The sequence below is a fragment of the Dermacentor andersoni genome, chromosome 10, assembly GCF_023375885.2.
Source record: "Dermacentor andersoni chromosome 10, qqDerAnde1_hic_scaffold, whole genome shotgun sequence".
NCBI lineage: Eukaryota > Metazoa > Arthropoda > Arachnida > Ixodida > Ixodidae > Dermacentor > Dermacentor andersoni.
Genome location: NC_092823.1, coordinates 133,951,344 through 134,195,127, shown reverse-complemented (window position 1 = coordinate 134,195,127; position 243,784 = coordinate 133,951,344). Strand labels below are relative to the sequence as shown.

The 243,784-nt window shown below is 47.9% G+C and overlaps 8 protein-coding genes and 3 long non-coding RNA genes across 18 annotated transcripts; 6 read left to right on the top strand and 5 right to left on the bottom strand.

Moving 5' to 3' along the window:
* The first annotated feature begins 1,287 nt into the window (after positions 1-1,287).
* Positions 1,288-16,985, top strand: PpD3 (protein phosphatase D3). Its single transcript, XM_050192864.3, has 13 exons — positions 1,288-1,459; positions 1,576-1,745; positions 2,490-2,561; positions 2,633-2,780; positions 5,707-5,828; positions 11,384-11,449; positions 11,514-11,612; positions 11,764-11,869; positions 11,948-12,008; positions 13,676-13,757; positions 14,849-15,156; positions 15,754-15,835; positions 16,663-16,985. Exons 1-13 carry the CDS (start codon positions 1,321-1,323, stop codon positions 16,714-16,716), a joined length of 1,509 nt encoding a protein of 502 aa, XP_050048821.2. The 5' UTR covers positions 1,288-1,320; the 3' UTR covers positions 16,717-16,985.
* A 10,165-nt stretch (positions 16,986-27,150) lies between these two features.
* On the bottom strand, positions 27,151-31,038 carry LOC129388123 (uncharacterized). The gene is made up of 2 exons (XM_055078253.1): positions 30,928-31,038; positions 27,151-29,837 (listed from the first exon to the last, which is right to left on the bottom strand). Exons 1-2 carry the CDS (start codon positions 31,036-31,038, stop codon positions 29,022-29,024), a joined length of 927 nt encoding a protein of 308 aa, XP_054934228.1. The 3' UTR covers positions 27,151-29,021.
* On the top strand, positions 31,009-39,621 carry LOC129388124 (uncharacterized). The gene is made up of 2 exons (XM_055078254.1): positions 31,009-31,224; positions 36,165-39,621. The coding sequence occupies exons 1-2, from the start codon at positions 31,009-31,011 to the stop codon at positions 36,423-36,425; spliced, it is 477 nt and encodes a 158-aa protein (XP_054934229.1). The 3' UTR covers positions 36,426-39,621.
* A 3,887-nt stretch (positions 39,622-43,508) lies between these two features.
* LOC140213758 (uncharacterized) lies at positions 43,509-45,840 on the top strand. Its single transcript, XR_011890693.1, has 2 exons — positions 43,509-43,591; positions 44,208-45,840. It is a non-coding gene; the product is annotated as an uncharacterized lncRNA (long non-coding RNA).
* On the bottom strand, positions 45,739-59,730 carry LOC126545133 (mitogen-activated protein kinase kinase kinase 9-like). The gene is made up of 5 exons (XM_050192863.3): positions 58,364-59,730; positions 53,672-53,829; positions 51,082-51,346; positions 48,865-48,987; positions 45,739-47,328 (listed from the first exon to the last, which is right to left on the bottom strand). Exons 1-5 carry the CDS (start codon positions 59,307-59,309, stop codon positions 46,559-46,561), a joined length of 2,262 nt encoding a protein of 753 aa, XP_050048820.1. The 5' UTR covers positions 59,310-59,730; the 3' UTR covers positions 45,739-46,558.
* A 4,719-nt stretch (positions 59,731-64,449) lies between these two features.
* Prosalpha6 (Proteasome alpha6 subunit) lies at positions 64,450-81,589 on the top strand. The gene is made up of 6 exons (XM_050192867.2): positions 64,450-64,559; positions 65,096-65,435; positions 67,178-67,248; positions 68,843-68,972; positions 70,995-71,146; positions 81,371-81,589. Exons 1-6 carry the CDS (start codon positions 64,557-64,559, stop codon positions 81,515-81,517), a joined length of 843 nt encoding a protein of 280 aa, XP_050048824.1. The 5' UTR covers positions 64,450-64,556; the 3' UTR covers positions 81,518-81,589.
* Positions 68,989-121,322, bottom strand: LOC129388125 (uncharacterized). 4 transcript variants are annotated; one of them, XR_008615153.2, is made up of 4 exons: positions 121,048-121,322; positions 119,758-119,854; positions 76,560-76,693; positions 68,989-70,112 (listed from the first exon to the last, which is right to left on the bottom strand). It is a non-coding gene; the product is annotated as an uncharacterized lncRNA (long non-coding RNA). The 4 variants fall into 4 exon arrangements; XR_008615151.2 differs by lacking the exon at positions 76,560-76,693 and adding an exon at positions 72,128-72,198; XR_008615152.2 differs by lacking the exon at positions 76,560-76,693.
* Positions 84,626-187,215, top strand: LOC126545130 (protein kinase C-binding protein NELL2-like). Of its 4 annotated transcripts, none has more exons than XM_050192854.2 (9): positions 84,687-84,794; positions 158,195-158,467; positions 178,354-178,780; positions 181,008-181,296; positions 183,386-183,608; positions 183,674-183,750; positions 184,086-185,396; positions 186,046-186,089; positions 186,182-187,215. In XM_050192854.2, the coding sequence occupies exons 2-9, from the start codon at positions 158,368-158,370 to the stop codon at positions 186,249-186,251; spliced, it is 2,541 nt and encodes an 846-aa protein (XP_050048811.1). In that variant the 5' UTR covers positions 84,687-84,794; positions 158,195-158,367; the 3' UTR covers positions 186,252-187,215. The 4 variants fall into 4 exon arrangements, with proteins under 4 accessions (XP_050048814.1, XP_050048811.1, XP_050048813.1 ...); XM_050192855.3 differs by lacking the exon at positions 84,687-84,794 and adding an exon at positions 110,105-110,255; XM_050192857.2 differs by lacking the exon at positions 158,195-158,467 and having other exon boundaries at positions 84,626-84,794.
* On the bottom strand, positions 153,112-158,140 carry LOC129388126 (uncharacterized). The gene is made up of 2 exons (XR_008615154.1): positions 157,849-158,140; positions 153,112-153,899 (listed from the first exon to the last, which is right to left on the bottom strand). It is a non-coding gene; the product is annotated as an uncharacterized lncRNA (long non-coding RNA).
* Positions 187,216-191,704: 4,489 nt separating the features above from the next.
* LOC126545138 (uncharacterized) lies at positions 191,705-211,378 on the top strand. Of its 2 annotated transcripts, none has more exons than XM_055061149.2 (3): positions 191,705-192,134; positions 204,800-204,941; positions 210,921-211,378. In XM_055061149.2, exons 1-3 carry the CDS (start codon positions 191,951-191,953, stop codon positions 211,255-211,257), a joined length of 663 nt encoding a protein of 220 aa, XP_054917124.1. In that variant the 5' UTR covers positions 191,705-191,950; the 3' UTR covers positions 211,258-211,378. The 2 variants fall into 2 exon arrangements, with proteins under 2 accessions (XP_054917124.1, XP_050048827.1); XM_050192870.3 differs by lacking the exon at positions 191,705-192,134 and adding an exon at positions 201,535-202,025.
* Positions 211,379-236,385: 25,007 nt separating this feature from the next.
* Positions 236,386-243,364, bottom strand: LOC126545140 (uncharacterized). Its single transcript, XM_050192872.3, has 2 exons — positions 242,841-243,364; positions 236,386-237,562 (listed from the first exon to the last, which is right to left on the bottom strand). The coding sequence occupies exons 1-2, from the start codon at positions 243,238-243,240 to the stop codon at positions 237,459-237,461; spliced, it is 504 nt and encodes a 167-aa protein (XP_050048829.1). The 5' UTR covers positions 243,241-243,364; the 3' UTR covers positions 236,386-237,458.
* Between the last annotated feature and the right edge of the window lie 420 nt (positions 243,365-243,784).

The window sequence follows — 243,784 nt, the reverse complement described above, 5'->3', positions numbered from 1 at the left end:
AAAGCTAGGGAAACGATGTAGCATGTTTTATTAGAATGTGAAGACGTCTGCCCTGTGGTCAATTTAGGCACCACTGGCCTCCTTGAAGCCCTTGGGTTCAGCGAGAGCAGTGGAAATGTAAACACGTCCGTAATAGAGATTAGTAAGAGGCGATTGGAAGATTGTTGGATGAAAAGTGGGAAAACAACAAAAAACGGAGACGTAACCAAGCAAAATTCGCCATAGGGGGTCAGAAAATGTGATTGTAAGAGTTCATAGCTTCTTTTTGGTCTTTTTGTACTTTTTTAACTTGGGTAGGACATTACACTCTAAGAACAGTTTACACCCTTTGGCTTGCCCCTTCTGCCACACAAAAATAATCGTCATCTGCCTTGATGCGTTTCCTTCCTTTATCGCTGCAAGCCCGGAACTTTCCAGTGACGAACGGCACGCGCGTTATCAGAAGGGGCACTCCAAAGGGTGTAAACTGTTCTATGCTGATAACGCGCGTGCCGTTCGTTACTGGAAAGTTCCGGGCTCGCAGCGATAAAGAAAGGAAACGCATCAAGGCAGATGACGATTATTTTTGTGTGGCAGAAGGGGCAAGCCAAAGGGTGTAAACTGTTCTTAGAGTGTAGGCATTATAATAGCAAGAGCTTGGTGGCGCAACCCACCGCCCCCTTCCAAAGGGGACGCTCATAACATCCATCCACTTATCTATCCATTCATAATTCCCACTGGTCATAACATAGCCGTAGTTTCGTACTAAAACATTGATACAAAACGATGTATGCAATTAGTGTACCTCTCTACGCGTGCACGCATGTTATCGGCGTAGAATCATGCAAACGACTAGGTTATGGTACAGTGGTTATGGTTCTATGCTCTTAAATATCGGAATCGCTTGCCCCAAAATAAAGAACACAGAAACTGGGTTCTGTGTTTGAACACAGCGGCCATGACGGGTTGTAGGCCTTCAAAGGTTTGTAAATGCTCACGATGAGGGCAGCTTATGGTGGAAGACTCCTTTCATAATTTTTGGTTCTTCCAAAGGCGCAATAGCCGCAAAGCGCAAATGGGTCATCCTGGGGAATTATTCCCGAGTGTGCCACAGCCAACGCTGCTAGATTCATTTTTGCAGAATCATGCAGTAACACAAAGCATGTACATTTTCTTTTCTTCTCTGATGTTTTCTCTCAAGCTTGTTCTTATCAATAAAACGTTCGCACAAACAAAAGTAAAAGGTCGCGGGCATGCATCAGCTTTATTGAGCACCTCGAGATAAATTATTGATCTGAGAATGCGAATGTGCGCCGCGGCCGATGTCAGATTGCGTCGAACATGGCGGCGATATTGGAGGGTTCAGGCGGCTCCGAAACAGAATGTTTACTCCGGAATGAATCGTACGCGCACAAATCTCCACCCGAGAAGGAAGAGCTCGCCGCTAAGTACAAGGAGCAAGCAAACGAGCACTTCAAAAGTAAGTGTTACTCCCGTCGAAGGCATCTCGGACGAGCACATGGACGTGCCGGCACCTGCGGCGTGCGCTGCCCGCGATCCTGCTCGTCCTCCAACACTTGTGGTTTGCATTCGCAGAGCAGGAGTTCAACGCCGCCATCGAGCTCTACTCCAAAGCGATCGAGGCGGACCCCTACAAGGCGGTCTACTATGGGAACCGCAGCTTCGCTTACCTCAAGACGGAGTGCTTCGGATACGCGCTCAAGGATGCTTCCAAGGCGATCGAGCTCGACAGGACTTACGTGAAGGTGCGGCTGTGTTCCCGAACCTTGTGCAGCTAGCAACACCGTGCGAGAGTGAAATTATGTATCTGCTCACCGGTAGTACAACCGAGCCTAACCGGGGTGCAACCAGAGTGCTTGCGAAACTGTTGGTTCGCATGATTTGAATTTGCAATGCGCTTGCCACGATGCCTCAATGGTAGCTTTGCGCTTGCCAACCGCTTGTCGCATGGCTGTGCGCGGCGTCAGTGGTTTTTGTCGCCGGTGCACGCAGTGTTAACAAAACGGTAGCGCTCGTTGACAGTGGCCGGGCCAACATGCTTGCTGTATGCGCACTTTCGCGAGTTTTGTCTTATTCGTGCTACAATCAAATTATTGCGTAGCTCGCAACCTCGTGGCTAGCTTGTACTGCCGGCAAGTACATTCTGCCTTTGCTGAAAGCCCTAGTCACTTAGACAAATTTAAGACTCCTCAGTTTTGTTTCTTTTTGCTTTCTGTCATTCAGCACTGTTTTGAATGCCGAATGCTGACCATCGTCTGGCCCACTGTTTCTGGTAGAACAGTACAAACAGCAGTATGGCAATTACCGTGAACATGATGGCGCAAAGTCAGTGCATGTTTCGTGTCTGCATGCTAGTGTGCCCCTGTGTGCCGCCTGAGCAGCGCAACTTGCACCATCAAGATAGCTCTGAAATAATGTGTGTAGGTTACATGGTAATTTATTGCTCATCAGCCGTACTAACAACGGTGACCACATCTTGGGGCCTGCAGGGTTACTACAGGCGAGCAGCTGCATACATGTCACTAGGGAAGTTCAAGCAAGCGCTCAAGGACTTCGAGGCGGTGAGTGGTGCCTGGAACGATCTGGCTGGCCAAATAAGTCCAACAGTGCACATAGAATCTGTTTGCTGCAGGTAACAAAAGCACGGCCGAGCGACCGCGATGCAAGTGCAAAGTACAGTGAGTGCCTCAAGGTGGTTCGGCGCATGGCTTTCGAGCGGGCCATTGCCGTGGACGACTCCAAGAAATCAGTCGCAGACAGCATTGACATTGAAGCTATGTGTAAGGCAAGAGTGATCAGTTGGGGGGTAGTGTGAGCTGCCGAGATTCGGTAGTTCTGTGCACTGGCTTTTTGACTGTCATGTGCACTAGACTCACCTGCATAATGGCGCTTTATACTGATATTCACTGAAGCTTCTTCTTTCTTTTTTTTTTTTCTCGCTTTCTAAATTCTGGGGTACAGTAGTCTTGTTCTCACCAACTGCTATACTTGAGAGTTTTCTGTTAAACTAGTTGGTGCATGATTCTAAAAAACAAACAAAAGGAAACAGTGCAAGGAATGAGACAAGTGAAGTGCACAGGCAACAGTGCTCATGAACATTATCTCATAGTCTTGTTCGCATTTGTTTAAGCTAGGAAACAAAACATGAACATCTTGGTGAATTGTAGCGCAGATATACACAACAACAGCAACGACGAGACGTCAGACAAGCGCTAACTTCCAACAAAAGGCTTTATTTTCGGTGATCCATGTTTATAGCTGTCACTTATCCCATCGCACATGCGCATTTCACAATATTAGGAAGGTTAATGCCTTATCTGACAAGTGCACAGATGGTGTTCTGACACATCCATAGCCAAGTCGCGAAATCATTTCAGCCTCAATTATTTCACCTGTTAGTTGATCACCGCTTCTGCTGACAACAGTACGTTGAGCAAACAACAGTTCACAGCCACACGAACTGCAGTGACATGTAAGCCAACTGTCACGTACGCTTGACATTGTTTGAGTGTTCCCTTAGCCAGTCATTGATGCAGCGTCCTGTTTGACCTATGTGCTGTTTACCACACGAAACAGGGACACGATAAGCCACATTGCTAGCACAGGTGATTAATGGATTTTTGTGCTTTTTATTATGAGACAGCTTATGAATGTAGGTTATGACAGCCACTTTTTTATGTCTCTCAGATGAAATGACCACTTGACAAACACACGGCGCGCTTACCTTTCTGAGCGGAGATAAGAATGTGACAAAAATGAAAAAGCCTTGCGATCATGAGAGAAAGGTGTTAACAATGCTTGAAAATGCGGAACAAACTCCTAGTGATGTAAATAATCCTGGTGACAGCTTGTCAAGGGCAGTGGATGACTTATGATAAGATGTACTGTCATCTCGTCAGCAAAGAAAATGCAGTTTGCACTACTCTTGACATTGTTTGCAGCAGTGAAAGAAAAATTTGTCATACATCTTGGGGAAGCTGCAAACAAAACTCATACAAGTTTCTGAGAAATAAAGCTTTGCAATTGAAGAGCAATTAGTCATGGTCCTATCAAACTCAAGGCCATCACCTTCGTGGGAGCAGTCTCTCTGCTATTTAAGCTATCCAGGAGACTAGCAGACCGCAGAGTGAGGTCAAATTAATAAGCTGCGTGAAGCACATGGACGCTGAATGTAACAAATGAGTTTTGCATAAATCTGTAAGGTGGAGGAAGTTTTCTATAAGGGAAAAATTGTCATCCACCTGAAGAGTAGCACAAAACCTTTTTCTGAGAAACTTGTATGGGTTTCCTTTGTATATTTGCAGGGGTATGACACCTACTCTGTGCATTTCTTGCTGCACTGCATCTAAACATACTGTATACTGTTTGTAATGCTTGTATATTGCTTGTAATGCTGTTTTACTGGTGATATAGTTGCAGACATACAACCTTTGTGTAATGACTGAATGTCCTGCCCCCTTCTATTTTTTATCTCTTTCGTCATAATTATGTTGTGCTGCCCATGTAAGCTATGGATATACCACTATTTTTTTACTTCAAACAATTTTTCATACAATGCAATTTAGTCTGTTCGGCCAAATTACTTGAAAAGGCTAACATTATTGGTCATGACAAATTGCATTGTGCAGGTGGCTAACTGAATAGATCCACTGGTAGCCATTAAAGCAAAACTTCCTTTGCAAACCTTCGACTTTCCTGACCGTAGCTGCTGGGTGCTGCTGCAGTCTTGCCGAATAGGCCATACTTCAAAAAAAAAAATTGAATTGCGTACCCGATGTTGGGATGAACCTTGGTCTCTCAGCACGGCATGCTGATGCTCTAACCATTAGGCCACAATCGCTCGTATTCCTGTATCGTGCCTGCGGCAACTCACTCTTTCAGATTATCACTTGTTCGTCATATTGTGTAGCACGGATGCACGAGAGAACCTGTATGCACACAGGTGCTCTTGCAGTTTATTTCTTTTTCCAGTGATGCAGGAATGAAATGGGCAAATTTATAGCACTTGATTAACTACTTCACATAAATTCCAAAATGTGTTTAGGATCTGCATAACTTTTTCCATTATTCAGCATGTTTCAATTGTAAAATTGAAGCTGAGCAGTAGTGAAGTAATGTTTGCTTAGCAGTACTCTGAATGCTAGCGCCATTTTCCAGATATCCGTCCCCAACATCTACTAAATAAAGCATTGGCAATCCAGTTAACGTTATCCTGAACTGTTTTGCACGTGCTTTGAGAACACCAATGTACTGTGTAGCACACTTTAAGGCAGAATAGCTCTAAAGTAGTGTTACTCTTAACACCATTCTTGCTATGCAAACTTCACTACAGCTCGACCTCAATTTCACAGTTGAAGCTTATGATGTGACCTAAAGGAAATAATAAGAAAAGCATTTATTGAATCATTTTAATTATCTACCTGTACATTGCATTTTCTTATACAGATATTTCCAACTATTCCAGAGTGCACCTTAAAAGATTGAACAGCACTACTTGTCTTGGCCAGCCTTCGAAAAAATTTTTTTCGAACTTTAAAAGAAGTAGATATATATATATATGTATACTTGGTTGTATTCTGATTGACTGGCACAGCACTGAGAAGGCTCTTTGTCCCAGGCTTAGCATGTAGCTGCACCCTCCCAGACTCAATGGTTTTGCATGATGCTTACTTGCCTACAGAGTGACTATAATTGACGTACATGCAGGCATTGAGGATGACTACAAGGGACCCCAGCTGCAGGATGGCCGGGTGACACTGGAGTTCATGAAAGAGCTCATGGAAACCTTCAAGGCGGGACGCAAGCTGCATCGGAAATATGCCTACAAGGCAAGCGTGCCTCACTTGTAATGGGATAGACTGGCCAGTCGATGCATATGGTGGGAGCACTACTGTGACAGCATGCCACAAAAGCACGAGCACAACAAAAACAATCTCATTACGAAATGTACTGTGTGTTGCATAAATAGGAGCACCAGTTGTACCTGACACTTCCAGCTGAACTGCTTGCTAAATTTTGCTCAAATTTGGCTTAGCCGTAGCATCTTGCTGTGGGTTAAGCTTAATACCATGCCTGTGACCATTACTTGCTTGTTTCGCTTACAGAAAGCCATGGGGCACAACATAGAAAAAAATTTGTTTCGTCGTCAAATTTAAAATTTGCTACCGCTGCAGCGAAAAATGCATTCCACTGTAGCAGTGACAGGTGCACCACATTTTGTTGCAACGAAATCAAATATTGAGTGCCGTCACTGCAGAGTTGAGCTCGCTTGTGAATGAAATGCGCAAACAGTGCTTTGCTGTGCAAACAGTGTGGCAGAGTTTTCCCTGCCACATCTGGTGGGCATTGGAAATGCCGCACACTCTTATTTACCCTCCACCGCTCTGGTTTATCATCCACTGCTCCAGGTTACTGCCAAGCGCTCCGTTTGATCAGTCAAAATGTTCAATTCTTTCTTTTTCACAATCCTTGGATGTTGACGAAAATCGGGTAGAAAATCAGGTAAAAAATTGGGCATTGGGAGGTGCCATCACACTGGAAGAGTGCATGACTAGCAAGACCTTCGGTTGATGTATTGCTGCCATTTTGGTACCATCATAAAGAGGAGAGACCTGAGCTTCAGATAGCCATAGCAGTGTATTTGCTGTGCAGAAATAACAGCAAAACAAGCAAAAAGAAAATAACAAATCTAAATTCGTTATGCTGCCTTGCAGACAAAGGAATCACGTAGATTTATATCGCCGGCAGGCGTTCCGCGCACATTCTTGCAGTGACGAGCTGTACATTTCTTTGTCCTGGTGAAGTTTGGCAATTGCTGTAAGATGTGTTGCTGGCTCATGTTAGTTTCATTATTGTGTCGAAATTGCCAGCATAGTCGTATCGGAAAAATACAGAGAGAAAGAGGCTCAGTTGCATGCCTAACCCCTACCTACCATCTATCGCAAGATGTTCATCCCTCAAAAATTTCTGGGGAGAACTCTGCTGATATGGTATTAAAGTGCAACAGCCACAAAGTGGCACCTCTGTATGAAATTTAAGTGGTAATCAGCAAGTTGCTTAGCTGGAAAAGTCAGTACACCTGGTGTTCCTATTTCTGCAAGGCTCACTGAGTAGAAGGATACCATAATGAGGCTGTCTTAATAATGCAATTAACATTCATAAGATACATCAAACACTTTCTGGAGTCTGTCTGTCTGTCTGTCTGACTGTGGACCTAACCGTTTTCCTACTAACTTGGGTCACTGGGTAGTCCATGGTCGGATGTGTAGAGCAACAGGCTGCTGTGCTGAGGGAGGTTGGTTCGAAACCAGTTGCCTGGGGGGGGACCAAATGTGCCACTCTTTGGTGATCCTCTTTGACGCCAAATTCGGTCACTGGGTGAGTGCCACTGATGTGCTGCTCTTCACTGACGAAATTCTCTACATTTCTCCAATGCTTCTGCAATTTTCTCCAATAGGTTCGGACAATCTTATCGAGTATATGTTCACACATGCACCACAAGTGGACTTCGCGGTGGCACTGCCAGATGGCAGAGCGTGTGCAAAGTGAAGCTGATTACACACCTTATACATGACGCGTTTTGGCAGTGGAAATATGGTGTGTCGCTTCAGTGCTAATTGCATTAACGTCGACACTCATTGCGAGATGGGTTCTGGCAGCATTTTGTTCTACCGGTACTGTCCACATTGTTGGTCAACTTATACTGTCATTCACCTCTGCGTGACAAGGAGTATTGTGCTTCTTTTTTATTGTTCTCCCTTTTTTCCTGCCTTCACGAGTTCTTGTCAACACTCCTCTTGACTTGTAATGTGCACAAAGCTTGTGACATCAACCACTTCTCACCATATATAAAATACATTCTTGGCCATAGATAAAACAGTTGTAGTAAAGTCGGCTGTCGTTACAATGGACCCTGATAATCCGACAAAAAATGTCCGTTTTATCCTAAGTCCGTAATATCCGAAACGCCTAACTTACGAAACTTTCGTTGCAATGTCTAACAACTTTATTGCAAAGAGTGATTGGCTAAACATAGCAAAAAAAGTCGCAGTTTCGCCCGGAAGGAGAAGCATCGATTGCGATAGAAAATTAAGCAAGATAAGCCCAGCGGCAGCAGTGAGCGAACTGACCTTCGTGCTGTGTCTCGCTTCAATGCGAACTAAACGTCGAAAGCACAGCGCATACGTAGCAACCGGCTCTGGGAGCACTTTGTCCACATGGCAGATCGCATTCATTCAAGATACGGCGGCCGCGCTGTAAGCAGCACCTGCCTTTCTCCCCCCCCCCCCCCGCCTTGTCCCTCGAAAGAAGACGGCACGTTTCCACCCCGCCTTGCTCCCTCGCGCGCGCAATATTGAGCCGCGATCGTCGGCCGACTCTCGCAAGTCAGATGCCAGCCCGTGTCGACACAGCATAAGTATGTTTTATTCGCCCGATTTTGAAAAAAATTGCCGCTAATTTCACCTGCTGTAGCCTATAGTCTTTTGTAGCATGCTCAGTTAAAAGTGAACTTGGTTGCATTAATAAAATAGGTAGAACAAACTAAGGCTGAAATATAGTCTGTTGTATCCGAAAGTCTGTTGTAACGAGCGTAGACTAGTGCAATTTCATACCTTCACTTGTGTCATCCCCTTTATTTTTCATGCAATGCAACAAAAACAGCCATGAAATTACCCTTTTGTCATCCCTGGCAGCGATATGACTGCATTGTGACTGCAATGTGCAAGTTGTGACTGCACTGGCTAGAGTGATGTGGTGCCCAATATCATGTCTTGATGCTGCATTTACCCTCGTTTTAATATCTGCCATGCAACTTGGTGGCCTTGCTTCATTATCGTACTGCACTACTCTGCTGTCTGGGGTTTTTATGTTGTCTCTGTTACATTGCTGTTCATATTTTACTCTACGTACTGTAGTGTTGCAAAAGCTCTCAGCAGTGAAAGAAGGTTTGCACACATGTATAGTATACGTGCACACCCATGACCCTGCTCTCTGCTCAAAAGTGAAGTGAGCAGATGAACTGCTGAATGAGGCAGGTAATAATGTCTTGTGAATTTCCATCTTCTAACATTGTCTCCTAACGTTGTCAGCCCAATTGAGCTATTACAAGAGCGATGGCCAAACATAAGTAAATTACAGCTATCGACATTTGTGCACCACTAAAAGGACACACATTGCTCATAAACAACTTGTGCAGTGCTTGGTTAAATTCAAGAGAACAAACAGAAACAGTTAAAGCCACAAAATACTAACAGGGACAAACAGTACGGGTGATTCCAAGTTTTGTTCATTGGCTGCCACAAAGCTTGTAACATTTCCCATAGATACATGTACCACCATAACATTTGAATCTCCTAGAGTGTAGAATACTTCGAATTTCATTCACATATAAGTCCTCACATTTGATTTGACGACAGCTTATATTGCCTGTCACTGTATTTGCCACTAAACTGTTACTACCACAACCTCACTCAATAAATGGTTTGGTTCCATCAAGTTCACATTTTCTTGTTTGCTTTTGTGTTTTCAACGCCATGTGGCAGTGGCAAACGAGCGAGACACAAGTAGAAAAATCATATTTTACTAAAATAATTTTTCGTATTTTGCTTGCAAAATTACCCTTCAACATTTGATTTTCATATGTAAAGAAAATTGGGCCGTTTCTTCATCCGGGAGACTGAAAAAGGGTTCTAATCAACACATGGTAGGGACGTTATTTTTCCGTGCATGCTCAACTGGTGAAGCTCACAATGACAAGTTTTACCCAGATGGTGAGCTTTCCTGGTGCAACAACAAGAGAGCATTGGTGCTGGCTGAGTCGGCATCAGCTCATTCTCCACTTTCCACCAGTGATAGGGCGAAGGCTGTGCTTCTTATGCGTGAGAGGATGACCATTGAGACGCTGTTGTTTCGCTATATTCAGAGCAAACCCCAAAATGCAGCCGAGTCTCTCAACAGCAACATTTAGCTGCTGCGTGCCAACACAGGATTTGCACTGTTGTGGAAATGGCCACTTCTGTAGCCATACCATACATGGTTCAACAAAGGCCACAAAGGCTTCAGGGAGACCTTGCAGGAACTGGGTGTTTTTCCAACTTGGGAGTTACAGTCGCTTTGAGCAATAAGAGAATCTGTAAAACACAGACAACTGAAGCTAAAACATGCCATTGCGGTGTAGCTAAGAAAGCCCGGCGAGAGGCGAAAGCTCGCAAGCGTTCTGAGGATACCACCTATGCAGCAGGAGAATTTCAAACTTTTACGGTTCTTGAAAGACTAGTCTCAATTCTTGCCAAAATACATGCAAATTGATTATCTGCAATAACTAATAAGCGTGTTTAGAAAATTTCAACTTCTCTCTCTTTTTTCCATTTTATGCTGGTTTTATTACTAGTGCCCAAAAAATCTTGTGCTTCATGTGACTTGATCTCAGCTGAATTTTGCATGTATATGTGCAGGGACATCCAGAATATAAGTATGTTCATGTTACTGTATGTTGCAGCAATATTGGTCATGTGCATTTTAGGAACCAATCATCAATGTTTTTGACAACTATAGTGAAGATATAAAAATTAAAAAAACTTTTAGTACTAAAATAATTTCTAAGCTTATTTGCAGTCATTTGTGTATTAGGAGCAATACATGCTATTTTATAACACACACTCCTAGGCATGGTATCAAGCTTAAACCTTGCAATTAGTCCTTACTTTTCCAACTTCCAGAGGCATGGATCTCTGAGGCACTCTGATCAATGGATCTCTGAGGCACATCTCCTTTGCATCCTTTTGACAGTCGTGGTTGGCCTCTGCACACCTCGTAGCTTTCAAGCCATTGCACAGTTTCCTTGGTGTGCACTTGTTCTTGTTTCGTTTTTGGTTTCTCTCCTGCTTTGATCCCTGCGATTTGCTCCTGACGCTGTCAAAACTGAATGTAATGAACACAAATATAATCAATTATCGGGTCTAATGGAGTAAATCTAAAATTATTTTTTGCTGATATCAGCACTCAACGAATTCAGTATTTTTGTAATGGATATCAGATATTAATATTACATATAGTGGATGTATTTTTGTGTCAGATACAACTTCCTTAATTTGGATTGGCTGTATCTTTGGACTAATACATTTAATGGCTAGGTATTCCTACTGATTTATGCCAACACATATATAAGAAGTATGTATAGGATTAAAAAACAAAAAACCACTGAAAAAGTAAGGCAGCAAATTCTAAGTTCTCTGCAGTACATAGAGATGTAGTACTTGGATGAGCTGTACATGGCAGCATGTTTTAGCAACTGGGAAGGTTTAATTACCACATTCAAAAACCACCACAAGGCCCTAAGGGTGTGCATAATGAGTGTGCTGTTCTTGACCTTTTGTCATTGCAGATCCTGGTAGATGCCAAGGCACTGTTCCAGCCCCTTCCCAGCCTCGTAGACATCAACGTGCCATCAGTAATGTGGCTTTATTTATTTGGATCTGTGCGCTAGCTTATTCTGACAACTTTAATTGCTGCAGGAGTGCAAGTTTACAGTATGTGGGGACATTCACGGCCAGTTCTTTGACCTCATGAACATCTTTGAGCTGAATGGGCTGCCATCTGAGACTAACCCATATGTATCCTTTGGCTTGTGGTGTAATGAGTTTTTTCTAGCTTTAGGCACACACACAGTCACAGTATATGTGTGTGTGTGTCTTTTTTCTTTTGGATGTGTGATTTGCTTAATCCTTGACCTGTTCTTTGACCTGTTCTTCTTGACCTGACCAGCTGTTCAATGGAGACTTTGTTGACCGGGGTTCTTTCTCAGTCGAGTGCATCTTCACATTGCTTGGCTTCAAGTTGCTCTATCCAAATCACATGTACATGTCACGAGGTAAGGAGACTGTTAAAATGCATGCGGCTTTAACAACACTTGTATTGTAAAGCCAGACTGAACTGTTTTCCTCTGCAGGAAACCATGAGAGCCAGACCATGAACCAAATGTATGGTTTTGAAGGGGAGGTCAAGGCCAAGTATCCTTTACAGATCAACACCGTAGTCAAACTCTGGTGTAGATTGAGATAATTATTGCATTGTCTTCTAGAGAAATTTGTCGAAGTCCATCAAATCAACATTTATCTGCATATGAATAATGTAACTTTATTATACAATTTCATGTCGATGTGAAACGGGAATGCTAGTGAGCATCACTGTCCTGCCATTTTGCATATGTCAGATATGTCTAAATTGGCACAAATTGCTGGTGGTTCTGCCATCTTGAAAGCTCTGTTACCATTGATATTGACTCTACAGCTGTGCCATTGTGGCAACTCAGCTGTGCCAACTCATTTATGATACAGTGATCGCACACACTGGTCACGTTGATGCAACTTGGGAAAGCAGACATCTCGTGCATGATCAAAGTTCGATGCCATAATGAACATGGATATAATGAAATATCTGATATAACGAAGTAAATTAGAAATGCTTTTTGCCGATATCAGCACATAACAAAAATACACTTGTAACAAATCCAGAATATAACGAAGGTATTTTCGTGTCAGGTGCAACTTTGTTATAATTAGGTTTTACTGTGTAATGAATCTTATTAGTGTTTGTTTACAACTTTCAGTATAGTTTATTGAGAAGGCACGATCACTTGTTTTTTGTTTCTGACACCTGGAATATTAATGTGGCAGGTTTTTGCTGTTTGTAATTATAGTCCCATAGCTTACACCTTGGGCTACAAAAGGTGCTCTGAGTCACACTAATTCACCCGTTGTTCTATAACTTGGGCTTTGCAACATTTACTGAAATTGGAATCTGGAAGCATCCTTGCATTGTTTTGCCTTCAAAATGTGTTGCAGCTGGATGTTGAACCTGTGATCTTGTGCAAAGTGCCAGAATGCCGTGGCACTGGAGGCATTCTGCTGCAGAGCATTAATTTGGAACTTTGTTCTTCATTTGAAGTTGAAACTACAGTAGAATAAGAATGAGACAATTATGTTCATATGAATTTCAGTGTGCCAGGGCCAGTAGCAGAAGCCAATGTGTGTAAAAGGCAGTTGTAATTCTATGGCTGACCAGTGCTAGTTTCACTTTGTTTTTAATCTAAATTTATCTGATAAATATGGTTTGAAACAGGCAGTTCATGAGAGCAGATGATTGGGAAAACTTGTTCAGCATTGCAAACTTTAACCTGCAGGTAGACAGACAGATGGAAGGAGTACAGATGAGACACACAGGTCATTTTATATGCATGCCAAATGTCTCACTCTTGCAACAGGTGATGCTGTTCAAGGGCTCATTTTCGTACTTTGTTTCACAATATGTTGGCAGTGAAAGCTGGCGTTATCCAATGAAAAGTCTGCAAACACATTATGTCCCATCATAGTGCAGCATCATCTGCTCTAGAAAAACATGTATAACAGCATGAAACTGCTCTGCCAACAGTAAACTTTACCCTCATCCCAGCCAAAAGTCGGATATATTTGCATCTAAATAACACTTTCTAGCAAAATTCTGAGCCATCAGTTATGTCAGTGCTATGTAAATCTATGGAGCATCAGCTGGCTATGTAGGTGCATTTTTCTGCATTTTCCTCGTATCCCTTGTGGACAATTCTTTTGAGGACTTTGGGCAACTGCCCATAGAAGGACCATAGAAGTATTGCTTTATGGTCCTTAGCCTTGCCTCTCAGATACACACCCAACATGGCTGAGCTATTCACAGAAGTGTTCAACTGGCTTCCCTTGGCTCATCTCATCAATGGACGTGTTCTGGTGTGTGCTGCTTTATGACGTAATAGCTTTGTCTCGCCAAGTTTACCGCATACTTTGCCACATGGTTCGCTTCCTCTGCTAGCATGATTGAACCACATGTGATGTTTAATGCATTGTAGGGAACTGCTTTGTAGTGTTAAAGCATTTCTTTCGTGTGCGGTTCTTAGAGAAGTCTGCATCCCTAGTAGGCAATGAAAGGTACACATCAAGTGCACAAAATTTATTAATTCATTAGTAATATGAAGCAGTTGATCTTTTCAGGAATAAATTAATTTTATTTTGTCACATGCTGTGCTGTATATGAAGTGCCACTTTTTGTAAACCTCGATGAAGACAGTTCCACAGGTCCAAACTGTTGAAATTAAATACTTGTTCTATGTACCTTGTAGCGTTTCTCAAGATTTTCACCTTTGAAAGGTAGCATGAAAAATTCATCTCTATACTTATATAGTTATATCATAAGATGCCAACTATCTAGTATATTGTGATGCTTGTAACAATATATATGTGTGTGTGTGTGTGTGTGTGTGTGTGTGCGCTTTCAGATTTTCTGATAGTATATGTATTTGCTGCCACCTAACATTTAAAATAATCTTGGGAAGATATTAAGGAGCTAGGCAGAGCACCTCAACAATATGCATATCATTCCTGGTTTCACTGTTCACCGTAGATGCATGCTTTCCAGTTGCAAGTGCCAAGTTCATGTTTTATTATTTTGTTCTTGTTGTGCTACAGTCACCTAAAGTATCTTATATGGACACATTTTTGCCTAGCTAAGAGGCTTATTCCTTGAACATTTTACATGATCTCCATCCTGAGTCTCAAGTAACAACTTAGTGAACCAATACAGGCCTAGCTTCTCCAAAGTGGTCTGTGGATGGCCCAGCACAGGCAGGCTGGTGTTGTCTAAGATTAAAAAGCTTCTTATATGTAGGATTCATTATATTGCATTTCTGAACAAAAGAAGCCAACCTTGGCACACCTGGCAGTTCACTATGGCATCCGATTGATTGCAAGTGACAACGCTCAACCACTCCTTTGTTGCGATTGCTGAGAGCTGCTCTAGTAGTAGTCGCTGTCGTGCTATGCAGGTGATGCATGGAGGCCTGTTCTCTGATGACAATGTGACGCTAGACGATATCCGCAAGACGTCCCGTAACAGGCAACCACCAGAGGAAGGCATCATGTGTGAACTTCTGTGGTCGGACCCCCAGCCCCAAGAGGGTCGCTCCCCCAGCAAGCGTGGTGTGGGCATTCACTTTGGACCCGATGTGACGCGGCGCTTCCTGCAGCACAACAACCTAGACTACATTGTGCGTAGCCATGAAGTCAAGGCCGATGGCTACGAGGTTGCCCACCAAGGCAAATGCATCACTGTCTTCTCTGCGCCAAACTACTGGTTAGTACTGAATCCTGAATTCTCCAATTTGTTCAGATTTTGTTTGGCTATTAAACTTTACATTTAACAAGAAAAGTAGCTAATGTCAGATGCTGTCCATGTTCAACCCTTCTTAGTTTTCTGCTTGAATAGAAGCATGTGCAGTTGTTTGCTCTTATGTAGCTTGTGCATTTGACACTGTTTGCTGTTGCTGTATAGACCTATCCTATAAATGATGATTGTTTGTGCACATGCCTTGTTTACTTGCGAGATAGTCGTGGGCATTGTTGTTACGTTGTTATTAGCTGTGGCATATCATTTACAAAGCGTTATTTCATCGAAGCTATTTGTACATGACCACCATTTTGTTATATCCGTTGCCATCATGTCATAGGTGCAGCCACCTCATCAAGCTATTATTTGTTGTAGTTTTTTGTGGCTCTTTCCTTTCATGTAAAGGAAAAATTGAAAATTAGAAAGGGGTCATGTGTTGGGATCAGTACATTTTAGCAAAATCATGGCATGTGGAAGCAATACTCAGATTATTATGTCCATTTTCCTGCCATAACTGCAGTTGACTTCCACTGAAGTATTTTCTTTTTGTGTGTTTCTGTGCAGTGACACTATGGGGAACAAGGGAGCTTTCATCACCATGAACGGCCGCGACCTGAAGCCTAAGTTCACCACATATGAGGCTGTGGTAAGTTCATAGTACCAGTTTGGAGTTTAGAGACCCTTTATCTAAGTGAAAGCTGTTGTCATGGTGCCATTACAAGCACATTGTGACCCTTATAAGTGTGTTATTGCTAGCTGAGTGCTATTATGTTTTTAGTACATATCTGATGGCAGTCAACAATTTTAACAAGCTCTGCCTTACGTACGTTTAACTGTGATTGCTGCATGTGGCAAGTTTCTTAGTGCATCTCATCTTACCTTTGCACATGTTCAAAGCGTCATTTGCTTTCACTCATCACTGGCTACACCAGTAGCACAATATAACAAAATCAGATATTTTTTTAGTTAGCTTTGCCAGTGCCAGCATGAAACTTGTAACAAAAGTAAGCTGGAGTTACGGGTTTGTTTACTTACAGTTTAATCCTGTTACAACAAATTGCTTAAGACATGCTAGAAGATTTGTTGTACCAAATGTAATAGTATAGGGAATTACCTTATTTCCAGAAATAGGTTTATTTTAACCATTCATTTATTCTGGACAGCAGCACTGAACGGCGCTTGTCTTTTCTTTCCTTGCAATTGAATGTTAGCAATGGAAAGGCATGGAATAGTTACGTAATCGATCTGTATGCTACTACATTCTTACAGTGTCACAGTGTTGAATGAATCAACAAAATCTGGCATAGGTGGCAGAGTTGATACATAGCATGCTTTCTCTTTGCTGTTGTCTTGTCATTGCTGCAGGCACACATTTTAATTGTTGGCAAGCCATGTCACTTCTGGCTTTTTTTTATTATTATTTAGTACGAACATTGAATTTGGTGCATATTGCACTGGTGCACTTACTTGCAGCCTCATCCAAACATCAAGCCCATGGCGTATGCAAGCAGCTTGCTCGCCCTCTGAGGCCTGCAGGCGGTTTACTGTCTTTCTGCTGCTGCCACGGCTGACCAAGATGGTGGCGAGGGTTGGGACCCACTGCATACAAATTCACCCTGCCGATGCTTGGCGCCAGCTGCCAGCAAGTGGCTCCACAGAGCCGGAGGCCGCTGGCAGGCCTTACAGCCACACAAATGGGATGGTCGTACCTGCTCCAAGTCATGTCGCAGACGGCCTCCAGCTATGAGTTTGTACTAAAGAACTGCTGTTGAGAATACAGTATGTGCAACAGTTGGGATGCCTGTGCTCATTTTGTGAGGAGTGATGTGGGGCTGCTGTTGTGGCTGCGTGCAGTCCTTTATTTTCCTTGGGCCTGCATTCTCAATTGATACCGTTCACTAGTACACCTATTTTTGCGTGACTTGGCACCCAGTGTGATACCTCATTATAGTGACTAGCACTTGCTGATATCATGAGGCCTCTGTTGTCTTCAATAGAGTTGAATCTCAATAACGAACGTGGGTATAACTAATTATTGCATCTAATGAGTTATCATATGTAATTAACACAGGTATAACAAATTATTGGGCTTAATGAACATAGCTATAGCAGTTGATCAGATGCAACGAAGTAGATCTAGGATGTTTCTTGTCGATCGCAACATATAATGAGTACCGAGTATAACGCAGGTATTTTTGTGCCAATTGCAACTGTTACTAGTGTGGTTCGACAGAATCATTGCATTTGATCGTCACATGGCATGAATATGCAGCTCACAGGACATGCATCCATCCATAAGTTTCATGTCTACTTGTGCATAGCCGAGCAACACGCACTAAGTGTGATTGATCAAGACTACAGCCTTGTCTGCTATGCATAGGTAGCGCCATAGGGTGTGTTCCAGTTCTGGCCAGCATCAGAGACAGTCTACGTAGACAGCTAAGACGGCTTCAAGCCCAAGTGAGGGAAAGCACCTGGAACTGCCTGGAAGACAATAGGAAGGCACCTCTTCGATGTCCCACCATCTAGTGGCAGAAAAAAAGCTAAGAAAGGTACACATTATTTCTATATTTTAACTCTTTGCATCCGTGAAGCTATGAAAAACACAATGTAGCATCCATTAAGCACACAGGAAAGCATGGCGTTTCCTTATGCACGGACAACCTTCCCATCGAGTTTCCAAGCTTCCTGCTCAGCTGCCTCTAGCCGCCGTCTTGTTTGGACAGGAAAGTAGCTTACATCGTTTCTGACTTCAATGCCGTCTTTGCAAAGCTGTCTTCTTTGACGTCTTCGTCAGGACTGGGATGAGACTTAAGACGGCTGCTGTCCGCTTAGCCGAATACTTTGTCATCTACGGCGAGTATTGGAACACAGTCATAGTTTAGTGGTGATCACTCAGTGTTCAGTGGCAAATTTTCTTCATAATGTGTTGTTGCTTGGCACTTATTATGTGAACCCTGTATGGGTTTCTTAGAAAGTGGCTGTCCAATTTTTATTGAGTCAGACTTCCCTATGGAATTGCTTTTGGCACCCCTTTAGACACTGCTGCTGGTACCAGACAATGTCAAAGACATAAAAGGAGCAATATAAGCAGGGCACATGCATCATGCAGGATCTGATGGTGATAATTGAATTAGTGCTTCCAAGCATATTTTATACATTGTCTTGTATTAGTAAAAGCAAAAGCATTCCTAACTATGAGTCATATAACAATAAATGTGCCAATGTAATGCTATTGGAAAATGCTTTAAACAATAAGCAATACATAGAAGCTAAGTATAAGAAGTAGGCATAATGAAGTATATTTTGGTAAATTTGTATTGACGTTTTGGAAAGAAATGTAGTTTTTTAATGCAGTGCACTCTAATGCACTCTTGTGAAACGTGTACAGAAATAGCTGCGCTAAACATTGCAGCCACATTACTTGCGCACTGGGACATCAAATTTTTTACCCGAATGGCTTTTGTGTCTTAATCAGTTATCGTCTTTTTTTTTCCCCTTGTGGTAACGCAACATCATAAAAAATTTTTTGTTCTAGGTATTCAAAAAACAGTACAACTGTGGCTTCAGAAACATTGTGGCACATTGCTTATACAATGCACCGACATGATGGAACAAATCTCCATCTGCCATGCCAAGTGATGCATCATGCAACTGCACCTCATGGATTGCTGTTGGCAGTGCCAAATCTGCAATGCACACAGAATGTGTCGAGCTATTTCTTATATTCGGATTCTAATGTTCTAACACCACATATTTAGCCTAGAATGCTTTGCAAGTCTGGAAACAAATACTGTCCAAAGATATGCTTGTCCTTGTCCAGTTCAGAAAACATCACCCGTGGTGGCCAACTGTTCTTACTTCGCAACTTTTGTCTGGGAGATACTTGCAAGCCAGTCTGCTGCTAACGTTCGTGAAGTGTGTAAGTTAGAGAGTAATATTTTTCCAGCTCTGTTCACCTGCGTCATTTGGAGCCAACAATCTGCAGAATTATTGTCTGCAAAGCAGTCATCCACGGAGCCATCCGTCATGTGGCCACATCGTTAGCAGTTTGTGTGGCTGAGAAAGTTGATGATCCCTTAAGAAACCTCGTAACATGTCAAGAGCACAGGCACAGGGCAGGAGTAGTAAGAACACTTCACTGTGCCTCCATTTCCCTAATGCACTGCAAGAGTTCTCTACCACTGTGAATCATTATAATGTGACATGTTGTTTAATGCAATAGCGCTGAACATCGAACTTTGTTTTCATGGCAGCAAGTTGGCAATCACTTTGGCAGCCTTGAAAGGTACCAAGTATCCTGTACAATTTAGTCCAGCATCTTCTTTCTTCAAGAGGATAATATTCTTATTAGTGCCTGAAAGATCTGCCATTGCACATCGTAGGCAGCACATTGCCCTATCTCTGAGCCATGTTCACATGCATGGCCTCTGAGATTGCATGTACTGGTTTTAACCTGCATGCATGATGCAATCTTGGAGACCATGTTCACATGCGCAGAGTTTCATACTCTAGAGGAAATTTTTGTGTCACTGTCAGCATATGTTTCCATTATTGCTGTTTAGCTGGGATGAGAATGATGGGCAGAAGATTGTATTCGGCAGCACAGCATTTGCTTAACTCCATTCTTCTGGTTTCTGATGGCCTTGGTTATTTTGGTGAACTTTTTTGAAGGTAACTTTTAATTTCACATTCATTGTACAGTATTAGTTAGTCTTATTTAGCCTCTAATTTCTACCATCCCACTGTTTGCAGAACAGTATTAGAAGAAAAGTTGTTCCGAATATAAAGAGTGCGCATGGCAAGTGTTGCTAGATTTAGTGACACACTATTCATACTTGTAACGCAAGCACGGCGCTAAAAACGGGAACAAAATTACAACAAATCTTGTTGGTAGTTGGTACCATCTGTGTCTTTCTATTTTTGTCCCCTTATCTTGTGCTGTGCCTGTGCTACGATGAATTACCAACGTGGCCAAGCCTCTGCCCTTCTCAGTCATTTATGCTCTGGACATCGCACAATTAAATAAAATAATTGTCACGTAAAACAGTTAACTGCTTCGAAGAGACCACAAGGAACAATCAAAGAAGCTTGATTGGAAAAAAAATTGCACTGAAATTGGTACAGGAAGGTAGAAAACATGACAGGACGAAGCTGTGACTAGTAGCTAAGAACTTATAACTGAACAAAGCAAGCATATATACCTCTAATTTATCCATAATTTGTTGTATCTAAATATCAGGTATGATGAATTGGGGAATTATGATGTAAAAATGATTATCTGATGCTTTCGTAATGTCATCATAATAAATTTTAAGGGATAGTTTCAACTTTGTCCCATCATATTCTTTTTCTTTGTGTACCATGTTCACTTTTCTCTTATCAAGCATGCACAAACTTCCTCAGCTTTCTATGTTGTTAATAAAAGAAGCCGTAATGCTTTTCTCGATGAATCCACGCTGAATCAAAAAATTTCATGTACTACCCATGATTCTCATGGTGGCTGAATGATTGAAGGCTGGATTGATTGGATGGTTTTTATGAGCATCCCTTTAATTAAGAACTGGTGCCAGTAAATCTCTAGATTTACCAGTCTACTGCATTTATTCCCATCACTTTAGGTCTGTGGTTTGAACCGTTAAACCTTTGAACCTTTAAAATAGTTTATCGCACTAAACTGTTGCATCTTTTCAGTCTGTGTGTTCCCTACGATTACGCCACAAATACTCTGACCGTCTTTTATGATTCTCCACAGATCCCTTAACCTTTCCTTTGTTATCTTTGAAGCTTAAGGCTCAGGAAGGGCAACTATGTTGTCATTTCTATGTGGATGTGTAATGCAGCATGCTGACTAAACATGCTCAGTGGTTTCTGCACTATTTCATAAAGCTGTGCACAAAGAGTCATTATTAGCAAATTTTCTTAACGCCGCATTCTCAGCCATCATGACTTGTCTTCAAATGGTAGTGCACTGCCCTTTGAATTATTATGCAATTTTTCTCTTTTGATTTCACTTTTTACTGTTCTATATCTTTCCAAAGCTGGTTTTGTCTTCATTGCACCTATGCAGTATGCTGTTTCTGTTACTGTAGCTTTACGTTTAACACCCTTTTTTCTTTTTTTGCTGCCATCCATGCTGTTAATGTAGTACTTACTAGTGAGTTCCCTCATTTTTTTTCCCCACTGTGAGGTGGAATTCTTTTTATATAGGTACCTAAAAACCTTAGCCCTCCATCTGTTCTCGATCATATTCCTCTAATCATTTTTTGAAGGAGATTTTGCTCTGTGCCTCCCACTCTTCAAAGTACACCCAGCCTTGTTTGTAGTACTTCATAGCACTAATTTTCCAACAGCGCTTTGATTTCTAGTCCCGATTGCACTTCATATTTTAATTGCCACTCAAGGTTCCCTCTCATGATGGTGGTACAAAACTGTATGCTCACGTGCTGTTAGATAATTGATGCCTGCTGCAATGTCTTGAGGGTATAATAGGCATGTGTGGTGACCGTAAGCACTATTTTGTGCTGCTGCATGCTTTTCATCTTGTGGCCATATTAGCGTGTACGCTGTAGTTCCAGCATAGCGTTCGCGAGGGAGGGAGAGGGGGCCTGGTTGGTGGGCGTCTCCTTCTCCAGCGTCGCTGAGCACATACACAACCCGCATGCCCTGTTTATCTGTCGTGTGTGTAAACAGTGGGCATGCCAAGATGGCGTGGTGTCATATGGGCTGTCTTCCCATTAGTACTGGACGTTGCGCAATCTCGAGTTTCGATGAGGGGTTGAAGCGAGAGGTACTTCCGGCACTTTTCATGGTAACGGTGTCCCATTGCGAGCTTCAGCCTCTGGAGTGCAATGGAAGTGAAAGCATGGCTGGCTTAGCTTCGTACCGCCTATACGAATATGTCGGCACGGCATGAAACCGTCTCTTTTGTCAGATTCTTAATATCAACAAAATTAATTTTTTATAATTGAAATTTGCTTTTCCTGGTTGCATGCTAAATAAAAAAATTTTGCGGCCCATTATGTGTAAGAACAATCCATTGGCAACTGTATTTATTTGCATAAAAGGTCAAATTTAATTTACCGAAATTTTGATATAACGAAACAAATTGCCGATTTTACCAACTTTGTTATATCGAGGTTTAACTGTACTTGACACTTGTTCTCCTCAGGTTAACTTGGAGCAGCAGCATGTTATGTATGAATAATTCTTGCAATGAATATTGAGGCATATAGGCTCATTAATGCATATCGTGGCTATTTTAGTTGCGATCAAAATGTTCAGGATAGTGCACCAATGTAATATGATAATGGCAATTATGATTGAAACAAGGGTGGTTAATTAAACTGACATGTTTGAAAGTGTGAGTAAGTGCCACTTAGTTTTTTGCAATTTTTTGCTGAAGTCACGAGTAAAGGTGAACTGCTTAGGAATGAGCTGATAGCAGCAATGTTTGTTTGCTGCCATTGCTGTTGCCTGCATTGCTATCGCCTCAAAGAATTGATGCGCTGTCAGGGAAGATGGCTTCAACATATACACTCACACTAGTGTCCTGCATCTGAATCCAAAAAGCAGCAATAAATGCCTGTACAAAAGTTTCACAGCCTTTGTAACGTGGCCAATGGTGTTCTGCGCCCACTCTCATATGGGATGTCTTACACAATGTTCGAAATGTATGGTTTCAATGGCATTTTTGGTTTCGAATCACAATAAATGTAAGGGATACATGGTTTCCAGAGAGCATCACGTTATCCTGAGGTTTCCTTTAAAGCATTAATTGCTTTATAGTATATTGTTTCCTTCTACATGCTTCAGTGGCATCTGTAATGGTGGCTGCCAGCCAACGCTATATATACCAGCAATGTCCAAGCACCTTTTTGCAGTTCACTGTTATTTATTGCTGCACTGTAACAGTGTTGCACATGACTGATTCATGAACTAGTGCCCTGGCTTCAAGTTCATGGAATGCTGTCCCTCCCATTACAACAAGCAAATGGGGCCAACTGTCGTGTTGGCTGCTGGCTGTGAACCACCTATACTAAATCCATCTGCATTTACATGCACATTGCAATTCGGTTGGGCTGGGTCAACCAACGCCATTCATTTGGGCCAACTCGATGTTCACAGAGCCTCACCAGATAGCATTTACATGTGTGTGACAGCAAATCTTGGGCCAACAAGCCACTCAACCCACTTTTGTTGGGTTTGTGTAAGCACACTGTACATCACACTGACATGCACATAGGCTATCGATGAAATGAAATTACCGAGCGTACAGCATCAAGCAAAGGAAATGCTTGTAGGATAGATTATCATTATCATACCACAAAGGGTACAATTATTAAGCATTAGCTTCTTTGCAGCAATGCAATCCTTCAATTCATAGAGTGTGAGGGGAAATAGGCTGAGTACACTGAAAGAATTAAGGGGATGGAGTGAGGAAGCTGTGAAGGAGTGAGAGGGGCCATGCGGTGTGGTGAGGGCAGTTGAGCATATATAAAATTAATTGCACATTATACAGAGTGTTTTGTGTAACTTGAACCAAGGATTTTTAAAAAGTGGTTAACCTCGACTGAATGAAACCAACGACATATGGTTTGCCATCATGTGCTCCTTAAGGTATTTTTTAAATTGTGCTTAACTAGTTAATTAACTAAGATCAATCATGCAAATTTAGCACAATATAAAAAAATATCCTAAGGAGCGCCACATGACGGCGAACCGTATGTTGTTGCATGAGTAGTTGGTTTCATTCAGTTGCAGTTAGCCACTTTAACAGCGAAGCTGTGAAGGGCTAGTTTCCCGTGTGCACACGTATAGAAAAAAAACTATCATCATCAGGATTGGCTCCAGCATCGTCTTCTTCCACAGCTAGCTAGTTGGCGCCCTTTGGCACTACTACGTGAATGCGCTCGTGCCACTGCTCCCGTATTCGTCATCATTAATTAATTCATTCATTAAGAAGCACAGACATAACCAATAATTGAGAAATACTTTAATGAACCGTTTGGATTTACCTAGTGGTAAACACAGGGGCCACACGTTTCAGCTCCGCTGGTTTACCATCTGTACGGAGTGCTTGGACTGATAATTTTTTTTAATTTGATTCAAGTTACGTGAAGCACCCTGTATATAATGAATTGGCTTATACAGTAATTTATGCTAGCCCTAAAGATGTACCAGTGGCGTGCTCTGTTCTTCACAGAATTATGTGATCAAAATTCAAATGGTACCGAAATATTCCGCTGCAACAGTTGTATATGTGCCATCAAGAGGATAATTGTTTAACGAAAGGAAAGCTTTCTTTACTTTCCAGGTTTTGGTGCACCTATTCATCCGTTTTCAGATGGGTTAAAAAGTATGCCAATCCCAGAGACAGTGTAATAATAGTAAACTCTGGCGGTCCTGCAGATCTGTAGATCTAATTATATAGGGGATGTGGTCAGATGGTTGTGACGGAGTGAGCGGAGGGGTGTGGTGAGGTGTAGGGGGGGTTCATAATGAACAGATCTTAAAGCGCCCCCTGCACGCCAGTGGCATAGCCAGAAATGTTAAAAATCAAAACATTTCATTGCAAACCTTGCCAGCTGGTTTCGGGACCGTGTATTTTGCGTCCATAGGCCAACCAATCACAGCGGAGTACGCGCGCCGCTGGGTTCCTTGCACGCACAACCACGAGACGGTGCTCACCTCCATGCATCTTAGCACATTAACAATACTCACTGACTCTCAAGCCATGTGTCGGAATTATATGAACGGCAGAATAGGATGCAGAGCGCTTCACATCCTCTGCTCCTGCAGGACTAACAACAAAGTCAGGCATACGATTTTCTGGGTACCGGGACACGCTGGAATAGAAGGGAACCTAAGGGCGGACAAGGCAGCTCGAGAGCACACAAACAGAGCGGCCACAAACACCGACCCTGACGTACCCATACCAGTCGACCCAAGCTACTCTGACATTCTGAATTACTATAAGGGGGTCCGAATCAAATACCCTCCACCCCACAACAGCCTAAATCAGCATGAAGCAACCTCTTGGAGGAGGCTGCAAGCAGGAACATACCCAAATCTAAACACACTAATCAAGATGTTTTTACCCAGTATAGAGACATTTGCCCCTGGTGCGGCGCCAAGCCCACCTTATATCACATTACATGGGGATACGTTCACAATCAACAAATTCTTCAAATAAAAGACCTGAGTGCGGAGCAGTAGGAGAGAGTGCTCTCCAGCAGCGACCCAAAAGTTCAGCATGGTCTAGTAAGGCACGGTCACTGAGTAGCCACCCTCAGTGGTGCCCTGGAATAGGGGCGTTGACCCTGCGCAGATGGGGAAGAAGACCGTGAAGATGGCCGACCACATCTGCCACCGCTAATTTCTAACCAATTAGAGCAAATAAAGTTTTTCCTCCTCCTAGCACATCCAGGGCAGCAGCGGCCGTGTGGGGGAAAGAAAAAGAAAATATCAGAAAGCTCGCCTTCGCACATCCGCAGCAGCGGCATTGCATTAGCCTCATCACATCGCATCACTTTATTTTCCTTAAAGACCCCTTTTGGGGTGTTACATAAGGGGTGGGGTTTACAAGATGCAGGCGTTTACAGAAGTTGAAAACGTGGATGGACAGGTTATGGCAGTGATGTGGGGAAGGCCGTTCCAGTCAGTTGCTGTTCGTGAAAAAAATGAGTTCATGAAGGTAGTAGTACGAGCTCGTGGACGAAAAACTTGAAGAGGGTGACCGATGCGATGGGATCTGCGTGGTGGGGGTGCACAGATGTATGCTTCTTGTCTTAGGGGCGAATAAAAGAACTTCTGATACAAAACAAGACTGGCAATGTGACGGCGAGCAGAAAGATCGCACAAAACTGATTGCAATTTTAGAGATGATATACTAACGTCGTATGAGTATGAAGAGTGAATAAATCTGGTAGCCCGGTTTTGTACAGCTTCGATGGCATTTGTTAAATATGTTTGTTGAGGGTTCCAGATGGGCGATGCGTATTCCAGTTTAGTTCTGATAAGGGAGATGTATGCTTGTTATCTGACGTGTTGAGGGGCTTCCCGCAGGTGATGTTTTAAGAAACCTAATGTTTTAGCTGATGATATTAGGTTAGTCACATGCAGACGCCAAGATAAGTCATCAGAAATGGTGATACCTAAATATTTGTAAGAGTAGACGAGGTCAACAGGGGAGTTAGAAACTGTATATTCAAAAACAAAAGGGTTGTGACGGCGGTGAAAGGACGTACTTACATTTGTTAGGGTGTAGTGTCATCATCCACTGCGAACACCAGTTTAGCACGTGCTTTAGGTTTGCCTGAAGGGATTCTTGGTCACAAGGGTTAGTTACCGAACGGTAAATAATGCAATCATCACCGAACAAGCGGATATGACAAGGTACCCGCTGGGGTAAGTCATTAATGTAAATGAGGAAAAACAAGGGACCGAGGACGGAACCCTGCGGGACGCCGGAGGTGACTGGGAGCAGATCGGAGGATTGGTTATTAATAAAGACGGAGGTGACTGGGAGCAGATCGGAGGATTGGTTATTAATAAAGACAGACTGAGAGCGATGCGTGAGGAATTAATTAATCCATGCGATGATGTTTGGATGTAGGTTCAACTGGGAAAGTTTAAGAAGCAAGCATTGGTGAGGTACCTTATCGAACGCCTTAGCGAAGTCTAGGAAGATGGCGTCAGCTTGTAGATTAATATCAAGGTTGGCATGAATGTCATGAAGAAAAAAATGGCTAGTTGAGTCTCGCACGAAAGACCCTTACGAAAACCATGCTGTGGCGGATGGAAGAAGTTATTGGAATCTAAGAATTGCATGATTTGGAAGTAAATGACATGTTCCATGATTTTGCAGGGTATACTTGTTCATGAAATAGGCTGATAATTAAGAGGTGAATCAGTATTACCTGTTTTGTGCATGGGAACGGCTTTCCCCACTTTCCAGTCGTCCGGAATGGTTCCTTCGGAAAGTGATTGTGAAAACAAAAAACAGAAAATACTGGAACAGGCTAGGTTAGCGTTTTTCAAAATTTTTGGATTAATGTCATCTATGCCGGCAGCAGATAAATTTTTTATTTTATCTATCATGCACGAAATTCCACTACTGTTGAACGTTATGGTGTCCATGGCTGTAGTAATAATAAGTGGTAATATAAAACAGGGTGCTTCGGATTCGTCGGTAAAAACAGATGAAAATGCAGTGTTAAAGGTGTCTGCACAGTCGGTATCAGCCATGATTTCACCAGCATTGTTAGTGAGGGTGATAGCGTGTGCTTCCTTCGGGTTTATCACCTTCCAGAATTGGGTTTGTCACCTTCCAGAATTTCTTAGGGTTATCAACTATCATTTTTGGTAGCACCACTTCGTAAAATGAGCACTTAGCACTTCCAGTCGCAGTCAAGTATGCGTTCTCAGCTTCATAATACTTTTCTCATGCGTGGCGTTTAGCTGTACGAAATGCACGTTTTTTCTTGTTCTCGAGCCTTTTTAGTGTCTTTGTGAACCAGGGTTTCTGATTATTCTTTCGTAAACTGCATGACGGAATGTATTCATTTGTTAGTTCAATAATTTTATGTTTGAAAAGGATCCAGTTCTCATTTACACCTCCGGAAAGATAGGTTGTTTCAAAGACCGACAGAAAGTTCTTCTGTCGGTTATTTCAGTGTTGATTGCTTCGTAGTTTCCCTTATCGTAGAGCCTAATAGTTTTCTGGGAAGTTTGTTTTAATTCAGGTGAGAAGTTAAAATTGGCATGGATTACTATATGGTCGCTGATTTCTCGGAGGCCTGTAATGAAATTAAGGCTGTCTGGATGAGTGGTCAGTATGAGATCCAGAGTGTTAGCTGCTTTCCCTGCGACACTTGTTGGTTTGGATACAACTTGGGTCAAGTTAAAATTAAGGTAAACGTCAATGAAGTCATTCGGCTCTTCTTGACCAACTATGGGCTGAGGTTGATTACTCCAGTCGATATTGGGGTAATTGAAGTCCCCAAATAGTAGGATGTGTGCTTTAGGGTGCTTTGAATCTAGTTTATTTAGAGCATTGTGGAGCATGCAGGGAAAGTCGGGACTTTTGCGAGGTGGCCTATAACACACACCACTTAATAACGTCAGTGGTGAAGCGCGGCACATAATCCACAACATTTCTAAGTCTGACACGACATTAATGGCAGAACAAGACACTTGTTCGCTGACTGCAATTAGAACTCCTCCCCCGCGAGAATACTTGCGATCAGCACAAAAAAGATTCAAATTGGGCAGGTCAAACAGAATTTCTGAGTCGGTGATATCAGTGTTCAACCACGTTTCGGTTAATATAAGTAGAGTGTTGCCTGACGAAGTTACAAGGTTTGATACGATATCGCGTTTCGGCATGAATCTGCGAATGTTAGTAAAGATTACTGATAGTGAAACGGTGGCACATGGCATAGGTGGGGGATAGTGCGATGACCGGCAAGGATGAGTTGATTCTTAAGATATTTCTTTTACACATTCTGAAAGTTCATCAAAAACGTAACGTTTTGGGCCAATATGCAAAGTTTTAAATCTCAGGGAAAAAGGCACGGACTTCGCCCTGGCAAAAGCGACAAGATGTTTCTGGCAGTTTTGAACGCGGTGTGAAAAGTCTTCACCTACGCTGTAGTCGGTACCTTTGAATTCTAAACCTTTAGAAAGAATTGATTCTTTAGTTTTAAAGGATGTAAACTTAACGATAATTGGGCGTTTCCTGTCCTTAGAGTGTCATCCGAGGCGACGGGCGCGTTCGATGTCGTTAGGGCTCGACTGGGTGTCCAGGTGGTCAGAGCAGTGGCGAATGATTAAGTCTTCTGTAAGCGAATACATTTCAGTGGGGTAGTATCGGGTAAACCATAGAAAAGTAGGTTGTTTCGCCGGGAGCGATTTTCTGCGTCATCTAGACAAGCTTCTAGCACATTAACTAAACGAGTTGTTGCAGCTGAAGTGGCTTGAATCATCTCTAGATAACTGTGGAGTGCAGGCAGACTTTCACAATGAGTTTCTAAGGCACTGAGACGCATAGTCAGATTAGTCATTTTCTGGTCCATTGACAGCAGTTGGCCCTTAAGCTCTTGCACTTCATTAACCAATTCAGTCTGGCCAGCAGACGTCTTTTTTAGTTCATCAATGATTACGTCTAGCTTGTCGGGGCCAAGGTTGCTCTCAATGTCACCGCACATCAGTAATGGGGACTGAACAACATGAAAGCACTCGATACAGGTAGCAAGGCAACACTGGGGGCTCGGAAGCTGTACCAAAAAGTAGTTGCTGGTTTTTTTTGTGAATAGAGTCCGATGCTTACCAACCTGCATGGCGAAGACAAGTGGATTAGACAATTGTGTTGTGGCACAGCCACCGAGCCCACAGGGTGCGGTGGACGGTTGCTGCTCATTTATAGTTGGCACGTTGAGTGTGGTTACTGACGATAGGGCCTTCCAGTCTGCGCTGAGGGTCAAGTTGACTTGAGTCGGCAGAGCGGAAAAGGGGGCGTTGGGGGTTGCTGTGCAGAATGTCCCTCCGTCAGGTGCACCGCGCAAGAGCGCACGCTCTATCATGGTCGCCCAGGGAGTGCAAAAGACAGCAGGGAGCATGACGCAGATGATCAAGGGCGAGTACACCTGCATGGCGAAGACGAGTGGATTAGACAACTGTGTTGTGGCACAGCCACCGAGCCTACCTACAATGCCTCTCTACGATGCCCGAATTAAGTCTTCCGTGTCACTTTGTGCGGACATTCAATAAACACAAACTCGTGTTTCGACTCATTATGCACTCACACAAAGCTTATAAATTCTAACTTGTTGGATCTGCTGCAATTTCTTTTTTTTTCTTGGGGAAGTGGAACGCACTTCACTGGGGACGGTGAGTAGGTCTGGGCAGGCCCCATGCTAACAGAAATTTTGGGATAGGGGCACATGCCCATAGTCCCAGAGAAAGAAATTCAAGTATGCCCTAGTGCCCAGTGTGCCACGCCCTGGCTACGCCAGCACACAACAAAGAGAGGTGAGGAAAAGTTGTGGGAAACTGCAACGGGGGTCCATCGGATTTCGAAGACACTAGCGCTGTGTATGATGATTGTTGATGTTTTCTACGTGAATTTTTTTAGAGTGTGGAGCACCAGTCGTGGAGTAAGAGAAGGAAAGGCTTGGAGATCAACGAAGGGGTGTACTTCGTTTGCTACCCGAAGCAGAGGACGCGGGAAAAAAAGGAAAATTATAAGTGGTGCATGTGCACAAACAGCGTTCAACAGGCTTAGAAAAGTAGTTTGTCTATGCATAACTAGGCTCCTAGTATGGTCCTATGGTCTAAGCCATAGCATCCTCGATGTCTAAAGCTCCAGCAATGCCTACCTTACTAGGTGCCTGCCGCGTCGCTAGTTTTCCCATTGGAGTGGAGGTTCCTGTAGTTCAGGGTAGTCGCGGAAGACGGCGCTCGTTGCCTACCCTACTTCCTGTTGCAGAGGAAGTGACGATTAGTAGGCTGGCTCGGGCTAGACCAATGGCTTGACGAGCATGGATTTGACGAGAGACCGCGGGTCCTGCCTCTGGGATTGCAACAGACGCCGCTAAAATCTCGGAGGCAGGGAAACGTGATTCACGTTTGTAGCAGCCGCCGCAACTAACGCTGAAGCCGACCCTAGTGGAGAGGGGAAAAAGAAAGGAGAGGGGCCGGAACCGCGGCCAGACCACAGAACACTTCTCAACTCACGCGGCAGGCATTGGCTCCAGTCAGGGCAAGGCGTTGGTCAGGGCCATAGAGTTTCCTACAAAAGTTTTTGTAGAAAACTCTATGGTCAGGGCAGCAGCTTGCCACCGCCATCGTCAAATCCGATGCAATCCAAGCCGGAGCCGATTCAATGCACCGAACATGGCCGACCGTGGCGAAACCGCGAAACTACAGGAACTCTGCCCGCCACGTAAGGTGCTGCACTTCAGCGACGGCGTGCTCCAGGAAAACAGCTCGGAAGAGAATGAGCCACCTGTGCCCATGACCGTGGTAGACCCGGTAAGAGACAGCGCCACTGTCTAGCAGAGGTTTATTTGAGGCGATGGTCTAGGGAAGCTGTTCCTTGAATGCCAGCTGGGCCACTTGCGTCCCCTTTTCAAGCGGCAGGCACGCTAGAGCAACGCCTCCTATAACTATATGCCTGGAACGTCGCTCTCTTTTCCATAGGGAGCTCTCTGCCGAGTGTTGCGACCATGCGCCGCAGGACGGCGCGCGCCACCGTACCGGTCCCCATGGCAACCACAGCCGCCGCCGCCGAAAGCATCGCGGCTTCACGCCGCTGCTCCCCCGCTTTCAGGCGGGCGCGCTGGAACCCGGCTGCGCTGCTGCGAAATTTTGTGCGAAGACTAACTAACGGGCGTCAAAAAAGCACAATCATGTTGCTCACACAAAGCAGTTATTCAGGGATATAAACGATGCATAGTGTTTCGGGCTTTTTTTTAAGGGGATTTCGTTCACGCGTTTTTCTTCTTTCTTTTCTTCTTGCTTTTCTTTTTTTTACGTGTGGCTGCCCGTTTAAGAGCGGCCATGAAAAAAACAATGGTCATTGATAAATTGTGATGTTGTGCTTTTTCATGAGCACTCTATCTAGATCGGTAAACGCTGGATTGCCTGCCTTGTTACAGGGAAGATAGGTCACCGTACGTGCGTCTATTGACAATACTAATGGCGTGGAGAGGAATATCAGCATTATGTAGGAGGCTTCTGGATAAAGCGATTTAAATATTTAAGAGCTTGAAGCATGTGCTTCGCGCTGTTCCGTTTCTTAAGGCGCCAGGAATTATATTTACTCGAATAATCGCGCGCTTAAGCCCGTGGTGAAGAAGACATGATCGAAAGATAGAACATATATACACAGCGCCTGTATACATTATTGATTCGTGGTAGGCTGAACGAAACACAAAACAAAGAAAATAACACTAAGTGCACATAATCAGCCAGTTGTGATGTCACGAGAATTTAATGCACGACCCAAAAATCGTTCCTAAGCAGATCGCAGTGCTAGCTCAGCAATGTTAGAAACTCGACCACATTACTCGCACCTGCTTGTAATAAAAAGCACACGTTAATATAAAGTTCATGTGAGATATTCTTTTCTGGTTTATCACAAGCAGATGATGATGATTCCACGCACTTTGATGCAGAAAGTGGTTGGTGGTTAAAGTGTGGCACGGCGCTTCGTGTACTGCCACACAACAAATGTACTACAATTTCAATACTTTTCTCGACAGGGGCTTTTTGTCCAGAAACTTGACGACAGCATTCGTGTCGGTTTTTGCTTGCGCATAGTTTGCAAAAAGTGGCTTAATGAGCTTTCTTGCGATGAGTTCCAACAGGCCCTTGCGGTGGTCTGAATCGGTGTTGCCGCAGGTCAAGACGGGCAGGCTCATGAGCTCTTGCACTGTCCTCTGCACGCATACTTCGAGAGGCTTCTCGACTGACCGTCGCTGCGACAGTATGCAGTCCGCAAATCTGCGAAGACCTATAAGAACTTTGACGAGCTCCTCCGTCGGGTAGAAAAGGCCGCCGCGATCCTGGTGAGTGATGAGACCATGAGCGGGAGCACTGCTCTTTGGTGCCTGAAGCATTGCAACGCAGTCAGCACAGGGAATGCGCTAGCTTACAGCTCGAACAATGAACCCTCCCATCATGGCCACGCTGGCAATGTCGGGGTTCGAGACAAGTGGTCTGTCTGACAAACAGTGCTCTCTTAGACTCATTGCTGCTATGTTCAAGATGCGCTCGGCGGTGCCTGCGGTCGTATGGCCCTCGTGCTGAATTGGAAGAAGCTGCTTTGATGTGAAACTTGCCGAACTCTGCACATTGCTGCCACTGGAACCGGCTATGATGCCTGTTTTCAACATCTTTTCGAGACCGCATATTGTGCTCCTGACGTCTAGGGCATCATCACATCCAGCACTACGCCGCAAGAATCCAAACATCGCCTCGATAGGATCACTCGACATTTTGCGGGTAAGAACAAAGCTAAATTGCTTCTCAGTCAGCAGATGGCGGATGCAAGCAACATTTGATTGCGTTGTGAATATCAGAGCATGACACGTCTCCTTGCTGAAAAAGTTTTCAGTCTTGCTGGCATCCCTCAGATCTTCGATGTACGCGATGAAAGCGTGTTCCAGCCAGTCGCGCCTTGGATCATCCACATCACTGAATGGACGGCAATCATCGTTGTTACAATGAATGAACTGCTGGCAATTGCTTATGTCCATTAGAGTAAACCATTTCTGCATCGCTTCCAGAAAGTGGATTGTAGGCCCTGCCGATGCAAACTCAATGTCCGCAGTGTGCCCTGCTTGGCCTTTCAAATATTTGAGGGCCCCAATTACTGCGGCCGACAGCAACTGCACGGCCAGTTTCACGCTCATCTTTTCAATATTGGACGGGTAGAGGTGCTTTCGCGTGAGGAACCTGATTGGCTTTACTGTTAAGTTCTTCTGCATTTTGTGCACCATCTTTAGGTACTTCGATGATATCTCTTTTTCTCCGCCGATGTCTTTCGCCAGAAATTGCGATCTCACATTTTTGTTTATATGGCTTTGATCAAAAGCCAGAAAGATATGCTTAGTCAGATCTGCAGGGTGCGGAGCGCGTATACGCAGGACTCCATCACACAAAATTTGCATGGCTGTCACATTTATCTTGTGATTATCTGTGACAACGCGGACGACATCGAAGCCGATCTCCGACGTTTTCTCGATGACATGGCGCATGACTTCTGCTAGTTGCTCCCCTGTGCACCCCTTTGTGAAGAAATACCCGACAGGTATCTTGTATCGACCGTGGAGCCCGCAGAGCAGAAAGCAGAGGACAGAGTTTGCCAGGCACTCATTCTGAGAGTTTGGGACAAGGTGTTGCAGTTCCGCGCCCATGTTCACGTCGCCAATGAACGCGTCCCTTTGTTTGTGGTATTGTAGTTTCTGGCGAATTCTCATTTCGTCTATGATAAGTGAACAAACTTTTGACTGTGGCGTTTCAAGCGCTAATATTTCTGTTTCCAGGCGGCAACGAACTAGCTGAGTAAAGCCAACTTCTCCGGAAACCGCGCCGATGTATTTTTGGAGGGTCTTGTTGCAAGGCAACCTCAGCAGGTCTTCGGAGCGCAAGTACTCGTACGCCTTCGCTGACAAATTTCGGAGTACGATGCTATGTCGCAGCGTTGTTTCCGACCATTGTGGCTTCTTTTTTCTGTAGTTCTTTACCTGGTCAACGATTAGGAGTGCCTTTAAATTTCCTTTATCGGCATCGGACGTCACTTCTAGGAATGTACCAACGTGTGCTGCTTCTTTCAGCTTGAGTAGTTCCTGTTTGTAGGATTCTACAGTCCTACTCAGCCTCTCATTTTTCGCTTTGAGCGCTCGTTCTTTCTCGCGCCACCGCTTGCGCTGGACAAAATAGGTCGAGGAATACAACTTCAAGGGTGTCTGTGTCTTGTACGAACGTTTGGCATGCACCATCCCTGTACGTGGTGCATTCAAGCTACGGGAATTCTCGGCTGTTAGATCATTCATCGTGGTTTCCTCTCGCTGAAGTTGAATGGCATGGCGCGTTGGCTCGGTTCCTTCAGTGTTATTCTCGTTACTTTCGTGCCCTGGAGGCGTGGCTGGTCCTTGATTTCCTTCATTTGCGCATTCCGGTGGTCCGCAAGGCAATGAAGCACTCGAAGGGGCACGCTTACGTTTTCGCGCCCTGCCTTGAGGTTCCGTCCCGCTCTCGCTTTGTGCGAGGCACCGTGTCCGTTCGCCGAACACAACGGACACTGTCGTGCTCTCAGTTTGTGCAAGGCACGGTGTCCGTTCAGCGAACACACTGGGTACCGTACCGGGTTTCAGAAGTCGCTTCGTGAAGTTCTCCTTGAAATCCGTAGGACGGAAGTGGAGGCTGCACACAACAGAGCAGTCCGAGATAGTAATGATCGGCAAAGCGTCTCTTGATATAGCTCTCAGCCACTCTGTACGCAAAGCGTTTTCCGCTGGCACCTCGTGGAAGGACACCCCCGGTTGCTTCCGTCCCCAACTTGACGGGCAGCCTGGTACGCAACAGCAACGCATCGTTGCGCGTGTAAATCACTAAATGTTAGTAAGGCGGACACACACATACAGTAAACACCCACCGGCTCTGTAACATAATTTCAGGCCCTGATGGTACTGAAATAAAAATACCGTCTCTGCAGTAACAGACGGCGAGCAAGCATCACGCGAACGAAGGCAAAGCTGACGGGTTTAGCAGACGAACTTACCACCATTCGCCTGTGGCTCAGTTTCCAATAAAAAAAAGGGTTTCAAGAAAGTGAAGTTTACTTTATTCAGCAATTTTTCATCTCGTCGCAGCGATAAAAAACGTCACATGTGTGTCGTCGTCTGCATGCAGCAACGGTGAAAACGCACGATGTCGTCTGCTCACGACGCGCCAGCCGCTTGGCTGCCGACGTCGCTCCCGGTAGCCGCGTCACCGGCGTGTTTACAGGCGCTGGCCGCGAGAGGCGCTCGCCACCGTACCAAAAGGAGGAGAGTACAGGCGAGGGAAGGGCAGCGCGTTTGCGGCTCACGTTCCAGGCATAGTATATTATAGGAGGCGTTGGCTAGAGACACTTCGGAAGCATACGCGGTGAGGCGTCTGTTTCGAGCAATCGTACGGGATGCCAGGATGCCTTTCGGCTGTAATTTCAGCACTGGCATCGTGCACCGCGCACCGAATATGCGCCCGAAGTGAGTTACACGTAACTGCCGCACAACTTCGGTGACAGCGCAACACGAACACAAGAGAATAGGACGGACAGCGGCACTACTCGCAACTCTTCTCCGTCCTCTTCCCCTGTGTTCTGCTTGGCGCATAAGATGGATCTATATCAGCCAGCCCGAATTTCAGTTCTTTTCCAATTGGCGCGCTGCGAGACCATAGTGGCGTGCGGCGGCGGCTTGCAGAGGACGCTGCCGTGGGCGCCGTTCCTGCTGCACTGGGCGCTGCAGCTGGGAAGCCAGGCCCTGGCCGTGTGCGACTACCTGGGAGAGCATCTGGCCAACTGGTTCGGCGTCACGGCGCCCAAGTACCGGTACGAGATCGAGCATGGACAGGCGGACGACGATGACAACGAGCAGAAGCAGGAGCCCGGCTGGCAGCGACCAGCGGAGCTGCTGCAGGTCACGGCCCAGCAGCCGGCCCAGCAACAGGGTCCGCGCTACTGAGTGTGAACACATTCGTTTACACTGAGCACACGGCGAACCGCAACTATTGCGTGCCAAGCTCGTCCCACCCGCACGCGAAAGCGCACCGACGCACACTTGAAGGCGCACACCGCGATTTATTATTGTTCGTTTGAGCGGCTGGTCGAGCCTGCGCGGAGCACAGGCGGCACGTTGCATGGTCGCGTACCCCATACTCATTCCAAAATGCCAAAGGATCAAAAAGCATACGTGGTATGTGAAGTGGAGAGGGTAGGCTATATTTATTTATATTTAAGGCAATTACGCACGCTTTGGTGGACCACGAACACTTGTCACATATATGAACATCCATGCGGCATAAAATGTAAAGAGCAGAAACTTCATATACCTGTGGCTTGTTTGCGTAGAGAATTCATGTAGACAGTGTACTTGGTAGTGTATTGTTTGATAGTGCCTAGAACTCGTATGCATACAGATGCCTGGTCTGCCTGGAAAAATTGTGAAACAGTTTTCTTGCTTGAAATAGGATGTAATGGGCCGCGAAAAAGTTAGCCCTTCAGACTTCATAGTTTGGTGTTGCTTTCAACGAGCCAAAACATAGACAAGCTTTTGATAACTTCAAGGTTTTTCCAGTACATATAAGGGTTTTGGTCCAGTAACCTGACCCCAAGAATTATGGTATGTATCCAAACTGTTTGTCTTAAGTGCGGTGAAGGTTGCTAGAACCATTTGCTCTTCCCCACTCACTAATTCAAGGGGGCATGAAATGACTGCCAGGAGAAAGACTGGCCTCGAAGTTCCTGGTTAGAGAACATTAAAAACTCAAATATTTATTGTGAATGCCCACGTCTCTTTCAGTAGCACAGGACAACATCTTAATCATACAATGGTGGAAATTCATTTGTGAAGTTAATGAACCTGTAACAACACCAGTGCTAGTCGGTAAATGCCTGTGCGGAGAGGATGAAGGTTGTGTACACACACTGGTGTTTTTAGACAGCAGTGTACATGAGAGTTGCCTAAAAAAGGATCAGTAAATGTTTAAAATAATTTAGCCTGCATAGCACACAGAGACATGCCTCTTAGGTCTGTGTAAGGTGCAGCCATAATTAAATGTTTGGTTAGCATGTAAAAGAAATAATTGCTAACTTCTTGGACAGGCCTTGCATTTTGGAAATATTTTGTTATGTGGGATTTTATGGCGCAAAAGCAAGTTAGGCTCAAACGAATCTTTTTTAACCCCACGAAGCCCAACATATCATTCTTGCTATGCTGAATTAGATACCTCAAAATTCTTATTCAACTGCAGGAAGCTTATTGCAAAGCCCATAATAGTGTCTTTGGTACACTGGAGCGAGTTTTTAGTTGTGGCTAGTTAAGTAAGCAGTTGCAGTCCATTCCCATCAATTCGAGCTAATTCAATTAGGCTTTTCACTTCATTCGAACGCACTGGAAAGTCCCGGTGGGAAGCCATATATTGGAGCTATAAAAAGAAAACTCATTTAGTTTGAATGCCAAGGCATGTTGCTTAGGCTACCTGGTGATGATGACGATCTATTGGTATCCCCTTTGAAACAAGGCAGCAACCAGTAGTCACCTAGCCTGCTTGAGTTACTCAGGTATGCAATATATGCTTTTCATTCTAGCATTTTTGTGTATATTTCCTTTTTCTATTCCTCAAAACTTCTCCGTCTACCTTGTATCGCTACCTATGCCTGTAATGGGTCCGGTCATATCAATCTCTTCCCTACTTTTTTTCCACCAATACTCTAAAAGTCTCTTGCTTATCTTGACTGCTGACAGGTTGATGCTTCCGTCCACTTTAAATCCAAGTGCTTCTGGAAGGTGTATATTACCTATGGGCCTCACTGGGTGAATCTCTTCGCATTCCATTAGGATGTGCTGAGTGATCTCTGGATTATTGCTCCGGTATGTTCTTTTCCTTAGGCGACCTGCACAAGCCTCAAGTAGCAAGGCACTTCCCTTGGTGTTATCGTACAAATATTCCCTTCCAATTTCATTCTCCTCATTCTTGTACATCTTCATGGTCTTTTTTGTTTCCATTCTTTGCATCCAGCTCACAGTCTCCGTTTCTGCCACTTTCTTTCCAATGACTCCTGGTCTTCTGTTTACACTTTCAATTACCCCGTACTTTGTTGCTAACTTTCTTGACCTCTTCTGCCATACTGTGTCCACATTTTTCAGGTACAGATACTTGTGCACTTTGTGCGAGCCTACATCGACTTCCCACTGGCACCCTATCATGTGTGCAGCAGTTACTATAAGCTTGAAAACAAGAAATTTAGCAGACGACTTCACTAGATTCCGGTGTGATGACAGTAACGGCAATAACTTGTCCTGCAGTGATTATAACAACTTGTGCTGCACTCTGGGTGAGGTTTCGACAGTTTTGTCAGTGACTACGGTAGTGTTGGATTTCGGGACCACTGACTGATGACATGCATAGTTATTGTAATACTGTATTGGAAGTAGTCTGTCGATGAAGACAGACTACTTCAAGCAATTAACAAAAAATTAAATCACTTTAGTTTTCCCCCATTTTGTAATTTGACCTTTTGAATAATTTGCCCATAACCATAAGTCCCACAAGGCTCAATATAACTGGAGTGGACTGTACTAATTAATCATTATACTAACAAATTTTTTACTCAAGTAATGTTTGATTTTTAGAAGGTGTATGTATTTCTCTATGTCCAGGAATACAGATGAATGAGTTTTAGTTTTTCTTGATGTGGAATGGTGTTTGGGATTTGTGGGGTTAGAGTTGCCTCATTTTGTTAAAAGCTGATTGCATTAAGCTGATAGCAATGAATATAGTTCCAGTAATCATGGTCAACTAACAACTTATGTGGTGCCGTTGGTGACCAAAACATTGCCAGCCTTTGCTAAATCACTTGAGCTTCCTATAAACCGCAGTGTCCTTTCTGCCTGTGTGTGTGCCTGATTCAAGCTAAACCATGCACCTCTTGGCCAGGGACTGTGGCACATATTTATTCTTGCAGCCTTTTTGCTGCCATTACTGCTCACGCTTTCTTAATGCTGCATATTGTACTGCGAAGCATTCTGCTGGAGAAATTCAGCAGAGCTGAACACATTGTGCATGAAGGTAAATAGGTGTGTTGTTTTCATACGCTAATTGCTGGTTGTTTGTGCCCATGTTATGACTTGTTCTGAATAAACAGGTGCTGAAATGAGGCTTACTATTGCCATTTGTACACCCGCCACTCTGTGGCTATGGCGCTGTGCTGCTGAGCACAAGGTCATGGGTCTGATTCCCAGCCACTGCATTTTGGTGGAGTAGAATGCAAAAAATGCTCACATGCTCTGCTTTGTGTTGGTGCTAAAGTTGGATCAGAGAGCATACGTGTATAGACGATATTGTAACAGACATTAAGAGGAAAAAATGGTGCTGGGCAGGTCATGTAGTGTGCAGATTAGATAACCGTTGGACCATTAAGGTGACAGAATTGGTACCAAGAGAAGGGAAGCGCAGTAGAGGACGACAGAAAATTAATCCAGAGCCCTTGACTACTGCATATGTCTAATCTATTATGCAGTTTTGGTATGTTAGACCCCATAGTTTTACTACCAGTTGCATTAGACACAGAAGCACTCTAACAAATTCACATTGATGAAAACCTACTGGTAACCAAACATACTGGGCCGAGTCTTGAGCGAGTTTGCAGAGCGCAGCGTCATGTGTTGGGCCAAATTCTTTTGGAGAGAAAAAGCGAAGAAAATGGCTTCCTGCAGAATGGTGTTGGGAAGAATGACCTAATTTTCCCTCCCAGTTTCTTTCCTTCGTGGCTTTTCTTGTATTCTGTCCCATATTTGTGTGGTCTGTATGTGGCCTTGAAAGCTGCCATTCTTGAGATTCCAAATGTGCAGTTCCCGTTTTGCATCTTTGACTGTTACCGGCAGTAGCTGAAAGCTTTAGATGCTGTACTGCTTATAAGGGCCCAGTCTCGTGATGATCTTCACTGGCGGTGCTTCAACAGATGCTGGTGGTGGTAGTTCTTAATGGATCGAAGGGCAACCATAATTAAAACACACAGCCTTTCCTTTTATTGTTTACCATGACAAACTGGCCTAATCCTCAAAATGAAAATGCTGAAAGGTGAGGGTAACAAATTTTAATAGAAACAAGGTTCAGGGGATGCACGTCATCCCTAACCTCCCTCAACCTATATTTTTTTACTTGAAGAAAAAACATTTGAATTGTACTAACAAATACATTTGTGGGTTTTTCACATCATTAGCTACCTCTAGGCAAAATATGTGGATACGAAAAACTGAAATGGGCATCTCGCATGAAAGGATGCCTTTATATTCACACATTTCTGCACTGTACAAACTATTACAGAAACAACTCAAATTTTTGCGCCTGAATGGATGACACCACAAAAGTTTCTTGGAGTGGAATGCTCCCTTTGTTGGAAACTCCGTTTGCGGAACATTATTTCCCTAGTCAAAAGTGACGCGCCAACATGTTTTTGTCAGATGACTACACTTGACATCTATATCAGACTTTCTCTCATTTAAGCATTGTGCTATGATTTAGGAGCTCAGGTGCGGGATGTCACAAAATTTCAAAGACAGGCTAGAAAGGGTGTTGATGAAATGTTTAAAGGACCAAATAGCAAATTTTGGTTATACGCAGGAAGTTGTTACGTGCCTTCTAGGGAGCATTCAGCCGCAAGAATTTTTAAAATTGGTTCATTAATAGCTGAGTTAGAAATATTTCAGTGCCGCGAAACCATGAGTTCAGGAGGCCAGTGCTACTGCCAAGAGAGACACCCTCCCCACTTGCCCCGTCTAGCCTCCACAAGCAAAATTCCTTCTGTGCATTCCCCATACCAGAGCTCGAGGATTACTTGATGCATACATCACGGGCCCCGCGTTCTTCCTTTTTTTTTTCCCCTCAATTGTTGCGCGGCTCACTTGCCCCGACGGTGTCACACGCAAGCTGTTGTATTTCTCTCATTTTGCGCAGCCCAGAATTTTGTGCGCTGTGCACGAGAACACCTGACTAGCGGTATAAGTTGGTGCTACACTAGAGCAGGCACAAGCACATCATAGAGCTTGATCACGCACTGGAACACGGTAGGAAGTGGCATAGTTTAGGTGTCTGCACCTACGACTGCACGACATGGGAACAAGCAGGCGAAACAGAAATAGAAACATGCAGACATTCGGTTTGTGTGTTAGATTATTTTTCTAAACTTTAATTCGTCCATTGAAGCAACATATTACACAAATAAGAGATGTCTTGAATAATTCTCATAGTTACGTGTCACTACGAGTGACGTCGCAGCACTGCCATGTACATGAGTGCATTTGCGTGATTGACGTTGACTCTCTGGCTGGAAACGCGGCACCCGCGAGGAGAAGGGCAAACAGCATTCAGTTAGAAATTTTGTCTCTTTCCGCAGTGCGTAGCGATGTACTACTTAGCAGACACGATCGTTCGCACGCATTCTATGCTCAGCGCTTGTCAGCTCAAAATGGCCACACCTGGTGAGGCGCCCTTCAATGGCATTTTCCTGGCATTCCTTTGAGTTTTATTTAATTCCCGATGGCAGCAGTGCTGGAAAGAATGCGTGGTGCAAGGGCTGAGTTGTTACCCTCAAGGTTGTCTTGCTTGAACCGAAGTACATAGAAAAAGCAGCGATCATCATTGTGCTGACAGGGCAGATGTGCTCAGAATATTGTGAGGTCATTCTAATACCTAGCTTTACCAAAGGGACTTCTGATATGCAAAAGGCAAGTTGGCTCATTCATATTTCTTGTATTTCTCGTAGTTCATCTTAAACGTTCATCATAGACCATCTTAAACCAAGTGAATAAAAATACCAAGGAGTCACTCCTGAAAAGCCTGGAGCTATTGCAAGGTGCAGCACAGATTGTGATCATTTGCGTTCCCTCATTTCTTGTTAGTAATTTAAAGGTACACTAAAGAGGAAGAATATATCATCTAGATTGATGAAGTATTCTTTGAAAACTGAATTTTTTTAATACTTTCGTCCCAGGAGGTTGATTACTGGGAGAAAGTGGTGAGGGCCAAATTTCAGTTTTTTGAATTTTGCACTGAAATCTTGGTGCCGGAACATAAGTGTGACATTGCAGATTTTGATGTAATTTCTCGTATTTGGATTGTTGTGGTCCTGTAAAATTCCTTGAAACTTGCTAAGTCTCTTCCTTGATACCTTTTCTTCATTGTGGCTTGATCTTAGTTGTGCTGGCCAGGATAAGGCAGCCTGAAGCTGATTAGAAAAGGTAAAGATTGTTGGTGTGCACCGTAAGCAAGTGAGACTGCAGCACAAAATTTTGCAGTCTAGGTGATGTTGGCATCAAAATGTCCAATGTATCATACTACAAGGTGGTGAAGAACAGAGAAACACTCCTTTAGAGGCTGTGCATGTATGATGTAGTCAAGAGCGAAAGTCTAGCGACCACGGTATCGGCAAAAACTTATAAAGTTTTTTTACTTCAGCCATACACTGTGAAATTGTCTTAATTCATTACATTGGTCAAACAAGCACCTATGGGCTTTACCACTGGTTTCAGCCTTGACGCCTAGGCTGCGAAGAAGAAATGCACGTCCAACACACATTTCAGAATCTATGTGAAGTGGTTAACGAAATGCTATAAATTTGCCCATTTAGCTGCTGCATCTCTAGTGTAAGTGAAGCTAGCATGTGTACTCATGCTATGCAATGTGACGACTCTTATATTGCTTTGTATTTCTTCATTTCTTGTTACTTGTTTTAAATGTATTGCCCGCTTTGCCAATTTCTTGCTGCGGGTATGTGCTGTAGTATGGAAATTATAACCATTATGAACACACTGCGATCATTTCAGAGTTAGTTGGCGTTGACACAATAGAAATATAGTACATGCGATTGTGGCATAATAGTTAGGAAAGTAGGTGTAGAAAGATTAGAAAGGTTTGCTTTATTAAACAAATCGTGCTTTTTATGACCAATTATATATTTGCTACAATGAGGATATCTTGGTGTACTTTTCTTTTTATCACCTAGGAATTCTGTAGAAAACAAGGCCAGCACCCTGGGCACTTCTAAGGGTAGTAAAGATGACAGTGCTGTCGTGCGTGCAAGCTTTTCTGTGTGACAGCAGTAGCAGTGGCCACCCAGCCAGCAGCCACGGTCAGAAAAGCCTGGGAGGGTTTACAAAGAAAGCTTCACTTCAAAAAAGACTTATTTCATGGCACCTGTGGTCCTCGGATGTTTGCTCGCAATGAGGCAATTGCAGCCTGTATCACAGGCAACTTCTTTTGATGACTACCACCTCAATAAAACAAGAGGCAAGAACCTGATATAACCAATTGAGCGTAACATGGGCAAGCTAAATTTAAAATTGCCAGGAAACATTTTCAACAAACCTAAGTGCACTGCAGCACTGGAAGAAACTCCACTGCACTGGCACCTGCCAAGAAACATGCACCAGGTGTCTCTGGATAGTCAGTATGCTTTTCTTTCTTTTTGTCCCATGGTCTTGGTGCTTTCTCGTAAGAAATCTACAAGCATAGCTTTACGAACAATTTTGGCTGTAACAAGCATCATTGCCATGCATAAAGAGCTTGTTGTGCATGCAATATCTTTAGCATTCTTATGTGCATGCACCTTGCCTGCTGTCAGTGCTTAAGTCTCACTGTGCTGGAAGGGGCTGCCATGCTTACATGCTACTTGTATGTAGATGTCTGCATGTTGTAAAAGGGACAAACAAATAAGCTATTTCACAAAATTTGCCAACTCATTGCAGTACAGGCCATCATTCCAGATTTCACTCCCTACAAGCAGCTAATGATTGCAGGTGAGCGCCCCTCCCCCATTTTTTTCTTTCTTTGAGCCTTAGCTGCTGTTTGTAATGAAGTGCACAGCCTTGCCCTTTACCTCCTTGAAGTATGTTACGAAACTTGCAGATTAGCAATCTGCAAGAAGCCAGCTAGCCCTGGCATGAGGTGTCCAACTACTAAGCCTCCTCAGCGTAGACTATCTTCTTGCATGTGAATAGAATGGTCTTTTGCAGCAGGCCAGCTATAGTCATAGCCAGTGTCCACACAAGCACCATGAATGTCTTGCACGAGGCATTGATGATGTGCTGTGTAGTCATTTGTTGCAGTGTGTCGATGCTTATTAGTATTCTGGCCATGTGCCAGTGGCCTATGCTTGTCCACTCCTGCTTTCTTCAAAACAGTGTTCGACTGCTAACTTGTTTGCCTATAACTTGGTCCGTAGGTTAAGCATACCTCCAGCCCAACAGTTCGCTTCAGTGGAACTAAGAAATCGTCAGTGTTTACCAGACAATTTTTGCCCCATTTAACCGAAGCTAGAATCATTTCGGCAAATGGCCCCATGCTTTTTAGCCAGTCTAAGAGAGCAGTGTGGATCAAAGAGCAAATGTGGATAGCAGATATTCTAATTGACATTAAGAGAAAAAAAAATGGAGTTGAGCAGGTCATGTTATGCATAGGTTAGATAACCGGTGGACCATTAGTTACAGAATGGGTGCCAGGAGAAGGGAAGCACAGTCAAGGACCGCGAAAACTAGGTGGGGTGATGAAATTGGGAAATTCGCAGGCACAAGTTGGAATTGGTTGGCACAGGACAGGGGTAATTGGAGATTGCAGGGAGAGGCCTTCGTCCTGCAGTGGACATAACGTAGGCTGATGATGATGCTCCATGCTCCATACTTAGCGGGCACTTCAGCGCAAGCTGCATAAATAGAGTACTCATAGAAGTCTCATAATAGTCGCATAAATAGAGTACTCATAGGAGTCATAGAAGTCATGTAGTATAGCTACATGTCACACATTTGTGCATTCCAGTATGTGACCTACCAAGTTCTAGTCGAGCACCAGCACTGTGCTGTGGTTGCTGGTTTGCAGAAATGTCACTCCACTTGTTAGGTGGTAAATAGGTTCAAATCTGCAACACTTTCAATCTAATGGTTCAATAATATATTGCAACAAAGGTGTGAGACAATGTTGCATCAAATTACACGACTAAGAGTACTTATCTTTCTTCCATATGTGATGCACTATTTTTTGGTCACGAATGCGAACGATAGAAGTCTTCCTAGCCTTTATAACATCGCCTGCTATGCATGAAATGCAGTATAGCCTCTCCTACATCGTATAACAAAGCTGAGATTCCAGTTTATGCTATGTCAGATGAAGAAGGCATAATAGTGCACGAAGTGTGACATCTGACTTTAGTTTAATAATTAGCAAAAGCAACAACTACAGTGGCATTTGTGCTCACTGTTGCCATTGAACAAAACAAAGCCAAAATTGAGTGCAGTACGATTCGTTTTTTTTTTTCTTTCACAAGCAGCCACAGAAGACAAAACTGCGTTTTTTTTAGACACGTGACTGACTGTTCACTGGAATAAACTGACAAAAGCAGAGGTTCACGAACTTGCAGCTCAAGCCCCAGCCTTGCTGACACTGGTATAGAAGTCTGTCACGCCGTTGACTCGCTGCACACACAAGATGACGAATGGTGGTCACAGGTTTCTTTTATCCATCACGGGGAAGTGCTTGAGGGCGCAGCACGACAAAGGAAAGGACTCTCTGTTACGAGAAAGGATTGTGGAATGTGTGAGGTTCTTTTGTTCGTCATGCCTGGCAGTGTCCTGGAATGTTTGCAGCAGCAGACTAGCTCACAGGGAGGTTGCTTGCTGGGCGAGTCGGTACATCGCACATACAAAAATAGGCCAGCACAGAACAAGGCATATGCTCCAGGACAAGTGTTGGACATGCATGAATGCAGCTTCTGTGGAACTTGCTCTGGATTCAGCAGCACTACCATCACCCACAGCTCATAAATAAGTGCTCTGGCTCTTATTGTTAAGGATGCCAATCCTCCACTTTCCCATCAATTGTATATACAAAGGTTAAGCAGACAAAGACAAGCAGAGGACAGTTAGTCTGAATTGAATGAGCTGGAGCCTTGTGCACAAAAAGAAAAAAAAAAGAAAAACTGCAGTGCTGCTGAATTCCAGCTGGACCTTCATTATGGAAAGATTAAGCCTGAGCTGGAAGTCCAGCATTTGTCCTCTCCCCAGAGTGCTTGCATCACGTTCTGCACTGTCCTATTTCTGTGCGTAGCTCACAGGGAAAGCGGCTCGGCTGGGTCGCTAGTGCCGGCTGCGCGACTGCATGTTGCCGGCTCTGTCCCGACGCCAATCGTGAAGCGCACGCGTGACTCGCTGCTTGGGGTGGGCAGCGGGCGAGGCCTCTGCCGCGGTGACCACACCTCAAGGCGGCCACCCTCCGGCGGCGACAGAGGCGCGCCCGAGCTGCTCGCCGAGCTCGCATATGCCTGGTCACTCGAGCTGTCATTAGATGCCGTCGAGGATTTCCGCCGCCCAAACGGCGACAGCGGGCACCGCGTTGCGTCCAAACTGAGCTGTTGCCTGTGGCCATGCAGGCTGGTGTTGAGTGATGAGACGCTGGCTGCTGCCTGCTCATTGGCGGCGGCGCAGACGGGGTACAGCGGGACGTCCTCGGGGGCTCCTCCCGCGGTGCCCAGTCGCGGATGCGTGCGAGGCGCCATGCGCACATCGAAACCGGCGCCGGGTGCCGCAAGCAGTGCAGCCGCATTGAAGAGCAGTAGCTCGGTGCCACGCCGCAGGCACGGTGGCCGCCGCGGAGCGGACGAAGAAGCCGACACGTTGGTGGCCGACGTACCAGCCAGGAGAGGCGTCATCATTGACGCCTGGTCGTCCTCGTCCCCACGGGGCAAGTTTGGTGCCGAGCGAGACCAGCGCTTGTTGGCGTCAACCAGCAGGTGCTTCCGGGCACGAGGGCTCTGCCGCTCCCTCTGGTGCACAGAACTGGGCCCCCATGTCTTGCCCTTGAGGCCCCCGTCTGGAGGCACTGCACAAACAGCCACTCAATTATGCGACACAACACTGTTTGCAGCACGAAATGCCCTGGCTTAACAAATCTTTATGATGGCACATCTGAAATAGCTCCATAAAAAAGGTGCCACGTAGTTCCACTATGAAAGATTCATTTTTATTAATTTAAATAATACAGCACAAAAATGAGGTGGCTCCGTGGCTAAAGGCAACTCTATTATTGGTCGCCTGGCAGTCCACACCACACATTCAGCACAACAGATTCCGTTTCTGGCTATAGTGATACAGTCAACTTTCGTTAATTCGCTGCAATACAGTCTTTGTTACGCAGTAAAGCATACAAATGCGGATTTCAGTTGATTTTTTGTGGCAGAACGTGCTTGTTAGAATCGGGTAAAAAGCGTATTCAGACATTGCGAGCTACCGTTATTGCTTGAAAATCTTATGGCAGGTTGCAAATAGGCGATTTCAACCATGAGATGACGTGTGAGTGCGTTCACTGTCCCCTAAGCTCCGCCGAGACAGACGCTGCCACCTAAGGGGTCGCTATTGGGGTGACCATAGGGGTCAAGTGCATGTAAGCTGACTGGTAAAATTGGAATTGTCTGGTGAAAGCCAATTTTAGGATCGAAATACTGAAAGTTTGAGCTGATAGAAATGCCTGGGTCACGGCCGGGACCTTCGATACGGATCAAATTAATGGGAGACTACTGTATAATGAATCTCATGGGTCTGCCAAAAATCCTTTGATATATTTAAATGTATCGAAAACACACAAATTGCCATTAAAATTATGTTCTACAAAAGGAATCTGCATTTGCAGCCAGTACATCCACAAATGCATTTATGTTGATGACAAAAAAAAAATCTCCACATGATAGCTGTCGGAACACACATTTATGTTAAGAACCATCTCCACCTGCTGCACGCATGCTGCAATTTTTGTACACCGTACTGACAGTTACTTTGCTACCAGCAAGATTATGTGCCACTGATGGCAATTGGGCTGGCAGGGATTTGGTATCTTAGCCACCCTGGAAGATCTGATGATGGTACTAGTGGCCCACTTAACTTTTTCCCGCCTGGGAAGTTTAAAATGTGCACAACATTTCAGAATACAATTTAGCTACCCCGAGTTGCTTGTAACACAGACAAACAATAAAATATCGCTCGTGATATTGAAATTTGTAGTACTGAAATATTTTAAATCAAAACAATTAGCTATTGACTGGGTATTTTTCAAACTTTTGTTTATACAAATGAAGTTCACAGTAACGAAAGTTTCACAGCATTGCTGACCAATTCCGAATGCAATAGACTTTCATGCATTCAGGCAGCTGCAAGACTATTTCATATAATACACAAGCTTTTTCCTTTAAGCAACCATGCCAAGATTAACACACTGCCAATAACGAAGCTGATACAGCCAGCAAAGGAAAGGCTTACCTGACAATAACAAGTTCCCTATGCTCCATAAGGGCATAGGTGGAGACCTGGCTAGTTAAGTGCATGGCACACAGGTAATTGACATGACATGAAGGCAGATACTTACGAGCATAGGCCCTCAACCTTGGCAAGCTTGGTGAAGCAGGGGGGCTCTCAGGGCTGGCCGGCATCCGCAGAGACCGGAAATCGTGCGTTGGTGTGTGCTGCACTGTGATGTTGTGCCGGAAGTCTGCAGCCATAAAGAGCTCAGGGTTAGCACAAATTTCCCTGAACCTGGCTCTGACAGCAGCCCTGGAAAGGTATTCCTAGCAGCTGTGCACAAGTTGAAAACAGAGTTATGACTCCTTCAATTAGAGCGACAAGAAAGCTTTTATGTGTAGACATTTAACAATTGCTTTATTTAAAAGGGCCAGTATGCAGCACATGCAGCTAGAGAAAGCTGCACTGGTTTTGCTGGTTATCCATCCAGCTCGCTGTCAACCTCTGAAACAATCTGCCAGTGCATGGCACAATGATGCATGCTTGTGCTGAAGAAAACGAAGTGTTTTCTTCGACATGAATGTCAATAGCCTTTCCAGATGGTGTTCTGTTGCACAACACACTTTTCTGTGGGCAACAACATACGTAGTGGCTTGCATGTGCACTTCGCCTGCTTCTTCCAATTTGTTGAAACTCTGTGCTGTGTTTGTCCCCTGTTCCTTGGCTGTACAAGCCCACCAACTGTGTATCACTCAGCCCAGCTGTAAGCCAAGATATGCGGCTAAGCCAGCCATCAGGCACAACCCAGGCATAGGAAGTGGTTGCAGTGAACTGAAGTGCACTTTCCAGCCACAGGAAACCTTGTTCAGGGCCCATCAAATATAACTACCAAGTTTGAAAACATAATCGCTAATGGGAGATCAATACATATAACTGAATATAGCTAGGTTAACTATAACCAGGCTCAATTATAAAACAGTAGTCATCATTACCAAAAGAGCCTGCCTGCCACATTCACCTGTATTCACGCCGTCATCTGCTAGGTTCCTAGCAGTGCAAATTGTGCACTGTGTTCACAACTGTGATCTAAAGTAAAAAATAAAGTATGCTTTCTTCCATAATAGACAGCTTATATTTACGTAACTACCAACATTCTGTGCAGTTGCATATCTAGTCAAAAGTAATGTTATGCAGACTAGCCCATACCTGCCAACTATCCTGAATTTTTGATAAAGTTTATGAATTTGGGCCCATTCTACGATTTTACAAATCTTGCATATCTTGCAGAAAATAAATTCTGTTCATGACAATGTTCCACTTGTCGCTCTCATATCATGCATACCTTTGAAAATCTGTGAATACCTGTTAGAGGGGTACTTGCTTTGAGCAAGTTAATTCAGACAAGTTGCTGAAGCAGGCGAAACTGGCAACAACCTGGTCAGTGTAAAGGTCACTGTGACCTAAAATCAATGCGTTGTTCTTCAATCTCTGCTGTTTAAAGTCTGCTATGTCTAAAGTATGAATGCATCCCACACAAGGTGTGTGCTGAAGGTGAACTTGCGTGCCACCCCTTTTCTTCATTTGTCGTGTCTGAGGGATTTTTATGAATTTTAAAGCTCACAGGTTGGCAGGTATGGTCTGTCATGGTGGAAACTCTTCAAAACTGAAGCAACTACCACCTACACAATTCAAAAGGTGTGAAAACTGAGGTCACAATGCCTTGCTTTAATGAAATTCCATCTGCAAATTTTTTTGAGCATTCATTCATTACTACAGAATATGGGAGTGAGCCATACTGGGATTAGACTGATGCTGTCTGCCAAGTGACAATTATTGTATTTTTAAACCCTTACACTATCGCAATGTTAATAACTTAGGATGCAAACAGATGATGAAAGAGCATCCAATTCACAGCTGTCTGAATTGTTAGTCAGCACCAGTACCAAGGTTTCTATTCTTGTCAGTGTTAAAGAGTTTGAGGCTGGGCTAGTCCATTTTCATTCAACATGGCAAAAAGCACAGGTGACAAGATGAGTGCGACAGAAGCAGGACAGATGCACTACCATACCATTTGGTTGTATCTTTGTTTCTTGTCTGTATGTGTACCAGTCTAGACAAAACGGGAGTCAACAGGGATGGAGGTTTCAGGTGACCAACAGTGGCTGAACAAGGAATGCCACCGCAGCCAGTAACGTTCCTTGTTCGAACACTATTATCCCGTTGTCATATCAGTCTGCATCTGTCTCCTCCCGTCTTGTATGCTGTTTGCCATCTGGCCTGCATTCTTTTGTTCTACTTTGTTGCCACAAGTTTCTCTGAACGAAGTTCTGGCTGTGGGTCATACCAGAAGGCATGCTGATCTGGGCGCCCGCTTTGAGCAGCCGCAGCCGCGACTTGCGAAAGTGGCCGCCCCGTTTACGAGGTGTTGGGGGTGCGTGCTCCTGCTGGGCCAGGATCATGACATTGAGCTCGCGTTCAAGCAGGCTGATCTCGCGCTCGGCAAGTTCCTGCTCCCGTTGGAGCAGCAGGGCTTCCTGCAGCTTCTGCTGCACGAAGGCACGATGCAGTTCTTCTTCACGGCACCGCAGCTCCTTCTCCCGGCACCGCACCTACTCCAAAGAATTTTCCACAATTGTACACTCACAATGATGAGTTTTATGCAACAAACTACAATGAATTCTGGCACTGTCATTAACAAAGTGCTGTTTGCGGTCGACTCCGCTCACATTTTATGCATTGAGGCACTGTGGAGAACTGTGCCGATTTCACATTCTTGATAAACATGTAATAGAGCATCTCCTAGAGATGTTAGCGATACGTTGTCAGCATGGCCGCAAAATGACAGAGGAACCAAATGGGCACACCATCGTGCTCTGCTCAATCGGCTCTGGCTTCCACTGCAGTTGTGAGAATTGTGCACAAATGCACCAGTGTTCCCCCGAGGTGGCTGCATGAAGATTGTTACCACGAGTATGAAAAGAGCAGAGTGCAAACATTTGGCTAAAGCCCTCTATTGTTCAATCATTACGGGAAGTGAGACTGGCATTCTGTTTCTGTACCTGACACAAAAGTGTCAGGTATAGCAAAGTGCATGCCAAATGGTAAAAATCGGTGAAATCAGATCCGATAAATTTCAGATATAAATGCCTACTACGTGACAAAAAAACTGAGCCTAATGTTGGAACCCCCATTGTTTCTAAACATAGACATCCAGTGCTCAAGCTGATATTGTAGCAAAGGTGCTTCAGTAAAAACAGCATCAAAAATTGGCAATTTGCTACGAGGTCTGAAAAGTGCGGCACGGATGGCTGAATATACACAAATGTGGTAATAGCAAAATGTAATCTTTAGTCCACCACAATGTATCCCACTTTTTAAATGGCTCATAGCAGTATAATATTAAGAGTGTGCAAAAATTTTTATTTCTCGAAAGTGAGTCGAACACTCTTCACTATTTTATTTGCATTCGATTTGAGAAATAATGTTTATTCAAGTCTGCAGGGACAAAGATAGATGAGATTTCGCTGTTGGAGAGCCACAGTTGTTGTGTAAAGGCGCCAGTTCTTGAGCGAAAGTATGAAGCAAATAATTTCTGTTTATTAATTTCCAGTCACAAAAGGGCACCTCAAACTTAGCCTACAAATTTGTGGTCCCGATTTAAGTAAACCAGTTTATCACTTAGACATCCTTAAACTGTTCGCAGCACTTTAAAATGATGCAAGGTGTCACATTTAGCACCTTTGTTAAACACAACACTCTATGTACATATTGTGCAATTTGTTTCATTGCTGTCATTATTATGGTGCACAAGGTACGATCACGCTTCAGGCGCAAGATGATAATTTCTATTACTAATAATAATAATAATAATTTCTGATAATTCAAAGACCTCAGTGGACCTGCGTCCAGTTGTGAACAGCATAATGTGTATCAAATAATGCAAATTAGCACATTATTTTTTATGAACGGGTTCCACAGGACCATTATTTGGTAATTATTTCGTTAAAAATGAAGTACTTGATATTCGACTCGGTATACGAAGATCATCCTTATGTAATATTCATGTTTGATTCAGTTTAAAGATTTCATTATTCAAAATTCAAACGCCCCTAGTTTTGAGTTTATCAGAAAGTTAATTTCACGTAATGACCCTGTATGCCATTTTGTATGGTCCAATCCTCCTCCACTTTCATAATCACGGATGTGTAAAAAGAACAGAAGCAAACAAAGTAAATCTACACTTAGTTGCAGATTACATTGCCAACAGTTCACCTGTATTTCATCTCCACAGTAAATATTTTTCCGCCGGTACTACTAGAGAATATGTAAAGTCCTGGCCTGTCTTTCTTTAATATCAGCCTCTGTGGAGGCCTGCAAATGAACACTAACGCTACTTGTTCATGTCCTGTGTCGTTATTTGAGAACTGAACACTTACACCTAATATCTAATCGACGATTTATGTAAAAATTACATGTTTAAAATATATGATGGTTTATTTTGTATCATGCCTCATTTAATGCTAGAAATTATGAAATGTGTCCAACTACAGTGCTAAATACGAGCCCAGATATGAAGTAAAGCTGGTAATCGTGTACATTTTGGATCACTCAATGCTGATTTCTGCACTTTGTGGGCACGAATTTCTGTTTCACCGCACAGGCACATAACAAAAAAACATTTGCATGGTCTAAACCGGCAGTGTACCATAAACTGCTATAGTTTATGGACCGTGGGATCCGAGAAAAAGCTGCATCTCCACAGCAATACAGATTTCCAGCTTGTACTATTGTATGCGAACCGCATAGTTTATGCAGTTTTGCTGGCTAAAGTCGCCAACTGCTCGGAAATCCAATGTTTCTCGGGTTCTGCGGTCTGTAAATTTTTGCAGTTGAATGTGCACATAGCAAGAATGGTGACGCAGATGAGCTCGCACCTCATCAAAGAGATGCGCGATCTCATGCCGCCAGTCCTCCTGCAGTGTGTGGAACGATTCATGTGGCGTGCTCATGAAAGGTGACCGCGTTATCTTGTCCAGTTCAGTCAGGATGGCCGAGAACGACGGACGTTGATGAGAGTCTGAGTTCCAACAAGCTGCAGGCAGAAAAAGAAAGAGCATGCACTCACTACACAGGCATCTATGTCTGTGTGCTAAGACTCAGACTGTGCGCTTCGAGGCAGAGGGAAGCTTCCAAGTATATTCAAATACCTCTAAGCAACTATAGCAGATACTTTTTGTTCTTTATTCAATCAAATCTCACGGTGCGAGCAGGCAACATTCCGCGAAGGGGATGTCATAAAGCAGCACAGAACACGTCAGCATAATTTCGGCTCATGATTTCTACCGATAAGTTCTGCTCTGTAAGAGTACTCGGCAAGAAAATTTTTTTACAGATACGTCCTATAGAAGTACTCTTGAATTTTAAAGCATGAGCTCTGCAAGCAGATATGTAATGAAGTGGGCATAAATAAAGCCAGGATTGCAGTTTGATCATTATAAATCGTATATGACAGCTTTGAGCGAAAGCTTTTGCAGTGTTTGCCGGGAGAGGAGCCACACTAGTTCTTTTTTAATATTTGTTGCGCTATCAAGCCAATTGTGCGTTTCAGTTGTAGCACCTTTGTACACCAGTGCTGCAAAGTAAGCTAGCGTAGCACTTCCACTTTGTTGTATATAAGTGAACTACTTTCCCAGCTTTGTTAGCATTCAAATTTCACACATATTGTGGTTGGGTTTTAATGTGTTTAAATGCGACCCTTGCCCATTTTGTCAAGATCGTATGAAAAGCAGTTGAGGCAGGCATCCTCTTTCTGAACTTGCGACCAGACTGCCACACTAATGACATGATTATGTAAAACACATGGCAGTGTTATTTTTCTCGTGAGTTCATACTTTTTCAGCAGCACATAAGCTGAATTTTCTTGCACCTTAATGTTCTCAACAGGGGATATGCATAGATGGTACCACATGAAAAACGCCACGTTAGCCTAACCGGCTGATGTTCAGTTAAGCTCGAAGAACACTATGGAAGGACTACTAGGGTGCATCCATGGCATGTCATGCAACATTCCTACACCTGCAAAAAATGTGTTATCTCTTTCTCTAAAGTGCTCCGAGCAGATAGTCTCACTTTGTGAAGAGAAACGCATGAAATTTTGTAACAAGATCTTTAGTTAAACAAGAATGAGATCGTCACTTTTCTGCATGTATTAGTAATAATGCCCCATGTTTTTGCACAACAAGCTTCTCTTAAGGAAGAAAGTGTGGCTGTCATATGGGTCTGCACAAAAAATTGTACATGTATATGTGAACATATATGCATACTTGAAGCCATGTAGGGGCATTTTCCTTTCATTGAAAATGCAGTGTAGTTTGACACATTACATTCCTTGATACAGTGTTATTTGGATTATCATGTTAGCTATCAAGAGAATGCTATTCAGCTTTTGTGGAGCTTTAACAAATTAAGGGTGTGGTGTCTGCTGCTGAAAATTAAATCTGGAAGCACTTAAGCCGACCCGATATAGCAGACAGCAAGTCAGGTACTTAATACAATAAATACTTAAGTACATAAGTACTTAATGCAATAAAAAATTGCAGGTCACCACACTTATCACATTTCTGAATCACTGCTCCACTGGGAACCAGTCTCCAAACTTACACTGCAGGCTTAGGAAACCAGTTCAATTATTAAATTGCTGTCAAACCAATCCAGTCAGGTATTACCAAGAATTAAATGTGCAGGCACAGTGACCACTTCAGCTATCACAGTAAAGAAATTTGTCTGACCAGTTAAGTATTCTAAAACGAGTTTCACTGATCAAAGGCTATAATTTATATGGCCTCCAATTCACAACTTTTAAACTAAGCCAAATTTACGTTAAGGGATTTAACAAACACACATACACACAGAAATTAAGAGGAAGGCAGAAAGACAAAGTATGTTAAGACGGAAGAGCAACAGGGGACAAGTACACTGCTTTACAATGGTGAATGAGGCTTTCGTAAACATAGGTTCCAGGAATTTAGCAGATGCAACTTGCAGCACATCTGTGCCAGTGGCGGATCCAAAAGAGGGGGTGGTTGGCTGCCCCCCCCCCCCCCCCCCGATGCCACTAACTAATCCTCCTTCTTCCACCTCCCTTGATAGTGATTTTTCAGCACATGGAATTTTTTATTAGGCCACTGCAGCGACCATCGCTGTCTGCGGCGAGCAAAGCACCTGTCACTTCTACCTTTTGTTAGCCGCGAAACTGGCTAACGCAACTGCCACCTTTGTAGACGCAAGCTAATTGCTTCCTCCCCACCTCTAATTTTGCCCCTTCAGAGAATAGAAGGTCATTTAAATAAGCAGGGCCATCAGCACGACAGCAAGGAGGGAGCCTTCCCTTCGCCTGACTTTCAGACACTTGCTCCCTTACTCCACACTGCTATGTTAGAAGTCCATACTGGTACAAATCACCTTTCAGTATCAATAGATCTGGAAACCATTCAGTGTCATTTAAACTCGTGCCTTCCATCGCACAAAATGTGCTTTATTCATGCTCCAAAAGAGGGCAGCACAAGTCACCTTCAATGGCTAATATAAAACAAAGAAATTGGTGGAGACCAACTCGCGCAGCGCACGGCAACCAACACGCAAGCTTTTCCAATTTTCGCAGTTAATATTTTTTATATATGGAATACAGCGGGTAATATTTATGGCACTGCCCTTTGTGAATCACTTCACAAAGTTCCAAATTAACTAATAGCCAAATTTGCATATACTGGACGTGTTCAAAGCGCATCCACATTTGTGGACATAAGTTGTGAACGTAGAGCACTCGGTGCCCCGTTTGTGGACACAAGTTGTGGATGTGTGGATTTGGTGTGTGCTTTTCCGTATTTCGTGGCACATTATCTCACGGATATTGTTTCAACCTCCCCAGATGGGTTAGTACTTGATTTTTTTTATAAACACCGGGAAAGGCACAGTCCTCGCTGATGACATGAAAGCCAGTGGCCTAGGCAAAGTGTTGATACAGCTTGTGGAGACAACTGAGCAGCAGTCACATATTTTCACGTATCAATATTTTACTGCATTTAAGATTATTGATTGCTTACTTCAAAAGAAAATGTTCATGCCTGGAAGAGTAAATCCAAACCGCACTGAGGGCACTGCTGTAAACCTTCCCCATGAACGGCAAAGTAAGCCATGGAGAATTGACCTCCCTCATGTGTGAGAACAGAAATGTGTGTCTGGTCAAATGGAAAGATAACAAAGGCGTAAATTCCTTTTCCAGTGCTGTCAGAACAGACCCTATGAGTTCATGCAAGTGCTGGTCGAAGGATCAAACGAAAAAAAAAAAAAGTAAATTGTTTCCCACCTGCAAAGTGTATTGGAATATAACCAATTGGATGAGGGGAGTGGACCTCATCGACAGGTATATTTCACATACTATGACAAAGCTCAACTCTAGGAAATGGGCCGTTAGGATGCTCACACATTTTCTTGACCCTGTTGTCTGCAATGCGTGGGTTGAATACTATCATGATGCAACAGCTTTGCACCTACAACAAAAACAGGTGTGGACTCTCCTGTCTTTCAAGCAAGATGTAGCCAAAACATTAGCCAGATCTAACTGAAATCGAAATGGTGTCACAGAATAAATGTACGAAAGTAGACCAGTAGCTCCTGAGACCAGACCAGCCAAACTGCCCGACGGTTACACGAGAAAATGGTTTTTACCGGTACCCAGAATTTAGTAAAATTGAAAAGGCAATGCGATGCAGGAACAATGATTGCAAAGCAAAGTTGAGAGTTTTGCGCATGAATTTCAATGTTTTGTTGTGTCTGCAAGTCTTTTTATTCTTGCCATGCTCCCAACTAATGTAAATGAAATTTTCTCATGATTTCTTTCTTTGCACTTCTGAAACCATTTCAAATGAAATGTTGAACATGTTTGTTTTCTTGTCTACATATTTTTCGGTAGTGAAGAGGTTAGGTGCGATTTGTACCTCCTTTATCTGCCTCCTTACAGTTTTAGTGCTATTAAAAAGCTTGACCAAGCCCACAAGTGTCAAATTGTTTTCAAACTGGTCACATGTTTGTCTGCAAGGTGTTGATGAAAAAGGCACTAAGGGATGCAATTGAGAACAACTCATGACCATTTGGTTACAGACGTGTGGTTAGTTGCACAACTCCCCCCCTCCCCCAAAGTAAGCACCTGGATTTGCCCTTGATCTGTTCATGTGATGACTCTCATTAGAGCTTGTCAGTGAAAGGAGCTCTTGGAGCTCCTGTTCTAAGAACTGGACATAGCCACACACGTCATTTCCGAGAACCCAATCCACCCAGATCAATCGCTCATGCAATGAATACGAGCCATCTATAAACCAAATGCATGAACAAAGAAACTGCCAAGTCACTGCAGCCAATGAAATCTGTAGGCTACAGCTGCTTTTCTGCAGGACAGCAACAACAGGCAAGAATGGTGCGCTATCTGTCCGCATGTCTATGCCCATGGTCCCAGTACGAATATCCGACCAAACCTGTACTCCTGCGCAGCTTTCGCTGCACGCGGTGGGAGACTATTCGAAATGCCTGCAAGCTAGGCTCGCCATGACAGCGCAGGAAAGACGTCGCACCTTGCATGAGCTGCGAGAAGGGCGCCGGACAGGTGGATGGGATGGGAAGCGTGAGCTTGTTGACGGCCACGCCGTAGGCGACGGCCAGGGCGTCGATGCCCTTGTAGGGCGTCTCGCCCGTCAGCAGCTCCCAGAGAAGCACACCGTAGCTCCAGACGTCGCTGGCGCGCGAAAATGTGGACGACTTGATGACCTCGGGTGCCATCCAGGCGTAAGTGCCGGCCGTCGACATGCGCGTCGTGCCGGTCACCTGGCGAGCGAGGCCGAAATCGGTGATCTTGAGGGTCTTCCTGCTCCGCTCGGCGTACGGCTCGCTGAGCAGCACGTTGCTGGACTTGAGGTCGCGGTGGATGAGCGACGCCTCGACGTGCAAGTAGTGCATGCCGCGCGCGATCTGCACGGCCCAGTCGACGAGCACCTCGGGCGGCACTCGGCGGCCCGCCAGCACGCGGTTTAGCGGTCCGCCCCGGGCGTACTCCATGACGAGGCACAAGTTGGGCGGCTCGAGGCACACGCCCAGCAGGCTGACCACGTTCGGGTGCGCCAGGCGCCAGAAGAGCTGCGCCTCCTGGCGCACGCTCTGCGCCGCGGCGCCCACGTCCTCGTCGGGGTCCTGGCGGGCCGCCTTGACGGCCACCTCCTGGCCCCGCCACAGGCCGCGGTACACCTTGCCGAAGCCGCCCACGCCGATCACCTCCTCGAGCTCGAGTTCGCTGAACGCGATCTCGCGCGGACGCAGCTCGAGGGCCTGCACGAAGTTGCAAGGAAAGATGCCCACCCGATCGCCGATCTTGCCCGTCCACCAGCCGTCGTCGCCTGAGATGCGCGCATCCTTGGACAGCACCTCGACCGTCTGGCCCCGGCGCAGCGACAGCTCGTCGTCGCCTGACGCATCGTAGTCGTACGCGGCCGTCCACAGCTCGGGGCCATTGCGCTTCGAGGCCATCGGCGCCGCCACTACACCGATGGCATCGCCCAGGGGTCCCAGCCCGGGGCACAGTTATTTACATAGCATTAGGGTTACTGTCACGAACACGCGAGCACAAACGGCACACCGACGCTGCCCCGCTGCCGCCGTTCCCTTTGCAGGCCACATCCGTTGCGCATACTGGAGCACTGCAGGCACGACAAGCCGTCAACGACGCCGAGCCTCCGCTGACAGGATCCGAGCACTGGCGTCAGCCTGATGCGCCGCCATTCTTCCCAAGCTTCGAGAGCAGCCCAGCTGTGCCTCACCGTGGCGCCAGCGGCGCTTGTCATTGTCGTAGGTTAAAAATAAAGCCTAGTGGAACACATGAGTGCGTCGCGACGAAATCGAAAACTCGTGATGTTGACGTTGATGCAGCTTACACCGTGTGGTCACACTTGGGGCTAGTGAGCGGGGCGGGAGGAGGGGGGGGGGGGGGGCGTTGCTGGAGAAATAAAGAGCACAAAAAAGAAATAGACAGTTGTCGGAGTTTCTGTTTGACTCTATGGTACGGGAAAAAACAATGGCTATATGGCTCTAGCTACAGTTGTCCGGGACGCGTACCGGGACAATAAGAACGCGAAGAATAAACACAATCTTTGCATGCTGCTCTACACTTCAAAACAAAATTACACCCTTTTGATCGTATCCTGCCACACAATACACTCTAAAAATCGTTTACACCCTTTGGGGTGTATACCTGCCGCACAACGATAATCGTCATCTGCCTTGCTTGCGTTTCCTTTCTTGAAAACGCTGCGCTCGTTACTTTCCTGTAGAATGCTCTGTCATGCTCATAACGCGCATGGCGATCGTTGCCGGAAAGTACCGGGCTCGCCGCGTTAAAGAAAGGAAATGCGGAGAACACAGATGACGATTATCGTTGTGGGACAAGATACGCCCAAAGGGTGTAAATTTTTCTAAGAGTGTTGTATTGTAAATATACACCCCGAAAGGTGCAACAGTTTTAGAGCACTCTAAAAACAGTTTGCACCTTTTGGGGTGTATATTTGTCCAACAACAATAATCGTCATTTGCCTTGCTTGCGTTTCCTTTCTTGAAAACTCGGCACTCGCTACTTTCCTGTCGAGAATGCTGCGTCACACTGATAGCGCGCATGCCGTTCGTGACTGGGAAGTACCTGGCTCGCAGCGTTAAAGAAAGGAAACGCGGGCAAGACAGATGACGATTATCGTTGTGGGACAAATATACACCCCAAAGGGTGCAACTGTTTTTAGAGTGAGCGTATACTAAAGTGCACCCTTTGGGGCGTATATCTATCACACAACGATAATCATCATCTGTCTCGCCCGCATTTCCTTTCTTGAAAACGCTGCGCTCGTTACTTTCCTGTCGAGAATGCTCTGTCGTGCTGATAACGAGTGTATATCTGCCACACAACAATAATCATCTGCCTTGCTTGCGTTTCCTTTTTTGAAAACGCCGCGCCCGCTACTTTCCTGTCGGGAATGCTATGTCACGCTGATAACGCGCATGCCGTTCGCTACTGGGAATTACCGGGCTCATAGCGTTAAAGAAAGGAAATGCGGACAAGACAGATGACGTTTATTGTTGTGTCACAAGATACAACCCAAGGAGTGTAATTTTGTTTTAGAGTGTATCTTGTCCCACAACGATAATCGCCATCTGTCTTATCCGCACTTCCTTTCTTTAAAGGGCCCCTCACCAGGTCCGGGCATTTTCAGGTGACAAGCGCCGTGCATACAATGGGCCCTAATGATTGTGTCTGCTAAGTATTACATCACTACGCGCCGCGGAAAGAGCTGAAAAACACCGTTTGCCCTTCTCGCGGGCGCCGCGCTCCAAGCTGTAGGGATGACGTGTACGTGCCAGTGCGCCTACGTACATGTGTCCTTGATGTGACGTCGCTCTAGACTCGTGACTTCGAGAATAATTCAAGGCAACATCTGTCGTTTCTGTAATCATTTGCATTGACAGACGGGTTAACGTTCAGAGCAATAATAAAACACACAAACCGAATGTCTGTGTGTATTTGTTTTCCTTCGCACCACACCAAGAGAGATGTACTTCCGTTTCGTCTGCTTGTTCCCACGTTGTGCAGTCACGCGCGCTGACAGCGAAACTATGCCACTTCCTACCGCGTTCCACCGTGCGATCATGTTCTGTGAGCCGCTTGTGCCTGCCTCAGTATTCGCGTAGCACTGACTTATACCGCTAGTGAGGTGTTCTCGTGCACAACCCGCACAATCGTGCGCTGCGCGAAACGAGACAAACACAAAAGCTCGCGCGCGACGCCGTCAGCGGAAGTGCGCCGCGTAGCAAAAAAGCGAGGAAAAATATGAGGGCAGGTCCCGTGACGTATGCGTCCCGCAATCCTCGAGGTCCGGTATGGGAAAACGCAGGGAAGGAATTTCGCTTGCGGAGGCTAGGCAGGGCAAGCGGAGAGAATGTCTCTCTTGGCAGTGGCGCTCGCCTCCCCAAATCATGGGTTCGCGGCAATGAAACATTTCTATCTTGGCTATTAATGAACCAATTCGAAAAATTCTTGCGGCTGAACGTTCCTTAGAGAGCACGTAACAACTTCCAGCGTATGAGCAAAATTTGCTGTGGGGCCTGGTGAGGGGCCCTTTAAGTTCAAGGTACAGTACACTACGTTGCTGCTATTTCTGAAAAATAAACGCCATGCAAATATGGCAAGCGGACAAGTCACGCAAGGCGTGCAGAAGCAGAGCCGCATTAATTTTAATCTATTGTAGAGTATCCCTTCCTGGAAGCCAGCCTGTTCCCTTGGTTGATTGAAATCCAGTGTTGCTCTTATTCTATTGGAGAATATCTTGGTGGCTATTTTATATAATACTGGAAGTGAGCTAATGGGCCTATAATATTTCAATTCTTTAACGTCTTCATTCTTGTGGATTAGTATAATGTTGGCATTCTTCCCGTTTGAAGTCGATATACAGTTCGTATAAAGGGTCGCCAGTTTTTCAAGCATTATGTCTCCTCCACCTTTGATTAAATCGACTGTTATTCCATCTTCTCCTGCCGCTTTCCCCCGTTTCATGTTTTGCAAGGCCCTTCTAAGTTCATCGCTACCTATAGAAGGAGCCTCTGTAACTTGTTCATTACTTCTTCGAATGGAGGTATCATGGCTCTTCTGGGTACTGCACAGGTCAGTATAGAGTTCTTCCACTGCTTGTACTACCTCTTCCAGTATAGTAACTCTATGACATCTTCGAGACTGCTGATGCTATTACCATGCCTATCTTTGAGCGCATACATCTTGATTGCTTTGCCCTATGCCAAGTTTCCTTCTCACTGATTTCGTGCTGCGTCCATTTTTTTTACTGCATTCTCAGTCTTTCTCACCTTATAATATCGGCTATACCTTATTTTGTCCTTGTTGATAAGTTTTGACAGTTCCGCGAATTTTATCTGTTCTCTTGAGTTGCACACTTTCATTCTTTGTCGTCTCTTTATTAGGTCCTTTGTTACTTGGGAGAGCTTACCTGTACTGAGTGCCTCCCACTTCCATTGCTGCTTCTGAAGCCAGCCTAGTTACTGTTTCATTCATTACATCCATGTCATCTTCATCTCTTTGTTCTAAGGCTACATATTTGTTTGCAAGTACCAGCCTGAATTGGTCTGCTTTTACACTTACCGTGTCTATGTTGGCCTGTTTCTTCTTGATCAATTTTACTCTTTCTTTCTTTAAATTGAGGTGAATCCTAGACCTCACTAACCTAGCTATGATCACTGCACTTAATTACCCCATCTAACACTTCTACATCCTGCACTATGCTGGAATCGGCAGAAAGTATGAAATCAATTTCATTTCTTGTTTCACCATTAGTGCTTTTCCAGGTCCACTTTTTTATTCCTACGTTTCCTGAAGACGGTGTTCATTATTCGCAGCTTATTCCTTTCCACGAATTCTACCAGCACCTCTCGTCGAGTGTTCCTAGAATCGACGCCGTATAGTTGCCAATTGCTTGTTCACCAGCCTGTTTCTTCCCCACTTTTGCATTGAAGTTGCCCATTACTTTTGCCCTTTTCTCGTCATTAATTCAACATCTTCATAAAACTGATCCATTTCATCATCATCCTGACTGGAGGTTGGAGCGTAGGTTACCTTTAATCTGTACCTCCTATTAAGATTTATTACGACTAATGCTACCCTCTCATTAATGCTGTAGAATTCATCAATGTTGCGCGCCATGTCCTTATGGATTAGAATCCTACTCCGTACTGCTTCTTATCTATAAGTCCTCTATAGCAGAGGACGTGGCAATTTGTCAGCACTGTATAAGCCTCACCAGTTCTTCGAATCTCACTAAGGCTAATGATATCTCAACAATGCCTGATCCTCAATGAGTCCAGCTGAGCTAGCTTCACTTGAGAGAGTTCGGGCGTTAGATATTGCCAGGGTAAGTTTCCAGGGCCACACATACGGGCCCTTAATTCGTGCAACGGAACAGCCAGCTCACAAAATTGGGGAATAAGAGACAAGCTTTGGTTCCATGAAAAATATCAGATACCATGCTTTGATTTGCGTACTGCAAGTGGCCGATATGCGATCGAAGCTCTGTTTAATTTATAAAACAATGCAGCGAATATTGCTACCAACGTGCGCACTGAGGTTGTGTTCAAAACATGACGGCCACTGCGTTTCTTTTGGCGCCTGCAGTACGCCTGCTCTGGAACTGCTCGCAGTCATCAAACCTCCTTGGTCTCCATAACCTCTTCATGACGTATTTGCGGGTCTCGCGGTGCACGACACCTCGCACCCTAATGTCGCCAGTTGTTTAGTTAGTGAGCGAATATGCTTCTGTGCAACCCGTAATACTACGAGCCTTAATTACTTCATGTAATAGTTTAATACTTCTCCATCACGGTCAATGCTTCGCCTTTTGGGCGAAAGTGCGATTTTTTTAGCAATAAGTAATGTCCGAGACATTGTGACCATGACATGTTTTATCGTAAGAACAAACGAGAGAGTTATTTTCATATAATTTCTGGCAACTTTTCGTAAAAAAACACTGAATGACAGTGCACCGAATCACGGTGCCCTCACTGAAAGAAAATGCCTTCGCGCTGGTAGTTCTGTTTACAGATGGCCTCATTGTCATCGCCGTTAGTGACCTGTAGCAAGTCGTCACAAGCCAGTCCACAATCGAGCCGTGTTTTCGAGCTTGCTTCTGGGCTATCCGATCCGGCGAGTCACGATCGCGCTGGCCTGACTTCGCCATGGTAAGTGTGTGTTTGCAGTATTCTGGCACATTTGTATTTGCACCTACTCTGCTTGTCGTTCTGCACGTCATGTCTGGCCATGCATGGCTGCTTAGCGTAGCGCTTCGGGAATGCGGAACACAATCTCGACGTGTGCTCTTCGTGACAGCGAGTGTAACGAAGAGCCGGAAAGTGCCTTGAAGAGACAGAACATTGTAGTTTAGGTGCTTGGTGTTGCGTTCTTACAGCCGTTGGTCGCTGCCAGCGATTTATTAAGTGAAACGAGCTAGCACCATAAAGAATGTCGGCAGCTCGTCCCTTGTACAGACGCTCGAGGCGCTCGCGTTGGGCGCACTTTTGCCTAAGCGCATGTGCTGGCATTGGCGCTTCATCGGCGTCGTCTTTTTCAAATTATTTTTGGAAATGGGACGTCGCCGGGCATGCAACCTTAGCGCTTGGCCCCCGTTTTTCGGCGTACAGTGCCATATAATCGTGCTAAGCAGAGTAGTCAAGCGTGATTCACCACTTTTCGTTCCCCTGCGCCTTCTTCCTCGCAGTACCGGAACCAGTACGACAATGATGTTACCGTGTGGAGCCCCCAGGGCCGGCTGCACCAAGTGGAGTACGCTATGGAGGCCGTGAAACAGGGCTCGGCCACCATCGGCCTCAAGAGCGATACCCACGCCGTGCTGCTGGCCCTGAAGAGAGCCTCTTCCGAGCTGTCGGCGCACCAGAAGAAGATCATCCCTATCGACAACCATGTCGGTGTCTCCATCGCGGGTCTGACGGCTGACGCGCGCCTGCTGAGCAAGTTCATGCGCTCCGAGTGCCTTAGCAACCGTTATGCGCATGACACACCTTTGCCCATCAGCCGACTCGTCACACTGCTCGGAAACAGTATCCTTTTGTCACAAGCGCGTCATTGGGAAACTAGTGTTGCGACGACGAAACAGGCATGCGAGCGTTCGTAGGAAAAGATACTGAGCAAAACAGATGAAGGCGAGAAGGAGTGAACATGGACCAGCACAAAATTTGAACTGTGTCATCATCATCAGTTCGTGTTTCTCCCGTCTCGTCTTGCGCAGTCTCTTTTTCTAAATATTATGAGCCAACAAGCCTTATCAAGTTATATATGGACATGTGGCACGTGCCATGTGAGCTAAGAACAAACAACATAGGCACATACATGTAAGATAATGAACTTTTTTGCTTATCATGGCCTACAGCATTTTTAGGCACACTGGAGCTTGACGTTGAAATTGTCCAACTGATGTAGCTGATGGTTGGGCAGGCTGTTTTGCATCCATCTGTATCAAGCTACATAGACTCCTGACACTTTTGTGAAAATGTATAGCACCAAAAAATGAACACAACCACATGTTGCCAACCAGCATCGTAGTCTACCAAGAAAGTTTTCTGTTGGGCTTGTTGCTACATGGCACTTGCAACAAAAATAGCATAATCTAACGATGACCGAATGATTACAAACAACGCTGCATAAAAACTCATATGCCAACTCCGAGAAAGTTTGAGATTACCAAGACGCAAGGTCTCTCTCACCTTTTTTAACTAAGCGGTGGCCTCCAATGTGAAGCTCATGACTTCAGCATTCTTAGTTCGGTGAACGGAACAGATGGTCAAATACACATTCACAAGCACTAAAGGCCGTCATTATTGTGCGGACCCATTTCTCCACCACTTGAATTTGAGAAGCTGCTTTCCGAGTAGTGATTGTCTTAAGAAAACTTACGACAGTAGAACGTGGTTTATCTATCTCTGCAGCCATACAACAAATCGTTTGCATACTGTCTCGCATCATTTACAACATCTGCTGTCTACTGCATGTTGTTTGCTACACGGACGATCCGCTCAATGGTTGCTGGAGGAACTATGTCATGCAGACATCAGGTCGAATCTACCAATTTTGGTGAAGTGGTCTTGACTGCTCTGCAGAGAAATCTCGCCTCTCAGTCTGCCGTTGGAGCTGACATGCGCCCAAAGGAATAGAAAAATTTGCTCCAGAAGTGCTCTGAATCTGCCGTTGGAATTCAGAATTGGACTCTGATGTAAGAGTGGGGCCCTGTAGCCACTATTAAAGGAGCAACAGGTGTGTCCACAGTACCATCTCTGCAGCATCTGTGTTGCAGCAAAACATTTGACTGCATAAGAGGCCTACTTTTGTGTCGTGTGTTTATAGAGCAGTCTCTGTGCAAAATTTTGCATTTGAAATATGAGTGGATGCATCCTAAAAAGCTTGTAAAATTAAGACATTTTTCATATTAAAACTGGAAAAAAGCGTCGCCATTACTGCTCACCAGAAATTATGCACAACCTTGATGTTGAGAGCCAGTCATAATTCTTCGGCATGATCTCTGAGCTTCGATCTCGCCCCTGGTGCACTAAAAAATTTTGGAGGCAACATGCTAGGACTTGCATCCTATCTGCTAACCACCAAGTGCAGGTGTCATCTGCACAGGTGTGATTTAAAGTCTGCTTCTACAATCACTAGCCCTGAGGCCTTACCAAGATTGTTTTGGTAGTATATACGGCTCACTTATAACCAATTTAGAAGTGAAATTTTATTGCAGTTGGCTTGTAATCATTTTATTCGTTCTGCTCCTTGACTTTTCTGTCAACAGAAATGCAGGTGTGCACTCAGCGCTACGACCGTCGTCCTTATGGAGTAGGCCTCCTGGTAGCTGGATATGATGTAAGTTAGCACATTGGCGCAAGCTTTGCTGTCATTGTGATTGAAATGTGTTTGGAGCACAAATTAACTTTTGTTTGTTGCCATTACTAAGTAACAAACTGTTTTGAGGCTGTTATAAAACGTATACTGGATAGTGGTGTGCATCTCCTTCTTCGGCTCGGCCATGACGGCACATGGCTGTCTGTGCGGCTTAGCACAGACGCAGTCCACATTGTGTATGCTGGAGGTAATCTTGGGCGGGAGCAATGTAAGGTGAGCCGAGATGGTTGGGGAGTTCATGCACATTGTGTTCCCGCGCACCTGGAGTGTTTACTCCCCGATAACCCTTGAATCTGGAAAAGAGATTCAAGGGCCCTCAGTAAAAAATAAATGTGCTTCTTGAATTCCTTGAAAACTGGGTTTGGGGGCAACTTTTGAACATTCAGTGTAACAAAATCTGCCTAACGGCCATGTCATAGACACTATTTATTGGGAAACAATTCCAGATTATTTTCTTTTGGGAGTGTCGCTATACGATTGCAGTGAGGTGTGTCCACAGCCACCAACCACAAGCTTGTTTAAATCATTGCCATCGTGGAGCAAGACAAAGCCAGATCAAGTGACCAAACTGTGCCACCATTGTGTTCAAAAGGGGGGAGCTTTGAGCTAGTTGGTCCGACATGTCCGTCCTGTCCACTACATCGTCTCATGTGCTGTCTGAAGTCGCTGTTCTTTTCCTCTTTAAACACCATTTTGTTGTTTTGCTAGTTTGTTCACACCACAGCCATCATGGCTCTAATTTCGTGCCATAGTCTCAGAAATGCCTGGCGGAAAGCAATTTTCGGCCATTTAGCATTAGCATGACGAGTGTCTTTGGCTTTAGTTGGACACTACTAACCATCATGCCGGATGGCAATTGACATCTTCACAATGGAAAAGCCAACTTATAAAAGTGACCTGAAGAGCTTGAAGTATGTGTCCAGCTCAGCAGCTGCTTAGCTACAAGAAATTTCAGCTAAGAAGAAGGAGATATCACTATTTTTGCAGTGTATGTGTAAGAGTAAGGTTTCTTTCCCTCTTCTTGAATTCTGGCCTTTGGCATTCTTGAAATTCTTGAATGGTCCTTGCATTTTAGGTCGGATGTTCCGTACAAACCCTGTACAAACCTTATTCTGTGTAGTTGTCTAATATTTTGCTATCGCTAGCAATGTTTTGCCTTTCTGGTCAAATTGCAACATTATTATTATTATTATTATTATTATTATTATTATTATTATTATTATTATTATTATTATTATTATTATTATTATTGATATTATTATTGATATTGCGTAAGCTCGGTATTATGTACTGCAGCAGAATGTGAAGGTAAGCGATTGTGCTGAACATGAACCGTATGACAAAGACATTTTATATCTCTGGGATTGACATTCATAGGTGACAGTTGCCCCCTGTTTTTGCTCTTGTCATGTGAGTGCATTCTGTCCGTTTGAGTGCTTTCTCCTTGTGTATGCATTCCTGTCAATGCAGTAAACCTGATGGCTAGTCGACGGCACTGTGTCCTTGTGTGTGATTGTGCTATTCGGTTCGTCATGTTGCTTTTTTTTTCTTTCAGGACATGGGTGCACACATCTATCAGACGTGCCCCTCTGCCAACTTCTTTGACTGCAAGGCCATGGCCATTGGTGCCCGCTCTCAGTCGGCCCGCACATACCTAGAGAAGCACTTAGACGAGTTCAAGTCATGTATGTATGACTTCTTGGTCACATCAAGCTGGCTGTGTGGAAATGTTGCAGAACTTATTTACCAGTGCTGAGGGGCAAGACTTTCAGAAATAGGGAGCAGAGTGGACAAGGCAGTGGTTCTGTTTGGTTCGTCTTTCTGGTCCTGCTTTCATAATTCCTAGAATGAACTTGCAGAGTATTTGTCAGGCCTAAAAACAAGAAACTTAACTGGCTTGAATTTCAGCCTCAACTACAGTTCTTAGTACAATTGGCCCGATTATTCCATCTTTTCTATTGTCTAGTCTGCTTCCATCTAGCAAAGCCTTGTCCTCTAGCACTGGAAAATGTTTTTCATTATGCGATCTCTAGCACAAATGGGGCCTGCAAAATGACAAGGGAGGTGAAGACATGGCGCCATGTCTTTGTGTTCCCTGTCGGCTTGAGTGACCTTGCGCTAGACACCATATAATGCACTGCCAATTAACCCATTAGCCTGCTTTTGATGTTTTGTGTGTTGCAGAACCTACTACAGTGAAACTTTGTTATTTCATATATTTGTTATCAGCATATGTTTGTTACATGCTGATATAAGTGAGCAAAATTTTACATTTACTTTCTTATATCCAATAATTCATTATATCCATGTTCATTACATTGAGGCTCAGCTGCATACATTACTACAAATTGCAGCGGATGCCCAATCAAAGATTAGAATAGACAAAGACAAGTGCTGACCACGAACTTTGCTCCCGACACGAGTTCTTTTAATGAAGTCAGGTAAGGACACATTGTCGTCAGTGTGGACCCCTCTAAACTTGCCCTTTCTTATGGTTGCTGTGTTCTGCTGAAGCTGTGGAAATTCCATTTGCCTGAAGAGTTCCACCGTGTGGTCGATAAGCATGGTGAATTGTCACCATATTTTTTTCTTGCTGCTGAAACGTTATGGTTCCCTATGTACTTGGGCGAGCAGGGACTCATGGTACAGGCTGTATAGGCTGTCTTCTAGCTAAACTACATGTTGAACTATGCTGGCTGCTTGTAGTGACTTCTCCAAACGTGGATGGATGCACATTTTCTGGACCAATATGGATAACATGTATCCTCTTCATAAAAACTGCTGCTTGAATCCAAGGTGCAGCCTAAGCAGTTTTCCTATCCTTACTGACACAAGAAATGAAAAAAAAAAAAAAAAGAGATGCACTCATTAGACAGTCACTGTAGTGGCTTATGTACATTGACCAACAAAAGTTGGGTAAAAGTTGGGTTTCGATGTATGGTCTCAATTCTTGATAAAGATAGTACTAGATAGATAGATAGTACACCCAAAATTGACATGACTGGTTACACTGCATATGACATTGTCCTATTGTTTACATGATTTGTGAAAAAGTCTTGTTTTTAAAGCTATGGTGGAGCATGTGATCAAATATATGCAGTCAGCTTTTCGCCTCTCTTGCATGATGTGTGACCAGCTGCTGGTGGAATTGCAGTCCCTGTTCTGGTTACAGAGTAGCGGAGTTAAGGAATTCATGTTTCAAAACTGTTAGTTTTTGTATGATTTACTTGCAATCAAAATTCTGTAAACTGTCAAGGTTGCTTTTCTAGTTTGCTGATACTAGTTTTGTACGGCTGTAACAGCTGTTCATTGCGAACAGTTTTCCTGTTCAGTAAAATTGCTAAATATACATGGTTCAATAACGACATTACATGTATTAAAAAGTTTAAATAAACCTGTCTTTTTCACCAAATAGACTCCTTAAACCATTTATATTCGAATTTGTTTAGAAATTGGAAAAAAGAATATTTAGTATTAGATTTGATTTGCAGGTTTTGTTGTTCAAATATGTAGTGTTTTGAGACCTTCAGTTTCGGACTAGATGACCAAGCTCTGCTTTTATTGTCACTACTGTTGTAACCTCCTCCTTTGTAGTGCCTTTCTCGTTGCATATAATTTGCTTCTATGTTGTGCATGCCCAGCTTTGAACTGGCTGAGCATAGAACCTCGAGGAGAGAGTGTTATTTGGGTGCCTGTTGTATGTGCAGGCAATTTGGAGGAGCTCGTGAAACATGGCCTGCGGGCGCTGCGCGACTGCCTGCCCAACGAGGTGGAACTGTCCACCAAGAATGTCTCGATTGCCATCGTGGGCAAAGACCAGGACTTCACCATCTATGACGACGACCGTGTTGCCCCTTACGTATCCTTTTGCTGTCCAGAACAAGAAGCACATGAGATGTTCGCATGAGCAAGCAACAACCAGATGCCCACTCAAAGGAAAACAAAGGCAACACATCGGTGTTACTACTGAGCCTCATAACTAAGTCACCTCCTACACGAACATACCTTCTTTATTGTAGCTGGTATTGTTACACCGATACCAGCGCCAAACATTTTGCATTTACTTAGTTTTATTCAATAATTTCTTATATTCATGTTCTTTATAGTATTGCGCCTGGGCTCCATCTGGTAGGGTGGAATGCAGTCTGACTCTGCTGTTCTGTTATGTTACCACGTGATGACAGAGCAGCAGTGACATCAGCAGCCAAATGATACCAGCAGTTGAAGAACATAGTCTGTTGGAGTGCTTGTGCTTTTATCTTGTTGTGCCATATAACAGATTCCATGCCTTTGCGTTGTCACTGGCCATTTGTTGTACAGGAAGCACCAGAATAGTAGGCTAGTGCCTGAGAAGGCGCCGTTGTGACTGCCCTCGGTTTCTGAAGCACGTGCAGGCGTCATATTTCGTTCAATTCATGCTTCATTGTGTTTTTAGTCAACCGCTGTGGTAGTGCAGTGTCCGTGGTGCTCTGGTTCTGTGCACAGTGTCGCGGTTTCATTAAAGGTGGAATGCAAAAATGCTCGTGTGGTTAGATTTAGGTGCATGTTAAAGAACCCCAGGTGGTTAGAAATAATCTGAAACCCCCTGCTACAGCTTCCATCGCGGCCCCAGTTGTTGCTTTGGCACATTTAAGCCTTTGAATGAATCAATCTCTCTATAGTCAGGTCAGGTTAGAGGCCCCTTTGTTTCACACGAAGTCATACCTTTGCATAGTCTGTACTTTTACTTATGCTTCAGTATAATATATGTGCCGAAAAATTGCCAGACATAGTCAGCTGACAATAATTAAAGCATGGGCAGTTGCAGTCAGTTCAAGCATAGCTTGGAAACTTGACTTACCTGCTGCATCTGCAATGCACAGGGTGTCTACCAACCGGGAAAACCGGGAATTCTCAGGGATTTTGAGTAGTCTGGAAAAAGTCAGGGAAAACTCAGGGAATTTGGGCCTCTATCAGGGAAAATTAGCGGCAATTTTATTGAAAGGGTCGAAAGTCGCGGTAATGCTGGCTCGAGTAACAGACAGGAATCGTAATGAATCGTCTTTGACGCCCTGTCGTCGGCTGGAGGAGTTGCGAGTGTACAATCAACGACCGACTTTCCGGATTCCCGATAATTTGGACGGCTTCGCGGCACCGCCACGTACCCCATAGAGTCAACGTACCAGAACGTGTGACATTTCCGACGCAAGAACTCTTCGCCGTCCGATTTTCCGGACGTTTTGCCGTGACCGCAGGTCCGAAACGGCAATAATCAAAGACACCACCGCTGCCGTTTTGATTACTTCGGCACCTCGAACCGGCACTCTCGCACGCAGATCCGCTGGCAGCCGTTGCTGCCATTGCGGCAACGCTAGGCCTAGCTGCTTCGACGTTCGCTATGAAGCTTCTTGCCGTTGGATGCCGAGTTTTTTATTGAAAGAATTAGCTGCTGTCAGCAATGGCACGGACTCCGCCTTTGTGGTCCCCGCGATTGGCTTAGAAACTTGGAAAACACGGTGCGTTGCATAACGCCGGTTCCTGAAAGTCAGCTTCGCCTCTGTACAGAAATGTTACTTGGTGAAGCATACGCAAAAGTATTGCAGTGAAGCATAACAAGCGTGGGAAGGGGCTATTGCCACGGAACAAAGTATGTATTCCTTAATTATACACGCGTGCACCCGGTATTTCCTGTCACAGTACGAGCACCGATATGCCTAATATGTGTACCGACAGGCCTTCAGAGCGTTTTCGAACGTGCCTGTATGGTTTGAGCCCCTAAAGGCACTAAATGACACGCATTTTTTTTTCACCTGGCCGATTTTTCGTACGTTTTCGCGGCCCCTAGGGAGTTCTAACAATCGGTTGTAGACTGTGCAACTGACCAAGATGCTTCAAATGGTCCTTGGAGCGAACGAGTGGCGGAAGGAGGACAAGAACAGAAATGACCTACGCATTGAGGAATAAACGGGAAAGGAAGCTTGCTGCCGCCGTTTTGAAGGAGCTTGAGCTCAAAAAATAAAGTTTTGGCTAATGGCGAGATGCATATGTCCCTCATCCAAACCAAAATAAACTCTTTAAAGCAGTGAAACACAACACTCAGGAGTCGTGCGCGTGCTGAGAGTATGTCAGCACAGTTGAGGTTGACTTACGAGCTGTTGAGACAGAATCTCAATTGTGACAGAGTTAGGGCCTCGTACCACTGAGCTTGCTGTGAGTTGATAGAAATAGCTCATATTCGAAAATATTTGCGTCTATATGCATCTCCTTTTTATTCGTATTTGAGAATGTCCGACTCCATTTGCAATTTTTTTCGAGGACACTTTATTTGCTGTGCACTTTACTAACCCCCCGGCCTTCTATTCTCTTTTTGAATAACACAAACACTACTCCTTAGTATTCAAATTGGATTAAGGCGCTTCTTTATTTTTTTCATGTGATTACTAGAGAGTGGCAGCATCAGGCGATATGGTTTCAGCCCATCTTGACATAAAACATAGTTCTGCATCACTCAGGGAAATTTGCAATGGCACTCAGGGAAAACCTGGAAAACTCAGGGAATTTGGAAATGTCAACTTGGTAGACACCCTGATGCACTCAAACTTCCCTATTGAAAATATGAAAATGGGTAAATTCAGGCTTTCTTTCCCAGAACAAAGCAGTGCCAAGATAGTGTGGCTCTTGTGTCCAAAGAGCTTGTATTTTTATGAAGAACCGTATTATTGAAATCTGGCCTTTCATGTTGATAAATGAGTCAATAAAAACAGCCATTTCATAAATGTTGACCTACGCAAGAACATTTTTAAAAATAATGCAGACATTACGTAGTGCTATTTTGGACTATCTTTTAAGAAGCATGACATATGCTGAAGGGCAGGCACTGTTGAGCCTCCATATATTGAGCATGAATATAACAAAGTTTTGTATATACTATAGTAAATCAAATGTATTTCTTGCCAATGTCAGAATGTGACAGATACATTCTTATAATGAACATTGCATTTGACAAAGGTACTTTTGTGTCAGCTGTAACTTCACTATAACAAGGTTCGACTATAATGTGTTCCACGAAGCTTTTGCTAGCTTTATATGCACATACCTGGCGATGCCCCACCCAGGGAATATTCCTATTTGTGGCAAATTTACACTCAATATTTGAGTATTAGGAAGGAGGAAATTATTACAAGATTGAACGAAATTATAAGAATTATGGGCAGATTGAGAGAAGACTTTTGTAGCAACAGAACTTCTAGCTTGGTTAGCTGGTAATTTTTCTCAGTAATTTGCTTTGGAGCGTAACAGAACACACGCACATGTCATGTATGCACATGCACTCACATGCTTCCCAAGAAACGACCCCCCCCCCACACACACACACACACATACACTGTGTGAAAAAGTGTGTGCGGGAGCAAGCACCCCAAGAAATGAACCAAAAAGTGTGTGTGGGGGCATCCTTTCTTGGGGTGTTTGTGTGTGTGAGTGCTGAAGCAACTTATTAACATCTTGTAAAAGAGAAATCACAGAGGTCATAGTAGGTCTTACTTATCCACATTCTGGATGTGAATGGAAGCATGAAAAAACGTTGTTACATTCGTGATGTCATGTTAAGGACGTGTGTAACCTTCTGCTGGGAGATTGTATAAACAGACATTTTATGGCTGCAGACATTACATGATACTCAAAGTATCTTAACTACAAGCAAAAAATTTACTCTGTAACAGACATTGCATAGCAGCATACATTACATGATGCTCAAAGTATCTTAACTACTAGGCAAAATATTTACTCCGTGGAGTGGTACTAAATACCCTAATTACTGCATGAGGTCGCGGGATCGAATCCCGGCCACGACGGCCGCATTTCAATGGGGCGAAATGCAAAAACACCCGTGGTACTTAGATTTGGGTGCACGTTAAAGAACCCCAGGTGGCCCAAATTATTATGGAATCCCCGATTTTTTACCCTAATTCTTAAAGTGCCTGAGTAAGGCACAAAATACTGAGAAAGGAAAATTGTGCATTGCACAAACAAAACGAAGTTCTGTATCCTTGAAGCTTTTTATTTTGTCAAACAAAGTACTGAATTACAATATCTCTTGTTCAAACTTGGAAATGTGGCTCCTTTTCAGAATTTGTATTAGCAATCTGTCTGTCTTTTAAGATATCTGAAAGATTTATGTTGCATTTTATGTCGCAAGCTCGATGCATGATGATGTCGTGGTGATGATTTGTAGTAAAATGCCAGTGCACATCACGAGTTGTGTACTACTTAAAACGAGGCTTTGCATTTCTGCATCTGTAACCAGTCAATCCGAGTGGAAGTATCTTGGAAAAGTGCCCGATGAGAAGTTTGAAAAGCCAACAAAGCATTACTAAATAAATATTGCTTTGTGAAAGTACATGTGAAATACCAAAATAGTTACAAAATTATTTAAGATACAGTACTTTGAGTACAGTATTTCAAGTACATACAACTATGCATGTTAGCCGCGACATAATGCTCTATGCCAGCAGACCACAACGCCAGCTTCTTTGTTTCAGCGAGCTCTTTCTAGCTGCACAGATAACAGTATTGCTGGGCAGACCAAACTAGTACTGATTCTAATGTATTTGTTTCACAATATCAGTTACATGTTAGTACGATGTTATTCTGGCAAAAATTTGTGTGCAAGCGAAGTTGTGGCAAATGTGATGCGTAGGTGCAGTAAATGCACCTACGCATCAGGTTGCACATGCTTTGCCAATGTGTTGAGTGCGCATGCACTAAATTTAATTTAGTACAAGAAAAGGATCACTTTATGGTGGTTGCAAAATGGTCTTGCTAAAAATCTGCGTTTTCGGAATGCAAGACCTGCGAACTATTCTTTGTTTCATAAGGCTAGAGAAACCTCGCTCACTGCTTGCACTCATGACCAAAAAATATTGTGCCACATATGAAAGAAAGATATCTAGTTATGGGTGTCATGTGATTCAATCCAACATTTAAAGGGACACTAAAGGGAAATATTAAGTCAAGCTCAAGTGATAGATTGGCACTCGAGAACATACAAGGCATCAACATTATCGCGAACAGAGATTTGGTAATAGGGAAATTGAGGTAAATACAAGAAATGATTTGCGACTTCCCTGCGACATTCAGGTACTAGCCCTATGATGGGAGCAGTCCTCATTATATTTATGTCACTAGTAGTCAACCACACATAATAAAAATATAATTGCATTGCATAATAAGGTGGACGAAAATGCTACTTGTCCAGTTTGATTTGATTTGTAGAAGAAAGTCCTTGACCTTACCCTCCACAATGATGTGGGCGGTCAAAAGGTTTCGTTTTCGCTCGACACCAGTGCCACCCGTGATTTCGTGTTTTAATAGTTTTGGTATCACATAGTGCTGCGCTAGTTTTTCTGGCTTGCGGAACTCGCACAAACTGCAAGTAGCAGAAAATGCCACGTCCACGCGATGTCACAGGATACCTGAACGATCCACACTGCTTAAACAGCTGCAGAGGAAAATACAATGCTCTGTCCTGGCTCGGTTTTTTCATGGCAGTGCGTTTGTGTTTTGCAAAAAAAAAAAAAAAAAACAGTAGTGCACTTTCTGTCAGGTGCTGATTTACTCACCGATGGCAGTAAAGGGCAGTGATGGTGCATGCAACGTCACCACTCACCTACTTGTGGGCAGTTCATTTAATTGTGCTAAAGGTTTGCGGATCCATGAGATGCAATTTCCTCCTTAAAGGGACTGACAACCAATTTTTAAGGACCTAGTTCTTTATGGCGCAACGTAAAGCTCACCCTCGATAGTGTTTACATGTGCAGTGAATACTTCCAAATGCGCATATATATATTGTAAGCAATCTCTCGATCTGAGCAGTCCCTAAATATTAAGAGTTCCTCCTCCAGCAACGCTGAGAAGTGAGAGCGATGTCGATAGCCTGCCTTGCAAATTCTGAAAGCCTCCCATCGTTCTTCTTTCACAGGAGTGAGTGTAACTGTGGTTAACCACCCACATTTTGATCTTTTCAACCACTTTTGAAATTAGAAAGCTGGTACAATAAGTTTGCGTTGTTGTACAGACCTTTCTTAATTTGTATGGCGTTTCTCCGCCAAGTACACGCCTGAGTCATGGCTTGCTGGCCCCCGTCGTCGTTATTCTGTCTAGACAAGCCAAGCCAACTCACAGAAGACGAAGGCAGTGCTACTTTTCTACTCACTACAAACAAAAGTCTATCTGCACATTGTAAGTTAGAAAAACCTGATAACAGAAAAAAGTGTACTGCATTGCAATACTAATAGAAAGACCAGGAACTGTGTACACTAATAGAAGGTCACATGACAGGCCTCTTATGCATTTTCATGTTGTTGTGTGGGGCACCAAAGGTCATTTATCGCAACTCTTAGTGAAGAATTAAAAATATAAATCTACGTTTAATGAGAAAAACATGACTCGTTTTAGCTATGTATTTAGCCATAGGCAATCTTTCCATTGGTGGGGCTATCTCAGTTCATGTTCTGAGCGGTTGTCTGTCCCTTCAACTAAATCTTTTCTTGGCACGAAAGAAGCACTGTGAGGTTTCTGGAATGGTATTTTAACAGGCCACAATGACTTATTATTTGCCTTTAGTGTCCTTTTAGTGTACGTGAAACCCACTTATAACAATGTGCAAGTGCCACATTAATTCCATTGTTATAACCAATAATTGTTATAATTGAGTTAGATGTAGAAAAAGCAAGATATGGGAATGCCAGAGCTGTTGTGAGCAAGGAGGAAGAGGATATAAAGAGAAGGAGCAAGGATGTTAACCAGAGATTTCTGGTTGGTTACCCTACTCTAGGTGATGGGAAAGAGGAAATAGAAAGATGAGATGTTGTGAGAAAACTATAATGGCAGGGAGGCCAGTGCCCCTCTCCACCACCTTCCTCTATCTGGCTGCTGATTGAGTTGACTCATTTAACTGTTTAACTCTGCTTTCTGCGTGCTCTGATCGCGCGTAACAAGCCGCTGCTGTTGGCGTTCAAGAATAGCACTGCTATAGGGGTCAAGGATGGGAAGTGACATGCGAGCTCCGACAAGGGATCACTTTGGTGGCAGAGGCCCTTTAAAAAATGTGAAGAGGTTGCCACAGCAGCCTCTCAGCTTGAAAAATCTAGCAGATACGCTGGGACATGATCACCACAAGCATCTTACCAAATACAGTCGCCGACCGTTTATTCAGACCTCACGGGGACTGCGGAAATGTCCGAATAAACAGGTGTCTGAAAAAGCAGATTAAGAAAAAAAAAGCAATCCTTTATTTCCACACACTTATTCGGGCTCAGCAGTAGGCTTGAAGAAATCGTGAATGTGCCGTTGCACGCTGTTCTGGTTACGTGCAATCAGATAAGCCTGAATCTCGGAGAGGGTCGTACGGTCACTATAGGCGGCTGAAAGCACAGTCACTGCTTGTACACGCTCCGCATGCGGCGGCAGCATAGCACATGGTGCGTCATCTTCCAACTCGAAGTCATCGTCCAGCGGTGCAGCAGAAACCTGACAAATGATATCGCCGTCGTTGAGTTCTGCACATGTCAGTACAGCAGTGTCAGCACCTGTGAAACTGTCAAATGAGACGGTGTCCAGGATCGCAATGCAACCACTGCGCAGGTCTCGGCAGAACATTTTCAGCGTCAGTAGGAAGCACATCGGAAGGCGACAAATCCTAGGCCTCCCGGCACCCGCTTGCCAGCAATCCCTAGCGCAGTCTGCGCGGGCACTGCTGGTGCCATTAGACACTTGACGCGATGTTTCCGTATGAAGAGTTGGATCACTGCAACCTCTACACAGCACACAAAGCAAACACCACCATGCCGTCAAGCCGACACCAGTCGCACGAACGAAAACGTGGCTTACTCGCAGCGTTGTGCACGAAGAAAGAAACAAATCAGCTGCTGGATTGTCTTGACATGGCTTAATACGCTGAGACCGGAACTGCTGTAGCCACTCTATCGAACCAGGTGGAAACGATGATGATGAGCAGGGATTTGCCGTAGTGCCACTTCGTGGGGCAGCAAGGAGGCTCCGTTCAAAACAAAAATGGCATTCAGCAAGTCGAACCATGCACCGGTCAGAGTCGGTGCATGGTGCTCTCGATCGAGTTGGCTCAAGGAGTGTCTGAAAAATCTGACAGAAGGTTGCAAGGTGTCCGAACTTTCGGTAGTTGTTGTACATTATGGTCTATGGAGAGAATGGCGGTGCCGCGAAGCAGACCGAATAATCAAGCATGTTGGAATTTTTGGAGTTCGAAAAATCAGTCGGCGACTGTACTTATCTCTGGCTTGCACAAGAAAATTCCATGCTCGTCAGCCTTACCTGCTTTATGCGAAGCTTGCCGACATTCTTCTCCAAGGCATCCAGGTGCTCCATGTAATGCAGTGAAAGATCCTTCGTGAAAACGAAGCCCCGCAGGTACTGAATCATCTGCAGGGCCTCCTGCAAGGACAACGTTGAGGCAGCCTGCCCTACCACGTCATTGCTGCCGTCATCACTGTCGTCGCTATCCGATGCAAGCATGTTGGCAACGTTCGCCTCATCGGTTAGAAGTTCTGATGTGTCTATTGTGTCGTCTGCATGTGGAAACTCTTCGAGTCCTGAAGCATCCTCATCCACTGTGCACCAAAGTTCAGGTATCACTTTGTCGGTGGTAGCCTTGCAGGCTTCGTACAATTCACTGCGGCCTCGGATAAAGCATGCTTAAGTTCCGCACCATAGAAGCACTTCGTACCACGCGCCAAAGGTGAACTTCATGGCCATCAGTAGATTGATCTTCAGATCTGGTTGCTCCCTGCGTGTCCGTACGGCCATGTTCATCAACAAGACTAACTTGTTCAGGACGTGGCGATGATACATGACCTTAAAACTTCTTTGCCAAGCGGATGATTTTCGATATTGGTGGTTGCGATAGTCTGTACTTTACCAAGTCACACACTTTTTTACCGTCTTTGTAGTCCTTCACAATACTAACTTCGCTTCCAAATCTATAGCAGTGCTCTTTCTTTTCACCGGCGAGGTTGTGCATTGTCAATCATCAGTGGGCGGATCAGCCATCTTCTGTTTCGGCGGCGAGTCAAACGAGGCGGAGAAACCACGTGGCCAGGAACAACTTCGACGCAACCAACAAAGACGAGCGCAAGCAATTTAATCTGTTGGCAGAACTGCGCAGAATGAAGCGCTAGCAAGAAGTCTGGGAGCAGTGCAGTTGGTGCAGTTTATTCATGCTCAGAGAAGTGGAACGACAATGGGAGAGAGGTGTGCGAGGCTGGCAATGCGGAGAAGGGTGGAAAAAGGTTCTATTGTATGAGCGCTTGGCAGGCGAGGGTGTAATGGCTTGAATTTCTCTTTTCCTTTTCAGGGATTTCGCATTTTATTACCTTTTGGCACAGTCACCCAGCAGCCAGACTTCATTGTTGTAACCAGTAATGTGGCATGGGGGGGGGGGGGGGGGGGGCATTGTAGTAAGCGGGTTATTTCACCGTAGAAAACATTCAGAAGTTGACAGTGCAGCAGCTCCTCATTGTTATAACCGATATGTTAGTAAAACCGGCATGTTTGTAAGCAGGTCTGACTGTACATTAATGTTGCAAAATATGGTGTATTTATCACATGAAAGGCCTCCCAGACATGCACCTAGTTACCACTGAAAGGCATGGTGTGACATGTTTCTGCGACCATAGCACAGTATATGGTGCACTGGAATGACAAAGCTGCGCAAATAGTATGTGATTTTATATAACTGTACATCCACAGGTTGTTGTAGTATATCTAGTGGTTGTGTCATAAAATATGTCGCAGATCAAAAACAACTGCAATGTAAAATGCATGAAGTAAGGCTTCCAAGGCTACACCACTGGCATAGTTTCCACAGTGTTGCCAGCTAAGTATGGAACGAAGTTTAGAAATATAAATATTGTTGTCAACAACATTGCATTTATGTTCAGTTTAGGTCAATATACTGTGGTCTGAGGAGGGAGCTAACATTAATGCAACTTGATGCTATTTGCCTTGTAGCAGTTGTGTGAAAGGTGTTCAAAAACTGAAAATGTCGTTAGGTTCCCTGACAATCCTGCAGCTGGCGTCCATCGAGGGTGAAGAAGACCGCCGGCCACCACCTGGCGATGATGATGCTCCTCCTGCCGCTCCGTCAGATGACAAAGACAAAAAGAGCCCAGCTGACCCAACAGTCGCTGTAGCCACTGAGGAACGCATGGAGCACTGACATTGCGCTTTAGCACTTCAGTACACACTTGGCTTTGTCTTCTTTTGGCTAATAAATGCTCTTACACAAATACCTTATTATACTTCATTGCTTATGCTATACTCATGACAGCTTTCTATGGCAATGAAGTGAACATCACGAAAGCAAAACGTGCACAAGTTAGAGTACTCCTGGAGAAAGTCCCAGATTGTCATCTGCATTAGCTTAAGCTGGAGAAAAGAAAATAAACATCCTATTTACAAAAGCAAAATCAGAAAGCACACCAGTGAGTGTGAAGTCTGGCTTAATTTCCAGCTTTTTATTTTATGTGTTTGAGAAGCTGGGAAGACCATCGCATTTGGAAGCTATCCTGACTCCGTGCCTGTTCTGAGAAGCCAAAAGCGCTGTCAAAGGCTGCCAGACAACTGTGCAGAGTAACACATATGTAGACACACCGCCGCCACAGCTTTCCCTTCATTGCCACAAACAGTTGTCTGTGCATGTATTGGTAACATTGCTGAGGCACTGAAAAGACTTGTAGAGGCAAACCAGAAAAGTTTATGGACCGCAGGATCTTGGAAAAAGCTGAATACAGCCATACCTCGAAATAATGAACATAGATATAACAAAGTAAATCTGTCTTGCCAATAGTGGCATGTAGGAAACACATGCTTATAGCAAATATCAGATATAATGTAAGTATTTTCGTGTCGGATCCGACTTCATTATAATAAGGCTTGACTAGCTTGGCAACCTCGATAATAGCCTGGTGTTAGTTTACTAGATCTAGGAGCAGTGAAGTGTCAACAGACCTGAACGATTCCTCCTGCTTTCAACTCATTTGCTATAATATTGCCTGCTGTGGCCTTTGAATACATGGACAAACGCCACCACTCTCATTAGTCTGTTTGGCATGCAAAATCCCCCAGAAATGACAGTGTGAATGTTGTGCAGTGATTGAGTGGTTTAGAGCATCTGGCTTTCATAGCGATGAAACAAGGAAGGGATGGAAACCAGATGGATGTCCAGTTGGCTACACTGCAATGAGATAGAGGGGATTTAAAGAAGGAAATAACAGAAGGAGAGAAAGTTTACATGCACGGTACCAGACTAAAGACAGGGTTATCTATAAGCTTCTCCTTGGATCTGTTGGTTTTAGGAAAGACTGAGCACGTTCAGCTTTCTGGGTTGATGTATGAGGCCATGCACCCAGTGTCTTGGTCTCTGTAAGGGTTTGGCCATCCAAATGGCTGAGTGCATTTTGAAGAGACTGACTTTGGACATTGAAGCAGGCGCAGTGGCAGAGGAGGTGCTTGATAGTGTCCTCACGATTGCAGTGGTATACAGAAAAGTCAGCGATTCCGGTGAGTAAGGCTACATACATACAAACATGAGAAGGCCCTCTCATAGGCGGTGCAGCAGTGCATAATGTTGCACTGGGAGACGGCTGATGGTAATTGCAGCTGCAGTGATAGATCATGCATGAACAATTGTTCATGATCCAAGCATCCTTTAAATGATGCTTGGATTTCTCGATCCAGAGTTTTCCAAGGAGCCAGAGTGATGTCTTGAGAAATTCGGCACAGTTGGCCTACATCCGTTATTTATCTCCCAACTGCACACATAGCCACAGGTTCACATTGCCGCAGAGTTTGGACAGTTTAGTTGTCCTTTGCCATACTACGAGATGAGGCTGAGCAGGAGGTGGCCTGACAAATGCACAAAGCAAATGGAGTTTCGAGCTTGCAATTGCTGAACTGTTGTTGCATTAAAAACTGTACCATGTGTTGGAACATGTTCGTTAAAGCAGCAGCATGTGAGAAAATTCATATACCTTAGCTCCCGTGTACTACATTGTATTTCATTAGTTCATTTTCCCTCTCCTAAAAAAAAATCTTATGTATGCTGGTTTTGCTCTGGCTAACCTCTTCGCTTTTCCATGTTCCTTCTTCTTGACTCGTGTCCTGCAAATTCTGTAGAAGATGGCACATTAATTTTACTAGTGCTTGAGCTGCCAGTGTACTAAATCAAGCAGCTGCAGTTTAAAGTTTTACAAACTTGTGAAGTCCTGAAAAGCTGCCTTTGTGGTCGGATATGTTCAGCAAAAGCCGTCTCATTAACAACGATGATGATGGAATGTGGTTGGTTCTTTGTAGTGGCGAGCTTAGTTATGTCAGAGCCGTGAGTAAACTTCGAAAAGAAAAGCGAAGGTGGAGAAAGGGTGGTAAGAAGATGGGAGGGCACGAGGCACCAAGAGCGCATCGTATGTATTCTTTTTAACTTGCGCGTTTATTAAAAACGACAAAAGAGGTGCGAGTCTTTGCCCTCCGTCATACGTATCCCGCTGTTGCTACGTCCTCTCGACGTTTCGTGACTACGGCTGCCGCTGTGGGCCTGTGGCTGCTATACAGTTACAAGGAGATGATGTACTGGCGTTTGACACGCCCGATTACTACGAGCACGCCTAGTCTACGACACGCTGCGTGGGTGCGGCGCCGTAGAGGACACTTCGTGCTCAGAATTTGCTTAGCTAGCGGTCATCGACAAATGTGATGGGCAGTCTCCACTGGTCGATTTCCTACGACGCAAGCAGGAGCAAGTTGGTACAGCGCGCTTCCGCTACCACTCAAATTACCCGCTTCGTAGAGCATTCGCGCGTCGACAGGGTGCGCCACACGCACAAAGAGCCTGAAGCACTCGTAAGCTCATAGTGCGCAAATTTAATAGCAGTGCAAACTTTGCTCACCTTTGTACGAAACAAACTACTTCAGCAGTGCTCCAGAAAGTATACCTGTTGCTATAGCTTGCGATGCTTAACTCGGGTTAAATCTCTCTTGATTGTAATACTTGCGCACTTCTCGCACTGGCAGTAGGGCTTTTATTGCTAGCTCGAAGTATTAGGAACGTTTGGGTACCAATGGTACAAACGTCAGATTTCTCAGACCCTGAAGTTAACAAGCGAACAAGTTATGAAATAAGCCAATTTTTTTCTTATAATTTATAGTTAAATGATAGTCGCAACAAACGTAACCGATATTTTTGGTAGCGTTGAGCAGGTAGAGAGATGCACATCTGAAGCCTGAAACCAATAAAAGGCGATAAGCTGTGCGCGAGGAGTTGTACTACTGAGAGCTCTGCAAACTGTGGGAGGAGGCGGCAACCATCTTGGCGGCTGCCGCGGCGCGCGCGCTATGGAAAGGAGTGGAGCCCGCCGCGGCCCGTCTGCAGCCCGATGAGGACATGCGTCTGCGGCTGTTCACGCTACTGTCCGTCGACTTGCTGCTGCTTAACGTGACCGGTAAGTCCTCTTATTGCAGCTGAGAAGGAACACTCGATCGGTAACTGGTTGTAAGCTGCGTGTTTTGTTTCTCCTTCGCGGCAAGGCCTGTGGGGCTTGCGGCACGATCGACGCCGGAGCGGCACAAGGCTCGACCCGTTTTACTTGTGCACTTGTTGTGACGCGAACACTGGCGCATCCAAGAAGTCGCGAACGCCTACATTTATTGACTGACGAAGAGCGACGTTCAGGTCGTCTAGGCAGAAACTAAAACAAGAAAACCAATCGAGAGCTTCGTCCTTGCAACGGTGGCTTCACTGCACCACACCTACCGCGTGGGTCGTGACGTCATGCTCGCACTGAAACCGATGGGCAGAGCTTTGAAGGTGCATATCCCGAGACAGCACGATGTTGTGCGTTCCTGTACCGAAAATGCCTCTCTTTCCTCTTTTTGCATTTGTGTAGATTTGTAAAAGGAAAGTTCGGTAGTGCCGTTAAAACGCAGCTTTAGTGCGTGCTTCACAACTGTCCACGTATGTTTTTAGGCCGTCTCCAATACTAACTTTGCCGCTGTATATTGACCACTGTTTCCATTATCCTTGTACTCTTTGTCACGTTCACCGGGTAATATGCTTACACCGTGTTCACATGCCAGTAAAAAGAAAGAAAAAAGAAAACGAAGTATTAGGCTGACGAAAGTGTTGCCAACGAAACAATCGGACGCAGCGCGACAGTCGCTTCCTTGTGTTCACATATAAGAACAGTCCATATACGTTTCGTGCTTCGAGCAGTGGGGGAGGTAGACGTACTACATCATTACGGGCACGTGTTGTGACATTTGTTCTTCTACCTTTTATAGCATGACAGCGAATGGAAACAAACCTTTTGGGGGAACGACCGCGCCATTCTTGAAGACCCCGCGCTGCCTTTCTCTCTCTCTTTTTTTTTTTTTTTCCTCTCTGAAGTGGCGCGCGAACAATGCGGCTTTCTCTTGCCACCGCAAACAAAGCACAATCGATATGCGGAGGCAAAAAAGCCGGCGCTGCCGAGAATCGTTCGTAGAGCACTCTTGCTAGATGAGCACACAAATGCTGCACACCACCGCGAGAGCCGCAAGGAAGGAACGGGCGGGGGCGGCCAGAGCTCGGCGTGCAAATATGTTGTCTGCCGCCCGAGCGAACGCAGCGTAGCCTCCGAGCTCGTGGCACATGCTCCGCGTCCAGCGCTAGTCGACGCAGCTGATCCGTGGGGCCCGGCAGAATTGCGCTGGTGATTTTAATACATTTGCTGAGTATCAGGCTAGATAAGTCATTGCCGACGTCTTTGCCATTTTATAAATAAAGTTCTCTCTCTGTCTTTAACAGGTACGTTTGCAATTATAAGAGACATCGATGCCATGGAGATCAAAAAAAAAAAAAAAAGCGCATACATACGTGCATATGCCTCCGGGCCTTGAAAGGTAAAATAAATGAACGAAATATCCATTCTCCCAGACCCGAAGGCAGCTCAGAGAGAGAACCGCTTTTCAAGTCTCTTTTTTTTTTAAATTTTAAATGGCGGTTAAGTAATAAAAGTCTCAACTCGGTGTGCACGCTGTTGACATAAATTCGAACGCGAGCAAGATGAAAACGGCTATGGAGTGTGTTGTCACGTTTACAAGTTCGCCGTCATTTGTGGCCGTCCGTGGCTTAATTTAGGCTCAAAAACGTACGTCTGGGAGCTTATTTTACACGGCACTCCCACGTAATTACGCGTAAAAGGTGTATTGATCGTTCTTTTTTTTCTTCGCGTTTCCATTTATGCTGATAGTACTAGGAGAAAGCAACCGTTTCGTCACATTTCTTGTCGTAAGAACCGCTTTTCTTTATCTAAACAAAGAAATGAAGGTTTTATGGTATGTATAAGTTCTCACGTTGATGCCGCATCCTGGATTTATTCGAAACTTACTTCACGTGGGTTTTTCGTCGTCTGTGACGATACAACGATCTGAATAAATTTGGTCTCAATTTTCACAAAAGATAGAGGGGGGGGGAGGGAGCTAACGGCGAGGATATATTTCATACAATGGCGCTTGAATGAAACTTGGTCCTCAATAAATGTTTTACGTCATCGGTCCCGAGTTAACACGGAGGAAGGGAAAATATAGGAGTGAGCATTACGTCACGCAGCCAGCCTTGGCAAGCGAGCACTCCGTGAAGCCACAGTGGTGGCCCAACACGTGACCTCTTGCGTCGAGATCATGGGGCGAGAATCGAGATTTGCTGAGGCGTTTGGTACCCGGTAGCTATGCCAGTAGTTTTTATTTGGCGCGCGTTTGTTCGGCTGCCCTGCCGCGGCTCTGCCTGCAGAGCGGGAACACTAAAACCAACTGCGCACTTTGACGTGCGATTGCATGTTGGTCCACTACTGGCCCACCAGGTTCGGCTTCAATCGCATTCTAGCCGATTCGTCCGTCTGTCGCTTGTACGCCAAAAACTCCTCCGGCGCAAGCCCATGCGCATGCGCAAAAAAAAAAAAAAAAAGGTGGCGCGCGATTGGCTGCGCCAGCAGAGACGTCGTTGCTCACCGTCGCAGCCGAGCGCGCGTGCTGCATTTTCACTCCGGCTCCGAAATGAGTGGACCACGCGTCAAACGTACTGCTGAGGAGCAGCAGCTTTCGATCAGCAACGTCGCGGTCAGAACCGGAAACGAGCTCGTCTACACGCCGTGGCGATGCTGGAGCCCGGGCGGAAGAACAGGCTCGTGCAACCGAGCGCAAGCAGCAACGGCATACCGAGAATCCAGCAGTCTACCAAGCCGTCGTTTAATGAACTGGGATTAACCCAGTGATAAACACCGGGCCCGCACGTTTCAGATTCGCTGGTTAATCAGCTTTACGAAGTGCTTGGGCGGTGATTTTTTTTCCTTCCTCCATGCGAGTTAAGTTTAAAAAAGATTATAAGCAATTTGCATCATAATATACAAGAGGCCGCACGGGGGTATACGCTTCGTGTCACGAATCCACCCAAGACTGACTTGATAAGATTAACGCGAGAACGTCAATTTTTATTTGCGTATTCAGTGCGTATGTGTGTGTGTGTGTGTGTGTGTGTGTTGGGGGAGGGAGGAGTTGGAGGCTTGCACCTTAAGATTTCATCTGGTTTCACGTCCCTAAACTACAGATTGGGTTTACAAGGGACGCCATAATGTAAGGCTCCGGAATAGTTTTGGCCGCCTGTCGACGTGCACCCAATGCACGGTATACGCGAGCGTCTTTCTTTTCATTATGCAAAAAAGGTGAGGCGTGCAGACAGCTCAGCTTTCTCTCGTTCTTTCTTTTCCTTTCTTTTTATTTTCTGCATTCCGCCCCCATCGGAATGCGACCTCGCCGCGGCCGAGGATCGTACCCGCGTCCTCGTGCTTAGCGACACACCATGGATGGATGGATTGATGGATGGATGTTATGAGTGTCCCCTTTGGAACGGGGCGGTGGGTTGCGCCACCAAGCTCTTGCTATCATACGGCCTAATGTCCTACCTACGTTAAACAAGGAAAAAAAAATAGAAAACGCCACAGCCGCCCCAACAGAGCCACACCGGCCGGTTCGTGCGACTCACACGCCGCCTGCTTAGCGCGCCGCTTGCGCGATCTTCAAAACGAGGCTTCCGGATGATCCATCGCAAATCATGTCGCGTGTTCTGGGACCGCTTCTTCGCAATGGAAACCTTCGGGGGGGGGGGGGGGGGGGTGAGGTAAGAAACAAACAATAAAGAGCGAGAGAAAAGCGTGCGCGCGTCGCCGCTCCTTCGGGGCATTCCTCGTCATCGGCGGAGCGCGACAGAACGCATGCGCGACCGCGACGACGAGCCGTTTATACGAGAGCCGGGCCCGACAGCTTCTGTGCTTCTCGGTATTCCTTCGTCTGGTGCCTCCTTGAGGGACGCCACGTGCGCTACAGCGCGTCGCGCGCGCCATTTCTGTGCACGCGAGCGGCGGGCCTCTTTTTTTTTTTTTTTTCTTGCATTCTTTTTCCAGCGAAGCGTCGGCGTTACCGTGCGACATCTGTATCGAGTGAATAAATAAATAGATTGGTAAATAGATCAATAAATCCTTCGGCGCTATTACGTGCTTGCGCTGTGGGGGCTCAGCAGCGCTCGTGAACGCTCTGCCATGGGAACGTGCAGACGCGCGAGTTCAATTTATCCCTCGTACTATCCTGTCAGCAAACTTGAACCGCGATATGTCCGAGTCTGACCAACGCCCTGTTTGACGGCCGCCAGCCGAGAGGAGGGTCCGAAACTATTTAATAGCAGAAGGTTTGCGTTGGGCCCCCGATGACCCCTCCCCCGTGTTTAGGCTCTCGTCTGAGGAGTCCCGAAGAGTCGTATCAAAAGGGTGCGTCGCGTGCGGTATGGTCGTTCCGAGCGCTCAGTTCCGACCCAAAGAGCAGGGCCACGTGACTGCTACGGTCTCTCCGATTGGCCCAAATTGCCGCGATTACCAAATTTAACAGAATGGCGGAATCTGGCGATGCCCAGAACAGCACCCCGGGTTGGGTATCTCGAAGAGGTAGACTTAGCGGGGTGTTTCCCGCACAACCGAGGAGCGAAGCGGGAAAGCACGAGCAGCAGATGCGACGTCAGCGTTTAGGGAGGAGGAACTTGGCGTTTAGGGCCGCTGGCTTATACGCCCCAAATGACGTTCGTATATAGGTTGAGTGCGGCCCTAAAGGAGATTCACCAACGTTTGGGAGATCGTAGAAACGGACGTAGACGCGTTGCCCGTGAAGACGTCGAGAATCTTCGCGTCTACCATTTCCCACAGTGCGTGGAAAGCTCAAGAAATATGTATATTGTTTGTTGATATGGCGACTTCCGGAGAAGCATTTAATCTGCAGATGGCCTCATTACGAAATCGTACAGACATAAGTTTGATGTCTGACTTTCGCGAAGGAAAACTAGCTCAGGAATTCGACGAGTGCGGAAACTGCGGTGGGAACACGACACTCGCGCAGAAATGTGTTGTCCAGCGCTGAGAAAAAAAAAAAAAAAGCCTGGGAGTCACAATGGCTCAGCTTTCGACCTTCCTGCCACAAAGAAAGTGTAATTACGAGAGATGCTATATATATATATATATATATATATATATATATATATATATATATATATAGTAGGAAGCTAGACAAAGCTCTGCAATAAACGGGCTCACAGTAACGAGGGAAATCCATAGCCTTAAAAGGACGTCTTGTTGGGCGAGTTGGTCACAATTCATCTTGGGTAGTAGGCGCGAAAACACACACGACACAAGGCGCTCTGTCCCGTCTCCTTCCTTGTGTCGTGTGTGTTTTCGCGCCTAGTACCCAAGATGCATTCTTAGCTATCTGTTTGTCCCCGCGTGCTGTGTCTTGTTATGGCGCGCACTTTCTGCACTGCATGGTGCTGGGTGTCGAGAACGACTGGTTTCGGAGAACGGGCCAGTCAACACATCTGTGTCGCCGTGAATGGGAGTTTTGAGGCTGATGTTTAAATAGGTGCACGGACGCGTGCCACATAGTGTCGTGTTGCAGTAGACTGACATCACGTTTAGGGGCGCTTGAGTTGCAGCCCGACGATGCATATGTCGGGCGACGTTCCCGCTCGTGCCGCTGGCTATCGCCTGCAGTACACGTCAGTTTCTCGTGCGCCGCAAGGGGGGCGTGGAAGTTTCGTCGCACCGATGGACCTCATCGTCACCGCCGTCGTCTTCTGCGTGTCGGCGTCGGGATGCCGCGCGGCTCACTTGGCCCAGACCGGCGCGGCGTGCGAGCCCCTTTTCCCAAACATCGGCAGCGGGGGAGTCTAATTTTGGCCGCCTCCGAGGAGTTCGAGTCGACGGCAACTCGGGCGCGGGGAAAACTTTCTCTGCGGAATGCCGCGACGGTGGCGAGCACGAGCAGCCGCCGCCGCCGCGTTCACCCTTGGGCCCAGAGATCCGCGCCGCGCGCGAGAAGAAGGGCGCGGGTGCGAGCGCGTCTCGCCGCTCTCATCCAAATTGACTGCCGCCGGCGGCCGACGCGCCGCCAGCTTCATCAACCCCGGCCAGGGGCGGGGTTCTGCCTTCTTTCGCGTCCCCTTTTTTACCTCTTTCGCCCTCTTCTTTTCATCTTCTGTCTGCGTTTCCTTGCATTCGTTATGTTTATTTTTTTTTTTCGCTTCGCCTCTTTGACTTGGGAAGGGAGGCGTGCGTCTGGAGTCTGGAGCTTCAGTTGATCTGCGAGTTGTCCTTTTCAGGCTTCCCTCGGGAGCTGCTGCTGCCATGTAGCGCTCATGCTTAGAGGGAGGAAAAGAGAGAAGCGGGGAGCGAAGGCAGGGCGCTTATTTCTCGTGATGCTTGAGAGGCTGTTCCGACGCGTGTCTCCGTTTATTATTATTTTTCCCTTTTCGCGCGCTCTTGAAGCGGCAGGGGAAGCATCGATTTTTTCGCGCACGATGGGACGGCCAACGGATGCTGTAGACCCGATTGTTTTAAGACCGACTTTGCAGAACCGACAACAGGTGGACGCCAGTGAGTGGACGAGAGGGAGAGCGAGGCTCTTGAATGAATCCCGACTGAGTCTACTTTGCCACTTTGGCACGCATAGCACGAGCAGTGTGCTACTCTGGGGAAGTGCTCCGGATGGCAGTGACGCGCTACTCCAGCGTCTGTTCAGGGAGCGGGTGTGCGCAGAGCGCGCATGCGCCTCTGCCGCTTCTGTGCCGTTCCTGCGTTTCAAAACTCCTCCACAGTTTTGGAAGCCAGGACAACGAGAAAACGAACACGAACGAGATGGCCGGGCCTACCAACAATTCGCTTCATTGTGATCTCTTTATGAAGAAAAAAAAACGCTATTGTTTCGAGAGTTTTCGTCATTAACGTTTATTTTCCCGATGTTCTATCCTCGAGGACAGCGCCGCATAGTTATGGATCCAAAACTATGCGGCGCTGTTTTCCAGCAATGTTGCAATTACCATCCGTAATATATATATATATATATATATATATATATATATATATATATATATATATATATATATATATATATATATATATATATATATATATATATATATATATATATATCAACTTCATTTCGGTTACATGCATCTTGTTTGAAATACTAACTTCCTTCCGTTTCCATACTGTGCAGCGTTATCCACCGCATTAAAGGTTGTTCAGCGTGAATGGTTTCTCCTCGTCACACGGTATACATACCGGTGGCATTTCATTTTCCGTTTTTTTTCTTTTTCCAATTGTTCCACCCCAACTGGATTCTGTTCGCCGCCTTTCCTTCGACGCCGCTGTCGACCGTTGAACCGAGATGCTTGAACCGTGGACCCCCCTCGTCTTCAATTGTGCTGTCTTCTCAATTCTCATAAATGATTTTCCGTGTTCGGAGCATGCGCATTCTGCTTTGCTTCTCGTAGACCTCAGACTTCATTGCTTTGTAAATTTCCTGCCCTCTGCGCTCCGACTTGGCTCCACCACTTGCACGGCTTCGTCGTCGCAGGGATCAATGTCACCGGCGTGATTCCCAAGGCGCTTGCTCGCTCGTTGCTGCCGCGGAACCTTGATGGCGCCTCTTCGAGGATTCCTTCGTGCTCGTTTCCATCCTTGATCAGCCGGACGTGCACAACCTCCGTCACACTTAACGCGAACAACCCTTTTTTCTCCGGTGGATGGTGTCGGAGATTTGCGGTCGGGTTGCCTTGAAACTGCTAGCTTTAATGCGTCTTCCTTCCAATTAAGGCTTTGCGTGTTTGCTCCTTAGAGCTTGCGTTCCTTATAACGAAGCTGTTTGACTAAAACAAAATTAAGATCAGAATTAAAACCTCTTGATTGTTTTGGTTAGATCTTGCTGCGGCTGTATTCTGGGGCTGCATTTCCGCGTAAGGCTCCTTAAGAACTTCGTGGCCATAGTCGGTGCTTACTGAATGACTTATAATTACCGCTGAAGAGCCTATAGGTCTGGAACACACGAAACAATGAAGCAGCCTGTGCGTCGCCCCCCCCCCCCCCTCCCCCTGTAATGTCATTCATGCGGCTTCGTGACTCCCCTCTTCTTGAACGAAAAAACCAGTCAAAAACACAAAGGACAAGAGGAGAGGTTCACACCACAACAACCAGTCGTTGTGGTGTGAACCTCTCCTCTTGTCCTTTGTGTTTTTGACTGGTCTTTTCGTTCAAATATGTACCAACTGGCCCAGATTTCAATCCTTGCCCTGTTCTATTTATTTATTTATTTATTTATTTAAAGGTACATCACAGGCTCCGGTCGGAGCATGGAGTGATGGGGGATTATACGATAAAATACGTGATGACCATGAACAAGAACAAAGAAAAGTAACAGTAAGCAGAACAAAGAAATCCATCATTATACAGTCTTAGTTTGTAAAATTAGTATATAAGCGCTCACGGAAATGTTCACGGTTAGTGATGGAAACAATGGCATCTGGAAGATCGTTTCAATGTGCGATGGCTTGTGGCAAAGCCGAGGAATTGAAAGCTTTAGTTTTACCAAATATGATGTGTCTTCACTAAAACAGCGTTTTAGTTCACTTTTGGTCGACGTTCGATCACGATTTCGATCGTATCGCCGTTACTCCGCGCTATTTGGATATCGTGCAAAAAATTTTAACTGCAGCCGACGGATGCGATAACGCTCAGCACCCGAACTGTATACGCGCGCAAGCAATACGGCGACGTGGCGCCCGCTTACTCACTTGCGTCGGACGTCGTGCGCGCGGATTCAGTTGGTAAGTTTGCGGTAATTCAGTTTACAGTTTGCGTGATAGGCGGCGCCGAGTGAATGGATATGTTTTCCGTGGCGACGGAACTCGCCGTAGCGCAAAGCCAAGTCCGACGTGCATACCGGTTTATATATAGTCGCAAGCAAACGCGATTGACCTTGGCGCGCTATTATATATACGGGCAGGAAGGCGCCCCCCCCCCCCCCCTCGCAGCGCGGGGCTGACGTCCAAGCTCTTGGCGTTCGCTAATGGACGCACCGTGACACGCGACGGCGTTTTCCTCGGCGGAGTCGTCCTCGTCCCGCTCGCCATCGTGGGCTGAAGCTTCCGCTTTCCGCGCTTACTCGAACCCTGCCGTGCAGTGTGTGCGTGCTGGCTTGCACCGACAAACTCGCGCAGCGTGTTTATAGTTTGCTTAAATGGACGCTAAATAGAAATATACGCGGAACAGTGTAAGCAGATCACCCTTCTACAATTTATATTAAAAATAAAAGAGGGAGTTTGGCTCTTATTTTATTCCAGTAACCAGGGAGATGGTTAAGGCGGGTTTTGAGAGGCCCCGAAATTATCGCTGTGGTGATCTGTATATACTGGTTAGAGCACAAATTTCGTGTATGTCAATATATGCATATGCTAAAGTGTATATATAACACGTTAGTACTATTATATGTCAGCGATGTGATTGATTCACGCGCAGAGTTAAGTGAACACTGCATGATTGCCGCCGCTGTGACCCATCAAAACCCCTCCAGACAATAATTCCTAACTGCGGCTCTGCCAGTGATCAACCGCTACACTATATGACGCTCCCACTGTCTGGTCCCGTACGTGTACATAAATAGCCAAAAATTTGGGCGTGGACACAGCCGTCGCCGTAGCTAAATTGATGGTAGAGCATCGCACGCGTACGGAGGATGTTGGTTCTGCTCCCACCGGCGGCAAGTTGTCTTTTCGTCCACTTTCTTACCCTAGCATTTCGGTTAAATGCTTTCCCTTGTTTCGTTATCGGTCGGCTTCACAAAGCTGTAGCGCTTGCACTGCATCGTTTTCCGCTGTTCTGAACAGCGCTACAACCGCAGGCGACACACACACACGCCTGTTTCTTGCGTGCACCGGGGTGGATGGCGTGAGTGCGCGTTTAGTTTCGTAAGGGACGACTATGCACTGTTTTCTTCGGGGATCGAACGCGACGCGTAACGCCTTGTGGCCGGCTGTCTGAGTTTGCGAGCGACCCCACTGCATGGCTCTGCAGTGCCTCCGCGGGGAGTTCGCGGCACAATGCTACAGCCACGAGAGCTGCCGCTGCCTGACAGATGACGGCTCGCCGCTGCAGTGCGGGGCGATCGTGTGTACGCGGTCGTGCAGCGGCGCAGAAAAAGAGAGTGGCCTCCTTGTCATTCAGGGCGGCGGCAAAGTGGGTCGCACTCACGTACTGATGGGATTGGGCGGTGGCGGAGACGTTCGTCGCTGGGGATCAATACGTGCTCGCTGGCAACCAAAAAAGGCCCAAAGGCACTCGGTGGGGCCGAGCAGGCACATTGGAGTTCTTTTGTTTTCTTCATTCGTCCTACGCGTTCGTCCTTTCCCAGCTCTGGTGTCCAACGGGTTGACGAAACACTGTTTCGTCTCGAGCACCCCTAGTCGATGGAGTGTGTAGTTAGCCATCGACCGTCGTCCTAGATACCGGTTGTTGCACGGTACTCGTCGCTGAAGCGGTTAGCCCTTATGCCTTAATACGGAGCGAAGGGGCATTTTATCAGACTTCGTTGTGGTGCCTCGTAACATCAGATGGGAAAGAAAAAGAAAAGAAAGGTGCGTGTGTGACGGGGGGAGAGGGCGTCTTCTACAAACACAGTGCAGGCGTTGCCTCCTAAGTCTTTGTTTTATAATTGAAATGAAAATTCATTAAACATGGCGAGCTGTCGTCAAACTAAGAAATAGTTTCTCGAGTACACGCCTGATGTGAGCCACTTAAGTTTCACTACCGTCATTATTTCTCGCTTACATTTCGTTTACTTGGCATCCCCAGTGAACAGTAGTGTTCTATCCTTATAATCGATATACCTTTCGACCATACTGCTCCTAATTGTATACGCAGTAGTAATTTTGTATTAGTAGCCTGATGCTTGTGGTCGATGACTCGGTATACGCGTAACTCGACAACAGCAACGGTCCTTATGCCTTGAAGCCACGAGGCAGCACGCGATGGCTTATCGGTTAGCTGCGCGCTCCTTAAAATAATGTGCCACATCCGCCGCCGTGACCGCACCTGGCGCTGGCTAACACTCCTACAGGGCTAGATGTAGTAGTAGTACGTAGGCACAAATGCATGAGAAGTTGCACGGGAGAAGTTGTTGCCGCTGTGGGTTAATGGCGGAGCATCGCAAGCATGCAATCACGAAGATGCGGGTTCGACTCCCACCACCGGCAAGTTGTCTTTCATCCACTTTCATTTCTGTTTTCCTTATTTATATATTTCAAGTAAAATGGGCAGTTAATTCTTGCTACGCTTTCCTTGGTTTCCTTCTCTGTTGGCTTCATGAGGCGGTGCGGGAAGTGTTCACGAACGAAATTAGGACCGTAAGTAGCGGTGTGCAGAAGTGTAGACTATTTCCCTGCGGTTAGAAAACAAGCAAAACAAAAATGACTCACTTTTTTTGCAGCCCTGAGTGATTTACTGGGACGAGCAGTTAACTTGAAGAAGTTGTTATTGCTGGCTTCGCTTGTCTCACTGCTCTTGCAGGGGGGCTCGTTTTCACTCCGGCGTTTGCATGCGCGCTCGGACTCGGTGCCTCGCCGATTCTCGCGCGGCAGTTCTGGACAAGATTTTGCTGCTGCCGGCCTTCGACTGCTCCATCTCTGGTACTTAATTACGCCAATTAAGACCGTCTCTAATTCGTAATTTGCAAACTGTGCCGTCAGATGATCGATTCCGAAACTTATTTCCGTATCTCTTCCCGTTCGCCCAGAAGTGCTGCCCAAATTTGGCGAAATGAGCGTGATGATACGTTACGTTATTACAGACCAATCCAGTTAATTCCAGTTAATCCAGGTTAATTACAGACCAATCCAGTTTTGTAGGACTTTTTTACCGCAGTAATTTGCGAAGCTTCACAGGTAGTTCAGAGAGCCTTTCAGGCACGGTGGTTACATAAAGCCATATTTCTTTCGTGTAATGATGACCAAAAATCCTATTTTATATGAAAGTAATAATAATTCTAATACACGGCGCGTTTTTAGTTTCTCTTAGTTTTTTATAGTGAATAATATTTGTTTTTTGTTTTGTTGGTAGAATCATTGTTATGGCCATCGAAAGTTTACAACTTATAAAATGTGTCGCAGCTGCCGCTCCGTCATAAAAGGAGCTGGTACATTATGGTTGCATATCTACGTATAGATCACTGACGTTTGCTTATACATCTGGCTGGTCTCATTGCGTGCACCTGTTAAAATTTGCATTGTCGGTGTAAATGAAAATTCACTATATTCTGGGGTTTCGCTTACCAGATCCATGACTTGATTATAAGGCACGCCGTATAGTGGGCTTCTACGCGCACACAATGCACTGTATACACGCACGTTGAATGGCGTATGGAGTGAAATACCAAACCATACGTAGAGACTTTTGGCTTGTCCGTACACGCGGAAAAAACGACAGTGAAAAAGACAAACAAGAACAAAATAAATAGAATAAATAGAAAATTTATTTGAACGGGAATTGCGGGTATTATTTTATTGATATTCTTTTTCCCCGTGTGCGCTGAAATACAGCTTTTTCTTGATTTTAACGAAATCGGTCCCTATAGGATTGAGTGAAAATATTGCCATGAATAATGTGAGTGAAATTAATTTTGTTCGCTTATTTACTATCCTCAATTAGCATTTCTTTGAAGCTTCACTACCGATACGTAAGCGTAGCTTATATGCGCGAGCCAAGGTAGTCTTATTTTCTGCAGAAGATTGAGCTGCTCGCAAGGTGAGTCTTGCAACTGCGAGCATGGCTGTATACACTGGTAGCATCGATGCTCGGACGTGTCGCCTAGGCGAGGTGTCTCGCCGCTTTCCCTAGATGCTCTGTGCAGCGCAATTATCTACGCTTGTTACGATCTGTTACAACCGCATCGCAGCATTGGATTATTTCGTACTCTCCAAAAGCTGCAGACGCGAGAGGATCACAAGTGGCCTCCACTGTAGGGAGTGGACTATGTGTTTGTCTCGGTAGAATGACGGGGGAGAAAGGCCCATCGACAGAAAATGTTGGCGAAACTACAAAAAAGGGGGAGAAGCGGAAGACCGCAGAAAACATAAACGGTATGCCAGTAAAAGAGTCGTGCCTTCGTTTTTTTTTTTTTCGTTTACAGTGTGTACGTAATAGCCGTCAGGAAACATAATCTTACCAGAGACGTGTACAGGTATGACAGTATACACGTAGGAGAGTACGTAGAGAATAGAGGCAATCACAAACAGCGCTGGCGAAGAAAGCTTCGCTTTACATAAAAACATATGTATTCCCAAGTGTTAATTATCTAAATTCAAGCTAGGTAGAGACGAACGCAATGAATATATATTTAGACCTTTGAGCTTAGTGCATAAGAATTACGTTCGCGAAGAAATTATTATTCCATTATTATTTGGGTTTTATTAGTGAGCGTGATGCACCCCCCTCGCCTTCTCGTAGTATACCCAGTGTAAGCCGTATTTCGAAAGAAACTGTAATAGAAGGAGAGATACAGTGCTTGAGAGAGAGAGACAGACTGAAGGACATGCAGGCAGGTTAACCAGGTTGCACCTAATTTGCTACCCTGCACCAGGGGAGGGAGGGAATATGAAGATAAAGAGAAGGGAATAATAGAGGGGATACGCCCGCAAAAGCTTTCACTGCACGTTCGAAGGCGGTCACAGTGGCCAGTCGTATTTAAAAAAAAAAAAAAAAAAGAACGCACCGTGTCTATAGTGGTTTTCAACTGCAGACTGACGTTGGATTCCCATTACCTTGGTGTCTGGGATCGCTCTGTCGTCCAACCAATCGGCTTAGGGTAGCTCGCAGAGACTGTCGTGTTAGTTCTTCCTCAAAAGAAGGGCAGTGACAGACGGTGTGTTCTCTGGTCACACCACAAGTACAGAATTTGCACGAGGAACCGACAGTCTTCCCAGTACTATAACTTGACGTTCGTGAACACGTCTTACCGTGAGGTTAGCTCGCAACGAGATAAACCGGGCGGCAGTCGACAGCGCGACGATGGGCCAAGGCATAGCGAAGACGGGGCGCTTGCTTTGCAGGTATTTTTCTTTTTTGCACGTGTATGAAGGTAGGTGCATAGGGCAAATTTCACGGCAAGAGGTTGGGGAGGCGCGAAATGCCACGCGTCCTGTGATGTCTTTGTAAGATGGCGTCCCTGATCCAGCATTTTATTTTTAATAACCTCCTTGCGAGAACGAGGCTAAGTATACCGCGCCCTTGCATGGTACCACGAGGTCCGTGCTTGCCAGTGGCGAAGCTATATATTTACTCGTTATACTGCGATGCATTATGGCAAACGCTGTACTGTCTGGCAATGCATATTGCATTGCCCCCCCCCCCCCTCCCCCAACACTTTACGTGAGCAAAGAGGACCGAAATGGGGTATTTTATTTGCACACGTGCAGCGTCCCGTGCACAGGCCGTTATTGGCCGCTTTTGAAGCGCACGAGGCCGCGTGTTTACGCACATGCACCCGTATTGGTAGCGCGATATGTGGCAACGGTGATGCTGACGTCATCGGCGCGTCGAACGCGCTGCGCGCTATAGCGTAAAAGGCGTGTACGGCTCCCATACCGAACTTCCGTGTTGCTGGCGTCGTTATCCCGGTGTTCCACGCACGCAGCCCGCTCTTCCCTTCGCCCTCTCATTCCGGCGTCCACAGCTGCCTCTGCGCGCGACAAGTCGCGATGCACGAAGCGCAGAGTTATTTATCCGGAGAGAGCCCAACGTCAGGTAGAATTTATCGTAGCTGCAGTCGATCTGTCACGTAATCGGTCCCGCCCCCCTTTCCTCCCTCCGCGTTTTTTTTTTCAATATTATTCAGTTTTGTTCAATTTTATTTGTGCGCGCTCTTCTCGAAGAAGTCGCTGTGCTTCACAGATATCGCCGAACGCCTGAACTTCCGCGTGCGTTTCAGTGAAGTCGTCCGAACATCTGTTTCGCGCGTGTTTCTTCGTACAACTCTCGGTTCTTTTGGCGCACAAAGTGAACACGTCGTAAACCCTGTAGCTCGCAACAGAGCTCATTGAATGACCCTTGTAATCGGCGGTTCGATGGCACGCGGGACAACACATTAAGAAATGTCACAACGGAGTATGACAGCACTGCCGGCATGTGGCGCATAATCTTTCGCATTTGGTGTCCGAGTTCCCTCTTGAATTCCAGAAACAGCGTTCGTTTTTATTATCAACGACTGCGGGGGGGGGGGAAGGGGCTTCGCCCTGTCGTATACAGTATAGCTGCGTTCGGTGGCGTCGGCACGTATGTGCTCAGCAGTGAAGTTTGAGTGCACTTGGTGGTGATTCACGTCGGCGCTGCGCCGCTGTTGGTGTATACGTGTAGAGAATCGCACTCGGGCATGCGAAATTGAGATATATCGCAGCGACGGTCCTTCGACCATAGAGAAATGAAAGAGGCGTTAATAAGGGCGTTTCGAAGTTTGCTAGTGGGCGCGTGGCGACCCGCCGTGGTTGCTCTAGTGGCTTTGTCGTTGCGCCGCTAAGCACAAGGTCGCGGGATCGAATCCCGGCCGCGGCGGCCGCATTCCGGTTGGGGCGAAACGCAAAAAAAAAGGAAGAAAAGAAGGAAAGAAAAACTCCCGTGCATTGGGGGTGCATTAAGGATCCCCAGCTGGTCGAAGTTATGCTGTGCTTCAATGCATAAAATAACGTTTTGGTAAGAAAGTAAGTGGAACTCCAATGCATTTCTCTGCAAAGTTCGGGAATTAATATCTCGAAACTGGTGTCATCCCGAGAATTCCTTCCAAGTGGATCCGCCTTGCGAAATCCACAGCTAGAAGTCGTAAATTGCAATATGGGCCATCCGGTAATGAGCTAAAATCATAATTAGTGAATTTTTTAATTAGTCGATTATGCATGTCAATTTTTCGTGTAAGTGATGTCCGCCTCTTGGAATGGACCAGCTCGTGAACTAGAATTGCGTTATCTGCCACAGGCAACCTTTAAAAGATTTTTTGAAAGTGTTCGCTGGAACACCCGGTATACATGCGGAAGCCCGCGCATATGTTTCCAGCAATTTTCAGCTGCAGAATCACAACTTTCTAAATAAATATATCGGTAATTAAAACGCACGAATTAGGTAAAACGCACGCATATACATTGCATTAGGTAAATTGATCAACTAGTTGATTGCCATTTTTGTACAATTTGTGTATTACGCATTTCGATTTCTTGCTCAAGTAATGTCCGCCTCTTCGAGTAATGCAGCTGTAGAACTTGAATTGTGCTATTTGCCACAGGCGATTTTTAAAATCCTGTACAGTCGCAAAAGAAAGTAATAATAAAGAAAAAGAAAACGGTATAACTGCGCTCTCTTGCTGGCAAAGCTTCCGGGGTGCTCCTATTTCGTTGCTATAGTCTGCCCACCTAGTTGCTTCTTTTTTTTTTTTTTTTTCATTTCTTCTCATGCACCCCTGCGGCAAACTAGTGCAGATGATGAGATAAAGAAAGAAAGGAACCATCGGTCACATATCGACCGCTCTAAGCGGCCGCCACTCGATAATCCCCGCCGCGGGCCTTACACGAAATCGCGCAACGGCCACGTGGCGGCCGCCTCGTCCGCCTGTCGTGCCCGACTCGCGCTGGCGTGCGACGTTATCGTGCTCCGGCTGCGCACGCAGCGTTGTCGTAGTTGCGCGTCCGTTCCATCACAACTAAGTGTCACCGAAAATTACGACCGAGCCGCCTGTCTGTCGTTGTTCCCGTATTGTCGTGAATCGTTAGCGCATTATGCTCCGAATGATTGTGATGGAAATTACCTTGTCAGTGACTGAAATCTCGGTGATCGTTTGCGTCAGTTAGAAAGAACGTGGTGTCAAATGCAGAGAGTCGTGGACAAGGCTTGGGGACGCTTGAGTGGCGTGTTTCTGACGGACCTACTTTTTTGAAGCTCAGTGTATTTTGCCGGTGAAGTGAGCTAGATATGGTGTTGATAGAGTCTGTTGTCCTTCTTGAATTTTGTTTAACGGACAATTAATAAAGAAAAAAGAAATAACTCAGTGCCCTTCCACTCGGCGAAGAAGGATGACCAGCGAAGGATGACCTCAATGGCAAACTGCACCTCCGCCGCGGGTCGACCCCGTGTTGCACTATCTTCGGGATCGGCCCACGTGTGGGGAGTGCTTAACGCCTGCTTCGCCTCCGCCGCGGGTCGGCCCGGCAGTGCACTATATTCGGGATTTTTTTCCACAGGTGGACACGATAGTGAGGAAAGTGGCCCTTAACACCTTCGCTGTAAAAGAAAAATACCACGCCCAGCTAAGCTATACTGTTTCCAAGTTTCGTTATAATGGCATTCAAGTTTTCTATATATATCGAATTTAGTCATTATTTCTTTAATTCGCTAAAATTCAGTCACAGGAGACCTGGACATAACGCATGCATGAACGATTGCGTTATAATTTGGGAGGTACTAGAAAGGAACATCTAAAACTAAGTTTTCTTTTTATGATGTGGCACATGGTTGTGTGAAGAATAACCGTTTGTTCACTGAATTTCGCCAACAGATTGGTTGAAGAAATAATATACATGCAGGAGGAGTTCCGTGAACCGTTTTCTTGTACTAAATAGACACATGTTGTAAGTTAGTGTCGTCATTATTTTGTAACAGTCTACTGCAGGAACATTTAAATTAATCTGAACCTGCCAGATATGGTTGCGAATTCGCTCGGAATCCGCTAAGAATAATTTGAACCGGCACACCGAGTATAGAAAAACTGCTTGCTACAAACGCACTTTTTGTTCTAGGCTATAGTCTGGAGTGCTTTGCACTTCATAGTATATATATATATATATATATATATATATATATATATATATATATATATATATATATATATATATATATATATATATATATATATATATATATATATATATAGTCACACCGAGTAGCCCATATTTGGGGTAAGAACGCGCCATGTTCTTTTTCGATGGTCAAAGCGCCTTTCCTCGTAATTTATGTTTTTCTGAACACTGCCCCTGTGGCCTTCGTAATTTTCTTTCTAGCGCCGAAGATGTGAGAAATGAAGGATAATGTTCGTGCGCCAATATTCAGCTCCTTTTACTCCTGAAGTGGCACGACGATAACGCCGCGTAGCGTAACTGCGTTCGCAAACTATGGAGTAACATGATGACAGAAAAAAAAGAAAAGGAAGAACAATAACTATGATGAAGATTTCCATTGGTATCCCCTTCGAAACGGGGTGGCGACAAATAGTCACCTAGCCAACTTGATCTGATCAGGATTTACTATATACATCTGTCGCAGTCTAGCCTATCTCTCCTTGATCTTGCCTCTGACCATTAGAACACCTATCGCCGTTCTGTGTTTACCAGCATATACCGCTGATGACTCTAAATGAGCTCTCGCTACTCTCGACCGCTGACCAGTCGATGCCTATCCGTCCTCCTCGAACGCCAGCGCTCGTTGTGGAAGGCGGACGTTCCCCACGCGAGTCTCGCCGTGTACATCTCGTATACAGGCACTCCACTGTGCCAGGTGCCGAGCCGGGCTTTCGCTGCACACGCGCCTCATCCTGTTGAGAGAGCGCGCCTGTGCGGCCCCCATGCCGAGTCTGCGGTCGTCACTCTGCTCATTTTTCTTTTTCGCCCCCCAGGAATGTGCTGTCATTGCTGTGCATCCAAATGAGATGACAGGATCGTGCAGGCGGTGGTGATATATCGGCTGTGGGCGACCTTTGGGCGACCGCGCGGCTTGCGCATGCGCATTCGCGAATAAAGAAGATTGATTGCGCGCAGCGTGCCTCGCGTCGGGCGCCCCGACCACGTGATCTTTCGTTCTCGTCTGCGTGTTTGTATTGTTTTTTTTTTTTGCTTTCTTTTCCCGTGCTCATATCGTCACCGTAGGCTATACGTACAACGTGTCAGGTCGCGGCATTTGAACAAATCCTTCGCGAGGTTAGCGGCACGCGCAAGGATTCCTCCTTTCGCATGCGCTGTTCCCTGGAACGGCTTAAGGTACACCACCGGCCGTGGGTATACATATGGATTACCTGCGCCGATCCGCTCAAGTTGGCGCGTTACAAGGTCGTTAACAGCACACAAGGCAGAGGAGCGGTTTGCGAAGAGCTCGCACGAGCGCATCGCTCCAACTCTTTCTCGGCAGCGCTTTATATGCCGCTCACGCCATTTTTGTTGTTGTTGACTGTTTTGGTTATTTTCTGTTTAATATCACACTTCGAAGCACGCGAAGCCGGCGCCTCCAAGAGGCGCAGACATCCCCTCACGTGCAATCTAATAATACAAAAGAAATGTTGATGAAAATATGCGCCGCGAAAAATAATATAAAACGCAGAACGGCTAGCTGGCAAAAGCGCATAGTTAAATTAATTCAAATGGAGACATCCTTTTGTTCTAATCGTTTGTCTTCTGTAGAACTGCAGTTGGTGCATTGACTTTATTGGCGCCCACTGCATTTGAGCGTCTCGGCGTATACTGGCTGTGGAGGGAGGAAAAGGGGGCGTTTTATTTTCCCGAACGGTGGCCGGTGTCGAGGTATTCGCAAACTGATCCTCGCTGCCATCCCGGGTTCCCGAGCAGCGTGCTGCACCGACCGCGGCGCCAATAACAAATGTTTTGCCAAAACTGAGCATTATTTAATCAGTAAGCTCTGAAAATAAGATGCAGTCGGAACAACGTTCCGTCCGAATGTCAATCTCTGAAACTTTTCTTTTTTTTTTTTTAACTACAAAGAATTTTTGTGATCATTGAACAACAGAATCCTTTGATTTTAAAAATGATTTTCTTTCTATCTACGCTGAAAGACAGCGTTATCCGCCGTAGTTATCCAGCGTCCATGACGTTACGCTCCTGCGCTCGAGGTTGCGGTTTCGATCCCAGCCGAGGCAGCCACATTTCGATCGGGGCGAAATGAAAAAAAAATATATATGATTGTGTAAAAGAGCCCTAAGCGGTCAAAATGTGATTCCGGAATCCTACATTATGGCGTAATCCCGTGGTTATGGCACGTAAACCTGTTTTTGTTCTGTTTCGTTTTTTTTTTTTAAAGACGACGGTCTTTTTGATTTTAACAGAATTAGTCCTTATATAAGGTACATGGAAAATTTAGTCATGAATACTGGAAACCAAGTGAAGCGTTTTGTTGATTTCAATTAACATTTGCGTGCGGCTTCACCATCTAAGTAAGTGTATAGGCAGACAGTTATAATATGGGCGAGGAAGTGAGTCTTAATTTCTGAAAAAGAAAGATTCGGCTACTTATCGAGCCAGTCATATGTTCATTTTAGCATGGTTATCTATACTCTGTTACAAACGCATCGCAGCATTTGACTCTTTCGTGCTACCCGAAAACTGCAGTCAGTAAAAAAAAAAGAGAAAATAAGTAAATGTTACTCCCTTAAAGGAGTCAACTGTATGTACCCTCTAAAACAGTCGCACCCTTTGGGGTTTATATCTGCCGCACAACGATAATGGTCATCTGTCTTGCTTGCGTTTCCTTCCTTGAAAACGCTGCGCTCGTTACTTTCCTGTCGAGAATGCTTTGTCGTGCCGATAACGCGCATGCCGTTCGTGACTTGGAAGTACCGGGCTCGCAGATGCAGACAAGACAGACGATGATTAGTGTTCTGAGGCAAATATACACCCCAAAGAGTGCGACTGCTTTTAGAGTGTAAGAAAGTTGTTCCGCAATATCACTATAGATGCCATCCGCAGAATATTTCAATCAATGCGCGAAGAAGTGGTAAACAGAAGACAAAAAAGTGATGAGTCGCCGCACTTTCTCCCTCTCTCCCAGTGTGCGTGTATGCGTGCCTGTGTTGTGACAACAGAAAATGTTTACAGTTTCTCACCTGGGCGCGGCACACGCGCTTGCCTGCGCACATTTTACGCATTCACTTCTGCCCCCGCTGCTGCAATTTGTTTGTTTGTTTGTTTGTTTGTTTGTTTGTTTGTTTGTTTGTTTGTTTGTTTGTTTACACACACGGCAGCCCTATTGGGGGTATAGCCGGAGTGGAACGCTTGTGTACAAGGAAATGAAAAATGAATTGTCGCCATTGTACAGGCGTGTAATCAACACATCGAATAACACGGATACAAATCTCTCGAATGATTGGCCAACAAAGGGTGTTAATCATGTCTGCGAACTGAACCCGGGTAGTTACATGGTAACGCGGGTCAGCTGATATTGAATTTGAAAGGTTTCTGGTTGACGAAAATAATCTGCACCTAAACGTATCGCTGCGCGATAAGAGAGGCATGCACGAGGTTAAGCTTATGTAAATTGCTCGTCCTAACGGGCCTAGTACGTGTTGAATATTTTATGTTAGACTGTGCGACAAGAAGCACTGTTAATGGAGCGCAGAAATGTTAATGACTCAACAGCATGACGTGAGGAGTCGGACATGAGGCGTCGCAAAGAGAAAGTTGAGAAAGGTGAATATGGCGCGATGTGAGCCCTTCGATGCGCTCCCGTCATGATGAATGAAAGACCGGCTGCTGTCGTAGTCGCGTCACAACCACGCGGCGGAAGCCGTCGCCGTTGCACTGTCCGTGCATACGCTGGCGGGCCACCGTTGATCCCGACGAAATTCGTTCCTTACGCGAAGCAGAAGTGGCACGAACATTCTCCATCTTCGTACTCTTTTCAGGCGCCAATTAATTCTGTTCATTACAAATTTCATCTCCACATTTCTTGTATCTGCGGAATCGCGAAAAGCGTACAGCTGCCGAAGTTATTAAGGAATTTGCATTTATTCGGTGAGTGTGGTCAAGTTTACAGAAAGCGCGAGAAGCGCAGGAATATGACGTCAACTATTCCATGTTTACAGCGCACTCGCTAGGCACCCCTGCTTAACCACTTCTAAAATATTCCTGATGCGAAGCGATGTGTTGGACGACGAGAGGAGTGAACTCGCCGCATGACGGCGTACTGACGCCGAGAGCATATACACCCAGCTCGTTTCACGGGACGCACTTCGCACAGATTAAATGAATTTGCAGGCGCGTGTCCGCTCGGAAGTGTTTCAAGGTGCGACACGTCGTAAACGTCGCTATTTTCATCAGTGTTTTTGCTTCTGACGGGCTTTGTTGGCGAGCGTCCGAAGGGCATATACAGGGTTTATGTCCCCCCCCCCCCCTTTTTTTTTATGAGACTGATGTTTGGGCTCTGCATTTTTATTTCCGTTTTTTCTTTCTTGCAAATACGCTGCTACGTCGCCAGGCGGACATTAGGAGCAAGAAAAGTTCAACGATTATTTCGCTAATCACCTATAATGTGCTAACTAACTTTCTTATTGTTGGCTTTAGGGCATACATATGTTGTAATTGCGAAACTGAAGCCGTGGAGCAGTGAAATCGTGTCTGCTTATCAGAAGACCTACGACTGGCACCACTTTCTCGATATCCGTTCCCAAAATCGTTCAAAAATGCCTCGCCGTTCCAATTAAGAATCGCCCCGGACTGTGAGAGGCACGCTTTTAGGAAACTGTTAACTGGAACGCCCATGTATTTCGTAGCACGCCTTAAGTTCCCATATCTCGAAAGTGGTGCTAGTCATGGGTTTCCTGCTAAGCAGATATGACTTCTCATCGGCTTCAATTTCTCACTTACAATATGAACACTAAAGTTAGTAATTAGCGGGGTAGTCAGTATGTCTTATTTAATTAACGAAGTTGTCGAATGTTTCTTTTTTTTGTGCTAATTTCCGCCTATATAGCCATGTAGCCATTCTGCAGAAACTGCAGGGGTCTAGACATGGTGGTTTCATTAAAAAAAAGAAAGGTTCCGCATAAAAGAGGAAACACTTGGTGTATGCGTGTCCATGACACATTGCCTTTTATTCTCATCTGGAAATGGGAGAACAGGAGGGAACGATCCACGAGGACGTAAAACCCTTTTAACCTTTACACATACGAGTCCCAAAAGACTTTACCCTCTAGAACAGCCTGCTAAATTTGGCGGGCAAGTGAGATAATGAGTTGCAAGGAGCCTGGATATATGCAGTACCCTTCAGGGGCGCCAATTTCGCTAAGCGGTTACAACGCTGTTATAAGAGAGAGAGAGAGAGAGAGAATGAAGAGGAAAGGCAGGGAGGTTAACCAGATATGAGTCTCCGGTTTGCTACCCTACACTGGGGATGGGGGATAGGGGTTAGAAAGATGACAGAGAGGAAAACGCAAAAAAAACGCTGTTATAAAATTTACTCTGAAATGAACTAGAATGCTACGTATATGCTCCAATGAATGTGGCGTGTTTCTTTCATTTGAAAGCGTATAAAATCGTGTACGTGAAGTTGAGTACGAGACAAAATACTCTGGTGTTTGTATGTGCGTGTGTGTGCGTATGTAAGATATATATATATATAGAGAGAGAGAGAGAGAGAGGAGATTTGGGTGCCAAAAACGCGCGACCGGAAGTTTTGTTAGATCGCAAGTACACATGGGCGGCCACTGTGCGGATAAAAGTGGGCACAGGAATGTCGCCGACGCGTTCGCACGGGGTTACTTGCCGCAGTCCATGCGCGCCAGCGCGGAACCGTCGAGTTCCGTCTCCGCGTAGCCGCGTTTACGGAACTCGGCTCTTTAAAGAGCGCTCGCGTCTCCTCTCGATCGCGGAGCCTAAACGCGCCGGATGCCGGCAGGTGTGCGCGACGCATTGCACCGCCGGAGGACGACAAGTTGCGCGCGTCGTGCGAGCGCATCGAGCTTGGCTTTCCAGTGAGGGGAGGGCGGCTGAAAAACAGTCTGCAGCGGGGAGGCTGCAGGGTTTGCTACGCCCCGCGCCACTCTGCAAACAAGGCGGGGAGTTCCGGCCTAGTGGGAATATCCGACCCCTGGCTCTGTGAGTGTGTGTGCCGATTTTGTTAGGGGTGGAAGCGCTCGACTGCGCTGCGGATTGCACGAAGCGAAGCAGAGGGGGTACGAGCGAAGGGACTGTTGCGACCCTTTGGGCGGGGATCCTGCAGAGACTGACCAGACTGCCGTCATAGGGGAGGGGGGTCGCCCTTAAGCAGACCCACCGCAAATGCAGTCACGCGAGTCGAGCGGTGAGCCAAAAGCTAGGCGCAGGTATAAAGGCGTTCTGTCTTCCGCCAGTGCCGCCATTGACGTCGGGAAAGCGGAGGTTAGACAAGAAGGAATAAGGCGCACTCTGACGCATCCAGGAGACCAGGCGCAGCGGTGTGGGTGCGAGCGAGGTATTTAGGCTCTGGACGGGGCCGGCTGGAGCGAAATCCGAGTTAATTCGCACATTTTTCTTCCTTTTCGAAGCCTGCGAGAAACCCGTTTATTCTCACGCGCCCCGTGCTTTCTTTCTTTCGTCTTTTTTTTTTCTTTTCCGAGATCTTAAGCAACTTCCGAAAAGGATGCCCATGAAGAAATGCCGCACTTATTTATTTATATTTTCTTTTTTAGAATGCAGGGGGAGCGGGGTGCGTTGCTGCTGCATCACGAAGCTCCTTTCGCCGGATTCCTTCGAAATTATTTGACCCTGGCTACACGAAGTACACAGCATATTCCCGGAGAAAAAGGCTAGAAGTCACGCAAACTGCTGCTCGTAACCCGCCATTTGCACGCCGACGTAGTCTTCTCTAAACCGCGTATAGCGCGTGAGGGTAGCTTTCAAAAGCCTTGTCTGTGAGTGGCGCCCGAGGTCTGTGACTACTGAGCGGTTGCTCGGCTGTCTTTGCCTTATTTTCCTTTTCTAACTTGCCGCTTGCCTTCTGTTCCTCTGTGACTGGTTAGCTGAGCAACGTGTGCAAGTCAGGCCAATAACCCCTTCGAAGGCTTTCATCGCTTTGTCACCTCGTGGAAGAAAGAAGGGCAGAATAGAGACAAACAAATGTGATGAAGCGAGTAAGGTGGCGGCGTTGCGAGACCTCGGAGAGAGTCTAGCACAGAGTGGGCGCAGCCCGCCTCCCACCGGCGTGAAAGGCGGCAGCAGCCGGCGGCGGAGCGAGCGCCGTCCCACACCCCCCAACCGGGGCCGGCGTCGTCTATCGATTCCGTCCAGGTCGCGGTCTTGATCGATACTTCGGGGAAAGGAAGCGTCGGCCACCGCTGCCAGTGCAACAGCGACCACACGCAGCAAAGCGGCTCGTCGTCTGCTACCGCTCTTAGCGCGGCGTCCAGGCCGCGGCTCGGACCGGCTCGGCCACGGGATAAATAGCCGCTCCTGCGCGCCGGGCACTGTCTGCGGGCCGGAAAGAAAAGCGTAGAGTTGAAGCCCCCGGTGGCGCCACTTGTTATTGGCCGGCGGCCTCCGCCGCCCGCGGAGCTCGGCTGCACGGCGGCGCTGCGCGCGCTTGGTCGTGCCGCTGCGTCTGCTGCCACCACTGCTGTTGATTTAACCCGCCGGTGCCGGCGGCGGTGGTTGGTGGTGGTGGTGGGGTGGCAGTGATGGTAAGGGTGGTGGTGCTGGTCAGCTCTGGGTGAACCGGGGCGTCGCCTAGCGAGCCGCTCCAATTTTGTCGGCACAGCGGCGCGCGACCTATAGCAACGTGAGTTTTGTCTCCTGCATGCGATGTGTTTTATAACCCGTTGCTTCACTTTAGCTTTCCTGCCCAACCGGTTGTTTTTCACGAGAAGAAACGCATCGTAGGCGCCTCACTCTTAAAGCGCATATGCTCACAATAATTAAGTTTCTGAACCGCCGGTTACAATGCAGGCTACAATGCGCTACAGTGTAGACTTCGCAACTGTAGCATCAGGAAAGTGACGTGTGAAAATTAGGTCCTGTGGGTCTGAGCTGCATACTTGTCTTTATTTGGCTGCGGAGCAACGTAGAAGCATATGTTCCTTTTTTTTTTTTTTTTTTTTGCCTGCCGCATGCATTGCACCGCGGAGGAGAGAAAAAACACAAAAAACAACGAAATGGTCACGGTACCAAAATGGGCGGCACGGAAGTCGATCTGGTGACCTTGAGCCCAGAACTGAGTGCTATACGAGGAAAAAGGAAACCGGAAAGGTCGCTTGGAGGCTCTGCCGGCGAGGAAAAGCTTTTCCCGCAGCACCGAGTTCTTTCCACGCTCAATGCTTTCCCCATTGCGCGGATGTAAATGCCGTATAAGTGAAGCACGCTCATTTATCTACATCATTAGCTTTCGAAACCTGGCATTCGTCCAATTCAGTGCCGCTAGGATATGGAAGAAGAAAGTACTTTAAAAAAATAAAAAAAAAATGAGACCGACGATGCGAGTTAGCCTCGAGTGGACACGGTACTGTTTGCAACGGTCCGGAAGCCAACATGCTAAAGTAATGAGGAAGAGCGTTTGATTTCAACACTAGCGATCGGTTTCCGTTTGTAGCTGTGTCAGTTAATATTTTCGTTGTATCGTGGAAGGAATCCGAGGCGCGCAAAAATAACATCGAATGAAACTAGTCTCGCTGAAGCAGTGCTGAGAATTGATCGCAAAACGCAGTCACGTGCAAGCGACAAGGTTCGGCGATTCCAACGGACGCGACACACCTAACTTGTCGCTTCTCGAACTCACTCTCTGCTCCGGAGCGTTCGTCCGCGGCCCGTCTGTGTTGAATTGTATATGGAATGCTTGCCTAGTGTTTAGTCCTTGATGCCATCGCATCAAGACACTCGGCAAACGCTCCCCATATAATTCACTTGAGTTGACTGCTCCAGTAGTTCAGTTCCATATACAATTTCGTTGAGTTGAACCTCTCCGTATATTATTCAGTTCGGTGCCTTTGGACTGCAGCATTAGGACCATCGGAATTCGCTAAACGCGATATGTACATTTCAACCCACAGACTGGCAGCACGGAAAACTCTCCGGAGCGTATAGTGGTACCGAGCGGCGTAACACAAGTGCTGTTCTTGTCGTACTTTTCGTTTGTATCTGCATTCTAGCTTTTTTTTTTTTAGCTGCGTTCTGTTATCATGTTTGCCCTTTCTTTTACTGCAGTAGGCAGCTTGTATTTTTGATCTGGATAACAATTATACGGACACCCCAGATGCATTTCTGCCGTCGGCGTCGCCGTGAGGTTCCGTAAGAGTGAAAGCGTGTGAGGGTGAGCCGGCGAACGCGGTTCAATTGTAGAGAAAGAAAACGCGGCCCAGATGCGTGCCCCCCTCTCCTCGCGCGCGAGGCATGACAGTAGATGGAGGAGGGGCGTTCTTCTCCGACGGCTACTAGAGTGCCTCGATGTCCTCTTCGTCCGCCGCTCCGTATATACAACCGCGGCGTCTGCTACGGCGTTGGCCACGCGAATCGAGGACGCCGGAGTAGACGCCTTTGGTGGACGCCGCAGGGAGCGTTGCCGGCGCTCGTGTGTCTCGAAAGCGATCTTCGACGTGGTCAAAGTGCGCGCCCGCGCGGGCCTCATCTGCAAAGTGATCTGCGATGTTTGCAGAGTGCGCGTGTAGTGCTGTTAGCTTCGTATGCGCTGTGCTTTCGACCTTTCGTTCGCGTTGAAGCGAGAGTTCAGTTCGCTTGCTGCTGCCGTGATTCCTCACTCCAGAATTTCGACAGCGAGTTTCCGCGCTCATCGAGCGAGATGTATTCATGTTTACCTCTGCGCGCGTGACACCGTGCTGGTTAAGTTAGTTAAAACACGTTGGCGGGCTAGTTGGTTTGAATCCATGATAGAATGTGTAAGCATGACTGAACGAGGACGTAGAAAGAAGCAGACACACAAAGACAGCGCTGTCTCTGTGTGTCTGTTTCTACGTCATCGTTGAGTCACGCTTACACATTCTATCATTGTTAATTTAGTTAGTAAGCGAATGTTTACAAGTTTATATAGCCGATAAAACTACTATCCTTACTTCGTACAGCTATCCTACCAATTTGCTATCGCAATCGCTGCTTCGCCTTTCGGGCGGAACTGCGATTTTTTTTCTTTGTTTCCTTTTGCGTTTGAATGTCAGGCAATGACATAATGACGATGGTTGTAACTATAGTAATGTAACGAACGCTACCGCTGTTCTTCGATCTGTATGCGCCAACGTGTCACAAAGAAGTCGAGTGGATCGGAGAACATGACAACTTCCGTGTGCGGGAAAATGGAGAGGGGAATGCAATACATGGCCCGCTATGCCCGTGTATGATGCACGTTGCTCGTTGTGCGGTGAAGAATCAGCGAGGAGGGGTACACCTGGGACTGCCGCCTTGGTGCTCGTGACATAAGCTTTTTAATCATAGGCTTGCCAGGAAATTACGCAAGGAACAGTGTGTGTGGTTGTGCAGAACGTAGGATTAAATTCCTACCTGCAGCTGTAGCTCAGTATCTATGGTGTTTTGCCGACGTGCGAAAGGTCGCGGTTTCGGCTCACTGTTTCTTTTTCCGCATTTTCATGGGAGCGAAATGAAGAGTGAAGGGGAAAAAAAGCCCTGCTTGTTTACTTAGATTTACATGCGCTTTAAACAACCCATGGTGGCCGAAATTAATACCTCTCCCCCCACACACACTATACAGCGTCTCATAGCGTGTGTGTTTCTTCTGGATGTCAAAGCCCCCGATTAATTTCTTTCTTTAATATTTATCGAAGCGTTTTTAATTTAGCTATGACACCGGTGTGTCTAGAACGTTATAATCAGAATTCGTATTAAACAGATGGTGAGCTAAAAATCGGTAGAGTAGCTCGTGAAATGAGGAAAATACAAAGATGAAAATATTTTGCGGGTTCGGTATTGCAAGCAGTGCTTTTCTGAAAAGAAAATGTGGCATATCCGTCTAAGCTTATAGGACGTACGTAGCTGCAAAAAGGAAATCCATACTTGCACAGTACGAAAAGTTCTTGCTGGTCCGGGGATCGATTCCGGCAGCTCTGCATGCACTGGCGCCTTCACGGAAACGAAACAAGCTCGGGAGGAGCGGCGCTGGTTGGCGTTTAGGACACAATGCCAGCCCAACGACACAGCCACGATGAAAGACAATGAAGGCACGCCACGAGCGCCTGTGACGTGTGTCTCTGTGTCTTTCATTCTGGTAAGCGAAACCAGCTCGTAGATTTCGCTCCTTTAATCAGCATTCTCGCACTTTTAGTTGTCGACAGATCCATACCCGAGCTGGCAGCTGCTCGCCTCTTGCTCATCTCACTCGGTATGGTGCTAATTCTACATTGGCCTAACCAACCGTTCTCAATAAACGTGTATCGCTCTTTATTTGAAACGTTTCGTTGCACATTACGAGTTGACTTCGCGCCAATGGCAGCCGAGCGTTCCGGGAAGCTATCAATCATCTCCGAGCGCCTCTCTACGTATAGTCTACGTATAGTCGGCATCCGCGGCCAGCGCTCGCTTGTGCTGCTTTTGTGTGACTGTATAGCGGTTCTTGCGATACGCGTCGGCCTATACATAATGGATAGCCTCAGTCTGTGTGACCGTTTACGACACACTCTTTCGTGTTTTTTTGTGCACTCTTTCGTTTGGCGAATCAGGTGATGCGAACAGTGTGCTTTTAGCACATACGCCGTTTCGCCTTTACAGGCTTCTTGTTTGCTCAGATTACTGCACTTCTGAAATAACGACAATACACGTGCCAGTGGTCGAGAGGCTGCATATAAGCCACGCACGATGATGTGCGGTCGTCATAAAGCTTGATGGGCCCGGAGACAGGCGACAATTGGCTGTTATTGTAATTAAGAATAATTAATTCTTTAAAAAATCAACAAGAGGTAGAGCGCAACGTTGACTCGCAGATACGCCCTACTCGTGAATTGAAATGCCCACTTACGTACATGTCGTTATACTGAGCACATAATTTTTGGAAAGATCGAATATATTGCGTGTAAATGCACATACAAGGTCGCTACCGCGGGAAGTAACAACAGTTCAATTGAAAACACTGATACGCCGAAGAACAAAACACTAGGGGTTACACATGCACTGCGCATACCGTCGTAGTCTAGGCATTACGGACTGCGGGATTCGAGAAAACGTCGAATTTCAGAGTATATAGTTTGTCACCGTGGCGAATGTAACCGTACGCAACACCACGTTGTTTGCTACACCGCCGGTTGCGGAAGTAATAAACGTTTTCTCCGATCTGGCAGTGCTTATAACCTTTTTTGACGCCGGCTGCATGCACGTGGAACGCGTATACCTCTCTATAACTACATACCATTAAATATGCGCGCGTGGCCTGCGAGAGCGGCGATGAAATGTGTGCCACATGCGCTTGATGCCATTACGTGTGCCCTTGTGACACGGATATCGCGTACACGTTACGCGGAAAAACAGGGAAAGCTGTTTTCGCCACCAGATGGGCGATTTCCTCCGGTGACGTCCTTGGCTTCGGTGCGAGCAGGCGTGGGAGGGACGCCTGTCCGCGCGCCGAGTCGCGCCGCTGCTGCTCGGGCCTGTCCCATGTTTTCTCTTCCCGTCGCGCAAATGTTTAAAAAAGGGAACACGGGCGGCGGGGTCGCCGCGCTGCTTATCCCGTGCACCGAATGACGCAACTTGCAGGGCGCCGCGTGGCCTTGGACTCGCGTGTTCGAAATTCGTTAACTGATGCCACTCTCGAAGCTGTCGCATCGGCGACCTATAGATACCCTTCCATAGCCACCATACCTAAGCCATTCCCCGTAATCAGCCTTGAGAACGCTACCGCCATCGTCGTTCTCATCATCATCGTCGTCGTCGTCATCGTCGTAGTTGCCTCTGTCGCCATCTGAACCTATCTTGGCGGTGGTAGTGCCAGGGTAAAGCTGTGTGCCCATAAATACATTCTTTCTTCTTTTTTTAAAAGCATGGCTGCGCCGGTTATTGTGTACACGCGGGCGATTCTCTGGCTGTCGTGTGCAAACCGCTGTCGCGCATATGCTGACATGCGAACATGCCCGTGCGCCTGCTAAAGAAATTTGAAACGTGCTGTTTTGAAGGTTGAACAGGACGAATTCGCTGAAAACACCGGTACCGAGCTTTCTTCTCTACTGAAGTGAAATGAAGAGGTTTAGCTCGTTTCGCACGATCACGAAGGATAAACAGAAATTTAATGATATAACGCCGAAATACGTAGCGTCACAAGTTCAGAAAATTAGGCGCGTAGAAAAGCAAAGTAGGGTAAACGAAGTCCCTATATATCGTAGTCTGATTTACACACAAACAATCTGCGCTAAAGAAATAAAGAAAGGTGTCAGGCAGGGAGACACGATCTCTCCAATGCTAGTCACAGCGTGTTTACAGGAGGTATTCAGAGACCTGAATTGGGAAGAATTGAGGATAAGAGTTAATGGAGAATACCTTAGTAACTTGCGATTCGCTGATGATATTGCCTTGCTTAGTAACTCAGGGGACCAATTGCAATGCATGCTCACTGACCTGGAGAGACAAAGCAGAAGAGTGGGTCTAAAAATTAATCTGCAGAAAACTAAAGTAATGTTTAACAGTATCAGAAGAGAACAGCAATTTACGATAGGTAGCGAGGCACTGGAAGTGGTAACAGAATACATTTACTTAGGGCAGGTAGTGACCGCGGATCGGGGTCATGAGACGGAAATAATCAGAAGAATAAGAATGGGCTGGGGTGCATTTGGCAGGCATTCTGAGATCATGAACAGCAGGTTGCCATTATCTTCCAAGAGAAAAGTGTATAACAGCTGTGTCTTACCAGTACTCACCTACGGGGCAGAAACCTGGAGGCTTGCGAAAAGGCTTCTACTTAAATTGAGGACGACGCAACGAGCTATGGAAAGAAGAATGATGGGTGTAACGTTAAAGGATAAGAAAGGAGCAGATTGGGTGAGGGAACAAACGCGAGTTAAAGACATCTTAGTTGAAATCAAGAAAAAGAAATGGGCATGGGCAGGACATGTAATGAGGAGGGAAGATAACCGATGGTCATTAAGGGTTACGGACTGGATTCCAAGGGACGGGAAGCGTAGCAGGGGGCGGCAGAAGGTTAGGTGGGCGGATGAGATTAAGAAGTTTTGCAGGGACGACATGGCCACAATTAACACATGGCCGGGGTGAATTAGCAATTAGCACATAAACAATTAGCACAATTAGCACATGAACGCAAGTGAATAAAATCTTAGTTGAAATCAAGAAAAAGAAATGGGCATGGGCAGGACATGTAATGAGGAGGGAAGATAACGGATGGTCATTAAGGGTTACGGACTGGATTCCAAGGGACGGGAAGCGTAGCAGGGGCGGCAGAAGGTTAGGTGGGCGGATGAGATTAAGAAGTTTGCAGGGACGACATGGCCACAATTAACACATGGCCGGGGTGAATTAGCAATTAGCACAATTAGCACATGAACGCAAGTGAATAAAATCTTAGTTGAAATCAAGAAAAAGAAATGGGCATGGGCAGGACATGTAATGAGGAGGGAAGATAACCGATGGTCATTAAGGGTTACGGACTGGATTCCAAGGGACGGGAAGCGTAGCAGGGGGCGGCAGAAGGTTAGGTGGGCGGATGAGATTAAGAAGTTTTGCAGGGACGACATGGCCACAATTAACACATGACCGGGGTGAATTAGCAATTAGCACATAAACAATTAGCACATGAACGCAAGTGAATAAAATCTTAGTTGAAATCAAGAAAAAGAAATGGGCATGGGCAGGACATGTAATGAGGAGGGAAGATAACGGATGGTCATTAAGGGTTACGGACTGGATTCCAAGGGACGGGAAGCGTAGCAGGGGGCGGCAGAAGGTTAGGTGGGCGGATGAGATTAAGTTTGCAGGGACGACATGGCCACAATTAGCACATGACCGGGGTAGTTGGAGAAGTATGAGAGATGCCTTCGCCCTGCAGTGGGCGCAACAAGGCTGATGATGATGATGATGATGATGATGATGATGATGATGATGATGAATCTGCACTGTATGCCGACAGAGTCACGAAGAGCTCAAAACAAGGTTTCGGTGTGGGCCGAGATGTAATGTGTACGGGATGTCGCACTATTAATAACGCACACGGATGAGGATGACACGCAAGAGATAACGCGTGCGCATGTATTAATACAAATGGGGAGGCCCGTACTGCGCGACAGGCATTCCTTTTTTGAAAAGCAAATAATAGCGCACGTTGCTGCCTTCGAAACTTGCCTGCGGCTTATAGCACAATACGAATCCTTATAAACTGGATTGCTCGAAGAAATGAGTTTGCGAGGCTTATCCACTAGCACAGATCCTGAAGAACGCACCGGCTTCGACATATGCGCCTTCAAGCTTGCTGTCGAAAATGCACTCTTCCGCGTACTTTTTTTGACAAAGCTCCATTTTGTGCATTGTGTGTTTTGCCGCATATACTTTGGCAATGACTGAATCGAAACTAATATCATCCTTAGAATTCGTTACAAGTGATAGATGGGCCTGGCGAACTCGCCGACTAGAATTCGTAAATTACAATATGTACCGTATAGTAATTAGCTCAAACCTTATTGGCGAAACAGTTCATTAGATGATTATGCATTTCGATTTCTCGTATAAGTAACGTCTGCTCCTTCGAGTAATCCAACTCAATGACTAGACCATTGTGCTATCGGCCATAGACAATTTTTTGAAGCTTCTGTATTGTCTTGAAAAACACCCGATACACACAACGTTATACCCAGTACTGCGCGCATTGTCACAGAGCACATTAACAAAACGCATACGCTAGGCTTAGCTATATACATGAAAGTGACGCTATGTTGTTTTACTGCGCCGCCTAGAGGTGAACAGTGTTCGAGCACAAGTATTAGCCCCGGAATAGGAATCGCGAAACTGTCGGTAGTATACGGGGAAATTCCCAAGCGTTATTAATGTAAGATGTTAGGAAGCATTGTGCTTGGAAGCTGTTCACGTGTCCTACTGCCAGAGGCGTTTCAGTCGCTCTCGTTATCCGCGTTTGAACGTATGCATCCTGACTTTTAATTTCCTTGCGTGTGCGGATAAGCTTAAACATCGCCTCTCGTCCCCGGAATAGCTCGGGTGAACTTTAGAAACCGGTCTGTAACGAGCCGCGTATCTTTTTGGCGTTTTGCTGAGGAGCCCAACAAACAGCGTGACGTTGCGGTATACGTTTTCGTGAGGTCTTCCTAGTACGTAGCTTGATTTTGTTTTATTTAGTTCGTGACGGACGTTAGCTTGCTTTCATTGCAGAGCGTTATCAGAGCAAGCTATTTGGAGTGCCGACCTCATAATTAAGCCATTGCAACAGAGGGCGACGAAAGCGATACCTGCGGACGACTTTAATTCGCCTGAATGCTGTTCATTGTGCGGCACGGGATCCTGTGCGGGGGTCAGGACCGGCCGGTCTCTGATTGTATGCCTCTGCTCTCTCTCTCCACTTCTTATTTTTTTACCTCCCCCTTCCCCGTTGCCTACTGTAGGGTAGCGAACCGGATTCTCCATTCTAGTTAAACCCCTTGCTTCCTCCTTTATTTCGTCTGTCTCTCTCGAAGCATTTTCTCACATTTGGGCCGTTCTGGCCCAAGAGAATTTGCCAGAACTTGCTAGCGAGGTCAAGTCATTGGCTTCTTAAAGAAACGTATTCCTTCTTTATACTGATAAACCGTTAACTAGACCTGAACAGGCGCCGTCATGACGTCACGGCGTTCTATTGAGGGAACTTCAAACCTCCTCTCGCGATAAGAGCTGATCCGTATTTTGTATCGCAGGGCGGTAATTTAGTATACCGTAGCCCAACTTATTTCTTTCTCTTTAATTATCCCTCCTTTTAACGACCCCCTTAAGCCGCCTTCGACTGCCTTCCGGGTCCCCATTTTGCGGTTCGTGAAGGCGTCGCTCGTACTTTGGCGCATCGTCGAATGCCTCGTTCCGAGAAGTGGCGCGCGAGTGACCCAACTTGACCTGCCGCTGCGTTGGCGCGCGTTTCGCAGAACGCGTACGAGATCGAGCACGCATGCGCGTCGAGAAGGCGACGCGTCCCCGAAACTGGCGTCGCGTGTGCGCCAAGGGCAGCCGTGCGGTGGCGCTTAATACGGAAGAGCGTGAAAGCGCAAGAAAAAGCCAAAGAAAATATTTGCGATAACTGTGAGGGAAGCTCATTGTTGTTTGAGGCCAGGACAGGTATGCTGCGGACTAAAATGTACCGAGCCAGGCACCAGGAGAGACACTTGTTGTGCGGGGCGTGTGCAGAGGAGGAGGAAACGGCTGAACACCTGATACTTGCTTGTAAACAACTTCACCCTGCAGTTGAATGGAACGGGGAACTATTAAAAGCTTTGGGTTTTAAAGACAGTGAAAGTAAAATAGACTTTGAACAGGTAGAAAGAACTAAACGGAGGCTATCTGATTGGTGGATAATATCAACGCAAAAGTAAAGGAGTAAATACATAGGTATATGCATGCATATAGTACCATTCAAGGCTAGGTGGCGCGCGCCGCCGCCGCCCGATTCAAAGGGTTGAGCTTCATTCATCCATCCATCCATCCATCCATCCATCCATCCATCCATCCATCCATCCATCCATCCATCGTGTCGCATATATTGGGCAGCGCGTTTGCTGTGCGAAATTTTGCTCGGGCCGTGGTCATCTGCAGCTACGAGCGAGCGCATTCCCACAGATGTTTTAGTCGCCGCAAAGGTCAGATCAGCGTTTGTGATAAGCAGTCCTTTACATTTATGTATGAAATGACGCACTTATGACATGCGCCGCGGACGCAAATCGAACGGAGCTGTACGTGTATTTATGCCTTTCATCGATGCAGTACCTGAAGGACTCTCGCTCCAATCGATGAGAAATGCAGGTGATATATTTATCACACACACACGCGCACACACACACACGCGCACGCGCGCGCACACGCGCACACACACACGCACACGCGCACGCACACACACACACACACACGCGCGCGCGCGCGAAATCAAGGTCTAACCAGGAGAGTGAGTACAACCCCGTCAACTCATACATGAATCATTTTTAAAAAAAATTCTAATGAATACAGTACCGACAATAATGCAAAAGTGGGCTACAACTTCAGTACTGTACAGTTAACTCAGGAGGCATGAGAAGATAACTTTTCTATACATAAAGCCAGCACATCATATATATATATATATATATATATATACACACGGCTATGGTGTTGGGCTGCTGAGCACGAGGTTGCGGGATCGAATCCCGGCCATGGCGGCCGCATTTCGATGGGGGCGAATTGCGAAAACACCCGCGTACTTCGATTTAGGTGCACGTTAAAGAACCCCAGGTGGTCGAAATTTCCGGAGTCCTCCACTACGGCGTGCCTCATAATCAGAAAGTGGTTTTGGCACGTAAAACACCATAACTTTTTTTTTTTAAACGTAACACCGTGTTCTCCTTTATTGCCCCTTTACGTGTTCTTTCCCCCAAAACTATTAGCACACGATATACGCTCACGTATGCACACATCCATCGAAGACATCGCTTATGCGGCAGACAACGGCCGTTGGTCACACTTCGTCAGGCGTTGGCGCGATCGCCGTGAACTCGCCGAACACACACCGCACGCGCACACTTGGTCGTCCTCAGATGTTCCCGAACATGTGCGTGGCCCGGTAGTGCGCATCTTTTCTTTCTTCTTTCCCGTCACCAGCGACTCCCGCGCTGTCGCGCCAGCAGTGCGTAACGGCAGCGCGCGCAGCTGTTTCGCCCACGGCCGCAGCAGCCCGTACGCCGTCGACCGAGTGTTGCTGCTGCTGGGCCACGGTTTGTTTGTGCACGAACCTCCTCGCTGGGTGCGTTGCATTGGGGGGAAGGGGGGTCACAAAACACACGCACTCACACGTACACTCGCACACAACTGATTACGAACCCTGAACTTTCGAACGTTTGTGAATGATCATTATATGCTCGCGAGACTAAGGATAAAAAGGAATAAAAAGAAAGCGAAGCGTGAAAGAACGAAAACCCCGAATGTAGCGAAGCACTGACATTGACAGCTTGCGTCACTCTTGATTCTTTGAAAGTTTATATTCCTTTCTGTGCCTCTTCTGATGGGCATGATCATTTTTGACGCCGTGTCAGACGTCCTAAAGGTATGCACTGCTCCAACACAACGCTCGGTTCTCCAGTTAGCACTGCGTGTAGCACATCGGTGCGACCCTGTGTGTTGTGAACCCGGTTACCGTAGGACACTGCGCTACGACTGCGGTCAAACGCGAGTGAGACAAGAGCCCGCAACAGCGATCGCTGCACAAAGACAAGCACACGCTCAATGCGTGCGTGACTTGTGTTAACACTGCGAGAGAGGCACGAAAGTTATAGAATTTTTAGTCGCCTTAACGACAACCTCGCCTTTCCGGAGTTCAAATAGCGCGTGGAAAGACACAATGCAAGGACAGGGACGACAAAACGCTTACCTGCAACTAACTTCTATTGCGTGCTGCGCGCCGAATATAAACATGTGAGAAAGAGAGAAAAACAAAAAACAAGAGCAGCTACATCCAGACGAGCTGACTACTATTATTGTAGTCTTAGCGACTTGTTCAGTGACAATCAGTTCAGCAAGGACCATTGGCTAAGTTCAGTGCTTCGGGCCCATTTTATTCCAAGTGGAAGATATTTGCCTGCACTTGCTGTTACTTCTTAAGACAAAAACAAGGAGTTTATCAGTGCATCATCTGAGTGCATCGACGCTACCTTTCTAGGAAAAAGGAAAATTTTGAAATCCTATACTTTTTTTTTTTAATCTGGGGTTGCTTTTCTTTATCGTATTTGACCGTTGACTCGCCACTGAAGGAGGTACTTTAAATATACAGCCCCAATAACTATAATAAGATGTCTACGAACAATTAAGGGACAAAAGAAAAGACAGAATTTCGAGTAAGTCACCATAGTAAGGTTCAGTCATTTTTCGCTAGAATGGGAAGCTTGTAGCGCCAACTATATTGTCGAATAAACGGAAATAAAATTTCCCAACGCCGTTGTGTACCTCACCTCAGTGCCACGTGAAGTATACGCGCTTATATGAGAGCAGTGCGGAGCGGGTGGCGGCAGTGGTGACCTGCCTCGCAGTGTTGAGTTGTGTTGGAGTGCCTCGCATAAGGGAACGGGCAGTTTGAATCCCGCACGCGGAGTTTTCGGGGTGAACGCGCTCGTACATTACAACGAACGCCGCTGATAGCGTCCGTCTGTGGCCGCTCCCCCGTAGCGCAGTCGGAGATAACGCGCTCCGTAAGTGGCGGATGCCACAAACATGGCGCGGGATCGGCGCCGACAGCGGCGCCCTCTAGACGGTTTTCCGGGAAACAGTCCACAGGTGGATGCCTCCTGTAAGTGTTCGCGGTCTTTCGACTTCACCGAAAGCTCTACGTTGTGAAGTCGCCAAACGCGGGAACTTGTGTATAAGCACATTGGGTATGTCCTATACATTCCTGTACTTGGTCACTGAGCTTTATCTACTGCATAATTACGGACGGCAAGACGTACTTCCGGCATGTGGTATGTAGAGCCGCGAGTTTAATAATATCGCGCTTGTGCCTTATCGCGCCACACTTCGTATTGGAATCGCCGCAGATCCTCTCTGAATTGCGAATCGAACCTCGAGGGAACGCACACAAGCTGAACGCGCCAGTGAAGCCCAAAGCAGTCACGTGACAAAGCTACTGCACGAGTACCTTCCGGCTCGCATCATTCGCCTACTTTTGTCCATGTCTTGTATCTCTCTCTTTCTGGCTCTCTCGCTCTTTGAAAGCCCCTGAGTAATGCGATATGGGATCAGTTGCTGGTGCTGAGCATTTCTTGCCCCCAGAGCCTCCGAACGTAGCTTTCTAGTTGGGGCTTGGGAATAATAGTCTTTGAGACCGAATCGAATGGAGATCGAGTAGCGCCAGACGCGAATCGAATCAAATATCGAATATATATATTTGTTTTTTCAATTGTTGGCGAATAGTGTATACAGCATTCTCACCATTAGTGTCAGACAGGGCTCTCAGGGCATACGCGGGCATGCACTAATTCAAGGCTCTCCAGAGCATACGCGGTCATTAATTATCGTATAAGGTTTATAAGATAGCCTTATTGGCCAATTAGCATTGTGTGTACTCATTTCGCGTCCAAACCAGAAATGCGTGACGTCTGCGGCGACTACAGAGCAGAAGAAAGGCACTTCTTTTACCATTCAAAAGGCTGTGACAGGTGGTGCCACTATTGTATGTTGCATTGAAACGTATTTAGATTCAGTCCCATGAGAGGACATGGGTGCTACATCTATGAATAGTAGAAAACAAGACCCACTTCCGAAGGACATATATACTTAAACTGTATTTCATTGTGATTTTTCGTCGTTTAGCCAGATAAGTCTGGCTCCCTGAGCGACGCAGCTTGCTTTACTACCTTATAAACGTTGATGTGAAAAAAAAAAAAAAAATATCGCGTTCTGCTTAATCTTCACGTTTAGCCGTGTGCAGTCGGCGATGTGAAGTATTCGAAAACTATTCGAGAATTAAGGCACGTTTTCATCGCGCTCACAGGTGCAATTTATACAGCATATTTACGATAAAGAACCCGCATAGTCATTACAAGTGGCGATGCTGTGAATCGGCATAAGATGCCCGTTTCAACGCCTAATCAAAACGCATGCGTGCAGCATTCTTTCTAGTCAATCAAGGACTATATAAAGACTTGCGACACCGTTATTGGGGTAAGCATAACTGATCACATCGGAAATACACACGTTTCCTATCTATAGTTCTTTCGCGATCGCAACCGCAGCCCGGTGTTTTCCTTTCCACAATCTCCAGTCCGAGTAGAGAGATAAAGCTATTTAAATGCAGATGATTCTGCCGGCTTGTTTACTATGTGTACAGCCGCCTGTACATGCCACACTCTGCATAGAGAAGTGGATCCCGTTGAGAAAGGTACATAGCAGGAGAATAGTGGGAGAAAGGAAAGAAATAGCAAGTAAATATATATATAATCATGGTGCAGGTAGACAAAGCTGATTGCGTCCACGTAAACAGGCTAAAATCCGTGTTTTGAAGGAATGGGAAATTAAATTTTGAAGCCTGGCGTTGCTTTGAAGAAGTGTTCTATCTAAAGTGTTCTTCCTAAATTTGTAGTGGTTGTCTGGAAGCATGCTTTCATTAGAAAGGACTCTGCAGAGCCAATTCTACTGAAACAAGTTATCTCGTCTCGGTAATCTCCACATTTCAACAAAATGTGTTCCGCGGTTTCTAGCGCACTACAGTTATCACAATGTGTGTTGGTGGTCAGTCCACTCAAGGTGGCACATGTAGCTGCTGGCGATTGCGGTGTTCAGACGAAGTCGACTATACGTTTTTGTCTCAAAGTGACGGGGAAGCTGATGCGGAAGTCCCCATGTATTGACGGGGTAGTTTGAGTGGAGAGAGTGATATTGAAGCGACACTGACTCCGCAGACGATTTCTTTCCGCGTGGGGGTATTTCTTTGCCATTGCTGATGTGTCAAAATTTGTAAAGCTATATTCGCCGGGGATTTCTTAAATTTAGGCCTGTGCCTGCAGCTTGATCCGCTTTTTCATTTTCGCATATGCCGCATGTGTCCGGGAATCCGCCGGAATACATTAGTGTGACCAGCGACAGTCGCCAGGATAAATTTAACCACTGTCTCGGGTCAATGGACGTTGGTTCACATTGTGTACATGCTCTATTTGGCCACTTGTGAGTCAACCCCTTCACTCACGAATTATGATGGACTGTCCATACATGTGTGAAACACATATAATTTTATGCCAGGGGGCTTGATCAAGGTGATAGAATGACTCTTTGTGTACTTTATGATGGGTCATCATAACTACAGAGTAACTAAATATTTGAATATCTTAAGGTCAGTCATGCTACGTTTCTTCATGGAAAGGGTTGAATCACCCACTGTAATTACATGCATAAGTTATTTATTGGCGGCAAGCATTTCAAAAATAAGTAACAAATATTTCGAGCTCGCTACCGACATGAACCGTGTCAAACGTCACGTAAAGCACAGTAGTGCCTTCACCAAAGCGGTGCTGTAACGATACATACCACTCAGAAGTAACATGGCAGTAACTTGGGTCGGGGGAATGTTCAATTTACCCTAAGCTTAATGATTGTGCTCTATTCCTTGTTACAACTGCACATAAATGGCAAAAATAGGTCGCGTCCACAAATGCGGACACCGTGACCGAAGGGGCTATGGAGAGCACAAATCGTCCTGGTGGTTGCCGAAGACCGGTCATGAAATGTGCACAGTATCTGGTTCTCCTACCATTATCGAATATATTTACTAGTTTCCTTCTTATAACATTTCTTTCGAGGGCAGTTCTCTACTTGTGAAAAGTCGAATGCCTACATGCTCGAAGTGGCTGCTGGTTTATTGATCGTGCACATTTCTGTGTGCCTGTGTTGGTACTTGTGTTGGCGTACTTTATGTTCGTTTAAAGCAGCTCGTCGGCTACTTTAAAGTCAGCCGACTGCGAGAAGGATAAACTAGGGATCGCATATTTAATAGTGTTTGCCTCAAACTGCAGGGTGTAAGCTTAGGGACACGCTCAACGCCGCGTCATCACGTTGATGGATTCAATGCGAAGAATTGAAGCCGGGGCTGCAGCCGTGTAAACAGAGCCCGTTACTGTCGACAGCCGCTGTTTACTTCGTGCAAACAGCCTCCAGGGTTCGCTGCCGTGTTTGCCTATCCTCAGGACGAGGGTATCACCCGGATGTGGGATATATGTACTCTTTATCCCCGCGGGTTAAAGGGGAACTTGAACGAGGGCTTTGTCTGTTAACTCGACCACTCTCCTGTAATGTAGCGGCATATACTTTGGCCTACCTCGTACTCGATCTAATATATATATATATATATATATATATATAATTTCATTAAAAGTTCTGTAAGGTAGTTGAAGAAACGAAGGTGCACACTTACGAAAATTGCATCTTTAATGTTTTTAACGTTTCGGCCGTGGCCCTTCGTCCACGGCCGAAACGTCAAAAACATTAAAGATGCAATTTTCCTAAGTGCGCACCTTCGTTTCCATATATATATATATATATATATATATATATATATATATATATATATATATATGGAACCGCCTGCCGGAACCAATTGCACATGTTGACTCCATCGAAGTATTTGCAACCAAGATACGTGCACTTTTTTATGATTAGGTCTGTTTCCGATTATGTACTGCTTTGCTACAACGTTGCGCTGCGCAACTGTGTTTTGGCCGTTTCCCACCACATCTGAATTGTTCGTAGCTCTTACCACTTCCCTGTATTATATGCCTAGTACTAATTGCTTTGGTCTGTCGTTTTGTTTGCGTGTTATATCTTTGAATTGTAATAATTGGCGTGTTTCATTGCTTTCTTCTGTTTTGACCAACAATGTTTCGTTGTTTTGATTGTGACCCACTCCTGTATGAGCCTGTAAATGGCTTACAGTATTGCTAAATAAATAAATAAATAAATATATATATATATATATACACATACATACACACATACGCTATACCGAATTTTTATATATTTATACTATTCCAAACGATTGAAGCAATTGCTTGTTCCAGGAGATCCAATTCGGCGTTTTCAGGTGGATTACTTAGCAGTGTGATTTCGGGGAAAATCGCAATGTTCAATTACCTAGTCTAAAAATATATATATTTAATGGTTTCAATGCGTGCGTCCCCAAACTGAATCACGGAATACACCAATGATGTTCTGTTTAGTTTTGTCATGCACATCGCGAAAGAGGTCATTGGGAAAATGTGAAATGCATCGCCGGTTTATTTGTAGCAGATTTTGCGAGCGGATATATACACTTCGAAACCTGCGCTGTTCTCGAGGCCGCTGCCCGAGTGGACACAACTTCATTACTGCGCCAGCTTTAATTCCTTCATTCATACACGTGCCCTAATATATATATGTATATATATGCCTTTTTTTTCGGTCTGTTCGGAAGAAGATAAGATGTTTTAAACGTAGTAGAATTTATCTATCAGTGGCTGTCATTGTTGAGAGCATTCATTGAAGATAGCCCTGAGGACGGATTATCTTCATAGAAATTGTCACCGTCATGGGTATCGCAGCATTATCATCGTAGACGTCGTCACCACGTTCATTTAGCATCGTCGCGTCACCACCACCGGCATCATATGCGGTAACCCAGATCAGCAAAGTGGGGGCGGGTAGGCAAGGAGGTGCTCTCGCAATTAAAAAGGTGCAGCGGAGCGATGCCTTTCCAGTTGCTACAAAGCAACGAGGGCAGCGCATCGTGTGGGGCCGATGAAAGTTTGCCATTCAGTTTTCCAAGATGCAGCAAAGGAAAATATGTATGCGAAAAAAGAGAAAGAGTCTAGGCAGAAGATTTAATGCCAGCAAGTCGGCCAACGTTACAGGGCGTGTGTGATGGGGTTGGTGCAGTGCGCCGAATAATCTAGTTCCGTGTCTGAATTGATGTGAGTGTAGCCACCGAGGCACTGCAGAGGGGGCGTGGCTGCTGCGCTAGGCGACTCTTGTGTGCATCCCGGCATCGCCCCTGAAACGAGCACGTCGCGAATGCTGATCAACAACCAACGGCCCGCGAACCCCACACTATGCGCAACGCGCTCATTCTAATGCTCAGTGAAAAATCGCAACAGCTTTGTGATCCAGGGCGGGAGAGAAAAATGCGCACCGTAGGACTAGCGCTGAGCTAGAATCAGTTTCGCTTCTTTTTACGGCTCCTTGCTTCTTCTTCTCTTTCTTTTTTACGAGTGCCTTCGATGCCGTCCACATGTGCTTGCCGTAACAGATGCACTTTCGTGCGCTTGGCAGACGGGCACTGACTCTGCAAGTCGGTAACTTCGTTTAGCTTGTTTGCTGTTGCTTTGGCTTTGCAGTGTACACGAGTGAGACAGCTACTAAACACACGCTCACACAAAGTAAAATTGTTGCGCGTTCACTGAGGTGGAAGGGGTCAGGCGACATCTGTCTGATCGCTGTCGTAAAGAAGGGAGAGGAATGGATTCTTCAGCCCGATGTGCCGATCGTGATGGCAGAATTCGCTGGTCGCCAACGTCGTAAAAGAAGCGAGGAAGGAAGGGATTACTCGCCGCCAGCGGAGATCCAGTCGACGGCACGTAGATGTCCCTGATCGCTTCCGCGTATAGTTGTAACAGGCGCATTTCCTTTATGTATGCTTGGGCGGCACGAAAGAGGCAATCCCCTCTAAGCTTTGCCGTATAGCCACTGTTATACATGTCTGTAACTTTGTCGTGTGCTTCGCTTTTAAGTGCAGACGACACCAGCCTCGTATGCGCACAGATATTATGTATAGACACATTGCGGATTGTTCGGCGGCGCCACCCATGCTCACGATTTATTGGCGTCCCCTTTGAAACCGTCGGTAACAGAGTTTCTCATCATGTTACCTAGAGGGAAATCTGGCACTGCTGCGCTGTGCTATGCATGGGAATGCGGGTATATTGTGACTTCGGATTGGCATCGTTCTCGGAGAGCCAGGCAAGCACCCTTCCGTCTGTCACAGTGATTAATCTTCTACTAAAACAGCACGTAAAAAGCTGTTTTAGCTTTATTATTACACAAAAACATGTTTTGTTTAACTATGAGAACTTCTTATTGCATGTATAATTATATGATCCGTAAAAAGTATCAGCGGGCCGCTAAAGTTGGAGAACAGACAAGATTCGCTCTCGCTTTGAAACAGTTTGTCGTTTGTTCTTGCTTTTCTTCGCTTGGTCACGCATTGTAGGTGAATAAAGATGTAATATGCGTGAATGGAAACAGTTTATGAAGATATTACTTTATTAACACGTTATTTGTGTAGCCATATCCACGTTCTAGACGAAGCCTCTTACAACACCAGCCAACACGAGCCTCGCAGACACATATATCGTCATTCCCATGACGGCACGGCGCCCCTTAGGAAACTCCCACAGACGGTGGCGCCAGATTTCCCTCTAGGTGTTATAGTAAGAAACCTTATGCCGTCGGCTATTGAAAAGCGCCACCAAACGGCCATTTTGATGTCTGTTGGGGCGCTACCTCTGAGATCGGGCGGTGCTCTTTATGACAGCAAACAGCATGATCGTGTTCATAACGACATGATTCCTCGAACTGCAAGACTGAGGTGCGTTCATTCGCAGCGCTAACCTCAAGGGAAAGCTTATGTTTATAGCAGCTACCTCTACGAAGTCGAGAAGGTGGATATTGCATGCGGCTTGAAAATCATCGGGAGATTCTCAAACTATAATCAGCGCAGCGGCAAGGCAGAAGTTTATTATAGAAATTACCTGCAGCAGGCATGCGCATCGGGTTGTTTTCAGGTTAACAGCCGAAGAATTGTGTTGTTTTTGTGTTCTCTTCGCTGTCCCCGTCTTTATTTGCGGTCAATATGATATGCAGTAAACACCAACTAGGCCGAACTAAAGTTCTTCTGAAGCCGAAGAATTCAAGCGACTGTCGCGCTGTTGTTGCGGAAAAGTGTGAACAGACTGCGGTTGTTGCTCTGCACGTTCACAAGATGTCGAACTCGTGCACAAGTCAGTGACGTGCCAGAAGTGCTCTTTCATCATGGAAGGCATGTCAGACTTTGGAAGATTCACGAGCCGAAAACAGAATCTATAGTAAAGCTAGAAAGGCTTAATTGGTGGCTAACCACGTTTTTTAATATGACTAGGGTTCACTGTGGTGTGGTGGGGCCAGGTGCTTTAGGTTTTGGGGGACACCGAATGCCCGTTGGACATTCGGTGTCCTTGTAGAGACGAACGACCTTTCAAAATGTCATTAACTGATTTTTGGTGCGGCTAAAAAAAAGTAAAACCTGGTACGTTGCAGAGAGAGACAGAAGATAGGGGAAAGGAAGGAAGCAGGAATAGACGGAAACACAGGGAGGCTAGCCAGTTCTCAGACCGGCTGGCTACCCTGTGCTGGGGAAAGGGAGCAAGGTGAATAAAAGGGGAAAGGAAGAGAAGTTACCTCAAGGGGAAGATCCGGTTTGCTACCCTACGCCCGGGGAGAGGCCATGGGGATTGAAAGTGATAGGAAAGTACGGAGAGGGAGAGAGGGAAAAGGAAGCACAGATACACGCTCACAGTCTGGTACGTTGCAGATTTTGTATGCAGAATAGAGGACCGAAAGACGGAGAGTGCTCTCGAAGTATATGACGTCTCTACTTTCGTTCGAGCCTCATTTTCGCGCAACAATATCTGCAAGGTCACACGAAGTATAGCCCATGCGTGCGGCCACCGAACGGTCATAGCGGCTTGGCCGAACTTCGGACGTTTTCTGAGATCCTGTGGTCCGCAAACTTTTGCGGTTGACTGTGCTTCCAGTTTCCGAGCAGCCTGTAACAGTAGTAAGCAAAACCGAACATCACAGTGTCGTTCACTGTACTGGTAGAGGCTGTAAATGCGAATAGCAGGCTGCATTGTGAAGCTGCAGGGCAGGTATGCAGCTTTTTCCCTTTTTTTTCACATTTAGTGTTCAGTAAAATTTTGTAGTTGACTCTACCTTCTGATATCTGTGCATATTTTGCTGCTTTGGCGAAGCTTGGTACTTTAAAGGTTCCAAGTAGCTGTAGAGCTTTAAGTCGTACGAAGGAGCTGCTTGATGCGATGCATTATGTAAACGTGCAATTATTGTCGAGGCCTTCCCTTCAAAGGTGAGCTAAATAATCAGCCCCGAAACACTAATTTGTTCCCTTTAAACAGTAGGTTGTACTGTACAGTGTTCTTTATTCTTTACTAAGTTATTGATCGCTGTTTGTTTTCACAGCGCTTTTGTTTGTTAGAGAGAGAGAGAGAGAGAGAATTGTTCTCTATCTCACTCACTGTATTTATCCTTATTGTAGGTAGTTACGAAACTCGTGGCCTTTGCACAACAATAAGTGTGCACGACCTGTATGTTCTGCTCAGCTGTAAAGATCTGTTTGTTTGTCTGTTTGTTTGTTTGTTTGCTTGCTTGTTTGGCTGTGTCTAACTAACTAACCTGCTGTCGAACGAGCAGCGCACAAGTCAGCGCTTTCGTGTCTCCGCATCAGTCCGTTTCCGCATGTGCGCCAGATCCGTACGTTCGTATGTCCCGTATGTTCGTGCGAGATCATCTTCGTGTTACAAAACTACGTAATCCTGCGAATAAGAACTGCTAGCCATCGCCGTGCGCATAGCGCCACGCGATGGGAGTCTCTGTTTGGACGCTGTTCTTTTACAGCAAAGCTGTTATCCTCTAGTTGGTCTGGATTTTCGTGTCCGCGTGCGCGGTGCTCACACGGAAGAAACGACAGCTGGAAGCCTTTGTGTTTCAGTTTTCACGTAACAGAATTATGTTTTCTCGTATATTCGAATTACAATCCGATGCTATCATATGTGCAGGTTGTGTGTAAGTCGTACTTTACGAGTTTTCTGACGCATTTTACTTTCAGAAATTCAATTAGTTCAATAACGCATTTGCGCTAGACGGAGGGTCTACAAGAATGAGGCTGTATGCTGCGCTACCGGTACCGTTACCTAGCGGCCGCGGCCACTCAGATGGACCTCAAACGGCAGCTGTAAAAGGGCTTTGTGTTTCAGTTTCCGCGTAACAGATTTGTTTTTTATCGCTTTATTCGAATAACAATCCGAAGCTTTCACGTCGTTAGCTTGTGTGTAAGTTGTGCTTTACGTGTTTTTCTGGCGCATTTTACTTTTAAACATTCGTTTAGTTCAGCAATGCGCTCGGCGGGGGGCCTAGAAGGATGGGGATGTGTGTGCTGCACTTCCCCACACACGTACGCCGCTTGTGGTGCTTGTGTAACGTCATCTAACGTCGGTCGTGCTTGCCTAACATCGGTAACAGCCTCACTGTACGTCCACTTTCACAGGGTCACATAGAGGTGTTTTCTTCTTTATTTATGGGGCCTGTCATCCCTCTTTAGTCTAGTAACGCATATTTTCACAGTTGTAGAAACTCTGCCGCCCGCTTCTGGCACGTAAGAGGAGCACACTTTGCAGGTATGCCAGAGGCTCCGACGCAAAACACAGTGCTTCCGACACGGAAGCGTTTATAGACTGAAAAAACGCCAGCGGGATGGATTTCTCTGCAGATGGCGGCAGGAGAACTGTTTTCGGCCGGATCATTCCGCATATGGCACACGTGGCATATGCTCTGGATTAAGGTAAAAGGAGGGTAGAGAATGGAGGGAGTAGGGGGAGGGTCTGGTACCACGCAGATGCCGTTGCATACTGCTGCAGAGGAGATCCTGTTCCGTAAAAACAAAAAAAAAAACGCACCGATCGAGGGCCGCACCAGGTGCAGAACGTATCGGCAGAAAGGTGAGCGAGTCCCCCCCACCCCCTCCCTTTCTACCGAGGGGCGCTGTTTTCTCCCCGCATTGGCGCGCGCCTGCTGGAAGGAAGAACCGCCGATGCCGTTGCATGGCTTTCACCTATCAATTAGCGGCGCCTGTTCTTTCAGCGACTGTTGCTTGTTTCCAGAATTTTCTTTTTTTCGCCGTTCGTTGCCTCGTTCTCGGTTAAATTTGCGCCGTGTAGTTGCAACCGAGCTGGCCTCCCCAAGCGAACTGGGAGGTCGCGGACGTCAGCGGCAGTCTTTTTTAAACACCGCGCTCGCGTAGTGCCTCAGTGGCAGCTGCTTTTTAGATTCTTCTTGTGCTTTTGTCCAGTGCCTGAATGGAAAAAAAAGTCAAGAGTAACTAAATAAATATAAGGATACACAACGAAATCAATGGAAACGCTGCAAGAGAGGAAAGCGAAATAAGTGGTTGACGGGCCCCTAATTGCTGTTGGCGACAGCGGGCAATGGTTAATAAAGGAGCGAATTATATACTTGAATGATGGCTCGATCGAGGCCTATTTCGGGAAGCGAGTGACGGGAAAGGAGGTCGGGTTTGGATAGAGAACGCGCAATACAGTTAAATGACGCCATTGACTTCTGGAGGCATTGCACAAATCGTGGGATTGACGGGACAGAAGGTCGAAGCCCAGACAGTTTCTACTACAAAGAGCAAAAAACATTGCTGGGCTGGGTGACGGCGGTGAAGCAGCCTCATGTCCTCATTCCGTCTGATGTTGCAGCGCGGCAGATAGTATGCACACAAACGAATATAAAAGTAATTTCAAGTACGAAGAAGCTATCAATCAATCAAATCAATTAATCAAGGGTGTTTATTAAGATGCGCAGGAACAACTTCGAGGGTCTTGGCGCTGGCGAAGTCGGCAAAACAATGCGCAGAAAAAACAGTGCACACACGACAATCATAATAATAACAATAATAATAATAATTGTCAGGGCTTTATCCGAACAATAAACACACACCATCTTTTAACAAACACGGACTGTAAGAAGCAAACACCGAATCCTTTGGAAACATTAAGCTGGCACATACATTCAATACTCATCAAGCAGAAACCAGCAGAACCTTCCGCAGTCAAAGCAAAAAGCCGATTAATGCGCGTTCGGGTTAAGTATGACTGTACCTGTACATAAACATTAGGTGAAAAAAAAAGAATTAGCAATTATTTGCAGAAATTACGACACATCTTAACCAGAGGAGTGTTGTTAATGGCTGTTTACGTTCGGCACTACTCGCGTAAGTTTAATGGTTAAGGATCTGTTCCAACCTTTAACGTTATAACGTGCGCAGCAAATACGGAAACCGCGCGAAAAGAAAGCAGGGAGAAAGTTTTCGCCGTTCCCCTCCTCCAGTGGTGCGTTCGCATTGTGCCACCTTCTAGAGACGCGTGTGTGGCGGCGGATAGCGCACCAGAGGCGGCGGCTCTGCCGCCATCTGCATCATTCACGTCGTCGGCATCTCTCCTCGCTTTTATTCGCGCCACGGCAACTCCTCCTCGCCCACCTGGCTGGTGCCGGAGAATCGGCGCCGAACCACATCGCACTCGCTCTCTTCTTTTCCTCCCGGCTGTGTGTGTCCTTCCGTTAGGATCTTTTCTGGAAGGTTGCGAGGATCAAGGGCTCTTCTTTCTCGAATTCGCGACCCCGGGGGCAAGAAGCGGCGGGGGAAATACCGAAAAGAAAGTCGGGGGAAGGTCCTTGTTGTCGATGGTGGAGGGGGGAGTCGATTCTTGAAAGGAGTCGTCGTCCCCCATGCAGTGTGGCGGCACGCGCCAGTCGGACGGACGCGTGCTGCTGGCGGCATCGCGCGCGTGCGTTGCGTGTGGCTGCGGCAGCAGCAGCCTGTTGGCGGCGTTGCCAGCTGGTCTTTCCGGCGTCTGCCGCAGCTGGCGCGAGCGACGCTTGAGCGCGCCTCGCTCGCACAAGACACGCACCACACGGTCTCGCACCAGCGCCGGCCTCCCCCTCCCCACTCACACACCGCGGCGCTTTCTGCTGGCGGCTGCTTCGCCGGCAGCGGCTTTGCTGCCTCGGAGCCCAGGAGGGGGCTCGCTCTGGCGCGTGGCTCCTCCGCACCGCTCGGTGCTAACAATCCGCGGGGGCGGTTGGGGCGAGGGAAAGGGCTCTTGGCGGGGCTTGGTGTTTAGTGCTCGCAAGACGCGGGCGCGTGCCTGCGCGCGCGTTCGTGTCAGTCAACCGGTGGTACAGACGCGTCGCGGGGGAGAGGGTGGGACTTGTGGGTCGTGGCCTAGTGGTGGTCCCGCGTTATAACGGAGCGAGGGGCACCGGTTAGTCGACTGAACTGCGCTGTCTACCACGTGCCGCCGGGCCTGGTGAAAGTGGAAGCGTGCGCCGAGTCCCAGATGCAAAACGGAAAAGGGAGAAAAGGAACAGGAATGGAGGGCACCGTGGCCATAGCGGCGAGGTCCTGCTCTCCCGGGAGTAGGCACGGCTCGGGACGGAGTTGCGCAAGGCGAACAACCTACGAGGAAGGAAAAAAAAAAAAAAAAAGAGCCGCACCAAGCCACGAAAAGAGAGTCACTGCTGCGTCGGCAGAGAAGGAATGGGGGGCGGCAGTCCCCCTCCCGCGCGAGGCATTACAACGCGAGAGTCGGCGAACACGCGAGGGCAGCGGACGAGAGCGCGTCGAACGCGGCCAGTGTACACGAGGCGGCATGGCGGCGGGCTCTCTAATGTGTAGTGAATAAAAATGAATGGCGGCGGCACGGGAGGGGTCGGGCCGGCCGCTAAATCGGTTTAGCCGTAAATGACTTGTCCGTGATGCTCGCGGGTATACCCTCGAGCGTTCGCCCGCGCCGGAGGTCCGCGGCAAGGGCCCGTCTGCGCACCACCGTGTGTGCATTGCCCGCTGGGTTAGTGCCACCCCCCGTCCCGACTTCCTCGTCTTTTCCCCTCTGGCCGTCATTAGCCAGAGCAAACAGCTCGTCGTGCAAGATACACGCGCCCGGCCGAGTGAGCGAGTGAAGCGACGGGACGGCGTGCTTTTCGCCTTGCTTGTGTGTGTACGCTTGTGTTCGCGTCTGCGAGGAGAGACGCTGATCAGGTTAGCGTTAAATTTAGGCTGCAGTCGTGCAGAGGTCGCTCCGAGCGCCATGCACCCCCCCCCCCCCCAAAAAAAAAAAGTGCGCTATTGTGGAAGCTGAGGTGGCATTCTTAGGGCAGTCAGCGCTGTATTGTGTTCTGTGAAAACAGATAGCGCCAGGATAGTGCATAGGTTTTCCTGCAAGAAATACTACCGCGAACTTGGGAGCTGCAAGTACGATAGTTGAAAAACTCTGGCTTCAAATGGCTTTGCGACTTCTTTAAATTGATAGTTTACAACTGCTTTAAATGCAACAGCTGACAAGTGATTGCATATGCGCCCGGAGACTTGTTGGGGGGTCGTAGAATATAGGACAGGGAAAATTAAGGGATGCTGTCTGCCTGGCGTACAAAAGAACGCCAAGAAATTGCAGAGTGCGTACAACGAAGTTCAGGTTTTCGGGGACGCAAGACCGTTCGGTGAGCGTATCTCTAAAACTTCCATATGCCTTGTTTTGTTTAGAAAACTGTGATTGCTAGGAAATTTATAGATATAAAGCGTAATAAATAACGCCACAAGAACGCCTGAATTGCCACAATTACGATTAGACAAATTCCTGTATATACCGGTTATCATTCCCATGTTAGCTGCAGATGTCAGTGCCAGATTTCCCTAGTGGCTTTTGTATCTATGGAATTATGTGGGTTAGGCGCAAGTGTACAGGCCGAGTGTTTTATTGCTGGTTTACAGCTTGTAGCAAGTGCGCCGACAAACCCATCGACAAGTACTCTTAACAACGGTCGCGCCTGGGTTTTTATGTCGCTTATTCGGCGGCATGTAGCGTAAATCTAGTGACCGCGTTTACTTGCGATGGTTGGCCACTTCGCAAGCAGCAGCGGAGTCGCACGTTACTGACGTGGCTGTTAGTTAATGCGTTGCTTAGGGCAACAGAAGAGAGGAAATGCTGAGAGGTTAGTCAAACGCACGTCCGGTTTGCTACCCTGCACTGGGGGAGAGGGAGTGTGGGGATGAAGAGAGAGAGAGCGCAGCAGTTTCGCGCACATTTGCGGGTGCGCACCGGGCCTATAAACGGTCGCCAAGACCTCCCGACTTGAGGTATACTGCAATAACGCTCTCGCGGTTTTCAATGTACATGTTCATGACCTCCTGTGTTAAAGATGGAAGTGAGCTCACAAATTTACCCACTCATTTCGTGCCAGTGTGACTTCAGCTCTTTCTTATTCCTTTTTCATAGTTTGTGCTATACGAACGAGATTTGCCGTTATCCAATTAATTAGATGCTTGCTGCATTCATTGGGGTATTCGACTTTACTGTACTAAAGATGACGTCGTCCTTTTACCGGGACATGGTCTTTATAGATCACGTTAGTTTGGCAATATGACATTTTTCTTGGAAAGGGGGCAGCATTTTTATTCTTGTTCACTCTCCAGCCGAACATTAAAGCACATGTTCAAAGTAACCAGTTCCGTCATCAGGTAATTGATGATTCGTATGTTATACGGCAGAAAATTAGGTGGGATGGTGAAATTAAGTTTGCAGGCGCAAGTTGGAATCGGCTTGCGCAAGACAGGGGTAATCGGAGATCGCTGGAAGAGGCCTTCGTTCTGCAGTGGACAGAAAAAGAATAAAGAAGGCTGATCATGATCCTATACCTTTGGTACTCGTAGTTCTTTTCTTAAGCCATGGAACGCAGCTGGAAGAATGCGCCCAAATTCTTTTCTGGAAATTTTGTTTTGACCGCAGAATCTGAGAATTCTAAGAAGGAAAAAAAATGCTTTTGTGGGCATTTCTCTACGGTGAATACATTATTGAATAATATTTAACATGAAAGCCGTGAGGGGTTAGCATTGAACTTCATTATATCAGTGAATGAAACATTAAGGGCAGATTTTCATTTATGAATATCATAAAGTAGTTATTATCGCAATGACAGTAAGTGCAATTGCGCTATTCATTAGAAGCTTCTCGTGGTCAGGCGCCATCCACGGCCCGTCACAGTCTGTGTAACTTGACTAGCGGTTACTTCACAGCGCTCGGCGGTGAATATTTTGCCAGGTTATCTCGCTGCATGATCGCCACATGTCGTGGTCGAGTCACGAGGCCTTGGCATCGCTGCATGCAAGTATAATGCTTGCAAGTATGCGGAGTGATCCAGTGTTAAGTGCAATCATGGCGAAATATTACAGATATGCGAGTTTAAGCCGCCCTCATTGATACTGTCATAAGGTATATCGAAGAAAATGTATACTCTCGGTAGTGCGTCGTTCTATTTCAGAGCAAGGACAGCAGACGAGATTAAATACAAGTCACGTGTTCCCTTTCATATTGGTCAAGCGTGTGCGGGGATTTCCCGCTCATGAAAATATGCGAACAGGGCGCGGACCCGTGAGCTGCGACGCTGACGGAAACGCCGAAGGCGCTACGTAAACTGCGGGCTAACTTTTGTGCGATCACGGAGGACAAAAAAAGAAAAGCCTGCTTTCGATTAAAAGCTGGAAATGTGCTTCGAAGGTTTAACTCTATTTGTTAAGTACCTTAACAAGTAGAGCATTTAACGTTGCGAGAGTTACTCTTCCTAAAGTGGTGCCTGAATACGATAATAGCTTCAATGCACTTCATTTGGACACTTTGTAGCTTAGATCTAGTTTCTATACAAAAAAATACCAGAGGAAACTGTGGCGATAGTGCCAACAGGAGCTGCGAGCACAGCGGCTGAACCTGCGTGGAACGATGGACATAGTTCATGAATTTGTCTAATCTAATCTGTCTGGCTTCAAACGGCTTCCTGGGGTTTCTTTTATTTTTGTAAATTAATAATTTTCAATAAAGTAGTGTGTTTTAATGCAACCGTTCGCAATGATTATGCACGCGCACGGAGACTCGTTGCCTCGCTGTGTTTAGAAAACTGATTGCTCGGAAATTTAGGAATACGGGGCTCAATAGACAGCGCCACAAGAACGTCTGAAGCTATAAGCACGCAGATTTGACAAATCCGTGTAGTGTATATATACCCGCGATTCCTGTGGTATAGTTGAGCGATCTCAGCGCCACAGTCCCGCCTAGCAATCTTTTTGTAGCAAACCCCATGCCCTGTGTATACATACATACAGTACACGTGTCGTCTTGCACAGCCGGGCATCGTTCCGAAGTGGCGCGCAGTGCGACGCCGTCGGGCCCGCTCGGCCGATGAGAGTCAGAGGCGCCGTCTCGAACCATGCACGCGAGGGAGGTTGCGGGGTTGGCCTGGGGTCTCGCTGCTCCTAATTGAGGGTGCGGTCTCGGGTGCGATTCCGTGTACAAGAATAGGCCCTGCGGGGAGGGGTGCGCAATAAATCGCGCAAAGGAGCCGCTTGCGTCGGCAAATGTTATAGTCGGTGCCCGCTTTTCACTGAAATGAATGGTCACGATTGGGCGGCCCGTTTGTTGTTCCTCCGGAACAGGGGTCCTTGCTGGCTCGCCGAAAACGAGGTGAGCTCGGAGTTGTCGCTCTCGCTTTTAGGCGGAAGCGAGCGTAACGTGTCTAATGTGCGCTCGTGGCAGCGGTATCGATGTCGAGACGGACGGACGGACCTAGGTTTGAAAGAAAGCGCACAGACCGCGTACACTAAAAGCGCGAAAACATATTGTTCTACAAGCAACAGCTTGGTAACTACTTATATTAAGGATAAATAGAGTGAGTGCAAAAGAACATAAACGCTGCGAAAACCAACAGCGAGCGCTAACTTATTAAAAAGAGCATTGTACAATGCGACCCATTGTTACAGGGAACGTTAAATTAGTATTCAGGGACTGATTATAGGCGATTAGGGTAGAAGCTTGTGCGAGTTGGTCGTGTAGTTCGTAGCGGCGATATCGCGTCCCTACATACGTACATTCGCGCGTCACAATATACCGGCGTTATATGACTGTAGGGCTCAGGTACTATTGGAAACGAAGGCCCTCACGGTAATAATTACAAGGTTGCCGAACGCGTCGCATCAATCATTTCTTTTGTATGAGTCGATATCTTCAAGTTATGTTGGTTTGCTTAACAATGAGCTGTGTGGATCGCACAGTATACCCGTGCTGTGCGTCCATAATTCTCGATTTCCAAGCAAACAGGACGCACCGAATTTAGAAAACCTGCGTATATGTGCTCGTGAGAGTCACAAATGATGGAACGGTCACGGCGCTGCATTGGACTGCGACGTTTGGCTGCTAATACACGTGCATGCGTTGTGTGTACAGGCGGCATACGGACGTATACTAGTCGGCCACAAACGTGTACGAAGCACGGTTTCCACGACAAACGCGATTCCCTGCTCCGTTAAGTATAGGCCAGCTGGCAGTGTACGTCGTAAGTTCGTGGATCACGATGCAGGTCGTAAAGGCTACACAATGATTGCACTTAGTATTCGAGGCTGTGTATATATACCTATATGGACACAGGCTTCTCTGGAATTCAGCTTTTACGCGAGTGCCACGCCCCGTAGACTTTTGTGGCCGGCTGTACGCGTGGTGAAGTAGTATATATATGCACGACACGCGCGTTGCCATGACGGCTCGGCTTTGTGCGAGACAACGGAAATCCGCCGCCGCCTCCTGTTGGACTACGCACGTACACGCGGAAGCAGATGCGACCGCCACATTTATGGCGCGATTTTAGGAGGCCATTATACATCTGCCCTTGTATGAATGGGTAGCTCGAAAGGCAGTGGCTGCAGTTCGCACTGTACGCTTCGCCGCAAGGCTTGCTGGTAAGGAACTCGTAAGTAAGACAACACGCTCTGTCCCGCAAAAGGAGACACTCTGTTTGCCTGCAGCCCATAGAACGTGCTTCTCCAGGTTTTATATACGCGCGGGTGGCACGGGAAGTGACTCGTTCGTACGCGCACCCACATGCAGCACACGCGATCACGCGCATTCCGAGACAAAGGCTAAAAGCGCGCCTTCGTTGCACGACTCAATAACAAGCAAAGGGCACGGCAGACATTGCTCGCTCCGAGGCCGCACACAGTAGGCGCGTCAAACAGCTCGTCTCGCTACGTTGGCTCGGCACAGGCGCAATTCGAGGCTGTTTGATCGAACCGAGAGAAGTTCGACGGCGCCGTTCAGACAGCCGCGTATCGGGCCGGTGGCGCGCAGCGTCACAACACGCACCGCTGAATTCGACTGCAATCACAACCAGCGGTTCTCCGAAGTGCACGGTGGGAGGGGCCACGTAAACTTTAAAGCAACTTTACAAAGCGGCGCTCCAGACCGCAAATGGCGGGCAGACGCTGACCACGTGATTCGAGTCATCGCGCACGCTGTACTCGTTGCACTGCGGCGAAATCGTCGATTGCAGTTTGTGCGAAGAGTGGTTCGTATTCGGCGACATGTAACCGATTACGGTGTAAACACCGCACTGGTGGCATCAGTGCATCCCCCGTATGTGGTTTCAGAACGCTTTGGGAATTCGAGTTGCTCCAAACTAAGACGTACTTAAGATGCACTACTTAGAGTGGTATGCAGCCTCATCTATACAGAAAAGTGTCGTCGTTGAAACGTTTATTGAAATAATAATAGAAGGTATCGGCCCTTGGGGAGCGGATCCATCGAGGCGGGGGAATAGGGCTAAGGAGGAGGCGGGTTCAAATATTGCTGATCATTTTTGAGTCCACTATAAAAAAGAAGTATATAACGACTGTAATATACGAGTGATCGGGCCGAAAACTGCCTACAAGGACAGTGGAAGATCACTAGAGCAGAAGGCTGACTCGCAGCTAGAGTTTATTTCGAAATAACTGTGGCCTCTAGATAACGGAGCAAAATCACGCGCACGCAATTTTTTTTCCTGTAAAGATGTGCCGATACACTTGCATGTAAACCGTTTTCTCAGCTATATACCACAATGCGTCCGCATGGCCCGAACATATATGGTATGCCCCGACGCCAACTTCTGTGTGGATACAAGTCCACATAAAGAAACGTGCAGATCCAACGCACACGTTAGAATCTTTGTAGAGCGGCGCTTCGTGTAGCGCGGTTAACCAAATACTGTAGATTTGCCCATTTCATTGCCGCATTATCGGAGTAAAGAAAAACTGGCGCGGCGTGCGTGCGCTCTCGCTCACACGCGTGCTCTCCCAGTGTGACGGTCATCATCATCATCTCGACAGTTGGTGTTGGCACGGCGACGAGTGTACACGCGTGCGCAAGTGGCCCGCAGCGGTTATACGTGCGCTGTGCTGACCGAGGTTCGACCCAGCCATCGGACACGTGATTGCTTGCATATTATGAGCTACTCGGCAAGGCAGCGGAACCGATCGGGAAAGTCCGGAAGCATTCGAGAAAAAATAATAATAATAATAAAAGAAGAGCAGGAAAGGTTCGCCTTGAGGCACTCTTCTTCGCTATGCGCACCAAGTTGACGAGGCTCTAGAGAGAGCAAAGGGTGTTGGCATTTACGCAGTGCGGAGAACCCGGTGTGTGTCCGAAAACAGGATGCATATTTCAAAGGCTGCACGCAGGAAAGCGCTCTCGCCGTCGCCGTTGTGTAGCGTGTCGTATAGTTATGTGCTCTCAAACTTCCTGCAATCAAGTTGGGCCGAGGCAGCTGCACGTTTTGTGAACGGCTGCGCTTTTGCTACTCTTGGCACCGACCACATCCGCACATGGTGCCGGGTGCGAGGAATTTCTCTCGAGCCTTATCGGAAGAAGAAAAAAAAAATTTCGTCCGTCAGTCTACTTGCCCGTTATCGCGATAACTACTAAAGTGAATGGGACACTAGAGGGAAAAATAATTTGAGCTGCGTAGCAGATTACCTTCCTGCAATAAAATTAATCCAATTTAAAAAATGGCCACTTACCGTAAGAGGAGGCGCTATAATGTAGCAAAGACGCAAACGCTACACGAAAATAATGAAAATAGAGTCTTGAAATGACAATTTATTGCTACAAACTGATTCAGTGCGCATCATTTGCTTTTTTTAAGTGTCCCTTTGAGGTACAGGTATATATAATGTATGTTCATTGTGGAAGAATTCTTCATGCTAGTTGCAAAGCGATTCGACTGGTTTGATTGTTCGGACGGCAGGAAATAGTACGTTTTTATAGGGTCATGGTTAGCGAATACTTCATGCTTACTCCCGAATCCGTAGCCTGGGCAGCTGGCAATGTTCGTTTTCTTTCTTTGTTTCCTCTCTGTGTGTGTGTGTGTGTGTGTGTGTGCGTGCGTGTGCGTGTGTTCTCTCATATGTATAGAAGCCGTAGCGAAATGCAGGAGGTATTTCTAACCAAGCGAGTCTAAATATCCGGCAAGAGAGAGAGAGAGAGAATAATAAATAAAAGGCATGGAGGTTCACGATGACTCATTCCGGTTGGCTACTCGGCGCTGCTGGATAGCTCAAAGCGAAGGACAATATTAAGACGAGGCGAGAAAGTCCAGCGCTGATTCCGCCGATGTATAATGAAAATTCATTGCTGCAATGTGTCACAAGCGGTCGGCAAATCGGGGGAAACGCGGCAGTTTTTGTAGTGGCAGTGAAGTTACCTTAAACCTGCGTGTTCTCATCGTGTTCTCGAACTGCGCTCAATCGTTCATTGTTCTATTTATTTATTTATTTAGAAAAGCTTGAGCGGTGCCTTGAAACCGACACGAAGCTCACATGGCTGTAGAAGAATGGCTTCTCAACTATACGGGACCATATACGGGCATACACGACTCTCGTCTGTATGGGGCGTTCGTGTGCACTACATACTGTGCAGCGTGTGACGTGCCTCCCTCCCTCCTCTCTTCCCATTTGTTTTCATCTTACTTTGAAGCAGGTGGGCGTGGTGCACGTCCTTTTCAGCAGACAGTTGTGTGCTCCTCTTTCAGCCTGCGTACGTGTAGTGTTTATGTGCATTTACACGATTAATACTAATAATGATCGTCATCGCGAATTTTCTGTTCACGCAGCACTGAAGCCCGGCATTGAAACGAGGGAAGCGGACAGCCCTGTGGGCGCGATCTCGTTTAAGTCTCTGCGTGACGCACTCTTTCCTGTGCGTCTATACATACGTGCCAATAAAGAGCGCGAACTTACGGCTGTACTTTACGGCGCTCTGGCGCGAACAGATATCGTGGGGGTTATCGGCGAGAACTTTGCTTTAGACCGAGCGTGAACGGTTATCGCAGCCTCGTAGATAAAGAGCGGTGCCTTGTTTGTTGCCGCTAACCGGTCAGAGTATATTGTCGTAAGTGGGTGATGATGCGTTTCCTATGCGAGGGTAAAGCAACGCGATTACCGTATTTACTCGTGCAAGGCCCGCACAATTTTTCTTTTTTTTTTTTTAGTCTTTTCAGGGTGCGGCCTTTTACGTTATATTCTGCAACATGACTGCGCGCGACGCAGCAGGTGATCTACAAAATAATGGAAACACTGGCTGCACGCAACACCAGCGTTTCTTCAAGATTCAGCACCGCCGATCAAGTTCCGCTTCATCTTTCGTTGCTCCCGACCTCTTGTCACTCCCGCCGTTTCACGGGACTTACCGCACATACGTCATCGACACGCTCCCGAAGATGGTCGTCCTCCTTGTATTTCTTTCTTCCTTTATTTCCTTAAAGACCCCACACGTGGGTATTACATAAGCGGTGGGATTACAACAATATAGTTAAAACAATATTAGTCAGGGTGAGAGAATCGCTGACACTTCTTCCGTGAACGAAGATGAACTGGTGATGGCAGCGATGTTGTAAGGAAAGCCGTTCCAGTCTACAACTACACGAGGGATAAACGAGGACGAAACAGTGACAGTGCGCGTTTTGGGACGAGCGACACTTAATGAATGACCAGTACGACGTGATGTTCGTGTCCTCCTTGCTGTTAGGCATTCTAGCAGCTTTAAAACCATTGGTTCGGATCAGGCTTAACTAACTGTATAGTCAGCTTTGCGCCATGCATCCTTGTTTTATAAAACCGTGCTGTATTATGGAGGGTGTCATCGCTCATCTTTATATCGTTAGGCGGTGTTACTGAGAACGAACTCCGGACAGTTGACGTGGTTCTGCGGCGGTGGGTGACAGGAAGTTGTACCATATACTGAAGTACTTTGTTTTTTCTTATCCTCCACCGCGTACACATTCGTGCTCGCGTCGTCGTCTGTTATCGTCGTGCTAACGGGAGTCTTCGTTAGTGGCGCTCACTTGGTTTATGTGCGCCCGGAAACTACACTTGCTCCTGCTACCATCTCAGCGAGAGATCGCACTTAGTTAGCTATATGCGGTTATCAACGCGACAGCGTTAAGGGCCCCGTGTTGCAAGAAATCCTATGTCGGCGTCGGACGTCGCTTGACGAAAAATCATTCCGAACGACAACCACGCAGGCCCTCCCCGTGGCACAGATGCGTTACGGAAGTAATTGAACTCCTCAAATAGAATACGTCAGAAAAATCCTAAAGTACGACTAAAACACAAGCTACACACATGGTAACGTCAGAGTTTTAATTTGAATATACCAGAAAGCAACCGCAAGAAGGCTGCTGTTGCCGGGAAGCGTGCCAAGCAGTCAAGGACCTTTGAAATCTGTCGCGTTCCACTCTTAAAGGCAAAGCTTAAGCGTCCTCCAATTTTTTTTCTTTTCTTTTTATGAAGCGTTCATAACTGCACACGCACACACACACACACGCACACGCACACACACGCGCGCGCATATTATATATATATATATATATATATATATATATATATTGTAAGCACTATTAACGTACTTCGTCGTTTTCATTTGTACATAGCCATCATCATCTTCACTGTTCTTCGACTTCTTCGCGCGTGAGCTGGGGGCGTTGCCTTTGGTGGAATAAACAGCGCTGGACAACTTGATCGGTCTCGGTATTATAAAGTGGTGGAGGTACGTCAAGATCCCGACGTCCTCTCGCGTTCCCGTCCTCCCTGGAGCTCCGTTCCGGTCGCCGCCTGCACCCAACTACCCCTACAACAATGGAGACTTCCGACCCCGGCCCTTCCGGCGCCTCAAACCCTACCACACAGACGACCCCACCTGCGGCGCCCTCTTGGACTGTGACGAGCCCTCAGCGCGATCCCCCTGTCTTTGCGGGACTCCGCGGTGATGACGTAGACGATTGGATCGACCACTACGACCGCGTGAGTTCTTGTAACAAGTGGAACGACACCCAGAAATTGAGGCACGTCGCCTTCTACTTGACCGGTGTTGCAAAGACGTGGTATTTCAACCACGAATCCGACATCGCGGATTGGTCCACGTTTACCTCGAAGCTGCGGCAAATCTTCGCTTCCTCGTCTGGCCGTGCAGAAGTCGCCAAACAGAAGCTGGGAACGCGCCGCCAACTTCCCCAAGAGTCTTACACCTCATACATAGAGGATGTCTTGGCTCTGTGCCGCCGTGCGAATCCTAGCCTGACGGAAGCCGAACGCGTTCGCCACATCTTAAAAGGCATTGGGCCTGTCGCGTTCAACGCCTTAATCGTGCAAAATCCGGCTTCTGTCCAAGACATCACTTCAACGTGTCAACGCCTCGACGAGCTGCAGTCTATTCGTCTTCCACATGACAGCAGCGATCCTCAGGTTGCTCATTCTCTAGATCTACGTGCTCTTATCCGCACCATCATCCGCGAGGAGCTTCAACTACAAGACCTAAAGCGTCCCCCTGCTGCCTGCGCACCAACCCCCACCTTCGACTTGCGCGAGGTCGTAAAGCAGGAGTTGACAGCGATGACTACACCCACGACGCATCTTGCTCCGGTAGCGCGCTCCACCCCTACCTACGCGGATGTTGTTTCGCTACCCACCCCTACCGTGACTTCCGTGCCTACTGGCGTTTCCTATGACCATTTGGCTTCGATGGGAACCAGAGCACTTGCTGCGCCATCGTACCCTCAGTGGCGTCCACCTCGTCCGGTTTGTTTTTACTGTGGCATACGCGGCCATATATCTCGCTTCTGCCGCCGGCGCCAGCAGGATGAAAGGCGAGGCTATGCTGAGCACGAAAGAGACCGCACTCGCCGATCAGACGACTACTATCCCGGACCGCACTCATTCCCTCAACAGCGTTCTCCGTCTCCACCAGCTGCTCCCAATCTGCCTCATAGTTCCCGTTCGGCCAGACGTCGTTCTCCATCCCCTTACCGGCGCTCTACATCACCACTTCGTCCCACTTCCCATTTTGTCGACCAGCACTCGGAAAACTAACTGTTGCAGTTTTTGGAGGGGAAACTGCTTCTTATCGGTCTTCAAAAATTCCTCCTGTTCGCCCGGCCAACATGCTTTCTGTGACTGTCGAAGGTGTTCCCGCATCAGCTCTCATCGATACCGGTGCCGCCGTTTCTGTTCTTCGGAGTGATCTGTGTTCCCGGCTCCGTAAAGTAAAAACGCCTTATCTTGGACCTATTTTGCGTGGCGCTAATAATGCATTCATTCACCCTGACGGACAGTGTACTGCTAGTGTTCTCATCGACGGCATACGCCACCACATCGAGTTTATCATCCTTCCAACGTGTATCCATGAACTTATACTTGGTTGGGACTTCCTACATTCTGCTTCAGCCGTCATTTCATGTAGAGAAGAAGTTGTCCACATCACAGATACAGAGCTTGAACCTGTTGCGGACTCTTCACTTTCATGCGTGAACTTGGTCCTCGCTTCAGACTACGTCCTGCGTCCTGGTCACGAAGAAGTTGTAGCCGTAACGTCCAGTCAGATCGCCGACGGAGACGCCCTAGTCGCCCCTTCTTCCCGCTGTACTTCTCGCGGAATTCTCATTGCCACCTGTCTCGTCCGGTTTTGACGCGGCCGCGCCCTTCTGTCTGCTTGCAACACGACCCCAGATCCTGTGATGCTGCCCAAAGGGATGACTGTGGCAACCCTCGCCGACACTCAACCAATCTCTCTAGTCACGCTTTGCCCTTCTTCATCGCCAGCACCAACCTCAGGTTTGGATGATTCTTTCCCTCCTCCAGCCGTTCTTGGTTCTGACCTAACAGCCGCGCAGTCCGAAGCCTTAATGGTGGTCTTGGCAAAACACAAAGCCTGTTTCGATAGCTGTTCCTCTGTGTTGAGCCAAACTCCTGCGGCTACACACCGTATCGAAACCGAAGGTTCCGCTATAATACGACGACGCCCCTATCGTGTATCGCCGTCCGAACGAAAGGTCATTGAACAACAGGTCGCTGACATGCTTGCGCGGAAGATAATACGACCTTCATCTAGCCCATGGGCGTCTCCCGTGGTCCTGGTAAAGAAGAAAGATGGCTCAGTTCGCTTTTGCGTGGATTATCGAGCGCTCAATAAGATCACACGCAAGGACGTATATCCAATACCTCGAATTGACGACGCTTTGGACACACTACAAGGGGCGGAGTATTTCTCCAGCATTGATCTTCGATCAGGATATTGGCAAATTCCGATGAACGAGACTGACAAAGAAAAGACCGCATTCGCTACACCGGATGGCCTTTATGAATTTAACGTGATGCCTTTTGGCCTTTGCAATGCTCCTGCCACATTTGAGCGCATGATAGACAACGTACTTCGTGGTCTAAAATGGAAGACATGCCTCTGTTATCTGGACGATATTGTCATCTTTTCGTCTGACTTCAGCCAACATCTTCAACGATTAGACGAAGTTCTCAAGTGCCTTGCGAATGCTGGTCTCCAGATCAATACAAAAAAATGCAAATTTGCAACCAAAACAATAAAAGTATTGGGTCACGTCGTCTCAAAAGATGGCATCCAGCCTGACCCCGACAAGATTAGTGCCGTTCTTCAGTTTCCTCGCCCCCAGCAACAGAAAGATCTACGTAGTTTCCTCGGCTTGGCGTCATATTTTCGTAGGTTTATACGCAACTTCGCAGCAATAGCAGCTCCTCTACACAAGCTACTGGTTACCGGTGCCTCTTTCACGTGGACTAGCGACTGCGAGTCGGCTTTTCAAGCTCTTAAGCGGCATCTTACTTCCGGACCAGTGCTTCGCCACTTCGATAATCGTGCCCCCACCATACTCCATACTGACGCAAGCGCACAAGGTATTGGCGCAGTACTTCTGCAACGTAATACAGCATCTAAAGAGCAAGTCATAGCATATGCCAGCCGAACACTTTCTCCAGCTGAGCGGAACTACACCATTACAGAGCAAGAGTGCCTGGCTATCGTTTGGTCGATTCAGAAATTTCGCCCATACCTTTACGGCCGCCACTTCACCATCGTCACCGACCATCATGCTCTGTGTTGGCTGTCATCAATGAAAAACATGTCAGGACGCTTAGGACGCTGGATACTCCGCTTGCAGGAATATGACTTCACTATAACGTACAAGTCTGGAAAACACCATCATGATGCAGACGCATTGTCTCGCTGCCCACTCTCACTCTCTCCAGGTAACGCGCCGTCGTCTTCCCAACCACGTCGTTCCGATGCTACGCCTGCCTCTCACCAACTCTCGATAACATCCCTGGACCAAGTTACGCTTTCATCACGCTCTGATTTCGTCTCGCTTCAGCGGGCCGACTCCTACTGTCGAGCTCTCATGGATCGCCTTAGTGGGTTCGCCGAACCGCCCAACAGCCGCTTGCGACGCCAACTTCGACAATTCCGCCTTCAAGGTGGCGTGCTACACCGCTACATTTACCACCCAACAGGTCACCGGTGGGTCCCAGTTCTACCTCGCTGCCTTCGTTTGCGGGTATTAGAGGCACTTCACGACGATGTATCGGCTGGCCACTTAGGCTTCCACAAGACTTACGACCGCATAAAGACCCGCTGCTTCTGGCCTGGCCTATCCTCAACGGTGGCCAAATACATTGCCTCTTGTGCGTCATGTCAGCACCGCAAACGCTCGACATCCCCTCCTGCCGGTTTACTACAACCTCTCCCTTGCCCGGACGCACCTTTTGAATTTGTTGGCATTGATTTATATGGTCCCTTGCCGTTGACACCCTCCGGTCACCGTTGGATTGTCACTTCGGTCGACCATTTAACAAGATATGCCGAGACTGCCCCTCTGCGATCCGGCACCGCTTCTGAGGTCGCCGACTTTTTCTTGCGCGCCATCGTCTTGCGCCATGGGGCTCCTCGCGTTCTTCTCAGTGACCGTGGCAAGGCGTTCATTTCACAAGTCCTCGAGGAAGTTCTTCGAGCCACTAATACCGTCCACAAATCTACGTCCACTTATCATCCGCAAACCAATGGCCTTACTGAGCGCTTCCACCGTACGCTGTCTGACATGATTTCCATGTACATCCGTCCTGACCACACTGACTGGGATAAAATTCTTCCTTTTGTGACATTCGCATATAACACTGCTATTCAACGAACTACCGGCTACAGCCCTTTCTTCCTTGTGTATGGACGATCTCCTTCCACCATATTCGACAGAGAACTATTTTTCGCACCTTCTTCGCCTAACGCGTCGCTTCCGGAAGATTTCGCTGCCCGAGTTGCACATTGCCGTCAAATCGCCCGGCAAAGCACAGAAGCTACCCAAGCTGAGCGCAAGCGTTACTGCGACAACAAACGCCGTGACCTACGTTTTCACCCTGGAGACCAAGTCCTGCTTTGGACTCCAGTCCGCACCCCAGGCCTCTGTGAGAAGTTCCTTCCACGCTACATTGGCCCATACACCGTTGTGCAGCAAACATCTGCAGTGAACTATCTCGTTCGCCCAGTACACTCCGTCACTGACCGGCGCCGCCGGAATGCTGAAATTGTTCACGTCTCGCGGATGAAGCCCTTCACTCCCCGTTTAGATAATCTCTAATCTGCGGCCAGGCTGGCCGCTTCCATGACGGGGGGAAGTTAGTGTAAGCACTATTAACGTACTTCGTCGTTTTCATTTGTACATAGCCATCATCATCTTCACTGTTCTTCGACTTCTTCGCGCGTGAGCTGGGGGCGTTGCCTTTGGTGGAATAAACAGCGCTGGACAACTTGATCAGTCTCGGTATTATAATATATATATATAACAAACTGCCTTCTTCTACTTCACAAGAAGGAATTCGAAACTATGTAGGTGACGGGGTTATCTTTTGCATTCGCTTGAACTATCGCAAGAATAACGCATTCAAGTGAGAGAAGTTGACGAGTTGACCCGAGGGCGTGATGCGTGGCGCATTCGACACGTATACTAACCGGCGGTGGTCTGTATGATATAGCCACAGAAAGTGCAGCCAACTGAGAGCCACACGATCGCGGCAAACTGGGGATAACGTCAGCAAAATCTATATCGGACAGGATTGATTGGTCTGGATATGTCTTTCTCCCTGTGGCGGACTTGATACATACCATGGTGACAACAGAGGGAGTGTTTCTTCACGTTCCTGCTACAGACCTATACACCGCGACGTCATGTACATATATGTAAGTACACCCCTATACCCGACCGTCGTGTCGCCAGCGGGCTCCGGAAGGTGCCACCGGAACCCGTATTCGCAGAAACTTTCTTACCCTTAAACTGTTCGTAAGAGTAGGTGCCAGGCACTAGTCGTCGAATTGAATTTGAATTGGATTTATTGATAGGAAAGACAGAGAGGTCGACCTGAGCTAGTGCGCTCTAGTCTGCTACTTGAGCGCACTAGCTCAGGTCGAATATGTTAATATTCGTAGCGGCCGCCGAGTGGGAAATATCACTTACGAACTGAAAGCCGCGTGAATTCGGCGTCCGATTGTCTCGCCTTCGTATAGGCGTCTTATCGAAGTAGAAAGAAACTGGCCCGCCCCGCAAATTATCGCGACCAACGTCTGAAGCGACGTTGAGAGAACGAACGGCATGGCGCGGCCTTTCTCCGATGTGCGGCCTGCGCGCTAGTGACGCCGCAGTGCTCGCGTTCACATACATGAAGTACACGTGTCTGCAGCGTATGAACGCGGGCGTCCCCGGTGTATGCTGCGCTCCCCCCTCGTGCGCCGACGATTTACGTCCGCAAATGACGTCCGCGCTGCTGACAAGGATCTTCGGCTGGGCGAGAATCAGTCTACATATCTCTCTATTCAAATAAGCGGGCCTCTCCTTCGGCGCATCTGGATCAACCGTACGCAAAGACGGCAAGCGCTCTCGCCGGAGGGATGCCGCTAAAGAGGTAGTGAAGAAGGGCGGGGACGGGCCAGCGGACGATTACGCGCCAAGCGGCTCCCTACGTTTCGGGACACGCTGATTAAGGGGTTGCGCGCCCATTAATGTTGCCGCTGCGGCGGAGAGAGAGATGCCGGGAGAATGGCCGGGGCGGTTTTGCACCTCTCATCGAGGATGCCGTGCCGACCGAGCGCTCGCCTATATAGTCGTCCAACCCCGCGGACTCTTCGGCGGGATCAATGGCTCGCCGCCCTGCCGCGGCGGGTGGCCTCTTGAGCGCGGTGATTAACGAGGCCCGAGATCGCCCGCTCTTCTGTTTCGTTAAAAGCGCGCAGCTGCACGTGGCGTGCCGAGGCACGTGACTTAAGTCCGCGGAAGAAAATAGTGCCGGACACACACCGGCCGCGCCCTGTGCCGTATGGTTGGGATAAATAAACTCGCAACATTGCTTACGTCTCAAAAGTGCAACGGCGCGCGACTCTGGACGAGGTCAAACTGAAGAACAGACAGGGACGGCAAGCGCTCACTTTCAGCTGGCAATCTCTATCGCAAACGACAAACGTGTTGCAGAATTAAAACAAAGGAATAAGCGCGAGAGCATGCAGCGCAGATCAAGCACCAACGAAAACGTGAAGAAAGCAAGAAACAAACGGGACATGGACGGCCATCTTTTTCCTTTAAGGACCTGTCAACATGAGCGCTCGTTTCTTTCACGTCTGCTGTTGTTCAAAACAGGTTTCTTTCAGAAATTTCCTTAGTGACGTGCTTGCTATGTACTGTCGTCTCTCCTGTTCTACTTCTTCTTTTTTTTTTTTTTCGTCCGTACCAGACGACAAAGGTGCGAATCTGTGCATGCGGCACATGTTCACTGTCGTAAACGGCTGAAATGAACTCGGGCCCTTTTCAGTGTAGCTAATTATAAAAAAAAAAAGAAGAAAGAAATGTTACGAGAGGGAACTCGGGCTTTGCGACGGTACAGCTGCCACCATGGGAACGATACGTCGTTCCCTTGGCGGCTGTATAGGCATAGGTAGCCGACATTGATTTTTCTCATCTTTGATTTTTATTTTATTGGAACGAAAATAAAGGAATATCCGTCCTTGTTGCTTGAGACGTTCTAGTAACGCTATTTATTACGCCTTTCTACATTTCCAGGCGAGCGCACTTCCCTAAACGCAGCAAGGCAACAAGTTTCTGTGCAAGTGCGAGTCGCTGCGAATCGCTGCATTTAAACGTAAGTGTTGTCGAAAACGATCAGTTTGCAAAGACACGAAGCTATTTTGAAGCCAGAAGGACGGAAATTTAGGCAAATTGGCGCACTCCCCGCAATTCCCAACGCTGGATTAACCGCAATGCCTTCGGCTTCAGCGTAGACATTTCCTGCTTCGAGCGCTACGCGGTTGGCCAGTGAAAGGTCATGCAAGTGCGCCCTCTGGTGCGTCGCACTTGCTTGTTCGTCTCCGAGCAAGAGGAGAAGTGAATGGTTCTTTTTCTGCCGGACGGTCTGTTCCTTTTCTGTTTCACGCTGCGTTCTCCGAAGTGCCGGGTCACAGCACGGATCGGTGTGCCCACGAGAGCGGAACGGGGGGCGTCCGTGCCTCCACGGTGGAGTCTCGACCCGCGTCCGTCCGCTGGTCAAACGCAGCTGGACAGCTGCTGGCCATTGACGCGGCGGCTCCAGTCACTCACCCATGCAACTCGCACGAGTGAGCGTGTTGCGCAAGGATTCGCCGCAGTGGCTCTGCGCCGGTGTTGTGCAGCGATTTTCTGCCAAGCTCGCGGGCTCGATTCTTCGTACAGCGGTGGTCGTAGCCCGATGGGTTCGCAACTAAAGAAAAAAATTAAGAAAGAAAGGGGGGGGGAGGATAGATGGAATCAAATTGGCAGTACCGCCTAAAGCGCGAGGTGTTAGCAGCAAATAGTTCGAAACTTTGGAGACGTACCCTCCGCTTGGACCTCGTTCGTTGTATGCGGAGCGCGCGAACAGACGAGGGAGAGAACGGCCATCAGTAGCGTGCAGATGGAAATTCAATAACTTTCGTCGACGATTCCCGCTTGTGTGGAATGCGAGAGACTGCGAAGCCCTTGCGGCGCCCTCAACAGCCGACCTTGCCCGTTTCCGAGTCGCGTCTCCTGAACTCCTCCACGTCGCCGTTCGCCAACTGGCATCGCGTGCTGTGCACCGGTTAGGAGCGCGCGCATGGTGCTAACGTCGTACGCACGTCTGGAGAGTCTTGGAGTGGAACAGGTGTGCGTAAATAAGCAATGAGCAAATCGTGTAAATTGAGTTTGCGGTCCGCCCGTCACGTGTGTTAGGGGCGTCGCCTCCGACAACTGGCAGCTAGTACGTGTGGTCCTCATGCGCGGCGTTTTTCGGTGTCCCCGCGGTCGCGTTTCGTCAGAACGGACTCGAATCGGTGATGCGGTGCGCCGGGTTATAATTCAACTCTAAGGGTCCCCAGTGGGCAAAATTAATCGGGAAATCTTCAATGTGGCGTCGCTTGTAGCTCCGGCAATAATTTCGGACGTCAAAATAAATAAATAAATAAATAAATAAATAAATAAATAAATAAATAAACGATAACTTTATTACACGACGTTTCCAAAATAAAGTGCGCACAAAAATAGCTGGGCTGATCGCCAACATAGCTAGTACCAGTACAGTACGTGGACAATGACTTGTATAGGTCATCTGGCTGGAAGGAGACAGATTTTTAAACATATGGATAAGGAATACAAATACCTATTTACTGAAGAAGCAAATAAATATGAATACAGCAGACGAACAACTGATATTCGGAACCTGATTTGGTTACAAAAGAATCGCTTATATAATTATGTTAAAGGTTATGTCGATATTTGTTTCAATGTTTTTTTCATGATTCCTATTGGTCATGCACTGAAACGGTTCCCTAGAAGTGGGTGCACGCCGCAGCAAATGGGAAGCTTCATATCGTCACTGCACTCGTGCCTAGTGCTGGCAGTGACAAAAAAAAAAAAAGGAAGCTGGACAACGGACAAGATGAAATCATATAAAAACGGATATAAAGACTTCAAGCCAAAAAAAAAAAATGATTCCATATATAGAAAAAAAAAAAGCTTGCAAGTTGTGCATACATGAAAAAATTTGGATACATTCCATTTATGCAAGTTTGCATACATGAAAAAAAAGAGGGGGGGGGGGGGGGGTTGTCAGCGAGCTAATCAAGTATGTTTGAAAAAGTTCCGGTCGGTAGATCCTCTGGAATTCTGTTGAGCATCATTTTAGAATCACCACCTCAAGGACGAAGCAACGACGAGCGCGACAGGCATCCGGGAAGAGAAGAGGACAGGCAGGCAAGTGGAAGCTCACAGCCGAATTATTTATACGTTACTTATACGCGGCTGAATTATTCGTCTTCGCTGTGGAGGCCTGCTATATACTCCAGCTTATGCTGACACGACCTTCAAGCGTAGCACAATGACTCGAAAGATGGCGCCATTTTGCTCCGAAGTGCAAGATGACCGGGTCCAAGCCCAGTGCCCGCCGGAATAGTTTTTTATAGTCCCGAATAGTATGTTTGCCGGGTACAAGATGCTGTCAGTCACCGCCGCGCTCAACAATTCAAGATCATGTTACCGTACCAACTCGCCCAACTTTCTATCCTTTTGCGCTCAACAAGTTGTATACGACCGGCCTTTATCGGACCTACAACATACAGACTTGACCGATGATCAGATCAGAGTGCCGTGAAAACATTATTGCGCCTTTTTTGCGATCCGCCGGACTCTGGGATAACCCGATGTTTTTTTTTTTATTTCCTCTCTCTCTCTCTCTGCCCTACTTCTTTCTCTCTCACCCGCGTGCAGATTAGCTAACCGGTTAGCTTAATCTGCCTGTCCCTTTCTGCTCCCTCTCTCGACTACCAAGTGAATTTATTGATTCCTGCATATTTATGCTCGCCTCGAGATATAGTATATGGTCACGGGAACGCCATACTGCTTGGAGACTTTAATATCGCATTGTTCACCATCTTAAACGTCTCTGGCTTGGTCCTCTTCATCTTCTTTGCCTCCCTGTTCAGTCTGGCAATATATATATATATATATATATATATATATATATATATATATATATATACATACACCGCTGCTTTGGCCTAAACCTTGTGGGAGTCAAGTACGATACACACGATAGACTACATCATGCAAGCGGCACGATCTGCCGAGTGTTGTGTAACAGGCAGGAAGGGAGGTGGGCGAAACGCAGTCTGTATAGCTCCAGAAGGTTTACGGGTGCAATTTATCGCGCCACTGGCTTGACTCAGTTGAGTGCGCAGCATTTCTGATATACTTTTTTTTTATTTTTTTTTTTTTTACACGAGAACAGCCCATCCGCGCCGTGAAAGTCTTCACGGGAGATTCTACGTGGGAAAGGCCGCTTTACAGGGGTGGTCGTCGGGGCTTCGGGTGCGTTCTGTATGTATACATATATGGATGAAACTTGCGGGACATTCCTTGGATGCTCTGCATTTGAGGGTGCGCATTAAAGCGTACAGTCGGCCGCAAACGTGTGCACGGGACACGAGTTCTACGACAAATGTCAGCGTCTGCTGTATTCAAGGCACTGCGCTTGTAACTTGTGTCGTATCTCAGCGTAGGTGGCTAATGCTGCGACTGTGTGAATTCGGGGATACGTGCCTAGGCTTCCCGCGTCCTGCATTTGGGCCTGCTGTACATTGTTTTGACGCTCGTAAAGATAGCTGTTCGTTGCTTTTCTTTTCTTCTTGCTCGGGGTTTTCATAATTGCCGCGCAACCGGCTTCAGTCCTTGTTCAGCCGCATGTAGTACATTCGCACGGCAGAATTGTGCGCCGCTTGACTTATACGATCGAGCCTCCTTTACTCTCCGTTTGTGTTTTGGACCGGCCTTCTTTATTTCCTCCTGTACCATCCTGACTGTTGATCAATCAGATACGATTTGTTCCTTACTCTCGACTACGCCATTCCCTGTTTGTTTTCAGTTATTTCCTAGAGAGCCTTTAGCTGCGCCGGTATTTACGTGACGAGTGTGAGCGCCATTAAATGTTTCAGCTGCGAGTGCAGCGCAGTGCGGGTGAGCCCCCCTTTTCTGCTCTCTGAACGCCGAAGATAACTTACACCCGCCGCGGTAGCCCAGTGACTATGGCATCGTGCTGCTGAGGTCGCGGGTTCAATCCCTGCCGCGGCGGCCACATTTCGATGGGGACGGAACACAAAAATTATCGTTTGCTTGCGTTTAGGCGCACGTTAAAGAACCCCAGGTGGCCAAAACACAACCAGAGTTCACTACGGCGTGCCTGATAATCAAGCCGTGGTTTTGGCGCGTAAAACCCGGGAACGTAATTTTTAAATATAACTTATACAGTCCATATACTGCGCATTTTCAATCTCTTTACTTGGCCCTTTCGCTCGTCTGCAACCGCGTTATTTTTTTCCAACGATTTGTTAAAGAAAATTTACCCTGCCCGTAGATGGCGAATCGATTCTGTGTCCCGTATAGTCGCCGCGGTCCCGATTCCTTCTTTTGCTAGCACGCGGCCGGGTCTCGAACCCGCGACCAGTTGTTCAACAGCAAAATGCCTCAGCCGCTTGAGCAACCGTGGCGGGCATTCAAATTACGTGCTTCCCGTCACAGTCTAGGCTGCTGTGTCCAAATGCGACCGGCGTATGCGAGAAGCCGCGGCTCCTGCGTTCTTCCTTCCGTTCGATGCTTGCGCCGAAGCTAAAGATGGCAGCCAAGCGGGGGTGCAAGCTCACCTGTCTCTGTTTAACGCCGCTGGCCGAAATTGACGACGTGCCGCGTGCGTTGGCAATAGCTGGCCGCCCGACACGTGCGTAGCCGACGCGGAATCGTCGTGCCCCCACCGCTCCATACCTGACGACGATCGATTGGTGCCAATCGAAGAGTGCTCGTCGCGGAGTCGCGGGCAGCTGCCGGAACCGGCGCTTTGTTGTCGCTCCGCAGCTGTCCGGACTTCCGGCGGCGGCGCGCTGCCGCGGCCCGTTCAAAAACGCGTGTGCGTGCGTGCGTGTGAACTGCGGCGGGAGGAGGCATACCAGGCCGCCGCTGCGGCGGCGCCTAAAATACGACCATGTGCTGCAGGCGGCGTCCCCTGGCGGCGGCGGTGCTGCTGGTGCACTTTTCCCCCGCGCCAGACGAGAGCCGGCATGCGGCCGGGTCGGTCCTGGCAGATGTGGCTCGCCCGCTGTGCCCGAGGAATGTCGCCGCAACGAAGGCCGCCGGACGCCGACCTGAGCAAGAGCAGCTAGGAGGATATGCGACGACGCGGCCCCTGGCTGCTGCTGCCAACCCTGCTGCTCCTGCTCTTCCCGCAACTGCTGCTGCTGCTGCACGCGCCGCCGCCCTGCGTCGACGGTGAGCGCGGATCTCTTTCACATATCAACCCTACTGCTGCGGTAGGCGTGCACGCCGGTGTGTGTGCGCGCGCGCGCGCTATGCCCCGTGTGTGTGTGTGCGCGAGCGTGTGTGTGCCGCACACTCGATGAATCTTCTCGGGACGGCACTGAGCAGCTGCAGCGACGGCGGCGTGCTCGACGGGGGTGCGGTCCCGGCGAGGCTCCTGACCCGGCGACATTTATGGGAAAGGCGCGCTATTGTGCGCGCTGTGCTTGCTGCCTGCTCGCAGCCTCGGTATCCGACCAGGCACCAGTTGCAACCCTGTCAACCCGTCGTCGTCGACGACTGCGTTTGTGTGCCGACGACGACAGGCGCCCCAGCGTCCGCCCACGGCTTGCGTCTATGCGCCGGTGTCGTACGAATTCGCTTCCCAAAGTTCGCGGGCGTGCTAACGAGCGCACGTGCTGCGCCGCTTTCTGGGCGCCGGTCGCCCCCGTCGAACTGCCCACCGCCGGCGTCGGAGCAGAGGCGACACGTCGTCTGCTGCTGCTTTCGGCACGACGACGAAGGAAAAGCGAAAAAAAGAAAAAAAAAAGCGTGTGACGTACGGCCGCGATCAGGGGCGGAGTGGAAGGGGGGGGGGGGGGGGGGGATGTGCGTGGCATTTAGCGCTATCGGAGCTACCTGCGTACGCCAGTCGCGCATGCTCAGTGGGTTCCCGTGCGAGGTTTTATCTCCTCTCGTTCCGTGCTTAGCGAGTCCGAGCACGTATCCTAGCTACGCGTCGTCTGCTATATGTAAGCTTCGTCTGCTATGCGAAGCGCGTCTGTGTAGCTTTTTTGCCGGCCCGCCCCCGGCGGCTCCGTCGAGTCTGCACGTCGCTCACCGCAGGATGGCTATCCTCAATGCCCGAGTTCTTTTTGAGATGTATTTTCTTATTTCCTCTTACGCGCGGTGGACGAGCGGGAGAAACTTTCCGTTCGGGCCCTCTTCTTCGCATGTCCTGCGAGAATCGCGTCCGATTCGTACTCGAAGCTCTTTTGCGATGTATATACTTTCTTGGGGCGGCCGCATTTCGCCTCTGACCGGATTGTTTTCGGCGACACTCCGACGCCGATGCGTGTGGAACCGCTGTTGCGTTCGCCGTTAATGTCAGAATCGATTGGTCTTTCTCGCAGTTCTCAATTCTTGTCACGTTTAAATGTTCACATCGCATCTTTTGGAGATTACTTACCATCCAACGCTGAAGAAGCACGGCTAGAATACATTTAAACTGCCTTTGGCGTCGCCGTGAGAGTCAGATGTCGGGTCTTACGCAGATCACTTCAGCGCGCTTAGTCGTTTTGCTATCCGAAGAGATATCGGACATCGGCCGAGCCCATGGCTGAGCTTAAGTCGTCGATATTCGGATCATTCCGCTGCAGTTCGATTTGGATTAAACAAGCGCTTGGTTTAGGTCGCACTTACGTTGCAGACGATTTGCTCGCGGAATGCGTCTGCGTTTCACCGCGTGTTTCAGAGAAGAGGTTTGTTTGTCCTCTGTTCAATCGAATCTCGGTGCGCTTCGTGGAAGAATGTTCCGTTGCTCGTTCGCATTCCGTTTCGACCGCTTCCACCCACGTACATCCGTGATGGGATCCCGCCTGCCAGCTGTTAGAATGGAACCAGCAGGCATGGCGTGCAGTCAGTATGAGTTGGCTTGCTGACTCACCCGACGCGAAAAGCCGCTTCCGCTTCGCTTTTTCTCTTCTTTCTGCGCTTCAGTGAATAGAGGTCCCCTTGCTAGCAGATTTTTCCTTTTTCTTATATTCCACTGAGATTAGAGCAGGTTGTTTCTTCTTGATCTCCCCCGCCCCCCCCCCCTCTTTTTTGTTTTTGGTGGTATTGCTGCGGATTTTCTCTGAATCGATAGAAGTTTTGAAAGCTGCTAAAATAGCGTCAATACCCTCTCTGAAGCGCTAATGTGCGTTTGAGGGTATTGTCTCTGTTGTCGGAGCTTCCGCTCTGCAGTTCCCCACCAAAGAAAAATCTGAGCGAGCTCTGGTGCAAATGTTTACGGGAATTACATGTATGGCTGTTCAGTCAACATGCAGATATTTGGTAGTTAAATGCAATTGTAAGTTCGACCTGACTTGAAGCGGCTTGCTGACCTTAGAAATTGGTCATTCTCAGCGAGCACTGCGTTATAAAGCACCAATTCGTGGCGATTATACATGTGTGAATACTTATTTCCCTGCTGTGATTAGAAAGCTGTTTCCTTGGAAACTTAGATAAAGCGTAAAAGTTAATGCTACAAGAATGTTTGAAGCCGCAAGCACGAGCACTGGAAAAATCTATGTACTACCCATAATTCCCGTGTGAGCGATCGCAGCGCCATTTCATCCGATAATTTTTGTACAAAACTGTTCCGCGGCCTCCCAGCATCGTCTGCTGTCAGGAACATTGAGCAGACGACGCTGCGGGGCACACGGCACGGGGTCAAAGCTACTCATCTTGTTGGAGGCAAGAAGTTTGTTCGAACTTCGCGCAACAACGTCGCCTTTCTTGTGTGATGTGTGCGAGCTGTGTTCGATGCGTCCGGCATGCACCCGACGGTATCGCTGATAACTTCACTCGTCGCGGGACGTTGCGTTTGGGTAACGCGATCGTGCGCTTCTAAACACGTCACAACCCTTACGCTACTTGCAGATTGGCGTTCACATTACGCGTTTACTACGAGGCTTCCCCAAGATTGAATAAACGAAATCGTTTTCAACGTTCATAGTTTCCTAAAATATCGCCGGAGGGAACTTTGGCGTTGCGATTGTTTAGCTGCCATGCGAACGATAAGCAATCAATCCAAGGATTTGTCCAAAATGTTCGTGCTCGTAGACTCGGACGTTCTTGTGGTATTCATGTTCGTTCAAACTTTCCAAGCATTCGTTTTTCTAAACGCACGAAAAAAGTCTCTGCGCATACTAATGATCATTGGGGATTGTGGCGTCTTTAATTAACGGCTCATTTTGTTTAAAATTGTCATTTTACAAAATCGCAAGGTCGTCCGAAGCCAGGAGGGCGGAGTTCGGGCTAATCCACGTACTACCTGCCATTCCCAAGCCGGCTCAAACGCGGTGCTTGCACTTCCCACAGACACTAGCGCCACATTTCCCCCTAGTCCATTTTGCTGGAAACTCCTCACAACTGCGGCACTATTTTCTGCGGCGCAGTCGGCGGAGAACGCGCGCATTGCATCTCTCCCAACGCCATGTGGTTTTATTGTGACAGAGTGGATGCTGTTAACCACGGCTTCGCGGACGAGCTTGTTTCGTTTTTCCGTTCCACACTGCGAAGAGGGGGTCCGAGGCGCTAAGCGATCATTCTGGAGCCATTCCAACTCGCATGTGGCAGCTTGCTTGTCGTCGGCGAGGCCCTTTTGCGTCCGCGGCCGCGCTCTGAAACATCTATATATTTCTGCCCCTGCTGTGTGAAAAACGACCTTCTCAACAGGCGCCGACTGTTGTGCTGCACGAGTAACGCACGCCTGGCGCAGAACGACGCCGGCGGTCGTGGTCGCTGACGCCGTGGTTTCGACGCGCAAATAAATGCTTCCAAGTAACGCAATAACACATTCCCATGAATAATTCACTGGCGAAGAAAATGTGACTTTCCGCTTGACTGACTGGCTGTGAACAAAGTACGTCGCTGTAAGCCATCGGTTTAATGATCTTGGCTATGGGTTCTTACGCTGTAATCGTTCGGCAACATAACTAGTAGTACAGTGGAGCCGCCACATTTATATAGAAGACATTGAAAAAGAGACCAGAAAGGAAACGCGCTGGATTGCCGGCATGTTTCGGTGTAATTCAATTTCGTCGTTCTTTGATCATTGAACAGTTTGCTGTTTGTGGAGAAGTCGGTTATACAGTACTTGCCAACATTACGGATTTCATTCGAATAAGTATAATTCGAAGCGCGCTTTAAAAATATCGCATTGGAAGTACAGCGACGATCCAACGGTGAACCAGAATCAGTTACTGATGCGCTTTATTATGAGTTGGGCGAAGTTAGTTGCAAAAGAACGTTTAACGGTTGATGACTGAATAAGGAAATTGCGCCGTTGCGAAATCGTAGTTATCAGGATTTATTCAAATGTGACGGTATCTGAGTACATGTACTTTGTTGCACATAGTTGGCCTTCTTAGTATAGTTGTGGCTTTTTTATAGCAGCCTTTTTTTTACCGCATTGGGTGCTACTTTTTTGTTATATTCGATGAACATAATTGAGCTATACGTACTAATCAGCAGACCGAGTAAAACTAAGCACTTTGTGTTTTAATTTAGTGGTTAAGGCATTGCTTTAATAAGAATTGCAATTGTGTGGTATTCCAGTGATTTCTGTTCCCTCACTGAGAGACCTCGGAATGTACAGTGGTAACTCCCGGTATATGCGTCACCACAATGTGCCGTCAGATGCACTAACTTTCCGTCACTGCATTGCCGTCTCCCCAACGTGCACTGGATGACAAACGCCACATTTGCCAGTGGATATCTCTAATATGACGTCAGATTTTAGCAGCGAGTCTACGTGCTTTGAAAGTTGGCCTGCTTCAATTTCAAATTTGCACCATGCGTTTGGCAGCTACTGAATAGTTAATTTGTGTTTTAGTTGCACCAATTGACTTATGAATAATTTGTCTCGTAAATAATTTAGCCTTACTATAACATGACGAGTGATTCTGGCAGTCTGCACTGAATTAGGCGTTACATTGCTGTACATACGTTGTCGACTGTTCGGGTTGCATTGTTTAAGCATCTTCTTTGCTAGGCGTTATCAGAACAGCTTAAAGATGTTCAAATGCGATCAGAGTGCACTTGGTTAACATTAACATTCGTTTCTAGATCACGTTGACAGATTTAAAATTAATTTGTGCAGCGTTTCCTTACCCTGCCGTAATTGTGGGCCAGAATGAAGCGAGTATTTAAAGCGGCTGTTTCCTGCGTTGTAGGACTGTACAATGAGGCCGTGAATGCCTGCATGCGAGCTGTGTCAAAATAACTGTCAGGACTTTTCTATTCTCGTACAAAGTATATAGCTATCAACCTTCTCGGTTCTGTTTCGTGCCCCGAAAGCACGCCATTATATTTTATGTCGTTGTCAGGGATTGACCTAACTGCCAAAATAAACTGTCTCATACCTTGTGCCGCCCTGAAACGAAGCTAGTGGCAGCGTAACTTCCATTTTGCATCTTTGGTGTCTTGTGCATGTGTAATTGTGTAAGCAGTTCGTTGTCACTGAATTCGTAGTATTGGGGAAAGAAACTTCGGGTCACTGTGGAACGTTTTTTTTCTGCGGTCAGACCGCGTATATATCCTCTCTCTCTCTCTCTCTCTCTCTCTCTCTACTGTTTGACCGCAGGGACAGTAGTAGCAGGGAGATTCACCGCAGGTAGTTCTGGTGGGCTACTCTCCACGGGGTGATGGGGTAACGGGACAGCAAAACCCGCGAGTACGACGTAAAGCCCGGGGTACTCAATTCAGCGGTAATGTTACCAGTCTGTCAAAAAGAGGCCCGTGGACCTCGGGAAGCTGCACAGCGCGCATGTATACGTATCCCTCTGCGCATAGTTGCTTTGACTGCACAGGCCTGAAGAAATTCTCTAATATAGTGGACAATGGGATCAAACAGTAAAAGTTCTAACCCTAACCACGATGTCCACTAAAAAGCTGAAATGTATGATGTAATACAGCAGAATAAATTTAAACGCCAACAACTCGGCTGGAATGCGTCCTTACGTTTCCAAGTTTGCCTGCATTGGCAATAGAGACCGAATTCGGGTTTCTGAAGTATACATTCGGGACTGCACCAAGCCTGGAAATCGGCTACGTGATGCTTTCATGTCGCACTCCGGTCTAAGCGTGACAGGTGTTCCGATCGGTGTATTTGTGTGTCTTCGCGTTTTATTTTGTTTATACTGGTGGTACATACACCGTGTGATCCTTTTCTAGAAAGTATTCGTTCATAATAGTATTTCATTTTACTGTAATACAGCTCTTTGTATGTTAAGTGGCAGCGTTTTGTTGGCCCCGTGGGTTTTCACATTCTTTGTAGATTTGGGTGAACGCCATGAGATCAAAATTAATCCGTAGCCCCCCCCCCCCACAGTGTGCCGCGTAATCAGATCGTGGTTCTGGCGCACAAAACCCCCTACCTCAATTAGTTCCTTCGTAGTTGAAGGCTCAGGCCCGAAATGATCAACCGTTGTCGAACAAGGAATGTTGCTGTATATCCAGCGTTTCAACACGGTGACTTGTCCTTGTCTCCTTGCCGAAACGTGGGCTCTTGCGACATTCCTTGTTCGACGTCGGTTGACCGCTTCGTAACCTTGTGCTCCCACCGTAACCCGGTCGCTCATTCGGCAGCCGTCGTGACATGCATGCGTGAAGCGGGAGGATCTATACGGTGTTCGCATTTCGGCGCGGGTGACAAACAGCGAGCCCCAGCGTATACAGCCGATCGTGAAAACATCGTCGCGCAATGAACAAAAGGACCGAAAGACATCGACACAACAGAGGCCTGTGCTGTCCGTCGGTGACACTAAGCCTTTTGCTGGCGTGTCACGCAGCAGGAAGCTTTTTGCCGACCTCGTGCGCGCGTGGGACGGAGAGGACTGTGCGCGGCGGCTCTTCGGAGCGGCAGCTGCGAGTCGACCCAGGCGTTAGTGCTGAACTGTGTGTGTACCGGCCTTGAAAGCTGTGTACTGTGCTTTCATTCGAGGGAAAGGATCCTGTTCAAGCCTAATCGATCTCTCTTGTGCTGTTGCCGGCGGCGCTCACATAACCGCCACGTGTTGTCCCTTTCTTCAAGTCTCGGGTTTTGCTTGCAAACTTCCCAACTTTTGGGTACCTTCCCGAAATCAAGCTCTCATTGAACCCACCATTTGGTGACTGACGAAGGCTGGCCCACCAGCCGAAATGCTTGACACTAAAAAAAGTGTTTCCACGTACGTCGTGTTTGTTCTTTTGCGCTATACCAATGCAGCTCCCAGTGTGCTTTTTCGCAGACACAACTATATATATCGCCTGTGCCATGCAGCACTGTTCTACTTGTTAAGTAAATTATTCTCAGAGGCGGACATTATTCGCACGAGAAATTAATATGACTAATTCGCAGAGAATCGCCAATTAGCATTTAAACTAATTATTTACGGCACATATTGTAATCTACGAGTTGTAGCCGCTGGCCTAGAAAGTTATATCCATTTAGAACGAATTCCGAGGATGACACTATAGTTTCGAGATACGTGTTCTCAAAGTTAGCGACAAAACGCATTGGTGTTCCAGTAATTTTTTGAGCTTTAGTCTATAAAAAGAAAAGAAAAAGGAACAGTGCACGTTTACCGCTATGTACAGTTTGACGGCGCTTATCTCAAAACTGGTGCTAGTATCAAAATTAGTTCGAAATAGATGTGCCTTGTGAAACCATTGGGCATGGTGTCGGAGCGAAATGTTCTTTTCGTCCAGGTGTTAATTTCGTTCCACTGAAAAACGTTCCGTTCCGGTTCTGCTCCAGAACGAAAAAAAAACAATAGATCCGTGATGGTTCGCGACGGTTTTGGTTCTCGTGCAAACATTTTCGAAGCTAAGTAACGATAAAAACATAGTATTTTTTTTTTTTCAATAAGTGAATTATAAATTCTGAGATACTCATGCCCAGTACCATGAGCCAAGGCACCGAGCATGATCTCAGAAGTAGCACGTCATCGAGTATACTCGTCGATATGCGAAACCACTGTTCGGATAAAAACGAACTTAAACGACCGACAAAACGTCTATAACAAAACGTTGTACCCGTAGAAAACGAAACCATAAGTTCTTCGGCCCCCGGATTTTGCTACGGTGCCGATCTGCTGGTGCACGGAGCGGCGTATACGCTCACAGATTGGTGGATCGCTCCAGCGGCACTGTCCGTGCCCGAGATACGCGCTCATTCTGACGTTGCCTGACGTTGCGTGTTTCGGATTGCCGACTTTCCCCTTGAACCGAAAAGCGATCAAAAATATTCGCTCCGTAACAAAATAATGAATAACGTTTCGGTTACGTTCCGATAAAAATTTTTTCGTTATTTTTTGTTTTCGTTCCTTTCCGACACACTGCCACTGGCTTCAATTCTTGTATTGCGTTATGTGCGCTAGCGTAAAGATTTAAACAGTAGATGAATGAACTTCATCATATGTTCAATGGTGGCATTGTGATCTCTAGTGCGTGATGTCCGCCTCACCGGGTAATCCTGCATGCTGAATGAATAGGTGTGCGCTATATGCCACGGGGAATTTTTGAAAATTCCTGTGATAAAAAATACCTCTTACACAAACGCACGAACAGTGTCGGCATACCGATCCTTACTACTGCTACACGTTAGATTTTGCGGTGTAATGAGGTTACAATAACGTCGGCGATGCCATCTCTCATTTCGGGACCAATTTGAGCATCGAAAATTAAACTATCTTGTGTTTTCCAACCTTCATACATGCTATTTGCCATTCTTTAGAGCACGAGGAGCGTGTGGCGAGACTGTTTACCAATCCAAAAATACGTTTCCTTTTACCGTGTCTCCCTTACTCCATTAAGCAAATTTAGTGTCGGGGGATCTAACGACAGCTTAACAGGACACTGCATGGTGCCACCATAGTTGAGTGAAATGCCCTTCTCGAGACACACTTGCATTTATTTGACTGAGAAAGTGAGCAGGCTTTGTCCATATCTCGTGAAGTCACGATAGAGTAGCGCATGAATTTCCAGCCCGTCTACAGCGTTCTAGCATCTTCTGCGACTCGCCAAGGCTCCGTTCTGTCGGGACTGGTGTTCCTTGTATACTTCTAAATCAGCTGTCTTAAATGCGCCCTAAAGAGTGAAATAAGCGGGCATTGTACAATAACTGCCCACTTAAAATACCTCTCGTACCGCGAGAAAAAGCTTGGTAAGCCAGAGAAGACTCCACTGTCCAGGGGCTCCTGGAAAGCCACTCCCTGAGCAAAAGTATGCGCCGCAGAGATTCCCCGATGAAGCCGACTTTCTCCTCTGAGTGTAACTTGAAATTGAGGACTGCAGTCCAAACTTGGTATTGCGAACTTTCCGGCGCATTCGTCAGTTTCAGATTATGCATGGTGATTACGAAAAAGTTTCTTTTTCCTTTTTTTTAATCGACAATCCCGTGTTCCGTGTACTTTCGCTCACGGGCGTATACCTCAGTTCCTCCAGTTCGCACCTAGTTGCGGAAAGCACGTAGTTAGGCAAGATGGAAATGCCTTACACGTTCGGGCTCAGTCGCAGAGTCGATTGAAAAAAATACGTAGTTGATCAGGGGCCAAACAGGGTCAACGTTGCCTTCACTATGCACGGCTGCCAATGCGTAAGGAAAAATATGCAAGAAAAAAAAAGCGATTGATGTAGTAACGCGGTGTATGATATTAGCACTGCATTTTTCGTGGCTAGTTCGCGCGTATCGACAGCTATACGACGATGGGAACGCTTGCTGGCGCGCGGTGTTCTCGTTTCCTTTCGTGCAGCTTTATGCCGGCCGAAACGCAGAGCTGACAGGTGTTATGTAAAGCATGCTACTAACAAGTTTGCGGAACGTTGTATGTCGTATCAATCGCAGGTTAATCACAAACGATCGTTGACCGCTGGACCGCGGTCTAACCTTTCGATGCACTGTCGTCACTGCACAGTGAAGTTCTATTCTGACATCAGGATGAGGATGTGTCTGATCGAGCCCGGGTAGGGTTCGCAAGTCAGCCCTAGATTATCTCGCACAAAAGAGGGGTCGTCATGCCTGAACCCCTATCATTCGCGAGTGCCCGTATGTGTGCGTTATCGGCCGGTTGGCGCTGCCTTCCCTCGAGTACGCGTGTGGAGATAAGTTTCGTGCCTTCCTTCCTATTGGTGGACGGCGTCTGTGTCGTCCGTCGTAGTTTCTTCGTGTGTCCGCGTTTCGTAAAACCTGCATTTCCGTGACCTGAAGCCCTACCAATTCGCTCAGCTTTAGGGCGTTCTAACAGTTATGACGATGATCATTTATAGTTTCCTCGATTTCGTTTTATATTTAATGGCATCCCTTTCAAACGGTGATGGCCACTTGAGCTGAACAGGCGTTACTGTGTCCGTTGCAGTCTAGCGTTCTGCCTATACACCTCTACTTTATATTTTAGTATTACGTACGACTCCGCTATTCCGCCTCATCTTTCTTGTTTATTATATTTGTTTTATTCGACCGATACTCTCAACGTCTCTTCCTTCTCATGACCAGTTAAAGCTCCCACCAGCTCTGAACTCCAGCACCTCTGGTTGACGGACGTTCCCGACGGTTCTGGCTGATACGTTTATATCCTAGCCATCCCCGAGGCTTCGTGGAGACTGAGCACGCTTGTATCCACTCTTGAATGTATATTCCGGCATCCAAACAAGATGTGTGTAGTCGTCTCCGTAAAATAATACGAAGGCCAGTTATACGAAATGCGACCGGCGACACCCTGCGGTCCCCGGATTTGGTAGAAAAACGTCTCGGAGGCTCGGGAGCAATGCGCCGCTTTTAATCACGCTTTTCGTTCAATTTTTCTTAAATGAAATAAATGATACAAAATATGTGGGGACGAAATCCTCGTGTGCGCTATTGCGTACGTACACGGCAGCGGGAATGGCCGGCGCCGTCTTCTTGCGCAGCGCATTGCTCGCGCGAGACCGCGCCCTGCTGTGCTCCGGGCTCCGTGTTCGATGCACGCGTCGTCTGAAGCGGCCATGTGCTTCGTCGGGGCGGTATTTTCGGGAACGGGCGTTCTTCCCCCTCCGAAGAGGCTCCAAGTGTTTGTGTATCGCCGCCGCAGAGGGGGGGGGGGTCATCATCGGCCGCCCGTTTCCTCAACCCGTGCCCTGACCGGCGTTCCGCTCTTTACGGCCGCCTCTTAAATTAGCCGTTTGCTGCACGATGATCGCTTTCTTTGTGCCCCTCCGAAACATGCCTCGCTGACGAAGGATCGTTCAAACATGCGCGCGCTTGTGTACGCAGCGGCGGCTCGACTCGCTCGAAAAGGGTCGAGAATGCGCCCGTGCCGGGCGGTTGCTTATTGTGCGAATGATTCAGCGGTCGGGGGAGAGGGAGAGAGAACAGAATGCGCGCGGCGGTCAGTTTAGCTGTGTTCAACCGACGGGGCAGCCGTATCCTCTGCCAATCTCGTTTCACGCGCTTGTCGAAGCTAGCTGAATCACTCGCGAAAGCTTGGCTTTTTCTTGCGCCATCGGCGACGTCATGGCGTCCCTATGCTGCTCCTCCCGTCCCGTCAATGAACCCAAAAATTGCGCCTCCGAGACCTTAGAGGACATGCACTGGCGCCTGTTGACTAATAAAAATATATACTAGAGAGAAATGTGGCACCAGTGTATACGGGATCTAATTTCTAGTAGTCTCTTTCGTAGAAACGCTATTGTAGTAAATTATTTAGGGCAGCCTGAGTCCTATACCGGTATACTTTTTCTAGGGTGTCGTGGCCTAGGAATGCAATTCAACACATGTAAAGCCGAAAATGTCATGCCGGTACATCTTCAAGCCTGCAAATTTCTTGGGAGGCATTGCGTCCGCGGTGTTCATGGCAAGTCGTCGAGCATCGGAACGTAATCGTACTCGGCGACGGTCTGGAAGCTCACTGGCTCGTTGTGTTAAACCAAGGACTGACCGTCGTCCTCTATGTTTTCGCCATCGACAAGACACGTAAGCGCTTGTGATTGGCGAACAGGTGTCACTGACAGCGTGCAGCTTGCTTTGGACGACGAGTGCCTCCTCACTTGTGTGTAGGTGCTCGAAAACTGAACTGGCGATGCGTGCTTAGCTGGAAGCGCTGTAGACGTCTCTCCATTACATGCCACATATAAAACAAAGTGATAGGCTTCAAAGTCTCGGGACAGCCGTACACCACTTTACTCTAGTCTTTAAACTTGAACTATGCCACATGTAAGGACACGACCTATAGACGAAAACCGTAAAAGATTAGCTTCTTTCCGAAAGAGCGCATTTGCGCCTCAGCTTGGCATGCCGCTACGTAGTCAACCACGGAGAACGCGCGAATTAACGCGGCCAGCCACCACGTGACCGCGCGGTGCAGCGTATGCGTTCTTGAAGCGGTCTGTTCACTAGGTTTAGGTGTAGCGCTGCTGATTGAGAATGCGCACGCACGCACACCCACGCGCACACACCTAAGCTGTCTAGTGTACGTACGAGCAAGCCTAACGTGCAACCATGGTCCGCCCATGCACTAGGTATGCGTCCCTGCATACACGCGCGCGCGCGTGTGTTTACGCGAGCGAGCTGCCACGACAAGCGGACGTGCGTTTTCGCTCGGCGACACATGTGAATCGAACGACGCACGAACAACGTCTGGCGAACGGCAAGATTGACGCGCACAGTCGGTTGGTTGCGAAAGAGACAAAAAAAAGAGAGAATAAACAAGATGCGGCGGCGCGTATGGTTATTGAATGAAACGGCCCCGCTGCCGACTTGGGCAGGCCACGTTCTGCATCCTCCCCCCCCCCCCCCCCCTTTCCTCGTGGGCCCAGACGGCGAGGTGTGCCGGAGGGAAAGGGTGTGCTCGATGACCCCTCCGGGGCGCCATCGGTTATATGGCGCGTGTGGCGGCAACCAACCGGTCGCTTTCATTCCGACGACAGCTGCGGTGCACGGCGTCTGTACTCTCTCCGGGATTCGAGGCGTTCGTCGGCGCCGAAAAGGAAATGGCCTCCGTCGTCGTGGTCGTCTGTTGCGGCGGCGGCGGCACGGCAGACGACCAGCGGCCGTGCGTCGGTCGTTTGGCAAAGGAGAGGGGGGGGGGGGGGGGTGATCGTGTCTGTCTCGGATCCTCCTTCCAAGGTCTCCATAAAGCTCGATCGACACGGATGACTCTGCTGGCCGGGCGCTGCGCAGCACATGGTGCGGGAGGCCAGTCTTCTGCAGAGGCACCGACAAACAGAACGGAAGGCTGTTACAGCCACCACTATGGAAACATCGCACTAGTCGCGTTTGAATGGGAGGACGGCTACAGTTTTAGCGCTCTTCTATAGTCTGCATGCGCGCGGTGCTTCCGGAGCTGCTACCTATAGTTTCCTACAAAAAGTTTGGATGAAGCTTGAACTTTGCCTTTAAGAGTGACGCGATAGCATTCAAAGATCCCTGACTGCTTCTCACCCTTCCCGGCCACTGCAGCTTATGTAACCGTAATGTTTACCGGGTCACGCTGTCGGCCAACGCTATGCACGAAGGTGACCTTTCTGGTAGAAACGAGGCCTCTTGCGTGGGCCGCGATGCGGCGGAGCTGAGCGCCATCTGCAGGTGTTGCAAGGAACCAGGCGCGCCGCTTTATGGCCTTGAAATTTGCATGCGCCGGCGCGCACAAATCTCGGAGTCCATGGCTGCTCTATGAATGGTAGAAACGCTGGAAAAGGGCTTTGTGTTTTGAGTTTCCGCGTAACAGAATTGTTATATATTCAAATTAGAATCACTTGATATCATGTCTGTAAGTTGTGTGTAAGTCGCACTTTACGACTTTATTGACGTATTTTACCTAGAGAAATTCATTCAGTTAAGTAACTTCCTTGCGCTACATGGATGGCCTGCGTGGTTGTGTGTGCGTGGTTCAAAATTATTTTTGCCGGAACGACGGTCGATGCGGGACGCCGGATTTTCTGCGACACGGGGTTCTTAGCGCTATCGCGTTAAAACCACTACAGGGAACTCTGTAGTCGCCGGTTTGCCTGCTCCCTAAGGGTCACGTGCCACGTGATGCCTGTGGTTGACACGATGTCGCCATGACCACGAGTGGCGCTGGCTCGGACTCCGCGGGTCCACTTTTGTACGCACGGGTAAACAGACTGGATGGCAGAACAGCCGTTGCCGTAGCTCAATTTGCAGAGCATCGCACCCGTTATGTGGAAGATGTGGGTTCTCCTCCCATATGGGACAACTTTCGCCCCCCTTTTACCTATCATTTCTACATTTCAAATAATATAACTCCTACTTTCCCCTATGCTTTGCCTGGCTTCTTTGTCAGTTAGCTTCGTATGCTTGTGCCCAACAAAAAAAAATCGAGCCCCTCGGTTCCTCTTCTCGTTCAGCGTAGGATAACCTCCTTCGCCTTCTTCTCACAGCCCCTTTCCCTAAGATGGGATAAATAAAGTTGTTTCTCTCTCTCGCTGAGGCGCTATAGCGTCTGCAATAGTTGCAAGTTGAGCCAGCATAGGAATGCATTTTGGGATGCATGACGGCTGGCTTGGATTCTGTGTTGTAGGATACGGAGACTGAGCCGAAAGCCAGACCACTACTACCCGCTCAGCTAGCCCGGTTTTGAAGCACGAGCAGAGTCGCAAACATCGTGCCCGCCGATTGCGTGTGAGCTTTTCCGTGATACTGAGTACGGCGTCTGCTGCGTCGCCGATGACCACCTTCCTGCATGCCTCCCTGTTATGCCGGACACATCAAGTTTCAAGACTGTCATATATTTACCGCGCCAACTGTTAAATCTCTCGTTTTATTGTTGTGAATTTTTCTCGTTCTGTTCTACCATTCCCTTTCTTTTCTGTAGTGCCTGCAGTTCTTGAACGTATGAACCATAATGTCGCTAACGGAAACTTTTTTATTGCTGTGCTAACACGATTTGTTTTAACTCATGTTAATGTCACCATGCGAAAGAGGCTGGACACGGATAACGTTACGAGCGAAGAGCAGCATGATTCAGGTCTGCCGGCGCAAGTACGAGAGGAATGCGAATTATTTTCTTAGGATAAGTACCAACGCTATTATAATTACATTTGCTACACGTCGACCGGAGTAAATACCTATACCTGCTGAAGTTATCCGTGAAGCTTGTCAAATATCGTTACTGCTGCATATGTGCAGGTGGCGTGGTTGTCGCAGGTGTGATCGTTATAACTATTCGGGCGTTTAAGAAAACCAGTCGCCTTGCATTTAACTTTAGCACGTATATTTATGGATCACTGACTCTTGCGCAACAAGTATAATTGAAGCAACTGTGTTGCGTGAGACTTGTCTGTTTAAAACAATTTCGGTGTTCTAACGCGAACGCGTTAAGGGCCCCATGTCGCAGAAGATCCGGCATCTGCGTCCAGCGTCGGACGTCGTTTCGGCAAAGATTTTCGAATCACCCGTACCCAGGCCCTCCATGTGGCTCAAGCAAGTGACTGAATTGAAATGACTCAAGCTAAAATACGTAGAAAAATCGTAAAGTATGACTTATACACTACCTACAGACATGATAGCGTCGGACTGTAATTTGAATATACGCGAAAACATTCTGTTACGCGAAAGCCCTGTCGCGCTTCGATCGTGCACCACTGATATCACTGGCGATATGCCTTAGCACGCTTTTCGTTCCAAGCTGCGCGAGCGATTTCGGTGGACCTTGCCTCCTCCTTCGTGCGCCCAAGTCTGGTGGCGTTATCAAGCGGATCACGCGCCATCTCTCGTGCAATTGCGCAACCGCCGACGCCGCACGCGTGCCACGCGCGGAAGAGGGATTCCAGGAGACGCGAGAGCCACGCGGGGAAAGCAGCATTCAGGGGACGCGAGAGAGTCGGAGTCCCCTCACGCGTCCCACCGTCGTTGTCGTCGTGCCGCAACCGTCGGCGTCCTCACGCTGTCGTGCCGTCTACCGAAACATATTGACGATAGTTTGGGCCGCCGTCATCAAACACAGTACCGATGCCAGCGATGTACTCCTAAAGTATTTCTAGCATTTATTTGCGTTGTCCAGATAAGTTATTCGCTTACTTTGACAGTCATGTTCGATGGTTTCCGCAACAATTCCCTTTATTTTTTTTATGTTCATCCTCACTTAAAGACGTAGCCTTGGCGCGAAAGTTTCTCCGGTTTGACACTTATGCACGTATCCGCTTTGACAGCACGGATGATCGATGCCGGTTTAAAGGCTAGACCGTTACAATGGCCGCTGTCAGACGTATCTGCGGTGCTTGATGTATCGTTCGCCTAAATAATGAGCTTCACTGACACGCTTGCGTTTTGAAGAGTGACCTATTTACGGACGATGGCTGTGACATCTGCTATCAATATTTGCCATTAGCTGAACTTACGATTGCTACAAATTCTTACGCAAAGAAGAAAAAGAAAGGAAGAGCGATGCGCATCTGTTCAGCTATTAACTTACAGGCGTGATAGGGGAACGCGGTGTTATGTATATGTACCCCTTTTTTTAACGCGACAGCGTTCAGCGCTCCGCGTCCCAGAAAATACGGCGTCGGCGTCCAGCGTCGACTGTCGTTTCGGCAAAAGTCATTCCGAACCACTCGTACCCAACCACGCAGGCAAAGGTGTAATGCAAGGAAGTTTCTGAACTAATTGAATTTCTCAAAGTAAAATGCGCCATAAAAATTGTGACGTACGACTTGCGCACAACCTACAGACGTGATAGCGTCGGATTGAAATTTGAATATACGAGAAAACATAATTACGTTACGCGGAAACTCAAACACAAACCCCCTTTAGGTTCCGTGCACACCATCAAAAAAAAAGAACCTCAGAACTCTCCTCCGTGCATAGCGTTCGCCGCCAGCGTTTCCCGGTAAACATTGCGGTTACATAAGCTGGAGTTGCCGGGAAGCGCGAGAAGCACTCGGGGATCTTTGAATGCTATCGCGTTCCACTCTTAAAGGTGAAGCTTAAGCGTACTCCAAATTTGTTTGTTACCAAACAGAGTTCCCAGAGTACTTCCGGTTAAGCACTCTGCAACAACGCGTTACATTAGTCTGTAACTATACAGAACTCTCCAGCTGGCACCAGCTTTGCTGCATAGTTAGAGAATGTTTGAAAAGTGAATTTTACAGCTAAGTACAGCAACAAAGAAGCATGCAGGAGCTGGACACATGGGACACATTCCTTGTACCTGACACACCAAGAACATGTGCCTATAGTATACTATAGGACAAAATACTTAGTTTTGCTTGGCTAACTTAAGTGTCACAAATGCGTGACCGGAAGTTTTCTGGGGTCATGAACGCACTGCTGCCTCAGCGCGTACAGTAAGGTCTATTCGGTTGGCTAATAAGTTCTGGCGTTTTTTACGTTTAGGTTTCCACAAAAATAAACAAGAAATTAACTCAAATCAATAATGTATTCACCGTTGTTGTTTACAACTTCTTCCCAACGCTGAATGAGCTGGTCAATGTCTCGACGGTGGAAATAACCTGGCTTCGACTCGAAGACATCGTCCACGTCAAATTCCACGTCATTAAGGAACGAAACGCCACGCCGTGCATTCGAGAGGGATCGGAACAGATGGAAATTCGAAGGCGCGTAGTCGGGAGAATACGAAGGGTGCGGCAGCACTTCCCAGCCAAGCGTTTGAATGGCTTCCCTGGTCATATTGGCGATGTGAGGACGTAAAGTTGCTCACTCACTGTTCGGATCCCATCCAGCAACTCGCAGTGGAGCATGCCTTCCCCGTCCCACCATACGTACAACATTGTTTTGCTCGCGGTGTCGTCCATTTGTCCGGGCTCCTTTGCGCTGCTTCAGCTTGACTACAGGCACCATTTTTTGTCGCCGGCAACAATCCGGTCGAGGAATCGCTGCTTGTGTCCGTGAGTTGACCGATGACGCGCAAGCAAACCGGCGGAGATCGTGGCTCAGTGGTTTTTGGTGTTGTCGTTCACAAAGCGCGCGGACCCCATGCGGCCAACTTTTGAACCTTACCCGTCGAGTGAACTATGGCTCTATGGTAGTGTGGGGGAATTCCATGGTGGCTGCCAATTCCCTCGTTGTTTGGCGTGTGTTTTCGTGAATAAACTGATTCAGTCGCTCCTCGTCGAACTGAACGGCCGGTGCGACGCATGTCATCGAGGCCGAAATTGCAGTCGCGCTTAAGCCAATTTGGGCCGTCCTGATAGGCGTTGCTTCTTCGACATACACTTAACAAATCTCTCCAGCAGCGTCTGCGGCTCTGGCACCATGATTAAATGCAAAAAAAAAAAAAAGCAGAAGGTGTCAAATTCTTTTTTGACGCTCCATTTTGATGACCGAAAAGAATGAAAAGGACAGCAACATTAAAAACCAAACGCACCATTTTGTAGAGCACACAATACTCTACCGAATGACATAAAACGCATTGCCAACACATTTTCTTTTGCACACAATATTTTCGCTTGATGCGATGTGCTACTTGCGTTGTGTGAACTCTTATTGTAAAGAAGGACCAGATGTTTGCGCACAATATGGTCGCTCGGCTCGTTGGTGTACCTTTACATGTACCTTTAAATGCAACTTGCACCCCTCATGTAATGTCCCGGCCAGGGACGTTTGAGGTATAATGAATGAATGAATGAATCAATGAATCAATCAATCAATCAATTTAACTTTCGTAATGAAACTTTTTGCACCAGATAGTTAGTTGCTTCACAGAAACGTAATATTCTTGCGGTAAGATAGCACAGTGCTGAAAGCACCGCTCTCGTTTCGTGCGTTTGCGAGCGACACACGCGCACGCACGCACGCACACACACGCACACACTGGTTTCTCGGTTTTAATAGAAATACAGGCTTAACTGAATGTTTCTTGTAGCAGATATGACAGCCGGATTATTTGAAGAGGTGGACACTGCTTGCAATGCGAGCACGGGGTGCTTGCAAGACAAATTGCGGAGTGGTATTAAATACAATTTCACCAATTACATTTGTAATTAATCGCATTGTAGCAAGTGTCCCAATTGCGGAATTAAAGCCGAGTAGTATGAAGTCACATTCATTCATAAATCTTGCGCTTAACGCTACTTTCTATAACTGTATACGTTCTCCATATCGGCGCATTGGTGATTCAGATAACACTTATATCAGCACTCCGTTTCCCACATTTCTACTGTTGGCTGACAAGTCGGAGGAATCCTCAGCTGCAATTGACGCTGGGTCCGATTCGCGTCGTACGCTGAGACTGGTGACAGGAGTCCTAAGTGCGAGAACAGAGTGGAGAAAAATGTATACGTTAAACGCCAACTCTAATGAAACCTTAGTTTGTTTAAAAGAAAGACACATACTAGGCGTCACGAAATTGTGGCAAATTCGCAAGGCTAACAACCATTGCGTTATTTTGATCGATAGCTTCACGGCTACTTCAGCCGCTTTTCATAATTGTCGGTTAAATAAAGAGCCGATTGGCTGGGACATGTGGCGAGGATAACGGGTTTGGCATGAGTGCGATTCTCGCCGAATGGATGATGGCACGCTTGCGAGGTTTCGTTGGAGTTCGCGTTTAACGCATACATTTTACCCGTCCGCACTGACTCTACATATGGGCCATTGACCGGCTTTGCCCTCGACTGAATTATTAGCAACAAAACGGCAAGCGGTACCTATACATCCTCATCGCAAGAAATCTCCGCGCGACAGTGTCTATTACCACCACCACACTTAACCCTACCCGTGCATGCCGCATGCATTCGGTGCACGTTAAAGATCCCCAGGTGGTCGAAATTATTCCAGGGTCCCTCACTACGGCGTGCCTCGTAATCGTATCGTGACTTTGGCTCGTAAAGCGCCAGAATGATTAATTTTATACTTAACCCGAACACATATTCAGCGCGTTTCCCGTCTCCCGCAGAAGTTGCTGGGCATTTGTGGCTGGGGTGCCTTGAATATGCTTGCTAGAATGCGCCTTAATTCGTTCCAAAGCTTTCCAAAGTCGCAGCTCACAGTCCGTGTTTGTTAAACCGCTGTAGATGTGTCTTCATTCTGACGGCGGCTGTGCATGTCGTCTGTGGTTTAGCGTTATTGGGTAACGCTTGCACGTCCGGCAGAGAGGCGTGTTCCTTGTGGGCGCGATTCTTGACGCAAGCGGAACGCGGGTGTCTCCTTGTGCGCGCAGCGGCGGCGGCGGCGGCGGCGGCACTTGGCCCCGAGTTGGACCTGATCGAGGCGCTGGGCAACGGCAGCTACGCGGGCCTGGAGCCAGCCAGGGGCATGCACCGCTGGAGCCCCGCCGTGCGCCTCTCCGCGTCCAGGACGAGGCAGGTGGCGCTGCCCGCCGAAGCGGCCCGGCACGCGGCGCACCTGCTGCTCTCCTCGGACGTCACCCTCATGGCCGCCGTGCGCCAGGAGCCGCGCAACGTAGGCACCGTGCTGTCGCTGTGCCGCGACGGCGGCGGCTTCGTCGAGCTGCAGAGCAGCGGTCGCCGAGACGAGCTGCGCCTCCACTACGTGGCCGGCGGGGGCCGCCAGGTGGTCGAGACGTTCCCCTACCGGCTGGCCGACGGGGCCTGGCACCAGGTCGCCGTCGCCATCAGCGGGCCCAGGTATGTGCTATGCTCCCGCCGTGCGGGAAACGGCTGGGTGTCCCCTGTTAGGCACCCAGATGATACCCAAATGATTCTCTTAGGTATTCAGCTGGGTGCTTCTGTTGTGTATCCACGTGCTTCCATTAGGTACTTCCGTTATGTGTGTAACTGTTAGGTAAGCAGGAACTTCTGTTAGGTACTTCCGTTATGCTGACTGCTGTAGATACTCTTAATACCCTTAAATGTTAGGTGTCCAGGCACTTCAGCTAGGTACCCAGGTACTAATGTTCGCTGCCCATGTGCTTCCTTTAGGTATCCAAGTATTTCTGTCAGGTACTCATGTGCTTGCGTTATATTACATTTTCCGCAGTGAGCGTGGACTGACCACACCTGAACTGTACGGGCGCAAGGGGCTGTAACTGCGGAATCTCTCCTCAACCCCCCCCCCCCCACCCCCCCACCTCACACGCCGCGGTTGAGGTGCCCGATATCGCTTGTGACAGTAATTACGCTTTTTTACCGTTCCGATAACTTCGTCCTTTGTTGCTGTTGCTTTGGGTCGTTAAGACCATGAATAAATAATTCCTGAACTACTTTTGGAGGAACATTTAGTATTGCATGTGAGGACCCTGAAGTCCAAATAGTACACGCAATTCTCAAGATTTCCACGAGACAATGCTGTCATAGTAGGCAAAGCACAGAACGCATGTAACACTCTGATGCACAATGCGGTTGTCTGTAGATAAAGGTAATCAAGGTCAAGAATTCTTTGAGTAATGTAATTTATTGTCGGAATATGTGTAGGGAGTTCAGGTTGGCAATCGTTGTCGGGCCCTTATACCTTTCATGTCAGCCTCAAATGCAAGGGAATTGCTTCCTTTATTTCCATCGTCCGCATAAAGCTTGATTTCTCAATAGCACATTATATTGCCCAGCATGCGTGTGTTGCGCACGTGTGCTGTATGTCAACTGATCCGTTGCCTCCTAACACAGGGTTAAGCAAGGGCACAGTATTTATTTTCATCATTTGGTAATGGTAGTGACGATAGCTTTGTGATTACTGTGATATACACTGATCAGTTCGGTTACAACCTTAGAGAGAATTTTGGCCAAAGTTAAATCTATACACGACCGTTGTTGAGTAGTTAAGTGACTAGGATTGGTGTGGCACTTAAAACCAAACTCTCCTAGCACAAACTGAGTGAACGATATCTTGTCTGGTTTTGAAAGGTCCACATTCAAGTCTCCGATGATCACCGGTAATTTCACCACGGCTAACCATGCAGAGTGCCTGGTCACGAACTTCTCGATATGACACTTGTGTGTGTCTAGATATATATTTATGTACACTGGATATCAAAATTCCATCTTTCGTTTGTATGGCAGACATCCCCACTGTCGTTGGCATTGTCCACTTGCGAGTCAAGTGTGTATGGTTGTACATACATATTATCCTTTGCGTATATGTCAATGTTTTCTGCTCGTGACTCCATGGGCTGTTCACAAACGATTACAGTATACGCATCGACTTGAAAGCATGCATATTTATTTACTTAATTCATTTATTATTATTCATTACATTTACTTATTACTATTATCAGAAGCGGAATGTTTGAAGCTTGCTCCACCTCCGCCGCTGGTCGGCCCACATTTTTGCCGACGGACACAACAAATGCAGGAGGGGGGGGGGGGGGGAGGTAGAGGTATACAGTTTCGAAGAACTTGTTGTTGGGCGAGTTGGTAGATATTAGCGAACATTGTTTAACTGCGCGAACAAACGAACCACAAAGACAGCGAGGGACAAGGACGGGCGCCCGTCCTTGTCCCTCGCTGTCTTTGTGGTTCGTTTGTTCGCGCAGTTAAACAGTGTTCGCGTATACAGTTTCGCCGTAAAAAAGCGGCATCAAGTAGCCGCATGCAGACCTGCGTGATGCAGGTACTGTGGCGATGAGTTCGCGAATTGGTTGTCGGTTATCTAACGAGTTCTCCGGAACGTGATGCCTTGGTTTCTTCTCCCTGAGCATCGCGCGTTCCTATCATCCTGAGCACCAGGGCACAGCCCCAAAGGTGATGAATGCCCGACGTAGACATGGTGGCCGGACACTTGGCACACGTTCCAGGGTGGTCAGTCGCAGATTCCTGCGCAGCACGGACTGTTAGTTTTTTCGAGCCGAGGTGATTACTGCGCTCGCCGACGGGGCGGCCGGTCGAGGCCAACAGCGCTCTCCCCCGTCTCCGAACGCAGCGTGCAGCTGTTCGTGGACTGCAGCCGCGTCTACTCGCGCCTGCTGCGGCAGCCGCCCAAGACGGTCGCGGACGAGGGCAAGCCGTGGCAGCTGTGGCTGGGCCAGCGCAACGCGCACCACTTCCACTTCCGCGGTGAGCTGCAGGACGTGCGCATCGTGGCGCAGCCGCAGGCCGTGCTGCTGCAGTGCCCGCAGCTCGACGCCCAGTGCCCCACCTGCGGCCAGTTCCAGGAGCTCCGCGAGGCCGTCGAGCGCCTCGAGGGATACGTCAGCAAGCTCACGCAGCGGGTGAGTGGGGCACGCCTCGAGTGTAGTGCGTGTGCTTCTGCTCCCCTCTTCCGATCCTTTCCCTCCCTCTCGTTCGTGTTGTGGCTCCCTCACTTCAAGGCAGGCGGGTCTATGCAGCTCCCGGGCAGGCAGTTGCCAGCCTGCCCTGAAATGTTTTTTTCGCGTTTACGCATAATACAGCCGAACGTCGTTACGAGGAATGTTTTTGTTACGAAATGACGTGTACAACGAAGGGTGCAACGAGACCTGGCCATGTTTTTACGTTATACCTGTACACGTATTGTGAGCGCCACTATAAAGTTATGCTAGAAAGTCCCGCGCGGGATCTGTTGTAACTGTGCTGGCAACGTGCAAGTCACCTACCGCGGTAGCCTGGATGCTGTGGCGTCGTGCTTCTGATCTCGAGGTCGCGGGTTCGGTCTCGGCCGCGGCGGCCGCATTTCGATGGGGGCGAAATGCAAAAAAAAAAAAAACCTCGTGTACGTAGACTTACCTGCACGTTAGAGAATCGGGCAAGAAATAGATCTGCAGTCTCCCACTATACCGCGTGCGTCATAATCAGATCGGGATTTTGGCACATGAAACCCATAATTTAATTTTAATTTACCGTGAAAGTCCAGTTGGACGGCGCATTTCGTCCACGACTGGTTGCAAAACGTGGAGAAAACGACGCGAGCCCAGAAGCGCAAGAATGCCCTCGTAAGACTGCTCTGACACACAGCAAGACCACCGTATTTATATGCACGTTGGGGTAATTCTTCTGCCAGAGACGGTGTTGCTACCATTAGACCAAGGCATTATAACAAAGCCTGCTATAGCTGATTATCGTTTCAGAATGCTTTATCGGATTCCAAACTTCTCAGCGTGGTCAGCATAAAGTTTGATTTGTTTCAGCGTTCTTATTTTGCGATGTAATGTACCCTAAAGGAAGCGACCTTCATAGCGAAATGATCCATATAGCGAAGGATATTTCGGGTCCTGCCCGTTTGACTGCAGCAACAACAATAATAGTAATATCTGAGCGAAGCGTAAAGTGCATGTCATACCTTACTCCCAGGCATGCTCCCTGCCCTTCTTGCGCCAGCTGTACTGAACCGTTACATTTCGCGGTGGCATCGGCAGATTTCAAAAGTGCTGGGCCGCCTCGCAGTCTTCACGCAGGCTCCGCTCACTTTCTGTGAAATGTGCCGTCCATATATAGTGTTCCCTGCGCGAGATCCACGCATGGTTGACTGTTCAGAGATGTGGAACCGCATCTGGCCGCGCAGCTGTCGTGCTGCTTTGGTCGTCTGTTGCGAGCGCTCGCGGACAGAAAAAAAAAGAACTTGCGACCTCTTCCATGTACATTGTCGTTGCTGCTGCTGCCGGACGAGAGAAAGGTGACACGTGCCGTCCACGCTTAACTGCGGATTCTACGCTTAACAAACCGGACTGTTGTAATTGCTTCTGTTGACAGATGTGGCGCTCTGCTCTAGCGCAAGTCCAGGATAGGAGTTTAGAGCATTTAGATCGAGAAACGTTTAGGGTATCGGTGAAAAAAAAAAAAAAAAAGCTGGAAAGAGACCGGATCGGAATCATCACAGGCACAGGTAGCGAGATAAAAACAGACATGGAGGGGTTGACTAGAAAACATATCACCTGTCGGCTACCCTGTATTTGGGAAGGGGACCGCTCTGTGCACATACTCTCGATATGCGCGTGCAATCGGGGTCGCTTGTTGCAACGTACACATGTATCGTCTTCGTTGCAGCGTGCGACCGCTGCATGCTGTGCTGTTGTAAAAAAGACAGCGCGCCAGCAGACTGACAGAAGGAACGAACAGAAGCTCCGATGCCCGTCCGTCTGCTGCTGCGCTGTCTGTTGCAGTGGACTGGCTAGCCCGGTCGCGCACCTCGCTCGTTATACTGTCGCGCCCGTTGTCTTTTCCGAAGAGCGTGCGCTGAGTGCGGCGGTGGAAAAACACAAACCTTACAGCGACATGATCACGTGTTGGGCCGACCATTACTGGCTTCACTTCCGTGGCGCTCCCTTCTTCCACGCTCCCCGTGAAGAGGGCTCGTTTTGTTCTCCCTCGCATGTGTGGCGCCAGCTAGCCGAGGCTGAGCAGAGGATCGCCTCGGTGGAGGAGTGCGAGTGTCAGCGCAACTGCCGCGTCAACGACACCGTGCGGCCCGACGGCGCGGTGTGGAAGCAGGACTGTGATATTTGCACGTGCACGCGGGGCAAGGTCGAGTGCCACCCGATCGAGTGCCCCGCGCCGCTCTGCAAGCACCCCGTGCTCCAGCCCGGCGGGTGCTGCCCCACTTGCCTCAGTGAGTGGCAGGCACGGCGTCGTGTAAGGCGGAGGTCGCTGACTGCCGATTTCCTTCCCTTGCAGAGAAATGTTTGCTGAAGCAGGTCATCTACGAGCACGGGGAACAAGTTACGCTACAGTGCGCCCAGTGCAACTGCAGTGTGAGTATATACCGTTCTTCTATATTGTAGGCACGCCCTGCTCACTCCAACAGTGCACGGAGTCTGCGCAAATCTCAAAATACAGAAAAGGCGTGGGCGATTGGTTGCGTCAGTTATGCGCATTTTCCCGACAAGCGAGGTTTCCTGCTACTCTGAATATGCCTTGTAAAGGAAAAGTATCCGTTGTTGAGGCTGACCGAGTAGGATGTTAAACGTACGCCCGTAGGGTAAGGCGTTCAGCCACGCGGACGTAGACGATTTGCACTTGGCGGAGAAGTGACCGTGCCTTGTGCCGCCGTTGCGCTGCCTAACGATATTCCGCGTCCACTGCGCAGGACGGCCAGATGACGTGCCGTCGCATCGACCAGAAGACGTGCCCGGCGCTCACGTGCCCCGAGTCGCAGCGTTTCAGCGTGCCCGGCGAGTGTTGCAAGTTCTGCCCGGGCGTCGACTACTGCGCCCGGGGCCACGACTGCGACCGGCACGCTTCGTGCGTCAGCCTGCAGACCAAGTACGCTTGCCAGTGCCGATCGGGCTACGCCGGCAGCGGCCGCGTCTGCGAGGACGTCGACGAGTGCCTGAAGGAAGGCGGCTTCGACGGTCACCACTGCCAGGCGTCCAGCACGCGCTGCGCCAACACCCCGGGCAGCTACCGCTGCGACTGCCTGCCGGGCTTCTCGCGCGTCGACGCCTTCAGCTGCGCCGAGGTGGACGAGTGCGCGTCGGGACAGCACGGCTGCCACCGGCTGGCGCGGTGCATCAACACGCCGGGCAGCTACGAGTGCCGGTGCCCCGCGGGCTACCGGGGCGACGGCCGGCGTCAGTGCGCGCCCGTGTGCTCGCGCGGCTGCCTCAACGGCGGCCGCTGCGCCGCCCCGGAGACGTGCGCGTGCCGGCGCGGTTTCGCGGGCGCCCGCTGCGAGCGGGACCTGGACGAGTGCGCCGAGGGCGTCCACGGGTGCGACGAGGAGCGCTCGCGGTGCGTGAACATGCCCGGCTGGTTCTACTGCGAGTGTCGCGAGGGCTACGCGCCCACCGCCGCCGACGGGTCGTGCGAGGACGTGGACGAGTGCGCCCTGGCCACGCACACGTGCCACAGCACGGCCACGTGCGTCAACGAGCGCGGCTCCTTCGCGTGCGTGTGCGCCGACAACTCGAGCTGCTCGCTCAAGTGCGACCACCGTGGCGTCGAGCGCACCGACGGCGAGCGCTGGCCGGGGCCGGACCCCTGCACGCGGTGCGTCTGTCGCGCGGGCGTGGCGCGCTGCGACCGCGTGCCGTGCAGCTGCGACTCGCCCCGGGTGGACCTGCGCTGCTGCCCCGAGTGCGACCGGGCCGGCTCGTGCGAGCACCCCGACGAGCCCGGCGTGCGGCTGGCCAGCGGCCAGCGGTGGCTGCACAACTGCCAGCAGTGCGAGTGCCTGCGCGGGGAGCTGGACTGCTGGCCCGTCGAGTGCCCGCCCCTGCGCTGCGCCGCCCACTCGCTGCGGCCGGGCGAGTGCTGCCCGCGCTGCGACGACGAGGACCACGAGGAGTGCGCCGGCGCCGCCAACTCCAGCGGCCACCGCGGGTGCACCCACATGGGCCGCACGTACCGCGCCGGCGAGCTGGTTCCGCTCGACCCCTGCGCCAGCTGCAAGTGCGCGGTGAGCCTCGCGCTGCGCCGGGGCCCTCCGGGGCGCGGAGGAGGACTCGCATGGCGCTCCCTGACGGCATTAACCGTTTGCCAACAGCTGCTTCCTGCAATGCGTCTTACGTGCGAGCGAGCCTATACACGCATGTACAGCACGCCGCTGATATGACGTACTACAGTGCTTGCGCGACATTGCGGTGAAGCTATGCGACCCCGTCGTGGGAACGGCTGTTTGTCATCACAAAAAAAAAAAAAAAAATCATGCTTGTTCGTGCTGGAAACAACGCCTGACCCATAGGTGGCGCTTGCGCTAACCCTTTAATCGCACGCAGTTGTACGTCGTGGAGCTGGGAACGGCAGAACTCGAGTGTCCTCCTCGCCCTGGTGTGGTTCGCCGCATAGGGCTTGCGTGACTCCTAGGTACCCGAGTCTTGGAAGCACGGGGTCGTTTCTCAGTCCAGCGGTCTGCTTGGGCAGTACAGGCTAACACGATCACCGTCGCGGCTCTCTCGGATAGATTGCCCTGGTCTGACGTCACGGCCCCGAGCTTGCAGGCCTTCCGCCTAGGGAGCGATGCTGCTGCGTGACCGCCGTGTCTCGCTAACCTTGCATGCCGCTGGTGCAAGTTTGCCGCCTCTCTAACCCCTTCTCCCCCCTCGCAGGTCCCCGAGCTCTTGGTGAGCAATGCGGGCTTTAGTTCGCTCCGGTAATAACCCCGCTCTCTGTCGCATGCTCTACTAACCGCTGCGTGGGCCCGCGGCGGCGTTTACAGCGCCACCTTCCGTTCTCCTAACGCAGGACGGCCACCTCTGCTGCCTGTACTCTGCTGACTGCCTTGGTCGCGATGGCCCCAGCGTTTCCCAGCTGAGGGTTTCCGGCCCACCGACGCACCACCTTCCCTGATGCGAGGGGAGCACCTTGTACAGCGTTAATTTATTAACTCCCTGAACGTGTAACTTATTGATCCCTTCAAGAGAACTCACACAACCACAAACACTCTATGCCCGGGAGGCGCACACATTCCACCGGATCTCAGCGACATTCCTCGCGCGCGCCTGGCATTGTTAGCAACGAAGCCAAAGAACTGTTGAAACCACGCGCAAGAGATAGGTCTATTATATTATACATATTATATATAAAAATATATATATTATAAATATATATATATACTATTATGAAAGGTATACACACACTCGCGTGTGTGCTTGAGAGAGAGATAACTAGAGCGCATATGTTAATGCGCGATGCAATGTACATTCTACTCCTCCGGGTTTTCCGCGCCCGCGAGAGTTAAGCGAGGCCTTAGCGTGACCGCAGGCACGTTGCGTGTGTTTTGTGTTTCGTGTGCGTGTGTGCGTGTATGCGTGTGTGTAAATAGGTTTTCTAGTCTCGTCGACAGCGAAACCCCCTCGGACGAGAGACCTGCCAGCGAATACCTCAGAGCCGCCTCCGCTGCCGCCTCCGATGTGGGAGAGCGGGGGGCGTCCGCTCCCTTGCCCATCCGCCCGCACGAACCCCCCTTCTAGGTGCTTTTTGTACACACAAGCTTCGTTTTTATAATATACATACTATACATGTATAGGCGCCTGACCCGCCCTCCTTCTGTAGAATTTTTTTTTTTATTAGGCGGCACCCGATACGACGGGGACCTGCAATAGCGCCTGCGAACTGGCACCCACCCACCCTGCCCAGTCTGGGTACGCAGAGCCCGGCACAGGCTTTAACACACACACAAACCAACCCCAGTTTCGTTCTTTTTTTTTTCCTAGTCGTTTTTTTCGCCTCACCCCGTCCCTCCCTTTTTATTTAAATAAAACCCTGGTTGAACGCCACCTTCGTGGTCTGTCTGCTGCTCACTCGGTGGAACCCATGGCGCCGGCGTTCTGCTGTGCTTAGCGCACGAGGTCGATCGTGATTCCTGGCCACAACGGCCGTGTACCGACGGGGGAGGACGGAAATATTGGTGATTGCACGCGGTCTGGCACGCCCAGGAAGTTTGGACATTGTCCCGTTCGTCTGTCGAACGTTTCTTTTTTTCTTTTTTGTAAATGCTGCCCACTGAGTTACGCTAGTGCAGTGTGGTGAAGTTCGACAGATGGCAGGACCAATGTCCAAAATTCCTTAGCATGAAATCGATGTCAAGACAAGCATTTAGCGGGTTGCTGGCTATCTATAGCATCGTTTGGAGTTGTGCAAAGCGATGCCAAGTGTCTGTGTGTGTGAGAGCGACAACAGTAACGAGGCGATGGCATGACTGATGTACTCCGGCAAGCAAACGTACACCGGTTCCGTTACGGCCTGGGCCGACCGCGAAGGCGTTGGAGTGTCGCGTGGCGTCTGGGAGCGACGATGGTGGGATGGGTAGAGCATCGGGTTCTTGTGCGTAGGGACCCTGGTTCAACCCCGCTGTCGAGCACGTAACTATTGAAAGGAGACTCGAAAGCATGTCCGACAGGAACCCACCGGTACTTTGCATATTGTGCACACTACAGCAGTATAAGGCAAAATATGCTCCGTTGTAGGCGCCTGCGAAAGGTGTACGCGACGTCACGACATTCCTTTAAGCCGAGCGCATTCGTTGACGTCGCGAAATGGCCACTGCAGTCGTGAGAAGTTTGACTCGCGAGAGTGCTTAACCCTTGTCCGAATTTGATTAAAGTGAGAAATTTACATTTTGCGTATTTGAATGAGAAAATTGCAGTTTTTCGCAACGCATCAGACTTTTCCCCATGAACTGCCAACGAAACAATGCGCTAGAGACATCTTACGGTTATTCGAACTTATTACGCCGAAAGCCTTGTCTCATTCGTCAGTCGGTCGACCTTCAGCGAAAACGCGTCGACGACACGAAAGGTACAAAAGCTACGAACCGCCAAGCTTTGGTGGGAGTCGAACCGCGATCATTCGTAGGAGTCGAACCCATGACATTTGGTGTTAATGAAGGCGACGTTAATTCAGGCACAGTTAAGACAGTTACGGCACTCCAACCCTAGACCTTTGCTGTGGGTCGGACCCACCACTATATATAAATAAGGCGAAGTTAGGACGTAATTAAGCTAATAAGGCACTCAAACCCACGACATCGGGTGGAAATCTAACCCTCGACCTTTGCAATTGAGGGATTAGTAAATTAACTTGCATGCATGTTGCTCACCTTTGTATGTAGTGTGTCACGCTATTTTTTGTATTTCCCTTAATTAGGTAATTAGTCAAGATTAAAGAACAAACTTCTGAAGCAACGAAGTTAGGCAAACAATTCCAATGAGAAAGTGGTAGAGCGCTTTGCAAAACGTCCGATTAAAAAGTTTCCTGCTTTCTATATATTACCCATTAGTGTTTTTCGCTTACTGCAGGCGCCCGCGAAATACAGTATATATACACACACCACAGCCCTCTTCTGGCTGACCAACATTGGGCTGACCAGCAGGCCCACGATGCGGCAGAGAAGCTCGGCCTCGCGGTTCCCACGTGGAAGCGGCCCGCTTCGTGAAGACTCGCGATCTGCAGGACTTCAATAAAGTTTTGCCATACCATACCATACGTGACATGTCCGCCTGCGCGCCGTGATTGCAGTGCTCCCAACCGTTCCGCGCACAAACAAACATAGCAACTATAGCCGGGTCAGCTGCGTCTGCTTATCGCTATCGCGAACCGCCGCGAGGGAAGCACATCGTTGGCGTAAATCTCGCAGCCAACGCCTGCGCGTCACTGCCCTGTCGCCTTTTAAATGGCAGCACGCCCTGCTAGGTGCTATGTTCGTTTGTACGAGAAATGTTTAGGAGCGCTGCGATCGCGACGCGCTAGAGGGCATGTCACGTTTTTTTTTTTTTTTTTTTTCATTTCGCGGGCGTCCGCAGTAAGTGTAAAAACGCTAATACCTTATAGACAAAGTTAGAAACGTTAATCGGACGTCTTGCAAAGCACTCTACAACTTTCCAATTAGAATGTTTTGCCTAACTTCGTTGCTTTCGAAGTTGGTTAATTAATCTTGACTAATTGTGCAATTAAGCAGAATACAAAAAAAATAGTGTTACTTACTCCGTACAATAGTCAGCAACATGCATTTGGTTGCGTTGTGTTAGAGTGCATCGGCATATTTTTAAACTCGGGCGTAAGTTAGCTGAGCCACCCTGTGTATCAGCTGATTAATCGCGATTAAATCATTATTGAAGAAATTGGAGAATTGGAATTGCCCCCCAAAAGGCACTACTGGTAATAAAATAAGCTCCAGCGCTTGTCGAGTGGGTGACGCAGTGCTACAGTTCACCGGCCAAGAGGGGTCCGAGCCCCTCCCTAAAAGATCGCCTGAGTGCCGACGAGGACGATGTTCAGAGGGCGCGCGGCGAGAAAAATAAGAATAGTCTCCGTTTTATACGCCTTGTGCATCGCGTCGTCTTCAGTACAATTTTTAACTAGCGGTACTCTAAAAAAAATTTAGAGTATATTTAGAGTACCGCGGAAGGGCACGCGATGACATCGAGCTTTAAAGCTCGATGTCATCGTGGGCGTTTCCGGTGCCCGCTTGCATACATCGCCTGAAGTGCCAGCGAGTGTTTCTGCCTATACACACGTGCCTGTATAGCCACAACTCTGGTGCCAAAATGTTTGCACTCGAGCGAACTCTGCTTTTGCGATCCATTCAGCTCCTGAACAAAATGCCCCGCTTGATCACGAACTCAGTGAGATCGAATCGTGTCGGTCTGCTACGCAGACAATAGCGCGCAGCAATCTCGGAGGCTATGCAAACCCGTTGTTCTGGAATTGCTGCGAAGTAGGAAAGCGCTCGTTAAAATAAAATATCTGGGCACCGGTTCCTGGCAGGTACGCAAGCCATGGCGCAAAGCTGATTCTAGAACAGTGCTCTAAAGACAGCACACGCTCTGGGGCGCGCATCTTTGTCCCACACGATAATCATGTAACTCGCGCGCCTTTCTTTAACACGACTATCCCGGTACTTGCAAGTCACGAATTGCATTTGCATTATCGGTGTGACATAGCATGTCTCGATAGGAAAGTAAAATGTGTGCAAAGTTTGAAAGAAAGGAAACGCATGCAGCACTGAAAACAAAGCTTACACCTTTTGCGGCGTATCTCGTACCCGAACAATAACCGCCACCTGCCTTGTTTGCATTTTCCTTCTCGAAAACTCTGCTCTCACTATTTTCCCGTCACGAATGCCATGCCACACTGATAACGTGCGTACCGTTCGTGAACCGTGACGGCGCGCAGTGTTGAAGACAGAAAATACGTGTAAGGGAGATTACTATTATTGTTTGGGGATAAAGTAAGTGCTGAAGGCTGCAATCGCTTTGTTTTTGCGTTTATGAGGAATGTTGTTTGGAGGCAAGATACGCCCCAAAAAGCGTACACGTTTTTTTTTTTTTTTTTTTTTTGAGTGTGACAATGGGGTGAGTATCGCTACTTAGCGATAAACAGCAAAGCCTCGTTCTGTCAGAGTAAAGTGAACGCAGCTGCTTTGGTCAATCTGCCCGTGCACTTAAGAAACGGGAATGCGTGCGCGGCTAACGGAAAACTGTAGCACAACTCGCACACACAGGTTTGCGAAATCCGGGCCACACATTCTAAGAAAAGTTTACACCCTTTGGGTTGTATTTTGTCCCCATACGTTCCCGTTCTTTAACGCTGCGAGCCCGGTACTTCCTTGTCACGAACGGCTTGCACGTTATCAGCTTGACACGGCATTTTCGACAGGTAGGTAGCGAGCGCTGAGTTTTCAAGAGGGAACGCAAGCAAGGAAGGTGACGATTATTGTTTGGAACCAAGATAAACCTCAAAGGGTGTAAACTTTTTTTTATTTTTGGAGTGCACGATAACCCTATCATTGACGTGAGCGACCGCACTGTCGTTAACAGCGGTATTGATAAGCTCTTCAAAAAGTGATCATGGATGCGTGTCGCCACCCAGCGACCGTTAGCTGAAGCTAAAGGAGTCGTGGTAGCTGTAAAACATCTTGATCAACGCGCTTTCGGCAGCTGTCGGTGTAAGACATCGTGGGTTGCAGCTGTGTGCACTAAGATTTTTCATACTCCCCTGGACATCTGGATTTCCCTCCATCCCCTCCCGCTTTAAAATGTCAAAACACTAAATACCTCTAACTCCGCCCCCCCCCCCCCCCCCCCCTCCTGCGCCCTGCCCCAAACCGAGCGCGTCATTATATGGCTCTCGATGAGCTGAGGGCCGCTGCTTTTTGAACGAACACTAAAGGGCAACATAAGATCAGTTTAGACTGACAAAGCATTATTTGAAAACATTGTTTTCGTTAATTTCGCGATGATTGGTTCACTGTTAGAAGAGAAAATAAAGGTGAAAGTTAATTTTTTATTTCGCGCCGAATCCAAACTGCCTGCACTCCAGTGTGACGTCTCGGATTTCAATGTATTCCACAATTCGCGCTTTCCAGATACGCTAGCGCCGCCGCGCGGATTTTTTCGAAACCCGGGAGGGGGTGATGGATTTCCCGCTCACGCGGTTTCTGCAGCTGCGTTGGCGTTTTGGTGCTCTTCGACATGGGAAGAAAGAAACAGTCGACGAGGGAAGAGCAACCGCATGTGCAGTGTGCCACAATGCACAAATCATGCAATATTGGGAAAAGTAAGCCTGCACCACTTTCCAAAAAAAAAAAAACCGAGGACGTTGCGGGCGATCAAGCTCCGCATCGGGAAGCAAGTGAGCGAAGAAATGGTCGTATGTAGCGAGCATTTCAACGAAGACTTCTTTTGGGGCCACCTTGGTGAGTGTAATTGACTGTTGCTCAATGATTTCATTTTATTGTTGTGGCGAGCCCTTACGACAGCGGCTGCAGAGACACGCCGTGCCTTCGCAAAAGATTCCGCTGCGGTCCCACGAAGAAAGGGCGAGCCCTAGGGTTGGCCAAACTCCTTCTAGATTCCCAAAGTAAATTTAAGTACGCTAGTGTCACCGTTTATTAATTTTTCTGCCTGCACTCGCGCTGTTTCGGCAAATACTCTACTACGGTGCCTGACGCTGCGTCGCAAGCATTGCAAACTAGAGAACGTATTCCGCAACTGCTCTTAGTCGTTTTGTGTGAGACTGAAGCAGGCGGTCTATGCACTAGGCGCTCGCTGATTTTTTTGGCCGTAGTGAAAGGTGTGTACCGATCAAAGGTCGAGCGCACGCATTTCTGATTTTGTATTTTTGTTTGTTCTTAAAGCACCTCTTCTATAACAATGTTGCAAGAAACAAGGGCCAGGACTACGTACCTGAAGCGGTCATTGATGACAAATGCGCATGCGCGCTTCCCCACAGCACGCGAAAACGCTAATCGTGCTGGAAACGGGGCGCGCTGGCACCCACCTCATCGTCTCGCTCATGCATTTATAAATCGGCACTACTGAAATGTTTATACGTGTTATCTGACATCATTAACAAGCATTCCGCATCTAAGCCGATGCATGGAGCCACTTATCTCGTCGCGAATGCACACAACGTTTACTTTATGCAGCGGCATATGGGGTACTGCGCTTTGTTTACATGCGAGCGCTACCGATTAACTGCTTGGTGTCAATTCTTGTACATCGCGTATAGATTACAAAACGTAAGGATACATAGTGACCTTTACGGCGCCGGCTACAGTGCAGACTTGAAATTTTATAGTATGCGGCGGGCCTCTCACAGCGCTTGTCTGCAGGCAGAGTGACTCGACCTGGACAGCCGCGCTTCTCGTCTCTCGTATTTCACACCATGTTATATAGTCAGCGTTAAACGTATCCTCTCCTTCTATAACACATCTCTGCGTTCCCTTAGCAATGTCAAGGATCGCGCTTAGAGATACCAGAAGCCCGTAAGCCGCCTGCTTCTGGATGGATGGATGGATGGAAAACTTTATTTGGTCCTGCAAGTAGTGATAATCAAGATGCGCACGCTTTCGTATCGCCTCCATCACCTCTATCTCCGCCATATTGAAACGTTGTCCACGCCACCTATAGGCGCTGGAAAGTGCGAATAGCCCTAGGTTCATTGGACAAGGACCTCTCGATATGGCGGGAAGCAAAGTATGCAATGGACAGATATTTTGCATTGCTGATGACAATTGGGAAGTAAGCTATCGGTAACAGTTGCGCAAAAACTTGCAAATCACAAAAACTGCCTCCAGCGAGCGATCCAATCGAGAGAGAGAGAGAGCGGTATTTTCGATTCATGGACGCCGCCATCTTAGGTTCCTACACGAACAATTTCTCGATTAGTGCACTGTTTCGTCAAATTAACAAGCTCATGAAACACCAAATGCATCCGTATACAAACATTCCCATGCCTACGCCTGTTTTCAGTGCAACTGTGAATCAGTGAATTATGCGCAATCGGTGAAATATCTTGGCCTGATCTTTGTCTGCGTGGAACTCGCACCTTTCTGTTGCATGCCAAAGACTTCGTGTCGTATCTTGTGTGCTATATAACATTAGACAGTTTATGCCTTTTTCCGTCCGCAAATGTGTTATAGATGCTCTAGCGAATAGCGTGCTTAGATATGGTATTACTGTTCATGGTCACTGTACGGTTCATTGGCAACAAAGGGCGAATTCACTTCTGCGTTCCATTCTAAAAAATCTTGCCTACTACCTGCCCATTGACAGTGACATTGATATTTTTAGAAGACTAATGCTTCCAAATTTTAACGATCTGTTAATATAAACTGTTGCATTAAAACATATTTTGGCACAGTACGATTCCATATGTTCCTGCACGTGATTTAAGGCCAATATATCGCTATATAGCATTGCTCACTCCCCAACCTTGCATGGAAAATGCACACGTCATTACTATGTACCTCTTTGTTTCCATAGCCTACCACCTAGTGTGTTGCACATTAAATCTAAATACGGTCTGAAAAAGTCTTTGCGATCCATCTCCACGTCGCTTCCTGCCCCATAACTGTTTTCATCTGCTGTTATTTACTTCATTCCAAAATGCTGTCATTCCTTTTGATTGTGTAGCTGTTTTGTATCTGTACACAGACACAGGTTCTCTGCTAGGTTCTCTACAACGTGTGTAATTTCTTCTTTTTTTGTATATTTCTGTCTGCCAGGTGCTTCCACTCAAGCACTTCGAGGCTTTGGTAGGCCTGATTATTATTGTATTCACACTGACATGAATAAGCGTGCTATCCATCCATCCATCCATCCATCCATCCATCCATCCATCCATCCATCCATCCATCCATCCATCCATCCATCACTCCATCCATCCACCCACCCACCCATCCATCCATCCATCCATCCATCCATCCATCCATCCATCCATCCATCCATCCACCCACCGACCCATCCATCCATCCATCCATCCATCCATCCATCCATCCATCCATCCATCCATCCATCCATCTGCAGTATATCCTCGGGGCCGTATCAGCTGATAAAAATTTGCCTCGAAATCTGGACGAACTTCTGCTATCCAATAAAATCGAATTTTCTAATGATAAGGGGAAGGTAACTAAGAGGTGAACACTTATTTATTAAGCGCTCCGGGAGGGCTCAGTGATTCGGTGGTGAGGCGGGCGAGGGGCTGCGAGGGCAATCCCCCCTCGCCTCTTTTTAATATCAGTTAAAAGTTCGTTGTGCAGAATGAAGCGGGCTATGCATCTTATACCGTGAGCAAAAGTACATGAACCACCGATCCTGTAATAAAAGCTATTCACTGTCTATGTCTGTAGCTTGAAATCCAGGACTGCAGTTCAAACTTGGCCTTGCAGACTTGCCAGTGCACTCGCCAATTTCGATTTTGCGCATCTCATCAGTTACTGATAAATTCAGCTTTCTCATATATATAGACATAGTTGGTTCTAGCGAGGGGAGTTGCTTGCCTGCCACTGAGCTGCTGACGGCATATCAGATTTGCAGAAGTTATTAATAAAGAAATGTGTCTTATTTGCTAAGTATATTGCTAAACCGCGAAACTGAGTTGAATTACTAAGAGTAGTTGACTATACTGCGCTCCAATTACTCGAAAAAGTCACTCGTTGTTTGGAAATTTTTTCCAAAGTACGACGTATCTTAATGTATAAAAAAGGCCGTGTGCTACCATAAAGCGTTCATGACTCGCAAGAACGGTTATTTTTTAGGTGAGCATCTGACGGCCAGCATATTCTCAGCAAAAAAAAAGTTTGTTACAGCATCCAGAAATGACTACAAAATATTTCAAAACAGATTTAGAGACACGAAGTTACTCCGAAAAGTATACATCTGAAGGGCCAACAGGTATACCCTATGCCTGCAGTGTCTATCATGCCCGAGTTTGGAGCTACAGTCGCCCAGACTTGGCAGCGCTAAAGGTCTGTCTCACTTCCTCCTTGTGATCGATATAGGCTGACTAAAACACATCTTGAACATACGACGCTGACCACGAGAAAGGATGGTTATGCAGACCAAAGGTATATTAGATCAATTCGCCACAAACTTCGAAAGCTTGTGAGGCAAAGCCGGTGCTTGAGCGTGTGGTCAGAGGCGACAGACAAAGCCTTCACGGAGACTAAAACGCAGCTGGCGATGGCGACTTTGCTTGCATCGCTGTTAAGAACGGCCCGCTAAGGTGCAAGTTTTGCCAGCCAGTTGCGACAGCAGCGTCAACTTTTCCTGGAACGCCACCGCGACCCTCTAGCCACACGGCGTCACTAAGTCTACTGTGTCCGCAGGACAATGCGAGACGTCCGCCACTCTGCGTCGCGGGATTGCCGAGATGAGTTCAACGAACCAGGCTTTGTGACGGAACCTGCCACCGCCGACCCGATCTGCTATGAGCGGGGGAGTTGCCGAGGGAACGTCTTCAGAGGCCCCTTCCCACGCGCCTTTCAAGACGCAAGACAATGGACAACCGGCGGCCGCGCTGCGGGGGTCAGCTCGGTGAATAAAATGCGCCTTTCCTGGCGTAAGCCCCGAGTTCTGCGAAGACCGTCTGACCTCGGTTGGGGACCGCGAACTTTGCGCAAAGAGGTGTGTGTGTAAGCCCTCGCCTACGGTGCCTGGTCGAACGTTTTCTCTCACCTTGGAATCGAGGGAGTACCGAGTGTTTATAAACCGCTATTGTGCGGCTGCTCAGTGTACTTTCTCTCGCAGCCATGCTAGGCTGATGAACTGCAACGTCCTTTGTAGATACTGTCAATAAACCCATATTCCTCGTTCTCGATGAGAAGCAGTCCTTCCCTTCAACAACGTCCTCAGAGTTGATAAGTTGGACGACGGCATGGGCAAGGTATACCATCTAATTCATGCCCGACTCCAACCTTGAAAACTGCTTACGAACGGTGGGATCGACCTCACAATCCTTGCAATACCCAACACCCAAGGCCCCCCACTGCCCTCACGGTGGATGCTTCCGGCATCGCCGTCGGCGCAGTGCTTCAGCAATATACATGGTTGGCGTTTGGCATCTGCTCGCTTTCTTCTAAAAAAAAATGCAGACACAAGGTGCAGCGCTCTCGGCCGGGAGCTTTTTGGCAGCTTACATGTCCATCAAGCACATCCGCTACTTCCTCGAAGGCCGCCGTTTCACACTGTTTACGGACCACAAGCCCCTCATTCATGCGTTTGGCTCTGCAAGAATGACGTACTCCCCTCGGGCCTCGTGAAATAAGACAACTGGTTTACCTCTCCGAGTTCTCGGTGTAATTTTAACACGTCAAAGATTCCAGAACACGCGCTCAGCCGAGCCGAAGCCATTGTAACGACGGGTGTTTCGCAAGAAGAGCTGGCCAAGGGCGATGCGCTACTCACGTGTGACCAGGGTGACCACATTCCTACTAGCGAAATGCACGACACGGTGAACGGGAATGGGGGGAATTGACACAGCCCCATAAGAAATTGACTACAATAACTTCTTTGTTCACTTTTCGCGAGAAATTTTCTCGCAATATTTTGTCGTCTCTGAAACATGGAAATAGAGTAACTGATAGAAGTTGAAGTTCGAATACATATCTGTGTGAACAAAACTTCTTTATACATCACCGTAATATGCTCCAACCCGAAAGAAAGTTATTCATATGAACATAAACTTGTGGCAACTAAAAATATAGTCAGTCACAAAACAGGTTCCACAGGTTACTGATTAAGGGCTTGGAAAGTACTTGATGCCGCTTGTTTTACTTTCTTGAAGTCATACTTTCTTGTCAGATCAAACCACCTCTAAAATGGCTCGGTCTGATCGAACGAACTGGTAGAATTCCTGGCAGGTTTGCTCATAGTTTGCCTTTACCAATATCTTGACCTTGATCAGGTCCACGCTGCATCGGCTGCGTTCACTGCTGCAAGCCCCCGTCATGAGTGAAAAAAGTCGCTGAGCGAAAGCATTGGTAACTGTAATGCTCAGCACAACTGACAGCACTTCAATCAGATTTGGAAAAGCATTACTGTTGAGCAAACTGCTCCTCTTGTTATCCAAACATTCTTTTGATTTCGCTGCGTCTAGCTGTCTGATTGCTGACTGCAGGCAGCACAATTCATAATGCAGCTCGACCGAATGTTGATGGCCGATGTCAACTGAACGCTGCAACACACTTTCGCAAGGTCACTGAACGTTCAGTGACCTTGCTTCTCCGTTAAAGACGCGACGGTGCGCGCGTGTTCAGCCGGGGGCCCACGTCGGGGGGAACGCGTCTAGACGTCGCGCGCAGCTGACTTCTTCGGAAGCTTGGAGTGCTTGCAGGTAGCACATCATCAAACAGGGTGACCAGATGCAGCTGAACTCAAGGCGCTGCCCAACAATAATAACAAAGTGTGAAATGCGGGACATTTTGAAGATTTTCGTATCTCCTGTGGGACGCGGGACAACAGCCCTCAATGCGGGACAGTCCCGCGAGTCGTGGGACGGGCGATCACCCTAGTTGTGGCGTGTCCACCGGTCGCTATCGCCCCTTCGTTGCGCATCATCTCTGACGCCCCACTGAACACTTACATTCTCTCGCTCACCCTGCAATCGGGGCTTCCCAAAGGCTCGCCACTGAGTGCTACGTCTGGCCAGGCAGGACTGTCGCCGTGCGGGCATGGGTACGCTTTTGTCTGGCTTGCCAACGAGCTAAGATACGTCGCCACATCCAAGTCCCCTACAATCATTAATACCGCCCACTAAACGTTTCCAGAAGGTTCGCATTAGCGGACCTCTTCCTCCATCAAAACAAAACCGCCACCCTTTAACCATGGTCGACCGCTTTACTCGATGGCCTGAAGTCACGCCACTTCCAGACATCAACGGCGCAAACTGTCGCAGACGCTCTTATAAGCACATGGATATCATGATTCGGCGTCCCATCCGAGATTAGAACTGATAGAAGCCGACAACTACTAACGCCTCGGCAAACAGACTCCGTCTCTGCAGGCGTGGGCCCCTGTGGCGAAGTCTGGCCACAGAGCACGCAGTGCCGGCAAAAGAAGAACAGGCAGGAGAGGCGCAAGCTGGGCGTTCGAATGAAAATAAAAATCAGTCTCAAGGGTTATCCTTGCAAGAAGGTCGCGTCTTAGGTCTTTCCTGTTCTCTCGACAAGCCAACTTGTGTGCTGTTATTCGCTAGTATCATCATCATGTCTCCTTTGCAGAACACGCTGCCATAGAAGTGTCTGCCACAATTCGATCTGGGCTCCGCGACATGTGGAACATTATGTAACAGAAAAAAATGAAATCAAAAAGGCAGAATTCTATGATAATTCAAAGGACAGTGCCCTACTGTTTGAAGCCAGATTAGGGTGTCTAAAATGAAGACTGCCCGTGCATAGTCTCTTAAAATGGTGCAGACACCATTGAGCATGTTCTCTTAGGATGTAAGAGTATCCATTCAGCGATAAATGTAGAACCAGTAGGCTTGATGTATAAACTTTATACACCGAAAGATTTAAATGTACAGAAAAAATTTCAAAAAGAAATCACGAAACCCATCTCGCCATGACTGCCGACGGTAATGCGTTCAGCCTTGACTCACCATAGCGACCCAACATAATTTCGCCGTCGAAAGGAGTTATCTACATATATGAGGAGTGAACTGCAGTGGGATCCCTCTTACGCGCTTCCCAAAGAACACTTTGGGAAGACTGCGAAGACGCGCAGACTTTGCCGCCGCAAAGTCTGCGCGTGGCCTCCGAAATACGTGACGCGCCGGTGCGTGCGAACACTGAGAAACGCCTGATGCGGCAACCGGACTTCTCTCTTCCTTCTGGACGCGCTGCGCCATCTAGTGCCACTGTCGAGATACCCGCACGAGGCCTCCGAGACGAGAAGCATAGTGTGCCGGTGCCTGCGCACGCTGAGAATTCTTCCCTCGCTCTCCACACACCCAGGGGCACATACACAGTGACCCTGGCGAGAGTTTCACTGAAGAGCGGCACATACCCAGTACATTCATGGCGCAGCTCGCTGGCGTTGACGGGAAAAGCGTTCATTGAAAAGCGGCACATATACGCAGTGCAGAATTTGTGGCGCAGCCTACAATAAAGCGTCGGATTGCTGTCCTTGACGAACCCTTGTGACGTGGGTTTGTTTCCGCTCAGCATCGGAGAAACTTAAGGGTTCATTTTTGTCATTGTAAAGCAGCACATTCCCAGTGGCACGTATTTATATTTACCCAAATTGGCGCCAAAGAGGCTCATTGAAGAGCGGCACATGCCTACTGGCAGATGATACCCAGTGACCTAAGTTGGTCCGGCGATTGGTTTCGAACCTTGCAACCTCAGCACAGCATCATGTAGCGCTGTCCATTAGACTACGCGCTAACCGTGACCCAGGTAGTCGGGAAAACGGCTAGACACAAACAACCATACATAGATACCTCCCAAACATAGATACAAACATAGCTACAGAAAGTGCGTGAAGCACCCTAAGAATGCCAACGCATTCAAACGAACTTGGTGACTTGTGTCACCACCCTGTTTCAAGAGGGAGGCTCATATCATCCTTATCAACAAGGATTTATTGGTTCTTTATATCGCGTAAGTTAATGGCCATCATTATGACGATAGCGATATAAGCATGTAGGGAACCCACGCGATCCCGCGGTGACTGATTATTCCTCACGTCAGGCAAAAAAAAAGAAGCCTTCCCCATGCGGGCTGCGCGAGGGAAGCGCAAAGCCCAAGCGCTGCCAGCGCCATCGAGCGAGTCACATGTAAAACCCGTTGACCTAGACGACCTTTCTTTGCTCCCAAGCTAGCGGTGCGTGTAAGGTACCTATAGATAAAATTATAGGGATGTTAGGTACGCGTAGAAGACTTGTGCCGCCGCTTGCTCCCGTATTTTCCCGCACAGCAGACGCCATATCAGACGCCGATGGTGCCCGTACTTCAGTCGTTTGTTCGGAATCCCCGCTTTACCCAGTGCATGTTCTTTGAGGAATCGATTGATCCCTCAGTGATCTTTGCATAGCTAGATGACCTTCTTGAAGTGTTGCAATAATTGAACGTCTACTCTGTATATAAGACGTAAGAGAAAGCAGGACAGAAGGAACGCTGGCTCCTACTGCTTTCGTCGTGTTGCATTGATTTTTTTTTTCTCTTAAATGCACTGGAAGTAACCGATAATGGCAAGTTTCCAAATAGTGCAAACACCTGCATAATAGTTAGTTCCAGAGGTAATAAATGCTTTCCCAATGTAAACGTTGTCGTCTATTGTTTCTTTAGCTTGTCGCACAGCTGTTTTCACAGCGCTCCCACGTCCCATAGGGACCAAAGATATAGTATTTCATTCAGTGACATAAACTTCTGTCGTAAGCCTTTCGTATTCTTGTAACGACTAGACGAGACCATTCTCAAAGACGAACTCGGTCTTTGATGAAAGGCGTCGAGCTTACGGCCAATATTTTCGTCGTATTGTTGTGCATTGTCTGATCGCTCTTTTCAATTGGAAATCGGTTTACGAGTACGTGTGAAACGCAGTAGGTATATTTAGAATAGCACCGTCAACCGTAAAACCAGCCGTCGGCTCAGGAAAGCCACGTTTTAGATCGTCCCGTTGTAGCAGCTCTGGCTAAATGTGGACCAGTCGGCCGGAATCCCGATTGTGTAGCCGGAAGCACCTGAGGGTTCAGACGTAATGTGAAACACTATACGGTCTGTAATGCGGGATTTGGAGACTCCTGGTGCACGCGGTCACCGGACCAACAATCCCCGAGGCTATAGTTCGAGTATATTATACTCTTCACAGTTCCCGTGCAAAGACGCTGCGGTCAGTGGCACGTCTTTGCTGTGCCGACTTGCGCTTCCGGTGCATTTTCTGACGGATCGAAACGCTGTGGCCGACGCCGTTTAAACAGAGACGCTCAGACGGCGCGCCTTGCGTGCCCGGAGAAAGGCCCCCAAGCAACTCCAGCACAATCAAGCAGTTCGGCCGTGACAGCTGCGGCCCGGCGTGTGCCGCCATGGCCTCCGTGGCGGTATGGTGAAGGAAAACGAAGAACCTAGGCGCGTGCCACGGGCTCAGCGCACGGGCTGAGGAGAGGGAAACGAAGGCGACGACGACGACGTCGATCAGTCCGCTCCGCCGTTCGATGCTGCGCATGGCGTCTTTCAATGAGCGGCTCGTCCACGAGGTCAAGAAGCACAAGCAGCTGTGGGACCAGCACTCCAAGCTTCACAAGGAGGCCGGCTTCCGCGAGGCCGCCTGGCTGGACATCGCCACAGCTCTGGCAGTCAGCGGTGAGTGTCATTGACCCGCACATACGGGCCTCCGGGCAGGCTGCGCGTGGCGCTGCCTCCGTTTTCGAACGCGGACGAGTACGCGTCGACTGGACCGGCAAGGCCAAGAGTCTCCGAGTCCCTTGGCGTGCAGAATTTTGTTCGCCAGCGTCGGCGATGACGGCCGGTAGCAATAGTGCGTTCTTCATTCGAGGCTACGCGGTATTCACGGGCCAGGAATCGGTGATTATCTGGCGGAAATTGGTCAAACGGGGCAGCGATACGCGTGTGTGCGCGATTCGGTTATTTTTGGTCGAACTCGAGTCGCTCGGGTGTCCGATTCGGCTGTACGAACCGCGACTGCGTGCCCTGCGGCGGGGCGGCGTTGCACTTCGCCGGCAAGTCGCGTGCGTTAACAGCACCCCCCCCCCCCCCCACACACACACAGCGCAAAAAAGAAAGAAAGAAAGAAAAAAAAGTCGTACGGCGTTTCAAAAGAATATACACACTTTTCACATATAGATCCGTCTTAGTAGCTATAAACGTCCGCACAGTGGTAGACGCTGGAGAATTGGTTACCTTAAGTATTTGTTCGTCTAAGCTTATTATCCTTCGGGTCCGTCTTATTGAGGAGCAACCATATGCGGTCATGTATAGATCTCCGTGCGTGCTCTATTTGGCTGCACACATTGAAAGAGTGGTCCATTACGGGTTTCCTAAAGGCTCTCCGTTTTCGTCTGCAAACTGGCTTGGCCCGTCCGCCCATTGCGCCCCAGCTCAACGCGGTTGTGAGCATGCCAGCAATGCAAAATTAACCTCGAATAAACTCGAAAACGAGAAGTACTCACTAACTGTTCGAACTTCCCGCGCAATAAGTGTGTTTCTTTTGTTTCCATTAGATGACGCCACGCACGGCTTTACTACATAAGCGTATGCACATTTAAACGCGTTCGTGCATTTCTAACTCTCAATCGTCTCAGGCGTTCTTGTTGCAACTGTATAGAAAGAAGGTGGCGCATGCAATATTACATAAGGGGCTTTTATTGACGTCATGCTAGCCGTCATGTTGGATGACCAGCATGGTGAGAACCTGCTTCTATTGGCGGCGTCTCACGCGGTAATTGTTTCGGTTCTTCCGACGCGTTCTGGCGCAGACGCCAGCATAGTTCCTACCGCCTCTCTATGACATTAAGGCACGTTGCCCGTGTTCGAGTGTACACTCGCGGTGGTGGATATGAAGCTCTGACATTTTTCTAGCCGTCACGTTGGAGGTGACCCGTAGAGTGAGCAGCTGCGTTCGCGACGTCACCTGCAAGCTACCCATTCAAGAACAGTTCTTGCTTGATAAATTCCCGACTCCGGAGGATTCGTTCGTAAAATAGTTCCATGATGTCACAACGGTTCTGGGAGGCGCCTGACCGCTAGCGCTTTCAGAAGAACAAAGGCGCGCTCGACCGAGCCAACGCCGCAATCGCACTACCTCGACGTGCCCACTGCGCCATGGGGCGCTTGCAGGCCAAGGACTCGGAGGCGAACATAATTGGAGGCTGTTTACGTTGTGGCGCGTGTACAAATATCCCTCAAAGCACACCGCTTAAAAGACACAGCTAAAGAATTTATTCATTCGAGCCCATAGGGCTTCATGCCATAATTACTAGAGGGAACTCTGGCCCTATATAGTGTCTACGGGAACTGCGAGGTTCAGTCAGCGTGGGAATGATGGAGCAGTGCATGGGTTTGCCTAAACTTTGTCCTTCTGGCTTCAAACGGTTTCGTGACTTAGTAAGCTCGTAATTTTCAACAAAGTGGTGTGTAATGAATAATTACGTAGACGTAGTCACATGGCAGGATTCGAACACAGGACCATTAGCACAGAGGCCTGATATTCAAACCATTACGCCACGGGCGCATGCATCGACAAATGGTATAGAACGCTCTTCTGAATTTCTCGCGGGCAACCCGGCGCGTTGAGATTTGGCCACTTCGACAGGGTGGGCCGCTGCGATTAGCAGCGATTGTGCGTGTTCGAGGAATCTTCTACACATATAAACGTATAAATTGCCCTGAAATTTAGTACAATAAACGCAGATACAGCGTAATAAACAAAGTCGCAAGAACGTCTGAGTCCATAAGCACGGAGATAAGACAAACACATGTATACCCACGCGGAGGAAGGAAAAAGTTCGAAGAAAGCGTTACGTCACGCAGCCAGCCTTGACAAGCGAACGCGCCGTGAAGCCAATACATTTGCTCAGTGGTGGCCCTACACGTGACCTCTTGCGTCGAGATCACGGAGCAAGAATCAAGATTTGCTGAGACGTTTGGTTCCCTGTAACTATGCCAGTAGTTTTTATTCGGTGCGCGCTTGTTCTGCAGCTACCCTACCGTAGCTCTGCCTGGAGAGCGGTAACACCAAAACTAACCGCGTGCTTTGACGTGCGATCACCTGTTGGGCCGACAGGTTTGGCTTCAATCACGTTGCGCGATGCTCCCTCCTAACATTTTCCTTCATCCATGACTACCCATAATTCTCATGGTGGCTGAATGATTGCAGCGCCAGAGTTTCCTCTAGTAATTTTCGTATGAAACTATATGATCGAACCGACGCCGTGTTGATTGTCAGTTCGACCTCTAAACAACCACGTCACGAGACGCGCGGAGCGATACCCTTTTGTTGACCGAACTACTTGCACATGTTCCACAGCGTTGAAATGCATGAGTATGAAATCGAGCACGTGTATGCATGTAGTATATGTGATTATGTGCGCGCTCTGTTTGTTGGGCTCTACGTGCAGTGGAGGAATGCCAGACCCGCTGGCGCACCATCAGGGACACTTACCTGAAGCGTAAGAAGCGGCGCCGCTCAGACGCCAAGGGCCAGTGGAACGTGCTTGACAGGGAGCTTTCCTTCCTCGACGAGTTCCTCCGTCCGCGCACGTGAGTACACTGGCTCGTTGTTCTATGGTCTCTCGTTGCGGAACTTTAGCTTAGCTGGGATCGTTACACAGCTTGCGCACAGCCGCTTAGTGGGATCGCGCGCGTACGAAGTTCACGCCGGCAGCGGAACTGCCGACCCGATGTCACCTTGGCGTCTTTGTCGTTTTAAAGCTAAGCTGACTGCGTGTCGCTTGCGTCGCTGGGAGACGAGCTTACCGGAAGTGGTTATCGCAACGCGTGCAACATGAGCCAGAGCGGGCTGTTCACAGACGCTCTGCTCAAGCTATAACACATATGATTGGAAACGTGGTACATGTTAGCGCGTCCCTAAGGGGCACCGTCCCCCCGCCCCCATGATCTACGCCTCGGTGGTAGAATACACGTTTTATTCGAGAACTCCCTGGACATTGTCATAAGGCTGCCTGATGTCTCGCCAGCCAACGTGAGCACTTGCTCATAGCACAATGGCACTTTATATGACATGCATTTTATAGCCACACGCGAAAGTCGAGACAGAGAGAAAACATTTATTATCTCAAACGCCTGGTTCAGTGTTAAGTGTCCAGAACCGCCTTGACGCGCCTTGTCAGACTTTACCAACAAGGCCTCTCGTAATGGTGGCGGTGAGTGAGCTAGTCCACTCATAATCAGAGACAACTGGAAGCAGGGATACACGCAAGGGATTCGCCGAGGGTTGGTTTGACATGGGGTCGGTACCAAATGGATTGTCTGGGTAGCCACCACAGTGCTTGCATTGGGGGCGTCCTTTGTTGCCCTGTCCATAGTGTGTATAGTGTTCGGTGAGGAGAGAGTTGGTTTGGGCGGCGCGGCGCGTCAGTAAGTGCTGTTTTGACGCGATAGAGATGGGTGGGGTGCGGTATTAGGATTTGGAGCGGTCGTAGTCGTTGGGAGGACCTTGGGGCGACAGGATTAGGCGAGCAGGGTTCATTTGCAGGATTTACATTTAAAACAAGATACATTGGCAGTCTAGCGCGACTCCCATATGGAGCCCGCAAGACTAACATACAGCAAACAGCTTACGCGCACACAGCTCACGAGTACATTTTTAGCATTACAACGAGCACTCAGCTCCCGACGACGAGCACACAGCTCGCGACGACAAGCACACAACGAGCACGCAGCTCACTAGTACATTTCTAGCACGACAACGAGCACTCAGCTCCCGACGACGAGCACGACAACGAGCACACTCTAGCAGCCGACAATCGCTGCTTATAAGCTCTCGTCCCCCCCTTGATTCTAAGCGAACGGAAACGTTCGTCCAGTCATCGTTCGACGTCACCGTTCGACGTCACCGAAGATGACCCGCCATTTTGGAGGAGGCGGGCTCAAATACTCGTGTTGCACACACACACAGGTGTAAAGGTCCGGAGCCGACGTCAGAGGGCTTCGTAGAACTCTGCTCCGTCAAGGGTGGCGCTGCCGAGTACCACGTTCCTGAGCGGACCCCGCGCCACATGGCTGCCGGTTATCCGCAGTTCTCTGAAGTGCGCCCCGTCTGGTTGGATTGGAACACGTGCAGCGGGCTGAAATAGCTGGCACGTTGCCACCCCGTACGGCCATTCCTAACAGCGGCTAACGTGCGGCGATTGAGCTGCGCCTCTTTTAGGGTTACTTTTATTTGCGACCAGTATTGGTCTCGGTGTGCTTTGGGGCCGGAGACACGGGGCCAGGCAACAGAGGGACCTGGCGTGGTTTCGAGTGCCACTTAATTCCCGTTTGCCGTTATGCCCTGGTATCTCTTGAATTGTCACTCGTATATTTGTAGATGAGACTCCGTGTACAGATGAAGGTTTTTCAAGTTGAAAGGGAGATTGTCACCCACCTGACTGTAGTACGAAACTACAAAGGAGACCCATACGGGTTTCTCGGAAAGAAAGCTTCGCAGTTAAAGAAAAATTTGTCCTGGTCGAGGTAGAACCCGGGACCAACTCCTTTCCGGCACGGTAGCTTTACCGTCTGAGCTAACCATGAGTCCAGCAGATTGCGGCACGAGGGAGAGTTAATATACAACTCGAAGTACGAACGTTTCTGCATTAATTACACCCTCATCGAAATGCGGCCGTCGCGGCCTCAGGGTTCACCAAGCAGGGGCACCCTTCAATCTCTCGAAATAAAGACGACGTGGCTCGGACTGCGGAAATCGTACAGCAGTACCGTACAGTTGCAGTCTGAATGCTGTCGGATGCCTTCAACATGAGTGAGAAAATATGTCACAAGATCATCATCTTCATCATAAGCCTATTTTTACGTCCCCTGTAGAAAGAAGGCCTCTGCCGGCGATCTCTAATTACCCCTGTCTTGGGCTAGCTGATTCCAACATGCGCCTGCAAATTTCATAATTTCATCGCCCCACCTAGTCTTCTGCCGTCCTCGACTGCGCTTCCCTTCACTTGGCACGCATTCTGTAACTCTAATGGTGCACCGGTTATCTACCCTTCGCATTAAATGACATGCTCAGTTCCATTTATTTTTCTTAACGTGAATTATAATATCGGCTATGCCCGTTTACTCTTTGATCCAAACCGCTCTCTTGTTGTCTCTTAAGGTTACGCATAACATTATTCGTTCCATCACTCTTCGTGCGGTCCTTAACTTGCTTTTGAGCTTCTTTGTCAGTCTCCAAGTTTCTGCTCCATATGTTAGCACCGGTAGAATGCACTGACTGTACACCTTTCTTTTTAATGATAATGCTAAGGTTCCAGTCAGGATCTGACAACATCTCCGTATGCGTACCAATCCATTTTTATTCTTCTGTAAATTTCCTTCTCATGGTCACGGTCCCTTGTGAGTAATTGACCTAGGTAAACGTACTCCTTCACAGACTCAAGAGGCTGACTGGCGATCCTGAACTCTTGTTCCCTTGCAAGGCTATTAAACATTATATTTGTGTTCTGCTTATTGATCTTCAACCCAACTCTTAGACTCTCTCTGTTAAGGCACTCAATCATTTGTTGTAACTACTCGTCCCCAGTGTTGCTGAAGAGGACAATGTTATCTACAAATGGAAGGTTGCTGAGATATTCGCCGTTGATCCTCACTCTTAAGCCTTCCCAGTTTAATAGCTTGAATACTTCTGCCAAGCATGGAGTGAATAGCATTGGAGAGATTGCGTGCCCTTGGCTGACCACTTTCTTTATAGATATCTTCCGACCTTTCTTGTGGAGAATTAAGGTAGCTGTGGAACCTCTGTAGATATTTTTCGACATATTTACGTAAGCGTCCTGTACTCCTTGATTACCCAATGCCTCTATGACTGCTGCTATTTCTACTGAATCAAATGCCTTTTCGTAATCTATGAAAGCCACATAGAGAGGCTGATTTTACTCGGCAGGTTTGTCAATTACCTGAATGATGACATGGATGTGATCCATTGTAGAGTATCCCTTCCTGAAGCCGGCCTGTTCTCTTGGTTGACTAAAGTCCAGTGTTACCCTTATTCTGTTCAAAATAACCTAGGTGAATATTTTATACAATACTATAAGCAAGCTAAGGGGCCTATAATCCTTCAATTCTTTAACCTCTCCCTTCGTATGGATTATTATAACATTGGCATTATTCCAACTGTCTGGTACATTTGAAGTCGAGAGACATTGCCTATGAAGGACCGCAAGCTTTTCAAGCATGATATCTCCTCCATCTTTGATTAAATCTACTGTTATTCCATTTTCTGGAATTTTTTGAATTTTTTTTGGAATTTTTGGAATTTTTGGAATTTTCTGGAACCTGGATGAACAATTCTGGGCTGTCCAGCAGGCTCACAACGTGGCCGTGAGGCTTGGCCTTCCGGTCCCGACGTGGGAGCGGCCCGCTTAGTGGTTAATTATCACTACTTGCAGGACCACATAAAGTTTTCCATCCATCCATCCATCCATTTTCTCCTGCCGCTTTTCCCCGTTTCATGTTTTGCAAGGCCCTTCTAACTTCATCGCTAGTTATAGAAGGGACCTCTTTAACCTGTTCATTACTAGTTCGAATGGAGGTATCGTAGCTGTTCCGGGTACTGTACAGGTCAGTATAGAATTATTCCGTTGCGTTTACTATATCATCGAGATTACTGATGACATCATCATGCTTATCTTTCAGTGCATACATCGTGCCTTCTCCTAAGCCAAGTTTTCATCTCACTGATTTCATGCAGCGGCCATGTTTACTGTTTCCTCAACTATTGCAACGTCATAATTTCGAATATCCCTTACTTTCTTCTTGATGATCAGTTTTGATAGTTCTTGTGTTTCAAAAGCAGTGCTGCATAGTTGAACCACAGAGACGAGAACAGCACACGCAAAGCGCATCTGTCAATTGTTCGTTAAAACAAATAGGGGGTGCACATTGTGGGCAACAACGCCATGCGCAAAGAGTGATGCGCAAACAGTTCCGCGAATTCTATCTTATCTCTTGAGTTGGACACTTTCATTCTTTGTCATTTCTTTATTAGATCCTTTGTTACTCGGAAGAGCTTACCTACTGGTTGCCTTAGTGCTTTATTGGCTCTCACTTCAACTGCTGATTTTGAAATCAGCTAGTTACTGTTTCATTCATTACCTCTATGTCATCATCATCATCTCTCTGTTCTAAGGCTGCATATTTGTTTCCAAGCATCAGTCTGAATTGGTGTGCTTTTGCCCTTACTGCGTCTAGGTTGGTCTGCTTCTTCTTGACTAATTTTACTTTTGCTCTCTTCATACTGAGGTAAATCTTAGACCTCACTAACCTATGATCACTGCACTTTACCCTATCTAACACTTCTACATCCTGCACTACGCTGGGATCGGCAGAAAGTATGAAATCTATTTCATTTCATGTTTCTCCATTGGGGCTTTTCCAAGTCCACTTTCTGTTGCTACGCTTCCTGAAAAAGGTATTCATTATTCGGAACTTATTCCTTCCAGCAAATTCTACCAGCATCTCTCTTCTGTTGTTCCTAGAATCGATGCCGTAGTTGTCAACTGCTTGTTCACCAGCCTGTTTTTCCCCACTTTTGCATTAAGTCGCCCATGACTACATTATACTGAGTTTGCACTTTTCTCATCACTAATTCAACATCTTCATAAATATAATCTATTTCATCATCATCACGACTGGAGGTTGGAGCGCAGGCTTGTACTATCTTTATTCTATACCTCCTATTTGGCTTTATTACGACTACTGCTACCCTCTTATTAATGCTGTAGAATTCGTCAATGTTACTCGCTATGTCCTTATGGATAGGGAATCCTACCCCGTATTCTCTTTTATCTGGAAGAGCTCTGGAGCAGAGGACGTGGCAGTTAGTTAGCACTGCAGAAGCCCCAGCAGTTCTTCTAACCTCACTAAGGTAAATAATATCCCAGGCAATGCCTAATGCAAAGATTCACATAGGGGTATAAGTGCATTTGTGTCCCATCGAAGAATCAACTCCTGTTTGCAGAAGAGCTTTGGAGTAAGCGAGCCTGGGAGGGTGTCAGGCAATAATGGTGTGTGAGCCATTTGGCCGACCAGGTTGTTAAACAGACTCCGGCCATATACCTGAATCAATTCACTTTAATGCTGAAGTGCGACAGCTTGTTTAGCATATGTATTTCTTGGCAAATGTGGAATTTCTTGGTAACTTCCTTCAGTTTCACTTAGTGAAACAGTGCAGATGTTGTGGATATACCGTTTGGTAACGCACTGACAGACTCGCTGGCATCAGGTATGGGTTGTAGTTACAGTTACAAGGAATCCGTAGTTTCGGTGTTATTATAGGTGCATGTATGCTTGTGTGATGATGAGGACTTACGTATAGGAGACCTGTCCTCCTCGCGCAGTCGCATGCACATGAGGTGATGACCTTAAGAGAGGGCAGTCGGAGTCGTCGTTGCGCGGCGGAGACGGATGCAACGGTCGTTGCCCGAGGATCACTGCTGCTACTATACTATACTGCTGATTACTACACTCACTCAGTACAAATCTCAACTGCCCCTTCGCGCTCTCCAGGAGGCGCTGTTCACTGCGTGCCCTACCGATGCCTCCCGTCAAGAGCGAGGTGCCTGACGGCGACCCCCGCGAGGCATCGGGGCCCGAGGAAGCCGCCAACAATTGGGCGCCGCTCCCGCAGCAGCCGGTGGCCATCCTGCCGCACCACCAGGACGGCGGCGGCGCCGCTCTGCAGGAGCGCGCCGGAGACCCCGACGAGCTGTTCTGCCTGAGCCTGTCGGCGCAGCTCAAGCGGCTCCTGCCCAGGGAGCGCAACTTGGCCAAAATGAAGATGCTGCGGGTTCTGCACAACCTCGAGTTTGGCCAGGTGGAGGACGAAGCGGACATTGGCCCGTGAGAACCAAGCGACGGACTCTTTCACCATGCATTCCTTTGCTCTTGTTTCTTTCATCCCCATTCTCCCCTTTCTTTATCTCCTTCTTGTTCTACAGTAAAGCCATGGAGTGTATGTGCTGAAAGCGAACGTCTTTGAATGCTTGTTCTGAGAGCATACTGCTCGCCGCGCTGGCTCAGTGGCTGTGGAATTCTGCTGCTGAGCACGAGGTCGCGGGTTCGATTGCCGGCCGCGGTGGCCGCATTGCGATTGGTGCAGAAGAGGAAAAAAAATATTACGATAGTAAAATAAAATTAAAACGCTCGTGCAGCGTGCCAATTAGGTGTGCGTTCAATAACCTCAGGTGTGACATGACGAAAGTAATGCAAAACATTTGGAAGGAAAAAAAGGGAGGTGACACGAGAGAGTGCTACAGTCCCAACTAACGTCTTTATTCCCTCTGCTTTATTGTATGGCAGGCAGAACAATGGACACGCAGACATGCACATTAAACAAAACACAGAGCCAATTCCGGCAATACGTTTATTTACATTTCTACAGCCGTAATTTTACTCCTCAAAACGTCATGGGACACGTGTACATTGCAAGACAAACGTAATCAAAACTGGAGAAATCACGAGCAGACACTTTTGAAGCTACACTGATTATAGAAGGTATATGCTTTCAAGGTTGCTGTCACCCTGAGCCGGCAACATGGGTCACTGAATACGTGGCCGGACAAACAACTTCGGCATTGTGAGACGTGCGCTTGTAAAATCGGACGAATTCCACTTAAGTTTTTTTCGCTGCGTCGGATCTCGAAAGAGAGATGGCAACACAGCTGACGCAGTCGTGGGCAGATGGGACAGCTGAGTCCGCTTGATCATTTCCGTGAATACCGCAGTGACTAGGCAACCACTGTAATAGTATATCGTGTCCTTTGTCAAGTGCTTAACGGTGGACTTATCTGATATCTGTGACGAGCCGGTCACGAGATCCGTGACGTATTGCGGGGAGTAAACTCTGGAGGGTGGTCTTGGAATCACAGAAGATTGACCATGGTTTGGGTGGCTCCTAATTAATAAAATGAAGAACCGCATGGAGGGCTGCGAGTTCAGTTGAAAGCTGAACTGAAACTGAGACTGAAAGTTGCGTGCGGCCTTACCGTAGGCAAAGAGACAGAATGGCGAGAAGGTATATCCGGGAAACATGCGCCCGGAGAGCGTTGGTGGCTACGTGCGTTGACGTAGGGCGATCTCGCGCTAAGACGGCCCTTGCCGCTGTAGGCGCATACTTCGGGAGACCGAGGCAGGGCCTGAGCTCGTACTCCCTGGAGTGCAAGCAGGTTCATTTTGCGGCACAGGTAGGCATACCCCTTTTGCGAAGGTGACACAAGTTATAACACAGTGACAGCGCCCCATCCGCAACGGACACCTCCGCGTCGAGCGCGGCCGCATGCTGGCTAGCCATCGCAATTAAGTTGCAGCCGATTCAACTGGGGTGCAGTACTTAGAAGGGCTTGTATACAAGTACGCATACTGTGTCACGGTGTCATTCGGCATTGTTGCTGGCAGTGAGATGGCCACTTCGTGTGCCGGCTGGCGTGAACGTAAGGTTTCGCGATTCACGGGTGGCACGGGGATATGCAGTAGGTAGCTTAACAAACATGTTAAGTTGACAGTGATAATCGTCTTGAATTATTTCTGCCACCATTTTTATCGTCGTATAGGAAAACTGCCTGAGCAATAGTGTGTTAAACTGGGCGAGCCTGGTTGATCTTCGTGGTAGAAACAGCGCAAAAATAACGGCAACGCAAGACAGAGAAATACGCATGACAGGCACTGCTTAACAACCGACTGGTTTGTTGCGCACGTGGGAAGGAGTGTAAACACAAAACAGTCCTTCTGCGTGCGCACCCTCACGCTATGCTCGTATTTTTTCCACGTCCTTGAGAAGGCTGGTTTCGCAATCGTGCAGATTGACAGATGGGACAGAAATGCAATGTCCATTGTTTTTTCTTTGTGGGGAGAGCGTCAATGATTTCACGCGCTTTTTTTTTTGGTCCACGTACCTGAAAATGGCATGCGTTCTTTCAAAAAACAGTTTACAGCCACATGAACGACAATGTGCTGACAGTTGTGACGAAGGTGTGCGCACACCTTCATCGCAATTTAAAGGGCGCCCTTTAAATTGTTGTTCTGCTGGCGTAACATTTCGTTAAGTCAGGCGCCAGTCTGTACAGTGCACGTTCTTCCACACGATAGTGGGATGTTATAAACGACGCCACAAGCGCAGGTAACAAATCGGTTACCATGGTTAACAGAGCACATGTTCCTCCGTGATGGGCCTGTATTTTTTTCTTCTTTCTACTGCGGCACAGGCTCTCCCGACTTTGTCCCGGAGCTGAAAAAACAACATACCCTTGGCAATCGTAAGCCAACGTCAACGTATGGAATTACTGCTGATTTCTTCGGCCTAATGGTGGGGCTTGTGCGTAGGCCAAGACGAGATGCGGACAGCGTCATCAGCGCCTGTCCTGTCCCCTGTCTTGTGTTGCCGTTACTTTTTGCGCTGCTTTTACCATGCCTAAGTATATTATTGTGGGCACGGATCGAAGTGGCTCGACCAGAAATAACGCGCGGAGAGGTGGGGGTGAAACGGTTTTGACGGCGGCGCCTGCGCGGTGTTCGGTTGTTGATAAACTTAGTGCGTCCCACCCGGATTACCTTTGTCAGGGTGATGCGCATCGCATCATAGATGTGCGCTGTATTTTTTGTGCCTGAGCTATACACCAACCACATGAGCGTTCCATGTGGTGTCGGCGCATCTCGTTAAGACGCACCCCGGCCGCCCACCTGAGGGTTCCGCAGCCATCGTAGCATCCACAACGTGACAGCCTGCAACCGAGCGCAGTCCTTACGTATTTTGCAGGTGAGAATAATTGTCAAAGTTACTTAGCCCTTGCGTGTACAACTACCGAGCAGAGCCAACGCTGTGTCGCTGCTGCTCGTGCGAAAGACGCACTGCAGTGGCTGTGGTAAAAAGCCGCTGAATTGTCAAAATTGCTAGAAGCACTTCTGGTGCTGCGATTGCTCAAACACCGCGGGAATGGTTATCATATGAACGTGTCTAATCATCGTGCCGGTGTCTTGAAACGTTCTTCCTACGTTACTTATTACGCATTGTCCTTCAAAATGTTCCAGCACTAAATGTCCATATTGGATTCGACTGGTACGTGTCTTCAGTGAACTAAACAAGGCAGCTTCTTCATGTTTCGTGACAGTAAGGAGAGGTATTGGGCGACGTGTTGTGGGTGGGTAATTGGCGTTGTGGCAATAAATTACGTATGCCAGCGCTCTAGAGCGTTATTAGTGTGTCTAAGAACGAAAATAATTTAGCCCGTTGCCCTGGCAGAACTACAAGTGTCACCGAGATGAAATTTAGCGAAAGTGGGTGGCACGGTACGAACAATCTATGGGTGGAGTTAAGTGAGTTGGATCAAACGCAGCCTTTAGGGAAAAAAAAAGAAAAGATGTCCTAATCAAGTTTGAGAACGTGTGGTACGGCCGCTGTCAGCTACGCTACCCATTCTCCCGACATAGCTGTAGGCTGCAACATGTTTATATTTCGTGAAAATGGGAGAGGTGGTCATGGTAAGTGCCATGGCAGACAAAAGCTTTACGTTCCTGGTCCAGTTAGAAGCGTTGAATATAATTACTGAACCCTAAATTTTCCCCCCTATATTCGTGCGTCATAAGAGGTACGTAGTTGGTTTCTCCGAGCTCCTCGGTGAAATAACCAAGGTACCTTATATAGTTACATTTAGCTAAAGTAAGGAGCGCGTCATGGGCAATGTGCAAGTTCAAAGTGAGGGGACAAATTACGACATTTGCAGTGAATTACGCATGCAAGCGATCCGGAGCTTAATCAATGTGTCTTACGAACAAAATAGAATTGTTCCCGCTACACCGGGAGAATTGGACACGAAACCATGATCAGATCTAGCAAATGATACCAAGGAAGGCTATGGTTAGTGTTCTGGTGAAGTAAATTATGTCTGTTTATCAATTACTGGCTTTTAAAAATTGCTAACAATAAGTGCTCGAAAGCGTAACATGCGGGCAAAGTTTCGAACGGAACCGTCATATGCGGGCGACTTCTTAAAGTGCAATTACACGAAACTGAATCTTACTTCAACTTCTCGAAAGAAACAGTTTATCTGGAAATTGGTTTAAACATCTGCTGTCGTTTTCTTCTTTCCTTTCTTGTGAATATTACGAGTCCTTTATATTGACTGCACTTCGTTAACTAGCGGTAAATTTTTGCTGTAGACTTATACATCATTCAAAATTATTCAAATTGTAGCAAATGTATAGTTTTATATGCGCTGTAGTATTGCGACTGTGCGGGATCAAGGACTGCTGTCAGGCACTCGTTGCCTTTTGTCGCTGTATCAGCTTCAGATTTTATATAGTGTAAAAATTCAAATAATATTTGGTCCGCCATGGTTCACCATGCGTGACTGACATGGTTTGCCCCCCCGCTGCTCCGCTAGTGTCCTTAATGGCGACGTCTGGCGAAGACGCCAAAGCACGCCGATATTTGCAACGTACCCATTGCAGTGCTCTAAATGCAGCGGCCACGACGGACATAAATAAATTGGCCTACATGCTTGTTATGTTTCCTGTATCGTGGAACTAGCAGAGCAAGAGGCTCTGCACGCAGGTAGCTATAACAGTCTATTCTATTGGCTAGACCTTTTGAATTAGGGGATTGTGGTCTTCCTGTAACACAAACCAAAATATGAATGCCAGTTGTGTTAGTGTGAGGAATAAATACAAATGAAATCCGTGCAATATTCGAGTGCTATAGAGAATCAATGAGTAAATTCGGCAGTGCGATTACAATATAATCTGCCACATGCAAAGCTCGAAGCTCTTTCGAAGATGTCGGCGCATGCGTTGGAGTAGCCTTGAAAGCTGACTTTTCCACAGTAATGGTCATTTTGAGGTAAAGCCCGATTTTGTAGTGTTTCTTTTTCTTTTCATTTGATAGCAAGTGTGAGTGGAGTAAATGGGTACGTGTAAGCGTGAATGTCTCGTACGCTAGGAAGTAAAGCCGATTATGACTGCGTGATCCGGTAGTGGTGCAATCCTGCAATTAACCCCTAAAAGCTCAGTCCCCATTCCATGTCAATGGAAACTAGAATTTGGCCACTTCTATTTCTTGCTATAGAGCAGGAAACTACCGCACCAAAATATGGTGAAATGTTATTAGAATTAAAACTCATTTAGTGTTGTAATCAATTCATTTGTGATTGGTTTTCTAAACTACCCACATAGCTTAACATTCGCTACAGTTTATCAAAACTGCTGCTATGGGCTTTGCGGTAACTTTCCAGAGCCTAAATTAAAATTTCGAGACATTGAACACAGACTATGGAAAATTATACGTTGGAATTTGTAAGATTAAATGGGCACATAGCAGACATCACAGGTGGAGCCGACACGTGTCAGGTTGTCCGGAGGCTTTGTGCGAACATGAGACATAGCTATGACAGCGAAGTACAGTACAGGACCAGTACAGAGAATAACTTCCTTATTAAATTTGTCGAATACATGAAGCTTACATTTCGTTGTTGCGCGATGGAGCCGCATGTCTTTTAAGAAGTCACGATAGATAAGGTCATTGCAGAATGTGTTCGCTTTTCGTCAGTATAGAGCAGCTGCTGTCCTTTGTGGTTGTGCTGTTTACGTCTGTCACACGATGCGTATCTGGTTATATGACTTTAAATACATACTAAGGAAAACACTAACTGCATGTAGTTTACACTTTGAAATGCTCCATTGTGCACTTCATTAGTGCAGGAACATTGCTAATCAGTTGACAAAGTGATAGCCGGTGGCACGGTCTCGTAAGGGTTCGGAAAGCCAACCGCTCGCTTGCCTCTGCGTGGTTGGTTAGAATCGCGCTTTCGCCAGCGGCCGTCCGAGACAGCCGAGCGGTACCGCGCATTCTGAAACACGTCACGCTTCTGCCAATCATTTCCAAAGCGACCCCGTCGTCGGCTCAGAGCGGAACCGGCGGAGAGGTGTTCCACTTTGGGTGCTGCTCGGCACCGCTTGCGTGCGTCGCTTCCCTCGCAGGACATGACTTGCCTTCGCTATCCGTTTCGCGCTGTTCTCCCGCTGTTGCCGACCGCTGTAGGTGCGTTCGAAGAGACGACGAAAAATGAATCGCGCCGCGACTGCAAACACACCTTCCGCTTGCTGCGCATCGAACTGAAGGAGGCTCGGGTACCAGCGTTCCAGTGGCCATTCCACGCAGAGAAAATGACATTTATTATATCATACGCTTGGTCCGGTGTTGTGTGTCCAGAACCACCCTGGCGTACGTTGCCAGAGCTTCCTGGTGACGTTTGTGGGGACGCTCGACTTTCACGCGTTCCCCCGATGTTCTTGTTCCCCGCATGGCTCTCGCATCTCTTCTTCGCAGGGGCGTCTGCGCAAGCAGGCGTTTGGTGTGTTGCGACACCACGTACCCGAGCACACGAGGGTGGGACCCTCCCGCGTGTAGCCGTGCGCGGCTTAGCCGTGTCCGGGGAAAGGGGGATCCTGGGGGTTGAGCCGATGCCGGGTGTTTGGACCTTTAAGGCCCCCCGGTGGAGGCAACACACCTCTTTGGCCTCTGCTTCACGTAGACGGCACCCCCGGACTGACCCACCCGGGGGAAATCGGTAGTTGCCTTTTCCTGTCTCTCTCTCCCTCCAGCCTTCGTCTTTCTCTTACTTTTTCATCTTTCCTGTCTTCTCCTAGCTTCCGTTTACTTCCAATATTTCCAGGCAGCAAGGGTTAACCTTGTGTGAATAACCAACCTAGGTTATTTCATATTTGGTTATAGTGATAACGTACAGCTGGCGTTTGCAGGACCTGTTTTTACAGTCCCTGTAACGTCCCCTTGTTGGGCTCCATGGTGGGTGGCTGGCGTTATTGCCGAAAATTAGGTTCTCCTATGGCAAATTCCTTCCCACCCCTCCTTGATCGCCCTCAGAAAAGAGGGCGCACCGAAGATGTATTCAAGTTCTTTGGTCGTGAAAGATCCAACTTCCCACGATTTCATGTGATTCACTCGGAAAAGTCAGACACACAAGTACGCACAATCTCCCAATTTCTAGTTTCAAAGTCTTTCTTGGTCAAGGTTACAAGGCAACAAGGATGGCAAGTGGAGATCTCCTCTTGGAGCTCCAGAATCTGAAACAATTTGAAAAGCTACCCAGTCTCGTGTCATTTGGGGACGTTCAAGTGACAGTGACTCCGCACCGCACTATGAACACTACCCGCGGCGTTGTCTCAGACGATGATTTGCTTCAGCTGACACACGCAGAGCTCTTGGAGGGCTTTAGTGAGCAAAATGTTGTCAATGTGAAAAGAATAAAGATGAGGCGTTACGGTAAAGAGATTGCGACCAAACACATAATGCTCACCTTCAATTCAAGTGCCCTGCCCGAGTCAATCGAGGCCGGGTACATCAAGCTCCGTGTTAGGCCGTACGTGCCAAACCCACTCCGTTGTTTCAAATGCCAGCGCTTTGGCCACAGCTCGCAGAGCTGCCGCGGCCGCCAAACTTGTGCTAAATGCAGTGCCAAAGAACACACCACTGAAACTTGTGAGAACGCTCTCCGCTGTGTAAACTGTGATGGGGAGCACGCCGCGTACTCGCGGTCGTGCCCATCCTGGAAGAAAGAAAAGGAAATTGTTACAATTAAAGTCACGGAAAATATCACCTTCAAAGAGGCACGCAAGCGGGTTTCATACCTGCCCAAGAAAAGCTTTGCCGATGTGACGCGTCAGGGGGCAACGTCACAACGGCCTCCGGCGGCTGTCCGGCCCACAGTCAGTGAGTCGGCAGCTACGCCATCTGCCCCCGCGGCGGTTGCAGCTAGCGCTGCTCCGCCAACCCAGCAGACGGGGCCATCGAACCCGAAGGTGGGTGCAGCCGAGGCTGCCCCAACCTCAGAGGCCCCTTCCAGCGCTGGCAACGGCCGGCGCAGCCAAATCCCCCAGGGAGCCCCATCGACCTCCGGGCTGGTGGGTGCAGGGGTCTTGCCCTCCAAGGCAGGGCCCTCGCTGGTAAATTCTCGCTCGCAAGAGCACGTGTCCGGCGCCTCACAAGAGGCAATGGACGCTACACCTATCCTCAAGGCGCACCAAGCGCCTAAGGAGCGGCGAGGCTCGCTCGAACGCTCCAGAAAGAGCAGAACCCCCGTTACAGGACCTCGAAAGAGCTCTGTAACTTAAGGCATCACCTCCGTTTCCATACACACAGCACTTATTTACTTTCAAAATGGCGACACAAATTATTCAATGGAACGTCAGAGGTCTTTTTAGGAACCTTGATGACGTGCAAGAGCTTATCCAAAAACATAATCCAAAAGTGCTGTGTCTACAGGAAACACATTTAAAACAACACACAAACTTTCTCCGACAGTATGTCAAGTTCCGCAAAGATCGCGATGATGCTGTCGTATCATCAGGCGGTGTTGCCATTTTTATTCATAATATTTCCTGTCAGCGTTTACAGCTGCAAACGCCCCTTGAAGCAGTGGCGGTTCGAGCTGTTCTTTTAAATAAACTCGTCACCATTTGTTCGATTTATATACCCCCACACTACAAACTAAGCAAACATGAATTTCAGTCCTTCATAGACGAATTGCCAGAACCTTACGTTGTACTTGGGGATTTCAATGCGCACAGCTCCCTGTGGGGCGACTCTCGTATAGATGCGCGAGGTCGTCTTGTTGAACAGTTCCTTTTTTCTTGTGGTGCGTGCCTTCTGAATAAGAAGGAACCCACATATTACTCTCTAGCTAACAGAACCTTTTCTTCAATCGATCTCAGCATAGTCTCTCCTTCTATTCTGCCCGAACTCGAATGGGAAGTTACAAAGAACCCTTACGGAAGCAATCACTTCCCCATACTAATACGAACACCTCAAGAAAACGAATATCCACCACAGGCACCTCGGTGGAAGATTGAGACAGCTGATTGGGACAAATTTCGAACTCTTACTGGTATCTCATGGCATGACATCTCCTCGTTAGAAATTGATGCAGCTGTGGAGTATTTTACAGCCTTTATAATAGATGCCGCATCTAAATGCATATCACAAGTAAATGGCCTGTCGTGCAAACGGCGTGTCCCGTGGTGGACCGACGATTGTAGGATCGCACGTAAAAAACAGAACAAAACGTGGGGATTGCTACGCACTTCTCCCACTGCAGAAAATCTTATCCACTTTAAAAAAGTAAAATCCGAAGGCAGGCGAACCCGCCGACAGGCCAGAAGAGAAAGCTGGCAGAAGTTTTTATCGGGCATCAACTCGTACACAGATGAGGCCAAAGTCTGGAACAGGGTTATTAGGATAATAGGGCGACAAGCGCAATCACTCCCTCTGGTAAACCCACGAGGCGATACCCTGCAAGATCAGGCAGACTCACTTGGGGAGCACTTTGAGAGCGTCTCGAGCTCAACCCATTATTCTCAGTCCTTTCTCAAATATAAACAAACAGAAGAATGTAAGCCAATAATTAGAAAATCCAGACAGAATGAACCCTATAACCGGCCTTTCAGTATTGCCGAGCTGAGAGCTGCCTTGAATACATGCAAAACCACTGCACCGGGACCTGACAGAGTCATGTATGACATGATCAGAAACTTACATACTAACACGCAATTTACACTACTTACACTTTTCAACACTCTGTGGGCTGCGGGATACCTCCAATCTACATGGAAAGAAGCGATTGTGGTTCCTGTCCTGAAGCAGGGAAAAGACCCCTCCTTAGCAGCAAGTTATCGTCCGATAGCTCTCACCAATTGTCTGTGTAAGCTCTTTGAAAAAATGATTAATCGCAGACTCGTACATTTCCTTGAACTCAACAATATACTCGATCTCTATCAGTGTGGCTTCAGACAAGGGCGGTCAACAACTGATCACCTTGTGCGCATTGAAGGAAATATCCGCGATGCATCTGTACATAAGCAGTATTTCCTATCGATATTCCTTGACATGGAAAAAGCTTATGACACGGCATGGCGTTACGGGATTTTGCGAGACCTGTCGGAAATGGGCATCCGTGGAAATATGCTGAACATAATCGAAAGCTATCTGTCAAATCGTACCTTCCGTGTAAAAGTCGGTAATGCACTGTCACGTCCTTTTACGCAGGAAACTGGTGTACCCCAGGGAGGCGTGCTTAGCTGCACTCTCTTTATCGTTAAGATGAATACACTTCGTTGTTCACTGCCCCCAGCCATTTTTTATTCCGTCTACGTAGACGATATACAGATAGGCTTCAAATCCTGCAACCTTACAGTATGTGAAAGACAGGTACAGCAGGGCTTAAACAAGGTGTCCAAGTGGGCAGACGAAAACGGATTCAAAGTGAATCCGAACAAAAGTTCTTGTGTGCTTTTCACATGAAAGAGAGGGCTCGTTGCAGATCCCAATATCGAAATGTATGGCCATCAAATCCCTGTGAACAAAGAGCACAAGTTCTTAGGTATCATACTTGACTCTAAACTAACATTTATTCCACACATAAAGTATCTCAAGGTGAAATGCTTAAAAACAATGAACTTACTGAAGATTTTATCCCATACAACATGGGGCAGCGACAGAAAATGTTTGATGAATCTTTACAAAAGCCTCATTAGATCACGATTGGACTACGGCGCCGTGATTTATCAGTCTGCAGCCCCGAGCGCGCTAAAGATGCTAGATCCGGTTCACCATTTAGGAATTCGACTATCCACTGGCGCTTTCAGAACAAGTCCCATTGAAAGTCTGTATGTAGAATCAAATGAGTGGTCACTCCATCTTCAAAGAACATACATCAGCCAAAGATATTTCCTGAAAGTCCACTCTAACCCTCAACATCCATGTTTCAATACCGTTAACGATATGACATATGCTACACTCTTTCATAATCGTCCCTCCGTAAGACAGCCTTTCTCGCTACGTGTGAGGGAGCTTAGTGATCAAATGCATGTCCCACTCCTCGAGCTCTGCCTAATGCCTCCAGCCAAGCTGCTACCTCCTTGGGAGTGGCAGTTAATAGAATGTGATATATCTTTTTTGCAAGTCACAAAGCATGCTCCGGAGATTGAAATCCAAATGCATTTCCGGGAACTCCAGTACAAATATTCCTGCACGGAGTTCTACACGGATGCATCGAAGTCACACGACGGGGTGTCCTTTGCAGCCGTCGGTCCATCCTTCTCGGAATCCGACGTGTCTTTCTGTAGCCACAAAAATCCGGTAATTAATGAACTCTACTCCGTACTGTGCAAAGCATATATATCTAACCAACATGTGATTATATGCTGGGTGCCTGGACATAGGGGTATCGAGGGTAACGTTCTAGTAGACCAGATGGCCACATCAATTTCAATGCATGCAGTTAATCCTACTGCTTCGGTCTCTGTCACAGACCTGAAGCCTTTCTTAAGAAGAAAACTGCGAAACTACTGGCAACGCTTGTGGGACCTGGAAACAAATAATAAACTGCATGTAATAAAGCCACAATTAGGTTTCTGGCCTACTGTTACAAAATCCCGCCGGACAGATGTCCTATTCTGCCGTCTAAGAATAGGACACACTTTTGGCACACATAACTTTCTACTCACTGGAAATGATCCTCCAACTTGTGGTAGGTGCGGGGAGAGGCTGACCGTCCTCCACGTTCTCCTGGAGTGTCGGGCAGCCGAATCTGAAAGAAGGAAACATTTTTCCCTAGCATACCGGCAGCACATCCCCCTACATCCCGTAATGCTACTCGGCCCAGAACCTTTATTTGACGCCAACGCAGTCCTAAGTTTTCTGAGAGATGTTGTCTTGCATGTTTTTAACCCCACATGTTCGTAGCAGGTCCTCTCTTCAGAGGATGCCGCTGCGATAGCTCTTTAGTATAGCACATGCCTCTAGGCCCTTGTGTTTCAAGGGCTCTGACGAGGCAGCAGTGCTCCAAGTAATTTTACCATCCTATATATATTTTTTTATTTTGCATCATTTTCCTACGATGGATTTTAATGGTCATAGTATTCGTCATTAATCATCGCCATAATTTTATAGCACGTAGATTTTACGCACTTTACAGCGACTATTTTTAGGCCACTTTACAGCCAAGTCACATCTTCCATAATACATCGTCAACATTAACACTTGTCATGGCGCTCTTTGGCCAAACCTGGCCCTTGCGCCACTAAACACAACACATCATCATCATCATCATCATCTCGCATCTCTTGTAATCCGGCTTGCCCGCGTAGCTAGGCGCCGCCGGCAGTCAGTGTAGTTTCATATCAGTACAAGAGATGGCGCGATCGTTGCACTGCTATCGCCACCTAACGGCGGGGTTTGTCGGGCGCGAAAGTAGTACGCCTCTTCTTTGGGATCGGCGAGCTGCAGCGACGCGTGCGCCGACACGTGTCGCGGGTTGTACAAAGTTTGTGTAGCGCAATAAAAATGGAGGCAGGAAAGGAATACAAAAATGACATGGACTGGCGCTGACTTCCAACTGTATTATTTAAAAAAAAAGGAAACATAAAAAACAACTTTCATAAATGTGAGCACGGCATCACAAACCGAAATTATCATAAGTATAACCAAACGTAAACTGCATTTCTTTCACTGTAAAATTGCTACGGGATAGTATTCAAACCAGGAGCACTTGTACAGCTAGATATGTGTGTAGTCTGCGTAGGCCTCGCTCAGGCCGCTTCAGATGTGTTGAGGAGTGCGCTGGAGTCAAAGGTGTAATATCCGTGGCATTATGGCCGGTTTACTTAAGTGAGCTTCGCCTTTGTACAGTAGTGTTCCGCAGTGACGCAGACTAAGAGTTCAAAGGGGCCACTGCCACGGAACAGCGCCCAACGTATTTTTGATACGCTGAATTTGATGTCTAAAAACTGGTTTAAACGTTGGAAGCCCACTGTAAAGCCAATACTAGCGTTGATGAAATGCCCGAGGGAGTCTTTAGTTGTGGATAATTCAGCAAATTTACTAATTGTGAAATTATCCCACTAATTATTCGTTACCCAATTATAATATCCCTGTTATCTTCGTGCTAATAATCTCCATGGCCAGGAATAGGTGTGAACGTAGTTTAATTTTTGTTGATGTGAAATGGTGTTCGGGCTTTGTGCGAGCACCGAGACGTATTAGTAACTGTACTGGCAGCCATTCAGAGCTGATGTGTCTGACTTTGTTGTGGCGCGCGCTCTACGGTAAATTTATCACTAAAGCGCGGCGCTCCCGAACTAGAGTAAAAGGGGCAACCGAATCAGAGATCGCTACACTCTTCCCATCTTGACTCTGCACTCTTATCGGCGGGTCAAAGGAAGTGCTGGAACTTGCCTGGATTGAACTCCTTTGGCTGCTGAATGACGGTCAGCGTGTTATGCATGGTGGCGAGAACGCCCGAAATTTGGCCGCGCCTTGAAAACGTATCCTTGGCGCTGGCTTTGGCAGCCTGGGTCACAGGAAAGCTGACCCAGGCCTTCTACTGACCAATGACAGTAATTGCGCGAGCAACTTCGTCTAAAGTGTCGGCACAGAGAACTAAGCCATTCAGACGAATGGTTCGCTTCCGAGAGACCTCTGGAAGCTGCCGGTGGCAAATAAGCACAGCGTGCAAAGGACAGTCCTCGTCGCACTGGGGGTCCCACGATTCACACCGGTCTCTTTAACACGTTAGAGCAAGGGTGTGACATGCAGAGACAGGCACAGATTCACCGTCTTCAGGTGTCTACCCATAGAAAAAAAATATCTGATGAGCTAGGATAGCAAATACAACACCTCCTGTTATTGCTGCTATAAAAATGTTGCCCATACCTCGGAACGTGGGCCCCGCACGCCACCATGCCAGAAGAGTACACAGGTCGAAACGTCTGGCGTCACAGACACCTTGCGCAGATCAAACCCCTACCTACTACACAGATGCTGCACTACAAAATGTGTCATTGTGTCTGTGTCATTCGAAATCACCACCTTAATGTTCTAAAACAACTGAAAGCGGAGTTATTGGCCATCTCAGAAACGACTACTTCACCCTGCCAGCCTACACAATATAAGAACTGACAGCCAGGCTGCCTGCATTCGCTTTCGCGATTCAATCCTTCCTCATCACATCTTCGAAAACCTGAAGTCAAACACCAAGTCTCATCGAAAACTACGAGTAGCAATTAAATTGACACCGGGACACTCATCTGTAAACGGGAACGAACTGCCTTGTGTCCCCTGGTAGAAGTCCTACATCGTTTAACTCGTCCTTTTTTTTTTTTTAAGGCTAAGCTTTCTTTGCCTCTTCCTTCGACTTTTCCGGTGCTGCTGCGGCTGCTGCCACCGACGCCTGGCACACCGCGTCAGGGGGTGGTTCAGGGCGTGTGTATACATGCTTTTTGCAAATGGCAGCGCAGAAGCGGTGCGGAAAAGGGAGCCCGACAGGAAGGACGCTCACTTGCAACTAAGTATATTTTCAGAGACAAACCTCGCCCTTGGTTGAAGTTTCTGCGCCCCCTGCTCTTTCCCTCTCCCCTCCAAGATTTTTTTTTTTTTTGGAGGGGAATGATTTCTGTCAGGCCACTTGAACCTGCCGTTGTTGCTGTCACCTACACTATAGTAGTCATTATTGATGTAGTGATGCATGCCCCGTTGTTAGGCGATTTTTTTTTAATTGTAAACTTTTGTTCACAATTCTCGATGGCAGCGCATGCGCAATAAGGTTCCTGGTGGTTCGTCTCTTAGAATATACTTAGTTGCAGGTGAGCGTCCTTGCTCTCCGTCTCCCTTTTTCGCACCGCTTCAGCGCTCCCCTTTGCAAAAATCATGTCAAACCAACTAGCCCAACGGCTTCCTGAAGAGCTTTAGGTTAGGGGACGCAAGCGTCTTGCGTACGCAAGAGCTAGGTGCGACGATACTGCGCGTGCACATACCCAGACGTAGAGGTGTGCGCATGCGCAGTACCGTGGCCCCTGGTTGTTGCGTAAGCAAGCCGCTTGCGTCCCCTAACCGAAAACTCTCTACTATACTAATGTGTACGCATGACAGGGGCGAGTCAGAGAGGAAAGGCAACGCTAGAAACTTATTTGGACCCCACCGCGTCGAATGTGCACCGTGCCCTCTGGAGCTCCCTCGGGGCCGCCACAATAGCCTCTTTACAGCTGTAATTATCCGTGACTCCCCTCAGAAGCATTGTAGAAACTGCAGCGCTTTCCTTTCTACTAACGTGCGAGTCCAGAGGGGACATAGAACTGTAGAGAGGAAGGAGGAGAAAAGGCAGCTCCCATACAAGAGGCGGGGGGGAGGCAAGGTGATGTGAGATGGCAAGGAAACCCTATTTCTATACAGTGGTACAGTGGTACAGTGGTTCAGTGGTACAGTGGACAGTGGTTGCGGCGAAACTGGATAAGCTTAAAGGTCAGCTCCGGTGTTTTTTTACCATATTAGGATGCTGTCATTTTCAATGGCATTGACAGTCCTGTCACAGGTAGGGTGGTTCAGTTTGCTTAGAAATGCATCAATAATTTTAAATAACCAATAAACGAGATGCCGAAACTGAAACTGGTAGCTGCTTCGTGTGACGTCACGATGAGTCGATGATGTCAGATCATACACTACGATAATGTAAACACACGGTACACGTGGCGCTAATGACAAAGAAGCGAAGCTAATGATGTCTCCTGACGACACAGGCAGCTTTTGCAGATGTTCCCAACTAGACAGCGGCGATTTCAGAGACAGTGGCGGTGTAGTCTCTGCAGTCACAAACAAAGGGTGGCCAGTAGAAAGCTACGAGGATTTTAATGTGATCAGTTATTTCTACTGGTTCGCCCCCATACGTTAAGTTTACTGGAGCGTTGAACTGCTTCGATTTCGGCCTAAATATAACAGATTTTGTTTTATGAACATTTATTTTCAGTCGGTTTGCTATTGACCATTTTTTCAGGTTTATAAGGAGGGAGTTTACTGCACTTACCAGTTGATTACAATCGGGAGCTCTTATAAAAATACTGGTGTCATCCGCATATAAAATATATTTTCTTTTGTGCAGATATTTGTAAGGTCGTTGATGTAAATATTAAAGAATAAAGGGAAAATCAGACATCCACCCGTTCGTAGCGATTGCTACAAAGGAACCCCATACTGGCTCCTCGAAAGGAGAGCCTCACAGCTGAAGAAAAATTCGTCCTGGTCCGGGACTCGAACCCTCGTGCTCGTGCTGTCGACAAATTCGACTTCGCCCTGTCATCTGCTAGCCACCTGGTTAGCTCAGATGGTAGAGCGGCTGCCCCGGAAAGGCGGTGGTCCCTGGTTCGAGTCCCGGACCAGGACGAATTTTTCTTCAGCTGTGAGGCTCTCCTTTCGAGGAGCCCGTATGGGTTTCCTTTGTAGCTATCGCTACAAACGGGTGGATGCCTGATCTGATTTTCCCTTTATTAATTACTTCTCTCCACCTTGCGGGTTTCCGCAGAACTATTACGTCAAACATTAAAGAACAGTGGACCCAGAATGCACCCTTGGGAACACCTCTAATAATAGATTTTAAGTCAGATTGATAAGATTCAATTTTTACAAACTGTTGCCGGTGACTAAGGTATGAGTGAATTAGTTGCAGGAAATGTCCGCGGATTCCATATATTTCATCTTTTTTAAGTAGTGTCAAATACAGTCAAACGCTTTAGAGAAATCCACGTAAATACCCAGTACTAACATTTGTTTTTCAAAGTGTGATAAAATAAATTATTTCTGTTCAAGTAACGCCATTTCCATAGATTTGTTTTTGCTGAATCCAAACTGTGTAGGTGAGATTAAATGGTGTTTATCAAGGAAGCTGGACATTCGAATACGGATAACTTTTCCCAATTCCTTAGAAAATATGGGTAGTACAGAAATAAGTGAATTCTTAATGCTAGTTGCATGGCTGTTAGAACCACGAACCTTACTTCGTGTAATTGTCTAGTACCTTGCTATCGCTATTAATGCTTCGCCTTTCGGGCGAAATTGCGAATCTTTTTTTTTAATTTAACGATGGAATTTGCTAAACTTCCCGCTAAGCCTATTCGGCGATACGGACGGCGACGACGACACGCGATTCCCAGAGAAAGGCCAAGAAAGCTTTGCTGTAAAAGAACGTCTGTGAGAAACTTAGCCACTTCAAAAAAAAAAAAGTAGTTGAAGTTACTACCTAGTCGCGATACCGTTTTCTACTTTCAGTGGCACATAGCCGAATGTTTTTCGGGAAGAGGAATGGACAGGCGAGTTTTGTAGCACGTCGTTTCATGCTACGGCTTTTCTGGCAAAATGGCTTCGGCCAATGACAAGCAGCAGGCGTCATTTGTTGGATCAGAGGCGGAACAGAGGACGCGAAAGAAGTATCGCACGCGACTCGCTTTCTTTTGAAAAACACGGTCAAGGGAGAATAAAGTCCCGGTTGCAGCGGTATCGCGCAAGCATAGGTCGCCACGATAAGCGGATACTGTTAGGAATGGCCGGCCGGGGTGGCAACGTGCCAGCTATTTCAGCCCGCTGCACGTGCTTCGACCGACCCGCGGTGGCGGCGCCCTTCAGAGAACGAGCGAGGACGACAACGCTAACCGACCATGCGCCGCGTTTGGAGGATCGGTGACGACAGCAGGGCTGGCCACGTTTGGCGCCCCGTGCATTGTTGGTTAATTTGCCGGGTCGTCATGGTCCCTCTGCGGCAGGGGATCCGGCCTGGCAAAAGGGTGCTTTGCGGTACAGGGGCCCCAGGATTCGTCACAGTCTGCCGACACACGTGGCGACTAGAGGAAAAAGGCAGCTCTGAAATTTAGAGGCGCCGGCGGGGGTCGGGCGTGACCATCTGACTACGGGGACGCCAGAAAATGGATACCACGACGACTGAGCTGCAAAGGTCGTCGGCCCTCGGACAGAGCACCGAAACCTAGCTGTGCGGCATGTGTGTGTAAAACCCCTACCCTCTTCTCACAAAGGCGACAACGAGGACTTTCTACGATGACGTCGTTCGATGACGTCGAACGGAGTGCTTATAAGCAGCTGTTGTCGGCTGCTAGGGTGTGCTCGTCGTCGTGCTCTGTGCTCGTCAATGTACTCGTGGGCTGTGTGCTCGTTTGCTGTATGCGTCGTCTTGCGTGCTCCATTTGGGAGCCACGCTAGACTGTGTAAATGTATCCCATGTTCAAATGTAAATAATGTGAATAAATCCTGCTCGCCTAAGTCCCGACGAAGAGTCAAGGTCCTTCCTACAGCTACGACCGCCAAATCCAACAATACTCGCTCCCCAATGTATTTTGCAAGCTCCGTACTCACTCGCACTCTTCGGCACTCACTCTCGTCCCTCCTTGCGCCCACTTACACATACTGACCAACCCTGGCACGCAACAGTTAATTCCACTCTCAATCACTCACGTTGGTGCCGACGACGTCCTCCCAAAATCAGCGTCACTCACGCTCACCGGCGCTCGCTCCCGTTCACAGCCTCGTCCAATTGCACTTGGTCACTCGTTAACGCTCTGTACCACGCCTATGAAATGATTGTGTAGCAAATTTGCTCGCGAGTGAGTGAGCACGCTGAGCAGCGCGTGGCAGTGCAGAGAAAATGCAATGCACACCTCCGTTTCACAAGTGACGAGGACGGCATGTTCCACACGATAGGTGCCTTTGGAGTCGGCCGAAGTGAAGGGACGTGTCGTCGGCGCGTTCCGCATCCACCGAGACTACGCGACCTTCACCGACCGCCCTTGACCGCCCTTGCCCGGGCCGCTTTCGCCGAGAGTCATATGGGAAGCGGCTTTCTCGCCGTTTCCCACCGACCGCCTTTTCTTCCCGGGATTTTTTGCCGCTCCCCGCGCCTCTACAGCTCTGAAGCAGTTCCAACGCGGCTGCCCCTGCCGGGGCCATAGCTGCCTTGGCGTGTTTTCTACACCATGAACCAAGAGCGCCAAGCGACCAGCTCTTCCGAGGCCCATGTTTTAAACGGGCGTGCAAAGGGCCTTCGGCCAATTCACCGCTCTGTTTCGCTGGAGCATCTACCGCAACGTCATTTTCCAACGAGCAGAAGACGCAATCGGCGACGGAGAACGCCGCCGCGCGTTCCTCGACAACAACGAAGACGCCCGAGGTGGATACCGCGGGAGTGGCCGCCGATCCCATCGTCGCCAATTTCCCCCCCCCCCAACAACGAGAGGTAGACACTCCGACCGGGGAAAGGATGGAGGAGGATGCTACCCCGAACATTTACGACGACAAAAACGACACAGGTGGCTGTTGGAAGACAGCCATGCATAAGCGACGCATCCGTCAAACTCACGCTAAGACGCAACCCTCCGAGAACATCTCGGGCATTCCGGACGCCTCCCAGCCTACCGTACGCAAGCGCAGTCGGAATCAGAACCTGCCTCAACTTCCTTTGCACGACGAAAAGATAATTCTGCGGCCTCACGGAGGACTTTGCCCCGATAAGTGGACGCGCCCAGAACTCGCCAGTGCTCTATGGAGTGCAGCCGGCTTGACCACCGACGATCGTCAGGACATCATATTCCGACTGCTACCTCAGCAGAACTTGGCAAACATCAGCACATCCCCGTCACACGTAGCCGACGCATTGTACAAGGTGAGGGAGCTGAACCTTGGTCAGCGGGTCTATCCCATCACAACATATTTTGCGGCCCCAGACAACTCATGCAAGGGAATTGTTCCTGGTCTTTTGCCCGGTGCACCGTCTTCCAAGCTAGTGGATGAGCTTTTGGCTCCTGGAACTCAATTACTTCAAGCACGAATTATGGGTCAAACCAACGTTGCGTTGGTAACATTTGAAGGACTTAAAGTGCCTCGCTACATGCGTTTCTATGGTGCAGAACTCCGCTGCTACCCCATCGACCCCGCCAACTGTTCTGCAAGATATGTCACAAGCTCGGCCATTGGGCTGATTACTGTCCTACGCCGCACGTGGTCATTTGCGCGACGTGCGGGACTGACAACCCCACCCCGTCACATCCGTGCACCCCACACTGCAGATCCTGTGACGGGACCCACCCTACAGCGGATCCAAACTGCCCGCGGCGTGCTAGGCAGACACTGAACAAAGCTTGGCTGCGGAAAGCTCTCGAGAAAGAGCAGCGTGAACTCCAACCCTCCAGCGACCCGACCACTATCACAGATACGGCGGAGACGCGAACGTCGCGCGCCCCAACGAAGGAGACCAGACAAGACCGGTAGGAGACCCGTTCGAGATCCCGTCGCAAGTTCCGGACCCGCTCCAAGTCTCGGTCCCGATCCCGCGAGGCATCGGTGCGCCTCCCAGAGAGGCGCCCTTCTTCCCTATCTTCCCAACAACCCTACAAGATGGCCCTGCAGACCAACGCCCCAGCCAAGGTGACCCTAGTCCCTTCAGGGGTGCAGCGGACCCCGGAGAAGAAAACAGCAATGGAGGCGCCTCGGGAAGATAGGTCGGGCGGAGGGTCCCCCGCAGCTCGCTCCGCCCCGTAAATCTCTCCCTACCCCTTCCCCTGTTACCAATTCGTTATCAAATCCCGATACTCTAATAGAAATAGCCCGCCTACGTCGGGACATGGACATGGAGGCGTGCTGTGAGCGCCTGCAAAAACAAATGGACGCGCTGGTGGCAGACATGAGCACTAGTATGCAGGCGGCTCTGGACAGGATAGAACGCCAAATGGAGGCCCTTCAAATAGGGATTACGGAGCAAGTGAAATCATGTATAGAGTGCACTTTCGCACGCATGCAAGTTCCTGAGCTTAGCGATAACAACGAAAGCGCGCTTTCCGACCAAGGCTCTCGGCCGCAACCTTCAAATGTGGGCACCCGGCGCCCGCATCCCTATGCACGACCGCCTGCTTCCTCTCGCGACGATGATGACGCCGCGTAACGCGGAGCAACTAGTGGTGTGGCAGTGGAATTGTAGGGGATTCCGCCGAAAACGAGGTTCCCTACAGCAGTATATCGCCACATCAACGAACCCTCCCGATGTCATCCTCTTACAGGAAGTCAATTGCACCCCTTCTTTATCCGGCTACAGCACACTCTCGGGTGTCTCTCCTCTTGTGGGAGCCTTAGTTTCGAAACATGTTACATGTCGCATGCATACCACTAACATTGACATTCCTCACCAAATATTGGAAATAATTAGCAAGGTAAACGCAGCGAGAGTCTGTTTATACTCAATGCATACAGTTCCCCCCGTTCGCGAACGCACTGTTTTCAGCACCTACTAACATAATTTGGTAGGTTTGGACGGGTTTGTGTGGTGGCCGGCGACTTTAACGCTCCGCATACTGCATGAGGTTACGTTAAATCGCAGGCTAAAGGGACCCGCTTATAGAATGCCATCTGTAACATGAGATACACACTGCTTACCGACCCAGGGCACCCCACTCGGATAGGCAACAGCGTATCTCGTGACACCTGCCCTGACCTTACCTTCGTGCGCAATACTGGCCCAGTCGTTGCGCACGCGCCTTTAGAGGAGCACCTTGGTTGTGACCACTACATTGTGGTGACCACCTTGTCATTACGGGGTGCGCGCAGGCCCGAGCGAAACGTGCGTATAACGGATTGGGCGAAATTTAGGTAACGTCGCCAGGACCCACCTGAGCGCCAAGGGTACGAACGCTGGCTTGACTCTCTCGCACAAGATCTAGAGGCCACCACGAGCACACTGCGCACCACAACCGAGACACCAGACATAGACCCGCATTTACTTCATCTTTGGAACGTCCGCAGAGGGTTGACACGACGATGGAAACGACAACGCCTCAACCGAAAACTTAGGAACCGTATAGATCCAATTACACAGGAATCTCAGGAGTATGCAGAGATCCTTACGAGGAATAACTGGCGAGGATTTTGCGATCGCCTCTCAGGCACATTGAGCACAGCAAAAACGTGGTCGATTCTTCGCTCACTCACAGATCCGACCACAACAAAGGGAAAAACATTTCAACAGCTGCACATCCTAATGCACGAGTACAGGGACGATGTCTCGACACTCCTCAGAGAACTAGAGAAGCATTTCATACCCACAGGCCCGCCGCCGCAGTACCCTGACTATCCTTATGTAAGCGAGGCGAACGAATTGCTCGATGCAGACATCACATCTGACGAGGTGCGGGTGGTCCTACAAGACATACGCCGCAACACGGCACCGGGAGCCGACTCGGCACCCTTCGTAACCTCAGTGACGCGGATATTAACCACCTCACCCGTATCTTCAATGATTGCTGGCGCAAGGGCATGCTTCCCCAAGCATGGCGACACGCCGACATCACACTGATCCCCAAACCGGGCAAGCCTGTTAAGGTTGAAAACTTACGACCCATCTCCCTAACATCCTGCATCGGTAAGCTCATGGAGCATGTACTCTTGCGGCGTCTGCAGCCCTTCCTCGAAGAAAAATCATTCTTTTCTAACTGTCAATTCGGATATCGGGCTCATCTGTCTGCCAAAGATGTGCTTTTACAATTGCGGGAGGAAGTCATAGGACCTCCGTCGTCCGCCCAAACAAGAGCACTCATCGCCTTAGACCTAAAAGGGGCATTCGATAATGTTGAACATGACCTCATCCTTCGCAATGTTGCACATTCACATCCGCGCATTTCTTCGAGATCGCACAGCCACCGTAGGAATGTGACCGCATCGATCCGGTACGATTCGCCTTGTAGGGCGTGGGACACCCCAGGGCTCAGTTTTTTCCTCTACTCTATTCAATATCGCGATCGCAGGGCTCCCCCGGCTACTCGACCAGATCCCCGATGTCGCTCACGCTATTTATGCGGACGACATTACTATCTGGTCGATACGGGGTTCCGACGGAGCCATCCAGGACCGACTGCAGCAAGCAGTCGATACAGTTTCCGAATACACGAGAAAATGCGGCTTAAGATGTGCTCCGGAAAAGTCGGAGCTCATAATCATTCGCCCCGGAGCCGTTCCTCTACTTCCCCTATCACTGTGCACGTGGATGGCACAACGATACCACAGGTTAATCGTGCTCGTATCCTCGGCCTACACGTCCAAGCGGATGGCAGGTCAAACTACACTATTTCCCTTCTATCCAGACAGATTGAGCAAATTCTGGCCATGATCCGGAGGGTCTCCAACAGGCGCTCGGGCCTTCGAGAAGAGGACCTGCTGCGCTTGGTGGAGGCATGCGTGATCAGCCGCCTTACTTACCATCTCCCATTTCGGCGGTTGACCCAAGCGCAACAACTTCGCATAGACGCAATGATTCGCAAAGCGACGAAGCTGGCCCATGGCCTCCCGAATTATACTTCCACACGCCGTCTCCTTAACTTAGGGACACATAACACACTAGGCGAGCTGCTAGAGGCACATTGGGTCAGCCATCGCCAGCGCCTCCTACTCACTCCTACTGGCCGCCATCTTCTCACACGGCTAGGATACTCTTGTCCCACCCCTTGAGTCTGGAACCCGTCCAACGATCTTGTCGTCAGCGATACGCCAAGCACTAAGTATTCATCCATTGCCACGTAATATGCACCCCGAGCGTGACAAAGGGCGGCGCAAAGCCCGTGTACGATACATTGGCCGCATGCTTGCAAACATCCCGGAAACACATACTTTATACACGGACATATCACGCACTCAACAGGGCTATACCTCGGTAGTTTTGGATGGCACCGAATCCCTGAGAGACTCTGCTGCAATGCGCGGAACAAATGCCGCTTACGGAGAAATTCTCGGTGTTGCTCTTGCAATTCGATACGCCATCCGTGTTCCTGAGGAAGCGTATATATTGACGGACTCGCAACAGGCATGCCGGGCGTTCCTATCAGGACATGGCATCCCGAGAGCGGCGCACCAAATTCTCAAACAGATCCCGCAAAATACACCAACCACACCTCCCCGCATCCACTTACTCTGGACCCCTGGTCATACCTCGCTGCCGGGTAACGAACGCGCACATGCGGTTGCCCGAGAAATTTCCCTCCGGGCGACTCGGCGTGGTGAGGCGACTAGTTCAGAGTGGGGGGATCCCTTGCTCCGTTACAAAGACATACTCCGTCATTATACACGCATTCGTCGCACCCACGCCGCACCACCGCCGTCCTTCTCGCGGGAGGAAGCAGTGGAATTACGCCAGTTACAAACCGCAACTTTTCCAAATCTTGTCTCTCTCAGTAAATTCTACCCACACTGTTATGCAAATCGTTGCCCTGGCTGTGGCAGCTCGCCCACAATCTTCCACGTCACGATTGAGTGCACTGCAAACCTCTTTCCTCCCTTGCCAACTCTCCTTTACCCCCTACGACACAAAGAGCTGTGGGACGATGCCCTCCGCGACGGACCTCACGAGGTCCTCCGAGCTGTGATACAACGGGCTCGAAACATCGCCGGAATCATCTTAGGGACCCTGGACTGAGGGTTCCTCCCACACTGCTCTCGCCATTCAAATATTATTAATAAAGATGTTTGACTCTCCTCCACACGATACGATAGGCGACCTCCAGTGAAGCTCACTTTCAGTGTTCCGCGGCTAGCACTTGTTGCTGAAAAGGTTTCGCTTTTTTTTCTTCTTTGAATCTCCTTATTCTCGGTGCACTTCACAAATGTAGAAGATAAAATGAAGATTCCCTTCGGATATCCTTGTCCTCCTTAGGGCCCTTCGCCAGGCCGTGTTGAAGTTTGTGGTTTTATAGAGTTCTAAAGTGCCATTCGGGGATCGTTCTACCGCAAGATTTTTTCATAAATTGTTAAGCTGTAGTAGCCGTGAGAGCGCAAATGAAATGTTCAGCAGTGTTGAGAAATTACCCTCTCCGCAGCAGAGGCTGTTTCCTGAAAGAGTGGCCAGAATCCTGCCTTCTCGCATAAAGGAGCCGAGGGCGCATCTGCAGAGGTTTTTTCTGCGCGCTCCACGTTTCGCGGGGATTCCCGAGTTGTTCCAGTTGCTGCATTCTCCTAGAGCGCCGTGCAGGCGGCGCACGTGTCACGTCACCTCGCTGGCGGTCAGAGTGGTGCTTTCGCACCGCGACGGTCTGTACGCAGTGCCCGGACTTGGAGAGGGTTCCTCCAGGAACGGGCAGAAAAAGAAAAAGGCCGGTTGCAGACAACAAAGCAAGGGCGGCTCTCTCTCTCTTTATTTGCGAATAGAGGCTCTCTGTACATTCGACGTGTTTGGGGCGCCTTGGTGCGGCGCCTATTGCACACTGCCGAGGCTGCCACGGCCCGGACACTTATACGTGGGCTGAGGCCGCCGCCATCTCTATAAAAACAACAAAGGCGCATCAATAAAATCAAATAAAAACAAAATAAAATGCTAGATATTTTTTGTTGTCGTTTAAAAAAAGGAAAGAAAGGAAGAAATACAGACGGCGCTCCCCTTTTCTGTGTGAGTTTGTGTGGCTGAGATCGTGGAAAAGGGTACGACGACGTGATTGGGTGGGAGGGTGGGCTGGAGTTAGGAACTCGGTGGTAGTGTTGGTGACGGCGCTCTGATCAGGTACGGGGGGGATGTGTTCACTCCAGAAGAAGAAAAGGACAACTAAAAAGGGGCGTTACACCGGTTGAGTTACAGAAACAGCCGTGCCATCATTCGCGCCTTTCACCTTTCCTTTATCGGCACTGGGTGCCGGTTGCTTTCACAGTTGTAATGCTCACGCGCGCAAAGATGCGGCCGCTAACCACTCCAGGCTACAGGATGCCGGCAGCCAACACGTAGCGTAGCCGAGCCTCGAAAGCGTTAGTTGGCTAGTTGGTTAGTGGGCGACGGGTCGACAACTTACACAATACCGCGGGCCAATGCTGCGTCGAGCGCGAGTTCCATCTCGAATGGCCCATTTGGAGGACATTCTGACGCGACTGCGTCGAGTAAAAGATCACGGGTGCTGCACGCAGGGCTCCTTTTGTGAAAGGAAAAGCAACCTGCGGCATTCAAACGGAGCTGGCGCGAGGACGACGACTGCAGTGCAACCCAGAAGGTGTAGCGACCCTAGGAGCGTGGAGAAAGACAAAAACAAGAGCTCGAACAGGCGGGGAAGGAGGGGTGGGGGGGGCAGCAGCCATTGAGATCATTCATCATCGCCCACGAGCGGGGCACACGCACACACAAAAAGAAGGCACGGGGTTCTTCATCGGGCGGTTTCTTCGCGGCCGCGCTGCGGGTTGCCGCTCGGTGGTCGCCCCCTCGGCTACGGCACCGACTCCGGCGCCACCATGAGCCTCGCCATCTTGGCCGGCGGCTGCTGGGCACTCTTCTCCGGGAGCGGCGGTCTCTTGCGCACTTGGAAGTAGTCTGCGAGGAGACACGCGGCAACACACACGGTTACAGGGCGGTGCACGATTCATCCCCGCACTCAGAGAGCGAGCGAGAGAGAGAGAGAGAGAGGGAGAGAGAGATAAATCCAAGTCAGGTTGGTAAGAACTCTTGGTATACGGAAAGGTAAGCGTACAAAACACGGGGACACAACGACAACGACGTTTTTGTATTCCTGCTCCTTGTACCAGTGTTGTGTAAGCCTGAATTCATGTATACCATGAAACTACAAAACGAGAAATCGGGAACCAATAAAACTGCTGCATTCTTCTAAGCATCATTGTGCTTAGAAGCCGGCGGTCGAACAAGGCATGTTTCTGTAGACAACATTCTGTCAGCTACTACTTATTGTCGCTGCCCTTACTGTCACTGTGCGTGCTGAACGCTGCCTGAAGTGACCTGGGCGTTGAACGGTCGATGCTAAGGGAGGACCCGTTCCGACGGCTGCGTGCCCCCTCACAGCCAGGAGGAACCGTCGGTCGAGTTGGCGGTAATTCATGTTTTGAAGTTCACGCTTCCTATAAAGGAGATTGGCGGTCTGCACGCATTGAGATAACCAACCACAAGTGTAAAATGACAGCGAGAACTGAAAGTGGCGATAAGTGGAGGTTCCATCAAGGATAACGAAGGAAAAATAAATGAGAGGCCGAAATAGGGACACTTTATTTACACCAACGGGCGAACACAAGCTCGTCTCGGTGGGCATCCTTTCCTGCGGGTTGGCAGGCCGTACCATGTCGTAGTGAAACTGTATAAAAGCATGGACGCTCGTTTTTAAACAAATACAACAAATACTAAAAGAGCGACTTGTGAAATGCAATGTCTATTAGCCATCACGTTCCGGTTAAGCTTTAATGCAACCGCCACTAGATGAGAGCCACGTGGAAGCACGAAGCAACGTAAAACAACATACAAATGCATGCACAATAATAGATCAAGTCTAGTTTTAGCATCGGTGATCTTTCTTTTTTTCTTTTTATGTTCTGCGTTCACCGTAAGCAGTACGCAGCGCTTCAAATGACCAGTCTCGGGCGACTTCTTTTTACATTTCGAGCTATGCTACGGCATAAGAAGCGTAAGTACAAAAATGATGGCCTTTGGTATCAGTCTACTGGGCCGCCTTTGGTATTCGTTTGCGTCCCAACGCGACGTTCACGAGGTGATCATGTCAGAACTGCGCTTACTTTTATTCATCGATAAACGCGGAAAGCATCACTCATATGCTAACATGCTGCGTATGTTATAAGCGTAAGCAAACTAATTAGAGCGCGGCATCTCACTGTTGGGGGTTCTTGAGTAAGTGCCGCATAAGCTCCGTGAAATGGCGATTCCCTGCCGCACAACCATGCTATGTGGCGAAGCATCGCGTCGTTTACGCTAGACTCTCTTTTTTCTCTTTTTTTTCATCTTTAGACGTAGAATGAGGGGTACGCCAAACTCTTGACCTCGTTCTGCTTAGTAATGTTCCACTTGCTAATCGTAACATATGCGGAGCTAATGTTCTCGCGCTTTGGCTCTTCCTTCGGTCAAGCTTCTCGCCATCGTTACTGATAACGGCTTTACCGTAACCTTAACATCTTTACAGTAGAAGTGGACTGCGCGCGTCTTGGCCACTTCTACCTCTGTTTTCCGTGCGTTTATAGCCCAGTAACCACCTAATTACAAGATGAACTATCACGTCTGTAGGCTGTGTGTAAGTCTCACTTTACGATTTTTCTGCGTATTTTAGCTTCAGAAATTCAATTAATTCAGAAGTTTCCTTGCGCCACATGGAGGGCCTGGGTACGGGCGGTTCGAAAATCTTTTTGCCGTAATGAAGTCCGACGCTGAACTCCGGCGGCGGATTTTTTGCGACACGAGGCCCTTAATGCTGTCGCGTTAAACTGTCCCACTTAGTGGAAGAGTGCAAAGGCGAGTATAGGTGGTCTGGCGATTGCAACGCCGTCGTAATGAAAAGGACGGAGGAGACACAGAAAAGGCAGTTTCAATCTCTTGACAGCTGTAGTGAAGGGATAAAGAGAAAGAGTTATCGCACGGTGATATAAAGGGAAGGACGTTTCACGGGTATTTATTCAGCGAGCTGGAGGTACCGCTCACGTCGCAAGGACAACTGAAGGACAAGCAGTGTTGCACAGCCGTGCCAGGCCTAAAGTTCTATCGGCGTTCGGGGCTTCCAAGCAGCCGACGTAAGGGCGGTGTGGCCAATAAATGCAGCGGCGAGGAATCGTAGAGTTCGCAGCATCGCTTTCGGCGGGAACGACGCAGACGGGGTCCAAGAGCCGAGGCGGTGTCCAGGTGGAAGCACAACTTGCAAACAAGACAACGGTACGAGCAAGTACGAGGGCCACCTCAACCGCGGCGAACGCTTTGACGATGTTCGATTTGTGGTCGCTCGATGTCGGTGCAGGGCTTGAACTTTCCGCTTACGTGCTTTGCTGCGACTAAAACGTTTCGGCCGGTATTGCAGCGACGTCGTTGCGGGGCGCTTATAAAATGAACGCCGCGACGCCGGGGATGCTCGAGAAAGACGTTGTTCCTTGTGCTAGGCACTCGTACACCGTCGGCTTTCTTTTTATCGTTTTCTCTCTCACACCTATCGCGTCCCTTTGCCCCTCCCCAGTACAGGGTAGCCAACCGCAGATAATCTGTGGTTAACCTCCCTGTCTCCTTTGCCTTTCTCTCTCTCTCTCTCTCTCTCGGCAAGGAAAGGCACCGATAGGAAAGCGATCGTGATAAGGACACGTGTAAAAAGACAAAAGGAACGAGGTCACGACATCGAGGAAAACCGTGAACAGCGGCTGACAGAATAGAAGACGCACGATTTTAGTGTGCAAAAAAAAAAATAATAATAATAATCAAACACACGGAAGCGCAAATAAAGGGCGAAGGGGCATAGTCTGTTCTTCTTCTCATGGGCCTTCATCTTCGCGCCATCGCCGTTCGTAACGTGCGGAAGACGCGTCCGTGCAGCCCGGTCGCCGCAGACGGACAGGGACGCCCAGAAGGGCCGCCAATCGCCGCGCGTGGCGTCGCGACTCGAGTGCACCGCTCCGCGAGAGAGAGAGTAAAACATCTTTATTAATAATATTTGAATGGTGAGAGCAGTGTGGGAGGAACCCTCAGTCCAGGGTCCCTAGGAACACGACGCGCGCCATGGCAGCGCCCTCAGAGCTGGGAAGTCCGCGAACACGCGGACGTGCGTTGTCGATTGCCGCGGCCAGAGGGCAGCCGGATCAGTTAGGCCGGAAGTACGACATTGACAATCCGACCGGCGACAAATTGAAGCAGCTGAGCAAGTCGAGGAAATCGCAGCACCGAGGGAAGCTTAGCACACACACACACACACACACACACACACACACACACACACACACACACACACACACACACACACACACACACACACACACACACACACACACACACACACACACACACACACACACACACACACACACACACACACACACACACACACACACACACACACACACACGCACGCACGCACACACACACAGGCTTATGTTCGGACGCTTAGAAATCCTCTCAGAGCATTTTCTTTCTTTTTTCTTTCCTTTTTTACGACAGGTGCCAGCCATCTTGACTTTCGATAGGGCTCGTGAAGTTTTCGGTAGGAGTAACGATGCGGAACTTACGGTTCTGTCCACGGCTAAACTTAATCAGCTTACACCGATAAAATACTCTTTCAAAGCTCTTCGTTAATTTTACGGCAATAGGTTCTACAATAGAAAACAAAATAAAAGCCAAAGTTACAATTTTCTTTTAAATTTCGCTCTCTTACCACAGCGCAGACACGTCAGTGTGCGGTCACCAAATTCATAGTATTTTCTCGTATTTGCGCTGTTGTGGCTAAACGAAAGCTCACGAAACATAGCAAGTTCAGTCTCTGGCTTTTTTTCTATAATACAATGTAGTCGATCACTACCAACAAAATATTAACTAGGCCGGAGCAGATTCCTTCAAAATCCACGTTGTCACGACGAACTGGTAGTGAAATTCTTAAAACGGGATCCTTTGCGTGTTTTCTGGCTTACCTATAGCCTCCTCTCAAGGCAAGAGTGGCCTCTTTGGCATTGTGGAAAGGTAGTTTAACAATTATTTTTCTATTTGGTGTTGCTTTAAGGCTCTCCATATTAGCCAGTAAAGCTTGTAGCCCTGCCCTGTGCATACAGTCACTGGGTTGGGACTCGGTATATTACGGGGAATCCATGGGACAACGGATTCTCGTGAGTATTGCTGATCGCTTCGAGGTAGACTGTAGGTGTGCACAACTAGAGAAAAAAAAAAAGAAGTGGACCCTTCGGTATAAATACTATCCTGGAACCTTTTCTCTTAATCACAGGGCCAGAGAGAATGGTTTTCTAATCAGTCCCATAACGCTAAACGTGATAATTTTTCAAGACGACTGCGGCCTAAATCATCAATGGCAACAGAACTCGGCAAGCACCCACTGTAGCTAAGCAAGGCTGCTCCAGAAAGCCACTAAGCGCCTTGACTTACAAGCGTGTCGTCTGTCGAACTTTTTCCGCTGGCATTCGAAGAGCTGCGAACCCGCTTATAAACGTGGTTATCGACTCCAGAAAACTACGCCGTTATACCATTTATTTTAGCCAACTAAAGCTCTACGCGCAGAGCGCTGCTGGCGAAAAGAAATGCCGGCGAAAATTCGCAATGACACCACCGCCTTCTCGGCCGCGGCATCCAGCGCGGGCGAACGACCCCGCATGTGACCGCGAATGGACCGCGAGCAGCGCAAGCCGCGAGAAGCGCAATCTAGCAACAGTGTGCGAGGTCACGGGAGCTGCTCGTTTCTGTCACCTTCGGGAGATGGCGCCAACAGCCCTCGTACGCCGTTGTCGCTTCAAAGCGCTCGGCGACCGACCCACGCCCCATTCCGGAAGAGTATAAATTTTGGGGGCCTCGCCGCAATTTACGCGCAGAAATTTAGTGTACGGGCGCACCGTGCCGTTTGAAAGCAACAACACACGCAGTAGCAGAACCACTAACGACGCCAACACGCGCCAGAGAAGACCACTCAAACTGCGACAGCCCCAACGTTCGGCTGTCCCGTCTACGCCATTTGCGATGCGTGGAAGCTGGCCGTCGGGCGGCTAAGCCTAACCTCAGGAGCCAAAACCGCGTCGAACATCGCAAAAACACCACGATCGCCGTCGAACGGCCACTTTTTTTTTCTCACGACGACCGTCCACCACTTTCGCAGCGTCGCCAAACTCACCGGAGATGAGGCGTTGCTTAGGGGGTGACACTGGTCGCTGGGGTCGCTGCGCTATCGGAGCCTCGGCGTCCTCTGTTTCCGAAGCAACGACGGCGTCCCCTGCTTCCGACGCGCTGCTGGACGCAGCCGCGGGCCGTTCGGCGACGCTCTGCCATTCGAAGCGGCCGGGCAGGGGCGTCTCCGTGCTGAGATCGAAGTTGTACGCTTCGGCGAAGCAGGCGAAGCGAGCACGCTTCTCTTCTTCCAGGTCGCGCTTCACCTGCTCGTGGTCGACGGCGAAGAGACATCGTCTGGCGGCGGCCGTTCGCGCAGCGGGGACCGACCTCACCACGGGAATCGCACGGATGAAAGTCCGCGACATGGGCATCTGACGCAGGTTGACAGCCACCGTGCCTCTCATGGTCCAACGGAGTGACGCAACGCGCGGGCACCTTCGGTGTTGAGCCGACCACGAAGCTACCGAACGGCACAACCGTCGAACGGGCGAGCGTTAACGACGGAGAACCAGGAGAACCCCCTCTCTCTTTCGCCCTCTAGTTTCTCTCTTGGCCGCTGCTACCGCCTCGAGCGCCACCGTCGCGGCGAGAGCGAAGCTGCCGCTGCGTCAGTGCCAGTCTTTCCTCCTTTCCCACAAGAGCCACTTCTCTCTCTCTCTTTCTCACTCCAAAAAAGGACTTTCTGTACGAAATAGCCTTGGCGCTTTTGCGTTGTGTCAACAGAGCACTTCGAAGAGTTCCAGCAAGTGGCGGGCTTGGAGAAAAAAGAAAGGTGGCGAGGAAGAATCCCGGCTCTAAAGTGGGTTATGATGGTTGGAAGAGGCGTAATAACTACGCGTACATACTAACGTTAAATGAAACTGCGTACGCGTGGCAGATCAATGGGAATATCGCGCTCGACATTCAAAGTAATATTCGGAAATGCAGCATCGGGGTTTCGATGTCCTC

Bases quoted from the DNA above. Each gene is read 5' to 3' on its own strand.
- LOC126545140 (XM_050192872.3), bottom strand. From the start codon at position 243,240: ATGAGAGGCACGGTGGCTGTCAACCTGCGTCAGATGCCCATGTCGCGG. The intron at 237,563-242,840 runs GTGAGTTTGGCG...GTCTCCTCGCAG, and splicing joins TAAGCAACGCCTCATCTCCG to ACTACTTCCAAGTGCGCAAG.
- LOC126545133 (XM_050192863.3), bottom strand. From the start codon at position 59,309: ATGGCCTCGAAGCGCAATGGCCCCGAGCTGTGGACGGCCGCGTACGAC. The intron at 53,830-58,363 runs GTGCGACGTCTT...TTCTGCCTGCAG, and splicing joins CTTCTCGCAGCTCATGCAAG to CTTGTTGGAACTCAGACTCT. The intron at 51,347-53,671 runs GTGCGAGCTCAT...TCTTTGGAGTAG, and splicing joins TCGCGCATCTCTTTGATGAG to GTGCGGTGCCGGGAGAAGGA.
- LOC126545138 (XM_055061149.2), top strand. From the start codon at position 191,951: ATGTGCAGTGTGCCACAATGCACAAATCATGCAATATTGGGAAAAGTA. The intron at 192,135-204,799 runs GTGAGTGTAATT...CTCTACGTGCAG, and splicing joins CTTCTTTTGGGGCCACCTTG to TGGAGGAATGCCAGACCCGC. The intron at 204,942-210,920 runs GTGAGTACACTG...CGCGCTCTCCAG, and splicing joins GAGTTCCTCCGTCCGCGCAC to GAGGCGCTGTTCACTGCGTG.
- PpD3 (XM_050192864.3), top strand. From the start codon at position 1,321: ATGGCGGCGATATTGGAGGGTTCAGGCGGCTCCGAAACAGAATGTTTA. The intron at 1,746-2,489 runs GTGCGGCTGTGT...TGGGGCCTGCAG, and splicing joins TCGACAGGACTTACGTGAAG to GGTTACTACAGGCGAGCAGC. The intron at 5,829-11,383 runs GCAAGCGTGCCT...TTGTCATTGCAG, and splicing joins ATCGGAAATATGCCTACAAG to ATCCTGGTAGATGCCAAGGC.
- LOC129388124 (XM_055078254.1), top strand. From the start codon at position 31,009: ATGGTCAGGGCAGCAGCTTGCCACCGCCATCGTCAAATCCGATGCAAT. The intron at 31,225-36,164 runs GTAAGAGACAGC...GGCGGCTTGCAG, and splicing joins CCATGACCGTGGTAGACCCG to AGGACGCTGCCGTGGGCGCC.
- Prosalpha6 (XM_050192867.2), top strand. The intron at 65,436-67,177 runs GTATCCTTTTGT...TTCTGTCAACAG, and splicing joins CGTCACACTGCTCGGAAACA to AAATGCAGGTGTGCACTCAG. The intron at 67,249-68,842 runs GTAAGTTAGCAC...TTTTTCTTTCAG, and splicing joins TCCTGGTAGCTGGATATGAT to GACATGGGTGCACACATCTA.
- LOC126545130 (XM_050192854.2), top strand. From the start codon at position 158,368: ATGCGACGACGCGGCCCCTGGCTGCTGCTGCCAACCCTGCTGCTCCTG. The intron at 178,781-181,007 runs GTATGTGCTATG...CTCCGAACGCAG, and splicing joins GTCGCCATCAGCGGGCCCAG to CGTGCAGCTGTTCGTGGACT. The intron at 186,090-186,181 runs GTAATAACCCCG...CTCCTAACGCAG, and splicing joins GCGGGCTTTAGTTCGCTCCG to GACGGCCACCTCTGCTGCCT.
- LOC129388123 (XM_055078253.1), bottom strand. From the start codon at position 31,038: ATGGCGGTGGCAAGCTGCTGCCCTGACCATAGAGTTTTCTACAAAAAC. The intron at 29,838-30,927 runs GTGAGTTGAGAA...TTCGCCATGCAG, and splicing joins CTGGAGCCAATGCCTGCCGC to GTGTACTCGCCCTTGATCAT.